This window comes from Hyla sarda, chromosome 3, assembly GCF_029499605.1.
Source record: "Hyla sarda isolate aHylSar1 chromosome 3, aHylSar1.hap1, whole genome shotgun sequence".
In the NCBI taxonomy this organism is placed as follows: domain Eukaryota; kingdom Metazoa; phylum Chordata; class Amphibia; order Anura; family Hylidae; genus Hyla; species Hyla sarda.
The window spans coordinates 136165099-136453456 of NC_079191.1; the positions used below are offsets into that span (position 1 = coordinate 136165099).

General features: G+C 40.3%; 1 protein-coding gene across 5 annotated transcripts; it reads right to left on the bottom strand.

Moving 5' to 3' along the window:
- Positions 1-5397: 5397 nt before the first annotated feature.
- SI (sucrase-isomaltase) lies at positions 5398-228489 on the bottom strand. 5 transcript variants are annotated; one of them, XM_056565086.1, is made up of 72 exons: positions 228059-228489; positions 205465-205575; positions 179229-179355; positions 178706-178794; positions 177839-177956; positions 171562-171671; positions 167253-167404; positions 165916-166087; positions 164332-164431; positions 162827-162939; positions 162316-162441; positions 160088-160219; positions 158343-158462; positions 155226-155339; positions 145957-146041; positions 142529-142646; positions 140289-140460; positions 138829-138945; positions 137958-138112; positions 133066-133150; positions 125713-125769; positions 121577-121701; positions 117200-117288; positions 114752-114801; positions 114292-114459; positions 112592-112753; positions 104939-105142; positions 104376-104533; positions 100447-100615; positions 97922-98018; positions 93665-93777; positions 91713-91838; positions 91340-91468; positions 91031-91141; positions 90605-90667; positions 85977-86093; positions 76297-76381; positions 74063-74201; positions 70818-70951; positions 68740-68774; positions 68514-68630; positions 63439-63587; positions 62438-62522; positions 59313-59369; positions 58009-58133; positions 55974-56062; positions 52754-52803; positions 50702-50872; positions 50344-50484; positions 47390-47590; positions 44138-44292; positions 43346-43514; positions 40137-40233; positions 38748-38860; positions 38536-38661; positions 36305-36433; positions 34725-34835; positions 33976-34038; positions 32086-32202; positions 31691-31775; positions 26782-26920; positions 23908-24041; positions 21777-21811; positions 21555-21671; positions 18599-18747; positions 16671-16755; positions 15238-15294; positions 10674-10798; positions 7598-7686; positions 7342-7382; positions 7078-7245; positions 5398-5609 (listed from the first exon to the last, which is right to left on the bottom strand). In XM_056565086.1, exons 3-72 carry the CDS (start codon positions 179353-179355, stop codon positions 5541-5543), a joined length of 8094 nt encoding a protein of 2697 aa, XP_056421061.1. In that variant the 5' UTR covers positions 205465-205575; positions 228059-228489; the 3' UTR covers positions 5398-5540. The 5 variants fall into 5 exon arrangements, with proteins under 5 accessions (XP_056421061.1, XP_056421060.1, XP_056421062.1 ...); XM_056565085.1 differs by having other exon boundaries at positions 205465-205611; XM_056565087.1 differs by lacking the exons at positions 205465-205575; positions 228059-228489 and adding an exon at positions 181732-181783.
- Between the last annotated feature and the right edge of the window lie 59869 nt (positions 228490-288358).

Sequence of the window (288358 nt, forward strand, 5' to 3'; positions counted from 1 at the left end):
AATTATAATGGTACCGCAAGATGAAGATCGATGAGAGTCAGGAAGTGAAGCACACTACTGTTCTATTTAACTGATTTCCTCCTACCGTAATATCCTGTCTTCTTCTGCTAAGCAACATGTATTTACTTGACACTCTTTTGGCTCTTTATTTGATGTGTAATTATTATGAATGTTATGCAAAAACTTTATTAAAAATCTAAATTTAAAAAACAAAACAAAAAACACACACACCAGTGTTACGCCGAGCGTTCCGGGTCCCTGCTCCTCCCCGGAGCGCTCGCGGCGTTCCTCTCTGTGCAACGCCCCGGTTAGACCCGCAGACTGGGAGCGCTGCACTGGTATCACCGGCGGGGATGCGATCCGTGTAGCGGGACGTGCCCGCTCGCAGGTCGCATCCCAATCTCCTCACCTGCCCCGTCCTCTTGCTGTTCTGTCCCGGCGTGCGCGGCCCCGCTCTCTAGGGCGCGCGTGCCGACTCTCTGAAATTTAAAGGGCCAGTGCACCATTAATTGGTGTCTGGCCCAATCAGTACCTACACCTGCGCTATGTGAATAAAAACCCACTTCTGCTACGTCCGACCTTGCTCTTGCCTTGTCCCAGTGTACCGCGCCTGTCTCAGCTGTCAGCTGGGGTTGAGTCGCTATCGGGTGGAATGACCTGAGGGTTACCTGCCGCTGCAAGTCCATCCCGCTTTGCGGCGGGCTCTGGTGAAAACCAGTAACCCCTTAGACTCTGTTCTCCTGGTATGGCCCACACCATCACCCCACTGACACAGAGGATCCACCACCAGTGTCCTCGCTGCATACTAGTCCGGATCCTGACAACCAGCTGTGAGTTAAAGGACATTCCGAAGATTGCAAGTGCTTAATGTACAATTCATCTTTTAAAAAAAATATGCTTAAAGCGGTAATATGATAAAGAAGGAACATGGAAACGATTTTCAGGGTCCTCAATCCCATAACTGGCCTCCTCATCACTAATATGAAATCTCATTCTTCCTGTTTAAAACATCAATATAAAAAATTAAACATAGACAACTATTGGATTCTTTCAACTTAAAGGGGTACTCCATTGAAAAACATCTTATTTCCTATTCAAAGGATAGGGGATAAGATGTCCGACTGCCAGGGTCCTGCAGCTGGGGACCGCCGCGATCTCCGGCGCGCCACCCCAGTCATCTGTGCATGGAGCAAACTCCGCTGCCTGCCGAATGACTGGCGACTACAGCTGCCGCACCCCCTCCATTCATGTCTATTGTAGGAGGTGTGACGGCTACGTATTAGCAGTCACGCCCCCTCCCATAGACATGAATGGAGGGGGAATGGCGGAACGCGGAAGCTCCAAGCTTCCCTGTTCCGGATACCGTAGCTGCCAGCCCGGATATGCTGCTGGGAATCCCTGCAATCAGACATTGTATCACCTTTCCTTTGGATAGGGGATATGATGTCTTTCAGTTTTCCATTTAAAGGGAATGCTATTTCAGAGATAGGGACAAACTGATATCTGTCTTTATCTTTACTAAAGATTATTGGTTTAATCTCAGACCTAATCTCAATCATAAATCTAGAGCTGATGTTTAAAATTTGTCACTTTTGTTCTCTATAATTAAATAGTGCAATTAGACCTTACTACTAGTGACTACATTTGGTCTGTTTCACAAACGTATAATAGTTTTCATTTGCTGGACACAAGAGTGTAGAACTATGTGCTGGCGAAGGAACCACAAAACGTGAAGTGGATGTGGTCTACAACGTCTAACTAGAAATGGTGGATTATAACATCACATATTTTACTGTAAACCTGAAAAAAGATACTGCAGCACAGTTATTAATATGGAAAGCTTTGAAGGTAATTCGAAAGCAGCTAATCTATGGGCCAATTTGCTGTACAGTTGACTTCTTCCTATACAAGCAGAAATTTACTGCAGACATAGGCTCAAATCCAGTAAAAGCACTAAGGTTCATGATTCCAAGAAGTGGCGAGCTGCAGTATGCATTGTTTGTTGTTTTTTGTTTTTTGGATGTTTGTGGAAATGTTTACTACAATATACCCATATAATGAGAGTATACTTACAATACTATACAGAATCTTGGAACAGATTGTATTTTATTCAATAAACATGGAAACTTTTATAAAATGCAAAAGCCAGGAAGGAGTCTCCAGCATCCAGAATCCAATTTCCAGTTAGAAGTTCCATCTTTATTTGAGAATCCCTTAAATCTTCATACAGGGTTTCATGCAGAGTAATAAAACGTGTTTCAAACCTACGAACGGTCCCCACTCAATTAAGGACCATGTTTGGCCAATTTCCAACATGTATATGTTTATTTTTGTTTATGACTCAAAAGTGGGGTAGCACATATATAGTCCATTTGAGTCCTGCAAAGTAGATGTATATGTACATGAAATGGCATACTCAATAGTTTAGTATGTTTAAAAAATTAAAGTGAATGGGGTCACTGCCAGTACACAAAAGAATGCTGTACACCAGTATCTTTTTTTTTTTAACTAAATGCCAACATATGCCAACAGCATATAGTGCAATTGTAATGGAAACACCCTATAGTTACTGATGTTCCCCAGTCTATTATACAAATAGACAGGGTGTGAAAAGAACCCTAAAAGAAACTGCTACCACCTCCATGTTCAATAAACTGTTTCCACAGCCGAATAGAGCATCTTACACGGAACAGACTGATACCCTACTGTTACCAATGAACCTACAGATTAAACCACACTCCCAGTGCACTTAGAGGGCTAATGAGCATATGTAATAAAATTCTAATTACAGGTCAAAGGTGGACCAGACTGGCAAAAGAAAGGTGCCCAAAAGGTGCTGTTTGGTGCCCAAAAAGCCATACAAACAGTAAATTGAACAGGGGGGAGGTTACAGTTTTATTCTAAACATATGTTTAAAGAGGTTATCCACCCCTAGACATCTTATCCCCTATCCAAAGGATAGGGGCCGGGGGGGTTGCGGGCTGTGCGGCGGGGAGTGGTATGTGCGGCCATCACAGATCCGGTGTTCACCTATACAGGGTGCCTCCAGTTGTTTCCACACTACAACTCCCAACATGCCCTGACAGCCAATAGATGTCAGGGAAAGCTGGGAGTTGCAGTGGGGACACAGCTGGAGGGACACTGAATAAGTGAACTAAGGGGGGTGGGGAGTGGGTTGAGCGGACCGGCGGGGCCGGGGGGGTTGCGGGCTGCGCAGCGGGGAGGGGGTACTCTGAATGGGTGAACTAAGGGGGGGGAGTGAGTTGAGTGGCGCGACGGGGCCGGGGGGGTTGCGGGCTGTGCGGGGGGTTTACGTGTTCACCTATACAGTATGCCTCTAGTTTCCCCACTACAACTCCCAGCATGCCCTGACAGTCAATAGATGTCAGGGCAAGCTGGGAGTTGTAGTGGGAAACAGCTGGAGGGACACTGAATAGGTGAACTAAGGGGGGTGGGGAGTGGGTTGAGCGGACCGGCGGGGCCGGGGGGGTTGCGGGCTGCGCAGCGGGGAGGGGGTACTCTGAATGGGTGAACTAAGGGGGGGGAGTGAGTTGAGTGGCGCGACGGGGCCGGGGGGGTTGCGGGCTGTGCGGCGGGGAGTGGTATGTGCGGCCATCACAGATCCGGTGTTCACCTATACAGGGTGCCTCCAGTTGTTTCCACACTACAACTCCCAACATGCCCTGACAACCAATAGATGTCAGGGAAAGCTGGGAGTTGCAGTGGGGAAACAGCTGGAGGCGCCCTGTATAGGTGAACTACGGGCGGAAGTGTCGGCCCCAGCAGGCATCAGTGACGTCGTGCCTGCTGGGGAAGTCTGCCTGGTAGTGAGCACACTACCAGGCAGACAAAAAGGCATTTTCAATATGTAAAAAAGAAAATTAAAGGCAGAGAGGGGGTTAGGGATAGATGGGTAATAGGCAGGGACATAAAAAAGAAAAAAAGTGATGGTGGGAGCTATCCTTTAATGCTAGGTATACTTGGTATTAACTGTGACTTTTTGTGCAGTAAAAAGTGGTGCTAAACCTTTAAAAATAGAGTATTAATATTGCAAAAGCAGGGCGCTAATTCGGGTGCTGAATATGAATATGTGACGCTAATAGTATGTGCCAAATGTGGCCCAGCTAAAGCAATAAAAGTGGTAACTTCTTTGAATATACCCCCCCCCACACACACACACACACACACACAGTTTTTAGTCTGAGTGTTTAGAGCCCAAGTGATCACTAGCAAAAGCGGGAAGACAAGCACAAAGCCATGGGATTCTCTCCTTGCTTTCTGTCTATATGGGAGCAAGACACTCCCATAAACTTACAATATTAGAACGTGAAACAGAGTCTGGAGAGAACATGCTAAGTGAACACTTCTTCCGGCTCATTCTACTGAGCAATGGGAGTTTTAACACTCAGACCCCAACCAATGAAAACTTTTGATGTGTCTCTATAGCATAGCAATTTTTTGTTTTAATAATAATAATAATAATAATAATAGTGTCCATTTATCTTTCAAAACTATGTAATCTTTATGATTTTTTAAAAAGTTATTCATGAAATGTATGTCTGCTTGAAAAATGAACTAAAAGGATCTTGGCAGCCCTGTCACCAGTTATTCAAATAATGGAATTAAATTGTGTCATATTTAAAGAGATTCTGTCATCTCTCTCCTCTCCCTAAACAGTATTCAGTAAATAGGTTTTAATACACTGATTCCAAGTCAAATTTGTTTTTCTTCTCACTTAAATTCCTCAGATGTACGTCCTGCATCCTGATCAGAGATTTAATCAAGAGGATTACTAAAGGTGCACATATATCTTCAAATGCTGACAGCTATCTCATCCAACTCCCCCATACACATGAACATTCAACCACTGCCAGACAGCTCTGAAATCCAACAGGTCCTTCTTTTCTCTAATACCATCTGTTGGGGGAGAATTGGAAGGCCTCTATACACATTAGGTGGTCGGCCAATTCTGTCAAAATGGCGAGTTCAGAAGATTATTTATCTTTCTATACTTGTTCAGTCTTTTTTGTACCTTTTGAATATTTTATGGTCAATAATGTTAAGTTATATATCCAAGTATCTTTATCTTTATCATTGCCATTGGATTGTGGCTGGTAGTAGGTGTAGATAACAACTTTTGGCCTTTTATACCTGTGGGTATTGGAGCTTTATTTTGCATAGTTCCGTTATTTGGATTCCTTAAATAATACGGAGCCACTGTCACAGTCCAGTCGAATGGAGGAAAATGATACAGAAACAGAGGTGCAATTTGCTGTTTGTAGATACATTTCACCACTGAGCCTATATTGTAGCAATTCTACAATTTTTTTTAATTTGCATGAATAAATACAAACTGTATAGCACATAATAAATAGAAAACACCATATAGTTTAGTCAAGTCCAAAATATTTATTTTGTTGAAGTAAAGCAACGTATATTTTGTCGAAGAAAATAGTAGATGTTATTGATGTACACAATTCTGAAAAGAGCAGAGAATCATTGTAAAATCCTCCTCCAATGAAGGTTTTCCGATCTTGTTTTTATGTATATGTGATGGTGATAGGATTGGCTAAATTGTATTGTTTGTTTACTAAATGGATTTGTAGAATCTGTAAGAAAAATAAAAAAATAAAAAATCTTAAAATTTTTATGTTAATAGATGAATATGTAAAACAGTGATACCAATGAAAAAGATGAGAATATAAGTGTATAATACCTATTAGATTTCTCAGGAAATCTTTCAGTGAATACAGTAAATGTATTCATAGATCCCAATACTGAGAGAGTACTCTGTTCAGGAATTGTACATTTCTTTGCTGTATAAAACAGTGTAGGTTGCACTATTTCATAGAGCAGAATATATCATTTTAAATGTAGTCCATATAAGACACATACTACTTAATGTAATCTGTCCTAGCTACATGTCCATGCTGTATGCCAGCAGATAACTCCAATGCATGCCTCTGATGGACACAACAAGACACAGTGTGAAAAAAGACTCAAGCTTAAAGGGAAACTGCTACCCCCTATATGACCAATAGACTGTCTCTATAGCAGAATAGAGCACTTTGCACTAAATAGCCTGATACCCTATTGTTGCTGATCCGATCCACCATTATCCTGTAACTAGCATTTTGATGAAATATGCTAATTAGCCATTCAGGAGCACTAGGGGTGTGGTTTCATTTGTAGGTGCACTGGTAATGTCATCACTCTTACATGCATAAAAATCCAGATGTCTTCTTCATGCAGGATCACAGCACATGGGTGACTCTGTGTTGGAGGGTGCACATGGCTATAATGATGGGGGGCAATGTGGGCAACACCTAGAGGACTAATTTGCATATCAAATAAAATGTTATTGTGGACTGGATCAGCAACATAAAAATGCTTGTCTGTTCGGTAAAAAGTACCCATATAAACCATATAAACAGTATAATATATAGGGGGTGGTGACAGTTTTCTTTCTAAAACAATTTTTGATGTATATGAAATATAGAAAGTGTGTTTTTATATAACTGAGCTCTGTAACTTAATCTTATTCATAATCCTAAATACTAATTCCCCTAAAAATCCATAGAACAAATTTTAGTATAACTGTTCAACCCCATAATACCTGCCAATAACATTTAACGATAAAATAGCCTGGACTGGGATCACTATAGCTAGCTATTAGTGGTGCCTGTCAGCTGTTAGATGCCTAGTATGCTCCCTTCACGCAGAAAGGACATACCAGCATGAAAGGGTTAAGGGAGCTTCAAAACCTTAATTGCTTTAGAAAAGTCTATAAGCTGCAACAACTCTCCTGACTATAAATCATATAAGCCTCCCTTATCTACTATCTCCTTTTTTCCATGTAGATTGTAAGGCCTCTCTCCTTTACTTTGTCACTTACATTTTGTCTTATATTGTGTATTATGCATATTTTGTTATATATTATGTATTAAACCCCCTTTTTCCATAGGTACTTGTGTATGACTTCATAACTTATCCATATATTTATTTTAATAGTGTAGCTGTTTTGTATACTATTAAGTAGCTATATGCATTTTTCTCTAGTTTGCATGCATTACTTACCCCATCAGCTGCACTAAAAGTTGTAATGGTCTCAGGTATACCATTATATGTAACTGAAACATTTAGGTTGGCACTTATTCCAGGACCCCAAATATACACATGTCCAAGGAGTAGACGATTTGTTGGCGATAGATAATTATTTGATTGTACTTCACATGTAATGGTTTTCTGTGGAAAAAGAGAAGACAATGGTTACAAATAAAGTAATTTCTTCCGAAAATGCTGAGAGAACACGTATGCATCTATGCAGAAGAAAGCTCTTACCTTATCAGCTGTGAACCTTCCCAGGTAGTAACTTGTCATTTCTATTAAATGTAGAAAAGAAAACTTCATCAATATCATCCAGTACAGTACTTAGCACATATTTTCCTTGTTTTACCATGCTGATATTTAGCATTTTAGTTTTACCATGAAATATTGCAATATGCTATATGTTTTGGTAAATGAATATATAAGAAAAAAATGACTTCCATTTTCTCTCTATTTACTCGATTGTTAGGTCACCGTTAGCATCTCTTACCTATACTTTCTCCATCGTCCCAGAAGAGCTTGCCTTCAGCATGTTCATTATCATCCAGGGCTACCAGAAGCCCAATAAAATTTTTACGGCTGCAATTTAAAGAAATAAACCAAGTTGAAATTGTAGAAAAAAGAATGCAGTTGCTCCACGTTATCACACAGCATCGATCCAGATGAAGCAGAAGTAGCTGACAAAACATATTCTTCCAAATAAGTCAGAATAAATCACTTGGTCAGTCACTCATGGCAAGTAATTATTGACCTTTCCCTAGACATGCATCCGCATTACTTCAAATCCTTTTGCAGCCAAGGGTTTTAGGACAATTCTCACACTTCTGACATACATAACATGATGCATCACAGTAGAACATTTTGTATAAATGCATAACAAATTATGTTTGTGGTTACAAGTCTAACTCAAGCAAAGCCTAAGGTGCACAATTCCATCAAAAAAGATCAAGTTGTGTTGAGTTCTTATTGCCTATATCACTGAATCACCAGAACAGAAGAATAAAAACAAACAAACAAAACAAAAACCTCTGACATCTAAGATGCCAGTGAACATTTGAGTCACAGACTCGGCCAGAGCCTGATGAGACAGATATGTGTGTTGACATTTGATATATTTACGCATGTTAGTAAGGCAATTATGTCAGTAGTCATCATTCCTCCAAATAAAACTACTCCAATATTAGTCAACTTTCCACAGTCCATTCTTTCCCTTACACATCCTTACATATTTTTGGGTATGTTTCTTGTTTATTAGTTTTGTATCCTTACAGCTCTAATATCCAGCCTGTCCCATATACACGTTTACTGAAGCTACAATTACAAGTGTATGACCTGACTTATAATAATAAGTGGACCAGGACTTCAGAATGGTTCAGGAACTGTTCGGCGCTGACCAGGAAAATAACAGCGGGATGCAGGATCATCCGAATGAACCCTTGAATGACCACAATGCAACGTGTTTTGCTGCGATTGTGCAGCGAAACGCGTCGCATTGTTGTCATTAAAGTATTAATTCGGATGATCCTGTGTCCCACTGTTTTTTTCCTGGTATACTCCTTGGTGTATGTTCACATCAGGAAGGCTGCAGACAGGAATGTGCTTCCAATACAAACGCTCTCCATTGTTGTGTACACGACCTGTATTGGTAAGCGGTTGCCTAACCCCTCCCCCTTCATTGGATACCAGTGATACTCCACATAGAGCGCCTCTGCTTTTCTTTTTTTTGACTCATAATAAGTAAAGGTAAAATTGTGTTATCATGTTTATTTTCCATATTTATGTCTAATTTCTTACATTCCAATATCTTCCACTGATATTTTATCTTCCATGAACATCCCTTATTGCTTTTTTATTTATTATGTTATATTTATATAATCTGTTCTTTGAACTCCTAAATGTAAGACTTGTAGGCCTGTTCTGTATATTATCATCATGTATTGTACCTTGTACATGGGACATGATTAGTATTAGATTTCTTTTTAACTTTGGTCTTTTGATTTGATATATAAACATTTAATGGGCTCATGGAATAACTCATCGTCAGTTTAAATCTTAGGCCCCTTTCACACTATAAAAATTAATCTGTAATGAATGTCCGTTATAAAAGTCTTGAAAATCGGCCGTTAAACAGCCTTTAGAAAATCCCTAACGGCCGTAAGAAAATACATTATAGTCTATGGGATTTTTCTAATAACCATTTTAACCCGTTGTCAGCTGTTATTAATAACAGACATTATTTTGAGACGGGCGATAGTATTGGGAGAAATAGTGCATGCACTATTTCTTGCATTCATTTGTCGTCACAAAAAAAAGGCCGTTATTAATAACGGGCGATAATGGGTTAAAACGGCTATTAGAAAAATTCCATAGACTATAATGGGATTTTCTAACGGCCGTTTAACGGCTGATTTCCAGGGTTTTTATAACGGGCGTTTATAACGGACATATTTTTATAGTGTGAAAGCAGCCTTACATGGATGACATGGCACACTGTGCACAGTGCAGGGAATTATATTACTTCATTCAAGTATTATCATGCAATGGGAAAAGTTGGAATATGATTGCTCACTGTTGGCAGCATTAAATAGTCTTTTTATGTGAATATGAAAAAAAAAAAGTGAACAAAAAGAGCATCACCAAACATTGTCCATCACCATATCCCATATGCATTATTTTTCCATACAGAAAGAGACCATAATTCATGGTTTGTAAGCCACATTTTACTTATGAAGCCCTGCTTTGTGGTTGTTATAATAGACAAAATAATAGACAATAACAATTGCAATGGTTCCATTCTAAAGCTGGCACTACACAAATATCTTCACTGCAGAGGAAAAAGTAAGAAGAGAAGGAGGAGACTATCTATATTGTTCTGGCATTGCAGATGCCTCCTCCTTTTTTATAATGAAATACCGACCCCGGTTTTTATCTCTACTATGGGGCATAAATGTGACCTTTCATGGGGCCAACTTGTTTGAAGGGTGCAGCATGCACTCTTATTGTTCAAAACAACATTGGTTAGGAGCCTGAAAACCCTGGGTCCCAACCTCCTGCTGTCTGATGCATAGTTGCAATGCTTGAGATACAGCCTAGAACAAGTCTCCTCCTACCCAGTCACCGTATTATTTGAGCTCCACTACAGAGAGTAAGGCTCCTCCTTCCATTGCTACCTTTATGCATCATGCTCTTGTGCAATTTATGGTGCTGTCATAGCATCTGCAGTGTTGTCTCTTTAAGCTATCTGCTGACAATATCATAGCCAATGGTAGCTAGGCAAGAAACGCCATTCTGCATGACTATTGGTGGCTACATTAGAAAGCAGACTTTAACGTTCAGCATCCATGTTATGAAAACAAAATGGTAGGCAGTGATACAATTCGGCATCCTAAGTGGCTCTAAGCAGATTGTATTTCAAGCCCTTGGTGTACTTTAAAGTGCAGGAATGAGTTAATGAATAAAATGTAATGAAATAAATAAATAATCTGTTCTGTGGTTTACTAACCAAAAGGTATTGTACTAAGGCAACGCAATGTAGATGAAGGTAAGTAACAACGTTGTCCACCTACCTGTACTCTGTGTTATTAGCAGGATCTTGCCATGGTATGATATATCCACCTCTAACATGAAGATTAATAACTTCAAGAGGAGCATCTAATTCAACAGTTGTTTTCCTTTCACTGACATTCTTACCCTATAATGGAAACAGACTTCTTTAAATTTTACTGAAATGTAACAAGTTATTTTTGTCTTTGTATTGAGATCTTTTCATGTGCACATTTTTTCCAACTGTTTAACTCCTCCATGCTGTTTCAATCTTCACTCACTGGTCCCTCCACCTATCTCAGAATTATTGTGGTCACAGACTTTTGTTGTTATAACTAAAATGAACAATTGATTTAAATGGATGCCACTTCTCACAAGGAGGACTTACTTTTCTAACATAAAGATTAAAGGGGTACTGTACCCCTTTAAGACTACACAGCACTCCAATTTACTGCTGATTAATTTATAGGGCAAAAATGCAAAACATCTACAGGGAAATCCACAAAACAAATCTTCACCAAATCATGCAGATTTCCAAACCACTGTGAATTCTCAAGCAGAATGTGAAAAGGAGGGAAATGGTTCTGGAATCTGCAGCTGCAGAATTTGCTGCAAATTCCACATTGCTTTACCCGCAATTTCCGTACTCCAGAAAGATAACCGAGGCCAGAAAGTCCCATTCTGTTGCAGATTTTACATACACTAATCTGTAGTTAAAATTAATAGCAATTCCATGCCTAGTTAATAATGATAAGCGAGCCAAGCCCAGTGACCCCTGGTCTCCCTTAGGAAGTCTTTAGGGTAATTTCTGTTTGCTGAATTTTTGAACTTTGTCAGGCTCAGTCAGGACAAGCTTGGCATCAGTGCTATTATCAGCAGAAGGGAAGAGGAACACATGGCATTTTGGCACCTAAATAAATGAAGTACTGGGAACACTAAGATGACATCAGGGTAGCTCAGCATACCTTTCAGCTAGCAGATCACATAATGCCAGGTTAATCAATCATTGCTTGCATTATGTCACATACAACTCCCAGGCCAATCAGGAGTCAGCACAGGGGTGGGTTTAAGAGACTGATAAAACTATATGCACTGCATTTTGGAAAGAAGGCTGAGAACGAGAGTTAGCAGGGCACAAAGAAACAAAGGAAATACTGATCTCAGAAAGCCTTTACAATTCTAATAGAAAGCAGGCTGAGCAAAACATTGATCAGTGGGCTGACCTCAGACAGTGACCTCCTGTAACTTCCCTGCATTACTGTGTCCAGTTGGTGCACTACAGATCTCAGCAGTATTATTGCACAACGAGCCCATAAAAGCTCTCACATTACAATACAAAGTAAGCTATGCAAAGCATTGAGCAGTGGGCTAACCTCAAACAGTGACTTCCTCTCACGTTTCTGCATTACTTTTCCAGCTGGTGCACAACAGATCCCAGTAGTTTCATAGCAGAACAAGCCCATAAAAGCTACCACATTACAATATAAAACAAGCTGAGCAAAGCAGTGGGATGACCTGTATTTCAACATGAAAATGCATAGAAATTGTTTATAGTGGACGTGGAATATGCATTTTAGGCTAAGTTGCCTGTATTATTTAGGTTTAATCAGACATACAGTGTCTCTAACTGTAATAAACAAAAATGTGCTGAGAGTAAATGCTAAGAGTAAATGGGTTTAGTGCTGAGAGTAAATGTGGAATAAGCATTTTAGACCATGTGACATGTATTTTCTTTTTTTTTTTACATATAGTATTTCTACATGGGTTTAACAGAAATATGCATGAAAAGCACTTATGGTGAACTTGGAATACACATTTTAGGCCAAATTAAGTGTATTTTCTTGGATTAATCAGAACTATAGTGTTTCTACCTTTGCTAAACATAAATACACATATAAAACTTTAGGAGTGAAAATTCTCTGCCAGCATCTCCGCCACTTGACAACTTGGTTTGTGCCATATCACCTTAAAACATAACAATAACAAACCTGAGCAAAGCAGTGGGATGACCTGTATTTCAACAGGAAAATGCATAGAAAGTGTTTATAGTGGACGTGGAATATGCATTTCAGGCCAAGTTACCTGTATTATTTGGGTTTAATCAGACATACAGTGTATCTAACTGTAATTAACAAAAATGTGCATTGAACGTGCTGAGAGTGAATGTGGAATAAGCAATTTAGACCATGTGAAATGTATTTTCTTTTTTTTTTTTTTTAACATATAGTATTTCTACATGGGTTTAACAGAAATATGCATTAAAAGCACTTATGATGAACATGGAATACACATTTTAGGCCAAATTAAGTGTATTTTCCTGGATTCATCTGAACTAAAGTGTTTCAACCTTTGTTAAACATAAATACAAATAAGAAACTTTAGGAGTGAAAGTATCTCCGCCACTTGACTACTTGGTTTGTGCAATATCACCTCAAAACATAACAATAACAAACCTTGTTTAATAAAAAAAAAAAGTCTCTTAAATGCTTCAATGGCAGAGAAATATGTTGGTGGCAGTAGCAGCACTGTGGGCACCACTCACCCAGTACAGGTAGCTGTAGCAGCCCAGAGCTATGTGGTAGTAGCTGCAGCAGTTGTTACAGTTTTCCAGAGGTTGTGTGGTTTCGGAGGATATAAAAGCCATTGCAAACTGGTTGACTCTTTCTCAATCTCAGGACGTGAAAGAGTCTAACAATATGGTGTTGAGCCAGGTGTGAATGGATACCTCATCATCTATAGTTACATGGCGCAGTGGAAATTTCAGTACTAGGTTTGTTCTATCATCTCTTTGCTTCCCTCCACTAGTGTTAAGCAGAAGGATAGAATTATCCATTAGGAGGAATTGTGTAAGGACTTCACTGGCCACTGTTTGGTGGTGTAGGCACTACTGTACCATCTTGTTGACTCCAAAGCCTTTAAAAACCTAATGGGGTGTTGCATAGCAAGTTGCCATTATTTTGCCAAAAAGCAGTCCCCACTTTTCACTTTTTCTGTGGCAAAGAGGGTGGGCCACTTACTTGGAGTAGTAGCTATGCCCAGGGCCAAAACATGTATTTATTAAGCCTGAGTGAAAAATGCCCCACAGAAGAGGACTTGTTGCACTGTCTGCAGATGCAAGTTTCACACTGGCTCTCTGGTCATAATCTAAGATTGGGAAATGTGGTCGCCAATAATGGCACAAACATCATGGCTTCTCTGTGCCTAGGTGGTTTGAAGCACTTTCTCTGTATGGCAAATGTGCTAAATCTTGTTGCCAAACTTCTCTTGAAAAATTATAGCAGTCTTTGTGATGTGCTGGCTATATGCAGGAAAATTTACGTTAAGTTTAACAATTCTTATGCTTTTCAACATGCCCTCCTTGACATACAGCCCACAAATAGTTTTCCTCAACACCTCCTCATTTGCAATGTTCCAACATGGTGGAACTTAACATGTTGGACAGCTTGTACCAGCAGCACAATGCAGTAACAGACTTCTTAATGCAGCAGGTTGCATTTTTGGAACCAGTGTGACTTTCATTTGAGGCATTGGCAGCTAATTTGAGACACTTGACGCATGTTTAGGCCTTTCGAAGAAGCCTACAAGATTTGTCAGAAAGGAAAACAGTGAAATGAGTGAAGTTATGCAGATGAGGAGTTGAATGAGGAGGATGAGTAAGTGGGACCTGAGGAGGAGGATTTGGAGATGGAATCTGATGAATGCATAGGGGATGAGGAACCTACACATGGTGACAGTGATGATGACAATGAGGACCATGATCATTAACCTTGGTAGTATGGGATGGAATTGAAACAAGCCGGGCCCTTGGAAAAGATGGCAAGGATGGTGAGCTGTAAAAAGATAAGTACTGGATAGCCACACTCTTAGGTCCTCAGTATAAAGCCAGAATGGCAGAGTTTTTTTCACCTTCTGAGAAGGATAATTTGCATTTTATAGGGAGAAGCTAGGCAGCCAGTTTGCCACAGCTTTCCAGCACAAAACACCTGCCAAACAGAGGTTCACTCTCCACTCTTTGTTGAGTCAATGCCACTGCCTCTGACAGCATTACTCCTGCAAGAGGCAGGAGCAGCCGCAGTATCTTCACGTTGGAGAACATGGTGATGTTTTTACATCCAGCATTTCACCCTGATATGAATTGTCAACAAGGGATGTACACCACCTGAACAACCAGAATGGTGCATACCTAAGGTGTGCCTTATCTGACAGACATCATAAGCTCAGACCCCATGGACTTCTGGGTCACCAGACTAGACCACTGGCTACTTTGTCATGGGTGTTCTGCCTTATGCACCCTCAAGTGTAGCATCAGAGAGAGTGTTCAGCGTGAAGGGCAGTGCCATCCCTAAGCAAACAAGATTGTCTACCAGCAATGGGGAAAAAACTCATGTTTGCTAAAATAAATCCGACATGGATCAGAGACTAATTTTAAACTCCTGTGCCAGATGCCACTTTTTCAAGAAATTGACATTTTCCTATACATGAAGTTTTCATGGTCTTGAATATGTTGGACTGAACTGACATTCACTATTCCCCTTTCTCTAAACACATCAGTCAACAAGGGCATTAGTGTAGAACCAAAATTCTTACCGTGTGATAATCATACCATCGGGCATCTGGAAAATAAGCATTTACTTTTGTTTGGCCCTAAAACAGAAACATATTGTTGTAACATACTTTAGAACCATTACAGACAGGATATTAAAACATAACCATCACTAGCACGTCTCAAAAATTTCCAAAAAGTAGTAGATAAAATTCTGCTGCATGTCACAGTTTATGGAATTTGTATTAAAATATTATGATTTTATATGCGTTGTCACATTACCTTCTATCTCTATCAAATGTGTATTTTTTATAATGTGGTCACTTTTATTCTGTTAACATTAATTATAACATTTTTTAGGAAAATGAGCATGCCTAAGAGTGTCCTCTTCTGATCACTATAACGCTTTAGTTTTTTGTATTTCCATTTTATGTGTTATGATGTGTAGCATTTATTGGTACTCTTGTTGTTTAGATGGGACTTTTGCCATTTCCACACAAGGAAATCACAAATATGTTTGTTTTCTGATTGCATTTTTTTCATTTGAAAAATTAAAAATTTAATTTGGGGAGTGGCTTCATTACATTTGTTATCTATTTTTTTAATTGTTACCATTACATGCAGTCTTTTGATTACAAATATTGTTCAAAACTATGCCATAGCATTGATCAGCGTTATTGGTGCTCTTATACAGCCTGGCTGAGGCAGCCTGTACAAGATGAGGATCACCAAGCTGCACTTGCTGTAAATTAAGGTCAGCTGCTCAGTCCCATAGTTGTGCCAAGGGCCCTGCCAATGTTTTTGACTTTTTGTCTTTTACATTTCATTTTTTGTTTTTGAACTTTCTTTTATTTATTTATTTATTTATTTTTTTTATTTTTTTTTTTTTTTGGGGGGGGGGGGGGGTTGTTCTGACACAGTGCATTTAACAGTAACACTTTTTAAACTCGTTTTATTAAGATTTTTCCCCAATATATATCACCAAATATCAGTAATTACAGTATACTGTGTGATTATTGAGCACATCGTATGGCAGCATGTAATTGGGCTACTTAATTTCCTCTAGTAGCCTATTGCATACTGCCATGCTATTTCTTTTTTTAATTCATTTCATTTTAGTTTGGTATCCAAAAAGTCATTTTTACTGAAAAGTTATAATACACCATTCATCAACACAGAATTATTAACCTATTAAAATAAAAATAAATAGATAAAATTGTTTTCAAGGGTGGACATAGAACTGTGAACAGATTTGTAATACACTTTTAATAGCTTTAAGTTTTATTTGAAATAAAAAGAAAATTGTTTTAAATTGTTTGTATATGTTGTTTTACAAGCCATTCATTACAAAAAAATGTATAAAGTGAACTTATACTTTAAATAACAAAGATGTTTTGATCATTGTTCCTTCTAGAAGCCAAATTGTGACCAATGTGTGATGAACTATGTAGTTTATTGTGGAATTATAAATGTGTACCTGTCTAAGAGCTGGGCTGATCATAAATGCTGGTCCCCACAAGAACTGCTCATAAACATCCCACGTTGCCTTGTCATTAGCAAATCTTGTAAGAAAAAAGGACACACAATATTTAATTGTAATTGTAAAGTATCAGGTCAAGCATAATAAAAACAGCACTTTGATAAAGGTGAGGTTAGACTTTGGAAATCATGAATGTGCATAAATAGTGTATAATAGAAGACCCTGCTTCAGGGTAAGCTTCTCAAAAACACAAGTAAGACTTAAAGGGGTACTCCGGCGCTAAGACATCTTATCCGCTATCCAAAGGATAGGGAATAAGATGCCTGATCGCGGGGATCCCACCGCTGGGTACCCCCGTGATCTTCCATGCCGCACCCCGTTAGAATTAGCCCCCGGAGCGTGCTCACTCCGGGTCTGATAACTAGCGATCACAGGGATGGAGTATAGTGACGTCACGGCTCCGCCCCCGTGTGACATCACGCTCCGCCCCCTCAATGCGGGACCCCCGCGAACAGGCATCTTATCCCCTATCCTTTGAATAGGGGATAAGATGCCTTAGCGCCGGAGTACCCCTTTAAGGAAGGGCCAAGCCTGAAACAATATCAAACTCTTCATGTAAAACATCATCACAGCCAAATTTATTGAACAAAGATGAATCTACACTAAAACTAGAGCAACTTTAAAGGAGAACATTTACTTCCGAACGCTGTTTTCACGCTGCGGGGGTCGGTCAACTCCCCACGTGATATCATGGCCACGCCCCCTCAATGCAAGTCTATGGGAGGGGGTGTGACTTTTTCTTTTCTGTGACCATTTGAACATGTGAGTCAGCGATCATAAGTATAAGGAAGTCCTAATTCTACAGGGCTACCATTTTTTTGCTTTGATTTTGAGCACAAAACCATGAGGGTCAGATTTTTGGTGGTGGAGATGCAGCATCTAATCCTCTAGCCAATGATCACATGGACAGAGTTTCAGCATCATATAAGCACATTGGGGGAGTTAGCAAAATCTACAATAATTTCTGTTACACCAATATTAATCACACTTTTTTTTCTTCTCACATTTTTAAAGGTCTGCTTTGAAAACATGTGAGAATTTTTTTGCGTGCCAATTTTGTTTCTTTCTTCACATAAAACATTTTTTTGCCCACCATATTGAATTTTATTTGTGCCAAAATTGCAGAGTTTGGCATCAAATTATTAATCAAGGAAAAGCCTGGGGGAAGCATCTCATGTAATATTCCATGATTACTAGTGCCCAGGCAGGCAATTTATATGAATAAAACATGTCCAGGGGTTAAATGCGAGTGCAGGTGCGGTGACTGACCATGAAAAAATAAAAAATAAATGATTTGCCAATAATAAATATTTATATTTCAATAATTGATTAAATAACACCCCCCCAAAAAAAAAATATAATAATAATAATAATAATAATTAAATAAATAAATAAAAATAAATAAAGAAAAAAACTAAACAAAATAAGCTGGAACCATTTCTTAGATTTTTACACTAGCAAAGAGCTTGGTGTGAAAATATCATGTAAAACATTGCATTTACATAATTAAGCCCACTTTTACAAAACTGGTGTGACTAGTGAAAACCTTGGATCATTCTCCTGTAAAGCACTTTGAATATTTGATGGAAATTTTTTGCACCAAAATTTTGCGCTAAAATGCTAAAAAAAATTATGGGAAGAGTTTTGAATATGACCACATTGATGTAACAGAAGGCCAATGTACCCAAACACTCTTGCCTCTAGCAGAGAAAATGGGGTAATGAGGGACATATGAAATATGAAATAATGAAGGACATATGAAACTAGTGTTACAGTTTAATGTGTTGCATCATTGTTACATTGATGCCAACAGAAGTTATGTTCATTAGAGAGTAAATGTTTGGGAAACCTATAAAGCAACTTACTCATGTAATAAGGGACGGACAACAGTAGAGCCTCCTGTATGTGCTTCATACATTAGTGTATACAGGTATGGCAGCAGTTGGTATCGGATGTTAAGAACATTTCTGGATATGTCTTGAAAGCGCTCATCAAAACTAACAGGATCTTGTCTCTGAAAGAAACAAAAGTTCCAGTAAAAACTACATCAAAACATGATTGATAAAAGAAAAAACACAGGCATATTTTTTATTTTATTTTTAAGGCTATGATCCCACATAACATATTGACAGTATTTCTGCAGAAGCACTGTACAATGTGGATTTTCATTGTTCATTTTGGTGTGAATAAGCCATTGAAAATCTGGGAGTGGATTATCCACCCAGTGTATTTATTGAAGGTGTTATCCAGGAATAGAAAAACAAAACTAATTTGTTTCAAAAACTGTTCCCCGTCTGTCTCCAAGTTGGGTGTGGTTCTGCAGCTCAGTTCCATTGAGGTGAATGGAGCCGAGTTGAAATACCACACCCAGACAGACAGGGAGCGTTTTTTGAAAAAAATTAGTTCTGTTTTTCTATTTCTTTATAACCCCATTTATTCCTAGCATTTCTACAGAAAGAATATAATTATTAGACCAAAGAAGATGATTATTAGAGTCAAAGAAACTATTGAACTCCTTCCTCTTTAATGTCTTCTGTAACTTAATGACCAGTTTAGAGAATTTACTGATAAGACAGCCAAAACTATTTATGTTATGAAAGTAAGTAAAAAGAGGGGGGAAAAAAGGGGAAAACATAAACTTGAGCTTTAGCGAACGAGTCATCAATATTTACCCACTAAAACTATTCACAGCATTTAAAAGCTGTGTAGCACAAAAATGGAGACACACCTTTTATTGTGTAATCATCGACTTTATGACTGTAAAAACTGCTTTTATCAAGAGTCATATACAGTCAGAGACCCATGGCAGGGGGTCCGCAATGCTATGCCTTTCTTGAACAACATTACAGCATCTCGGCAGTTTGAGCGATATACAGCTCGTCCGCACATGGTCTCCGACCAATAAAGGCATAGAGCTCACTCCCTGCTGAGCACCGTAATGGTAGCAGACAGCGCATGCCTGGAAGAGCTGTATATTGCTCACACGGCTGAGATGCTGTAACTTTTTCCAGAGATGTTTTCTCCTCCTCGCCTTGTAAGGCTGGGTTCACACATCTCAGGCATCCGGCATAGTTTCCTTCCAGCGTGCACCAGAGGGAAATTGATGCTAGGACTGATCCCATTCATTTGAATGGGACAGTTCACAATTAGGGATGAGTGAATCAAATCTGATTAATCTGAATTTTGATACGAATCTGAGGAAAAAATTGATTTGCAACGAATGTGAATATCGCTGCAATTCGATCGCGAGAATCACTTCATTAAACTCCATTTAGTGCGGTCCAGGCTCCAGGGCATTTAAAATGACAGATTCACATGTGATGACAAGGGTTCAAGGAATCCTGGGAAGGAAGTAAGGCGGGTAGACGGAATGACCCTGAATCACATGCAGCATGCAGCCTATCAGCAGCCAGCCACCCCTGTGATGTCACAGCCCTATATAATAGGCAGCAATCTTGCTGCCAGTCACTTCAGCCTTTTATTGCAGAGAGAGGGACAGACAGCAGTGTGTGTTGCACAGAAAAGCATTTTTACAGCAGCAATTCCCCTCCCAGTTACATAAGCATTCTATTAAAATGGAACAGAGACAGACAGAAAATACAGGCGTCTCATACAGTACGTAAGGTGAGTATTCTAGTGCAGGGACTATCAAGAGTTATTCCATAAAGGTTATGGGTAAAAGGAGCAGCTATATATACATATTAGCACAATGTCCATAATAAATACCCAAGGACTACACAAATAACTGCACATAACACAACAATAGGGGTCACAAGGATACAAGTGTGATCGTGCATAGAACATATAGTATCATACCAGACCACTAGACCCTGTAACCCTAGCACAAATTCAGGTGAGAACCCGCCAGAATATGGCACATATCACCTCACCATGCCATGGTCCAAGAATAAGGAACGGTCAAATGACACATGATGCACAAGTTAGATCCGGACACCCTTACCAGCAGAGACCACCACCCCTCTGCTGGTCTCTGCTGGTAAGGGTGTCCGGATCTAACTTGTGTCATTAAGCTACTATATGTTCTCCTCATGCTGCTGCAAACTCCAGGCTGTGTCATTAAGCCACTATATGCTGCCGCCAACTCCAGACTTTCAGCCACTATGTGGTCCCCTCATGCTGCTGCCACCTCCGTGCTGTGTCATTAGGCCACTGTATGGTCTCCTAATACTTCCGCCACCTCCACGTTGTGTCTTTCAGCCATTATATGTTCTCCTCATGCTGCTGCAAACTCCAGGCTGTGTCATTCAGACACTTTATGTTCTCCTCATGCTGTCGCCACTTGCACGCTGTGTCACTCAGCCACTATATGGTCTCCTCATACTGTTGGCACCTCCAGGCTCTGTCGTTGTGCCACTCTGCGACAGTGATTCTAATACTGATGCCTCTGATCTGCATGTCATACTGAATATCAGTATTATTTCACTAACCCAGCACACACCCTATGCGTGTTACAGCAATGCAAAGTGTTCTACGGCCCTATTGAGGCTCTCTGTAGGCCAGTAATAGCAGTTTTAATAGCAATTTGCCGCAAATAAATTCGGACCAAAACAATTTTTGGGGAAAAATTCTGCGAATCGGCCAAATCAAATTTTTCAAAAATTCTATCATTATTATTCACAGTCATCCTGCATCTCAATTTTGATGCCGGATGGTTGGAGATGCCGGACACCACCAGACAGGGGAACACAGCTTGCTGCATTTCCCTGTCCTCCATCCAGAAACAATGGACGCCGGATGCATAGGCAAATTGCACCTCTTGATTATGATATTTTGTTACCTTGTCCATTTAAATTAACTTACAATGTAACCTTTTCCATTATGGTTCCTAGCATAAGGATAGAATGCACCCAATTCCATCCATCGAGCACATAGTTCATATGTAGTGTCGCCAAAGAATCCACAAATGTCCGCACCAGTCTATTAAAATCAACAGAAAATAACATGGTTTAGTGTGTTAAACAGTGCTAGAGTATGAGATATATAAGAAGTATATAAGAAGTATAATTAAGAACATTTTCTTACGTAAGAGATTCCAAAAAGACTGAACTCCATCATGCCTAAAAAATTAGGGAAAATATTTATTAGGCTTGTTAAAGATTGTGAAACATAAAAATACATCAGGCAGCAGCTCATAGAAATACTGGAATGAAAAGACAAAAAATGCAATGATAAAATAAAAGTAGAAAGCTTAAAGGGGTATTCAAGGCCAAAACTTTTTTATGTATATCAACTGGCTCCGGAAAGTTAAACAGATTTGTAAATTACTTCTATTAAAAAATCTTTCCAATAGTTATTAGCTTCTGAAGTTGAGTTGTTGTTTTCTGTCTAACTGCTCTCTGATGACCCACGTCCCGGGAGCTGTGCAGTTCCTATGGGGATATTCTCCCATCATGCACAGCTCCCGAGACGTGACATCATTATTGAGCAGTTAGACAGAAAACTTCAGAAGCTAATAACTATTGGAAGGATTAAGATTTTTTAATAGAAGTAATTTACAAATCTGTTTAACTTTCCGGAGCCAGTTGATTATATATATATATATATATATATATATATATATATATATATATATATAAAGGTTTTGCCTAGAATGCCCCTTTAACCCCTTAAGGATGCAGGACGTAAATGTACGTCCTGGTGAGGTGGTACTTAACGCACCAGGACGTACATTTACGTCCTAAGCATAACCGCGGGCATCGGAGCGATGCCCGTGTCATGCGCGGCTGATCCCGGCTGCTAATCGCAGCCAGGGACCCGCTGGCAATGGCCGACGCCCGCGATCTCGCGGGCGTCCGCCATTAACCCCTCAGGTGCCGGGATCAATACAGATCCCGGCATCTGCGGCAGTTCGCCATTTAAATGAACGATCGGATCGCCCGCAGCGCTGCTGCGGGGATCCGATCATTCATAACGCCGCACGGAGGTCCCCTCTCCTTCCTCCGTGCGGCTCCCGGCGTCTCCTGCTCTGGTCTGTGATCGAGCAGACCAGAGCAGGAGATGACCGATAATACTGATCAGTTCTATGTCCTATACATAGAACAGATCAGTATTAGCAATCATGGTATTGCTATGAATAGTCCCCTATGGGGACTATTCAAGTGTAAAAAAAATGTAAAAAAATGTAAAAGTAAAAGTTAAAAAAAAGTGAAAAATCCCCTCCCCCAATAAAAAAGTGAAACGTCCGTTTTTTCCTATTTTACCCCCAAAAAGCGTAAATTTTTTTTTTATAGACATATTTGGTATCGCCGCGTGCGTAAGTGTCCGAACTATTAAAATAAAATGTTAATGATCCCATACGGTGAACGGCGTGAACGAAAAAAAATTAAAAAAGTTCAAAATTCCTACTTTTTTAATACATTTTATTAAAAAAAAACTATAAAAAATGTATTAAAAGTTTTTTATATGCAAATGTGGTATCAAAAAAAAGTACAGATCATGGCGCAAAAAATGAGCCCCCATACCGCCACTTATACGGAAAAATAAAAAAGTTAGAGGTCATCAAAATAAAGGGATTATAAACGTACTAATTTGGTTAAAAAGTTTGTGATTTTTTTTAAGCGCAACAATAATATAAAAGTATATATAATGGGTATCATTTTAATTGTATTGACCCTCAGAATAAAGAACACATGTCATTTTTACCATAAATTGTACGGCGTGAAAACAAAACCTTCCAAAATTAGCAAAATTGCGTTTTTCGTTTTAATTTCCCCACAAAAATAGTGTTTTTTGGTTGCGCCATACATTTTATGATATAATGAGTGATTTCATTACAAAGGACAACTGGTCGCGCAAAAAACAAGCCCTCATACTAGTCTGTGGATGAAAATATAAAAGAGTTATGATTTTTAGAAGGCGAGGAGGAAAAAATGAAAACGTAAAAATTAAATTGTCTGAGTCCTTAAGGCCAAAATGGGCTGAGTCCTTAAGGGGTTAAATAACACAAAAATAAATAAAATAATTTTTTGAAAAAGAAACAAAGTATTTGTATTGAAACATAAAATAGCAGCAGGATATAGGCTGTCATGTATGAACTTGTTATATTTATTTATTTACTTACTATTTATTTAGAATTTGGTTTTTGATTTTGTTATTTATTTGATGGGAGGCCACCAGGTTTAACATTATGTTGCATTATAGTTACTGTACTTACCAATAATAGATTTATCAATCTGATTCCAGGCTGCAGTGTTGTCTCCAAGCCAATGTCCTATCCACTGCCCAACTGTTGGATATGTAGAACGACTGACAATAATGCTTCTCTTTCCAGTTATATTCCGCACGATGCTTAATGCGTAAAAAAATAAAAAAAAATTACACAATACACTAGTATAAGAAATATCATTTATAACCTTTTTTTTTTTTTTTTGCATGGCCATAATTAATGGGAAGTTCAAAATTATTTTACACTGATGCCAGACTATCATAAAAAACAACTTGAATCACTGTTGGGGGATGAAGCTGCAGCTGCATGTACTAACGCTTCTTTGCCCACCCACCCCCCCCCCCCCCTTCTTGCTACCATCAGGCTTGACTGACACCCTAAGTGCCAGGCACTTCATGCAAGGCCTGGCTGATCGTTGGTCTATAGATTATATAGCCTAAGAATGAGTTATTAAACAATCTAAGAACCATTTATGAAACAACATGATGATTTGACAAATCTGGTGTAAACTCAGACTGTCTAGTCCTAGTTCCAATGTTATACAATTAGGTGAGGTTCCCACAGCACAAGTTATACAAACAATTTCTATTAACGTTTGCAACTGCAGCAGTAATTTTGGTTGCAATTTCTTTGCAGCTCTTTTTCTGCCGATTATGGCAAAAAATCAGCTGTGAAATGAGAGCGTAAATGAAATATGCACACATTCTATATGCTGTGTAAACCTGGCCTTAGACAGTTTTAGTAAATCTAGGCCATTGTTTCTACATTCCAAGGTGCACCGCTAACATTTAGGTTTATGTTGCCAGAAATGACTTTGTCACTATTACTAGTGTTGCTACAATGCACTAGTTTTAACATGTAATAAATCATGATAACTTCATTTTCCCTTGCAATACCTTTTAACTTAATATTCATCTATGGGTGAAATAATGAGGTTAGTTATTGCACGCTCATCATTTCTAAATCTTGGTTGCAAATGAAACATTGGTTCCCTGCCAGATATAACCTACTTTCAATCAAAAAGGGAAGTGACCTTGATATTTTCTTTCATTACAGTTATATTTAAATTAGGAAGGATTTTCAGGTCATGGATACCCATAAAAATGTTCTTTCTTCATTTTTTTCCCTTTCTTGCTCAATGGAGTGAATTAAGCATCCCTAATGTATTGTCATTAAACCTTTCATTAACTGCCAAAATACTGTTTTTAGAAAGAAAATTACACTAAAGTCAAGATTGTTTTACAATTAGGAAGTTGTATTAATCATCATAAAATCTATGCTTATTTTCCTACAGTGGATAAAGATTTATATCATGGTTTTTCCAAATGTAAATGTGTAAGTGGCTCCAATAAAAATTGGCCAATAGGCCAGTAGGTAATTCCGCTGCACTTGGTAGAATTTCTCTTATAATATAAATGTTTCTAATTACTACGCTACCTGAGGCAAAATGATTAAGAGATGGATTGTTTTGATTACTTGAAGTAATGAGACGGTAATCAAGAAGCAATTGTACCGGGAAAAAATAAGCGCTGTAAGTACACCAATATTTGGACGGAAGCGCTAGCTATAAAATATGATTGGACATGATGACCAAGTAGATTGGTTATAATATAATTGTCTCATTAAGAAAGGCTGAGGAGTGTTACTGAATGATCAAATTAGGTTTACAAGCATTAAATTCAATCAAGTGCATTTCTAGGTATTTATCTGGGATATGAATGTGCTGAATGCAAAGACACCAGTCATGAGTTTTAAAAATCACTGTATTATTCTAAATCATAAATGGACATCTGTTTTCTATATGTTTTCTAAATTTAACAGTAAATGATTTGAAGGTTTTTTCTTTCTTTTAAGACTTACAGGGGTACTCCCGTGCCCCAGCATTCTGAACATTTCGCACAGAACACTTGGAGCAGGCGGCCATGATCATGTGACATCATGGCCACACCTCTATGATGTCACACCCTCTCTATTCATCTCTATGGGAGGGGGCATGAAGAGTCACGCCCCTCCCATAGACATGAATGGAGGGGGCATGGCATATGGGAGTAGCAGTGGCAGACCCCGCGATCAGACATCTTATCCAAAGGATAGGGGATAAGATATATAGCAGTACCCCTTTAATGTTTATTTTATTGGTTAAGACTAGATTCCACGGCGAGTTTCTGTGGTTTGCACTAAAATTGTGTCATAGCTATGACTTCATACATTCTTTGTTATCCTCTCAAGAGCCATATACTTGAAGGAAATATCATAATTTAAAGGGGAACTCTGGTGGAAATTTTTTTTTTTTTCAAATCAACTGTTATCAGAAAGTTAAACAGATTTGCAAATTACTTCTCTTAAAAAAATCTTAACCCTTCCAGTACTTCCAGCTGCTGTATACTAGAGATATACTACAGAGAAATTTGTGAAGTTCTTTCCAGTCTGACCACAGTGCTCTCTGCTGACACCTCTGTTCGTGTCAGGAACTATCCAGAGCAGGATAGGTTTTTCCATGGGGATATGTTTCTAATCTGGACAGTTCCTGACACAGACAGAGGTATCAGCAGAGAGCACTGTTGTCAGACTGGAAAGAACTTCACAATTTCATCTGTAGTATACAGCATCTGATAAGTACTGGAAGGGTTAAGATTTTTAAATAGAAGTCATTTACAAATCTGTTTAACTTTCTGGCACCAGAAGGATGACTCTGTGCTAGGTGAAGCCCTAGCCTCATGTTTAAATGGTAATAAGAGATTTATATATATATATATATATATGTAGCCTGTAATAAGATTAATCCAATGTGCTGGACCTACGGTCATGCACCGAGAGGCCTTGTTTTAACCAGCAGTATAATATTAAAAAGATTTTACTTACTCAAATGTAGGCTTAGCATGTGACCATCCATACAGATTGTGAACATCATAATGTCTTACTGGGGTGCCATCTGGGAGGAATTGTTGACTGTCCATACATATAGTCTTATGCGCTAATCCTTCACTTCTTGAATTCAAGGCTAAAATAAAAAGTAATATATTGACATATTTAATATTCAATTAAAAAACTAAAAAGGAAAAGTGCAGGTTTCTGCATGAACTGTTTTAATACAAGAAAGATTTATTTAATGTTTTACTTATATAGATACATTAATCTAAGTAAAAGTTAAAACATGTATTTAATTGATATCTGTCATTGAATATTTATTTTAAGATCTTTGAAAAAAACTGTTTTTGATATTTAATCTTAAATTATTAGAGGTATGGGCCATCTCTTTTATGATGAGTCAATCTTTTCGATATTTAGATATTAAAGTGTATTGTAATTTAAATACATTTTTGACATGTCTCATGCCAAAAGTTTAGATCAGTGGGGGTCTCCATCCTGAGAGTCCCTCCGATTGTTAGATGTGTCAAGGATAAGCACACGTATGTGTGCCTCACTCCCCAGCTTACCATTCAGTACAATAGATTGCAGAAGACATTACAAAGCCAGTCTCTGGCAATTAGTCATATTAAGCTGCAAGCCGGTGAGTTAACCCCTTAATGATGCAGCAATTTTTCAATTTTTTCTCCTCGTCTTTTAAAATCTTTTAAAACTCTTTAAATGTTTCATCAATTTATCATCTATAGGGCTTATTGTTTGCAGGACTTTGTAATGGCATCGCTCATTTTACCACAAAATGTATGGTGAAGCCCAAAAATAATTATTTGTGGGGCAAAATTGTGAAAAAAAACGGGCTTCCATTTCTACGAAGTGCACTTTTCAGTAAAAATTATACATTGGCCCTGATTTACTATTGTAAACCTGACATATTTTATTGGGTTGTGCACCAGATTCTGGAGTAATGCGCAAGAAAATTCTGTCTGCTCCAGAATTTGCACCAGAATTCTGTCTGCGCCAGAAAGGAAAAACCCAACCAACTCATGTCTGTCGGAAAAAAGGGGGCATGATCACAGAAAAGGGGCATGTTCCTGACATTTTCACAAAAAAACACAATATTTACTAAGGTTTCCACAGAAAATGTGGTGGATTTGAGCTGAGGAAAACTCTATGGAAAAAATCTAGGGAAAAGAGCAAAATGTAGGGAAAGCTTAGTAAATACTGTGGAAAAAAATTGTAGGGAATTAAAACCCACAAAGAAACCTACACTCCACTCTGTTGGTCTAAATTATTCAATACCCAATTTATATAGGTTATCTTTTATTTTGCTAGTGAAAAAAAAAACTTTTTGAAAGAAAATCATGCAATTCTGGACTTTGGAATTCTAAAAAAATGTTTACATCCCCATAAGGGACTATAACATGTAATCTTTTGATTCCTAACACTGATCAATGCTGGGCTACTACACAGCATTGATCAGTGTTATCTGTGGTCTGTTGCTCTAGCCTGCCAAAGCAAGCTTGAGCCACAGATGAAGATCCAATAGCACGGATGAAGGTAGGGACCCTGTGGTTGTCAGTTAAGGTAATCGGGACCGAGTAATTGCCCCATAATGGTCCAGATCACCCATAGCAAACAGTGGACAATATTAAGGGTTAATAGCCTTGCAGCGGTGATCAGGATATTAGCTGCGTTGATTCCAGCCAGGGAGCGTGCGGTAACGTGCGGGATGACGTCACAATCCCGCTTTGTATGCATATGTCCTGGGGAGGGAAGGGGTTAAAGGGGTTATCCAGCAATAGAAAACCATAGTTAATGTCTTCCAAAAATAGCACCACACCTGTCTGAAGGTTGTTTGTGGTATTACAACATTGGTCACTTCATTTCAATGTAACTGAGTTGCAAAACCACACCCATCCTGCAGACAAATGTGAAACAGATTTTTGAAGAGTTCAGCTCAGTTTCTCCAGTGATGGATAACCCCTTTAAGCGCATAGCACATGATTATCCTGGCTATATTTCTTAAAATTAGCTGGAGTTTAACGATTATGACCACCCCACCAATCTAAACTTTTGGCATGTCTATTCGACAAGTAAAAAGTTTATTTAAATGACAGTTATATTTTAACTAGCTGAGTACCCGGCGTTGCCCGGTTTTTCCTTCCTAATCCTTTTTGGGGAGGAAAATAAACAAAGGAGGAAGCTTTTGACTTCATATGCAGTCCTCATATATTGTTGTCATATCCTGACCCCACATCCCGACCTCCTATCCCGACCTCCTATCTCGACCTCCTGTCCCGACCTCCTATACTGTCCTCCTATCCCGTCCTCCTATCCCGACCTCCTATCCCGACCTCCTATCCCGTCCTCCTATCCCGTCCTCCTATCCCGTCCTCCTATCGCGTCCTCAACCTCCTATCCCGTCCTCCTATCTCGACCTCCTATCCCGACCTCCTATCCCATCCTCCAATCTCGAGCTCCTATCCCGACCTCCTATCCTGACCTCCTATCCTGACCTCTTATCCCGACCTCCTATCCCGTCCTCATATCTCAACCTCCTATCTTGACTTCCTATTCCGTCCTCCTATCTCGACCTCCTATCCTGACCTCCTATCCAGACCTCCTATCCCGTCCTCCTATCTAGACCTTCTTTCCCGTCCTCATATCTCGACCTCCTATCTTGACCTCCTATCCCGTCCTTCTATCTCGACCTCCTATCCCAACTTCCTATCCAGACCTCCTATCCGTCCTCATATCCCGTCCTCCTATCTTGTCCTCCTATCCCGACCTCCTATCCTGACATCCTATCCCCACCTCCTATCTTGACCTCCTATTCCGTCCTCCTATCCCGACCTCCTATCCCAACCTCCTTTTCCGTCCTCATATCTTGACCTCCTATCTTGACCTCCTATCACATCCACCTATCTCGACCTCCTATCCTGACCTCCTATCCAGACCTCCTATCCTGTCCTCCAATCCCGACCTCCTTTCCCGTCCTCATATCTCAACCTCCTATCTTGACCTCCTATCCTGTCCTCCTATCTCGACCTCCTATCCCAACCTCCTATCCAGACCTCCTATCCCGTCCTCATATCCCGTCCTCCTATCTTGTCCTCCTATCCCTACCTCCTATCCCGACCTCCTACCCGACCTCCTCTCCCAACCTCATATCTCGTCCTCATATCCCATCCTCCTATCCCGACCTCCCATCCCGTCCTCATATCCTGACTCATAATATGTGTACCAGGCAATGAAATAGCACCAGCCTAAAGGAAATTCGATGGGAACATACATTTCCCATTGATTTGCATAGGACTTTTAAAAAAAAACCTGACCCTCACAAATGGGGGTAGTTAAGGGTTAAATTAACTATCCTATATTTTAAGTGGACATATAAGTAACATGTGACCAAGTATTTTCGAAATATCTCCAGTCGTTTGGAAGTTATGCAGTAACATATATTTCCCATTGACTTGCATGGGACTTTAAACATAAGCCCCACCCCAGGCAAATGGGGGTGAGTAAGGGTTAAATTACCTATCCTATGTTTGTTGTTGACATATAAGTAACATATGTGCCAAGTTTCATGTTAAAATCTTTAGCCGTTTGAAAGTTTTTGTGGAACATACATACATACATACATACATACATACGCACATACACACACACACACACACACACGTTGAGTTATATATATATATATATATATAGATAATAAAGGGGGAGAATTATAAAAACCTGTCCAGAGGAAAAGTTGCTGAGTTACCCATAGGCATCTCAAAAGCCTCACCTCTGGTCTGGTTTTGTTAAATATCCCCAATAGTCTTTGATACTAGGCAAAATAAAATCTCTCATTGCTGAAATGGTCATTCAGCATGGTGTTATACTGATCCATAATGGAGCTTTATTTTCTAACCTGATTGGCTAATTCACTGATGGATAGTCTAAAATGTTTTTTTTAGCAAGAACATGTTAAAAAATATGTTCATTCCTCTCTAACAATTATCTATTCTTATGTAGGATAAAGTCTAGTCCAGTACAATGTACGATGCACACTGCTTACCTCTGCTCTATGGATCAGTGGGTGTCTTACCAATCAAAACCACACTGATCAGCTGTGGGTAGGAGATAACATGCTGGGATTAGGAGGTGTAGGAGATAACATGCTGAGATTAGGGGGTGTAGAACATAACATGCTGAGATTAGGGGGTGTAGAAGATAACATGCTGAGATTAGGGGGTGTAGGAGATAACATGCTGAGATTAGGGGATGTAGGAGATAACATGCTGAGATTAGGGGGTGTAGGAGATAACATGCTGAGATTAGGGGGTGTAGGAGATAACATGCTGGGATTAGGGGGTGTAGAAGATAACATGCTGGGATTAGGGGGTGTAGGAGATAAAATGCTGAGATTAGGGGGTGTAGAAGATAACATGCTGAGATTAGGGGGTGTAGGAGATAACATGCTGGGATTAGGGGGTGTAGAAGATAACATGCTGGGATTAGGGGTGTAGGAGATAACATGCTGAGATTAGGGGGTGTAGGAGATAACATGCTGGGATTAGGGGGTGTAGGAGATAACATGCTGAGATTAGGGGGTGTAGGAGATAACATGCTGAGATTAGGAGGTGTAGGAGATAACATGCTGGGATTAGGGGGTGTAGAAGATAACATGCTGGGATTAGGGGTGTAGGAGATAACATGCTGAGATTAGGGGGTGTAGGAGATAACATGCTGGGATTAGGGGGTGTAGGAGATAACATGCTGAGTCTCTGAGATTAGAGGGGTTACACTTTTAGCATTAGGCCTTTATGAAAAATGTGTTCTGCTCTATGGTGCTCTGTTCAGCACCATATGTCCATATAGAAGAAGCCTAGATTATTAAATAAGACATAAAATCCAATACCTGGCATGTAGGGTGGTCTGTTCAGAATTTCATTTCTGCAACCAGTGACAGATCCATGCACAAAACTTGCAGGTTCATTCATATCCTAAAAAATATATAGACAGTATGTATGTAAAGGTTGTATGGTGTTCCCTGCACGGTCAATAGGGTGCTAAGTGTTTACTGTTTTACAATTCCGATTGATTGATAACTGTATGCAGTAAGCTCTGCCTAGCACTTTTGGCCTATATCATAAAGGCACAGCTGAAACCGCAAAAAATATACTAAGACAGCAATGATCACAGAATTTGGAACTTATTGAGATATAAAAACAAAGCAAGACACTGGACATTCACTTGGAGGTTATACAATATGAAACATTTGTACTAGAAAAACCAAGTAAAGGCCATACTTACAATCCATAAACCATCAAATTTAATATACTTTTCTCTGAACTCTTTCACTTCTTGTTTCCACCATTCTGCTGTGACGTTCTTGAAAAAGTCTGGGAACGCTGTATGAGCTCTGTACAGCTGAATACAAATATGCATACAGGTATGTCACATTAACATTTCGGTAAACGTCTTAATTACTAAGACACATATGTTCATGATTTACTTGTCTTATCTGCTTATGACACTTACAGCTTCTTTGCTTTGATAATTATCAATTGATTGCATTACAGATTATAATTGTTCGTTCATTTACATAATGTTACACATATGCACTTTATCATAACTATTAATTCATAAGGTATGTATTGAATTAAAGTGGATGTAGAGGGTAGGAAAATGGCTGCTTTCTTTTAACCCGTTAAGGACGCAGGACGTAAATGTACGTCCTGGTGCAGTGGTGCTTAACGCACCAGGACGTACATTTACGTCCTGTGCATAATCGCGGGCATCGGAGCGATGCCCGTGTCATGCGCGGCTGATCCCGGCTGCTGATCGCAGCCAGGGACCCGCTGGCAATGGCCGATGCCCGCGATCTCGCGGGCGTCCGCCATTAACCCCTCAGGTGCCGGGATCAATACAGATCCCGACATCTGCGGCAGTGCGCGATTTGAATGAATGATCGGATTGCCCGCAGCGCTGCTGCGGGGATCCGATCATTCAGAACGCCACGGAGGTCCCCTCACCTTCCGGCTCCCGGCGTCTCCTGCTCTGGTCTGAGATCGAGCAGACCAGAGCAGAAGATAGCCGATAACACTGATCTGTTCCATGTCCTATACATAGAACAGATCAGTATTAGCAATCATGGTATTGCAATGAATAGTCCCCTATGGGGACTATTCAAGTGTAAAAAAAAATGTAAAAGTAAAAAAAATGTGAAAAATCCCCTCCCCCAATAAAAAAGTCAAACGTCCGTTTTTTCCTATTTTACCCCCAAAAAGCGTAAAAAATAAATTTTATAGACATATTTGGTATCACCGCGTGCGTAAATGTCCAAACTATTAAAATAAAATGTTAATGATCCCGTACGGTGAACGACGTGAACAAAAAAAAAATCAAAAATTGCTACTTTTTTAATACATTTTATTAAAATTTTTTTATAAAAAATGTATTAAAAGTTTTTTATATGCAAATGTGGTATAAAAAAAAGTACAGATCATGGCGCAAAAAATGAGCCCCCATACCGCCGCTTATACGGAAAAATAAAAAAGTTATAGGTCATCAAAATAAAGGGATTATAAACGTACTAATTTGGTTAAAAAGTTTGTGATTTTTTTTAAGCACAACAATAATAGAAAAGTATGTAAGAATGGGTATCATTTTAATCTTATTGACCCTCATAATAAAGAACACATGTCATTTTTACCATAAATTGTATGGCGTGAAAACGAAACCTTCCAAAATTACCAAAATTGCGTTTTTCTTTTTCATTTCCCCACAAAAATAGTGTTTTTTGGTTGCGCCATGCATTTTATGATATAATGAGTTATGTCATTACAAAGGACAACTGGTCGCGCAAAAAACAAGCCCTCATACTAGTCTGTGGATGAAAATATAAAAGAGTTATGATTTTTAGAAGGCGAGGAGGAAAAAATGAAAACGTAAAAATTAAATTGTCTGAGTCCTTAAGGCCAAAATGGGCTGAGTCCTTAAGGGGTTAAAAACAGAACCTTACTTGTCCACAAGTTATATGTTGTGTTGCATTGAATGGAGCTAAGATGTGATAGCACATACAGCACATGGTGTGGTTCAGTTTTTTTATATAATAGGCGACCATACCAAACTATAGGCTAGTAAAAAGTAGTATTTAGAACTATTTCCACAGTGTGGTGCAGTTTGTAATGTAATACTTACTTGAACTTGCTCATCCCAACCAAGTGACTCATTGACCACTACACCAGGTAAATCCGGCCAGACCTGACAAAAGAAAACTCACTGTATTACCTGGTGACCATACTGCAACACTGACATGCTCTCACAAAATATTAGACTATGCCAGTAAAATAAATAAAAATTACTATAGATTTACTAAATAGGTTAAATAGGAAATAGTTAAAATACACATTTCCCGCTTCGCAGGGTAAATCAATCCATTAGGTTAGACCATTCTGCGTCCTCCTCTCCCTACACCCCCTTTTCTCCCCCCCCTTTTCTTTCCCCCCCCTTGCTTTCCTACCTGTTCTTGCTACCTGTTTTTCCTTTCCACCCTTTCTGCACATCTCGTGCCTGACACGAAATGCAATAAATAGATAACAATCTGTTCGGAATTGATGTTCTAAGTATGCTCTAGCCGCATGTGATCCTAGTCCTGAGTTTGTAGATTTTGTTTATACTTTGACAAATTCACTAAGACTGATAGTGCCAGGATATGCATTAGAAAGTGCTAGCCGATAGTATACTAAGATGTAGTCCATTTCCTGTGCACTCTTTGTTGTGAACGGACTACCTAGAATGTATGGTTGATGTTATCTGCTCCAATGATGTTATTGTTCTATGTGTATTCTTTACATGGAAAACTTTAATAAACATATACTTTGAAAAAAAAAATACACATTTCATACCAATATATACATAGGTCTTCAGTGTCAAAACAGCATACATACCTTGCCCCATACAATGTCACTTTTGTCATCCCATTTTATGAAGACATCCTGATCCCTTCCTCTTGTGAAAGCGGGGTATGGTTCAGTTTCATTTCCTGCAATAGCTGGATCCTATAGTAAGGGAAGAAATATATAACACATCCATATTCCATCTGAGGGAAGTTAAAGTTTGTATAACATAAATAAATAAATAGCTAAATAACTTCACTCAGTATACACAATATATTAATTTGCTTATTAAAGTTTATGTGCACGGATTCAGATGTTATCAGAAAATGGTAAGATTTATGTATCCATGAACGGTTGCATGTTCCAACATAACGTCAAAACGGCTGGGGATATGTCAATGAAACTTGGTATACATGTTACCTAAATGTCAAGTAAAAATATAGAAGAGTTTAAATAATCCTAACCCACCCCTATTTTTAAGAGTCATGGTTTTTGTCTCATTCCAGTCCATGGGATGTCTGATACCTTACGGGAGGAGGGGATAGGAGAACTGGATGCAAAGTCAGGATATGAGGTCAGGATATATCAATAGGATTTGAAGACAGGATATGAGTATAGGATACAAGGATGGGATATGCGAACAGGATATGAGGAGGGGCTATGTGTACGGGATATGAGGTCAGGACATGATAACAGGATATGCGATCAGGATATGAAGACAGGATATGAGGAAGAGAGCATCATTATTGCTTTTCTTCTCCCACATGGTTTGGATAGGATGATCAGAATATGTTGGGCACATCTTTAGACTATTTATTTTAAGTTAATGCTGTCTTAGTATTAAGATTAGTAAATGTGCCTCCTATCCATGAAATCCACACCTGGTAACACTCGGTAAAACTTATAGGATCTGCTAATATCTAAGTGCCTTAAGAACCTCATAGAATGTCTTCTGAATTCCATTCCTTGATGGATTAGAGATGTTCTGGCTGCACAAGTGACTATGCAAAGGCTAACTAGTGTATATTGAAAACTTGTCTTTTTTTTAATAAATACTTTTCTTTTCTTTCTGATTGTTTATATTTCATTCTATACATAATTATGGATTTAGGCATGTTGCCTAACCTGCTACTTCATGCTGTGAGCAGGCACTGGGCCATAAAACCTAATTTGCTTCTATCATGGACCTTTATGGTAGAGTGATGTTAGTATGCTCAAAGTGTGGGGAGGTGGAGAAGGGTAGATCTCCAGTGCTGTTTATTACCCATCATAACCTTTCATCACATAATTTCCAGTTTTAAAATGACAGCAGAACAGTGATCTCTACTGGGAGTGTCATCTTACTCTTACGCTCTGTGGCCAGTGGGAAAACTGACAGATTTTATTTCTACACAAATCGTGACTAGGCTAGATACAAATAGAAAACCATTTTAATTTAAACATGTTTATAACAAAAAAGTTGAATTAAACAAGAGCCTGTTTGCTTTTTTTTTCTTTTACAATACTAAGTAAGCTTAGTGCTAAGCGGGGATTCACTATGCTTCGAGGCAGATATAGTGTTTACTGCAACAAAACATAATTTGCAACTGTCACACTATGTTATAAAAAAGTTGAAACGGATTATGACATACCAGCATGATGATGACTTTCATTCCTTGTGTTCGGATTCTATCAAATATTTCAGGAAGTCTTTGAAAATCTTTGCCTAAAGTAAAGTCCATTTGTCTCTCCATGTAATCAATGTCCGCATACTGTACGTCCTATGAGGGGGAAATCAGATGCTACATGTAAGTTAGCATAGAAATAATGAAGTTTAAGATAATCACCTAAAAAAAAATACTTTATTGTACCAGTGCAAGGTAGAGACGTGTCCATTCTATATTTCACTCTAAGCTACTATCTCACATTTTGTGACAAAAAAAAAAAAAAGCAACCTCCATTTTACAAGGAAAACCCAAAAAGGGGGCATGGACACAGGAGAAAAGGGATGTGGTCCAGCCAAAAGGGACATGTCCCCGAAAGTTTTGAAAAATCCCAACATATTTACTAAGCTTTCCACAGAAAATGTGGTGGATCTGAACTGGGAAAAACCCGACAGATCAGAACAGTTGTAAAAAAAAAAAAAAAAACCTAGGGAAAAGTGCAAAATGTAGGGAAACATTAGTAAATACCTTGGGAAAATTCCTGTCTGGAATCAAAACTCACAAAGAAAACTACACTCAACTCTTAGTTAATAAACACCATTGTTTGTTGCCGTTTGGTGCATAAAACTGTGCACCTGGGATGCCTGCTTCATTTTCCAAGGAGATAGCTATGCGGAGGAAACAAGTAAAATTGGTGAGACACAGGTATTGTTATGTAAATGAAGACTTTTGAGTGCTTTGATAGCATGTTGTGTTAAAAACATTTAATGAGAAATGTGATCGCTTAACTTAAAGGGGTTATCCACCATAAGGTGATTTTAGTACGTACCTGCCAGACAGTAATGGACATGCTTAGGAAGGATCTGCGCTTGTCTTGGGACTAAATGGCTATGTTATGAGATTACCATAACACTATGGCTATCTTTTTGTGAACTGGTATTTTCTGTTTTAGTTCCCTTCTTTGCCTACAAATCCCCAAATTCCCTTTTCCTCCCTCCCACACATCAGTTACCCCACCCATTGAAACATAAAGGAGCTGCATCCATTCAAAAGACCTGTGGTTTTCAATCAGGGTGCCTACAGCTGTTGCATTAGTTGCAGATTGATCCCTCTCCCACCAAGCAATCACTCCACCCATTGAAGCAGACAGGCTCCTTGTCATCAGCTGACTAGTGAGGTCAGGTCTCGGGCCACATTGCATCCTGGGAAAAATCTGAGATAACAGCCATTTTGTATGCTGCTAATAATAAATATTGGGGTGAAAATAACATAAGAATTGTGAGAAAACCATCACACATAGGTACAGACACTATATTATGAATTACACTAACTTTACAGCCCCTGCAGCATAGTCAAATAAAAAAAAATCCTGGAATACCCCTTGAACTTAAAGGAAAGGTAAGGACAAACACAACTGCATTCAATACACATAAAATACATATGGGTACATACTAAAAAAAAATATAGGTATGTGGTATACAGTAAAGGTAAATATATTATTTTTATAATATTTTCTTCACACCATGCATGTCAGATGGATCTTCTCAAAGGGCACTTTTGGGTAGTGTACCACTTGTTGAAAGTTCATTAATTGGTAATCATGCCTCTCTGATGCCCAGTTATTAAACTTTTAGTGGTGGCACATGATTGGACTGAAAGAAGCAGGATGGTCCTTTGTCACAAACTTCCTACTATCTATGCCACTACCTAGGCCATTATGACCAAGCTGTTGGAGGCATTAGGAATATTGGATACATGAGGGCACACACATGGTAAACAGGCTCTGGGTGGCCCAGTTAGACCACCAGTAGAGAGGGTTGTATATACTGTATTTTTCAAATGTACCCTTTAAAAATGTATACTGTTAGCTTTAGCTCTTGAATTCAAACACATGGGGATTACTATGGGGATTCACATATTTACAAGTCGGGAACATTTTCTGACCAGCTATTTCTAGGGGGAAATTTTCTGTGAATTCCATAATAAATAGGTCTGGTTATGAGACCATGCCCCCTTTTTGATCCGGTCACTACCCCTTTGTGACAGACCATGCCCCCTTTCAGCTTTTTACAATGCAATGTTCGGTTAGTCAGATTTTCCTGGTGCACACTATGTACCAAAATTACATGGAAAAAAACAACAAAAACTAGTGGGTTTTAGCTTAGTAAATTAGGGCCAATATCTTTAATAGATAGTCATACAACTAAAAAGTGACTTACATAAGGAATTTGAGCTGCCACCATTTCATTATACACTTGTTCAATTTCACTGTCGTTTTTATATCCATAGCGACATAACTGGAATCCAAGAGCCCAATAAGCTGGCATAACAGGTCTTCCTATGAGCTGAAAGGATATATAGCAATATTTGTTAGAACATTGTCCCTTTAATGATTCTGACAAATATGAATGTTTTGCAATAATAAACTTACTTTAGTGTATTGTTGAACAACCATCTCTGGTGTTGGACCCAGTACAACATAAAAGTCTAAAATGCCACCAATTGTGCGATAAGTTAAAGCTGGGGTGGGTTGTACTGTTATATCTAAAATGACATTATGGTGTTCATTAACATATTATACTGCAAAAGATATTCTTATTGTGACTTTTTAACCACTTCAAACTGGTCTGATAATGCATATAGACATTCAATATATAACGTAGCTGTAATTTATGGTGGTGCCTAAAATGCTAAATTTACCAGTTGGAGAGCCTACCATTTACCTTTAAATAATAAAATAAATAAATAATAATAATAATAATAGATCAATAAATAGTTTAGGGTGCCCTGACACATTTTGTCACCAATTGTGGCTGCTGTGACTGGACATATGTGATGTCACTTTTTTTTTTTCAAGTCATGCTTTAAGTCTCTGGGTTGGTCATTGATTTATTGGGTAGTTGCCTTCAAACAGCACCAGAGCGCCTTTTTTTCCTTCCGCTAAAGCACTACCCATCCATCTGTATCTCTGGAAGTACAGTACACAGTGAATGCTTACTTTCTGAAGATTTTGAATAAGCAGAAGTATTTCTTGATAGAACAACATGTTCTTCCTTTTGTCATAAAGAAAAAAGTGAAGTCACAGTGACTAAAAACAAAGAAGAAAAAGTAAAAAGGGTACTCCGGTGGAAAACTATTTTTATCAAATCAACTTGTGCCAGAAAGTTAAACAGATTTGTAAATTACTTTTAAATTACTATTTTTAAATCTTAATGCTTCCAGTACTTATCAGCCGCTGTATACTACAGAGGAAGTTGAGTAGTTCTTTCCAGTCTGACCGCAGTTCTCTCTGCTGACACCTCTGTCCATGTCAAGAACTAAAGAGGTTTGCTATTGGGATTTGCTTCTACTCTGGACAGTTCCTGATATAGACAGAGGTGTCAGAAGAGAGCACTGTGGTCAGACTGAAAAAAACTACACAAGTTCCTGTGGAGAATACAGCAGCTAATAAGTACTGGAAAGATTAAGATTTTTTTAATAGAAGAAATTTACAAATCTGTATAACTTTCTGGAACCAGTTGATTTGAAAAAAAAAAAAAAAATAACAATAATAATGTTTTCCCTGAGTACCCCTTTAAGTCTGCATCCTTTAGGCTGCCCTCATACTCCACTCTTTTTCCATGAAAGGTGGGAATAGAATCCAAAACAAGGAAGAGGATTATCATTCTTAATTTATAGATATTTTCCTTCTTCTTTGCACTAGGATCAATTTTTTACTTTCGAGAAATAACCTTTAGGAAAGTGAATTTCATAAATACAGTGTGAAGGCAACATAACATCTGCATTACGATGTATCAAGGTTTCAAGGCATTGAACTTACCCATGGCATTGCTGTTAAGCAGGAACACTCCATGAGCATTACCATCGTTTTCCAGGCCCATATAGAATGGATGTACTCCATATGAATTGTCTTTATACTATAGAGAAAAGAAATTTATTGTGAATATCCTGTAGCATCACACAGCCCTATTAAGTTGCACGTAAACATTGTGGTATAAAGAGCAATTTTAGATTCCTGAAGTCCTTGTTAGTCCAATTATAGATGCCATTATGCTTTCGACAGTAAGGTAAAGCTCCTATGTGATTTGAAAATAAAGTATCATTTTATCCTGTCATTTCCTGTTCTGTCCATGAATCATAGGCACAAAATGATCTGAAATATTTTATAAATGTCGCATTGTAAAATATTACCCAGATTGTGGTAACAATTGCTGGGAAGTGTAATGACATTTTGTTTTAATTCCATTAGAAGCCAGATTATGATGGAAAGCAGATGCTATTAAAATGATTTGCTGTATGATATGAAAGCTTAAGCCTGGCCATGGCTATTAGCTTGCAGCCATATTGATTTGTAGATGCAAAAATAGATGTTATAGACTTATCCTGGTGTTAGCAGCTCTCCTATGACAGAATAGATTTACTTGGACACATTCATACATTATACTGTACCTTTATAGAACAAGTCAACACTGTTACAAATGTGCTGTGAATATCTCTAAATCTCATTTCTGCTGCATTAACATTGTTAACATTAACAACTGCATGGAATATCAGAAAAAGAAAACTCTTTTAATCTTCTAATCTTCTTCTAATAAGATATAATGAATAGAGATGAGCAAGCGGAGCCTGACAAAGTCATCCTCTCTAAGAACATTAAGCTAAATTCAGCTTGTACAACTTTTGAACTTTGCCAAGCTCGGCTTGTCCGAGCCTGGCATTGGTGCTATTGTTAACAGCATTTAGGTGTGTTTTGGTACTTGAATAAATTATGGAAGTACTGGGAACACTGAGATGATGTCAGGGTAGCCCAGCATGCCTTGCAGCTTGCAGCAAGACCACATGACCTCAAGTTAGCCAATCATGTTTTGCATTATGTGACATACAGCATCCAGGCCAATCTTGAGACAGCATAGGGGTGGGTTTAAGAGGCTGATAAAACCCTATGCTCTGCATTGGGGCCAACATTTTGGAGAAAAAGCTGACATAGATAAAGATGTACACAGAGGTACTAATCCCAGAAAACCTTTACAAATCTAATACAAAATCAAGCTGAGCAAAGCATTAAAGGGGTACTCGGCCCGTTGACATCTTATCCCCTATCCAAGGATAGAGGATAAGATGTCTGATCGCAGGGGTCGCGCTGCTGGTGACCACCGCGATCTCTCCTGCAGCCCCCCGAGTCATGAGCTCTCCGGAGCTAAAGTTTGTTCCATGGCTGATGACAGGGGCTGGCGGTTCGTGACATCATGGTTCCACCCCCTTATGATGTCACACCCCACCCCCTTAATGCAACTCTATGGGAGGGGGCGTGGTAACAGTTGCGCCCCCTCCCATATACTTGCATTAAGGGGGCAGGGTGTGACATTATGAGGAGGCAGAGACATGACATCACAAACCACCAATCTCTGTATCATGAGTCATCAGCCACGGAGCAAACCAAGCTTTGGAGAGCTGATGACTCGAGGGGCTGCAGGAGAGATCGCGGGGGTCACCAGCAGCGGGACCCCTGCAATCAGACATCTCATCCCCTATCCTTGGATAGGGGATAAGATGTCAACGGGCGGAGTACCCCTTTAAGCAGTGGGCAGACCCCAGACAGTAATCTTCTGACTTCGTCACCTCCTGACATTTATGTGTCCAGTTGGTACACTACAGATCACAGCAGTGTCACTACAGAACAAGCCCATAAAAGCTATCACATTACATTACAAAGCAAGCGGGGCAAAGAAGTAGGCTTACCTCTATTTTAACATTAATATGCATTAAAATCATTTATAGTGAACCTGGAATACACATTTTAGGCCAAGTTGCCTGTATTTTCGGGGTTTAACCAAATATATATTATTTCTACATGTTGACTGGCAATTTATCTGCTACTTGACTGCTTGTTGAGTGCCAAATGATGATAATGATGATGCACAGTGCCTAATATTGGCTTGTGAAGCCCTAGTGTGCTGTGTGCATAGTCCTATCAAGGTGAAAGTTGCACTATGCCAGCTATAATTCCCATGCCAGCTATAATTCAGGGTAGATTCCCATTATAATTTATGTACATTTCTTACATGAGTAGTTAACATGAGTACATGAGTAGTTAACATGTCATGCCCATTTTTGTGTAAATGGGTGCTTGTAAAAAAAAATGGTGTTTTGTATGACAGAAAACTGAAATACATGGTTCTTTGTATGTTAAACTAGACCCACTGAGCATGATAATGGAGGTTCCATCTGCTCTGGTGCTGCTCCATTCACTGTCTCTTTACTCAGGTATCTACAGAAGTTTCAGTGTAAATGGAACAGTGACTGATCATGTGTGCTGCTGCTCTTTTTTACTTAGGTACCAAAGACCCCCATGATCATAAGTAGGACTAGTGTAACAAACATTGTCAAGCACATTAGTGTACATTTATTAAACCATGTATGCTAAGTTTTCTGGTGCACAAAAGTCAATGTTTTTTCCACAAAGGACCCTAATTTTCATGACCATGGGTCACCTACAGTCAGACCTCTACCAATTAAAACCTAGTCCCTATCCACAGGATTAAAGTTATGTTTGTAATTTTGGGATAACCCTCTCAATGAAAATAGCTTTGTCAGTGGTACTCAAACCAGTTGATTTTGATACAATCTGTAAGATATACATTTGGCTGTTTTTGTCTTATGACGACCAATGGTATCTTCAAGCAGACTATAAGACCCATGATAGCCATGGTTATCTTCAATGTGTTAACTCAATGCAGAAATGTGTTGTGTTTGGATAGCCTAATGCACCAGAGATGATGATGATGATTATTATTACTATTATTGTGCCTTACATGTTTAAATTAAGTTTGTGCAATGCTTTAGGATAACTTATCATAACTTCAGGAGTGTAGTAAAATATCTTAAAAGACAAAGATCAAGATAAGTTTGGCTACATCTGTAGATGAAAAACCCAGTGGTGGGACCCAAATCCATCTGCTATTTATATTTTATGGATCTACCACAACTGTTCTGATAAGAACATCCATTTAATGTAGTTCTTTTACTTACACCAGGGGATTGGTCTTTGGCAAAATATCCCCAGGTGTGCCAGTTCAGATCCATACGGTATTGACGGTGTTCTGTTTCTCCAAATCCGTAGATATAACTTGAGGGCAGTAGGTTTGATATCTGAATGAACATGTCTGAAAAGGTGAACCCAGGAACATGAGAATTCCAACTGCAAAAAGGAAAATTTGTAATAAATATACTATTCAAGTTGTTTTATTCCAAAAATAAAAATGTGAGAACTGATCTTTGTTACTAGATTAATCTAGATACAACTACAATAAAATACCCACCATTTTGTTTAGTCATATTAAAGGGTACTCCAGTGAAAAGCAAATTTTTTTTTATCAACTGGTGCCAGAAAGTTTAACAGATTTGTAAATTACTTCTATTTAAAAATCTTAATCCTCCTAGTACTTATTAGTTGCTGTATACTACAGAGGAAGTTCTTTTCTTTTTTAATTTATTTTCTGTCTCACCACAGTGCTCTCTGCTTACACCTCTGTCCATGTCAGGAACTGTCCAGAGCAGGAGAGGTTTGCTGTGGGGATTTGCTCCTACTCTAGACAGTTCCTGACATGGACAGAGGTGTCAGCAGAGAGCACTGTAGTCAGACAGAAAATACATTAAAAAAGAAAAGAACTTTCTCTGGAGCATACAGCAGCTGATAAGTACTGTAAGGATTAAGATTTTTAAATAGAAGTCTTTTACAAATCTGTTTAAATTTCTGGCACCAGTTGATTTAAAAAAAAAAAAAATGTTTTCCACCTGAGTACCCCTTTAACCATTACTTACATTATTGTTCCAGTGCTTTTTCTTTTGATTCGAATTCCAAATGGATTATTAACAATCTCAACGTCATACAGTCTTCCTTGGTCTGTACTGGATGGTGTGCTTGGGATATTTAGTGGTACAGGAACTTCATACCGTTTTTCATTGGGATCATATATCTTTGAATACAAAATGTAAGCATTTATTATATTTGCATATAAAAATATACAGTATGTTAAAGGGGTACTCCGCTGCTCAGTGTTTGGAACTAACTGTTCTGAACGCTGGAACTGGCGCCGGGAGTTCGTGAAGTCAAACCCCTTATAATGTCACGCCCCGCCCCCTCAATGCAAGTCTTTGAGAGGGGGCGTGACAGCTATCACGCCCCCTCCCATAGACTTACATTGAGGGGGCAGGGCATGATGTCATGAGGGGGCAGGGTTATGATGTCACGAGCTCCTGGCGCCAGCTCCAGCGTTAAGATACTGAAATGTTCTGGGAGTTGGATCAAGTTGTTAGAATTAATGCACAATTAGCAAAGTAAATAGGACTTCACTATACTTTAACTAAAATTGGACACTGTTTAACCGATTAGGTGATCATCACCAATGAACCAAGTGTGTTGTGAAACCTAATAGAGCTTGCTTCATTTGCATGAGTGTATAGTTGCCAAAAGGTTTCTTTTCATTTTATGGAAGATGAGGGCCCTTTACAGCAAAATGGACAACCCATTGTCTCAGCTCATAAATTCAAAGATCTGACGAGCACAGTGGTTCCTTTATTCTAGAAACTGATGGAGGTCGTCCATTAGAGGCTCCCATTGAAGACATCTTCTAACGTCTTAATTACATGCCAGACATAATAAAAAAAAACTTTGGTTTAAAGATATACGGTAACTATTGAAATGTTTCAATTATGGCACAGTTTTACAGTAATTTCAGGAAAATATTTAGGAGCAGATATGTGCTACAACAGTTTTGGATTACAACTATTGATGGATTACCAATGATTTATTGTTCTCTGCTAACTTTTAATCTGCCATACACACTTGTTCATGCGTATTCTATTGCTAGTACTAATATTCGTTATACATTTATAAATGTGTTTTCCCTCTCTTTCATAAGCACTTTCCCTGATGATTTCTCACCAATCTATTGTAAAATGTACAGGGATGGCTAAGGCATCTAGTATATTTATTACAGAAGGACAGGTTCCAGATGGGAATGCCCTCAGGGCAGTTATTCTAAGGTTATGCATCTTGAGAAGCAATAGGGACTCTTCTGAGGGAAAATGTCCCATGGATCACTAGTATTGATAAATATCCACTTTGAAACTTTGATGGCCCGCCAATAAGGATACCTTATTATTGTCAAGATGTGGTAAGACTATTATATATATATATATATATATATATATATATATATATATATATATATATATATTGTACTGTAATACTTGCTATACAAATTTATAGGTCTTATAATACTTACATTTACTTTTACATATATTTACATATTTACACATATTTACATTTCATAAATGCCATCAATCCATTAGTTTATCTAATAATCAATGTTTAAGGTACATTTTTGGACTGTTCTTGAACCGGTGGTTTAAGGATTTGCTGTTGTGTATCATTCTAGACTCCATCATTTTAACACTGCTTTGCAGGGAGCATTTTGAAACATATGGAAAATCAGATCTAATTCTGTCAGATATTACATGAGTTATTAAAATGTAAATGCCTCTTTTATAGAACCATCTTCCAATGAAAACTGATAGTTTGCAAGCGTACTAAAGTCATGTGGCTACCTCCGTTTTTTTCTAAACTCAGAGTGAAGAAAATGTAAGGCTGGGTTAACATCACGTTTTCTCCCATACGGGAGTGCATACGGCAGGGGGGAGCTAAAACCTCGCGCTCTCGTATGTCTTTCTATGCGCTCCCATATGTAATTCATTTCAATGAGCCGGCCGGAGTGAAACGTTCGGTCCAGTCGGCTCATTTTTGCGCCGTATGCGCTTTTACAACCGGACCTAAAACCGTGGTTGACCACAGTTTTAGGTCGGGGGAAAAAAAGCATACAGCGCAAAAATTAGCCGACCGGACCGAACGTTTCACTCCGGCCAGCTCATTGAAATGAATTACATACGGGAGCGCATAGAAAGACATACGGGAGCGCAAGGTTTTAGCTCTCGTCTGACGTATGCGCTCCCGTATGGGAGAAAACATAATGTGAACCAGCCCTTACTTGGTTCAGAGATTGGATTCTAAATTGTTGGAGACTTTGGGAAATTTTGAATATTTGCAGGTGCCAATTCAATAGAGGAAGGTACATTAAATTTAGAAAGTGAAGCTTATTAAGAAAATTTGATATAAAAAAAAATGCTGCAAATGTTTTTCCAATTATTTAGGCACTGCCTGTATTTTGTTGCATAGTATTTTGCTTAAGTATTTTAAACCAAAACCAGTAGTGGAACCAACACAGAGAAAAATCATACTGCAAAATGTCCACTCCTGGTTTTGGTTAAAAATATTGAACAATTGACTGTGTGTAATCATAGCCTTCTACATGATTTATGAACTATGACAAAGTTGCAATAAAGGAGAAGTATCATCTACAGTTTAAGATTGCAGGGGGTCCGACCACTGCCCCCCCCCCCCCCTTGATCTCCCCAACATGCCTGCTCCATTTATCTCTATAGGCCAAAGATTGCCAAATGGGACTCCCGTAGAAATATATGGAGGGGGCATGAGACCTGGGGCTCCATACAGGAGAATATAGGGGGCCCCAGCGGTCGGATCCCCCAAAGTCTAAAATGTATCCCTTATTGTGCAGATAGGGGATACGTTTTTTTTGCATGACATATCTCCTTTAAGGTTAGTTTACTGTTTGCTGATCTTGGTTATCAGCACTTTACAGGGCTCAATGAATTGTGTGGCCAGGCAACATGAATTGCTAGATCATTCTTGCAGCCTATTAAATTCATCATTAAACAGGGACATGTTCGGCCAATAACTATGATTTAAATGGCCACACAAAAGATCCGATTAGCTGATAAATGAGCATTTGCTTGTTCATCGGTTGATCGCCCCCATACAGTAGCCAATTATCAAGAACAAGTGTTCCTAGGAAAGCTCATTTGCCCAATAATCGGGAAAGGGCCTTTACATCTGTCACTTATCACTAATGCAAATATATACCCTACCTGCATCATATATGCTTTCTTACATTCTTACAACATACTGTATATTAAGATAACTAATAGAAATGCTACCTTAAATTGAAGCATTTCATTTTCATGGAACGTGACTGTTAATTTAAGATCATTTATGGGAGGAGAGACATCATAACGTGAAAAAGTCTGTGCAATGTGAAGATCTGCTGTTATTCCTGTCCCAGTGGTTTGTATATTGTTGGCATTATAACCAAAAGAACTTGGATAGACACAGGATGGATGGTTTACAGTTTTTGGTTCCTGAAAATCACAGTAAAAATACAATCAATATAATCATCCAACATTTAGATTTAAATATTATTTCAACAATATTTTTATAAAGATTTGGCTCAGGAGAGAAAACTCATCTTCCCTGGACCCAATTGCTTCAGTGACAATAGCTCCATGTCCCTGTGATGTGTTGTCCCCACAGGAACTGCCTGTTCAGTCTAGAACTGACCATAGGGGTGTTGTGCCTTAGTCATTGATTGACTGGTGAGGCAGTTCCTGCAAGGACAACATGCTACAGAAAGCAGGAAGTGAAGAGAAGTAGGGGATCAGGTCAGTTGAGTATCGATGCTTTAAAATGCAAAGTACATCAAATATTTATCAGCTGTCTTATTTTTATTACTATATTTTAGTTTAACTGTATATTTTTGCACATATTATGTGAACAGATTTTTAAAGCATTACAGTCATTATAAACCACTTTTGACATGCGAGTCAGACATTTCAAAAGTTTTTGATCACATCAGATCTCACTCCTGAGATCCACAGTGATCGCGAGTTGTAACCTGGGGAAGCAGGCGAGATTGTACTTCCCTCCCTGGCCAGCCAAGAGATCCACACATTTCTCTGCATAAAAGTCTATGCAAACAAATGTATGGATCTCTTGGCCGGCCAGGGAAAGGAGCACAATGTTGCCCACTCCCCCGGGTAATAACTCACGATCGCAACAGGTCTTAGGAGTGATACTCAATGCAATCAACAACTTTTGACGTGTATGTTTGACATGTCAAATTTCTTTCTAATGACAGTAACACTTTAAATCAAAGAAGTAAAAACCATCAATAGCATTTTTTTAATTGCAATAAACAAGGCTGATGCTGATCCTAAGAAGTCATTCAGGACTCTTTGCAATTACCATAGTAATAGGGGACTCAATGTCTGCACTCAAGTACTATCTATACGGAGTAGCCAGGGACCAGGGACAAAACCAGAGACTCTTATTATTTACAAAGGTTTCTGGGAGCACAACTATAAAATGTTTAAACAAATATATGTTTAAAAATGAATATGCGCTTCACACCCAGGTGGAGGGATTCCAAAAATGCTCTATAACTGTAAGCCATATTACAAGCACACCAGAAATTGAAATTCTCTTATAAAAGACCCAATAAGGAGCTCATGTGTTTGGAAATCTAAAACCAGCTAGGGAAAGCAGGCACAAAAGTATCATAGAATACCTTCCTTAACTTTGTTATGGAAATACTAAGGTATGACATGGTACCCATTAAAATCAATGGTTTGTCCATGTGTTACAAAGATGTGCTTTGTTAGCAAGAGCAAGAGTTAATAGGAGGTGGTAGAGTACTGAAGTTATATTCTTTCTAGTAAAATAAAGGTGATAAGGGAAACTGTCAGGCCCAAGGCCTGATTATGGAAACATGCATGTGTTTTTATTGTATCTGTGTATAACCTAAGACTTGGAGGTGAGAGGTCATTCAGACTGTGGGTTTGTGTATTGCATTTTATTGGGGGTCTGGCTGTTTGTTTGTATCTCCTTTGAAGTCAGAGGCTCTTTCGAAGCAGCCGGATGTGAGGGGCACTCTGGTTCCATCATATAATCAACCAGATAAGAGGGCCAGGAACAGAGATGCCCCCCTGGTGGGATCAGAGGGGAGCGGGGAATGGAGTCTCCCTCCCAAGAAAGCAGATATGATATTTAAAACAATGCTAGACTCAAAGTTGGGTGTTCAATGCTGTGCAACAAGCTGACAAGACCAACCTAAGAGCAGCTGGAACTCACTCTCATGGACTGCTATACCATCATGCTGTAAGAACTTCATCTTTTGTTTTCAGAACTTGCCTTGCTAAACTCTTTTATACATTTTTGTAACTGTATGTCATTTGTTCCTGTATTTTTATATATTTAGCACTGTGATACCTTTTATCAGATTAAATGTTTAATTAATCAGCTCTGGTCTTTGATCTCTAAATATATGAGCTCACCTTTCTGAAGGCAGCTCTGGTAAAACACGTTTATCTAAGGGTTTATTTGGTTAGTTGCTGGGACTTGTAGTGGATACCCAGAGGTCTGGTGGCTTTAACCCTTGCACCATCACACTCTCTCTAGCATCTTAGCTGGACCGATAGGGTGTGATCGTGACAGAAACTTATACTGATGATGTACTGTTGGCATATAAACTATGACAATCTTCTGACATATTGTACATATTGGTCTTTCAACTTACAGTGGCCTCAGGTTACAATATTTTCAACATACAATGGTATTTTCTACACAATTGTAACCATACACAACATACAATGCTGCAGACAGTTCAGATCTGACCAATGAGAATAGACATTTTGCTGGTAAAACCTCTGTATTACTTAAAGGGGTTCTCCGGTGCTTACACATGTTTTCCCCTATCCAAAGGATAGGGGATAAGAAGCCTGATCGAGGGAGTCCCGCCGCTGGGGACCCCCGGGATCATGCACGCGGCACCCCGTTTGTAATCAGTCCCCGGAGCGTGTTCGCTCCAGGTCTGATTACAGGCGACCACGGGCCGGCAGCATGTGACGTCACGCCTCATGTGATGTCACGCTCCGCCCCTCAATGCAAGCCTACTGGAGATATATCCATCCACATTAGCATACAGTTGCATACACCTTACCAAATAATTAAATAGATCTTCCCACATGTAAGCACCAAATGTGATATGAGTTTAGTATGAAATTTAAAATGTGCTCCTTATTTTTCCTTTTTTATAAGGGCTTATCTAAATACATACAACATAAAGGCATCCACGTTTTTCACAATTTTCTTCAGTAACACCTCCTTCAGGATAACACTCGAACCTATACAAATCATTATTGATTTCAAGGGTATATGATTCTCCAAACACTAGATTAAGGTCAGTGATATGAGCAACCTGTGAAGAGAACATAAGTTGTATTTAGGGGTTATCTTCTGGTAAATTCAATGTGACTATGCATTTTGAAATTCAGGTATACAGGTGTAAATAACATTTCTTTGTACAGTCACGTTAACTGAGCAAAATTACATTTTAGGTGACCAAATCACCATGCTAGCAGATAAGAAACTGGATTCCATATGTTTGCATATATTGTAATAGAATTTATTATTACCTTGGTACTTGAGTTATAACTTAATTTATGTGGAGAAGATTGTGCCACACCATCTTTTAACACATCAAGCCTGAAAATGTTGTTTGGTAGTCCAAGGATTTTAATTTCATCAAATATTAGATTATTTGGGTCTGTGTAGTTACCGTGTGTGACTTTTAAGGTTATGGCTTTCTAAAATAAGAAAGTAAACAAAAATAAATGTACAGCTAAATATCAGATACAAAACAAGGCAGATTTTTGTTCTCCAGGGGAGATTTATCAAAACCTGTGTAGAGGAAGAGTAGACTAGTTACCCATATCAACCAATCAGATTGCCTCTGAGAAAAGAAAGAAGCAATCGGATTGGTTGCTATGGGCCACTGCACCACTATTCCTTTGCACAGTTTTTGATGAATCTCTCCCTATAACTTTATACATAAGGCAGAGTCATACCATGCATGGATAATTCACAATGCATGTGCTGGGAAGATGTTCAAACAGAGCCAATACAGACCTACGCTTGCACATATCTTAAAGGGGTACTCCCACCCTAGACATCTTATCCCCTATCCAAGGGATAGGAGATAGGATGTCTGATCTTGGGGGTCCCGCCGGTGGTGACCCCCGCAGTATTGCATGCGGCTCCCACCTGTTTTTTGTCCAGAAGCGCTGGAAGGTCTGAGTCGCGACTACGGGAATGGAAGTCCGTAACGTCAGGACTCCGCCCCCATGTGATGTCACGCCCGTCCCCTCAATGCAAATCTATGGGAGGGGGCATGACGACCATCACGCCCCCTCCCATAGACTTGCATTGAGGGGACGGGCGTGACGTCATACGGGGGCGGAGTCCTGACGTCACGGACTTGGGTTCCCATAGTCGCGACTCAGGCCCTCCAGCGCTTCTGGACAAAAAACAGGTGGGTGCCGCATGCAATACTGCGGGGGTCCCCAGCGGCGGGACCCCCGAGATCAGACATCTTATCCCCTATCCTTTGGATAGGGTGGGAGTACCCCTTTAAGCCTATGTTTGGTGGACCGCTCCACAGACATATTTACTGTAGTTTTCTAATAAAAGTAAGTTTCTTAAATAAACCTACATTACTCACAAAACTGAATATAAATATGCACTCTAAATTAAACACTTCCAATACATTTTCTTCTTTTGATTTTAAAAGGGTATTCCAGCACTTAGGATAGGGAATAAGTGTTTAATTGCAAGGGGGTTCAGAATAGGGCCTGGGTTTCCCTGATGCATGTAGCATGTTGTATGCATTGTCAATGGAAGCACCAGAAATATCAGAGTGCTGTACTGTGGTATCTTCAGTGCTCCCATAGACAATGCATAGAGCACATGGCAAAACACCCCTTTCATGCAGCAGAGAGAGCTAGGCCCCATTCTGGAGATCACAGTGGGTCCCAGCAGTCTGGCCCTCCTTGAAAAAAACACTTATCCTGGGAATAGTGGAGGAATTGTTTAAGTGATGATTAAAAGGGTTATTAAGGATTAAAAAAAACAGAGCTGATGTCTTCAAAAAACAGCACCACACCTGACCTCAGGTATTGCAGCTTGGAGCTCAGTTCCATTAAAGTGACTGAAGTCAAATTGTAATACCACACACAACCTGAGGACAGAAGTGGTGCTGTTGTTTGCTGTTTTTCTGTTCCTGGATAACCCCTTTAACTTACAGCAGTTTATGTCACAATTGTAAAAAACAAGATGTTAATTATCCTTCTATTTTTTATGCTTGTTTGTTGTTATAAACATTAAAATGTGTAGTCTTTGCGTATAACAAAGCACAGTAAAAAAAGGACATATTTTTTTATTGTCATGTAAATAAATGGCATGTCACTTGCATACATTTATATTATTAATTGTATTGTAGAAATGTGTTAAGATGTCTACGCACCATCATATATTTATTAATAATACCCCCATAAGTTACAATCACCGTAGATATTTGATTTAAACATGGCTGGGCCTTATGTCATGTATTTGTATATGGAGACTGTATATGATAAGCATTAAATTATTTTTTTTTAAATAAATCTTTACAAACTACTACATATACTTACAAACGTAGCATTGAATTCATACATAGTATAAACCCCATGGTCAATTGAGTCTAAAAAGAAAATACAGTACAGTCAATCCCTTATCCTGTGCAGTAGAAATTTGCCCAGTAAAGGCAGAAATACAAATGTTTATGTGCTGCCATAATTCACAGAAAGAAAATAAACCTTTAAAATTGCTATTGTCATTTTGAAACATTTTAACATATTGTCCAGGCATGTCAAAAATGTAGATCACATCAGGTCTGATTTATACTTTATAATTTATAAAAACATTTTCTTTTAGACTTTTTAAATGGTTTTCCTCCCTAAAAAACGAATTCTTTAAGTTTGCCGTAAATTTTGGTAAAATTAGAAGTTTCATTACAAAGTACAATTGGTCAAGCAGAAAACAAGCCCTTATATGGGTCTGTACATGGAAATATAAAAGAGTTTTATATGGATTTTAGAAGGTGAGGAGGAAAAAATGAAAACGCAAAAATAAAATCTACAATTATAGAAAAGCCTATAACATGGGTATCATTTTAATCGTATTGACCCACAGAATAAAGAAAACATGTCATTTTTACCAGAAAGTGTACAGCATGAAAACAAAACCTTCCAAAATTTGCCAAATTGCGGTCTTCTTTTCAATTTTCCCACATAAATAATACTTGTTTGGTTGCACCATACATTTTATGGTAAAATAAGTGATGTAATTACAAAGTACAATTGGTGACGCAAAAAACAAGCCCTCATATGGGTCTGTGGATGAAAATATAAAAGAGTTATGATTTTAGAAGGTGAGGAGGAAAAAACTAAAATTCAAAAATAAAATTGGTCTGGTCCTTAAGGCCAAAATGGGCCTGGTCCTTAAGTGGTTAAGGTCAAAATGGGCTTGGTCCTTAAGGGGTTAACAACCAGATGTATGCTTCTGTTTATTTACACTTACTGAAGGCTCTTCGTGTGCATTTTATGTCCTAGAGGGCCCTCCCCCCTAATTGTTTTATTTATAGTTTCTGTGTTTCATAGGGGTACTCCAGTGGAAAACTTTTTTTTAAATCAACTGGTGACAGAAAGTTAAACAGATTTGTAAATTACTTCTATTAAAAAATCGTAATCCTTCCAGTACTTTTTATCTGCTGAATACTACATAGGAAATTCTTCTCTTTTTGGAACACAGAGCTCTCTGCTGACATCACAAGCACAGCGCTCTCTGCTGACATCTCTGTCCATTTTAGGAACAATTCAGAGTAGCATATGTTTGCTATGGGGATTTTCTCCTACTCTGGACAGAGTAGGAAAAAATCCCCATAGAAAACATATGCTGCTCTGGACAGTTCCTAAAATGTGTTCCAAAAGTAAAATAATTTCCTCTGTAGTATTCAGCAGCTAATAAGTACTAGAAGGATTAAGATTTTTTTTTCATAGAAGTAATTTAAAAATCTGTTTAACTTTCTGGCACCAGTTGATTTATAAAAAAAAAAAATAATAATAATTAAACGTTTTCCACTGGAGTACCCCTTTAATAAATACTTACTTAAAAAAAAAATGTTATTTATATGTATTCAAATAATATACAATATACTGATTCTTCTCATGATTTCCTTAAAGGGGTATTCTGGCCTTCACGCCCCCTCCCATAGACATGAATGGAGGGGGGGGGGGTGTAGTGCGTGGCCAAACTTGGAAGCAGAGTCTAAGTGTTTCCCTGGTTTTTATTCTTTATCCCTCCAAGATGCGGAAAAGGGATTTCTGCTGCAGTGAAAACATAAGGACGATACCACAACTGTGGTCCCTGCTAAGTGTTATCTGGCCAAATGGGCCAGAATGCCCTGTACTAAGCACTGGGATACAGGCAGCTGGGGTGAGCTGACACTATAGATGGTATTAGTGCAGAAACAGAGTGATGAAGCAGAGCTGACTTGTTGTAGCTGAGTTGGAGCATTTAGAACATGAGGTTATACACAGGAGAATCAAGCAAGTATAGAGGATGAGGCAGAAGCAGGGTCAGTATATCAGGCTCAGGTCAGACACACGTATGCAAGTGAAGAACAAGGGAACAGACACCTTCACTTGTAGAAAATACACTATTACAAGATATATCTTGATACAATATAGTAAAATTGTGTTGTTGTTTTTTTTTTTTTTATTCTAAGCTAGTCATCTCATGACAAACATTTTGTGATCTGTTCAGCCATGATGTCAGAACATGTCTGTACTTTACAGTATATTTTTAGGTCATACTTGCTTTCTTTAAAAAAAAAAAAAAAAAGAGATTATTTAACGGTGTTAAAAGGAATCTGTCATTAGTGTCACCCACACTAACCTGTTGTTACAGGTGTGTAGTGTGAATAACACTGATGATAATCATACTTACCTATCCTGGATCTATGGTCCAGTTTTCCCGTTAGCATCCTTGTTTGGGCAGCAGGCCTGTTGCACAGGTGGAGCTCCAGGAGCACACTGACATTACTGCTGCTGCTTTTTCACTCAGCCCCACTGTAAGCAGGGAAGCAGCAGTGGGGACAATCGATGTGCTCCTGGATATCCGTCTGTGCATCAAGTCTGCTTTTTAAACAAGGAAGATTATGGGAAAACAGGACCACAAATTGGGATAGGTAAGTATCGTTATCATCAGTGTCATCCGCACTACCAGCCTGTACCAACAGGTTAGTATCAATGACACTGATGACAGATTTGCTTTAAAGGGGTACTACCATGGAAAACATTTTTTTTTCTTTTTTTTTAAATCAACTGGTGCCAGAAAGTTAAAAAGATTTGTAAATTACTTCTATTAAAAAATCTTAATCCTTCCAGTACTTATTAGCTGCTGAATACTACAGAGGAAATGCTTTTCATTTTGGAACACAGAGCTCTCTGCTGACATCATGACCACAGTGCTCTCTGCTGACATCTCTGTCCATTTTAGGAACTGTCCAGAGTAGCATATGTTTGCTATGGGGATTTTCTTATACTCTGGACAGTTCTTAAAATGGACAGAGATGTCAGCAGAGAGCACTGTGCTCGTGATGTCAGCAGACAGCTCTGTGTTCCAAAATTAAAACCATTTCCTTTGTAGTATTCAGCAGCTGATAAGTACTGGAAGGATTAAGATTTTTTAATAGAAGTAATTTACAAATCTGTTTAACTTTCTGGCACCAGTTGATTTAAAAAAAAAAAAAAAAAAGTTTTCTACGGGAGTACCCCTTTAATGTTAATCTTTCAAAATGTGACTACTCACCAATGCTTTTACCATCATCCCAGAAAAGATGGCCATGGGCATTTTCTTGAGCATCCAAAGCAATAAGAAGTTTTAATGTATTTTGCCGACTACAAAACAAACAGTAAAAAAAAAAAAAAAAATAGTTATAATAAAGATTTTAATACCACACCTTACGGAGGCATTAAAACAGCTTTTCACCTTGGATAGGAAGATAATCTTACAGCACAAGGAGCGCATGGTGAAGACATTTTTTTGCCAAGTTGAAACTAAACTATTCTTAACGAGTAATTACGATATCACAGAATTGGCTTCTGTCATGTGCCCCTGTCAATGCACACAGTGGTATGCGTTGGTGACACTCTCAGGCACCTTGGGAGCATTGGAGATCAGACATGAGTAGTATCCTTATTGATATCCGATTCGTCACGTCACTCCTTAAGATATGTCTTTTGTGACTTCCTGTTGGGAAACTAGGTAGTAGCGGCTTTTATGTTTGTCCTTTTGTTTGTTCTTCTGTTGTGGTGTATGTCTGTCAACTGTATGTTTTGCTGTCTTTGGTTTTGTTATTTGTCACTGGTTTTTGAGTGAGTGCATACTTTTCAGTTTACAACCGGAGCCCTAATTGGTAGGATAGTAGGGCTGCATTCTCCCAATGAGCTACCAGAGCTTTTAGCATACATACGCACATTTATACCCTGTTTCTATATATATACCTTGTTCAAGGTATATTGCTCTTTGGAGGATTCTCTTATTTCAGTGTCCCTGCAGCAATGTAAATCCGGTTTTAATCTCTGATTAATCCTCTCCAAAGCTCCTTTTATATTATTGAGGATCTTTACGTATTGGACTATGTACAACTCCTGGACATTTATATATTCCATGAAGCTCATTGGAGTTAGCCCACACCTCAGCTGATGGACTTTAGATAGGGCTACTTATTGTTATATTGTTATTCTGTCCTGATCATCATATTATGTCTTGTATTTACAGTTTATCGATAATCGACGTGTACCTTTATCTTGAAATAATAAAAATCGCTTATAAAAATTAAAAAAATTAAGATTTTAATTGTGGTGCCAATAAATCATTATTTAATATTTAGTCTTAAATGTATCTGAAACCACTCTAGCCACTTAGGCTATGTTCTAGCCACTTAGGCTATGTTCACACTGCGTAAAAAATAACTATTTTTTTATGCATGATTTTCTGGCAGTTTTTTTCTGCCTTAATTAAAAATGGTCTGCTTTTTGCTGATTACAGTGATAAATACAGTAATACAGCGATACTTTTGTGCAGTGTGAACATAGCCTAAGCCTTTTAATAAACATCCTGGTTTTTTATTACTTCCTGTTCTGTACAGGAAAGTTTTCAGCCATCTTCTCATTATTTCAAAGGCAGGAATACAATAAAAATAAAAACCTGTTTATAAATTACACTGGATCCGCCATTAGCAATAGGTGTTCATCCCAGCACACCTCCTCCCCCTCAATGTACAATGGGGCAGCAAGATGGCTCAGTGATTAGTACTGTTGCATTTTCTCCTACACTGCTCTTATAATTATGTACATAATAAAAAAAGGGAAGATGTATATAAAAGAATGTGTGTGGCAAAAAGTTATCATCATTCCAGATAATGATTAAAGGGGTATTCCAGGAAAAAAACTTTTTTTTTCAACTGGCTCCAGAAAGTTAAACAGATTTCTAAATTACTTCTATTAAAAATCTTAATCCTTTCAATAATTATCAGCTGCTGAAGTCAAGTTGTTCTTTTCTGTCTGGCAGCAGTGCTCTCTGCTGACATATCTGCTTGTCTCAGGAACTGCACAGAGTAGAAGAGACAAGTGTCATCAGAGAGCACTTAGGAAGAAAAGAACAACTCAACTTCAGCAGCTAATAAGTACTGAAAGGATTACGATTTTTTTAATAGAAATAATTTACAAATCTGTTTAACATATTGGAGCCAGTTGGTATATACTTTTTTTTTCCTGGATAACCACTTTAAAATCCAATTATGATATATTATTTGACATTACTAAATATTGTCTGTTTTTACCTTTGATGTGTATTGAAAGCAGGAGCTTGCTGTGGTAAAATGTAGCCACCTCTTACATGAAGGTTAATATGTTCTAGTGGTGCAGAAAGATTTTTACTGCTACCTGGTTGTTCTACTATGACACCCTGAGAGAAAAATAAGAACACATGGTTGATTATCAACAAATATGTTAATAATGATAATAACATAATAGAATTAAATAAGCAAACTTTAAAGCATACCTGTCAGATCCCAAACAAAAAAAAAATGATAATAATATGTTACTCACTATCTTATCCTGATCATGTTCATGAGGTGATTGATGTGTCTGCTCCTGCAGCCTTGTCCATGAGTTATCTCTTGTCCATTACTCATGGACAAGCTGATGCTGCTGCAGGACTGGTTAGTGTCCCACTAGGTATGAAGACCCCCTAATGGATTTTTCAGGAGCCGTTTTGTTTAAATATTCAAAAAAATTTCAACAACCATATTGCAAAAGGTCTTTAATTTTCATCTGTGACATCATATAAAATGTTTTTAGATCTGACAGTGCCCATTTAACTTTTTAATTTTAGTTACTATCAGATTATGATTTCATTGTCCTATCCCTAAAAGTCTACAAGATTTATGGTGTTTTGTAATCCTGGAACAAAGATAACCACATGTATGTTCAATCCAACTTATGCAATATATATATATATATATATATATATATATATATATATATATATAGATAGATAGATAGATAGATAGATAGATAGATAGATATATTTATAGTGTGGAAAAGGCATGAAAGTTTGCCTGGTATTTACTGTAATGGTGCTGAGCTGCACTATTAGACATAGCAAAGCAGTAGACAGGGAAGGGGTAAAGCGCCGGCACATAGGGAACTAGGCAGCTGAAAGTGGCGTGCGGCGACACACAGGACAGGACTCCACGTAAAGCCTACAGCGAAGGTGTGTAGCCAAGCAGATAATGGATATAGGAACAGAGAAAAGACAGAAGCCACACTCACCAGGATGGTCTTTATTGCATTCCGGTCATGCTGACGATGACAAGAGGCGGGGGAGGTGAGTGTAGGACGGGGACCCGGAGCAAGTTGTTTCGTGCGACCAAGCGCACTTCCTCTAGCCGAAATGGGAATAGTCAGCATGACCGGAATGCAATAAAGACCATCCTTCTGAGTGTGGCTTCTGTCTTTTCTCTGTTCCTGTAACCATTAGACATAGCCTTGGACAAGTTACACTGTTGCCAAAATAAATCAGTGATATTTTTGCCATGCGTCCCTGTAATAGATGTAAGTATGTAAATGGTATAGTACTTACTGTGTGATAGTCATACCAAACTGTGTTTGGAAAATAGACGTTCACGGTTGTTTCTTTCTACAATCAAATATAATATGCATTAGAGAGATTCAGAAGTAATGTGAGGTTTTCTGGGGAAAAAAACATCACAAAAAACTAATTAACAAATATATATATATATATATATATATATATATATATATATATATATATATATATGCTAATTTGTTTTTCTCATTATAAGTCATGTGATTATTTGATTACATCATTTATGGATTTAAAATGAAAAATTCCAAAGATATTTCAAGAAAGAAAAAAAAAAATAGAAAAAATGTACACACACATATGCAAATTTCTTTTTAATGCCTTTTTTTAACCAATAGAGATCTGGAGGGAAGGAGGGAAAACACTAAGTAGTTGTAAAAATAAAAAAGCTGCAGCATGCTGTGATTTGGTAACATTTACGCTGACCCAAAAAGTGGAACTTACAGGGGTACTCCCGTGGAAACCTTTTTTTTTTTTTTTTTTTAAATCAACTGGTGCCAGAAAGTTAAACAGATTTGTAAATTACTTCTATAAAAAAATCTTAATCCTTCCAGTACTTTTTATGGGCTATATACTACAGAGGAAATGCTTTATTTTTTAGATTTCTCTGATGTCATGACCACAGTGCTCTCTGCTCTTCATTTTAGTAACTGTCCAGAGCAGGTCCAGAGCAGGAGAAAATCCCCATAGCAAGCATATGCTGCTCTGGACAGTTCCTAAAATGGATAGCAGAGGACAGCAGAGAGCACTGTGGTCATGACATCAGAGACATTTAAAAAGTAAAGCATTTCCTCTCTAGTATATAGCCCTTAAAAAGTACTGGAAGGATGAAGAAGTAATTTACAAATATGTTTAACTTTCTGGCAACTTTCCACGGGAGTATCCCTTTAAGGGAGAAAAACACTGCAAAATAAGCATTGCAGGTATGGCATTTCCCCTTTGTTTACTACCAGCTAACATCTGGATGCCACATGTTTTTAGGACAAAAAAAAATACGCATGTCGCCCACAGTGTTTTACTGTTTGCTTTTTTTTGTGAAAAAAAATGCCTTAACATGTAGGTCATTAACCCCTTTAGGACCCCACGGTTTTTTCATTTTTGAACTTTTGTTTTTTCCTTCTCACCTTCTAAAAATCATAACGCTTTCAATTCCACCTACAGACCCATAGGAGGGCTTGTTTTTTGCGCAACCAATTTTACTTTGCAATGACATCAATAATTTTAGCACAAAATCTACAGCAAAACCAGAAAAAAATATTTGTGGACATAAATTGAAAAAAAAATTGTCATTTTGTAAATTTTGGGGGCTTTAATTTTGATGTAGTGCACTTTTAGGTAAAAATTACACCTTATCTTTATTCTGTAGGTACATATGATTAAACCAAACTTATATAGGTTTGATTTTGTTTTACTTCTGTTAAAAAATTATAACATTATGTAAGGAAATTTGTAGATTCTAACCCCTATAACTTTTTTTATATTTCCATATACGGGTGATATGAGGGCTCATTTTTCGTACCATGATCTGAAGTTTTGATTGGTATAATTTTTGTTTTGATTGGACTTTTTATCGGTTTTTATACATTTTTTTAAGTATAGAAAGTGACCAAAAACACGCAATTTTGGACTTTGTTATATTTTTACGTATAAGCCATTGAATGTGTGGTTTAATTATCATAATATTTTAATAGTTTGAACCTTTACGCACGTGAAGATAGCTCATATGTTTATTTTTATTATGTTTTAATATTTTTTATAGGGAATTTGGGAAAAGGGTGTTTTAATAAGGAAAGGGTTAATGTGTGTTTTTTAAACCTCTTTTAGGAGGTCCCATACAACTTCATTGATCTGTGTTCTCTGCACTCAATTGATAAAGCCTGGTTGGCAGAGGAAGAGAGTGGATGGACCTCCCCCCCCCCCACATTTGGGCTATGGGGAGGGGGCATTCCACCCCACTGGACCACCTGGGACTATTTAAAGGTCCCCTTAGATGCGACTGTCAGCTTTGACCCTTATTAAAGGGTTAATAACCGGCCGTGGCGATTGGCAAATGTTGGCTATTATCACCTGACCTGATACAAGAATCAGCTAGGGGCTGACCAATATGGTATGGGCCCGAGTCAGGAGCCCGCGCCATACACCATTAATGGCACAAGGACATGTATACACGTCCTTAGTCATTAACCAGTTAAATAATGTTCTCACTAGGCATACAGATATCTCACTGTATTCTTGAATCTATTCCATAAAGATACACATAAATGCGCAGAGGAATCTTAAAAGGGCTTGCCCAGTTTAGGAAGCCCTTATCAAAATACTCTTCAGGATTAATGGTCCTAATAAAGGAGGACCCCCTCTTTGGAACACCCTCTTTTATTTAGATTAGAAAGATTTTTCATTTGTCTCTCCAGAGGACCCACCACAAGCCTGCATTACACAGGTTACCACTGAGTTTAATGGCCGCTGTGTAATGCATTAGCTCATGCAGGGTTACCCAGCAACCTAACAGTTAGATCCCTTACGACAGTAGTCTAAAACTGTGGTCCACCAGACAGCCAACGGCTGTCCGAGTATGCTGGGAGTTGAAGTTGTACAACATCGGGAGGGCCACAGTTTGAGATCAGTGCCTTATGATATAAAAAAATAAATAAAATAAAAAAAACGGACCTGTCTCTTGAACAGAACTTGTCCAAAGTAGACAACCCTCTACAGGATGCTTTCAGATGCTTATAGTGTGTGTACATTGCCACATCGGTATAATCATATATTATGATCTTTTAACATGACATTCCATGTTATTTAAATGTAAATCAAGGTCAAACATCCATAGTTGTTGACACACAGTAATGCACTCAACAGTGCCAACATTGCGACCATAAGTAAAGAGGCTTTTAATTCTTCACATTTTTCAATCTTTTCATTTTACTATCAATGAATTCAAACATTGGCTGAAAACATGTTTTTTTGTGATGTCCAACTGAGTACTGACACACATTATGACACAGATTCTGGTGTTGTTCCTTGAATCAGTTGGAAGGTAAAATTGAAGGTAAAAGTGGAAATGTGTTTAAGTCACTATGATGAATTTAGATATTACTTACTTCTCTAACTACAGGGCTGATCATGAATGCAGCTCCCCACAGGAATTGTTCATAGACATCCCAAGTGTTCTTATCATTAATAAATCTTTAAAAAATGGAACAACAAACAGATGCAATTATTATATTATATATTATTATACTGGCAAAAAATCTGTCACATAGCTATATTTTAACTATAGATATAATTTAATGTATTGTGATTCAGTGACTATTTACTCGTGAAACGTTAGAATGGTCTTCTTCATTATACAGAATATTTTATTAGAATATCACTAAAGTTGTCCTTTTCCATCAAATTGTTAAAATCTCAACTGCAGCCAACCTGGTGGCCATTACAACCTCTACAGAAGTTATAAGTAAGCCTCTCTGAAGTCCTATTAGTCAACACATTGGCCCTGATTTACTAACGTTTTTTCCGACAGTTTTTCCTCAGGTTGTGCGCCCATATTGTTTTGCACACTGCATGTGACACCATTTGTGACAGTCTGCACCCAAATAAATCCAATGCTTCTCAAAACCCTCCAATTTTCCACAAAAAATCCAAAAAGGGGTGTGACCTCCAAGGAAAAGGGCACAGTCCTGACAAAATGGGCAAGTTCCCAACAGTTTAGAAGAAACCCAACATATTTACTAATGTTTCCACATAAAATGTGGTGAAATTGAGCTCTGGAAAACTTGACAGCCCAACGCAAATAATCTAGGTTTTACAACTACTGTAATAAGAAATGCAGTTTTATACATTTATAAAAAATAACAATAAATACAATAAAATAATAATAACTTTAAGTTAAATATGGAAACTGTGACTCATTAAACTATTTGAACCTGACAATCCTCAAGCCAGGTAAGCTGATAGCATGATAAATACAAGGTTAAATATCATACTTGCATGATGCAAGTATGAGCTCATTTTCAGTCTCAAAGAACTTAGCTTTGATCTTGGAGAATAGAATATAACATGTTAGAAAAGCTTATTAATTCCATAAAATTTATCTACTTACTCATGCAGCAGTGGTCTCACCACAGTTGAACCTGTGGTGTGAGCATCAAATAGCAAGGTGTATAAGTATGGCAGAAGTGTATATCTGATATTCAGAACATTCCGTGATAAATCTTCAAAGTTTGCATCAAAGCTCACTGGATCTTGTCTCTGGCAAAAAATAAAATAAAAATACTTGAACTAATGCAGTTCCTGCTGAGGGGTTTATATGAGGATACACGAACACCATCAATGACAACAATTTATTAGCAGAATATTATTAAAGAGGTTCTCCAGTGGAAAACTTTTTATTTTTATTTTTATTTATTTTTTTTATAAATCAACTGGTGCCAGAAAGTTAAACAGATTTGTAAATTACTTCTATTAAAAACATCTTAATCCTTCCAGTACTTATTAGGTGCTGAATACTAAAGAAGAATTATTATTTTTTTTGGAACACACAGCTCTCTGCTGACATCACGAGCACAGTGCTCTCTGCTGACATCTCTGTCCATTTTAAGAACTTTCCAGAGAAGGAGAAAATCCCAATAGCAATCATATGCTGCTCTGGACAGTTCCTAAAATGGACAGAGATGTCATCAGAGAGCTCTGTGTTCCAAAAAGAAAAGAATTTCCTCTGTAGTATTCAGCAGATAATAAGTACTGTAAGGATTAAAACAAAAATTTAATATAAGTAATTTACAAATCTATTTGTAAAAAAAAACCTGTGTATCGGCGCAAAAGTATGAGGATAGATGGAAAAATGCAGTGGTACTTACTGAGGATATTATGTTATAATCACAAGGATGGATATTGGTATATGATGGGGATTCCTGGTCAGTTGTAAGGAATAGTGGAATTATTCAGATATTGTACCTGTTACAACAATTTAGATGTATAATGTAACAGTTAGATTGATAATAGTATAATGTCAATACCATAGGAGTTAAAGATAGGAGCAGACAGGCAACTCACTAATTATAATGTTTGTCACACCTCCAGGGTCGCCAGGAGAACTCAGGGTCCAATGATGTCGCGGGTCAGTAAGAAGGAGACTACGGAAGTCCAGGTGGTAGCGGGTATATGCATTGGGAGAACTGCTACCGCGCTACTAATTGTCCAAGGGTTAACTGGAGCAGCCTACAGGTTCCAGTTAACCCTTGGATGTCACGAGCAGCCTACAGGTTCCAGTTAACCCTTGGACAATTAGTAGCGAGGTAGCACCGGTGAGACGCTACCGGCCGGAGCAGTTCTCCCGGTGCATATACCCGCTACCACCCGGACTTTCGTAGTCTCCTTCTTACTGACCCGCGACATCATTGGACCCTGAGTTCTCCTGGCGGCAAGACGCTGACATCGCTGGAAGTTCTGGGACTCAAACAGCGTTGGATGAAAGAGGTACCCAGTATATCAAGCCCTCAGTGTGGAGTATGCATTGACAAGCTGCTTGAGCAGCATGCATCTCAGCAGTGGCCCGACTATATAGAGCGGTACACAGTTCATTTGAATACCATAGAGTGCATAATAAGAAATAGACTACAAAGCACATTGCCCTGAAAGTGACAGTATTATTTATACATTGTAGCACGATCGCCAGTAAGTGGATCGCAACATAAGTATCACATTGGAACACAGTGTATCTAAAGTGAAACTAACATTGATACACAGCATCTTACCTTAGAGTGACAGATCACCGCTGCAAAGAGTACATATTGAGAAAAACAAGTGAAATACATGTACACCTGGAGGTTTGACAAACATTATAATAAGTGAGTTGCCTGTCTGCTTAATTAAATTTAACTCCTATGGTATTGACATTATACTATTATCAATCTAACTGTTATATTATACACCTAAATTGTTGTAACAGGTACAATATCTGAATAATTCCACTATTCCCCCTTGGGAGGGATCCTTACAACTGACCAGGAATTCCCATCATATACCAATATCCATCCTTGCGATTATAACATAATATCCTCAGTAAGTACCACTGCATTTTTCCATCTATCCTCATATTTGTGCACCGATACACAGGTTTTTTACAAATAGCTATATATAATATGTGAGCATTAGCCAATACTCACCTTTGTGTTTCAGGGCTGCCGTATTGAGGTGCCATTGTTTGCACCAGTATTATTTACATATATCAGATTCATTTACAAATCTGTTTAACTTTCTGGCACCAGTTGATTTAAAAAAAAAAAGAAAAAGTTTTCCACCAAATTACCGCTTTAAGATAATATACTAATATTTTATCAAATAAGTTATGAGTAAATTTTTATCCTTGAAGAGAAAATATAACTGGTGTTTGAAGACTTATATGTATGGTATATTAAATGCTCCACTAAGAAATACATCTGCAAAGTAGCTCTTCTGGTAGAGATCTTGCTTTCTTGCACCACCAATTGGAAGAAGTACCCCTGCAATTCAATGCTTGACCTCTTTTTAAGAGCCTTTAAACAAGACTGTCGATTATGGGTTAATTTGCACTTAAAGAGTTAGACCATGGACTTACAGAGACACTATCTCCAACTTAGGGTGCAAGGGAGCAAGATATGTTTCTTCTGGAGGATAGCTACTTTCTGAAGGAAACTTTAAAGTGTACCTGACAGGAGATGCTCAAAAAATGCTCCAAGCTTACTCTTTACCTGGTACAGATCCTGTCTTTTTGGTTAAATCATTGTTTTCATCCTTTTATGGATCCTAATTCCCTTGGCTTGGTTGCTCACACTGCATGCAGTACACTGAGCAGGGGGCATTCCCACATAAAATAATGCTTGCTCTCACATCTCACTCCTTAGAGCTCACACAGCAGAGGATCTGCAACATGCCCGGCTCACACAGCAGGCTGACAAGCTGGTAGCCTGCACAGAGCCCTGATTATCCTACCCCCAATTTTTGCATTTTTTTCTGGAGTAATAGCTGCAGGGACAGTCCCTAGTGGTAAGAAGTATAGAGCATTTTTTTAACCCAAAATATCCACATAATGCAGCAACTAAAACAAAGAAAAAATAGATACTCAATCTGTTTGTGGTGACCGAGAACTTCAGTCAAGGTATACTCTCCTATATACCCAAATGAAATGGCAATTAGTACGAGAAAGGAAAAAAGGTGACTGGTTCTCTAGGTCTTTAGGGATTACTATAGTGATGTTCTGGTGAGATTGGGTGGTGGAGTGTCTGTACATATGGGATGATGGTTATGGTAGAGTATTATATATTGTGAATGTGATATGTATGGTAATGAATGTACTAGAGTGTATGGCGGTGTATGAGATGCGTTGAAAATGTATGACAGTGTGTGTGAGTGTGTGTGTATGATGTGTGTATGGCTGAGGCGTGTATGTTAGTGTAGCTGTGATAGAGGTTAGGTGTGATGGGTGAATGTGAAGAGGACAAAGAGAAAGAAGGAGAGAGAAAGAAGGAAAAGTGGAATCGTTTGTACTTGGATGCTTAAACAATTTATTTGTTATAAAATGACATACAATATATGGGAAAAAGTGCTGGGCCCTAGCACTTATGTTTTCCAATACACAAAAAAATAATAATAATAATCAATAAAAAACAACAAATTAATATATATATATATATATATATATATATATATATATATATATATATATAATATATATATATATATATATATATATATATATATATATATATATATATATATATATATATATATATATAGCACTACACTGATAATACCAAGTGCTGGGCCCTAGGACAGAAGCTCTGCTTCTCAAGTAACTGATGTTGATATTCACGTATATTGTCCAGTATGTCCCACTGGACCATGTACCCAATTGGCCAATGCACAGTATCGGTGCTGCGACCGAAAAGAAGTTAGTAAGTTATCCACGGTACTGCGACCGTACTTATGCAGTGTCTCCAATGCAAAGGTGAAAGAAACAATCAATGGTAAAGTGAAACAAAGTTATGGAGATAGCGGTACTGCGACCGTGGGGACAATCTCGTCCCGTAGAAACAATGTATCCGATATAGCAATATTGCGGCTGTGATATGAGAAGGATACAAGCCTGTAGTAGTATAGCTGTTACATAGTTACATAGTTAGTATGGTTGAAAAAAGACATACGACCATCAAGTTCAACCTGTGAGCGGTGCTGCGACCGCGCTGGATACAGCAGAGCAGGAAAGCTGCAGGATGTACTGCGTCCCGTGGTGGGACAGACAGAGGAGGCTCCAGCAGTTGCAAATATAGGTAAGCAGATAAGGGGGAGAAGATGTCAGGTACTATGTACCGCTCACCCTGTGCTTCCTGTAGCTTTTGCGGTGTCCTTCCTCTCTGCAGGTGAAGAAATTTTGCTGTATCGGCCAGCGGTGACCGGAGCTGGTGGTGATGGGCGCGTGTGTGGTCCTGGGCCCGCTGGGATGATTTCCTTGGTCTGTGCTTAGCCTCAGGGTTAGATTAGTTGTTGCAGTGCTTGAGAGTAGTAGTCCTGGACTTGGTATGCTAGGACTAATTGTTGTTGTTTTTTATTGAATATTATTATTTTTTATTGTGTATTGGAAAACATAAGTGCTAGGGCCCAGCACTTTTTTCCATATATTGTATGTCATTTATTGTATGTCATTTTATAACAAATAAATTGTTTAAGCATCCAAGTACAAACCATTCCACTTTTCCTTCTTTCTCTCTCCTTTTTTCTTTTTGTCCTCTTCACATTCACCCATCCCACCTAACCTCTATCACAGCTACACTAACATACACGCCTCAGCCATACACACATCATACACACACATTCACACACTGTCATACATTTTCAACGCATCTCATACACCGCCATACACTCTAGTACATTCATTACCATACATATCACATTCACAATATATAACACTCTACCATAACCATCATCCCATATACACAGACACACTGACAACACCCTACCACTCCACCACCCAATCTCACCAGAACATCACTATAGTAATCCCCATAGACCTAGAGAACCAGTCACCTTTTTTCCTTTCTAAAACAAAGATTTATACTTACATTAACACCAAAGTAATTAATTAAACTTTATGAGGAAAACAAACAAACAAACAAAAAAAAGACATGTAAAATACTTTACCCTCCATCCAATTCCATTGTGATTTCTTGCAAATGGGTAAAATGCTCCAAGTTGCATCCACCTGGCACATAGTTCATACGTGGTATTTTCAAAAAATCCACAAATGTCTGCACCAGTCTACATAAAAACAGTAACCCAAAAAGAAATGTTGGTGAGACATAGTATTTTGTAAAAAATAAAAAAAAGGCTAAATTGTTAACATTTAATAAAACAATAAATTACTTACGTATGAAATACCAAAGAGACTAAAGTCCAGCATGCCTAAAAATAAATAAATAAGCAAGCTGCTTAGTTTCAAAAGAAAAGAAAGTCTGCAATGAAGATTGGAAATTAAAGAAATATTTATTTCTGAACTCTTTTCCTGGTCTCTGATAGAAAATGTAAATATTTCATACACTTGAGATTTCATTTCTCTGTCGCGCAGGAGGACTTTATTGCAAAACACAAATTGGAATTGGGGAGGTTTCATCCTGTCACACCTCAAAATCCTATGATAGTAAGGTCCTCAGCTTCTGAAAAATGAGGGCACATTGATCGTAGCAACAGCCCCTTCACATTTCAAGCAGTATTACCCTTCTGGTGTTACCCCACTTGTTATAAAGAATGTAGATAGGGAAAGCCCTGCACATATTTACAGCTTATTGGAGTGGGGCACAGATATACTGAAGCTAGAGCTTGGCACAATCTTCTTTTTACTCAGGGTTCCCAGAACAATGGTGGTCAAATTTACATGCTTCTTTCCCACCTTGAGTATACTGCTAATTTTCTAAATCTTTTTTTAAACGAAGGAAGGTGGCTTAGTAGCATGTAAAACCTAATATATCTGGGGGGTCTATGGTGATGAAAGGGATAGCATTTAAATTACCCATGGTCTAGGGAGGTTATAGGTTAATATCTTATATCCTTTTAGATCTAGGATAATTTTAAGTTAACACTATAATTATATAGTCTATTATAGAGTTTATGGTGGTAAGAGGATTATTGGTGAGGGTCAAGGGCAAGAAAAGTAAGTATAATTGAATCACATTTAAAGGGGTACTCCGCCCCTAGACATTGGATAGGGGATAAGGTGTCAGATCGCCGGGGTCCCGCTGCTGGGGACCCCGGGGATTGCTGCTGCAGCACCCCGCTATCATTACTGCGCAGAGCGAGATCGCTCTGCACGTAATGACGGGCAATACAGGGGCCGGAGCATCGTTATGTCACGGCTCCGCCCCTCGTGACGTCACGGTCCGTCCCTGTCAACACAAGTCTACGGGAGGGGGCGTGACGCCCCCTGCCATAGACTTGCATTAAGGGGACGGGCCGTGATGTCATATGGGGCGGAGCCATGACGTCACGCTGCTCCGGCCCCTGTATCACCCGTCATTACACACAGAGCGAACTTGCTTTGTGCAGTAATGATGGCGGGGTGCCGCAGCGGCGATCCCCGGGGTCCCCAGCAGCGGGATGCGGCGATCTAACATCTTATCCCCTATCCTTTGCCCCTTTAATTGAAGTAGGCCCACGATTCACAATGCAGTCAGAGCCTTTTTTTTTTCTACATACAGATTTCCAAAGTCTCTATTTCCTTCCATTCAAGCATGTGGTTATATGATACAATTCTGCCTGCCTGCCACTGCAACTACATTGAGCTCACGTAGAGAGTTACAGTTCTCAATGAATTCATTAATACATTGGCATTTAGTTAGCTTACTGTTGACACTGTTTTATCTACTTACCTGTATGAGATATTTATTCTCAGTGCCATTCTTTATGTCAATGTAGATCATTTTTCTTAAAAAGGTTTTATTTTTCCTACCTACTGTATAGTTGTTGAACTTGATAAACTCAAGCCAGGGAGTGAAGCTCTTAGTGATGTGCTTTATCTAGATCAGTGGGAGTCTGAACACCCACAACCCAACTGATCAAGACTTTTCACATCTGTGTGACAATTCAAAGTTTTATTTTTCAATTTTTTTTATTAAAGTGACAGTTAAGCTTTAAAATGACGTAATATATAGGTATGATGAAAGAAAACTGTGAAGGCAATGGGGACTTGCAAGTACAAATTGTCTGCAGTGATCCCAAATATTATGATTATCTCAATTTTTTTTTCCACAAACATCTATTTCTAGGGATGGAATTTGTCTCACAACAGATAGTACACAGCAATTTGCAAGGAACTGAGAAACCTAGTGGTCAAGAATTTTAAAGGGGGGATGTGTTCTGGGGAGGAGTTGTTTATGGTAAATGATTTGATAAACAGATTTACAAAGATGTGAAGGAAGGTTGTTCAAATTGGCAGTGACTTTTTAAACTTACCAATAATAGATTTATCTACTTGATTCCAAGCTGCAGTGTTATCCCCAAGCCAGTGCCCAGCCCACTTTCCAGATGATGGATATGTAGAACGGGTTATGACTATTCCACGTTCTCCTGTGATGTTGCGAAGAGCACTAAGTGAAAATAGGAAAATCTATATTTAGAGTAATATATATTTTTAGAGTATACAATGCATTGGGATATATAACAAATTTTTTCCACATTGGGTTATGGTGAGGCCTTGAGCAAAAATAAAATGCCTCATCACTCTGCATTCAATACTCTATATTGACAATATAAAAGATTTCAAATTATTTCTTTATTAAAATGAAAGAAGTTTGGAGCAACCAGTAATTTTCCTTGTGCTGGCCACTCCACCAAACTAAGTAATTGGGAAGAATTACATTGGTAAAAGTGGTGACCAAGAATCCACAAAAGATGCATGGAAAGCCCACCTGAAGTTTGTTTACAAAAGAGCACCTAATAGACTCTTGGGCTTTGAGAAAAATTCTCTGGTCTGATGTGAACAAGATTGAACTTTGTGGTTCTAATTCCAAGTGTCTTGTCTGGAGGAAACCAGGCACTGCTCATAACTAGTGTTGCTCGCGAATATTCGCAATACGAATTTTATTCATGAATATCGCATATTCGTGAATTCGCGAATATTCGCGAATATAGCACTATAAATTCGTAATTACGAATATTTGTTTGTGTGGTATAAAGAAGGCTCTAATACTACTGTGTGAGACTGGCGAGCGAATTTTCGCACACGCATATGCATATGCGAAAATTTGTATATGTAAATTTTCGCATATGCGAATTTTCGCTTATGGTAATTTTTTAGATGCTATTTTTCGCATGTGCTGATTTTCGCAAAAATAAAACGTGAATATTACGGACATGCAAATTTAGTGAATATATGACGAATATTCATCCATATATTCGCGAAATATCGCGAATTCGAATATGGCCTATGCCGCTCAACACTACTCATAACCTGCCCAATACCATCTCTACAGTAAAGCATGGTGGTGGCAGAATCATGATATAGGAGTGTTTTTCAATGGCTGGGACTAAGAGACTGGTCAGGGTTGAGGGAAGCCTGGACTGCACCAAATATGATACCCAATTGATGTCTAGGTAGCTAGGTGACCACTCTATGATTAGACTCTAACCTCATGCAATATTCGTATTGGTTGGTAGTTTCCTTATATTGTGTAATTAGGATATGGTTATCACTTTAGAGTTAACTTTCCATGCTTGATTTAGGCATATTGTGTTGCTATAACGACTCCCGGTCCTATCAGCAGGCTTGGACCTAGAGCCTATGACATCTGGTCTCAGTGTTCATGGTCTTTTTAAGTGCATATAAATACCTGGCTAGTCTAATTTGGCATTGCTTGTGTTCAGTTATATAGTACTAGCTCTTAATCTGCTACTAGCTTGTTCTATTCTGTGTATTCTGACCTCAGTTAGTTACGTGTTTATTCTGTGCTTACTGGTACCTTCGCTGCTATCTCTTGGCTCTGCCATGTTACACTCCTCTCTACTTGTTTGTTTGTTAACTCTGGTGTTATGTATCTTGTTCTGTGACTGTTAACCCTTTGTGAACTGACCTGTTTCCTTGACCTCTGTACAGTGTTGTTTATTGTTTTGACATTGTTACATCCCTGTACTTACTGGTAAAAGAGACCATCAACCAGTTGAGGAATATGTGGCTTAGGGTAGATACTCAAATAAGAAGGAAAAGTGGCTATAGTAAACTTAGGGCTGCACATATCTCTGCCCTGTGTGACATATTGCTTAGTAGTTCATTTTGCACTTTATTTCATAACAGAACTGACACAACATAGATATCAATTGCATAGATTAAAATCCCTATATACGCTATCCCTGCAAACCAACAAATGATAGTAATTCTTTAAAGTCTATTGCCTTTCACTATAGGCTGTTTTAAAATAATAGTTTCTTTTACAGATATTTCTTTAGTTTATATATGATAGATATGATGGCCTTCTGAATGTCCCTTAGGCTCCATCTGATGCCAAATGCAAACAATCAGTTATTTTATGACTAGTCTGATTAGTCTTTCATCAGGCCATGTAGACATGAGTGTTATTCTCTTTCCAGGAGGGGTTTGGGTGTTTTTTAAGGAAATGCAGTCTTTTGACTGTTTTTTGTTTCATTTTCCAAAATTAAAGTAAAGAATTATGCCTTTTATTGTGATTTGTAATCAAAAGATTTGAATGGAGTCACAATTCAACCTAGCCTAGACAAACAACACTGCATGTCGCATTAATCCAATAGAGTCAATAATCCGTCATATATATTCAGATAAACGGTGGTGCACAGAAGAAATATGATAGATATAGAACAATGATGTTAACATGAGGGCATCCTGCACTCACCGAGTTAACACAGCCTCAGTTTAAGTATATGACTAATATAAAACCACTAGGGAGGAGTCTGTGGCCTGCTAGGAGGAATCTGATGATGTCATTTTGTAGTTCACAGAAGGTCAGCTGACCCAGGACTGACCACTTCCTTTGACACAATAAAGGAGTACTCTGGAGGTAAACAAATATTTTTTAAATAAACTGGTGTCAGAAAGTTTTACAGATTTGTAAATCCCTTCTATTTAATTGTAAACTTTCCAGTACTTATCAGCTGCTGTATGCTCCAGAGGAAGTTGTTTATTCCTTTCTATTCTGACCTCAATGTTCTCTGCTATCACCTCTGTCCATATAAGGAACTTCCCAGAGCAGGAGAGGTTTTCCATGGAGATTAGCTCATGCTCTGTTTAACTTTCTGGCACCAGTTGATTTGAAATTTTTTTTCCCCTCTGGAGTACCCCCTTACGGACTTTTATAATCTGTTGGTCAGATTGATGGTCATATGACCAAGTTACAGTAATGCATTGCACAGATGCATCAAATGTGTTTGTAGGACTAGAACTGAAACAAATGCTACTGTAGGACTAGTGATGGTGAGTGTGCATAATATGGTGGGGGAAAAAAACTTTCTTAATTTGCTTTCTTACCACATAACAAAAAAAAAAAAAAACAGGCGAGGTTACATATATATATATATATATATATATATATATATATATATATAAAAAAAAAATATATATATATATATATGTAAACATATATATATATATATATATATATATATATATATATATATATATATATATGTATATTTGAATGTGAGTGTTAACATGGTTTATGATTAAGCCTTACTCATAAGTGGGTTTTGCGTGTGACCATCCATATAAATTGTGGACATCATAGTGGTTCACAGGAGTTCCATCAGGTAAGTATTGTCGGCTGTCCATGCACAAGGTCTTATGTGTCAATCCTTCACTACGGAAACTTAAAGCTATATAAAAAGAAGGAAGCACAAGATACTAAACATTATTGTCATGAATCAATTTAACAATAGTAGCATTAGAAGTAGTTTTTTTTCCTTAGTTACTTAATTATTTGTCAGTTTTACATTTTATGGTTGTGACAACATTAGAAGCAGCTTCTGTACTGTAAAACTGTATTCATGAGCTGCAGTGAAATGCTTGGGCCTGGTGTGATTTTGATTCACAGTGTGTCACATGGCCAATCAACCAATCACTGGCTAAGGTGGGAGATTGCTGCAGGCTGCAGCAATCTCCCACCTTAGCCAGTGATTGGTTGATTGGCCATGTGATTGGCTGAGTGGTAGTATGACACATTGGGCCCCGTCGTTCGAGGCCTAAACATCACACTGCAGTTGGGAAGAGGATCAGAGCAGAACAACAGAGCAGGACACTGGCAGTGCTGGAGGTGATTACAGGTTTATTATTTTATATACTGTAGCATAGGCATTTTTCTAAAAAAAAAAATGAATAAAAAAAAAAAAAAAAAATTCCCGCTAGATAATGTCTTTTAAACTGCTCTCCAATTTCAGGAGGGAAAATAGGAGTGATGTCGCATCTACTTCAAAAGCCTATACATATAGCTTCAGCAGCCATTTTAGAGATAGCAGGTATTAGGTGAAGATCTCTGCGAGGGAAACTAAGTAATAAATAATATAATCCATACAGAAGAATAAAAGAATGGAGCACTCACCAGGTCATTGTGGAACCGCAAAATTCTTTATTGTATGTAAGCTTGGCAGCGTTCCTACATGTGCGGGAGAGCGGAAAGATGGAGCTGGGTGGGGGAATGGGTTGGGCGACGGTCCGTATCGCGTAATCAGCGCTTCGTCAGGCCCCTCTGTGAGGGGCCTGACGAAGCGCTGATTACGCTCCAAGCTTACATACAATAAAGAAGTTTGTGGTTCCACAATAACCTGGTGAGTGCTCCATTCTTTTATTCTTCTGTATGGATTATGTCTTGGACTGGTTTATGTGAGCACCGGAAAGGTCGCAGCACCAGGGAAGCCTAGCGGAACATTCATTAGTGAAGCTGCAGTGCCGGGTATTACCTGTCTTGGATTGTTAAATTATAAATAACATAGATAGGAGTGTCACGATTCGGCTTCCAGGTAGTGGATCCTCTGTGTCAGCGAGGGATTGGCGTGGACCGTGCTAGTGGACCGGTTCTAAGAGGCTACTGGTTTTCACCAGAGCCCGCCGCAAAGCGGGATGGTCTTGCTGCGGCAGTAGCAACCAGGTCGTATCCACTAGCAGCGGCTCTACCTCGCTGACTGCTGAGAAGGCGTGGGACAGAAGGATTAGGCAGAGGCAAGGTCAGACGTAGCAGAAGGTCGGGGGCAGGCGGCAAGGTTCGTAGTCAGGATGGGTAGCAGAAGTTCAGGTACACAGGCTTTGGACACACTAAACGCTTTCACTGGCACAAGGCAACAAGATCCGGCAAGGGAGTGCATGGGAGGAGATCAGATATAGCCAGGGAGCAGGTGGAAGCCAATTAAGCTAATTGGGCCAGGCACCAATCATTGGTGCACTGGCCCTTTAAGTCTCAGAGAGCTGGCGCGCGCGCGCCCTAGAGAGCGGAGCCGCGCGCGCCAGCACATGACAGCAGGGGACCGGGACGGGTAAGTGACCTGGGATGCGATTCGCGAGCGGGCGCGTCCCGCTGTGCGAATCGCATCCCCAACGGCCAAGACAGTGCAGCGCTCCCGGTCAGCGGGACTGACCGGGGCGCTGCAGGGAGAAAGACGCCGTGAGCGCTCCGGGGAGGAGCGGGGACCCGGAGCGCTAGGCGTAACAAGGAGTAGGACTACACATATATAATAACTAAATAAAAAATGTTCTGCATCTGATATGTTTTAATTAGAAGTAAAGCATGTTTTTTTTTTACACTAATTGTGAAAAATGCATACATAAAGGTTTATGTGCCTTTTGTGCACTTTCTAGGATGCCCAAACTGTTGCTATTCCCCAAAATGGAAATCCTTTTTCACAGCTTGTAAAAAACCACTGCTACCTCACTTTCCTTTCCTGTTGACTCATTATCACGCATGTGTATAGATATTATTACCTGGCACATACGGGGGGTTGTTCAAGGTTTCATTTCTGCATCCATATACAGATCCGTGCACAAAGCTAGCTGGTTCGTTCATATCCTAATAGTTTAAAATGGGAAAAGTCATTTAATACTCATGACACATGTGTGTGTACAGTATAGACTTGTGTCAATAGATGCAAACAATAATACAAAAAGGATGTGAATAGTTTAGGATGTTAATTATAAAGGCATGCATCAATGGAATGTGGTAAACTTAAGGGTTGGGTCAGACTTGCCCTAATTTGATGTGTGTTTGCTGCTGTGTATTTTCCTACCTATCTAATTCAATGAGTAACAAAATTTGCTGCAGATTTAGCAAACCAATTACTTTAATGGGTAGGAAAATATGCAACAGAAAATACGCAGCAAAATAAGGCACGAGTGACCCTACCCTGAAGAAGCACTCACTGCTTTTTTTTTACTAGTTGTATAGCACCATTTTTTTTATTTCAGCAGAGCTGAATCTGCTTCCTTACCTTATCTTAGTCATGTGGTCACGAGTCTGACTCTCCAATCCCTCTTTAACCTAATAGTTTCAACAGGATGTCAGACTCTGACTTCCTGTGGACTACAAAATGCCATAATAACACTCAAATGTCCTCCTACTAGCTCCAAGAACCCTCCCCTACCAGCTCCACCTGCTAACTCTATGGAATCTGGATACTGTATATAGTGGTTATACACCTCCCCTAAGGCTGCATTCACACATTTAGTTTCATACTGCTTCTTTTATGTTTTTGCTGTGATTTTCTCTAAAACATGGCATAAAATGGATACTGTACCGGAATTGTGCAAAAACAGCTGAAAATCTGTAAAAGTGTGTTAAAGATGTAGTAAAATTCAATGTGTGAACACAGCCTAAAGACGTTTCTAAAAAATGAAAACTGCAGTGTGAACTGACACCAACCCATTATTAAAGGGGTATTCCAGGATTTTTATTTTATTTGACTATGCTACAGGGGCTGTAAAGTTAGGGTAGTTCATAATATAGTGTCTGTACCTGTGTGTGACGGTTTTCTCACCCCAATATTTATTTTTATCAGCATACAATATTACTTTTGTCTTAGATTTTTTCCCAGGTTGCAATGCGGCGGACACCTGACTCACTAGTCAACTGATGACAGGGAACCTGTCTGCTTCAATGGTTGGAGGGATCAATCCGCAACTAATGCAACAGCTGTAGGCACCCTGATTGAAAACCACAGGGCTTTGAATGAATGCAGCTCATTTATGTTTCAATGGGTGGGGTGGCTGATGTGTGGGAGGGAGGGAAATTGTGGGATTTGTAGTAAAAAAAAAGAAAAGTCAAACAGGAAATACCAGTTCACAAAAAGCTAGCCACAATGTTATGCTAATCTCATGACATAGCCTTTTAGCCCCAAGACAAGTGCAGATCCTTCCTAAGCATGTCCATTACTGTCTGCCAAGTACGCACTACAATCACCTTATGGTGGAGAACCCCTTTAATCTAGTGACTTTACCTGTGTTATCTCCAGCACTGGCAACCTGATGAGATGACCAGGTGCAATAATGAATGCTTTACACAACCTACATCATTGTGGTTCTGTAAACATAGATGGAACCTAGGGAAATGTGGACAATGCGATTGGCACTACCTCATGCAGACCTACAGTGGCATGTCAGATAATGAGGGAAAGTGTGAACAGTCTTCTAGAGTGGTTCACCGCATGCGGTGCACCAGTCACCAATCTTCGGTGCTCTAACCCCTTGCGGACAGCATAGCAAATCAACAGTGAAGAGCAATATGAACAAGAAAGTAGGAGGAGCACTCATGAAAAGCCGGTCTCAGTTGCGGTGCAAAATGATTCTGTATTCAGGTGCTGGTAAAAACAAGCTGGACACCAGGAACGCCGGTGTACAGGTAAGCTTTCACGCCGGCTTTTTGTGAGTGCTCCCCCTACTTTCTTGTTCATATTGCTCTTCACTGTTGATAGATGGAACCTATCCCATGAATTCCAAATCAGCACATCAGGTAAGCACAAGGCGTACAAAAGAAACACTACATTATTCTCTAATTAAAGCCTATGCTACACTATATAAGCAACATCAACAACAAAAAAAAAAAATCCCGGAAGGCTTCTTTAACCCCTTAAGGACGGAGCCCATTTTCACCTCTAGGACGAAGCCCTTTTTTGTAAATCTGACCACTGTCACTAACATTAATAACTCTGGGATGCTTTTAGTTATCATTCTGATTCTGAGATTGTTTTTTCGTGACATATTCTACTTTAACATAGTGGTACAATTTTATGGTAACTTGCATCCTTATGAAAAAATTTAAAATTTAGCATTTTTCTAACTTTGAAGCTCTCTGCTTGTAAGGAAAATGGATATTCCCAAAAAATTTTTTTTTGGGATTCACATATACAATATGTCTATGTTTGCATCATAAAATTGATGAGTTTTTACTTTTGGAAGACACCAGAGGGCTTCAAAGTTCAGCAGCAATTTTCCAATTTTTCACAAAATTTTCAAACTGGCAATTTTTCAGGGACCAGTTCAGGTTTGAAGTGGATTTGAAGGGTCTTCATATTAGAAATACCCCATAAATGACCCCATTATAAAAACTGCACCCCCCAAAGTATTCAAAATGACATTCAGTAAATGTTTTAACCCTTTAGGTGTTTCACAGGAAAAGCAGCAAAGTGAAGGAGAAAAATCAAAATCTTCATTTTTTACACTCGCATGTTCTTGTAGACCCAATTTTTGCATTTTTACAAGGGGTAAAAGGAGAAAATGTATACTTATATTTGTAGCCCAATTTCTCTCGAGTAAGCACACACCTCATATGTCTATGTTAAGTGTTCGGCGGGTGCAGTAGAGGGCTCAGAAGCGAAGGAGCGACAAGGGGATTTTAGAGAGTACGTTTTTCTGAAATGGTTTTTGGGGGGCATGTCGCATTTAGGAAGCCCCTATGGTGCCAGAACAGCAAAAAAAAAACACATGGCATACCATTTTGGAAACTAGACCCCTTGAGGAACATAACAAGGAATAAAGTGAGCCTTAATACCCCACAGGTGTTTCACGACTTTTGCATATGTAAAAAAAAAATATTTTTTTTCACTAAAATGTTGGTTTTCCCCCAAATTCCACATTTTTTAAAGGGTTAATAGCAGAAAAGACCCCCCAAAATTTGTAACCCCATCTCTTCTGAGTATGGATGTACCCCATAAGTGGACCTGAAGTGCACTGCGGACGAATTACAATGCTCAGAAGAGAAGGAGTCATATTTGGCTTTTTGAGAGCAAATTTTGCTCGGGGGGCATGTTGCATTTAGGAAGCCCCTATGGTGCCAGAACAGCAAAAAAAAAACACATGGCATACCATTTTGGAAACTAGACCCCTTGAGGAACGTAACAAGGGATAAAGTGATCCTAAATACCCCACAGGTGTTTCACGACTTTTGCATATGTAAAAAAAATTATTTTTTTTCACTAAAATGTTGGTTTTCCCCCAAATTCCACATTTTTTAAAGGGTTAATAGCAGAAAAGACCCCCCAAAATTTGTAACCCCATCTCTTCTGAGTATGGAGTTACCCCATAAGTGGACCTGAAGTGCACTGCGGGCGGACTACAATGCTCAGAAGAGAAGGCGTCATATTTGGCTTTTTGAGAGCAAATTTTGCTCGGGGGGCATGTCGCATTTAGGAAGCCCCTATGGTGCCAGGACAGCAAAATAACCCCCACATGGCATACCATTTTGGAAACTAGACCCCTTGAGGAACGTAACAAGGGGTACAGTGAGCATTTACCCCCCACTGGTGTCTGACAGATCTTTGGAACAGTGGGCTGTGCAAAATTTTTCATTTTCACGGACCACTGTTCCAAAGATCCGTCAGACACCTGTGGGGTGTAAATTCTCACTGCACCCCTTATTACATTCCGTGAGGGGTGTAGTTTCCAAAATGGGGTCACATGTGGGTGTGTTTTTTTTTTTGCGTTTGTCAGAACCGCTGTAACAATCAGCCACCCTTGTGCAAATCACCTCAAATGTACATGGCACACTCTCCCTTCTGGGCCTTGTTGTGCGCCCCCAGAACACTTTGCGCCCACATATGGGGTATCTCCGTACTCGGGAGAAATTGCGTTACAAATTTTGGGGGGCGTTTTTCCCTTTTACCTCTTGTGAAAATGAAAAGTATAGGGCAACACCAGCATGTTAGTGTAAAAATATTTTTTTTACACTAACATGCTGGTGTAGACCCCAACTGTTCCTTTTCATAAGGGGTAAAAGGAGAAAAAGCCCCCAAAAATTTGTTAGGCAATTTCTCCAGAGTACGGCGATACCCCATATGTGACCCTATTCTGTTGCCTTGAAGTACGACAGGGCTCCAAAGTGAGAGCGCCATTCGCATTTGAGGCCTGAATTAGGGACTTGCATAGGGGTGGACATAGGGGTATTCTATGCCAGTGATTCCCAAACAGGGTGCCTCCAGCTGTTGCTAAACTCCCAGCATGCTTGGACAGTCAATTGCTGTCCAGAAATGCTGGAAGTTTTGGTTTTGCAACAGCTGGAGGCTCCATCTTAGAAACACTGCCGTACAATACATTTTTCATTTTTATTGGGGAAGGGTGGTGGTTGGGGGGGCAGTGTACGTGTGTATATGTAGTGTTTTACTCTTTATTTTATGTTAGTGTAGTGTTTTTAGGTTACATTCACACTGGCGGCAGATTACACTGAGTCTCCCGCTAGGAGTTTGATCTGCGTTGAAAAATTTCCCGCAGCTCAAATTTGTAGCGGGGAACTCACTGTAATCTGCCGCCAGTGTGAATGTAGCCTGTACATTTACAAGGGAGGGGGGTCAAAACTACAACTCCCAGCATGCACTGACAGACCATGCATGCTGGGAGTTGTAGTTTTGCAACAGCTGGAGGCACACTGGCTGGAAAACCTTGAGTTAGGTTATATGACCTAACTCAGTATTTTCCAACCAGTGTGCCTCCAGCTGTTGCAAAACTACAACTCCCAGCATGTACTGATTGCGGAAGGGCATGCTGGGAGATGTAGTTATGCAATGGCTGGAGTCATGCAAGTACAACTCCCAGCATGCCAAGACAGCTGTTTGCTGTGTGGGCATGCTGGGACTTGTAGTTTTGCAATATTTAGAGGGGTTCAGGTTGTAGATCACTAAGTGGTTTCAAACTGTAGCCCTCCAGATGTTGCAAAACTACAACTCGCAGCATGCGCAGATAGCAAACTGCTGTCTGGGCATGCCCAGTGACCCGTATGACCCTGAATCGCGCAGATCGCAGGTCTGAATTGAACTGCGATTTGCGCGCATTGCGGTCAATGGGGGGGTCTCAGGACCCCCCTCGGCGATGTGCCGGGATGCCTGCTGTTAGATAACAGCAGTCATCCCGGCCCGATCACCGCTACCGGTGACGCGGCGCTCCCGGAACCATGCGACGAACATGTATGTTGCCGCGCGCCAAGTGACACTTCGCGGCGCGGTACATGTACGTCGCTCCTCATGAAGGGGTTAAAAGGGCTATGCAGGTTTGGAAAAAATGTAATGCTTTCCTCCATAAACAGTGCAGCTCTTATTCTCAGTTTGTTTGTGGCATTGCAGCTCAGTTCCAATGAAATGAATGGGGCTGAATTATATTACTACACAAAACCTAAGGACTGGTATTGTGCTGTTTTTTATTTATTTATAAAAAAATTTTTACAAGAAAGCAGCTATATCATTTTTAATTCTGAATAAACCCTTTTAACTGCTATGCCTTAGGCCATCATAATCTCTGTCTATTGGTAAAAGTCTAACAGAATTTTTGCAAACATCTTAGCAAAATATACATAATATGCATGTGGTGTATATATATATATATATATATATATATATATATATATATATATATATATATATATATATATATATATATAGCAAATGATTACCATTTTTGCTGTATTTTTTTTACATACAAGGTTTAGATTAATTTGCTAATATGATGGTCAGTTTATTATCTCCACAACCGTCTTTTTCAATGTTATCCTAGTTTACAGTGCTTTGCAAAAGTATTCACCCCCTTGACTTTCTTCATATTTTGGTGCCTCACAACCTGGAATTAACATGGATTGTTTGAGGATTTTGATCATTTAATTTACAGAATATACCCACAACTTTGAAGTTTTTTTTTATTTATTTTTTATGTGAAGCAAACAACAAATAACAGAAAGTAGCTATTCACCCCCCTAAAGTCAATACTTTTTAGAGCCACCTTTTGCAGCAATCACAGCTCCAAGTAACTTTGGATAAGTTTCTATGAGCTTGCCACATCTTACCACTGGAATTTTTGCCCATTCCTCCTTGCAAAACTGCTCCTTGAAGTTAGATGAACTACGCTTGTGAACAGCAATCTTTAAAACATGTTTTTTTAACTTAACTTTTGCCAGAAAGTTAAACAGATTTGTAAATTACTTCGATTTAAAAAAATCCTTACCCTTCCAGTACTTTTTAGCAGCTGTATGCTACAGAGAAAATTATTTTTTTTTTGTCTTTTCCACAGTGCTCTCTGCAGACACCTGATGCCCATATCAGGAACTGTCCTGAGCAGGAGAAAATCCCCATAGCAAACCTTTGCTGCTCTGGACAGTTCCTGATACGGGCATCAGGTGTCAGTAGAGAGCACTGTGGACAAGACAAAAAAGAAATTAAAAAAGAAAAGAATTTCCTCTGTAGTATACATCTGCTTAAAAGTACTGGAAGGTTAAAGATTTTTTAATAGAAGTAATTTACAAATCTGTTTAACTTTCTGGCACCAGTTGATTTAAAAAAAATAAATAAAATGTTTTCCACCGGAGTATCCCTTTAAGTCTGACCACAGATTTTCGATTGGATTTGAATAGGTTAGATTTTCGATTGGATTTGAATAGGTTATTCCAACACATTTACATATTTCCCCTTAAACCACTCAAGTGATGCTTTAGCAGTGTGTTTGGGGTCATTGTCCTGCTGGACGGTGAACCTCCATCCTAGCCTCAAATCATTCATCTTCCCCTCAACTCTAACCAGTTTCCCAGTCCCGGCTGCTGAAAAACATCCTCACAGCATGATGCTTCCACCACCATGTTTTACTGTGGGGATGGTGTTCTTTGGGTGATGTGATGTGTTGGGTTTGCACCAGACAGCATTTTCTTTGATGGCTGAAAAGTTCAATTTTAGTCTCATCAGACCAGAGCACCTTCCTCCATACATTTTGGGAGTCTCCCACATGTATTTTTGCAAATTCAAAATGTGCCTTTTTGTTTTTGGGTGAAAGTAATGGCTTTCTTCTGGCCACTCTGCCATAAAGCCCAACTCTCTGAAGCTTACGGCTCATTGTCGTCCTATTTACAGTTACTCTAGTCTCTGCTGTGATCTCTGCAGCTCCTCCAGGGTTACCTTAGGTCTCTGTATTGCCTCTCTGATTAATGCCCTCCTTGCCCGGTCCGTGAGTTTTGGTGGGCGGCCATCTCTTGGCAGGTTTGCTTTTGTGCCATGTTCTTTCCATTTGGTTATGATAGATTTGATTGTGCTCCTGGGGATCATCAAAGATTTGGATATTTTTTTTAAACCTAACCCTGACTTGTACTTCTCAACTAGTGTTGCTCGCGAATATTCGCAATTCGAATATTATTCGCGAATATCGCATATTCGCGAATTCGCGAATTTCGCGAATATAGCGCTATATATTCGTAATTACGAATATTTATTTTATTTTTTTTTTTTTTTATTTTTTTCTTCACAGTACACATCACAGTGATCATCCCTCTCTGCTTCCAGCTTGTGTGGTGTAAAGAAGACTGTAATACTACTATGTGAGACTGGCGTGCGAAAATTCGCATATGCGAAAATTAGCATATCTAATTTTCGCATATGCGAATTTTCGCACGTGTTAATTTTGCATATGCCAATATTCACTTATGTTAATTTTCGCATCCGCGAATTTTCGTATACACGAATATTCGCATATGCGAAAATAAAACTAGGACATAACGAATATGCGAATATTCGCGAATATATGACGAATATTCGTCCATATATTCGCGAATATTCGCGAATTCGAATATGGCCTATGCCGCTCAACACTATTCTCAACAACATTGTCCCTTATTTGTTTGGAGAGTTCCTTGGTCTTCATGGCAGTGTTTGGTTACTGATGCCTCTTGCTTAGGTGTTGCAGCCTCTGGGGCCTTTCAAAAAAGGTGTGTATATGTAATTACAGATCATGTGACACTTAGATTGCACACAGGTGGACATCATTTCACTAATTATGTGACTTCTGAAGGTAATTGGTTGCACCAGAGCTTTTTATGGGCTTCCTAACAAAGGGGGTGAATACATACGCACATGCTAATTTTCTGTTTTCTATTACTAAACAATAGTTTTATTTATACATTTTTCTCATTTCACTTCACCAACTTAGACTTTTGTGTTCTGATCCATCACATAAAATTCAGATTAACAAAACATTAAACTGTAATGTACCAAAATACGAAATAAGTCAAAGGGTGAACACTTTTGCAAGGCACTGTACATGTTCTTAAGTAATATGCTCATGAGAGTAAGGCTAGTTTTTCACACAGTTTTTTTTTTTTTCTGGCGTTTTTTGTAAAACTGCCACTACAGTTTTTGAGCCAAAGCCAGGAGTGTATTCAAATGGAATAGGAAATATAAAGATAGGACTTATACTTCTGCTTCCTACTGGATCCACTTCTGACTTTGTCTCAAAAACTGCAGTGGCAGATTTCCAAAAAATGCCAGAAAAAAACCTGTGTGGAAACCTAGTCTAAAAACACCAGATTAATTATAATAAATTTTCCAATTTTTAGATTTATGACATGAAATTCTCACTGTGGTGACTACTTTATCACGGGGACTCAAAAATACACAAATCTTTGTGATACAATTTCAATTATAAGAACTTAGGGGAAGTTTTCAAAATCTGTGTAGCAGAAAAATTGCCCAGAGCAACCAATCATATTGTACCTTAAAGGGGTACTCCACCCTCTAGACATCTTATCCCCTATTCCCTATAAGGTGTCTGATCGCAGGTGTCCCGCTGCTGGGGACCCCCAGGATCTTGGCTGCAGCTCCCCGCTGTAATTAATTACTGCACAGAGCAGACTCGCTCTGTGCTTAATGACGGGCAATACAGGGGCCGGAGTATCGTGATGTCACGGCCTCGCCCCTTGTGACATCACAGCCCTCCCCCTTAATACAAGTCTATGGGAGGGGACGTGGTGGTTGCCACACCCCCTCCCATAGACTTGCATTCAGGGGGCAGGCTGTGACGTCACCAGGGGCGGAGCCGTGTCGTCACAATGCTCCGGCCCCTGTATAACCCGTTGTTACACACAGAGCGAGATTGCTCTGTGCAGAAATGAAAGCATGGTGCTGCACCCGAGATCCCGGGGGTCCACAGCAGTGGGACCCCTGGATAGGGGATAAGATTGCTAGGATCAGAGTACCCCTTTAAATCTAATTGGTTGCTATTGGCAATTGCTCCACTTTTCCTCTACACAGGTTTTGATACATCTCCATCTGAGCGTCTATATAAGCAGAACAGCTAATGTCTTGCAAACGCATGTATGGTCATGCATTATTTACAGTATTGCTGATATTTCTAGTTAAAAAAGAAAATGCACTTACTATCCAGAGTCCATCAAACCTAATGTAATCTCTTCGATATTCTTCAATTTCTCTGTGCCACCACTTTGCTGTTCTCTCAAGGAAAAAGTCTGGGAATGCAGCATGGGCTCTGAATAACTTTAAAAATTAATGATATTATTTATTATTTGATGACATTTTTTTTAAATTACTTTTTATTTCTTTTTTAATGCCTAATTCTAACATATATTTTTTCCTTTATTTTCTTGTCCTAGCTGCCAGAGGGGGCGATTTCCCATTAATTAAATTAGCAATTAATACTGCAGTTAAAACATTCTACAGGGTGGGCCATTTATATAGATACACCTTAAAAAAACGGGTGATATTAACTTCCTGTTTGTGGCACATTAATATATGTGAGGGGGGAAACTTTTCAAGATGGGTGTTGATCATGGCGGCCATTTTAAAGTTGGCCATTTTGAATCCAACTTTTGTTTTTTCAATAGGAAGAGAGTCATGTGACACATCAAACTTATTGGGCATTTCACAAGAAAAACAATGATGTGCTTGGTTATAACGTAACTTTATTCTTTCATGAGTTATTTACAAGTTTCTGACCACTTATAAAATGTGTTCAATGTGCTGCCCATTGTGTTGGATTGTCAATGCAACCCTTTTCTCCCACTCTTCACACACTGATAGCAACACCGCAGGAGAAATGCTAGCACAGGCTTCCAGTATCCATAGTTTCAGGTGCTGCACATCTCGTATCTTCACAGCATAGACAATTGCCTTGAAATGACCCCAAAGATAAAAGTCTAAGGGGGTCAGATCAGGAGACCCTGGGGGCCATTCAACTGGCCCACAACGGCCAATCCACTTTCCAGGAAACTGTTCATCTAGGAATGCTCGGACCTGACACCCATAATGTGGTGGTGCACCATCTTGCTGGAAAAACTCAGGGAACGTGCCAGCTTCAGTGCATGAAGAGGGAAACACATCATCATGTAGCAATTTTGCATATCCAGTGGCCTTGAGGTTTCCATTGATGAAGAATGGCCCCACTATCTTTGTACCCCATATACCACACCATACCATAAATTTTTGTGTTCCAACAGTCTTGGAGGGATCTGTCCAATGTGGGCTAGTGTCAGACCAATAGCGGTGGTTTTGTTTGTTAACTTCCCCATTCACATAAAAGTTTGCCTCATCACTGAATAAAATCTTCTGCGTAAACTGAGGGTCCTGTTCCAATTTTTGTTTTGCCCATTCTGCAGCACCTGAAACTACGGATACTGGAAGCCTGGGCTAGCATTTCTCCTGCAGTGTTGCTATCAGTGTATGAAGAGTGGGAGAAGAGGGTTGCATTGACAATCCAACACAATGGGCAGCACATTGAACACATTTTATAAGTGGTCAGAAACTTGTAAATAACTCATGAAAGAATAAAGTTACGTTAAAACGAAGCATATCATTGTTTTTCTTGGGAAATTCCCAATAAGTGTCACATGACCCTCTTTCTAATGAAAAAACTAAAGTTGGATTCAAAATGGCTGACTTTAAAATGGCCGCCATGGTCACCACCCATCTTTTAAAAGTTTCCCGACTCACATATACTAATGTGCCACAAACAGGACGTTAATATAACCAACCATTCCCATTTTATTAAGGTGTGTCCATATAAATGGCCCACCCTGTATGTATATATATATATATATATATATATATATATATATATATATATATATATATAATTTCTTTTTTGGCTTATTCATAAAACATTGCATTTTACTGTATATATTTTCACCTCACAAAAAAAAAAAACTGTTTAAAATGCATAACGTATAACTAAATTCACAGATACCAAGTTATACGCAAACCATAATTACAGACTTTTCTCTTGCCTTCCTTGTCTAATGGAACTTCTCGCCTCAATCTATCCAACAACCTTAGGCTATGTTCACACTAGGGAATGTCTGCAAAGAAAATCTCTATTCAGACATTCCCTTAAATTTAGAGTGGCGGCGTAACATGCCGGCGCTAGGACCGCTCGGGATTGTGCCCTCTTATAGACTGCAGTGCATTACATTCAGAGTCCGCAGAAAGAATAGATGTCTATTCTTGTCTATTTTATGTCTATTCTTTCTGCGGACACCGGAATTTCATAAGCAAGCACAATGTGAAGTGATGGATGGAGTGGTGTGAAGTGCCACCACTGGACTCAGAGCAGTGGAAACATATTGGGGGAGATTTACCAAAACTTGTGCAGAGGAAAAGTTGTCCAGTTGCCCATAGCAACCAATCAGATTGCTTGTTTCATTTTTCACAGGCCTTCCTAAAAATGAAAGAAGCAATCTGATTGGTTGCTATGGGCAACTGGGCAAGTTTTCCTCTGCACAGGTTTTGATAAATCTCCCCCATTCTGTGGAGTGACAAAACATGCTATGTTATGGTATGTTCTGCTATGCTATATAACATTTTATGGAGTACGAGACATTGGAGTTGTTTCTCGGGTATTGGCATCGGCCCCTCAGTTCTTAATGCCTCAACATTCCAAGACATTTTGGACAATTGCAGTTTGTGGTAACAATTTGGGTTGGCCTTCTTCTGTTCCACCATGACTGTGCATAAAGCAAAAATCAATGTCCATAAAGGAATGGTTGTATGAGGTTGGTCCAAGGAATGAGAAGTAGAAATCGCACTCACCCAGGTAGATCTTCATGTAGCTACTTTATTCAGCATAGTGGCTTGTACATGAAAGACCCAATATGAACAGTGGCATCCCCAAAGTGCAACATGCAGAGCAGCAAACAGCACAGACATCTCACCTTGACAAGACACTATGCACTCTACTTCTCATTCCTTGGATTGTTTTCTGATGGACTGTATAATCTGAGCTGCAACACCAGAATCCTTCCATTCCCCACACCATAGTGTACATTGTAGCCTTTCTCTCAGGTGTCAGTCATTTTCTACTAGCGCGGTGCCGAGTGCAGGACTCTGTTTTGTAAGGACTGTATGAGGTTGGTGTCGAAGACCTTGACTGGCCCAAATAGATCTTAGACCTCAACCTCATTAAACACTTTTAGGATAAACTAAAATAAAGAATGCGGGGAAGACCCTCTAGTCCAACATCAGTGTGACCTCACATATATACTACTAAATGACACATTATAACTAGAAATAAGCGAACTTTTGAAAAATTTGATTCGGCTGATTAGCTGAATTTTTCAGAAAAAATTTGGTTTGATACAAATTTATTTGCGACAAATCTATATTAACCCCTTATGGACCAAGCCCATTATCACCTTAAGGACCACGACAATTTAAATTTTTGCATATTAATTTTTTCCTCCTCGCCTTCTAATATCCATAACTCTTTTATATTTCCATCTACAGACCCATATAAGGGCTTGTTTTTTGTGTGACCAATTGTACTTTGTAATGAAACCTCTCATTTTACCAAAAAATGTACGACAACCCCCCAAAAGAATTTTTAGGGAGGGAATTTAAATGAAAATCACAAGTTTGCACATTTTGGAGGGTTTTGTTTTCACGCTGTACACTTTATGGTAAAAATGACATGTGTTCTTTAATGTGTGGGTCAATACAATTAAAATGATACCCATGGCTAGATACTTTAATATTTTTGTACAGCTTAATTATTTTTTTTTACTTTTTGAACAAAATCAGTAATCTAAAATTACCCTATTTTGACCACCTATAACTTTTTCATTTTTCCGTATATAGGGCGGCATGAGGGCTCATTTTTTGCGCCATCATCTGTACTTTTTATTGATACCATATTTGCATATATAAAACTTTTAGATCATTTTTTATAATTTTTTTTTAATAATACATTTACGCCATTCACCATACGGGATCATTAACATTACATTTTGATAGTTCGGACATTTACTCACGTTGCAAAATGTTTATGCTTTTTGGGGGTAAAATGGGAAAAACTGACAGTTTGAATTTGTATTGGGGGAGGGAATTTCTCACTTTTTTTCCTTTTAATTTTACATTTTTAAACTTTTTTGTACACATTTTATGTCCCCATAGGGGACTATCCATAGCAATCATTTGATTGCTAATACTGTTCAGTGCTATGCATAGGACATAGCACCGATCAGTATTATCGGTGATCTTCTGCTCTGGTCTGCTCGATCTCAGATCAGAGCAGAAGACCCCGGGAGACGGCCGGAACAAGGTGAGGGGGAGGGGGGGTGTCATCCCGCCTACTTCCCTTCACGCCTTGCCTTCCTAGCGTTCCTTGCCCCATGTAGTGACATGTGGATCCGCCATTTGAGATGCCCTGGAGCCTGGAACGCAGTAAAGGGAGTTTAATAAAGCAAATTGCACAATAGAATATTTCCTGAAATTCGTAACAAATTCGGGTTCATCAGCTTCGATTCGCTCATCTCTATTTATAACATCTTGTAGACAGTCTTCCCAGAAATGCAATGGGGAAACAATTCCATATTAATGCCCATGAATTTAGAATCAAATATCCTAAAAGCCCCTATAGGTGTAATGTGAAGGTATTCCAATACTTTTGCCTACATAGTGTATCTTGTTTGTAATTGTTAAGACCACAGCAACGTTTTTCTATGTAATAAATTATGAAAGCTGATATGGTGCTACATAAACAATAATTTAAGTATTACCTTAACTTGTGTATCCCAGTCCAGAGAATTATCCACCTCAACATCGGGCAGGTCTGGCCAGACCTAATAGGAAAATAATAAATTATATACCATAAGATATATATTAATAAATGTTAGATTGTAGGAGGCTCCAAAACTGGAACACCCAACACCTAGTGACAGCGAGTATGCACAGCCATTGCTTAAAAGACTCTGGGAATAAAATAAAAAAATATGCAAGGGTCTGAACCTAAATATTGTTGCAAAAAAAACAGGAGCTAAGCAATTATATGTGTGTGAATATCTTTAGCTGAAGATAGGTTTCATACCAACCTAATAGTAAACTAAAGAAGTGATGCCAAAGCAGAAACCCACTTTCGGAGAGCTGAGCTTCATACATATATGGTGGTTTCCTAACTAGGTAGACCTAAATTTAGTCACACTTACCTTTCCCCAAACAATATCATTCGAATCTGGAAATTTGATAAACACATCATCTTGCACACCTCTGGTGAAAGCTGGATAAGGCTTGGTTTCATTACCAGCAATGGCAGGATCCTAAGCAAAAGAAACGGTCTAGCTCAGTCCAAGCAAAGAAGTTAGTGAATTGCATTACAATAGTAAATATTCTTTATGGAATTCACAACTTATTTGTTTTTGTTTATTTATATTTTATGTTTTGTTTTTTCATTTCTTATAAATAAACATTACATGGATTACAATGTGCTTTTTTTTTCATAAATAACTGGCACTCACCAAGAGTATAATGAATTTCATCCCTTCCCCTCTTATTCTGTCAACCAGACTTGGAAGTCCCTGAAAGCTTTGGCCCAGTGTAAAGTCCATCTGTCTTTCCATGTAGTCAATGTCAGCATATTGTACATCCTGTAAGATTGATTAAAAAATGAATCCACTCATTTATATCAAATGCACTTAATGTTATGCAATATTGATAAATATTCTAATACTTAATGGTGCTTGTGCATTACTGATATCTCTGGAAATGTTTTATTTTTATCAATAATTTTACATGCAGGTTATGTATTCAGAATAAATAAGATTGAATATCTGAACTACTTCCAAGTCAGTTTTTAAATAGTATTTATTTCCATATAATTATAGAACTTACATAGGGAATCTGAGCACGTTTCATACTATCATACAGGTCAGAGATTTCCGAATCATTTTTGTATCCATAGCGACATAATTGGAATCCAAGTGACCAGTAGGCTGGCATAACAGGGCGTCCAATAAGCTGAAAAAAAATATAATAAGTAATAAGGAAAAATGTACATCTGTCTGAAGGAAAGAAGGAAAATAAGGGACATGATTAAAACTTTTAAATATGTTTAAGGGGTTAAATAAGGTTCAGAATGGAGAAAAGTGTTTTTAACTAAGAATCTAAACACAAGAAGAAAGAAGCCCTACCTGAGGTTACTTGAGTTGGAGATCAGAAGGAAAGTTAGTCAAATTTCTAGCAGGGGTGGTTGGAAAACTAAAAGCTAATTTAAACACGCCTGGGATAAACATATGGCATTAAATAAGGGAAAATTAGGTTTACCAGGTGCTCTTTTCCCCAACAGTCTTCTGTGGTACTCCAGTGGAAAACACTATTTTTTAAATCAATTGGTGCCAGAAAGTTTAACAGATTTGTAAATTACTTCTATTTAAAAATGTTAATCCTTCCAGTACTGATCAGCTGCTATATACTACAGAAGTTATTTTGTTTTGAATTCCTTTTCTGTCTGATCACAGTGCTCTCTGCTAACACCTACGTTTATGTCAGGAACTGTCCAGAGTAGGAGAGGTTTGCTATGGGGATTTGCCCCTGCCCTGGACAGTGGTGTCAGCAGAGAGCACTGTGGTTACACTTCCTGTGAACAGAGAAGTATGAAAGACAAAAAGGGACAATGCGCCTATCTATGTGCCGTTATCCTTATTACAAGTGACAGGTGAAGAAGCGTAAGGAATGCTCTCACCTGGTGGTGTTATGCTGAGAGCATAACACCTGTTGCAGCTTGAAGGGGCCCAACTGGTGTGGGTAAGTGGAAATCCACGGTGTGCTGCCCGGATCCACCCGTCCGGCCGGCCGGTCTGAGAGTATGAGTGGTAGCGGGGAAAAAGGAATCCGATCCTGGCGCTCACCTGTGCGGCAGCTGAGGAAATGATGTCAGGAGCCGTGGTGAGGTAAAAGATGCACTTTATTTTGATAAAGCAGGGACTACGCGTTGCGAGGGGAGAGGCTCCCCTCTTTCTCAAGTCCAAATCCTGAGGAAGAGGGGATCCTGTCCCCTCGCAACGCGTAGTCCCTGCTTTATCCAAAATAAAGTGCATCTTTACCTCATCACGGCTCCTGACATAATTTCCTCAGCTGCCGCACGGGTGAGCGCCAGGATCGGATTCCTTTTTCCCCGCTACCACTCATACACTTCCTGTGAAGCATACAGCAGCTGATAAGTACTGGAAGGATTAAACTTTTTAATTAGAAGTAATTTACAAATCTGTTTAACTATCTAGCACCAGTGGATTATAAAAATAATTGTTTTTCACCGGAGTACCCTTTAATAAGACTTGCATGTCAGAAAATTGGTGTACAAACCTTATAGTGTGCAAAAGTTTTCAACTTTTGATCATTCAGTTCCACCTTTGCAGACACTTTTCAAAAAAGTGGGTGGGGCTCGAGGGTCAAGTCCGAGGAAAAAAAGTGTGAGAATTCCCCTAAGACTTCCACTCAAGGACTGGTCCTGCTAAAGGGAACAATGTTCCTGTGGTGGAAAAAGTGCAGGAACTCAGTTCCCACACCTACCTGGTGGGGCATATTAGGGTTAAATGGCATCCAGCAACCAGTATATTTACTATAATTCACAGCAGAAATTTATGGGTAACATCTATACCAGTTAATGGTTGGTGGAGATTTGAGTGCAAAGGTATACATATAACAAAAAGATGTGTCTAATGAATTAACAGGAGTGTGCACATCTTGCCACAGCATGAACGGTGTGCAAAATGCCAGTCTTACAACATTTCTCTCTATGTTTCTATATTATGCTTCTATAGAAGTCACAGCAGACTGTATCTTACATCTGTATATTGCTTCACCACCGTCTCTGGCTCAGGACCCATGACCACATAAAAGTCCAGAATTCCTCCTAGAGTTCGGAATGTTATTGCTGGGGTTTCTTGCAGAGCCACCTCTGAAAACACAGGATTACAGATCTTGAAAAAGTGTGAACTGAAGCTATTAAAAATATAGTCCAACAATATAGTCCATTCTGGAGAAGATTAAAGGGAATCTACCACCATATTAGTGAAATTGAACCACTGATATTCCTGAATAGAGAACGTTGTTTTGTAAGGAACCTTTAGTATATTGATGTGCTGCGTTATTGTCGGGAATGTATTATAAAAAATGTATATGCAAATGAGCTCAATGGTGCACTGGGGGCGTGACTGCTTCTCTGGGAACACATCTATGTCTAGACCCCTCCCATCTCCTCCTATGGCAATGCCTGTCTAAAAATGTGCATATAAATAATAATTTGCATATAAAAAGAAAAACAAAAGGTTTATTACACAATAATATCCTCTATTTAACAATACCAGCAATTTAACTTAACCAAAAGTATTGTTTACATATCACCTAAGGCTGGGTTTATACACAGTATTTTGGTCAGTATTTCAGTCAACATTTTAAGCTTAAACCGATAGTGAAATTGACACAGGAATAAAACTTTTATTTTCCATTGAAAAAGCAGCATATGGATTTGTTTTTCTGTAAAACTGTTTTGGAGTATAGAAATTACCGATTAAAGGGGTACTCCGGTGTAAAAAAAAAAAAATGTTCCAAATCAACCGGTGAACTAGAGAGTTAAACAGATTTGTAAATTACTTCTATTTAAAAATTTTAATCCGTCCAGTACTTATCAGCTGCTTACACTACAGAGGAAGTTGTATTTCTTTCTGGAGATCTTTTCAGTCTGACCACATTGCTCTCTGCTGACACCTCTGTCCATGTCATGAACTGTCCAGAGTGCAAGCAAATCCCCATAGCATAACTGCTTTGGACAGTTCTTGATGCGGACAGAGGTGTCAGCAGAGAGCACTGTGATCAGACTGAAAAGAATTCCAGAAAGAAATAAAACTTCCTCTGCAGTACACGGCATCTGATAAGTACTGGAAGGATTAAGATTTTTAAATAAAAGTAATTTATAAATCTGTTTAATTTTCTAGCAAAAGATGATTTGAAAAAAAAATTAAATAAAAAAAATAATTTCCACCGGAGTACCCCTTTAACTTCTTAATTTGTGGGGGAATTAAAAAAGCAATTCTGTGATAGTTTTTTGTATTTTTTCTATATAATTCAACTTCAATTTTGTCTGAATAACATGCTAGCTTTATAAAATAGGCTATATTAAATTTTTATAAATTCCATATGTGTGTATTTTTAACACTTTGCAAAATGAAAGCATTATTTATGGGAAAAAAATACCTACTGTATATAAAAAAAAACTATTGTATATATTAAGCTGTGCCTTTGTTAGGCAACAAAATGCAATGACAATCTTTCTTCATTGCAGAGGCCTATGATATCAAAGAGGAAGAACCCTATCATAATCAACGCATTTGAAAAATAGTAAAGGCATGTATGATGCCTAGAGTGCAATATCATTGCCACAAGGGTTAAATGTATCCAGCCTTGAGAGATAGAGTATTAGGCAAAAAAAAGGATGATATTAGATGTCGATGAAATAATTACTGTCGGTCACAGTCAGATGGTCATGATCAACCGACAATAGTCATATTGTGATGTGTGTATATACATGTATTTTTTTTGTTTTTTGTTAATGGCAGCCAGTTTTTTCTAACTCACAGTTGATGGCGCCGGTCACAGCGTGCACCCGTTACAGTCATCAGACTGCTGCTTCCCACTATCAGATATCTACTGGGCACATCAGCCTGATTATTAACCCCTTAACGACCACGGACGTAAATGTACGCCCTGGTTTGGCAGGACTTCCCGCACCAGGACGTACATTTACGTCCTGTGTATGACCGCGAGCATCGGAAGGGTGCTCGCGTCATACACGGCAGGTTCTGGCTGCTAGCAGCAGCCAGGGACCCGCCCGTAATGGCCGACATCTGCAATCGCGCGGATGGCCGACATTAACCCCTCCGATGCCGTGATCAATACAGATCACGGCATCTGCGGCATTGCGGCACTTTGATTGGATGATCGGATCGCCCGCAGCGCTGCCGCGGGGATCGGATCCTCCAGCATGACAGCCGGAGGTCCCCTTACCTAGCTCCGGCCATCTCCCGAGGTCTTCTGCTATGGTCTGTGATCGAGCAGACCAGAGCAGAAGATCACCGATAATACTAAGCAGTGCTGTGTGCTATGCATAGCACTGCACAGTATTAGCAATCAAACGATTGCTATAGATAGTCCCCTATGGGGACATAAAAAGTGTAAAAAAAATTAAAAATGTAAAAATAAAAAGTACAAAAAAGTGAAAAATCCCCTCCCCAATAAAAATGAAAATTGTCTGTTTTTCCCATTTTACCCCCAAAAAGTGTAAACATTTTTTTTTTATAAACATATTTGGTATCGCCGCGTATGTAAATGTCCGAAATATCAAAATATAATGTTAATGATCCCGTAAGGTGAATGGAGTAAACGTAAAAAATTCAAAAAATACACAATGCTGCTTTTTTGTCACATTTTATTACAATTTTTTTTTATAAAAAATGATCTAAAAGTTTTATATATGCAAATGTGGTATCTAAAAAAAGTAAAGATGACTGCGCAAAAAATGAGCCCTCATACCGCCCTATATACGGAAAAATGAAAAAGTTATAGGTGGTCAAAATAGGGCGATTTTAGATTACTGATTTTGTACAAAAAGTTTTAGATTTTTTTTAAGCGGTACAAAAATATAAAAGTATCTAGCCATGGGTATCATTTTTATTGTATTGACCCACAGAATAAAGAACACATGTCATTTTTACCATGAAGTGTACAGTGTGAAAACGAAACCTTCCAAAATGTGCAAAATTTTGGTTTTCATTTAAATTTCCTCCCTCAAAAATTTTTTTTTTGGGTTCGCCGTACATTTTATGGTTAAATGAGAGGTTTCATTACAAATTACAATTGGTCATGCAAAAGACAAGCCCTTATATGTGTCTGTATATGGAAATATAAAGGAGTTATGGATTTTAGAAGGCGAGGAGGAAAAAACGAAAGCGCAAAAATTAAAATTGGCCTGGTCCTTGAGGTGAAAATGGGCTTGGTCATTGAGGGGTTAAGGGGACTTTGAAGCATATTTTCGGGATTCATCTTGTGAACACCTAAACCTGTCACACAGTTATCCATCTTTTGGGATTACCATCCTATTACTGGCTCCAGTTTGTTCATCAGTTCTATAATAGCTGGACAATTAAGGTACAGGATTTATCCTGTGAACACATAAGTTTGACATCTATTTTGGTGTATTATTTCACCCCTGTCTCCAGTTAAATCATCAGCCCTATGGTACCCAGGAAAGAAGGATACCACCATTGATGCATAACCCCTACGGCATCCATCCACAGACATCTCTATTCAATGAATAGACTACCATTAACTGTTAAATATAACGTATTGCATGGTTTGGTTCTTGTATTTGCTATATATCAACTGTGAGATAGAAAAAAACTGTCATTAACAAAAAAAATATTTCTATACACACATCACAATATGACTATTGATAACTGATCATGATCATCTGAGTGTGACCGACAGTAATTATCTCATCAATATCTAACATCAACCTTTTTTCCCCTCTAGCATATCCTAATGTTTCATGTATACTCTATAATATGTTCAAAATTTGTCCTTCAACCATGATGAACCCATCTGAAAAATATGGGAGAAACACGTAGGAATATGAAGCATGAGAAATTTGTACATGCAAATACCACTTGATGTTGATCTGAGAGTGGCTACTACATACCCCTTCTCCATCCACACTTACAGTAGTTAGGGCAAGAGTATACATTCAATGTATAGGGTACTCACCTGTATCCACATTCCCTCCCCATAGTCAGCCAGTTAGCTGCTATAAATTGCCACCGTATAAGCGATTATCTACTTCTGCAGAATTGCTGAGGTTTATACACTTGTGTATATTGTCTAATAAATTGTTATTTGTATAATTCACTTTCTTGGTCATTAATTTTATAAGCATCTAGTAAAAGTTATATTTTATGCTATCTACACCTCATTGGTTAAAACAGTACCACTTATAGACAACATAATAATTATAACATAATACATTGAAAGCTGTGAAAAAAACAGTTTACCCATAGCATTGCTGTTAAGCAATAGAACTCCGTGAGCATTGCCATCATTATCCAGGCTCATGTAAAATGGTTGAACTCCATATGCATTAACATGGTACTGAAAGATTAAAACAAATATTGTAAAATTAAAATGTTATTGCAGATGGAAATAAAATAGATGACATCATCTAAACATTGGTGACCCATTCGAGTGGAAAATGTAGCACTGAACCATTGGTTTAAATCCAAGCTCAATGTCATTTGAATCATGTTTTATGTACAGTACGTCTTGTTCATTCATACATCAAAACCATTTTGACTCCTCCATGATTGTGTAAGGAATTATCCCAAGCATGTGCTAGTGACTTAGACATTTTAAAGTAAACTCTGGCTAAAGCAATTAAAGAAATTGAGTCATGTAAAGTAATGCAACTTGCTTATAATACATTTAGGGTAGGGTCACATGAAAGGGATCCGCAACGTATTTTACACTGCAGATCCGCCGATGACTGACCCTAGAGTGAGCCCCCTTCCTGTGCCTGTGTGTCCACTCGTAGCAGCAATTCGCTGCTACGAGCACACACACAAGGATCTGCATAACTATAGTAAGCTGTGCGCACATGCGCAGTTTACTCACGGACACCACGGCCGATCCTCTGCTCCCTGAGCTAGGCAAAGAGCCGACACAATGTCTGAGAGTAAACTGTGCTTGTTGTTTACTACAAAAATGTTTTTCATTTATTATTGACATTATGCAGTGCATATCTAAACAAAGGCAGTAGAATTATGGAGTTCAAATTATGTTTTCAGAAGCGGCATGCCCTTTATTTCTATGGTAGTTTCTGGGTTTTGTATTATCAGCAATGTTATGCATTCTTATGGAAGCAGTATCCATAACCAAACAAAATCTGATTTTGTGTGATAAATATGGTTTATGTTTAATTCTAGATCTTCGTGGTCTTTGTTGACCATTATGTTGCCCATTATCTCCAGAGATCCCCCATGTTGAATATTAAGAGGCAACATTGTGAGATCTTTCAGGAACCACAGAGGTATGAGCTACCGGGGCAGTCCATACATGAAATTTTTTTTTTGAAAATCATCACTGCCAGCTACAGGGTCATACTTATAGTCAGTAGCAGTTTACATTTCACTTTAGTCCACTAGATTCCGGTGCTGCTTTTACAGTAAGTGGTAAATATTAGGCAGGAAAAGCATAGTCCAAAACCTTTAAAAAAAAAAAAAAAAACAGCAACAGCTGTTTTGCACGGAAGTGTGTCCACAAGAAGCTTTTTAATCAGTTTGGTGAGTGCCACAGAGCTTTGTCTTTGTTATAAAATTTATTTGTGAAGGGCATTTATGATATAGAAACTAAATAGTTGATAGTAACTGGATGTTTTTCCTACCAGTAACAGAAGAATTCTATGAGCAAGGCCATGAGATATGGTTGTATGAGGGGTAGACCAACCTTGAGAGAAGGAACAATTAATCTCTTCTAAATTTGGGAGTGCCGCCAATAATTATTAGGGCTGGGGGTTGTTTTCTTTTAATTGTATGGGAAAATGCTGTGTATGTATCCAAAACAATTTCACAATCTATGACATATATCTAGTGTATAGAAGGTGGGTAGCCATTTTAATAAACAGGTCAGCACATTATTGACTTCAAACCAGCTTGTCTGTGTATTCATTAATGTAGCTTTTCTCATTTGGCCAAATTATAACTCTTTTCCTTATTTGGACCCACACAGGTTAGCTGAAAGTGGATGTTCATCCAGATCACTATCTTCAGTCTATGCCATTCTCACTGTGTGAAGAATAGGAAGCTTACAAGCAATATTACTGATTTTAAATATCAACCAAGGTTCCCTGGTATTCAGATATTAACCTATGACATTTTGACTTACCAGTATTTTTTCTCCATCTCAGCATATTATCGTCTACTTGTATACCATGTTGTGTATTCTACACCTTGCACTCTTTTGTCTGCTGTCTTAGAAGACTCAGCTGTATATTTTTGGGCATATTCCCCATATGTGTCATTTAAAGGGGTTCTCCGGTGCTTGCATATCTTTTCCCCTATCCAAAGGATGGGGAATAAGATGCCTGATTGCGGGAGTCCCGCCGCTGGGGACCCCCGGGATCATGCACGTGCCACCGGGCCGGCGGCGTGTGACATCACGCCTCCGCCCCCCCTGTGACGTCACGCTCCACCCCTCAATGCAAGCCAATGGGAGGGGGCGTGACAGCTATCATGCCCCCTCCCGTAGGCTTGCATTGACGGGCGGAGTGTGACGTCACACGGGGGGGCGGAGGTGTGATGTCACACGATCCGGGGACTAATTGCAAACGGGGTGCCGCATGCAAGATCCCGGGGGTCCCCTGCGATCAGGTATCTTATCCCCTATCCTTTGGATAGAGGAAAAGTTGTGTAAGCTCCAGAGAACCACTTTAAAACAAAAGTATTATTGTTCATATGTGCACCTAATAAAAAAGAATTATGTAACAGTACTTAACATATAAATGTTCTTAAAAACAGCTACTTACTCCAGGAGGTTGGTCTTTAGCAAATAGACCTATAGTTTTTCTATTCATTTCATGACGGTAGTAGTTATGTTCGGTTTCTCCTAATCCAAAAACATAACTAGTTGGAAGTCTGGTGGAAATCTGAATAAACATGTCTTCAAATGTCATTCCAGGAAGTTTAGAATCCCAACTGGAAAATGCAAATATTGTGAAAATAATACATGTAAGTTAATAACAAAAGTTTAATGCTCAACCAACTTAAACTTTTTTTTATTTTTATTACGGTACATTGGCATGAAAAAAGTTTTCAAATTTAAGTAAATATTTCATTGGTAGTTGATGGCAACATCCAATACAGCATAATGCATTAGAACAATTTTAGAACACATTTTAGTCAAATGAGCCAAAGTGAAAAAAAAAAAAAAAAAGATAGTTTCCTTTGGAGACCTAATAGCATAACAGTGACAAACTGTATGAGATGTAAAATACATATACACTATACATAAGACTATTCAAATGTTGGTATCCATATTTTAGAAGAAAAAAATTATAATTTCTTACTACAATTATTTTATACATCAAGTGTAATTGTTGTTATTAAAATATGTATGATTCCGCTGTTTAGATTCTGCTAAAAGGACTATTTCTTAAAGTATATCAGCCATACACATTACCATCAACATTTCTAATCTGAGTGTCTTAAACATTTTGAGACTCAAAGGACAGATGATACAAGCGATAATCCCCCTGGACGGAAGTCTAATTTCTTTTTGTTCTGGATTTGATTAGAGGAGAGCGTCTGACATTTTACAGAGGAATCAATTGCTTTCAAAGCACAAATGAGTTTCTGGGGAAGTGCTTGAAGATATTCCCTCTGGCTACAAATGGGCCCCTAAAATAACAGACCTCTCCAAAAAGTAGTAGCTTAATTAATTTACTTAACAAACCACTCATATCGCAGGAAGACTGTATGTACTTATAACCTCCAAAATACATAACAAATATATATTTAAAAAATGAATACTCACATGCATACGCACAGTCTAAATTGGATAATTGTTTTTATTTCAACAGTAAATTTTAATTGGCAACAAATTTTAGGGATACTCAGCAGCCAAAATCTGCAGCAAAGTATGGGTAAATCTACATTAAGGGCTGGTTCACACGAGCAGATTTTATTGAGAGATTGCATGTTTTCCACTGCGAGACTGAATAGGAATTTCTGCTGCAGGAAATCCGCCGCACGCCCCCATTGACTTCAATTTATTGCAGTGGAAATTCCATTGTCAAAAATCTGCCACAGAGAGCCTGCCCCCATTCAAACTTGCAGTAGGAAACACACCCTTGTAAATGAGACCTAAGGGTCTGTTCATGTAGGCGACTTTTTATTTTTTGCTGCTTATTTTATTGATGTGTTACCATCAGAAAATAAGCAGAAAAATGCATGCAGTAGAAAATAGGTATCTAAAAATATGCAGCAAAATATGCTCATGTTATCTGACCCTAAGAGCTTGTTCACATGGGCTTGTTTGTTGTAACTACAGAGCACCTCTTTCTTACAACGAATGCCCATTTCCTTTTACTCAAATTGGCCTTCGCCGGATGAATCCTTCCTGTACTTATCAGCTGCTGTATGCTCCAGAGGAAGTTATTTTCTTTTTATATTTCCTTTCTGTCTGACCACAGTGCTCTCTGCAGACACCTCTGTCCATTTTAGGAACTATCCAGAGCAGGAGCACATCCCCATAGAAAACCTATTCCGCTTTGGACAGTTCCTGACATGGACAGAGGTGTCTGCAGAGAGCACTGTGGTCAGACTGAAAGAAATTCAAAAACAAAACAACTTCCTCTGGAGCATACAGCAGCTGCTAAGTACTGGAAGGATTAAGATTTTTAAATAGAAGTAATTTACAAATCTGTTGAACTTTCTGGCACCAGTTGATTTAAAGGAGTATTCAGGCCCTAAGACATCTTATCTTCTATCCTAAGGATAGGGGATAAGATGTCTCATCACGGGGGGTCCCTTCTCTGGGACCCCCAAAATTTAGCATGCAGCACCCACCTGTGAGCAATGCAGGAAGTGCTGGAGGCTCCAAGTCTTATGCCTCCAGACCACAGGGACGGAGTATTGTAACGTCACGACTCCCGTCCATCACGCCCCCTCCCAGAGACTTGCATTGAGGGGGTGGGGGGGGGGGGCATGATGTTACATGGGGGCTGAGTCGTGACGTCACCATACTCCATCCCCGTGGTTGGGAGGCATAAGGCTTGGAGCCTCCTGCACATCCCGCAGTGCTCACAGGTGGGTGCTGCATGCTAGATCCTTTGGATAGGGAAAAAGATGTCTCAGGGTCGGAGTACCCCTTTAAAGAAAAATGTTTTTCAGCGGAGTAACCCTTTAAATAAAATTAATTATTCATCGACTGAGTGCCAAGTCTACTTTCATATTGTTACAAGGATTTGCATCCTCCTTGAGCACTACAAAACTAATGGAGTGCCAAATTTTATGTCTACAAGTTTAAAACCATCAGGTCGGGCTGACCTGTGCTAACTGCATTGCAGTCCTGTATGTAGAAAAAATAGTAGTAATAATTTTCAGGGAGGTAAAAGGAGTGGGAGATGACATGTCAAGGAGTGAAGCCATGCAATGTGTAGGTAGGGAGTACACCACATATACTGAGAGCCATAACGCTGTACTCTTTCAGACTAGGCCCAGCGTGCTGCAATTTATATACTAAGTATATACCTACATACTTGGTAATGTCATGTGTCTTGTACTACCCCCTAAAGCCACAGTGTATCTATATTATTTCGGGTGTTCATTTAATGCTGAGCTTGTGTTTGCTTTCAGAACAGTAAGCCTCGGTTCACATATATCAGGATTCTGGCATAGTTTCCCTCCGGCGTGCACCAGAGGGAAACTGATGCTAGAACTGATCCCATTCATTTCAATGGGACAGTTCACAATCATCCAGTGTCTCAATTTTGATGTTGGATGGTTGGACATGACGTAGGGCACTGTACAGGGGATTGCAGATTGCTCCGTTCCCCTGTCTGCCGTCCAGAAACACTGGTCGCCGGATGCCATACAACTGACATCAGTTGCTTTGAGATCTAGGCTGAGTACACCTATGCCGGATGTCGGACATATGTGAGCCCAGGCTAACATAAATTCTGTTTTCTTTATTATTATCGGAACTGAGACATGTTTCTCCAATTTTGCATTTTTCCAATAAGCAGAATTACAAATAAATTATTAATTTTATAAATGGTTTTAAGCTTTGGAAGTGTTTAAAAAAAAAAAAATTATAAAAAAAAAATGTGCTTCTTTTTATCTATTTATTTTGCGAATAGTTTTTTATTTCAGTAATGTCAACCATTAGAGACCTTGTCAGTTTTGATTAAAGCAGTGACAGGGAGCTGGAATCATGTTGACATCTCCATTCTCTGCCACTATTCAGCTAAATATGAAGCACTAGTAATAATAATAATAGGACCCTACAAGTGATTTTTCCGATAATGATGGGCTTTTCTAGCTATTCAGGGTTGTGGGTGGAAGTAAAAATTTAGGCACACTTTTGTATTACGGATTTATATTGATCCCTTGATTTAAAAATTTTGTCAATACATGTTTATGGTTTTATTTACATTTTTCTTTTCATACACTCCTGTTATGTATATTTTTTGGTATGCCAAATTTTCTATTTTTTAGCCCATAAATATCAATATCAATATAAATTTAAAAACATATGATTCTTGTTTGCATTCTTTTCCTGTGCGTATTTGTTCTTCATCTTAATATCATATTAGATTAACCCTTTAATGTGGTGGCAATATATGGTAATTTAGATTTTCTCCCTGCTGTTATTGATATCCTGAGAGTCCCTTTTATGGAGCAAATTAGGCATTCCCTTTAATAGATATCTAGGTAGATAGGATTCTTAACTTACACAACAGCACCGTTGCTTTTCCGGATGACTTGAATTCCAAATGGTCTGGTCCGAGGAACAACAACTTCATAGAGATGCTCACTTTTGGTGCTACTTGGATGGCTTGGCTTATTTAGCGGAACTGGGACTTCATATCTTTTGTTGTTGGGATCAAAGATCTATTAAGAGCAAACATTGTAAAGAAAAATTCAGTTGCCCTCCCCCCCTTCCTCTGCTGATGCTACCTTTTTACAGCCATAATATTTGTGTTTGTTTTTTTGTTGACTTGGCCATTTAAAGGGCTTAATATTTGTGGAATTTTTGTAGTACAGGTAACTTAATTTTATAACTCTTTTCTTTTGTGTGGCATGAAACCAAATATTTGTTCTAGAATTGTTTTTCCATTATTAAATGGCAATCACTATGCAATATAAATAATGCTTTAGTTTTCTATTACTACCCATTATTGTTTTTATTAACACAAACTGCAATGTCTGCCTTGAATGTTGTTAACCTACCCAGCAGAAGAGTGCAGAACAAATCATCAATTTCCAGATTTTGGCAAGAATACACAGATTTATTACCTTAAACTGAAGCAGGTGATTGTTATGAAATGTAACTTCAACTGAAAGCTTTGTGATTGCTTTGGATTTGGTGTAACGTTGCGGTGTTCCGGCAGGCCAGGAAATATTTACATTGAAGCCGTTGTTTGTTTCCAGCACATCATCAACATTATAGCCATAATCAGATGGATAATAGCAATATGGAATGCCATCTAGAGTGGATTCCTGGAATAGAAATAGTTAATGTTAAAGAGACCCTTCAACTAAAAAAAACAAAAAAAACTTTTTAAAAGCAAAATATTTTACAAAGCATTTACAGGGCACGTTTACTGTTGCATACATGAGCATATTGTATAAGCACATTTTTGTTGTAACCAGGAAAAAAAATGTAGATGTAACTTCCTGTTGTTGTCTATTGGCGTCTGTATACTCAGTATACATATTGTTTGATATATTTAGAATGATTTATTAATGAATCTTTTTCCTGCTCCTTTTGCAGTATGCGGCTGGGAGGATATGCTCAACTCACCGGACTATTTCAAGAATTGAAGAATATTTTTTTCTTTTTTTCTGTATTTAATAAATTGTTTAATCTAATCATGTTATGGAGTAATTTGTGATCGCAATATAAGCATGGGCAGCAATTTACGTGTTGGACAGTGTGATTTGGGAGAGCCTAAAGTATTGCTTTACTTTTTACCTTATCTAAATATTTCCTTTTTTATTTTTATCCTAATTAATTTCTTTCACTTTTTTATTTTTTATTTTATTGTTTATCAATATTGTTTTGTTTTTTATTTTTCTATCTTTTATTTTGTGTTTTTTATTTTATTTTTTATTTATTTTTTATATATATTTTTTTATATATTTAAAAAAAAAAATTTTATTAAGTGCTGGGTGCTACTAGTCCGTAGAAGGGTTAATCTGATTTTGGTCCATTGCTATAGGGCCTTGAGTGTGTGGGTACCTGGGCATAATGTGACTGGAGGGTCCACTGGGAGGTATAGAGGTGATGTGTCCTTATCATCAACCAAGTAATTGGGTGAGATGGGACATGAACCCAATGGTGTATGCCATTCGTCACAACAGTGCTGTTTGACGTGGGCCAATATCGAACCCGGATTTTGCCAGGCTGTGGTATCACCACTCTTAATGAATTTATGATACCCTCGGACTATTGAATGCTATTTATCATTTTTTATTTTTTTATTTTTTACTGGTTTAGTTTTATACACTATTTCTTTTTCACTTTTTTCTTTTTTCTATTTCAGTTATTTTCTCTTTTGTGTTGTTTTCTGTGATGGATTCTGTTATTCTATTGAGGCTATTAATTTCCCATATCTGTTCATACGTGTGGTATACTGGACCTTCTGCGCCTGCGCGGTGGATGCCTTCTGTCGGGACTTAGTCTCGGGGGTTGGTGTCCGTTGCGCATGTGCTGAGGACTAGTGACGCGTTGCCATGCTAACGAACGCGCTCTGATTACGCCCATGTAAGCGGAAGCTTTAAATACTTATCAGCTACTGTATTCTCCAAAGCAAGTTGTATAGTTCTTTACTGTCTGACCACAGTGCTCTCTGCTGACACCTCTGTCCATGTCAGGAACTATCCAGAGCAGGAGTGGTTTGCTATGGAAATCTAAAGGGGTATTCCATGATTTTTTTTTATTTGACTATGCTACAGGGTCTGTGAAGTTAGTGTAGTTTATAATATACTATCTGTTCCTGTGTGTGAAGGTGGTGTCACAATTATTCTGTAATTATTGCCCCAATATTTATTTTTAACAGCATACAAAATTACTCATGTCTCAGGATTTCCCAGGTTGCTGTGTGTCAACAGCTGACATCACTAGTCAGACGATCAGAGGGAGCCTGTCCTACTTATATTTTTCAACAGCTGTATTCCCCTTGAGTAGAAAACAATGTGTTTCAATGGGTGTGGTGGCTGATGTGTGGGAGGAAGGAAAGTGATCAAACTTTCAAGCATGGAACTGTGGGGATGTGTAGTTCAGAGGGCAAAATCAAATGGGAAATACCCAGTTCTGGCAGGTTAGTACTAAAATCACTTTATGGTGGATAACCCCTTTAATTCTACCCTGGACAGTTCCTGACATGGACAGAGGTGTCAGCAGAGAGCACTGTGGTCAGACAGAAAACAACTATAAAACTTCCTCTGTATTATACAGCAGCTGATAAGTATTGGAATGTAGAAGTAATAGAAGTAATTTACAAATCTGTTTAACTTTTTGCACCAGTTGATTTTAAAATAAATCACAGGAGCACCCCTTTAAGTAACTAATTTTCAGTCCTCCCTCATTTATACAGTGGTTCAATCAGTTTGTTTGCCCATCAGAGATTCTCTCCCCTGATCTGTATGGGTACCTGCAATGTTAGAAATTTGAATATTGATTGTAAAAATATAAAAAAAAAAAAAAAAAAAAAAAAAATATATATATATATATATATATATATATATATATATATGTCTTTAAAACAAATTAGCCCTTCCCCCCAAAAAAAATTTAAAATACCCCCTTTTCCCATATATAAAATAATAAAAACAAAAACATATTTGGTACTGCCACATGTGGAAATGTCCAAAAACATAATATTTATGATTCCGTACGAGGAATGGCATACACGTAAAAAACAAACAAAAAAACAACAACATTCTAGTCACATCACATTCCAACAAAAAAGAAAAAAGGAGTGATCAAAAAGTCATATATGTACAAGATACAAACTACATATCATGGTGTCATGGTGCAGAAAATGACCCCTCAAACAGCCCAATATACAGAAAAATAAAAAAAGTTTGAGAATACCACCATTTTGGAATACATATATATATATATATATATATATATATATATATATATATATATATATATATATATATATATATATATAGACATATGGCATGTAACAAAATATTCATTTTGGCATTGTTTTAACTTTTTTTTTTAATGACGATCACTGTGACAGATAAATAATGCTTTAGTTTTATACTACCGTACTACCCATTACTGCCTTTATCAACACAAACTGCAATGTTGCAATGTCAGCAGTTTTTATACACATCGTTTATTATTTTCATTGTTGCTGATTTTACTTGATATAAAACACGTAAACACTACAAAGCTTTCCACATTTAATTAATATAAAGCAACTGCAGGAGACAGTTAAATGGAAATGTAAAGCATGGCATTGTCCTTGGAGAAATGTGTGAAAAAAGTAAATGATTGCTTGTGCAGTATTTGGGGCTTCATGCCCTGAGCATAAACATTTCAGGCACCAATGGACATGCTAGACACTTTTCACTGTGTGATTTTCCTTGCACAACTGTTTATGTGATACTACTGTTATTTGCAGTTCTGTGTTTATTTATAGTATGTGATGTGTTAGTGCTAATGTGTTTTCATGCAGTTGATTTTAAACAGAAGTGACAATGTTTCCAGGGTCTAAAATGCACTGTAAGTAATATTAGGGGTGACATGTTTCCCCTGGAGCTTCTTCTGCGCCTTAAACGACGTCCTGGATGCATTTACAAATCTGTGTTTGTTTAAATACATCATATTTATGTTTGTAAACGTTATATACTATGTTATTTGCATGTCAGGATAACTAAGGGCATGTTCCCATCAATGGCCAGGATATAGTTAACCAGTGATTACATGCAGGCCACTTCCAGTACATATAGGTTTAGCATATAGAGTCCTGCTAAACCATTGCATATATGCTGGCTCAGGTGCCGTGTGGCGTGTCCAACAATCCAGCATCAAAATGAAGATGCTGGATGATTGTGAACTGTCCCATTCAAATAAATGGAATACGTTCTAGCATCAGGAGGGAAACTATGCTGGATGCCAGACGCCAGAAGATTAATTACCGTATTTATCGGGGTATACCACGCATTGGCCTATAACACGCACCCTCATTTTACCAAGGATATTTGGGTAAAAAAAGTTTTTTACCCAAATATCCATGTTAAAATGAGGGTGCGTGTGTGCGCATGTATACCCCGATATATCCCCAGAAAAGGCAGGGGGAGAGAGGCCGTCGCTGCCCGCTTCTCTCCCCCTGCCTTTCCTGTGGTCTAGAGCCCTGCTGCCGGCCCTTCTCTCCCCCTGGCTATCGGCGCCGCTGCCCCGTTCTGTCCCCCTGACCATCGGTGCCGGCGCCGACAGCCAGGGGGAGAGAAGGGGCAGCGGCACCCATTGCCGGCGCCGCTGCCCCGTTGCCTCCCCCCATCCCCGGTGGCATAATTACCTGGGTCGGGTCCACGCTGCTGCAGGCCTCCGGCGTGCGTCCCCTGTGTCGTTGCTATGCACTGCACGGCGCGGCGCATGACGTCAGTGCGCCGTGCCGTGCATAGCAACGACGCAGGGGATGCATGCCGGAGGCCTGCAGCAGCGCGGACCCGACCCAGGTAATTATGCCACCGGGGATGGGGGGAGGCAACGGGGCAGCGGCGCCGGCAATGGGTGCCGCTGCCCCTTCTCTCCCCCTGGCTGTCGCCACCGATAGTCAGGGGGACAGAACGGGCAGCGGCGTCGATAGCTAGGGGGAGAGAAGGGCCGGCAGCAGGGCTCTAGACCCCAGGAAAGGCAGGGGAAGAGAAGCGGGCAGCGACGGCCTCTCTCCCCCTGTCTTTCCTGGGGGTGTATCGGCGTATAACACGCACATAGACTTTAGGCAAAAAAATTTGGCCTAAAAAGTGCGTGTTATACGCCGATAAATACGGTATAGTCTGCTAGATGCTGAAGGTGAACTCCTGAGACTCATAGGTGGGTTGGTGTCAGTTCACAATATAACCATACAGGACATACACATGAAAATAAATTAGCGGAACCCTCACTGTATAGATGTTAGGCAGGTCAACCGGACGTGTACAACCACAGACTCCGATCAATCCTAGCAGGGAGGCGGCAGATGGATACGGGGGGGGGAGTTTCAGATGTTGGACCACAGACCGTTAAATGCCCCTAGGCGCTTCGTCAGAGTACCCCTATAAGTCTATGGAAAAGTGGACACACTGGCCCACATTTATAATTGTCTTTAGACTGTTTTTTGTGACTAAAAGGGGGTAAAAAAAAGGGAGCAAGCAGGGTTTTTTGGGCCTTTTTTTGCGCCTTTTTGTTTACACATTTCTGCTGATTTTGAGTTGCAATCCACTGATCTTGGCAATAGACATGATATGGATGGGTTTTATCAACTGCGCCTTTTTGTGAAAAGGAGCAAAAAAGGTGCAAATCCACTGAAAATTCTCTAAAACTACACCAGCCCAGACATGGTGTAGCTTTTTGGTGTATGTGAAGACAGAAATTTCAGAAAATGTGACCTGCACAAAATGTATCAAATGCTCTTTGACCATTTAATAAATTTGGTGCTCCTACACCTTATCAGCACACAAAAAAGGTGTAAAAAATGCTTTACTTACACCTACAATGATAAATGTGGGCCACAGTTTAAAAAAAAGTCAGTAATTCCAACATTTGAATCAAGGCAATTTTTTAAACAGTGGATGCCACTTCTCTATATTTAGTCTTTATATATGCAAATATTTGATTAAAAATATGGGCACATCTCATTCCTATTTTAACCCCTTAAGGACTGAGCGTTTTTCCATTTTTGCACTTTCGTTTTTTTTGCTCCTTACCTTTTAAAAATCATAACTCTTTAAATGTTGCACCTAAAAATTCATATGATGGCTTATTTTTTGCACCACCAATTCTACTTTGTAATAACATCAGTCATTTTACCCAAAAATCTACAGTGAAACAGAAAAAAAAATAATTGTGCGACAAAATTGAAGATAAAACATTTTGTAACTTTTGGGGGCTTCCGTTTTACGCAGTACATTTTTGGGTAACAATGACCCCTTATGTTTATTCTGTAGGTCCATATGATTAAAATGATGCCCTACTCATTTAGGTTTGATTTTGTCGTACTTCTGAAAAAAATCATAACTACATGCAGGAAAATGTATACGTTTAAAATTGTCATTTTCTGACCCCTATAACTTTTTTATTTTTCCGCCTATGGGGCGGTATGAGGGCTAATTTTTTGTGCCGTGGTCTAAAGTTTTTAGCGGTATCATTTTTGTATTGATCAGACTTTTTGATCTCTTTTTATTAATTTTTTCATGATATAAAAAGTGATCAAAATATACTATTTTGGACTTTTTAATTTTTTGCGCATACGCCATTGATCATGCGGTTTAATTAACTATTTATTTTTATAATTCGGATATTTCCACATGCGGCGATACCACATATGTTTATTTTTATTTACAGTTTTTTTTAAATGGAAAAAGGGAAGGGGATCTTTATTCACTTTTTTTTGCAGTATTATAGCTCGCTTAGGGGGCCGCACACACTGATCTTTCACATTGATCATGGGTTTCTCATAGGGAACCATTGATCAATGATTCTGCCACTTGACTGCTCATGTCAGGCGTTGTAGAATGGGAGTGGACTCAGGGCGTACAGGTACGCCCTAAGTCCCTAAGGAGTTAAGAACCTACTTTGCTATTTATTTTACATTTTTTGAACCCTAGAAAGGCTTTCCAGATTATTATTTTTTTTTTTTACAGGGGCTGCAAAGTTAGTGTAGTTCACAATATAATGTCTGTACATGTGTTTGATGGCTGGCTTTGCAATTCTAACATGATCTTTGCCCCAATGTTCATGTTTAGCAGTATACAAAATGAGTGTTATCAAAGGCCTTTCCCAGTTTGCAGTGCGACCCAAGAAATTACATCACTAGGCTGGTGTTGAAAGGGCATCTGTCTGTGCTTCAATGGGTGGAGCGACCGCTGGGTGGGAGGAAGATCATTCTCCACAAAACTGAAGGAAATTGTAGTTTTAAGCATAGTATACATGGAAGGGAGCTCAGCTGTGCTGCAATCGGTGGGGTGGTTGATGTGTGGGAGGGAGATAAGTCACCTCCATACTAGAAACAAGGGATCCAGGGGATTGTAGTTGGACGTAGGACATAAAAACAGGAAATAGTCAAGCACAGATCCTTGGTAAGTATGTCAATTACTGTCAGGCAGGTAAGTATTATTGTCACCTTATTATAGATAACTTCTTTAAGGTGTGTTATGGATATTTTAAGTTTTCAGAGGAAAAGTCTAACTGCAGTAATCAGTGTGTAGACCCAACTTCTACAGTATATATCATGATCCCATAGAAATATCAGCAGCCTACAGATAGAGCTAAAAAGGGAAGGGTCTAAAATCTGCCATCAGTGATCTGAAGGGGAATGATGTCATCCTATAGTTGGAAGAAATGAAGGAAGTCAGCTGAGCCAAGGCAAATAACTTCGTAAGTCACATAAACCGAAGTATTTTCTGGGGGTCTGATTCATTGTAACTTTGACCCAGCTAGGGTAATGAAACATATGTATGCAACTGAGATAAAATGAAACAGGTGGCACTATAGAAATAGTGAAGGTGAGTGTCAATTATATGGAAGAAAAAAAAATGTAAGTGCTTTTTTAACATAATTTCCTCTGAAATATGGTTAAGCTAGTGAACATTTGTTGCTATGGGTTAACTTACTTTCCCTCATGGTGCCTTATTATTGTTCTTCTTGTTTTTCTATTCTCTGTGATATATCAATTCACTTTTATTTAACATTTCATTCTCATTTGTATATAACATTTCACCTACCTCCCAGATGCATCCAAGGTTATGGCATTTTGTTTCATCAGCATTAGATTCAGGGTGGCAGTCAAACTTTTCGGCATCAGGAATCTCATCAGAACCCATCTGATCCCATGTCACAGTGAAATTCTGTCCAAGTCTTAGCTGTAGTCCAGTTATATGTAGGACCTAATATAAAGCACACAATTTCATTGAAATAGTTGTCAGTTGTTGAGGTGGATTGTAGCCTTCTAAATGCCCTTCAGTTGTAGGTTGTAGGTGGCCATAAATTGCCAGCCTACATAGATTTGATTTCCTGCATGTTTATCATTAGTTTGGACACACAAAATGTCCATAAAAGTATTCAAACTCTTTTTTTTTTATGTTGTTAAGACTTATTTTATGTTTTTAATTTTTTGTTCATAACATTAATCAACAGAATGGGGAATTTACTAAAACTGTCTTACTTACTAAAATTGTTTTGCTTTGCATTAGCTTAGCTTTAAAAAGATTGTCTAAGTTTGTGCTTAGATCTACATTTCTATTACATGTTAATTTTCAAATTTTGTTCATTGTACACATGCGCCAGTTTTTAGTGCATTTTACATATGCACCAAAATTTTTTGCCTCATGTACCTCATGTGCCAAGAAGTGGGCAAAAATGTCCTAAAGTCTATGAGGGACATTTATCAATGTTTGCTTATGTATTCTTTTTTTTAGTAATTTTTTCCTTACTTTTTTTTTGTGTGACTTATTTATCAACTGGTTTCAGCCTGTTGATAATTTTCTTTCACATAAGCAATTTTTCCTTTTTTACTTTGGTAGTAGCTTTTTCTGCTCCATGTTTGAGCTGGAGTAAATTTAGTAAATTTTTACCGCTGCTGCGACTTTTTTTTGCGCAGTTGCGACTGTCGCAGTTAATAAATACCTGACTACCGGTAGTCCATTTTAAAATTATTACTACATAGTAAATTTTAGGAAAACTTGCTTTTCTCGCTTTCCAGTCAAAATGTTGCACGAAAAATTGTGTAGTCGCAGTTGCGACAATTTTGCGACGATTATAGTAAAGAAAACCTGACTAAACCCGTTGATAAATGTCCATATATATGCTAATTCTATCTTGGCTTATAATGCTCTACTTTTAGGCACCAAAAAAAAAAATGTCTAAAACATTCTTATTTTTTCCACAGTGCAAACTAAGATGAACAGTTCAAATGTGCCAGTTTTATCAAAGTGTCTCAGGCTAATTGCTAAATCTGTGAACTGTCTGGTTTAATTTTACTCCAAATTTTAGTTGGCGTACTTAAAATCAGAATCATGCACCGAAATGTTGGTGCATTTTTGCTGCTTTTAGGTCATGTCCCCTTATGCAGAGACAAAGCGTCCTTTATTGGAACAGGGGGAAAACAGTCAAAAGGGTATATAAAGCTTGTGGTGCATAGCCATGATGAGTGGCAGTTTTTGGTGCAAATTGTGCCAATATTCTGGTGCATTTGCAATAGTAAAAACAAGACTCTTTAATAACAAAAAACATGTATTGATACCTACAATGTATTATTTGTAATAGACATATTGTATTTGTATATATTTTATAAATAATAATAATAATAATTATTATTATTAGTATTAATATTATTATCATATTTTTACTAATCATTATTCATTTATATTCTAATTATAAGTACATAAATTAGAAAAGAAAATGCAGCATGATAATATTAACCTACCTTGTTGTTATCAAATCTAAATGAAAGAGCAGGCTGGATAGTCTGACCATTCATTGTTACTATAACACTTGTCGTTCCCCTGGTAAGTCCATAGACTTTAATTTCGTCAAACACTAGGTTATTGGGGTCAGTATAATCTGATCTTGCTGCTTGCATGATAAGTCTGTTCTGTAATATAACCAAAACACATCATATTAATATAAACATATAGATACATTTATTTAGAAGGTCTATGTAAACAGTATGTAGCCCTATCATTGGGGATTTTACTAATTTGTTAGGTATATTTAATAGCTTACACTGATTTGAGTCTTTTAAGCATATTAATATATTATGTCAGACTATACATTTTGACTACATATTGATTAATTAAAAAAAAATTGACATTTCTTTGCCACTACATGTGGACATATGAATCTGCACGCTATGATTTATTCATTATGAAATACAAAATACTTACATTGGAAACAGAGAAATGATATAAAATATATTTGCCCGATTCTATGGTATCTAAAAGAATAATGATAAATAAGCATTACACTTCAGTTATCACCAGGAATAACATTTAACAAAACTGTATAGTAAATATTTTCCTAAAAGCTGACTTGTCAGGTCTCCCATTCTTCTTCCTTTTGTTGGAGAATTACAGGACAGATGGGGAAGTTCAAAAAGTAGAGTTACATGATTTATTTGAGTATTTTTATGTACAAAGCTGTATAAATGCTGACAGGACTCACAGAGAAATCCTGCCTTTCTCCACCCACATATGATGATTGACATATACTCATTACATAACCATACCAAACACCATATAAAACTACACAGCATCCCATATTCTAGTATACACAGTCCACTCCTAGGATAGCTTAGTAATCCTGATAGATTCACTTTAAAAGGAATGTATCACCTAGATTTGTGTTTCTGATTTTAGGTAGATACTGAAACATATTCTTTTTTATAATCTGTTTCTTTTTTCTGATTGTAACATGTGTATTACATTTCTTTGCATATTATTATGAGGGCAGCCACCTTGCCTGAGCTGTTTTAACAGCATTTAGAAATATGCTTTACAGCAGGACCCACGGACCATGAACAACAATAGACATGACCTGTCCCTTTTAGATGAATTAAGAAAAATTAGGTCATTGGAGGTCATTCTACAGGGAAAGTGGGGTTATTATGCTGTGAATGGTGGTGGACCCAGTGTTATCTCCTTACTGGTGTCACCTTTCACTATACTCCTTGTTTGTGCTTAGAAGACAGGCATTACTGGTAAATGATCTGTACAGAACAGGATATCTCAGCTTAGGTTTAGGCCTAGTGGCCCGGATGGAAAGTGCACGTTTCAGGATTGTTAAAAATATGCATAATAAAATGGAAAATTAAAATATATACATATTTCAGCCTTATATCTGGACAAATTAATATGCTAGGAAAATATGTTTCTATGCACAGCTGATTTCCAACACAGAAACCTAAGTGACAGACTTCCCATTCAGACCAATGTCCTTAAAGGGGTACTCTGGTTGCTTCAGCGTTCTGAACATTTTGTTCAGACAGCTCTGAGACAGAGGCTGTGATCCTGACATCACAGTCAAACCCCCTTATGATGTCATGCCACGCCCCCTCCATGCATGTCTATGGGAGGGGGCGTGTCTGCTGACACGCCCCCTCCCATAGACATGAATGGAAAGGGTGTGGCATGACAAAGGGGCGTGGTCATGATGTCATGGCCACTGCTGCAGAAACAGGCGTATGTTTAGGCCGCCGGGTGCTGTGGGAAATCCCGGGGTGCCCCAGCAGCAGCACCCCGTGATCAGACATCTTATCCTTTGGATAGGAGATAAGATGTCTAGCAGAGGAGTACCCCTTTAAATGGCTAATAGTCTTAACTCAGCCTCATAACTCACCATTCAATTTTATTGGGTTGACCTTTTGACAGCTATAAATATCATATGGTTTGTTAATGTTCAAGTTTAGTTGCTTAGCTGAATGTTAATAAGAATGTAGTGAGCTTCCTTCCTCTGAACGCGCCACCACCAAGCAATGCAGGTTATCATTTAAGAAAATCCATTTAATTATTCTGCTCTGCAGTGTGAAAAGAGCAATGCTGCCTACATGCATAAATAGGATTGTACACACCGAGTCGCAGAAGTTAAGGCGACTCCAAATAATAGACATATGTTTGATTTATTGTAGAAAAATTAGCAGTTTGAACAGTTTGAATATGGATGTCATTCATACCTACCCTGTTTAATAGCAATAACAGAAAACATCACAGAGATGTGCTTTATAGAAGCGATCTATACTTATGCCTCTCCAATGGTTGTGAAAGTCATGCCATACTAGGACTGTGCTGTAGACCACTACTAAACATACTCAGACATACCCAACAAGATTAATATATCCAAAGGATAGGGGATAAGATGTCAGATCGTGGAGGTCCTGCCACTGGGGACCCCAGGGATCTCTGCTGCAGCACCCCGCTATCATTACTGCACAGAGCAAACTTGCTCTGTGTGTAATGACAGGAAATACAGGGGCCGGAGCATTGTGATGTCACGGCTCTACCCCCTCGTGATGTTATGGCCTGCCCCCTCAATACAAGTCTATGGGAGGGGGCGTGGTGGCCATAATGCCCCCTCCCATAGACTTGCATTAAGGGGGCGGGCCGTGAAGTCACGAGGGGGCGGAGCCGTGACATCACAATGCTCCGGCCTCTGTATCGCCGGTCAATTACGCACAGAGAGAGTTTGCTCTGTGCAGTAATGATAGCAGGGTGCTGCAGCGGAGATCCAGGGGTCCCTAGTTGTGGGACCCCCGTAATCTGACATCTTATCCCCTATCCTTTGGCTAGGGGATAATATGCAAGGGGCGGAGTACCCCTTTAAACAGTATTTGTATCTACCTCTGGATTCAAGATCATCCCAGAAGAATTCTCCATGGGCCGCTTCATTATCATCCAATGTGACTATTAGGCCAAGTGGTTTTTTGCGACTGAAACAAATTGACAATAATAAGAGTTATTTACATACAATTGCACTTTAGACATAAAATATTAAACAAAATAATATTGACAATAACTTTGTTTTCCTTTTGGTGGCAGGCCTTACAAGTCAAAGGACGTACTGTCTGGCTAACAGTTTATTAGTGTTACAAAAAGGCTCATATACATAAAGCAACTATATTGTAGATCTGTGCTATATAATTCTGTCTAGAAATCTATGGGTCCATATTATAACTTAGAATGTTATTGATTTTTAAAGAGGTATGCAAAGAATTTCTTCCATACAGGAGCATTGCTTCTAAAAGAGAACACGGTGTTGTAATGACCAGGGGTCTGATCCTGAATGACAACCTCTGACTAAAAATAAGCATCCGACACCCCACACACTGAGATGGAGCAATGATGCTGGTCAGTAGGCCACTAGCTGTCAAAGGGGTCCCAGGTGGGGAAAATATGGTTGATCAGCCGGGTCAGTACCAAGGGGGCCCATAGGGACAAGGCTGACAGCAGGAGGGTAAACAGCAAACAGTCCAGGGACAAATAGACCGGATGTCATGTGTATGCAGAATCAGCAGGCAGGGAGTTAAGAAGGAATAGTTGAATAGTTAAGCAAGAAGGTCATGTGTAGACAAAATCAGCAGACCAGAAGGGTTTACCAGGTACACAGTCCACACAGGTCAGAAGATCCAATATGACAGAATGACGCAGAGCATAAAACCACATGGTATAGGGTTCACAGGCACATGCCAAAGGCAGGAGCCTGTGTAAATAGTCGGCTTCCTACCACTATTGGACACCAAGACCACACCTTGATAAACTTGGCATTCAGCAGCACCGATTGGCCAACCAGCTCTCCTCTCAGTGTTGGTGGCTGTGAAGACAGGTGGATGCAGCCCTCAACATCACAGCGGCAGGCAGGAGAGGTGACAGCCCAGGGAAGTAAATATTTTATGGGTGTCACCCAGGGGCACCATACAATTGCATATAGAATAGTAGAACCTGTCATACAGAACCATAGGCTCTCCTCGTGCACTGTACATGCTCTGCACACACAAGAAGGCTTTCAATTTGGATTTAACAAGAAAATATAAAAATAAAAGAAGCAACATCAACAAAATCCAACACAATCATGGACAGAAGCAAATTCCTAAATTGCCCCAGATCTTCCTATTACTAAAGCAATGTATTGCAGAGTTATACTTAAAGGGGCACTACCGTGGAAAACGTTTTTTTTTATTTTTTTTTTTTTTTTTATCAACTGGTGCCAGAAAGTTAAACAGATTTGTAAATCTCTTCTATTAAGAAATCTTAATCCTTCCAGTACTTTTTAGGGGCTGTATACTAAAGAGAAATCCAAAAAGAAATGCCTTTCCTGTAATGTCCTGACCACAGTGCTCTCTGCTGACCTCTGCTGTCCATTTTAGGAACTGTCCAGAGAAGCATATGTTTGCTATGGGGATTTTCTCCAGTTCCTAAAATGGACAGCAGAGGTCAGAAGAGAGCACTGTGGTCAAGACATCACATGAAATGCATTTCTTTTTTGGATTTCTCTTTAGTATACAGCCCCTAAAAAGTACTAGAAGCATTAAGATTTTTTAATAGAAGTGATTTACAAATCTGTTTAACTTTCTGGCACCAGTTGATTTGAAAAAAAAAAAAAAGTTTTCCACTGTAGTACCCCTTTAATTCTTATGTTTTCATGAACTGTAGATGACTTTTCCACTAGCTCTATGACGGGATAATAACACTTTGTTCACCTTTCTTATAGTCATTTAACTCCAACCAAATGTAAGGCTTGTAGAATAACCTCATCTTTATTGGCATTGTGTTTTGGGATTGGATATGGGGGGGGGGGGGGTCAAGTTCAGTTGCACAAGCAACAACGGTATTGAGATTATATGCTTTTATCTCAGCACAGCTTTTTTTCCATTTAGTAGTGCTTCATATTTACAGATGCCTAACAGACCTCTGGGGATGAATAATGTCTGCTTACTCAAAAATCTGCTTTTGCATGGAAGGCAGTGTGTAATGGTGAGATGTTGACATAATGCATAATGTTATGTCCATTTGAATGCTTAAAGCAATATTTTATACAACTGTAAGGGAATTATCCTCTTACCATAATTACTGTTAAGATGCAATTATCATTCTGCTAACTATCAAGGAGTGAACTTAGAAGAAGCCGGAATCATCCTTTGTTTAAGTCCTTTATCAAGCAATCACTTGGGTCTTTTATGAACAATTACGGCAACTCTAAAGAGAAATATCTAGTAACTCCATTATTCTCATGTTAATGTGTTAATAGCACAGGCTATCTTATTAGCCTCTCCATAATGTATTACACTACTGCACTGCCGGTCTTGAGGCTCGATGGAGGCATTGTAACAATAATTGACCAGAGTATGAGCACAAAGCAATGTTATATAATGAACTTCTTGTTACCACTCATTAAATTGTTTCCTATTCCTATATTGTAAAGAATAAATGCTATACTTCTGACTTCTCCTATTAAAGGGGAACTCTGGTGGAAAGAAAATGTTTTCAAATCAACTGGTGCCAGAAAGTTAAACAGATTTGTAAATTACTTCTATTTAAAAATCTTAATCCTTCCAGTACTTAACAGCCGCTGTATACTACAGAGAAAGTTGTGTAGTTCTGTCCAGTCTGACCACATTGCTCTTTGCTACCACCTCTGTCCGTGTCAGGGACTGTCCAGAGTAGAAGAAAAACCCCATAGCAAACCTCTCCTGCTCTGGACAGAGGTGTCAGCAGAGAGCACTGCGGTCAGACAGAAAATAACTATACAACTTTCTCTGTAGTATACAGCAGCTGATAAGTACTGGGAGGATTACGATTTTTAAATAGAAGTAATTTACAAATCCGTTTAACTTTCTGGCACCAGTTGATTTGAAAACATTTGTTTTCCACCGGAGTACCCCTTTAAAGTACTTTGCCTCTATGAGCAAGTCTGGGTTTCAAGATACCAACCTATGTATTAAAATTGTACTGATGGAAATGTCCATTATATGTCATGCTTTAGAAATTTCCCTCTAGTGTTTGGGCAAAAAAAAAAAAAAACGTTTTTCTGAAGAATGTTATTTGTAAAATCCCTCTAAAAAATAAACTATCGTATTTTTCGCCGTATAAGACGCACTTTTTCTTCCCCAAAACTGGGGGGGAAAAGTTGGTGCGTCTTATATGGCGAATACATACCTATCGGGTCGGTCCCTGTGGCCATCAACGGCCGGAAACCGCGGCTAATACAGGACATCAACGATCACAGTGATGCCCTGTATTAACCCTTCATACGCGGCGATCAAAGCTGACCGCCGCGTCTGAAGCAAAAGTGACACTAACCCGGCTACTCAGTCGGGCTGTTCGGGACCGCTGCGGTGAAATCGCGGCGTCCCGAACAGCTTACAGAACACCGGGAGGGACCTTACCTGCCTCCTCGGTGTCTGCTCCTGCACCTGCATGGCGGCGCTCCCCTTCAACGTCATCACGTTGTTGCGCACGCCGTCCCGTCATCCAATAGGAGCGGCGTGCGTAGCGACGTAATGACGGCGATGGAGAGCGTGGATCCCGGGGAAGAAGACGTCAAGAGCGTCGGGGACACCCCGGGGGACACGGCGACAGCGATGGAGCGACATCCAGGGCAGGGGTGACGGGTCCGGAGCGGCGGGGACACGTGAGTATTACCTTCTATCCAGTGGTCTTCAACCTGCGGACCTCCAGATGTTGCAAAACTACAACTCCCAGCATGCCCGGACAGCCAACGGCTGTCCGGGCATGCTGGGAGTTGTAGTTTTGCAACATCTGGAGGTCCGCAGGTTGAAGATCACTGTTGGGTTCACAATCTTTTTTTTTCTAGATTTTGCACCTTTAAAATGGGGTGCGTCTTATATGCCGGTGCGTCCTATAGGGCGAAAAATACGGTATACAGTATATAAAATTAACCTGTAGAGTGCTTAAAGCAGAACTTGAAGTTTGCTAAATGAACAAATTAGAATATAAGCTGCATAATATAATGTCCTTTTTCTGTATTAAATGAATGAATGCGGCATTCCAACAATGGTCTGTGATTATAATGTCAGAACGGTCCAGAGACAAGTTACATGAGGATACACAACAGAAAGTCTGGCATCTGCAGGTGCTAAATAACAACAAATGATGATTACATAGTATGGCCACCAGAATAGGTAATAGGACTGTTGTTGTTACCATGTGCTGCCAAAATATGTCCACGTTCTAAAGGACAATCAAGCTTGTTATTCATACCTGGCTTCAGTAGTGACATCTGGTTGCTGAGTGGGAAATATATAACCTCCCCTGAGATGAAGGCCAAGTTTGTCTACGGGGAGAGGCATCTGCACCCTCTGTTTTCTGTACGCATACTTTGAACCCTACAATGAAGACAAATAAAGGGAGCCATTAGTTTATTGTCTTGTTATTTAAAGGTACGTAAAGGTAGGAGGTTCAAAGAAATTTCTAATTTGCATTGAACTGTATTTGATGCTGATAATGATTTATTTTCAGGGCTGGCCTATCCATCTGATACTGCTGGTGTCCACTATGGGCCACTTTTCTCCTCATTCCACCAGTGAAACCTAGAATGTATTTGAATTTTACCATAATATGTATGTATAAATATATCAGTACAGAGATCTCTCCCATGACCCATTTATACCCAGAACTATATCTATTACAAGGGGCATTCTCCACATTTAGAGAATAGAAGGTTTCTACAGCAGCACAGGCGAGGGTTCTTTACTGTAAGAGCAGTGAGACTGTGGAATTCTCTTCCGGAGGAAGTGGTCTAGAGGAACTCTGTAAGAGAGTTTAGAAGACGCCTGGATGCATTTCTGGAGAGTAATAACATTACAGGTTATGGATAATAGATTTATAGGGACAGAACGTTGATCCAGGGATTTATTCTGACTGCCATATTTGGAGTCGGGAAGTGATTTTTACCTTTTAGTATGAGGTTATTTTTGCCTTCCTCTGGATCAACTCAGCAGGGAGTCAATAGGGATAAAGGTTGAACTTGATGTACTCTGGTCTTTTTTCAACCTTATAAACTATGATATGCATAAAATTGCTGTGTTTTTTCCAAAATGTTATGCAAATCATAGCAAAAACTACACAGAGCCTAGACGCGCAGGGACCTGTGATGATGTCAAGAGTTTGGCTCAAACATTTGACTTAAAAACTGCAGTGATAGTTTCCCAAATAACTGCTGTGTGCAACACCAGCCTTGGGGCTTCACAAAGATTAAACAAGGTCTAAAGTGAGAAATAACAAACACAATCACAATTGTCACAATTGACTGGCAGACCCCCTACTGCTCAAGAACCTCCATCCAATGGCTCTGTTGCTATTTTTCTACTTTACTTTATTTCTCCATTGGGGGGATTTTATATGGGCTGATGATGTTAATGGGGTTGGGGCAGCAGGACTGTGAGCCTGCTGCCCCAATGTTCACGATATGCCGGGTTGTTTGTTGGATGTACCTTGTTTACCATTACTTAATCCCTGTTAAATTGGATAATCTGAAGTATGCACTCTGTATGGATATTAGAATTTCTATTTTACTTACCGTATTATTGGTTTTCTATTATTGTGTTTTTTTTCTTTAGGACACAAGCTGTTTTGTTGACATGTGACGGTTTATGATTTATGGGACACTTTTGCTGTATATTTTTCCATTAACTAATGTTGGTGGGATCATGTCATAAAGTTATCCATTTATATATTTGTTGCTTAATGTAGAACCCTATCAGTGCATATTTAGACCATTGTGCAAAAGCCCCTCATATCCTCACCTCAAATAGGAGGCTAAACTAGAGCATATAGCAATTGTAATTTTGATATAGGCAATAGTCCATTACTCTCCTTCTCCTATCCCTGTTTAGTTAGACAGTAGTGTTGCTTGCAAATTCGCGAATATTGCGAATATAGCACTATATATTCGCAATTACAAATATTCGCTTTTTTTTTGCGCATATGCGAAAATGTGTGTACATATGCAAAAATGTATGCGCATATGCGCATATTCGCGAATATTAAGCCCTCCCTTCATTAATGGTATAGGGAACTACGACTAGTGCATTAACTCTGTGATTTTTTTCCCGTTGAAACCAATAGGCCCATCGTGGTCTAAAGGGATCTAACAGCATGTAAAACAGTAAGCTAAGCAGGACTGTCTTGGCAGAACAGAGGAATGGGAGACTAACACTGGTTCCAGTCCTGGGGTGTTACAGTGTTGGGGTTAAACTTTACTTTCCTGGAAAAGCTGCTGAGTTGCCCATAGCAACCAATCAAATAGCTTCTTTCATTTTTGAAAAAGCCTCTGAAAAATGAAAGAAGCGATCTGATTGGTTGCTATGGGCAACTCAGAAACTTTTCCTCTGGACAGGTTTTGATAAATCTCCCTCTATGGGGAAATTCACCAAAACCAGTGTAGAGGAAGAGTTGTGCAGTTGCCCATAGTAACCAACCAGATTGCTTCTTTCATTTTTCACAAGGCCTCTGCAAAATGAAAGAAGCAAACTGATTGGTTGCTATGGGCAACTCAGCAAATTTTCCTGGAAAAGTTTCTGAGTTGCCCATGGCAACCAATCAGATTGCTTCCTTCATTTTTCAGAGGCCTTTTCAAAAATGAAATAAGCAATCTGATTGGTTGCTATCGGCAACTCCACAACTATTCCTCTACACTGGTTTTGATGAATCTCCCCCATAGAGGGAGATTGGGCACAATGGGCCTATTGGTTTCAAAGGGCAAAAAATCCCAGAGTTAATGCACTAGTCATAGTTCCCTATACTATTAAAGAAGGGAGGGCTCAATATTCAGGAATATGCGCATATACGCATAAACATTCGCGAATATGCGCATATGCGCATAAATTTCCGCATATTCGCAAACAAAAAAGCAAATATAACGAATATGCAAATTTCGCAAATATATGAGGAATGTTCGTCCATATATTCGCAAAATATCGCAAATTCGAATATTAGACATCACTATTAGACACTGTCTCTAGTGTAGGGTTATTGATAGGAGTAGTAGGGGTGGGTTCCAGAGAGGGGCCATCCCTTTCAGGACATCATACTCCGCCTAGGACTAGGGGTAGGATAGGGCAATTCATTATCAGGGGTTGTTAGGTAAGGGCCGTCTCAAGAAGGCCCTTCATTCCCCTAGGCCCTCCCTTCTCTTCATCCTTAACCTTTTTCCCCTACCTTCCCTTTAATTATTGGCACATTTGGACCTGTTGGACGCATTGGATAAGTTTCTGGGTTGCTGGAGCACAATTTTATAAATATTGGTACTGTTTTTGTCTTGACATCTCACCAGATTAACAGTAATTGATTCACATTATATGTTGGTTGGTATGAGGTCCTTATTTTGATGGCCTTAATTTCTGATTATTGTTTTGGTCATTTTAGTGATTTAAATAAAGGTTATGTTTAGTATTTAGTCTATGAATTGCTTTTTAGTCCCACTCTAGCTGTGTTCCATGTCAATTTTAAATACATTTCACATTACTGTGCTGTGTGAAATATGGGCCAGAACTATACATTATCTCATTAACCTTCTAAAATACTCTATTCCTTTCTCATTTTATGACACTCTCTCTTTAAAAAATATAAAAAATAAATAAATAAAAAAAAAACTGGGTTTGTAAGATGCAGTTTTTATTTGCATTTTGAATGTCAAGGGAAAAAAATTTGAAAAACCACATGGGATTTTACAGCACATTGCAACATTATTGTGGTAGCTGAAAGCACGGCTTTAACACATGGATGGTTTCTTAAATGCTCCACCTTTGTAGTTTCCCTATCCTTCAAAATGCTATAAAAACACAAAAAACTAAACTGTAATGGAGCATTTCTCAAGACTGGAATGTCCCCAACCATTCTAAATGAATGCCTGCCAGTGGCCAGAATTGACAGAGATTTGAAGCACAGTTTATGATAGTCGCACCCCTTTCACAGGAAGCCACACGTTTCCTTGGGCAAAAATTATGCAACTTTTTGACATTTGTCCCCACTGATAAATGTCCCCCCCCCCCCTCCCCCAGAATACTTCTGGCATTGGGCTCAAACAAGTCAGAAAAAGGATGTTGGAAAACTAGATAGATAGATATACTGCATAATGGATGGATAGATAGATAGATAGATAGATAGATAGATAGACTGTAGAATGAATAAATAGATAGATAGATAGATATACTGTATAATGGATAGATAGATAGATACAGTAGATAGATACAGTAGATAGATAGATAGATAGATAGATAGATAGATAGATAGAATAGATAGACAGATAGATAGATGAAAATATGTAACTAGTCATATGAAAATGGTTGTAACATTGAATTTTTTTAGAATGTTTTCACAGATATTCATTGACTTACAGTTTCATAATCATACCAGACGGCATCAGGAATGTAGGCATCAACAGATAAAGCATACTAAAAGAACAAATGAAAATATAACAGGCATTTAAATATTGGTTTATTTATATTTCATAATGGTTGTAGAAATAAAATGATCACAGATTACATATAGACACTTTTGATTACTCTTGCCTTTGCACACTTATTCTGGCTGGTGAAGCCAGGAGATGAAGTTACTGCAAAGCTGTCCTTGATAAGGACAGGGCATTGTGGGAGGCAAATTTGATCAGCTCTGTGTCTAAAAAATGTGATGGAGCACAATGTTATGGGGCACTATGGCTAGCAACAGATGAAGTATTCAAGCATTTCTTTGTTGTAGAAAATAAATTTGCCCCATAAGAAAGATTTAGGAAAAATAATTCCTCCCTACTTTACATTTTTAAGTATTGAAGCATTGTTTAGTCTGGTGGGTCCTATAAGATGAAAACTATAAAACATTGGGGGGCATTTATCATTGTAGGTGTATGTGAAGTATTTTTCTATACTTTTTTTATTTTGTGTGCTGGTAATGTGTAGGAGCACCAAATTTATTAAATGGTCACCGAGCATTTGATAAATTTTGTGCAGGTCACATTTTCTGAAATTTCACTCTTCACATACACCAAAAGCTATATTAACCCCTTCCCGCAGAATGGCATATATAAACGCCGGGTTGTGCAGTGCGTTCGCGCATCCCGGCGTTTATATATGCCATTCAGTTAACCCGGCGAGCGCGCAGCATCGCACGGGTTAACTGGCAGAAGTCCCGCTGTTTCCAGTAGGGGACAACTTCTGCTTCACCCCCAGGACCATCCATTGATGGTCCTGGTCAGCGATCACTGTGATTGGTCCCTGTGGACCAATCACAGTGATCTGGGGTGAAAGTTCAGATCCCCCGCACTGCCCGCCCCTGGAAGTCGGGCAGAACGGGGGACGATGGCTGCGGGGGCTTGCGGGGACCTGCGGCATAGGAGGGGAACATCAGGGGACCGGCGGACTTACCTGGCGGGACCGAGGAGCAGCGCGGGACCGGCCACGTGGAGGAGCAGCGACGGGACCGGCAGGTAAGTACATGGTCCTCAGAAGCAGCAGTGAAAATCTTCACTGCTGCTTCTAGGAGTCTGAAAACTACAACTCCCAGCATGCCTAGACAGCCTTTGGCTGTCTGGGCATGCTGGGAGTTGTAGTTTTGCAACATCTGGAGGGCCCCAGTTTGGAGACCATTGTATAATGGTCTCCAATCTGTGCTCTTCCAGCTGTTGCAAAACTACAACTCCCAGCATGCACTGACTGTCCAGGCATGCTGGGAGTTTTAGTTCAGCAACATCTGGCCCTTCAGATGTTGCCAAACTACAACTCCCAGCATGCCCTACAGCTGTCTGGGCATGCTGGGAGTTGTAGTTTTGCAACAACTGGAGACACACTGGTTGGGAAACATTGTTTCTAACTCAGTGTTTCCTAACCTGTGTGCCTCCAGCTGTTGCAAAACTATAATTCCCAGCATGCACTAACAGACCATGCAAGCTGGGAGTTGTGGTTTTGCAACAGCTGGTGCACCCCCCCCCCCCCCCTGTGAATGTACCGGGTACATTCACATGGGCAAGGCTTTTACAGTGGGTTTCTCGCATCTTGAGATGCAGCAAATTTTGCGCTGGGAAACTCGCTGTAATCCCCCGCCCATGTGACTGTACCCTAAAAACACTACACTACACTAACACAAAATAAAATAAAAAGTTAAAAACACTACATATACACATACCCCTACACAGCCCCCCTCCCCCAATAAGAACGTCCGGTACGCCACTGTTTCCAAAGCAGAGCCTCCAGCTGTTGAAAAACAACAACTCCTAGTATTGCCGGACAGCCGTTGACTGTCCACGCATGCTGGGAGTTTTGCAACAGCTGGAGGCACCCTGTTTGGGAATCACTGGCGTAGAATACCCCTATGTCCACCCCTATGCAAATCCCTAATTTAGGCCTCAAATGCACATGGCGCTCTCACTTTGGAGCCCTGTCGTATTTCAAGGCAACGGTTTAGGGCGACATATGGGGTATCGCCGTACTCGGGAGAAATTACGTTATAAGGTTTGGGGGGCTTTTTCTTCTTTAACCCTTCATGAAAAGGAAATGTTGGGGTCTACACCAGAATGTTAGTGTAAAAAAATTAAATTTTTTACACTAACATGCTGATGTTGCCCTATACTTTACATTTTCACAAGAGGTAAAAGGGAAAAAAGCCCCCCAAAATTTGTAACGCAATTTCTCCCGACTACAGAGATACCCCATATGTGAGCGCAAAGTGCTCTGGGGGCGCACAACAAGGCCCAGAAGGGAGAGCGCACCATGTACATTTGAGGTGATTTGCACAGGGGTGGCTGATTGTTACAGCGGTTTTGACAAACGCAAAAAAAACAAAACCCCACATGTGACCCCATTTCGGAAACTACACGCCTCACGGAATGTAATGAGGGGTGCAGTGAGAATTTACCCCCGACAGGTGTCTGACGGATCTTTGGAACAGTGGTCCGTGAAAATGAAAACTTGTACAGCCCACTGTTCCAAAGATCTATCAGACACCAGTGGGGGGCAAATGCTCACTGTACCCCTTGTTACGTTCCTCAAGGGGTCTCGTTTCCAAAATGGTATGCCATGTGTTTTTTTTTGCTGTTCTGGCACCAGAGGGGCTTCCTAAATGCGATATGCCCCCCGAGCAAAAAGCCAAATATGACTCCTTCTCTTCTGAGCATTGTAGTTCGCCCATAGGGCACTTCAGGTCAACTTATGGGGTACCTCCATACTCAGAAGAGAAGGGGTTACAAATATTGGGGGGTATTTCCTGCTATTAACCCTTGCAAAAATGTGAAATTTGGGGGGAAACACACATTTTAGTGGACATTTTTTTTTTTTTACATATGCAAAAGTCGTGAAACACCTGTGGGGTAATAAGGCTCACTTTATTCCTTATTACATTCCTCAAGGGGTCTAGTTTCCAAAACGGTATGCCATGTGGTTATTTTTGCTGTTCTGGCACCATAGGGGCTTCCTAAATGAGACATGCCCCCCGAGCAAAATTTGCTCTCAAAAAGCCGAATATGACTCCTTCTCTTCTGAGCATTGTAGTTCGCCCATAGTGCACTTCAGGTTAACTTATGGGGTACCTCCATACTCAGAAGAGAAGGGGTTACAAATATTGGGGGGTATTTCCTGCTATTAACCCTTAGAAAAATGTGAAATTTGGGGGGAAACACACATTTTAGTGAAAAAATATATATTTTTTTTTACATATGCAAAAGTCGTGAAACACCTGTGGGGTATTAAGGCTCACTTTATTCCTTGTTATGTTCCTCAAGGGGTCTAGTTTCCAAAATGGTATGCCATGTGAGGGTTTTTTGCTGTTCTGGCACCATAGGGGCTTCCTAAATGCAACATGCCCCCCAAAAACCATTTCAGAAAAATTTACTCTCCAAAATCCCCTTGTCGCTCTTTCCCTTCTGAGCCCTCTACTGCGCCCGCCGAACACTTTACATAGACATATGAGGTATGTGCTTACTCGAGAGAAATTGGGCTACAAATATAAGTATACATTTTCTCCTTTTACCCCTTGTAAAAATTCAAAAATTGGGTCTACAAGAACATGCGAGTGTAAAAAATGAAGATTGTGAATTTTCTCCTTCACTTTGCTTCTATTCCTGTGAAACACCTAAAGGGTTAAAATGATGACTAAATGTCATTTTGAATACTTTGGGGGGTGCAGTTTTCATAATGGGGTCTTTTGTGCGGTATTTCTAATATGAAGACCCTTCAAATCCACTTCAAACCTGAACTGGTCCCTGAAAAATAGTGAGTTTGAAAATTTTGTGAAAAATTGGAAAATTGCTGCTGAACTTTGAAGCCCTCTGGTGTCTTCCAAAAGTAAAAACTCGTCACTTTTATGATGCAGACATAAAGTAGACATATTTTATATGTGAATAAAAATTTTATTTATTTGTAATATACATTTTCCTTACAAGCAGAGAGCTTCAAAGTTAGAAAAATTCAAAATTTTCAAATTTTTCATCAAATTTTAGGATTTTTCACAAGGAAAGGATGCAAGTTACCATAAAATTTTACCACTAAGTTAAAGTAGAATATGTCACGAAAAAACAATCTCGGAATCAGAATGATAACTAAAAGCATTCCAGAGTTATTAATGTTTAAAGTGACAGTGGTCAGATGTGCAAAAAACGCTCTGGTCCTTAAGGCCAAAATGGGTTTGGTCCTGAAGGGGTTAAGTCTGGGCCGGTGTTCTTAGAGACTTTTTGGAGGTTTTGTGCCTTTTTTGTGCCCTTTCACAAAAAGGCGAAGTTTATTGCCAAAATCTGTGGATTACAACTCAAATTCAGCAGAAATGTGTAAACCAAAAGGCGCACAAAAAAGTCACAATAAAAGACACTTGATAGCGTGTAATAGCGCCAAATATAGACAGATAAAAAAGGGTAAACACAATGATAAATGCCAGCCATTAAGCTTAAAACACAGTCACTGAGAACTTTCAAAGTATGCCTGCTTTAACTTTATAGGGGGAGAGTTATCAAAACCTGCCCAGAAGAAAAGTTGTCCAGTTGCCCAAAGCAACCAATCAGATCACTTCTTTCATTTTCAACAAGGCCTCTGCAAAATGATTGGTTACTATGGGCAACTGGGCAACTTTTCCTGTACACAGGTTTTTATAAATTTCTCCCATAGTGACTATACTATGTTAATTTATTGGCTGTAGAGCTGTCCCTTGCGTCTGCAGCCAGTTAAATAACACAATTAGATTTGACAGTTCTGTGCTCTTTCATGCAGAGATGTTAGTAGGATCTGACTGTCACAGTCCGATCCTGTACAGTAATAAGGGACTAAAAAAGAAAATCAGTTCCTTGTCACTGAAAGTGCAAGAGAACAGCACTTTCTTATATGGAGAACTATGCTCCCCAATGCTTCTGGTGTTTTTTGGAGAACTGCCACGGCAGTTTTTCAGCCAAAGTCAGAAATGGATTCAGTTGGAAGGAGAAGTATAAGTCCTTCCTCTTTATTCCCAATTCCTTTTGAATACACTGGCTTTTGGTCAAAAATTGCAGTGACAGTTTAAAAAAAAAAAAAAACATGCAATAAAAAAACCTGTGTGGAAACCTATCCTTAGAAAGCTGCTTTCCAAATGGTGACATTTTGCTCTGGTCACAAAGGCCAAAAACACTCTGCTCATGGAGAGGTTAAAGTGTACCTTTCCTTTCAGGTGACTTTTCTGGTCATTATATATATATATATATATATATATATATATATATATATATGATATTTTTATCAGATTTCTGTTCTGCAGGCTTACAGAAAAGCATGTTTGGGAAGTTTGGAATAAATGTTGGCACCCCTGAAATTTTTCAAGAAAAGGAAGTATTTCTTACAGAAAAGGATTGCAGTAACACATGTTTAGCTATACACATGTTTATTCCCTTTGTGTGTATTGGAACTAAACCAAAAAAGTGAGGGAAAAAAGAAAATTGGACATAATGTCACACCAAGCTCCAAAAATGGGCTGGACAAAATTATTGGCACCCTTAACTTAATATTTGGTGGCACATCGTTTGGAAAAAATAACTGAAATCAGTTGCTTCCTATAATCATCAATAAGCTTCTTACACCTCTCAGCCGGAGTGTTGTACCCCTTTTTCTTTGCCAACTGCTCCAGGTCTCTCTTATTGGATGGGCGCCTTTTCCCAACAGCAATTTTAAGATCTCTCCATAGGTGTTCAATGGGATTTAGATATGGACACTTTGCTGGCCACTTCAGAACTCTCCAGCGCTTTGTTGCCAACCATTTCTGGGTGCTTTTTGAGGTATGTTGGGGTCATTGTCCTTCTGGAAGACCCAAGCTTTCTGACACTGGGCTGTACAGTGCAACCCAAATTTCATTGGTAATCCTCAGATTTCATGATGCCTTGCACACACTCAAGGCACCCTGTGCCAGAGGCATCAAAACAACCCCAAAACATCACTGAACCTCGTCCATATTTCACAGTAGGTACTGTGTTCTTTTCTTTATAGGCTTCATTCTGTTTTCAGTAAACAGTAAAATGATATGCTTTACCAAAAAGCTCTATCTTGGTCTCATCTGTCCACAAGACGTTTTCCCAGAAGGATTTTGGCTTACTCAAGTTCATATTGGCAAAATGCAGTCTTGCTTTTTATGTCTCTGTGTCAGCAGTGGGGTCCTCCTGGGTCTCCTGCCATAGTGTTTAATTTCATTTAAATGTTGACGATAGTTCGCGCTGACACTGATGCTCCCTGAGCCTGCAGGACAGCTTGAATATCTTTGGAACTTGTTTGTGGCTTCTTATCCATTGATACCTTTCATAAATTTTTCTCTTCTGTCCACGTCCGGGGAGATTAGATACAGTGCCATGGGTTGCAAACTTCTTGATAATGTTGCGCACTGTGGACAAAGGCAAATCTGGATCTCTGGAGATGGATTGTAACCTTGAGATTGTTGATGTTTTTCCACAATTTTGGTTCTCAAGTCCTCAAACAGTTCTCTTCTCTTTCTGTTGTCATTGCTTAGTTTGGCACACACAGACACACAATGCAAAGACTAAGTAAACTTCTCTCCTTTTTATCTGCTTTCAGGGTGTGTTCATACGCTAGTAACTAGCGAGTTACGTTACCATTCATTTGAATGGGTCGTGGACAGTCCGCAAATCTGACACTATTGCGTACTGTCTGTGGACCCATTTAAATCAATGGTTGCGTAACTCGCAGCAGGATTCCCACAGTGGGAAACCCCTGTTAGTCATAGTATACGAACGCACCCTTAGGTGTGATTTTTATATTGCCCACACCTGTTACTTACCCCAGGTGAGTTTAAAGGAGCAACACGTGCTTGAAACAATCTTATTTTTCCGAAATTTGGAAAGCGTGCCAATAATTTTGTCCAGCCCATTTTTGGAGTTTGGTGTGACATTATGTCCAATTTTCTTCCCCCCCCCCCTTTTTTGTTTAGTTCCAATATACACAAAGGGAATAGCACATTTTAAACATGTGTTACTGCAATCCTCTTCTGTGGGAAATACATTCATTTTTGAATTATTAAGTACTAATGAAGATGAAAATATAGTTTATCAGTCTAGTTTATTTCTTACAATAAAGGTACATTAACAGGCAACAGATTTGTTGCAAACATTTCTGTAAATATATATTTTTTCTATTTATCCATCACAGTTACATGCAATTCTAAAACAGAATTCTGCCATGTGTAAATATGTTGTACTAAATCAAATAAACAATGACAGAAGCATAATGAAGAAAAGATCTCACCTCATCAAGAACAGGTGTTATAAGAAGGCCTGGTCCCCATAAAAATTGTCTGTCTATTGCCCATGTATTTGGATCGGAATAGAACCTATAAATAGAAGATTTGAAAGATTTATTCAATCAGACAATGTACAGCAACTTGACCTGCATGTATCATCTACTAAAACATCTTTGTAGTGGAAAGCCGCCCTAGCACTCTTTTTTGACAATCAAAAAAGTTACCGCCTGTGCTCTAAATAAAAAATAAAAAAAATTATGTATTGTTAGTACCCATGGCCTCCATAGAGCTGCAAATACAAACAGTACAGTTTCCAAAACACTCGCAAGCATGTGTTGATGTGTCATATATACTGCTAGAAGCTAGTATAGCCACAATCATATGACAATTATATAACCTCCAGGCCAACTGTTTTTTTTTTTTTGTAGCCAGAAACAGTTAAACAACATGTGGCCTGGGGTGGGTGAAACAGAACAAACAGGTACAGTTACCTGGCCTATTCCGTGTCGCTATCAGTTTCCCGATTGCCCTGTTTTTGCGGTGGTCCTCTTCATTACTGCTGTGGCATGTAATGAGGAAATGTCCATTTCACATAGAGAATAGCCACTGAGGGGGCATTTTCTGTCCTCAATGCATGTCAGCAGAAGTAATGAAGAAAAGACTGTGTTGAAGACAAGGAGATTGGGAAACTGGCAACTATGGAGCTAGCAGCAAGTAAAGTATGCTTGTTTGGATATGTTCCCTCCAGCCTGGGCCACAAAACTGCTGGACAACCCCTATAAGTTAGTTTTTTTTGTTACCTAGGGCCCACCACTGCCTATCTGCAACAACTGAAAGAATGAGACATGAAGGAATATGAAAAAAATATATATAATAATAATAATAATAATAATAATAAAAAATAAAATTACACCAAGATAAAATGATTCAGATATTAACTGATTAAATATAATAATTATTTTTTAAATATTAAATTGAATACAATTAACAAATTAACAAAACTTTTAGATCCTATTCTTCACTTATGTTAAAGCAGAAAGGAAAAAATAAAACATTGTGAGAAAGTTAAAAAGAGACTATCTGTAACTTTAGTTGGTGAGAAAGGAAAATATTTCTATATTTCTTGAACATTCATTCTTTTAATTCTGTTTCTTTATTAAACCAAAGAACATAAACAATTACTAAGAAACCTCTAAAATGTTTATATTGTTCTTGCAAAAGAAAGATTTGAAAAATAAAAATGTTTTACGACAATGGCCAGTGTCAGGGAAAACAAATCTGCTGCTGCAGAGTTGCTAAAGAAAAACCCAGATCAGAATTGTGTCATAACCTGGCAATGTTTCAATCACAGATTAGAACTGACAGCTTGTGACACTATTGCTGAAATGAATGCAATAACCCGTTTTTAGGCTTTAAAGGAAAGAATACATTGCCTACAGTCAGTCTGCGAAACACATAAATGATTTAAAACAATTGAGACTTTTTGAGTGTTCACTTAAAGTGTACCTGTCATTAGCAAAAAAACAGTTTATATAATGTAGAAAATAACATTATGGCCCATATTTATCAATCCCCAATTGTCTGGTTTTTTTCCCAACACAACCAATTACAGCTCAGTTTGAATATCTTAACAAGCTTAAAGTAAAACTTGAGCTGTGATTGGATGCTATGGGAAAAGCCAATTAGGGTTTCAGGCTGATTTATAAATATGAACCTATATGTATATTTGTAATATACATTAGTTAAGTGTGGGTGGAAAAGCAGGGCTCTGTGCACTGGGGACAAGCAGGGCTCTGTACACTGAGGACAAGCAGGGCTCTGTACACTGAGGGCAAAGCAGGGGTCTGTGTACTGAGGACAAGCAGGGCTCTGTACATAGAGGACAAGCAGGGCTCTGTACACTGAGGACAAAGCAGGGGTCTGAGTACTGAGGACAAGCAGGGCTCTGTATACTGAGGACAAGCAGGGCTCTGTACCCTGAGGACAAGCAGGGCTCTGTGCAATAAGGACAAGCAGGGTTCTGTATACTGAGGGCAAGCAGGGCTCTGTACACTGAGGACAAGCAGGTTTCTGTGCAATAAGGACAAGCAGGGCTCTTTGCACCGAGGACAAGCAGGGATCTGTGCACTAAGGTCAAGCAGGGCCCTGTACACTGAGGACAAGCAAGGCTCTGTACACTGAGGACAAGCAGTGCATTGAGGACAAGCAGGGCATTGAGGCTCTGTGACAGGCTCCCGGCTCACACATCAGGATGATTGACAATCCAGGAGTCTGTACAGAACCCTACTTGTCCCACCCACACTTCCTGTATTTGGCCTCCTCACAGAGACACACAGGCAATAGCTGCAGGGACAGCATTTTTTTCACCCAAAAATATACACATTTTTAACCAATGTATATTACAAATATACATATAATGGCATTATCTACATCATATAAAAAGTTTTTTGCTAACAACAGGTACACTTCAACAAAGGCTTGTCCTATTTTGGAGACTTATTGGCCCTGATTTACTAAGAGTTTTGGGTTATTTTCAGAGTGATTTTATTTTTCCCTGAATTTAATAGAGATAGCAGGGACAATGCGCTCGCAGCCAACATGCGTGGCCAGAGCACAGGCTGTAACAGATGTAATAAAGTGTGTGCGTGTTTTTAACTTTTTATACTTTTTTTTCTTAATTTAAAAAAAAAAATGTGGTAGTACTACTACTCCCAGCACTGAACAGACTGTTCCATGATGGGAGTAGTAGTACCTGCGCTAATAGACAGATCGCCCCGGGGTCTGACACCCACTGCGATCTTCCTGTATAATTTGTAGATGCGGGACACGGACGCTCTTCTCTGGTCTCCTGCACTGCCATATATATTCATATTTCCCACAGAGAGTTGTGATTGTCTGGAACCATTTGGCCAATCACAGCTCTCTCCGGGAAATATGAATCTGTGATGTGAAGAACTTTACATCGCAGAACATAGTGCACGATCGCCCAGAAGAGTGGATTGCAAGGGATGTCAGACCCCGGGGCGATCTGTCTATTAGTACAGGTTATACTTCTCCCATCATGGAACAGTCTGTTCCATGCTGGTAGTAGTAGTACTAACTAAAAAATGTAAAAAAAAAAAAAGGAAAAAAAAAAGTGAAAAAAGTTAAAACCCACACACACACTTTATTAAACACATTATTAAAATACATTAATAAAATGTATTTTTAAAATGTAAACATTTTAATGGCCCCTTTCTACATTTTTATTATTGTTGGACACATTTTTAGGTCCCTGCTGCCCACAGAAATCGGTCCCCGTTTAAAAATTAATAAAAATTTTGTTATAGAAAATAAAAGTTTTGTTTTATTTTTTTACTGCAAAAACTCAGTGGAATCTTTAGAGTAATAACAAAATGGAGTGAATGAAGAAATCCGTTATTTGAAATCGAGTGGAAATTCGGTATTGTTCAAAATCTAATTTTTCATGAGATTCGATTAGCTCATCTCTTTTATTTACCAATGTTTTGCACATGTTGGGAAAATTCTGTCGCATGATATTAAATTCTGTCGCACAGGGAAAAAAAAGTGTTGCACAGGAAAAATAAAGCGTAAAGCAAATAAATAAAGAAAAGTAACTCTGCGCCAGGATGTAACTTTATATTCATGGTCGTTAATAGGTTATCAAACAAAAAGTTAAAAAAATAAAAATAAAAAAAAGGAATTGAAAGCAAAGATAAAAAAAAAGAGAGAAATTAAAAAAATTAAAAAAAAATTAAAAACATTAAAAAAATAAAAAGCTACTAAGGGGACAAAGTAACAGGATTTAAAAAAAAAAAACATACACACTTTTTAACAGATTCACCAATCCTCAAGGCAATCGGGTTTTCAAGTTCCGAAATTCACTATTTTTCTGGTGGGTTTTTAAATACAACTGTCGGGTTTTCAGAAAAATGTAGGGAACAAGCACCTAATTATTCAAACAACGCCCTTTTAGTCGAGTAAAAAAAAATACTCTGAGTAATTGGAAAACTGTCAGGTTTTTAACAGTAAAATGTGTAGCACAAAGTGTCGCGACACAAATTGTGTTGCATAACCCGATAAAAATAGTTGGGATTATGTTAGTAAATCAGAGCCATTGGGTACCCAGTGAGACAGTGACATGAATTATTGTTGGATATTCCTATATTTTCCCAAGGTAGCTATCAAATGTGGATACCAGGTTTCATGAAGCACAAATATTATCTAGGGAAAGCTGAGTGAAATATAAAAAAATCTAGAAAATAGTTAAGATCCCAGATCTGCACAGGTGCTGAGAAAAGCAAGTCAATGTTTTTTCAAACTAGTTCAGAGTCAGTCTGAAAGTGAGGCTGTGAGGATTCTTTCCCACTGATAAAAACAAGAGGTTTGCAGACTCAAAAAAGGGAGAGTTTGCAACTTGCGTTGGGTGGCTGGTAGTAGGCCACTTGTATAGACAGCTGAGAGATCTGCTGGATTACTTCAAAATAAAAGCAGAAGGCACAATCTATATATATATGAATATATATATATATATATATATATATATATATATATATATATATATGGAAAAATTTCTAACATCCCAGGGCTGATTGTACAGATATTTCCCAGTCTCTTTGTAAATCACCATGAAACCCAGAGACTGATCTCAGGGAAGAAACCATCATCTGAGATCCTGCCAGTTATGGCTGTCAATAGACAACCACACAATCACTGTAGGTCAGTGCGGGACCCGTGTAAAGAACTTATTTTACAGCCATTTAGAAAAAGAAAAAAAAAGCATATTGGTGATATTAAGAGTTAAAGTATGAATCTACACTGGAGAATCCCCTTTTTTTTTTTTTTTTTTTTTTACCAAAATAAGTGAAAGAGAAGGTTTTGAAATTCCAGTACTTACTCATGAAGTAAAGGCCTGACCACTGTCTCTCCTTTAGTGTGTGCTCTGTAGAAAAGAGTGTAAAGGTATGGAAGCAAGGTGTACCGGATGTTCAGGTAATGCTTTGATGTTTTTACAACAGTAGAATCTGCTCCAAATGAAGCAGGGTCTTGTGCCTGAAATTGAAGAAATAAATAACACAGCATTGTTTTAATTTCTAAAATTAACAATATAAACACGTGTAAATACAATTTTAGGCCATGTTCACAATATATATATATACATATATATATATATATATATATGTGTATATATATATATATATATATATATATATATATATATATATATATGTATATATATATATATATATATATATATATATATATATATATATATATATATTTTTTTTTTTTTATAATATCTTATTCCGCAACAGAGATAATGGGTCAGGAAACCAGGTCATGGATTCGCTATATTCATTTGGGCTAATCCACATTCAAACTCGTGGCAACATCTGTAGCAATAGAGAATGGAGAAGTGGAAGAAATCTCAGGGTATGATGTGGATTTTTGCTGTTTACCAATGGAAAGACACCCATTGGGAACCTACTATCGCAGTTAATATGGTTTCCACTTAAGTCCTGTTTTTATCTTTGATTTTTTTTTTTTTGCATTCATCTGACGTTAAAACCAAATCTTTTAGATTTTTATAAGAGATCTTATAATACAAACACACCAGTTAGACCACCACCTATGAAATATACCTTATAAACAGACTCTAACTACAACTATTACATCTGTTATTCAAATAATGTTGTATGTGTTTTTATTATAGGAATTCTTTTAGTATAACTGTCTTGACACTAGTTTTTTAGTGAAGAATAGGTTACCTTGTAATTCTCGGCATTGTGATTTCTAGCAAATGGATAAAATGCCCCAACTTGCATCCATCGTGTACATAACTCTTCAGTACAGTCATCAAAGAAACCACATATGTCTGCACCAATCTAAAGAAATAAATGTTGGAAAATGTATTACACCAAACCAATGAACATGTTAGATAGATAGATAGATAGATTCACTCATTCTCTTTGAGGAGATACAATGAGTTGAGTGTTATTAGAAAAATGCACTCTGGGAAAAAAAATTAAATAGCTCACCTCCAGAAGGAAAAAACACAGTCTATCTAGTGTCAGCTATAGGCAGTGATGCACCAGCTCTTGTACTACCTACCTTACAATGTATGTTCTAACTCTTAAGGGGTACTCCACCCCTAGACATCTTATCCCCTATCCAAAGGAGGATGATCATGATGTCACAGCCCCACCCACTCAGGATGTCGCCCACTCAATGCAAGTCTATGGGAGGGGGCATGACGACCATCACGCCCCCTCCCATAGACTTGCATTGATGGGGCAGGGCATGATATCACAAGGGGATGGGGCCTTGACATCACGATCAGCTTGTTCCGTGCACCAGATCACAGGTGGGTGCTGCAGGAGAGATTGCGGGGATCCCCAACAGCGGGACCCCCATGATCAGACATCTTAGATGTATAGGAGTGGAATAACATTTTAGAGACTATATATGATTAAGTTGCTAGTTCATCAGTCACAGAGCACCCCAAGGCATAATAAAACACCTACATCATATATATATATATATATATATATATATATATATATATATATATATATATGACTCTCCTATACCAGGCACCCCTTAGTGTGTAGTGCTGGACTCCGCTTCTCACTGGTGGGGACATGGTTGCCTGTAAATCCATTTACAGAATATTCCATGCTTGAATTCTGTCAATGGAACAGCATATACTGGTGGACATAAAACAGGTATGAAAAGGATGAAGAAGAGAGAAATTACTTCTCCAATTATCTTAATGATCCTACTGCAATGTCTCCAAACATACAATACATTTTATGCAGAGAAAGTTTCAAGATATAATTTTTTTTTTTAAATAATAATAATAGTAAGTATTAGTATATGCTTTTATACTTTTTTTTGTGAAAGTGTTCTACACATTGTTGGTAAGCACTTTTAAGTGTGCAATCATCTTTATTTAACTGTGTATAAATATAATATAATGTGTTAATATAATGTTTTAGACTATATTTCCGAAGCAGAACGATTATCTCTGCTTACAAAGCATTGATGCCACTGTCATTTTGAGCTGTAAATGTTGCCTATTTTTCTGCATTTCTCAGTTTTGACTGTCACTAAAACATCCAATTGGCAATAAAATGGATCATGATGTTCTACACAAATAAACACAATTTAGTGCTAATTCCCATAGATGACCATTTGTTTTGCAGGCTTATTTATTTAATGTGCTTACATAAGGTATTCCAAAAAGACTGAACTCAAGCATTCCTGGTATAGCCCATTTAATATCATTCCAGTTGGCAGCATTATCTCCAAGCCAATGTCCTGAGTATTTGCCTGATCCAGCAAAAGTAGATCGTGAAAAAATGATGCTTCTTTTTCCAGGGAAAACAGCTTTGATGGCTCTGAAAATGAAAAGCCATTATAAATGTAGCCTTCTGCAACTGCTGTCCTGATCACATTTATGCTGTAACGGTTTCTTGCTTTCTAAAAAATGCTCCAAATATGGTGTGACATTTCAAATCATTCACTGTATATCTATGCAAAATATAATAGCAAGTTGTGCATGCTATACAGAATAAGAAAGGTAGAAATGCGGTAATTATTTTCATTTTTCATGTGCCCTAAAAATAGTCAATCAGTTCTTTAAAGGGGTTATTTCAAGTTATTTAAGGGTTCTTTGTCCCAAAAGTAAATGGTGCAGCAGCATGCATTCTCATACATCACTCTAGTAACTCTATTTGGACTTCCAAACATAGCCGAGTTTAGTGCTTAGCTATATTCAAAGTCCCATAGAGATTGAATGGAGTGGTGGCTGAGCATGCATGCTAATGTATTATTTACTCGGAGGACAAAGGACCTCCATTTTGATGATTGGTGGGGTCTCATAAACAGCTATGATCCCCCTATCCCAAGGATAGCTTTTTATCATCAATCCACCTATCTTGGGTTAATTCAGTTAAGACATAAATTACTGCTTTTCAGGTGAAGGGGATACTCTAGACAAATGTAAAGTTTATCATTGTAAAACAAGTACTTTAGACCTTAGGTAAGTAATAGCATCTTTATTTTACATAGTGTAAACTAGGAGAGGAAAAAGGGAAAAGCAGGCTCAAGACTTTAAAGGGGAACTCCACCCCTAGACATCTTATCCCCTATTCCATCACCCCCCACCCCACCCCACGATCTTCATGCAGCACCCAGCATTCCAAGCAGTATATTTAGAATGCTGGGTTCCCGCGGCGGGGGTCGTAATGTCATGCCACGCCCTCTTGTGATGTTACACCATCCCCTCCTACATTCTTGTCTATGGGAGGGGGTGAGGCTACCATAGACATTAATAGACAAGGCGTGGTGTGACATCACAACCGCCGCAGCGGGAACCCAGCATTCTAAACATACTAAACAGAACTCTGGTTACTGCATGACAATCGTGGAGGAGGGGGTCCCAGCTACTGGACCCCCGCAATCAGACATCTTATCTCCTATCCTTTGAATAGGGGGATAAGATGTCTAGGGGCGGAGTACCCCTTTAATCATTGGTGTTATTAATTTTTTTTTTACATTTTGCTCAGATATGTCAAAAGATATTGATTGCACCAGGTCTCACTTCTTAGACCCACAGTGTTGCTCAGCACTCCATGGACGGCTGGAAGATTCAACCCTTTTTTCTTTTTTTTTTTGCTTAAAATATAAATTATTTTCCATTGACTAAAAGTATTGCCATAATAGGCACTGCCATTTGAATAAAAAAAAAAAAAAAAAATTTTTTTGACATCTCCTAGAGATATGTCAAATGTTTTCATCGGGGTCTTAGTGCTAAGTGGTGGTAATGTGCATGTGCATTTTAATTCCCGACTTTCAGTGATCTTTGTCTCGCTGCTCCATTATAATTCTATTGGGCAGAGAGACAAAGATTGCTCAGAGGCAAGGAGCTAGGGAGCTTAACCCCACGCATTCTCCTAATGGTGATGTTCTCAGCATTGAAAGCTCTACTGACTAAAACATGTGACATGTCTCTAGGACATTTTAAAAGTATTTTTTTTTTTTTTTAAGTGACAGGGATATCTTAAAGGAATTGTCTGAGATAAAAAAAATTGTTATATTCCATGTACAGCACTGCACCTGTCCAAAACTTATTGGTGGTATTGCCACTTAGCCCAATTTATAATTTGAATGAGCAGTAATACCAGGCACAACCATTGAAAGGAATGTTACTATTTTGATAGAAAGCAACAACGTTATTCTAATCCTGGACCAACCCCTTTATAATTATTTTAAATTAAAAGATTAGGTAGAATTTAACACAATCATATAATTGCCATAATGATTTATAAACATGAAAATGTTCACTATAACATGCAGATATTTAATTGTTTAATAACTTTCCATCATAATAATAATAATAATAATAATAATAATGATAATAAATAAATAAATAAATAAATAAATAAATAAATAACTGAAACTTACTCTTCTGTAGAAAGACACATGGCATGTCCATACAAACTATGTACATCATAATGGTTTCCCCAAGTTTGTACTGCATCCATACAGAGGGTCTTCGAAAACATTACGCGATCCATAATTGCTTAACAAAAAAGACACATACATTTTCTTATGTAGAAACCTTTAGCCAGATTTTGTTCCTCTAATACCCACAAAGATCCTTTTCTTGGAAGAGTGAATTATAGATGTGCTAGTTCCTTGATACATGGCCATGCAGCTTGTACTAAAGCTGTTTAATGAACATCATAGTTCAAAGTGATCAATAAGTCAAGCTTCAGACAAACTCTGCCATTAACCTTTACAACCACTATTAAAATATTTTGGAAGCACTTTTGAGGTGACACAGTAATTAGTGTCTAGCCTATAGTTTGTTTATTAGGCTTAAAAATAAATATCAAGTAGAAATGTGGTTTAAAGATCAGTTTAGGCAGCTTGCCTTTATCTTCTTTTTAGTTTTATATAAAAAAGAGGCTTAGATTTGTGTGTACAGAATTATTATACTGTTTAACAATCAATCCCATCAATAGCTTGCCTTGCTAGGCTAGGTGTTCACTATTTTAGGGTATTGCATTTGTTTGGACTGAGGGAAAATATATTGAAGATACAGTACTGTGAAAAGTGTTTGCCCCTTTCCTGATTCATCTATTTATTTATTTTTTGCATATGTGTCACATATTTGTTGACCATCAAACTAATTTTAATATTACAACAAGATAACCCTAGTAAACACAAAATGCAGTTTTCAATGAATCATTTTATTTTTGTTGGGTAAAAGCTTCATGTGAAAATGAAATTTCCCCTAAACCTAATAACTTGTGCCACCCTCAGCAGAACCAGCTGCGTTTGAGATAACTGGCAAGGAGTTTTTCTCATCACTTTGGAGGACTTTTAGGCAACTCTTCTTTGCAAAATTGTTTTCATTTAGCCACATTGGAGGGTTTTAAACTAAACCACTCGAAAACTTTAATTATTTTTTTATTTAAGCCATTCAGAGATGGACTTGCTGGTGTGTTTTAGATCATTGTCCTGCTGCAGAATACAAGGGCACTTCAGCTTGAGACCATGAACTGATGGCCGGACATTTTCCTTCAGGATGTTTTAGTAGAGAGCAGAATTTACAGTTCCATCAATCACAACAAATTATCCAGGCACTGAAGCAGCAAAGTAGCCCCAGACCATCATACTGAAACCACCAAATTTGGCTGCAGGTGTGATGTTTTTTTTTTTTTTTTATATTGGGGTTTATTTACTAAGAGTGGAGGTTTCTTTGTGGGTTTTGATTTCCGACTGTTATTTTCCCAAGGTATTTACTAAGGTTTCCCTACATTTTGCACTTTTCCCACGTTTTGCTTTTTTTACAACTGTTCTGATCTATCAGGTTTTCCTCAGCTCAAATCCACCACATTTTCTGTGGAAACCTTAGCAAATATGTTGGGATTTTCAAAACTGTCGGGACCAGGCCCACTTTATCCCCGTGGTCACGCACCCTTTTTGGGTTTTTCACGTAAAATGGAGGGTTTTGTTTTTATGGGTCGCAAATTGTGTCCCATGCAACACAATTTGGGCGCAAAACCCAACAAAAAAGTCAGGATCACATTAGTAAATAAATCCCATTGTGTTACTTTGGCCGCAGATATAACATGACGTACACCTTCCAAAATGTTCTATTTTTCTAGACGATCCACAGAATATTTTCAAAACGTTTTTATGTTCTTTTTGGTCAGCAGTGGTTTCCATTTTGAAACTCTGCCATGGATGCCATTTTGCCCATATAATTTCTTATGGTTTAGTTATAAATATTGACCTTAACTGGGGGAAGTGAGGCTGTAATGGATGTTTTAATGTGTGAGTGTGTATATATATATATAAATATATATATATATATATATATATATATATATATATATATATTATACAAAAAAAGAGGATTGCAGCAGCACACATTGGTCAAAAAATTTAGGCTCTTAGTGCACTTTTTGAGCAAAACGTGTCCCCCCATCCACCACGGGGAGGTGGCCTCATTTAGGATGGGTCCCTAACACAAATTTTGAGCCTAACACTCATAACACTCACCTCTTGCTAGGCATATAGCCTCTGACTGGGTGACATGTTGGATCCATTAACAATTTTAAAACGCCACCTGTGAAAAAGGGGGAAGGGTGCACAGCAAATTCTGAGTGTTAGGCTCAGAATTTGTGTTAGGGTCCCATCCTAAATGAGTCCACCTCCCCGTGGTGGATGGGGGACACGTTTTGCTCAAAAAGTGAACCTCAATTTTGTTTATGTTTATATACTGTATACGTAAAATGCTCATTTGGACATAGCAACCCTTGCCCCTCATGATATTCTGCTCCTTCCTGTTTGGCCCCCACCATCGAATAAAGGAAATTGCTGGCTAGCACGCAAGAGGACTTGAAGCCCTTGAAGTTTAACAAAGGACTATACCTTATCTGGTATGCATATGGTATGTTAAGCCTAAGAACATCCCCCTAGTGAGGGTGGAAACTAATGCTAAGTGCAGAGGTTATATAACCAAGTGAACAGGCTAGTAAAGAGGCAGAAGTATTTGAAACTTACATGGCTCCATTTGATTTACTTTGGTGTACACATTCTGATTTTGCCCGGAGTAAGATAGTTACAAGGTAACTGATAAAATCTATATCAAGGCTTGCAGTTATTTAGACATTGTTGTAGGTTCTTTGGTTTGTTCTAGGTTGTTGGAGGTGATTTCTTTTCCACATTGGGCCATTAAGGTTCATTATTTCCAATACAAAATGAAGTGATCCCCTGAAAACTACACTTTGAGTTTACTTTTTCTCATGAGATATGTTTCTCTATTGATCTAATCATAACCTATTAGCAAATATCATAGTCAGAAACATTTTACAATGTTATCATATTTTTGTAACTTTAATTCAACCAGAAACTTGAACCAAGTTTGTAAATTATTTCAAAAACATTTATTCCTTCTATGTATAATTTCAGCTTGAACAGTTGCTTCCCCTATACATACCTGACACTAAATGAATGTTACCCAATGCAGTTCATATTCCATTAAAGGGGTATCTCGGGCAAAAACATTTTATCCCCTATCCAAAGGATAGGGAATAAGATGTCTGATCGCGGGGGGCCTGCCACTGGAGTTGAAGTGTGAGCCATTGGCTTCGAGTGAATGCACCTTCAAGAGTGGGAGACATGGGGTTGTGGGAAATTAGGGAAACTATCAACTTTATTTCCAGGCAGAAATCCCCGCTCCCTCCCATTATACATGCTTGTTTATGATATTCCTTTCACATACTTTAGACACATAACCTTACAAGTAAATGAAACCTAGATCCATAACGGAAAGCTATATTGCCTTTACCATGTGTTCTTACTTTACAATGTCTTACCAGGTGTGTATGGAGGATAGTTTAACTTATTAACATTACATCCTTTGCTTGATCCTTTCACAAAGTTAGAGACCTCATTCATATCCTGTTGACAGAAAGTCAAAATGACACTCAAATATACAAAGGTTCATTAAGTCAATAGTAGTGCAAACATATAGCAGTTTATAGTTGCAATTGTGAAAAATATAATAATAAAATAATACAGTTTTTTCTTTCTGTTACATAAGTATTCCAGCCAGCAAAATTTTATATTAAAAAAGAATTTTCACCTGGCATGATCAGCTCTGTCCTCACTGCTCACAGCTACTGCACAGCTTATCACCTGAGTGGCATTGTTCAGGGAATGCCCACTCAAGTGAGTACTGGTTGGGATGGGTCACTGCCATGGTATGCTTTCTTTTGTATCTTAGGCACTGATAACAGACATTTGCACGAGTACATGTACATGTGCTAATGTCCCTGGTACCCATTCCAATACCTGCAAATCATGCAGACATCATGTGATCAGTGGACAGAGAGATGTAGTTTTATCAATAGGTCTCCTCCAAAAATAATAAAAATTCCTCTCCTCGTTTGCTCCCTTATCCAAAGTGGTGGAAGACATGACATAATTTCATTGCACAGCTTGTAGGAGAAGGCTCTGCACCATTTACAAAGCGGACCATCCAGAACCAAGATTGTAGGAAAGATGAGTGGGATTTTCATTATTTTCTTTTGGAGGGGACACTGTTACGCCGAGCGCTCCGGGTCCCCGCTCCTCCCCGGAGCGCTCGCTTCACTCCCTCCGCTGCAGCGCTCCGGTCACGTCCTCTGACCCGGGGCGCTGCGATCCTGCTGCCAGCCGGGATGCGATTCGCGATGCGGGTAGCGCCCGCTCGCGATGCGCACCCCGGCTCCCCTACCTGACTCGCTCCCCGTCTGTTCTGTCCCGGCGCGCGCGGCCCCGCTCCCTAGGGCGCGCGCGCGCCGGGTCTCTGCGATTTAAAGGGCCACTGCGCCGCTGATTGGCGCAGTGGTTCCAATTAGGGTTTTCACCTGTGCACTTCCCTATATTACCTCACTTCCCTTGCACTCCCTTGCCGGATCTTGTTGCCTTAGTGCCAGTGAAAGCGTTCCTTGTGTGTTCCTTGCCTGTGTTTCCAGACCTTCTGCCGTTGCCCCTGACTACGATCCTTGCTGCCTGCCCCGACCTTCTGCTACGTCCGACCTTGCTTCTGCCTACTCCCTTGTACCGCGCCTATCTTCAGCAGCCAGAGAGGTGAGCCGTTGCTAGTGGATACGACCTGGTCACTACCGCCGCAGCAAGACCATCCCGCTTTGCGGCGGGCTCTGGTGAAAACCAGTAGTGGCTTAGAACCGGTCCACTAGCACGGTCCACGCCAATCCCTCTCTGGCACAGAGGGTCCACTACCTGCCAGCCGGCATCGTGACAGTAGATCCGGCCATGGATCCCGCTGAAGTTCCTCTGCCAGTTGTCGCTGACCTCACCACGGTGGTCGCCCAGCAGTCACAACAGATAGCGCAACAAGGCCAACAGCTGTCTCAACTGACCGTTATGCTACAACAGTTGCTACCACAGCTTCAGCAGTCATCTCCTCCGCCAGCCCCTGCACCTCCTCCGCAGCGAGTGGCCGCTCCTGGGATACGCTTATCCTTGCCGGATAAATTTGATGGGGACTCTAAGTTTTGCCGTGGCTTTCTTTCCCAATGTTCCCTGCATCTGGAGATGATGTCGGACCTGTTTCCCACTGAAAGGTCTAAGGTGGCTTTCGTAGTCAGTCTTCTGTCCGGAAAAGCCCTGTCATGGGCCACACCGCTCTGGGACCGCAATGACCCCGTCACTGCCTCTGTACACTCCTTCTTCTCGGAAATCCGAAGTGTCTTTGAGGAACCTGCCCGAGCCTCTTCTGCTGAGACTGCCCTGTTGAACCTGGTCCAGGGTAATTCTTCCGTTGGCGAGTATGCCGTACAATTCCGTACACTTGCTTCAGAATTGTCCTGGAATAATGAGGCCCTCTGCGCGACCTTCAAAAAAGGCCTATCCAGCAACATTAAAGATGTTCTGGCCGCACGAGAAATTCCTGCTAATCTACATGAACTTATTCACCTAGCCACTCGCATTGACATGCGTTTTTCTGAAAGGCGTCAGGAACTCCGCCAAGATATGGACTCTGTTCGCACGAGGCGTTTCGTCTCCTCGGCTCCTCTCTCCTCTGGTCCCCTGCAATCTGTTCCTGTGCCTCCCGCCGTGGAGGCTATGCAGGTCGACCGGTCTCGCCTGACACCTCAAGAGAGGACACGACGCCGTATGGAGAACCTCTGCCTGTACTGTGCTAGTACCGAACACTTCCTGAGGGATTGTCCTATCCGTCCTCCCCGCCTGGAAAGACGTACGCTGACTCCGCACAAGGGTGAGACAGTCCTTGATGTCTACTCTGCTTCTCCACGTCTTACTGTGCCTGTGCGGATGTCTGCCTCTGCCTTCTCCTTCTCTACAGTGGCCTTCTTGGACTCTGGATCTGCAGGAAATTTTATTTTGGCCTCTCTCGTCAACAGGTTCAACATCCCAGTGACCAGTCTCGCCAGACCCCTCTACATCAATTGTGTAAATAATGAAAGATTGGACTGTACCATACGTTTCCGCACGGAGCCCCTTCTTATGAGCATCGGATCTCATCATGAGAGGATTGAACTTTTGGTCCTCCCCAATTGCACCTCGGAGATTCTCCTTGGACTTCCCTGGCTTCAACTTCATTCCCCAACCCTGGATTGGTCCACTGGGGAGATCAAGAGTTGGGGGTCCTCTTGTTCCAAGAACTGTCTAAAACCGGTTCCCAGTAACCCTTGCCGTAACTCTGTGGTTCCTCCAGTAACCGGTCTCCCTAAGGCCTATATGGACTTCACGGATGTTTTCTGCAAAAAACAAGCTGAGACTCTACCTCCTCACAGGCCTTATGATTGCCCTATCGACCTCCTCCCGGGTACTACTCCACCCCGGGGCAGAATTTATCCTCTCTCTGCCCCAGAGACTCTTGCCATGTCCGAATACGTCCAGGAGAATCTAAAAAAGGGCTTTATCCGTAAATCCTCCTCTCCTGCCGGAGCCGGATTTTTCTTTGTGTCCAAAAAAGATGGCTCCCTACGTCCTTGCATTGACTACCGCGGTCTTAATAAAATCACGGTTAAGAACCGCTACCCCTTACCCCTCATCTCTGAACTCTTTGATCGCCTCCAAGGTGCCCACATCTTCACTAAATTGGACTTAAGAGGCGCCTATAACCTCATCCGCATCAGAGAGGGGGACGAGTGGAAAACGGCATTTAACACCAGAGATGGACACTTTGAGTATCTGGTCATGCCCTTTGGACTGTGCAATGCCCCTGCCGTCTTCCAAGACTTTGTCAATGAAATTTTTCGTGATCTGTTATACTCCTGTGTTGTGGTATATCTGGACGATATCCTAATTTTTTCTGCCAATCTAGAAGAACACCGCCAGCATGTCCGTATGGTTCTTCAGAGACTTCGTGACAACCAACTCTATGCCAAAATTGAGAAATGTCTGTTTGAATGCCAATCTCTTCCTTTTCTAGGATATTTGGTCTCTGGCCAGGGACTACAGATGGATCCAGACAAACTCTCTGCCGTCTTAAAGTGGCCACGCCCCTCCGGACTCCGTGCTATCCAACGCTTTTTGGGGTTCGCCAATTATTACAGGCAATTTATTCCACATTTTTCTACCATTGTGGCTCCTATCGTGGCTTTAACCAAGAAAAATGCTGATCCCAAGTCCTGGCCTCCTCAAGCAGAAGACTCCTTTAAACGACTCAAGTCTGCCTTTTCTTCGGCTCCCGTGCTCTCCAGACCTGACCCTTCCAAACCCTTCCTATTGGAGGTTGATGCCTCCTCAGTAGGAGCTGGAGCTGTTCTTCTACAAAAAAATCCTTCCGGGCATGCTGTCACTTGTGGTTTTTTCTCTAGGACCTTCTCTCCAGCGGAGAGGAACTACTCCATCGGGGATCGAGAGCTTCTAGCCATTAAATTAGCACTTGAGGAATGGAGGCATCTGCTGGAGGGATCAAGATTTCCTGTTATTATCTACACCGACCACAAGAACCTCTCCTACCTCCAGTCGGCCCAACGGCTGAATCCTCGCCAGGCCCGGTGGTCTCTGTTCTTTGCCCGATTTAATTTTGAGATTCACTTTCGTCCTGCCGATAAGAACATTAGGGCCGATGCTCTCTCTCGTTCCTCGGATGCCTCAGAAGTTGATCTCCCTCCGCAACACATCATTCCACCTGACTGCCTGATCTCCACTTCTCCTGCCTCCATCAGGCAGACTCCTCCTGGAAAGACCTTTGTTTCTCCACGCCAACGCCTCGGAATCCTCAAATGGGGTCACTCCTCCCATCTCGCAGGTCATGCGGGCATCAAGAAATCTGTGCAACTCATCTCCCGCTTCTATTGGTGGCCGACTCTGGAGACGGATGTTGGGGACTTTGTGCGAGCCTGCACTATCTGTGCCCGGGATAAGACTCCTCGCCAGAAGCCCGCTGGTTTTCTTCATCCTCTGCCTGTCCCCGAACAGCCTTGGTCTCTGATTGGTATGGATTTTATTACTGATTTACCCCCTTCCCGTGGCAACACCGTTATTTGGGTGGTCGTTGATCGATTCTCCAAAATGGCACATTTCATCCCTCTTCCTGGTCTTCCTTCTGCGCCTCAGTTGGCTAAACAATTTTTTGTACACATTTTTCGTCTTCACGGGTTGCCTACGCAGATTGTCTCGGATAGAGGGGTCCAATTCGTGTCTAAATTCTGGAGGGCTCTCTGTAAACAACTCAAGATTAAATTAAATTTTTCCTCTGCATATCATCCCCAGTCCAATGGACAAGTAGAAAGAGTTAACCAGATCCTGGGTGATTATTTGCGACATTTTGTTTCCTCCCGCCAGGATGACTGGGCAGATCTCCTTCCATGGGCCGAATTTTCGTATAACTTCAGGGTCTCTGAATCTTCCTCCAAATCCCCATTTTTCGTGGTGTACGGCCGTCACCCTCTTCCTCCCCTCCCTACCCCCTTGCCCTCTGGTCTGCCCGCTGTGGATGAAATTTCTCGTGACCTTTCCATTATATGGAGAGAGACCCAAAATTCTCTCTTACAGGCTTCTTCACGCATGAAGAGGTTCGCGGATAAGAAAAGAAGAGCTCCCCCCGTTTTTTCCCCTGGAGACAAGGTATGGCTCTCCGCTAAATATGTCCGCTTCCGTGTCCCTAGCTACAAGTTGGGACCACGCTATCTTGGTCCTTTCAAAATTTTGTGTCAAATTAATCCTGTCTCTTATAAACTTCTTCTTCCTCCTTCTCTTCGTATCCCTAATGCCTTTCACGTCTCTCTTCTCAAACCACTCATCCTCAACCGTTTTTCTCCCAAATCTGTTCCTCCCACTCCTGTTTCCGGCTCCTCGGACGTCTTCTCGGTCAAGGAAATTTTGGCTGCCAAAAAGGTCAGAGGGAAAAATTTTTTTTTAGTAGACTGGGAGGGTTGTGGTCCTGAAGAGAGATCCTGGGAACCTGAGGACAACATCCTTGACAAAAGTCTGCTCCTCAGGTTCTCAGGCTCCAAGAAGAGGGGGAGACCCAAGGGGGGGGGTACTGTTACGCCGAGCGCTCCGGGTCCCCGCTCCTCCCCGGAGCGCTCGCTTCACTCCCTCCGCTGCAGCGCTCCGGTCACGTCCTCTGACCCGGGGCGCTGCGATCCTGCTGCCAGCCGGGATGCGATTCGCGATGCGGGTAGCGCCCGCTCGCGATGCGCACCCCGGCTCCCCTACCTGACTCGCTCCCCGTCTGTTCTGTCCCGGCGCGCGCGGCCCCGCTCCCTAGGGCGCGCGCGCGCCGGGTCTCTGCGATTTAAAGGGCCACTGCGCCGCTGATTGGCGCAGTGGTTCCAATTAGGGTTTTCACCTGTGCACTTCCCTATATTACCTCACTTCCCTTGCACTCCCTTGCCGGATCTTGTTGCCTTAGTGCCAGTGAAAGCGTTCCTTGTGTGTTCCTTGCCTGTGTTTCCAGACCTTCTGCCGTTGCCCCTGACTACGATCCTTGCTGCCTGCCCCGACCTTCTGCTACGTCCGACCTTGCTTCTGCCTACTCCCTTGTACCGCGCCTATCTTCAGCAGCCAGAGAGGTGAGCCGTTGCTAGTGGATACGACCTGGTCACTACCGCCGCAGCAAGACCATCCCGCTTTGCGGCGGGCTCTGGTGAAAACCAGTAGTGGCTTAGAACCGGTCCACTAGCACGGTCCACGCCAATCCCTCTCTGGCACAGAGGGTCCACTACCTGCCAGCCGGCATCGTGACAGACACATTGGGGGAAACCACTTCATTGGGCACCTACCAAATAAGAAGGTTCCCTACCTATGTGAATACCTAACTATTGGTGGCTTCTGACTAAAAGGGAGGGTTCCCTGCCTACCATCTACCTAACAGGGAGATTTCCTGCCAAACTACTGTGGCATTCCTTAATTTTGAGCATCAGTGATGACTTCTTGTTTATTATCGCCTAAGGCTTTACAAAGTCTAGATCCACCTCTGCTGTCACATGACATTAAAAGTATTGGTAACTGGTATTGGTGAATACTTGAAAAGAAAATACTCTGTCTTGGTATCCGAACATCCCTACTTTTCTCATGTCTGTGTCATAAACATACATGCTTGGATAAGCCAATCATCTTTAATTTAATAAGCCACTAAGCATGTCAACTGGTCAACTTTCCTCTCCACAGGTTTTGATAAATCTACCCAATAATTTTGTATAGATGAAAAGTCCAAAATTTTATCATATTAAAAGGAACAGTGAATTGATAAGCTAACACATTTCACACTGGTGACAGCTCTTAATCATGACATTATCATATGCACTGTACTGTGTACATATGTACTTTGCAAATCATCCCAGCACAATGCAGCTTTTTCAATGCACTTTTAGGTGGACAATGTCATGGCATGGCAAGAGGAGTATGGGCAGTGTTGTGTGTACCTAGACAAGTAAGGGGAAGGAAGTAACTGGGTGCATACTACTGGCCAACAAACCAGCACTAGTCCTGCACACCAAAATGGAGGGAGTGAGAACAAGTACAAGTACTCTTTAAAAAGACATTTTCATAATAAAAAAAAAGATTATATGTCATAGGAACATATTAAAGGCTTTGATCATTCAGGGTCTAAATGTGTTAAGATCCTGACTAGTAGCAGTAGGATAAGCTGGGAGAGGTGCTTACTTAGTATGCTCTCTCCTAGCATTGTGTCATGTAACCGAGCCTTACAATGTAAGCCTAAGAGAGCATCTCGCTCACAGATACAGAGTGGGGAGAGAAGCGCATAGTCACATACTTCTCTTCCCACTTATTCTAGGAATTGGTAAGGGTCTAAACCAGTGATTCCCAACCGGGGTTCCACGGAACCTTAGGGTTATGTCGAGAACTGCGGGGGGGGGGGGGGGGGGGTCTGCGGGCTCCAGCAGGGAACCTTTTTATAAATCTCTAGCCCTGGCCTATGTGCCTGTGAATCACGGCAGCGCAGGGGGGAAGAGAAGCCTGCATGCGCATTGCGTGTACATGTGCACTGCTCACATAGTGTCCCCCTATGGTGCCATGAGTCACAGGTGTGCAGGCCGGGAAATGGATGAATGCAATGGGTGTTGTGCGCGGATTGTTCCCGGCCCCCAGGAGGACTGTTCTCGGCCCTCCGGTTTCTACCCGGCCGGCCTGATTCTACCCAGCCCACCGATTCTTCCCGGCCCTTCAGAAGGATGGCTCAGCTCCGCTTAATTAAGACAGTGCACCCTCTCCCCACTGTCACCCTGTCCACCACCCTTTGTCACCCCTCTGTTACCCCCTTTCACCCTTTCCACTTTCCTGTCATCCATGTCCACCTCGTCCGCCCCTGTCACCCATGTTCACACCCCTCTGACCACACCCCATCTATCCCCATCACCAATGTCCAACCCCTACTATTCACCCCTCTGTCCCTTTGTCACTCCTGTATACCCCTCTGTTACCACCTTGTCATTCATGTCCACTCCTCCTTCACCCCCTATGCCCCACTGTCACCCATGTACATTCCTCTACACCCCTCTCTCACCCATGAACACTCATCTACACCCCTCTGTCACCCATGTACACTCCTCTACACCCTTCTGTCACCCATGTCCACTCCCTTACACCCCTCTGTCACCCATGCACACTCCTCTACACCCATCTGTCACCCATGCACACTCCTCTACACCCCTCTGTCACCCATGTACACTTCTCTACACCCCTCTGTAACCCATGTACACTCCTCTACATCCCTCTGTCACCCATGTACACTCCTCTACACCCATCTGTCACCCATGTACACTCCTTTACACACCTGTCACCCATTAACACTCCTCTACACCCTTCTGTCACCCAAGTACACTCCTCTACACACCTGTCACCCATGTACACCTTTCTGCACCCCTTTGTTACGCCTTTACACCTATACGCCCCTTTTAAAAAGGGAATCTGGAGGCTGATGCTGGAAAAGTGCAGAGCCTAATAGGTTTGCTTTTCAGGTTTAATGTGGAAGAATTGTGGGTGGATGAAATTGTCATGAAGTCGTGGACCAGATGGAGAAGAGAAGGGAACGACACTGGTTTTAGAGGACGTCAAATGTAAGTTGCTGTATAAAGCAGCACTGTGATCTACACTACATACCTACCACAGATAAATTGATATTGTGCATTGTGACTGTCTCTTTTTTTTGTTTTGTTTTTCTTTTGCTTCTCAACTTTGGTAGGGGTTCCCCGCAAAAAAAATAAAACAATTTTTTTATAGGGTTCCCCGAGCTGAAAAAGTTTGGGAAACACTGGTCTAAACACCCAGATCAACAAAAACTCAGATCAACAAAAACTTTTATCTCTAGGATATGTCAAAAGTTTTTTTTCTTTTTTTTTTTACTTTTTTAAATAATGACAAGTTTACTTTATTTTAAACATGCCTTTTTTTCCCCTTGATATTTGCAATTAGGGAAAAACACACACATTAGATCATTTATTGGAAATAGCAAAATCGGTAGATTCAGCCTAAATTAGTTTAAGCTGCTGATTTGTGCCTGATGGATCATGGAACATACAATAAAAGACAACAGTAGGTTTTCAGTGTGAATGCAAATACTTCTATATATTTTATACAATTATGGAATTGATATTATGTATTTATGTCATTTTTAATACAAAAATATTTTACTTACAATCCATATTCCATCATATTTGACCTTCTTATAAAATTCCAGGCATTCATTCACCCACCACTTTGTACATTCAGGATTAGTATAATCAGGGAATACAGTAACTCCAGGCCAGACCTAAAAGGCAACAAACAAATACATGTTTCATGCTCTGGAAATGAAAATTAGGCCACATTTATATCATGTTTTTAGGTAGGCTCTGTGGTTGGTTTACATCAGAATACTTTCCCTAGTAGACAAGGTTTAGTCTATTAAAATATGTGGGTATGCTGCAGTTTATGTCAGAATGTGTAGTTAATGACTTGCTAAAATAATTGCTAAATTACTTTCAACTCCCAATCTCACTTACAGCTACATTTATTTGTAGAGCACCTTTCCTTCATACTTTAAAAGAGTAGTCTATAGGACCCCATCTCTCTCTGTGCATGGAGTGGCATGTCAGCACTTGGTCTATGCATTCTCTATGGGAGCTCCAGAGACAAGTGCTATATTTTTAGAACTCCTAGAGAGAGCATGGAGTGTGTACTGAAATGCTACTGCATGCACACGGAGAGACAGGGTCCAATTCTGAAGATTATGGGTGGTCACAGTGGCTGTATTCCCTATGATCAGATGTATACCCCCTATCATGTGGATAGGGTTAAGTTTTCAATTACTGGAGCACCCCTGTAAGGTACCCTTTCAAGTGATACATGCTTCCTGAACCACAGGCAGCATGGAATAAGGAGCCTGTTTCCACATTACAACCAGATATGATTTATCATAGTTTAAAATGATCCTTGCTGGACTCATCTGACAGATCTCCCTGTAAAAAATAGGCTATTTCACAGCTGGTTGTAATAAGAAAGCCTGCAGCATGAAGCACCTGACAGATTCCCTTTAAAAGGGTACTCCGCTGAAAAAAATCCAAAGGATAGGGAATAACATGTCTGATCACGGAGGTCCCGCTGCTGGGGACCCCCGCGATCTCCGAGCTGTCACGTGACATCACGCCACACCCCCTCCATTCATGTCTATGGGAGGGGGTGTGACGACTAGTAGGTAGCTGTCACGCCTCCTCCCATAGACATGATTGCAAGGGGCATGGCAGCTGTAGTCGCCAGTATCCGGCCTGGAGCAGAGTTCGCTCCAAGCACCAGATGAATGGGGTGTCGCAGTGGGGATCGCGGGGGATCCCCATCGGTGGGAACCCCGTGATCAGAGATCTTATTCCCTATCCTTTGGATAGGGGATAAAATGTTTTACGGCGGAATACCCCTTTAAGGAATTTCCCATTGTCCTTCGTACAGTTTTTGGAAAAAATACACCTTCCAGATCTTTGTATTGTCCAGAAATATACTAATATATTTTAATAAAATCACTTTTAAAGAAGTCATCCCAAGATTAAAGGTTATCACCTATTCAAAGGAAAGGTGCTAAGTGTCCTAGAGGTGGGGGAATTTTGCAAAAATTCTATTCGGCTGATTCGTAAAATTTTCCGAAAAAATTTGGTTCAATTCCAATATATTCACAGCGAATCTCTATTAAAAACAGCTGGGCTACAGAGAGTCTCAATAGGGGTGTAGAACACTTTGCCTTGCCATAACACGTATAGGGAGCATGCTTGGGTAGTGAAATAATACTGTTATTCAGTATGACATGCAGATTACAGGCATTGCAATTAGAATCACAGCTGCAGAGTGGCACAATGACAGAGTCTGGATATGGCAGCAGGGTCGGGAAACAATATGGAGTCACAATGGGGAGTGCTTCCTGTGATGATCTCAATTGGAAGACTATGAAATGACTTCTAAACACTCCCTGCCTGCCTGCCTGCCTGCAGTGATGCAGGTTTGAGGTCAATGGATTTCCCCTGTGTTGATCTGAATTGTCAGTAACGCTGATTAGTGACCACACAGTGTCTGCGCTCTCTCTAGCCGGGTCTGAGGTGAATGAATTCTCCACTGTAAAGATCTGTATTGTCAGTAACGGTGATTACTGCATACACACAGTCTCTGATCTCTCAGGAAATGCCCGTCTTCAGCAATGGCTGCCAAATATATAGGGCTGTGACATCACTGGGCTGGTTGGCTGCTGATAGGCTGCATGCCGTCACATAATTCAGGGGTTTCCCACCTACCCGATTTCCCAGACTTCCTTGCTCCATGTCCTCACATGTGTAGCAGCCATTTTAGCCCCCTGGCCCGCACAAAATGGTGAATGAAGCAATTTGCTACCACAAAGCGCAAGGAAATTCGGATTCGTTCAGAATTACATTTTTCATGAAATGCAGAACAAATTTGACTTTGTCACAACTCCATTCTTTCACTTAAATTTCATAGCCAAGAATGGATAGGGGATAAGGTTTAAGCTAGGGATACCCACTTAAGGTGTCTTTTTTTTCAAGATGAACAACTATTTCAGATTTTGAAGAATTCAATATAATTTGGTGTGTTTGGATTATAATTTTTTTTTTCTACCATAAGGACCAAAGGGAATATTTTGGAATTTACCAGAACATAAAATTCTGATATGAGAAAACTCCTGCACTACCAATACTAACGTTAAGGTAATGTCAGTTGTAATTGGCTCCAAAAGTGGAATAAGGCTGAGAGATAGCCAGTATAGACAATGTGAGGAAACAAGAAAATGAGACTTTACCTATATAGAATATTGAAAAGGTGGTACAGGTGGAATCTAATCTGGATTGTTGACAAAAATACACCATAGAAACATCGAGACAAAAGATCAGGTAAAAACATGCAACAATTTGCAGAGCCATAAGGTGCTCAGATATATTCTAGACCACATTGGATGTAGAATGTGATGTGTTGTAAAGACAGTAAGAAGTGAATAGATGGTTTGTGAAGTAGAAAAGGTATGTGGTACTTGATACTACTGTGCTTCTGGATGATGGATTGTGATAGTTCACCTCTTTCTTTATTGCAAAGCCACAAGGGTTAGATACTTTTGCTTGGCTAATCTTGCAAGGGGGGGGACATTTGATCTGAAACTGGGGTCCCATGTCTTTGATCTGGCTGCAGCGTAGCTTATATATTCAACAGAAACTTGGTGTTTGTAATCATAGCATCTTTAGTGGCATTAATAATGTGAAGATTAAAATGAATGAATGAACCATACCTCTCCAATTAGGGGGGTTCGGCCATCAGACTCATTTACCCACACACCAAGAGCTTGTCCTCTCTGATATGCTTCATACGGATCACCATTTGCTAGGTTTTGATTGGCGATGGCAGGATCCTGTTACAAACAAAATATTTTAATTCAACTAGTGTACCAAAGCCGGTACAAAGGTTCAACCCCCTCATCTCAAAGTAAAAAAAAATAAATAAATTGACATGTCAGGGACTGAGTGTTCTGACCCCACTCCACCCAATCTCTAAAATGAGATGGGAAAGAACACAGTTCACACCCCTGCTCACTGCAATTTCCATCTCACTGTATGAAACAACCTCTATTATAAGTCTATGGAGCTTGTCTTCTGCAATGAGACAGAAAAGGTAGTGAGCTGGAGAGTGAAGCACATAGTAAGCATTTCCCCCGGCTTATTTTTGAGATCATAAGGATCTGAACACTCAGACCCAACCAACCAAATAAAACTTTTAACAATTGATATGTTAAAAGTTTATTTTTTTAAATAACACTAATAGTTTAACCTTCATTTTAAATAACAGTGTTTTACTAATACATTTTAATAACCTGAATAACTACCTTTAATAATACTATATGACATGTCACAAGAATACATGATCCATTTACCTGTATGTCACTGTTCATTCTATATGAGGATATGAGGAAGGGATATAAGGTTGACATATGAGGTAGGGATATGAGGACGGTATATGAGGATGAGTGTCATTGTTGTTTTTAGTTTACTACAAAGTTTAGGTAGAAAGACTGGGCAATTCAAAGTACTCAGTTTAAAGGGGTACTCCGGTGCTTAAACATCTTATCCCCTATCCAAAGGATAGGGGATAAGATGCCTGATCGCGGGAGTCCCGCAGCTGGGGACGCCCGTGATCATGCACATGGGGGCGGAGGCGTGAAGTCACACGCCGCCGGCCATGCGGTCGACCGTAATCAGACCCGGAGCGAACACGCTCCGGGGACTGATTACAAACGGGGTGCCACGTGCATGATCACGGGGGTTGCCAGCTGCTCAGATAAATATAATCAATAAACAGCTAAAGAGTAAAGACCTGATATTTGATATTGGCTCCCACTTCTGGCTATAAAGGCTAGAGAGGGGACCCCCTTTTGTCCTGAAAGGTAATAGGGAAAAGCAATGTCCTTATGGGACAAACTGGAAAATGGGGCATGCATTCAAATAACTGCAATTACTCTTATATTATGGTTTAGCTAATCTTTTAAAATGGGACATTTCTTATAGTGTACGTAGGAATACAGTTTGAATAATTTGAAACCTTGTTACCTATCATCGGTTAGGCTGCATTCACACCTCGTTTTCACTGTACGGGTGCCGGATCCGGCTGGGGAGGAGAAAACCGGGCGCTCCGGTACCACAGCCGGACCAGCGCTAAAATCCATTTACTTTAATGAGCCGACTGGAGTCGAACAGTGACCCGTATCCGGTTTCCTGACCGGACCTAAAACCGTAGTATACTATGGTTTTAGGTCCGGCACCCGTACAGTGAAAACAAGGTGTGAATGAAGCCTTAGTAACATTAATGATACAGAAATAGTTTTGCTTAGAATTTTATTGCATAAGCTACATACCTAAATGTACATGTCCAAAGGGAAACAAAAGTATACATGACATGGTTTGAAAAGCTTGAAAGTCCTGTCTTGAAGAGACTCTTATCTTTTTTCTAATACATCCAAGTATGCTTTCCCTTTAAACTTACCAATATAATGATATATTTTTGACCATTGGCATGAAGATTGTCAGCAAAGCTTGGTAGCTCTCTAAAATTGGTTTGGTCTATGGTGAAATCTTTTCTATTTTCCATGTAGTCAATGTCAGTAAATTGAACATCCTTAAATGAGTGAAATACATCATAAAATGCAATGCAAAGTTTATCCATTAATGCATAAATACACCAAACTTCTAAAAATTTCATAATCTGCATGATACAATTATTGCAATTCATGGCATGCTAATAACATTCTATATTGTGAAATATTCTACTTATTATGAAAAACTTACTAAGACTGGCGTTTAGTTTGGCAGATTTATTAAGAGGTATTTAAAGGTGTACACTTCTTAAAAGGGTACTCAAGCCCTTAGATATCTTATCCCCTATCTAAAGGATAGGAGATAAGATGTCTTATCATGGGGGGGGGGGGGGTCCAGCCACTGGGGACCCCCGCAATCTCTCATGCAGAACTCACCTGTCTCAGCTGCACGAAGCGATGATGGCTCTGTGTCTGAAGCCTCAAGACCACAGGGCCGGAGTATCGTGACGTCACAACTCTGCCCCCTTGTGATGTCATGCCCCGCCACCCATGATCAGACATCTTATCCCCATACCTTGGATCAGACATCTTATCCCCATACATTGTCTTAGAGGCGGAGTACCCCTTTAATAAATTAAGCTCTACAGTGTCTGCCCATGTTGCTGGCGTAAATTTTAACTGCAACTTATGTCTGTTCTCTGACAAGTACCAGTAAATCTGGTAAATTGTAATTAATCTAGTAGGTGGTTATACATGCCCCTTTTGTGATAAGCCCCACCAACTTCTTTTAAAACTGACATGGCTGGCATAAAAGCACAAAAAGTCACACATTTTTGTGCAAACCTGATTGGTTGCTAAGGGCAACTGGTCAACTTTCCCCCTTTACAGGTTTTAATAAATCTCCTCTATTGTGTCTATTGTAAATAATGTGCTATGGAGCAACTCAACCACATTGGTGATAAATTGGTTAGACAATTCTGTTTATTCTATGCTACCTTGCTTAACTAGTACCTTAGTCTGCATCCCTTCTTTTAGTGGATTGCATTCATGATATAAGGCTTTACATATGAATAGAAGCAAGGAAAAATCCAGCGCAGCGAGAGCTCGAATGCAGAAATATTTATTCCGATACAGCATAGGAACAGGAATAGGAGCAGCAGTGACGCGTTTCAATCGTCTAAGCGATCTTAGTCATATAGGGTGCTCAAAATCACAGGTGCAAAATAATCACACCCGATGAAGAGTTATATCTGGGTTATATCAGGGTTATATCAGGATATATAAGGGTTATATAAGGGTTATATCTTTGAACTGTTCTAAGGCTTTACACATGGTATACGTGAGTTAATATTCTACATATTTTGGACTGCATCTCTGTATTTTAGCTGTTCTTTAATAGAGACATTACCCCATAGAGAGACTCTGAATAGGTCTAGGTTACCTAGGCTGATATCTAAGAATTGTTTAGGCCCCCCTTATCCCATCCCCCCAGTTATTTCTTCCTTTGTCCCACTCTGAGTAACGTGGAATAGGGTCAGAGTAATTTTTAGTCTGATACTTATTAAGTTTACACTTATTATTTCACATATCATACTGGCAATTATTGGACAATTATTGTTTTTGCCCTTTTTAAACGAGCTATGGTATGTTTGTGTATTTTTCTTTACTAGGATTTTAGAAGGTATAGAATAAATGCTAGGTTTACAATTCTGTGAAAAGTATTTTGGTTGGTGGACTTTGTGACATGTTTTCCTGTGATGGAGCTAAACCTAGCCCTTTCTTTCCTTTCCCCTTGACTTTGAACCTGCACGGCTAACTAGTAAATAGAAGATCAAGATGGTCTAACTAACATTTCTTATACAATGGATTGGAAAAGTGTTGGTGATCACAAATACCTGTTGTTCTGTTTTAGGATGGTAGACTCTAGTGTTGTCAACCATTACGGTTAGCCCATTTTTTTTTAACTTTGAGGCCTCTTTTTTCCCCACAGTATTATCAGTATTTATACATACAATATCTTGTTACAAAACATAACATTCAGGTATCTGTTCTCCTGGAGTAGCATAGCAGGTCTCCACTTTAAATAACAAACTTTAGAAATAGTTTACAAACTTCATTGCAGCAAACACTGCGTAATCTGCCACAACCTGTCTTTATTTGCCCATTTTCTACTTACATATGGAATATTAATGGCTCTGTTTTTCTCAACCACCTCCTGTACTTCAGCAAGTGATTTGTAGCCCCATCGGCTGATATGGAACCCAAGAGTCCAATAAGCTGGCATATATGGTCTTCCAACAAGCTAAAAAAAAATTACAGAGGACTTACAGAGGAATTTACACTTATCATACAGTTACTATTATACCTATCAGATTCTTCTCCATTCTTGTGTCTGGATGTTGCATTATAACAAAGAAATTTAAAAACTAGCCCATGATAGATGAGTTTACAGCTACATAAAAATGAAAGAAGAATGCAACATTTATTTCTGTTTTATTTTATTTATTTATTTATTTATTTTTTTTTGGGGGGGAGGGGGGTCTGAGAAGATAATCATCTTCAATGATACAAGAGGAAGCTTTGCATATCCTATATATTCTTATCTGTTATATGCAGCTTTAATATATGCTGTATTATGTGATCACTCATAAAAACTCTTTAACATTAAAGTATAAAGCAATGTGTACCTCTAGATACTCCATAACAACTTCTTCAGGATTGTTGCCAAGGATTACATAAAAATCTAAGATTCCTCCAATTGTTCTGTAGGTTACTGCTGGTGCTGGCTGCATTATCACTTCTGTAAAATGAATATTAATAATAATAATAATAATAATAATTTTAGCTATACAATTGGACTAGACAATCTCTGTACATATTGATTTCCTTATAAAGAGGGTCAGAGATCTGAAATAGCTGTTCCTGCTCCGGTGGATCTGGGGCGTTCATGTATTACATGAAGATTACAATTGATTCAATGACTCATGTAATACTAATGTCACTGCAGGTGAAACATATAGCTGGATTTAACTTCCTCTGTAATATAAAAGATTTCAAAAGCCAAGCTAGCTTTATTTTAGAAGGGATTTGTTGTCCATTTTATTTTTTTATTTCTGGTACAATACAAAAGGAAATTAACTTATTTGCCAATAACTATAAATGCAAAGACTATTTCTATCAATGAACTTACCGTATTTATCTGCGTATAACACACACTTTTAAAACTTAAAATCAAGGCAAAAAGTCTGCGTGTTATACGCCGATAAATCTTTTTGTCACTGATTTAAAGTGGCCGCAGCAGCGGCTGCTTGTTAAGGATTAGCAGCCTGGCCGCGGCTACTTTAAATCAGTGACCAGCGCGCGGCTCCCGCTTTGTTTATTTTTTTTATTTTGCTTTTTATTGTATTTTTTTTATTTATCTTCCTTACCTAGCCGTGCTCGGCAGGCCAGGTCCGGTGTCGGGTCTTGCGGGCTGCTGTCAGTGAAGCAGGATGAGTGAGGTCCTCTGCTAGCTCCGCTGCACAGAATCAGGGACGTCACTCATTCAATGCTGCTGCTGTGACTATTCTAAGGTGGCTGCGGTTGGGCTGCAGAAATTAAACAAGCAGTCGGCGCTGCGGCCACACTGACCAACGGCGGCTGCAGCGAATGATGAGTGACATCCCTGATGCTGTGCAGCCGGCAGAGGACGTCACTCATCATGCTTCACTGACCAAAGCCCGCAAGACCGGGCACCGAACCTGGCCTGCTTAGCGCGGCTAGTTAAGGAAGATGGGGAAAATATATATATACCAAAAACAGGGGGGAAAGGGCATGATGAGCAGGGGGGAATGGTAAGACAGTGGGGGAATGATGAGACAGTGGGGGAATGATGAGAGGGTAAGGGGGGGGGGGGGTGGGTGTAAATGTGGCACAGGGGCTGATAAAAGGGGAGGAATGATGTGGCACTGGAAGGGGGAACCAAACTGAAGTTCAGGCAAAATCAAAGTTAGAGGGATGATATGGCATTTAGTCTGTCATTTATCTTATATGTATTTTTTTTTTTACTTAAATTTCCCTATTAAAATGGGTGCGTGTTATACGCCAGTGCGTGTTATACACCGATAAATACGGTATATCAATAAACAGCAGCATATGTTATGTTGTAGAGAATGATATCATAACTATAGAGTAAACAAAACAAAATACTTGCCCATTGCATTGCTGTTCATGAAAAAGACACCAAATGATGCTCCTGTTTCATCCTCCAAACACAGGAAAAATGTCTGTGCACCATATAGGTTATTTCCATCCTACAGAATAAACAGCACAATACAGAATGTTACTTCATACAGGAAATACAATTCTTTATTTACAAACAAAGGTTATCTGGCAGAATATCTTGCAGAATATGTTACATAAATACATAAACATGTTCTCACCTCTAGTGTTCCTCCTGCGGTGACTCCAGTGTCTAGTTCTGGTTCCACAATGTGAACCTCCTGAGCTGCATGGTGACGCCTGGGCCCAAGAAGCACCTGGGTCCAATGTGTTATACTGCCACTCAGCGATGGCTGGAGCAATGTCCTGCCTCAGTTAGTGATTTGCTAAGCTGCAGTATGACACATTGGGCCCTGGTGCTTCCTAGGCCCTTGCGTTACTCTGCAGCTCAGGAGGATCACACCGGGGGACCGAAGCAAGACACTAGAGGTACCGCAGTGGGAATGTGGGAGGTGAGTAGAGGTTTATTTATATCACTTGATGGGCATAGTTCTAAAAACAACCCTCCCACCGAAAAGCTCCTTCAACAATGCAAATGTCATGGTTACGCAGAGGTTTTTAGAAGAGCTTAATGATATAAAAGTTTATATTTATAGTACCTAATGTCTTGTTTGGTTAAAAGGGTTGTCATTGTTTCTCTGTAAAAAAGCGTTAGGATGGGGTAAGTAAAAAAACAAAACACTGCCTTATCTTCCTTGCTCCAGTACCATCCCTGGTATAATAGAGATCAGCTCCCCACTGCCTGAAGTTTTCGAGTTTGGCAACAAAACGTCACACACATACACACCCAATCAGCAACCGCAGTGATATCCCAATTCAGCCACTGATTGGCTGAGTGGGCATGTGACAGCTTGTCCCTGAATCCACATGCACAACACAACAAGAACCAGAGCACTATTATATGGCAGTGGCAGTGTTGTAATGTTTACATTACCCTCATCGCTTACCATATTTTACAGAGATGCTTATGGCCAGACAACCCTTTAACAACACAAATTTCTCATGAAACAATTTCACCACAATATCACAACATGCTATCAAAACAGTCATAGAGGTAATTTACACAACAATTTACTATATATTTCATTTATTTCATTGTTTGTTAAACTTTTAAAATGATACCAGAAAAGCAAAACCATAAACAGTTGATAAAATGTGCAGAAAAAGAAATAATAGTAATCTTTCTATTAAAAAAAAAAATAAAAATGGATGCAGTTACTTTAATTACTCTTCCAGAATTATTTCTCCAGACTTAAGTATTCATTTCAATTTTCAATATTTTAAGATATATAATTTCTCCTATAATGGGTTTACAAGCTTTAATATACATTAAGCCTTTCTTAGACTTTTATTTATAATTACTTATTGAAAGCTGCACATTTGCAGAGTTGCTCAGGTACGTTGCTTGGCTTATAATTAGTAAATGCTAGTTTACATGTAAAACCAAGATACTGTAAATATGAGGTGTAATGAGCTTGTAATCACTAAACAAGGGATTATAATAATAAGCACTTACTCCGTTGGGAAACCAGTCTCTGGTAAAAATAGGCCACCTTCTCCAGTTCATGTCATGCTTAAATTGCCGGTGAACATGTTCTCCTAAGCCATAAACATTGCTGCTAGGCAGTTTAATGGACAACTGTAAGAACTGGTCAGCATAAATGAGCGGTCCTATAGTTGTATCAAATCTTTGAAACAAAAAATAAAAAATAGGTTATACTATGTGCATAAAAAATATGGGATAGTATTATAAGAACTACACAAACACTGTACACATTATACTACATGAATTTATATGATCAGCCCTTAAATAAGAGAACTGTCCCCGAGGACACAAGCTACTGCAGTGGTAATGGTTCTGTTTCATGGAAACCACTCAAACCATTTATTTCAAGGCACTATACTTATTGTAGGGAGTTAAAACTTATCCAAACAGAAGAAAAAGTGTTCCAGCACCCCTAAAAAAATAACTTCCAATCTATTTGTTAAAATACATGTGCACAAAACAACCCTACTAAAAGCTAAATGAAACTCTGACGCGTTTCAGTTTATAGCAAAACCTTATTCATTGCCATGAATAAGGTTTTGCTACAAATCGAAAGGCGTCAGTGTTTCACTTAGGGTTATTTTGTTCACATGTATTTTAACAAATAGATTAAAAGTTATTTTTAGGGGAGCTGGAACACTTTTTCTTCTGTTTGTATATTCCACCTCGAGAATTGGCTCGACTGCACTGCTCCGTGCTTCCCTGCACAGGTTCCCTTTTTGTCTACATTGAATCATACAAGTGGTGAGCTGATTCTACGTATATACACTTCATGGGTGGTGTGCAGAAAACCTATCTCATGGTGTTTAAGCAGATAAGCAATTAGGCATAGAATTGCTACTTATCTCCACTGGACATACAGTACACAGTGGTGCATAGCTCACCCCAATGTACTGTATTAAAGCCCAGAGTCAATCTGAGCTGGGACCATGATTTTACAGCCACGGGCACAGCTTGCCAAGCAGGGATGGATTTAGGTAGCATCAGCATTGTTTTCAACTTTTTCCGGGGCTAGAGGTGAGCAGAGGTGAGGGGTGATGCTATGCATCACTACTTACCTCTTTACACTCAGCTCTGAACCTGACTCCTGAGCCAAACATCAACATAATGTCATACATTACAATTGGCTGAAATTTAGGTATACTGCTGTGCATAAATTCTAGCCAGTTGCTAAGTAAGCACAAATTGTGTGGCATGTTGTGTCAAATTTCTGCAGATGGTATATGATCCCCTTTATTTACATACACCATGGTACATATATCAAGGTATCAATGTGTATACATGTAAGTACACATTTTGTTGCTTACAAGACTTTGCCTGTTGATTTTCTTGAAACTTTGATTCCAAGGGGCTGGTGCACTAATTCAACATTGTAATTAGGATTTTCTGCAGCAGTTCCAGTAAAATCTTTCACATGTTCATGGGGGACTTCAAATCTTTGTTTTTTAGCATCTGTTATCTATAGGAGAAAGAAAATGTATACAAAATCACAACCTTATCACAACCAAGATCACAAACTAGCTACATGGTCCATCACAGCCACCTAATGGCCACCATACATACACATGTAGGATATACATCCAGGGCCACCATCAGGGGGGTACAACCCATACACCTGTATGGGGCCCAGAGCTTCAGGGGGCCCAGACGTCCCTGGACCTTTTTTTTTTTTTTTTTTTTTTTTACTGGCTTGTCACTTGTACCCCCCCTGATGGCGGCCCTGTTTGTCAGTGAGTTACTGCGACTGTCACTCACTGACCACTACTGGGTGCCCGCAAGGACTATGACTGGGCCTCATAGTCCAGGGGGCCCACACATTTCTATTAAATTACCTATTTCTAGGGCACGGGCCCCTTAAGAATTATGGCAGGGCCAGACAGGCCAAGAGCTGATTGGAGTAGAGACGTCACGTATGGGGGTGATAACAGGTGCAGGGGATTACGGAGGTGATGAGAGGTGCAGGTTTTTTTTGGAGGTGATGAGAGGTGCAGGGGGCTGATGGGGGTGATAAGAGGAGCAAGGGGGGTGATGAGAGGTGAAGGGGGTTATGAGGGTGATAAGAGGTGCGGGAGGGTTAGGGGGTTGATAAGAGGTGCATGTGGGGTGATGAGAGGTGCAGGGGGGTGATGGGGTCGAGAAGAGGTGCATGGGGTGATGAGAGGTGCAGGGGGGTTATGGGGGTGATAAGAGGTGCAAGGGGGTGATGAGACGTGCAGGGGGGTTATGGGGGTGATGAGAGGTGCAGGGGGTGATGGGGGTGATAAGAGGATCAAGGGGGGTGATGAGAGGTGCAGGGGGTTATGGGGTGATAAGAGGTGCAGGGGGTTATGGAGGTGATGAGAGGTGCAGGGGGGTTATGGGGGTGATGAGAGGCACAGAGGGGGTTATGGGGGTGATGAGAGGTGATGGGGGTGATAAGAGGAGCATGGGGGGTGATGGGAGGTGCAGGGGGTGTTATGGGGGTGATAAAAGGTGCAGGTGGGGTGATGAGAGGTGCAGGGGGGGTTATGGGGTTGATGAGAGGTGCAGGCGGTGTGATGAGAGGTGCAGGGGGGGTTATGGAGGTGATGAGAGGTGCAGGGGGTTATGGAGGTGATTAGAGGTGCAGGCGGGGTGATGAGAGGTGCAGGGGGGTTATGGGGGTGATGAGAGGTGCAGGGGGGGTGATAAGAGGTGCAGGGGGTTATGAGAGGTGCAGGGGGGTTATAAGAGGTGGTGGGGAGGTTATGAGAGGCGGTGGGGGGTTATGGAGGTGATGAGTGGTGCAGGGGGGTTATGAGAGGTGGTGGGGGTCATGGAGGTGATGAGTGGTGCAGGGGGGTGATGAGAGGTGCAGGGGGGTTATGGGAATGATAAGAGGTGCGGGGGGTTATGGGGTTTATAAGAGGTGCATGTGGGGTGATGAGAGGTGCAGGGGGGTTATGGAGGTGATGAGAGGTACAGGGGGTGATGAGAAGTGCAGGGGGGGGTTGGGAGTGATAAGAGGTGCAGGGGATTATGGAGGTGATAAGAGGTGCAAGGGGGTTATGGGGGTGATGAGAGGTGCAAGGGGTTATGGGGTGATGAGAGGTGCATGGGGGGTTATGGGGGTGAAAAGAGGTGCAGGGGGGTTATGGAGGTGATAAGAGGTGGAGGGGGGTTATGGGGTGATAAGAGGTGCAGGGGGGTTATGGGGTGATAAGAGGTGCAGAGGGGTTAGGGAGGTGATGAGAGGTGCAGGGGGGTTATGGGGGTGATGAGGAGAGGTTTGTCGGGGGGTTATGGGGGTTATGAGGAGTGATGAGGACACAGAGGATAAGAGAGGGTGTATATGTATATATGATGTGTATGCATGTATGGCAGTATTATATTCAGGGGCACAGTGTGGGGCAGTATTAAATTCAGGGTACAATGTGCGGCAGTATTATATTCAGGGTACAGTGTGTGGCAGTATTATTTTAAGTAGATACAGTGTGGGGCAGCATTATATTCAGGGTACAGTGTGGGGAAGCATTATATTCAGGTTACAGTGTGTGGCAGGATTATATTTAGTGGGTACAGTGTAAAGCATTATTATATTCAGGGTACAGTGTGTGGCAGTATTATATTCAGTGGATGCAGTGTGTGGCAGTTTTATATTCAGGATACAGTGTATGGCAGTATTATATATAGGGTACAGTGTGTGGCAGGATTATATTTAGTGGGTACAGTGTATAGCAGTATTATATTCAGGGTACAGTGTGTGGCAGGATTATATTTAGTGGGTACAGTGTATAGCAGTATTATATTAAGGGTACATTGCGGGGCAGTATTTTATTTAGGGTACACTTTCTGGCAAGGTTACGATGATTACTGTCTTCATGCAGAGGATGAGGATCTGCTGACAAAGTGGGGAGCCAATGATGTCTGGATGTCAGATGGAGCTGGAGGAAGACCTGGTCTCTGGACCAGATGAAGAAGAAAAGATAACAGAGAAGATATCACTCAAGTCAGAAGACGTCACCCAGGTCACTGATATCATTGTGTGTTCTCCTGACTGTCCCATCAGAGCTGTAGTCACTTGTAAGTTCTGCAGTGATGATGGCTAAAACTATGTTCAATCTGTGTCTCTCCAGCTGTTACAAAACTACAACTCCCATTGCCAGAGGCTCTGCAGACATGATGGGAGTTTTAGCTTTCACACAGCTGGAGAACCACTTCAACCGAGGTGATCCGTGCGGGTCTCAGCAGTCAGACCCCCACCCAAAAAATGGACTGCTTATTATAAAATGCCTGGGCCCTGGGGGGGGGGGCATCAGGGGGAGTGGTAGGGAGCCCCAAGGTAATTTTTTGCATGGGGGCCCTGTGGTTTCTAGCTACACCCCTGCGCACGGCCCTTCTTTGCTAATAGTTCTCCCCCCCCATATAGTTGTAGGCCTCTCTGAGAGGGGCCCAGGCCTACCACAACTATGGGGGCAGCTATTTACAGAGGGGCCTACCACAACTATGGGGCAACTATTAACAGAGGGGCCTACACAAACTATATGGAGCCCCCTTTATAGTTTGGGTAGGCCCCTCTGTTAATAGTGGCTTCCATATAGTTTGGGTATGCCCCTCTTTAAAAGGAGTAGTCTGGTGAAAAATAACCTATCCCCTATCCAAGGCCTTGAGCTGTGTGAGGGGCCCTGAAATTTCTGATGGCAGCCCTGTATATATCTATATGTATTTTTTTAAGCTAGTTGTCTTGTGGGATACATGTTAGGGTATATAAGAAAGGGAAGAAAGGACAGACCTTGAGTTTAAAACAGATGACACTCCAAAGGAGGTGTAAAGTCAGGGGTGCAGGTTAGGATTCAACGGGTTAACAGACAGAGAATTAGAAGCAAATCAAAGGAAATAGACAAACAGACAGATAAAGAAATGTCAGAAAGGCTAGTAGAAATCTAGATAGCAGAGTAGTAGCAAATTGGAAAGCAGAGTAAAGTCATGTAACAAGCCATGGTCACAATACACAGGAAAAATATAGCAAAGAACAATACAGGAGTTTTTGCAGATAACAAGCTCTTACACAGGCGATGAGTAAAAGCAGACTGAAGCCCTATAAAGATCAGCTCAGGAAGGTGTGATTGCTAAGGCTAGAGCCAATTGGCCCAGCACTTGCAGCTCCTGAGTGACAGCATGTAATCTCTGGCAGGATTATACAGTTATTGGGTCTAAATGTTTTACACTAAACTGTGTGTTTACCTTATACACACCTCGTGACCGTATAATTCTGCTTGTTCTGCATGTTACCTGATATTCACTCCTATTATTAAAATTAAGTTATCGCTCATCTGACCGATTCCTTGAATTGTCAGACAAAGCATAAACCCTATTATCTCAGGAACAGAAGGCCATATCATGAAACTGTTAAAAGGTGTTTGATCAGGGCATCTTAAGCTATTTAATGATAATACAATATAATTGTTTGGGGGTAGCCACAGGTTCTCACACATATAGGTACTCACACATACAGTACCCTGCAGATTTGGAGCTGTGTTCAATCATTTAGTTTACATTGAAATCTGCAGCATTAAATATGCATATGAAACTATGAATGTAAATAGACCCTAATTATGTTTTTGGATCATTTTCTTTTAGTTTTTAACAGCAACAAACCTTGAACCGAAATCGATTTTGAGATTGCATTTCAGCATTCAGCTCTAAATCTTCTATGTCATCCCCGAACCATGTAGGAAAATTTTCTCTTTTTAGATCAGCTTTGAATCCTGCAGACAAATCAAGTATAATTGTGCTTTAGACTTTCCAGGTTGAAATAGAACATAATGGCCCTTATTTACTAAGAGTGGAGTGTAGTTTTCTTTGTGGTTTTTAATTCCTACGAGTATTTTTCCACAGTGTTTACTAAGGTTTCCCTACATTTAGCTTTTGTTACAACTGCTCTGAGCTGATGAGTTTCCCAAACACCAAATTTTCTGTGGAAACCTTAGTAAATATGTTGGGATTAAAAAAAAAACTGTCTGGGACACGCCTCCTTTTCTGGCAGTCATGCCCCCTTTTTCAGCGGTCATGTCCCTTTTCAGGTTTTCTGAGTAAAAGGGAGAGTTGGTCGGGCTTTTACATTTTTTGGCACAAATTCTGGAGCAGACGCAATTTGTGGCACAATGCGCCAAATTCTGCCGCACAACCCAACAAAACAGGTCGGGTTTATAATAGTAAATCAGGGCCAATATATGTGACATACAGTAGCTTGTGTTACAGTTGTAAATGATAATATGTTTACTAGAGCTTGCATGTTGAGGTCTGCATGTCACCCAACACCATCATTCTATTATTCTAAATGTATGCAATTTCTGTTCTCTCCCAGTTATCTATATCTAATCACATCTTTACTGTTAATATAATGTTTAAATGATTTCTAAATAATAAAATGCATAACACATTTCATATGACTGTGTGGCTTACAGAAAAAGAAGGCATGATAACCTTTAAAATTGAGGATGGTGTCTGACTAAAACAGTCAAACTGCAGAAAAATGACCACAATATACAGAAAAAGTCTAAATCATAACAGTCAGGTGGAGTTTTTTAAAGTGGTGTTTCTAATGGAGATCTTCTTTAAAATAAGCTTAACTCCTTAAGGACCAAGCGTTTTTCTGTTTTTGCCCTTTCGTTTTTTCCTCCTTACCTTTTAAAAATCATAACCCTTTCAATTTTGCAATACATATAATGGCTTATTTTTTGCACCACCAATTCTACTTTGCAATGACATCAGTCATTTTATCCAAAAATCTACAGTGAAACAAGGAAAATTCATTGTGCGACAAAATTGAAGAAAAAAAGCCATTTTGTAACTTTTGGGGCTTCCGTTTCTATGCATTAGCTTTTTTGGTAAAAATGACACTTTATCTTTATTCTTTAGGTCCATACGACTAAAATGATACCCTACTTATATAGGTCATACTTTTTGAAAAAATCATAACTACATGCACGGAAATTAATACAATTAAAATTGTCCTTTTCTGACCCCTATAACTTTTTTATTTTTCTGCATACGGGGCTATATGAGAGCTCATATTTTGCGCTGTGATCTGAAGTAGTAAGTGATACCATTTTTGTTTTCATAGCACTTTTTGATCTCTTTTTATAAAAAAAAAAATTATGGTATAAAAAGTGACCAAAAATACGCTATTTTGGACTTTGGAAGTTTTTTTTACGCGTATGCTATTGACCGTGTGGTTTAATTAATGATATATTTTTATAGTTTGGACATTTATGCTCGTGGTGATACCACAGATGTTTATTTTTTATGTTTATATATTTTTTTATATGGAATTTAGGAAAATGTGGGTGATTTTAACTTTTAATAAGGAAGGGGTTAATGTGTGTTTTTAAACTTTTTAAAACTTTTTTTAGTCCACTTAGGGGACTTTTAGGAGGAATCATTTCATTCCTCATACAGATCAATAAGGTTCCATAAAACCCCATTGATCTGTGTGCTCTGCGCTCAATTGATATAGCCTGGTCCTGCCAGGCGTTATCATTGTCAGAGCTGCAGCAGCAGCAGGATAAGAGGTAAGCCTTCCAGCTACCTTAGCAGTGCATCACCCCCCACGATCGTGCTGAGGGGGGGGCGATCCACCCCGCTGGACCACCAGGGATGGGATAAAGGCACCTTAAGAGCCTGCCACGGTGATCGCCGCATGTAAGCTATTAACACTGGCCCCCAGCTACAGGAATCAGCTGGGCACTGGCCGGTATGACGCAGGCTTGAGTCGGGAGCCCGCGCCATACCCCGTTAAAGGCACATGGACGAGTATACATGACCATGGTCTTTGAGGGGCTAAAGCATTGATATTTGGTCTGTAGGTACCTGCTGATACCTCAAAGGGGAGCTGGAGAACAAAATGCTCTTGTGAGGACCATGGACATCATTGATGTTGCATATATGACATATATTACAATTTGCAACTTTTGTAGTACTGGTATATTACTATAAATCAAGACCTCATGTATGAATTAATTCATGTTATTGTTTAGTTTGTAAATTTTCTCTCACATTCTTAAAACTTACCTGTCAGATCCCACACAAAAAAAAAAAAAAAAAAAAAAAATATCAATGTTATGTTACTCATTACCTGATCCTTATCTTGTATATATAATTTGTATGTCTCTAACACCAATATTTCATTAAAAAAAATTGCTCACTGTCTCTTCAATCTCTCAGAGGGAGGGGGTGTGCCCCTTTCTTGCCTGTGCTGTGCATGACTCATCTTTACCCCTCACTCTTCCGACTCACTGGTCTCAGGAGTGAGCCTGGCAGTCAGCCAATCACTGCACTCTGCTCTGTAACCCTTTACTCTCTGGTTTCATGCTATACATGTTACACAGAGATGAGGAAGGATTATTGCAGATTGCCTTTACTCTACCATCAAAGACAATGGCCAATATTTATCAATCAGCCTTAAACCCTAATTGCCTGTTTTTCCCATAACAATCAATCACAACTCAACTTTCACTTTAGAAAAGCTTGTTAAGATATCAAATTTGAGCCGTGATTGGTTGTTATGGGAAAACCAGACAATTATAGTTTCAGGCAGATTGATAAATCTCCCCCAATATAGGGATTGTGTAACTTAGATCTTCCTAAATTAGTGCAAAGGTTTAGTGCTAAAAGTACACTTGTTTTTTATGCATACATTTTCTATCTGTTCTATATGTTACTATGTCATTCATGTGTGTCATCCTTAGGTAGTCCTATAATGCTGGAACTTCTAGTTTTGGAATAGTTTGCGGTACAGTGTTTGGATAACTTTTTTTTTACAGCAGGGTTGCCTTCAGCTGAGTGACTATATCTTTTGCAAAACTACAACTCCCAGCATGCTCAGACATCCTTTGGCTGTCCAGGCATGCTTGGATTTGTAGTTTTGTAATAGCTGGAGGCACATGATTGGTAAAACTCTGTGTTACAGCAGTGTTGCTCCAGGCTGTATTCCTCCTGCAGCCTTGTCCATCAGCCATCTTGTGCCCATGACCCTTGGACAAGCTGATGCTGCTGTGGGACTTGTCTCAGGAGGTATGGGGACCCCTAGTGGTGGGATTTTTAAAGGCAGTTTTCTTTAATAAAATGTGAAAAATGTTTAAAGAAAGTATATTAGAAAAACTATTGTTTTGCAAAGATGTACAACATATAAAAAGTTTTTGTACCCAACAATGCCCATTTAAACCTCAGTCAAGTTTTTTAATGGATTCAATATTTTGTTATAAGAACACAAAGAAAGAAGTCTTTATTTTTGTAAGTAAAAAAGATGTGAACATTACCATCATTTAGAAAAACCTTACACCCAAGAGTTCTTAGAGAGGTAAGTTCAGTAATATCTGTACCCTTGTTCATGATATTTAGAGATTCTCTGGTATCTGGTATTGTGCCAAGGGACTGGCGCAAGGCTAATGTGGTACCAATCTTCAAGAAGGGCTCTAGGTCTTCGCCAGGCAATTATAAACCGGTAAGTCTAACGTGCATTGTGGGTAAATTGTTTGAAGGACTTATAAGGGATTACATACAGGAATACATAGGGGATAATTGTATTATAAGTGATAGCCAGCATGGGTTTACTAAGGATAGAAGTTGTCAAACCAATCTAATTTGCTTTTATGAAGAGGTGAGTAGAAGCCTTGACAGAGGAATGGCTGTGGATGTAGTGTTTCTGGATTTTGCCAAAGCGTTTGATACTGTCCCTCACAGACCTCTGACAGGTAAGTTAAGGTCCTTGGGCCTGGAAACTTTAGTTTGTAACTGGATTGAACACTGGCTCATGGATCGTACCCAGAGAGTGGTGGTCAATGATTCGTACTCTGATTGGTCCCCGGTTATTAGTGGTGTACCCCAAGGTTCAGTACTGGGCCCGCTGCTGTTTAATTTATGTATCAATGATATAGAGGATGGTATTAACAGCTCTGTTTCTATCTTTGCAGATGACACCAAGCTTTGTAGCACGGTACAGTCTATAGAGGATATGCATAAGTTACAAGATGACTTGGATAGACTAAGTGTCTGGGCATCCACTTGGCAAATGAGGTTCAATGTGGATAAATGTAAAGTTATGCATCTGGGTACTAATAACCTGCATGCGTCGTATGTCTTAGGGGGGATTAAACTGGCAGAGTCACTGGTAGAGAAGGATCTGGGTGTACTTGTAGATCACAGACTACAGAATAGCATGCAATGTCAGGCTGCTGCTTCCAAAGCCGGCAGGATATTGTCATGTATCAAAAGAGGCATGGACTCAAGGGACAGGGACATAATACTCCCCCTTTATAAAGCATTGGTACGGCCTCACCTGGAATATGCTGTTCAGTTTTGGTCGCCTGTTCATAAAAGGGACACTGCGGAGTTGGAAAGGGTGCAGAGACGCGCGACTAAACTAATATGGGGCATGGAACATCTTAGCTATGAGGAGCGATTAAAGGAGTTACAATTGTTTAGTCTTGAGAAGAGACGTTTAAGGGGGGATATGATAAATGTATATAAGTATATAAATGGCCCATACAAAAAATATGGAGAAAAACTGTTCCAGGTTAAACCCCCCCCCAAAGGACGAGGGGGCACTCCCTCCGTCTGGAGAAGAAAAGGTTTAGTCTAAAGGGGAGACACGCCTTCTTTACCGTGAGGACTGTGAATTTATGGAACGGTCTACCTGAGGAACTGGTCATAGCAGGAACAATTAACAGCTTTAAAACAGGGTTAGATACATTCCTGGAACAAAATAACATTAATGCTTATGCAGAATTATAAAACTATATCCCTTTCCCTTATCCCCTTACACCCTTCCCTTCAATTCCCTGGTTGGACTTGATGGACATATGTCTTTTTTCAACCATACTAACTATGTAACTATGTTATGCAGGCATGTCAAAAGTTTTGATCAGTCGGGGTCTTAGTGCTAAGATGCCCATCAATCTCTAGACATATCCAGATTAAGTGCGTATCCTACCTTAACTCGGCTCTCATTGTATGATAAAGTCTCCTAAAAATACATATTTTAAAGGAAGCCTATCTCTTTTTCTAAACAGCCATCCTTTTACCCTCACACCAATAAGACTCATTCCATAGATGCACAAATATTGGCTGGATGACATGCTTATCCACCTTTATTTTTACTGCTCAATTTAAAAAAAAAAAAATGGTGGACCTTTAACAAATCAAGTTCTTTTTATCTTTTGTGTCATCTGTTTCCTCACAGATAGCAAGCTCGAGAGCCTCCTGAAGTGTACATCACACATAGTTAAATACAGTGTCAACCAACGCTTCCGCAGGATAGGGGGTTCGAGCGCTGGGACCCTGTGATCTCCCTACAGGAACACGACATTGTAGCGGCTCATGCTCGTGTCGTCAACCTCATTAAGAGGTTGACAGACACTCCCCCTCCATTCAGCTGTATGGAAGAGGCTGGGATACATGAATGATGCATCTCCGCCTCTCCCATAGAGATACATGGCGGGGGCATGACGGCACCGTATGGGGAGAATTGTGGCAGAGCCAGGGCCCCGTACAGAAGATCACAGAGGGTCCCAGCGGTCAGACCCCCTGCGATCAGACACTTATCCCCCTATCGGATAGGGGATAAGTGTTCTATAGCTGCAGTACTCCTTTAGGGTCTATTCACACGTATAGTATTCTGCGCAGATTTAACACACAGATTTGATGTGCAGTATTTGAAGCTGTGCTCAGTCATTCTGTTTACATGGAAATCTGCAGCAGAAAATGCTGTGCATCAAATCTGCGCAGAATACTGTACATGTGAATAGACCATAAATATATGGTCACATCTGTAGATGTACAATACCCTCTGTATTGCAAAATATTGATGAATATGTTGGTGCTATATAAATAAAGAATGATAACCTTATAATAATTTCAAATTGCTATATTTTACCTTTTGGAGTAATAGTTTGGGAAAGAACATTATAACCATAATTTTGTGAAAAGTAACACCATGGAGCATTGGTTTCATTAAATGGGTTCCAGCAACAGCCTCGTTGCTTGCATGTAATCTACGATGGTAAAAAAAAAAAAGAAAGGAGAAAAATAGGAATAGTTAAACCAAAGACAAGCATAGGTGTTTACATGTGCTATCTGTCCTGAAAATCAGTAACAGACTTTTTCAATGACCTTATAGGGTAGAGTCAGAAAGTTTATAAAAACAACCTTGAATAGTCTCCAACATGTAAAATTGGCATTTTGTTTACAGAAGTTTACCATTGATTTATTTTAATTTTTTTGAAACTTGACAAGACCTTTGATTTTAAACAATGTTTCACAAATTAATAATGCAAGGGTAGATAAGAAGTTTCCCTAATCTTACAACCTCTATAACTGTTGATCACTCAGAATTCACTGAAAAAAAGAGGAGTGATATCTTCTGTCTTACTGAAAGATCAGGTTACAGCTGTCCACAGTAGTCAATGTGGGATTGAGAGAAGTAGGATGATAGAGCTGCTATAAAGCTGGTATTAAGAGAGACACCCTGAGAGTCTACTGGCTCTAGTAAGTGTTTTACATTTTTTCCCCAATGCTGGATTCACAGTGCTGCTGCTTCTGTGTGTGTCTATTCTTATTTGTATGTAAAGAAGACATCATAGCAGCTGGTCCCCTACTTTCTCCTCCCCATAAAATGGACAGCTGTATCTTATTCTCTTACTAAAGCTTTAAAGGGGTACTCCTCTGAAAACATCTTATCCCCATTTTTTGCACATTATAGGTTTGTATGAGTAGTTTTTAAGTAACTTTGGTGCATGCTCACCTCAGAAGCTACTTGATCTGGAAGACAATCTATCCTGTGCTCATAAGATGTATCTTTACATACAGCTTCAAATTTGGGGATTTCTTCTTCTTCAAAAAAAAAAAAAAAAAAAGAACGAAAGATAAACTATGAGTTAACATTGTATTTAGATTAAGAATTTTTTCTGAGGCTTTTTAAGATTTCTTTAAAGAAGGTTGCAGTTACAAAGCAAAGTGTATCAGCAGATAAAGGTTCTATTCACTAAGCTACTTATTAATTAACTTAACTACATAAAAAAAAACAACAGGGAGAGATTCACTGCCTTATTTCAACCACAATTATAGCTCGGGGGGCAGAGAAAGTTATACAGTATATTATCATGTAAATCTACATCTGGGAAAAATGATTGACCAAACAAGTCAAAGTCATAGGTTAAGATAAATATATTCAATAAATGAACTTGTTTTGTCAAGGATGATAGACACTTATGCTTTATAATTATCATACGATGTTGAGGATTCACAATTATTATAATTTTTTTTACCATTTGGCTTGCGTCCTGGCTCTCCTGTTGCAAAAAGTACCACAAAAACAATTGATATGATTGTCATCATAATAAACAGCGCAATAAGAATCATCTCCAATGAGCTAAATTTCCGTTTCTTCCCCATCTGCAAAGAAAGAAGAGAAACAGATTATTCCAAACTTCCATCATAACTGTAAAGTTAAGATTACATTAAACAAGTAAATAAATATCCTGTGTAGATTGGTATAAATGTACAGTGCATTCAGAAAGTCTTCAGACCCTTTTGTTAAAGATGTGCGGTGTACAGGCATGCTCCCAGTCTATGAAGCACGCTCAGGAGCTGAGTAACAGTCATTGCAGGATGGTACCAGCTGGGTGTCAGGAATTAACTCTTTAGACACAGAGATCAAAGTTGATTGCGGCATCTAAAATGCAAAATATCAAATCTGGCAGCTCGGTGAAGCTGATCAGAACACCCATGGTAAAATCTTGGGGGCCAGTTCAGCTTTACTTGCCTCAGTCCTGTCCGATCAGAGCTCCAGTCCTGCAGATAGCTTCACTGTGCCCTCACCATCGATGGCTATGCAGTGCTCGCAGAATTCCGCACAAAGAATGAACATGTTCATTCTCTGTGCGGAAAAATTTCAGCGGTGGAATTTTCCACTGCTGAAATTGCTCAATGTGGACTGGTCTAGCGGAAACCCATTCACACTGATGTAAAAGTTCACTGAGCGTAGTTCCGCTAGCGTAAATTTGCCTGTGGAATTCTGCGGGAATTGCGTAGTGTGAACGCACCCTTACTATGTTTAAATGCTGATGATCCCTTTCCCTTCATGTCATTGACCATCAATTAATATTAGAGACAGATCCAGGCTTTTGTAGTCAATTTGGCAACAGAGACCAAAGAGTGCTCATTTCCTATCTTATACACATGGGGTGATTTACATGTAGTAAAATCACTATGGATACTCTATGAGGATTTGCACACGGGTAATCTAGAGTGGATTACAAACCATTACATTTGAAGGATATTTTATCAAATCTCATGGATAAATTTCAGCCATGACTTTTGGCTGCAAAAAAAAAGGAAGGAATTTTCTTAGTAATTTCAATGATGAAGCCAAGATTTGCTACAAAATGTAGAAGTGTCTATAAATGACCAATTTATATGGGCCAGTTAATGGATGAGCGTTTGTAGGAATGAGAAATGATAACCAAGAATATGCTTGTTCATCACATCTTTTCCGTTGCTATTGGCCGTATATCACAGGTGACGCGGATATGACAATGATGAATTTAAAGGGCAGCCCGAATGATCCAACCATATAAAGGCTTAGTAAGTGAATGTTTGTTATCGGGGGCCACCTGTCTCAAAGGGCCTTAAAGGAGTACTCCACCCCTAGACATCTTATAGGGGATAAGATGTCTGATCTTGGGGGTCCCACCACTGGGGACCCCCGCAATCTCTCATGCAGCGGAAGTCTGCTCCGTGCCTGATGACTCACGATACAGGGGCCGGCGGGTTCGTGATGTCACAGCCCTGCCCCCTCGTGATGTCACGCCTCGCCCCCTTAATGCAAGTCTACGGGAAGGGGCGTGGCAGGGGGTAAGATGTCTAGGTGTGGAGTACCCCTTTAGGTTGGAAAAAAAACTTTAACAATTTACCTGTACTTCTGTGGCAACATTTTCCTAGCCCCCCACCAGTCTTTGTCTGTTGACTTCCAACAATGATGTGTTGTGTTAACATGTAACCACTGTAGCCAATCACACACTAATGTTGACACGTTATTGCTGAAGCCAGAAGAACAGAGTATGTGGGGGGCAAAGGAAACATTGACATGAGCATGCTATTGTGTTGGTAAGTTTATATATTTATTTATTTTTTAAATTAACATGATCAGCTGTTCTTAAATCTTTAACTCTACTGTACTATGTACTGTAGTGCATTGGCTATCAGTTGGCTATTGCTCAAGAGGTGTCAGCAATAAGCTACATTCCCTTATCTCATATTATCAGTTAATACAGTTTTGTGCTGCGATAAAGTGAACTTAATGCTTTTAACCTGCCTACTATTATAGATTTTGCAATATCATGGTACACTTTAGCTTTTGACTCTTTGCCTTTGTCCATTTTATGGACTTATTTTGCTGTTGTAGACATTTATTTAACACTCAAAGAAAGGAAAAGTAAACAGAGCTTTAAAACCTCATAATCTTAAGAAGGCCATATCAGGCCAAAGTCAGATGGATGTGCCAATGTGGGGATAGGATGTAAGGGGAAATGGAATGAAGAGTGGGGCATGTTGGATTTGTACATGCCCAATTATTTGTTTCTGCAGGAGCTTATTCCTTTCTCCTTATTTTGATACTTGAGAAAGATGGATATCCAGCTGACTTCATGGATACGATCTGTTGAGCATATAGTAGCATTTCTCCCGTTACTACCTTGACATTCAAAAGAAGTAAAAAGATTAAATCCAGCTCTAAAAGCATAGTAGTAGTACCAACTGGACAAACTCAACTCAAAATAGTGATATTAGCTGTTTTATTTAAGAATCTGGCTTTCCTAGTCATTATCAGCCGATATCACTGGAAGTAGCTGCTGGTTGCTTATTCCTGATTTCTCCTACATGGTGTTCATGAGTTGTCCACTCGAGTTGTTCAATTTTTTTTATAAGCTCTATGACTCCCATTTAACCTCCTAAAGTGAAAAGAAGGGGATTGCCCAAATGTATTATATAGGACAAAACAGGGGAACCTTCTGAGGCGTAATGAAGATATAACTGTCATATATTTGGCAACTATCACTATGTTAAAAGTGTAGTAAACACTAAGTTAAACCTGGCCAAAATATATCACATTTAAAGTTAGGCTTTGGAACACAATATGTTGGAAACACAGTATGTTTCACACATTGCTTTTACTGTTGCTGTCACTAGATGGTCCCATGCTAACAATTTGTGTTGCTTGGCACCAAACAAAACTTTATTGTTTGCGTTGCCAAGAAGATTGGCAGCCATCTGCTATTGGCAGTTATGTCAGGTCTTTACCAGGCTGCCACATTTAATAATTAAAAGTACAATTGAAATGAATTCTAACATTGGGTTTATATAAAATTTTAGATTAGATCAGTATAGCTGTTATATAACCAGAACAATCCTCTACTGAAAACGACTTTAGTTTAGCTAGATCAGGTTATAGGTGAGATTTTACAGTCAGGAGGTGTGAATGCTTTACAAAGAGTGGCATGTCTGCCTCATACACACTTCTTGACTGTATAATCCCCCCATTACCTGATATTCGCTCCCATTATTAAAATAAGCTCACGCCCATCACATGATTTCCTTACATGTCAGGAAAAACTTTAAACTCTCATATCTCAGGAACGAAAGGGTGTATCCAGAAACTGTAAGAAGGTGTAAGACCTTTAAGGAAACAAAAAAACACCCAAAAGAGGGTAAGGGGTCATCAATAACAATAACACCAACTCCTGTTCCGAACCCCGGAGAACTAACACCCCTAAATAGTGCACCCCCTATATAAAATATAACTTTTATTCGTTCAGATAAAACTCTAATAGCAGTGAGTTAAAATAATCTGTGATAGCACTGTAGTGATAGTATAGTATTTGTATTGGGATATACCCTTGGCTGCCAGTCCCATGCCGCACCTGTATTTATATCCATTGATGATGACCTCATCCAAACTCGCGCAGTATGTATCCACCAATGGTAGTCATTTTTACATTGCAATAAGCAGTCAGCCAATCCTATCATTCAGCCTCTGATACTCTCAGGTGGTTCAATTATTACTCACCTATCCGAGTCTTCTTTCCTCAGTTTGTTATTGTCTACTCCCAATCCCCATCTGGCTCCTATCATCACATTGCTATTCAATTATCACGCACGGATTTCCTTCCCTAGTACGCATGTGTCAAAATGTTCATAGCGGCGCATGCGGTAAAACGTAGACCGACTGATTTGTATCTCCCTACTAGTGCGCATGTCAGCACGGGTACCGGTCGTTCTCGCGCATGACATGGGACTTAGCCTCTCATTCAATAGTAGGTTATTCTACTGCACATGTTATTATACTTAGCCTGATGGAGATAAAGGATGTACAAATGAACATGTTTCAGGACTTAGATCATGACTGTTTCAGATCTTTGTATTTAATGTATAAGATTTTGTGAATGGGCTAAAAGAATTATTTTCATGGAGGGGTTCAATTTGGCTTAATGACTAGGAATATTTATTAATAGTATGTAAGGTGTAAGATCAGGGCATCCTAAACTATTGATAGTCAATGATAGTAAAAGAAGATAGAATCAAAAATTTGTGGGTTGACTACAGGTACTCTTTAAAGAACAATTCCTATGTTATAAGTATGGAATTCTGTTACAACTGTAAAAGTTATATTGTGTACATTACCCTACCTTTGTTGATACTGTGGAAGATATACACTACTTTATCAGTAGCAGTACATTGACATTTTGTGAGTAAATCACACTTTCCACACCTGTCTCTCCATTATAGGTCATAATGGAGAGATGTTACTAAACCAAATAGAAGAATTTCACGCATAATTACTCCTTAAAGGGGTAATGAATACTACAGAGGAAATTCTTTTCTTTTTGGAACACAGTGCTCTCTGCTGATATCACGAGCACAATGCTCTCTGCTGACATCTCTATCCATTTTAGGAACTGTCCAGAGCAGCATATGTTTGCTATGGGGATTTTCTCCTACTCCGGACAGTTCTTAAAATGGACATAGATGTCAGCAGAGAGCACTGTGCTTATGATGTCAGCAGAGAGCTCTGTGTTCCAAAAAAAAAAAAAATTCCCTCTGTATTATTCAGCAGCTAATAAGTACTGGAAGGATTGAGATTATTTAATAGAAGTAATTTATAAATCAGTTTAACTTTCTGGCACCAGTTGATTTAAAAAAAAAAAAAAAAGTTCATTTAACTTTAGTTAGTACCCCTTTAACTTTGCACAATCCACATCACGAGTTGATGCAGTATCTAAATGACTTATCCTAAAATAGATACTGTGTATACTCGAGTATAAGCCGACCCATATATAAGCTGAGGCCCCTAATTTCACCCCAAAAACCCAGGAAAAGTTATTGACTCAATTAAAAGCCTAGGTTGGGAAATACATCATCCCCCATGTCATCATCCCCCCCATCATCCAGACCCCCGTCATTAACACCCCCGTCATCATTACCCTGTCATTATGACCCCCGTCATCATCACCCTGTCATTTTCACCCCTGTCATCACCCCATCATCATCACCCTGTCATCATCCCCCCCTTCATCATCACCGCCTGTCAATCCCTTCATTCCTGCCATCGGCTGTCCGGGCATGCTGGGAGTTGTAGTTTTGCAACATCTGGATGTCCGCAGGTTGAAGACCACTACGGCCTTCGTCATCATCCAGACCCCCCTTTAGATTTCTACTCACCTCCCCTCGGTGGGAAGGAAGGATGAGCTGGTCCGGGCCTTCTATGCTGCAGAGACCGTCCGGAGAGGAGGGTTAGTCATTCCGGGCTGTCCATCTTCACCGTAAGGCCCTCTTCTCTGCTCCGGGCTGGCCCTGAACTAGTGACGTTGCCTTGGCGATGACGCACAGGGATGTTCATCCGCCGGGACGTCTGCTGCTCACGGACGTCCCTGTGTGTCGTAACCAAGGCAACGTCACTAGTCCGGGGCCGGCCCTCCCGGGGAGGCCCTCCTGGCGAAAATGGACAGCCCAGAACGACTAACCCACCCCACCGGACGGTCCCTGCAGCATAGATGGCTGGTACCAGCTCAGTCTTCCTTTCCACCGAAGGGAGGTGAGTAGAAAACTAAAGGGGGGTGTTATGATTTGGCTAGCTGGATGTGGATCCACTGTGTCAGCGAGGGATTGGCGTGGACCGTGTCGGTGGACCGGTTCTAGGGATGCTACTGGTTTTCACCAGAGCCCGCCGCAAAGCCAGGTTGTATCCACTGGCAACGGCTCAACCTCGCTGACTGCTGAGAAGACGTGGGACATAAGGACTAGACAGAGGCAAGGTCAGACGTAGCAGAAGGTCGGGGCAGGCGGCAAGGTTCGTAGTCAAAGAGGATAGCAGGAGATCTGGAACACAGGCTTTGGACAACACAAAATGCTTTCACTGGCACAAGGCAACAAGATCCGGCAAGGAAGTGCAGGGGAAGTGAGGTAATATGGACAGGGAGCAGGTGGAAGCTAATTAGACTGATTGGGCCAGGCACCAATCACTGGTGCACTGGCCCTTTAAATCTTAGAGAGCTGGCGCGCGCGCGCCCTAGAGAGTGGAGCCGCACGCGCCAGAACATGACAGCCGGGGACCGGGACGGGTAAATGACTTGGGATGCGATTCGCGAGCGGGCGCATCCCGCTATGTGAATCGCATCCCCGCCGGCAATGTCAGTGCAGCGCTCCCGGTCAGCGGGTCTGACCGGGGCGCTGCAGAGAGAGAGACGGCGCGAGCGCTCCGGGGAGGAGCAGGGACCCGGAGCGCTCGGCGTAACAGGGGGTCTTGATGATGACGAAGGCCACAATGGTCTTCAACCTGCGGACCACCAGATGTTTCAAAACTACAACTCCCAGCATGCCTGGACAGCCGATGGCTGAGAAGGGATTGACAGACGGAGAGTTCACTCGAGTATAAGCCGAGGGGGGCGTTTTCAGCACGAAGAATCTAAAGGGGTACTCCGGTGCTCCAGTGTTCTGAACATTTTGTTCTGAACTCTCGGAGCCGGAGGCTGTGATTGTGACATCACAGCCACGCCCCCTTTTGCCATCATGCCACGCCCCCTCCATTCATGTCTATGTGAGGGGCGTGTCTGTCGACACACCCCCTACCATAGACATGAATTGAGGGGCGTGTCATAAAGTCACGAGGAGGCATGGCCATGATGTCACAACCACTGCTGCAGGAACCCAGCATTTGTTTAAAACGTGGGGAAATTGTGGGGAGCCCAGCAGAAGGACCCCCCACGATCAGACATCACATCATATCCCCTATCATTTGGATTGGAGATACAATGTCTACCAGCGGAGTATCCTTTTAAGTTTTGTTTTTCCTCCAATCTTTCTTATGCTATATTTTTACTTACCTATTAAGTTGCTAGCAAAACTCCTTGGAGTAGTGGAGTTTAGCTCATTTCACAGTCATGCAAAGCTGTCAAGTTAAGCTACAGTATTGGAATGAATAATAGCTATTGGTTATTTTCAGCTACATTTCTTGACATTGCAAGTTCCAGCTCTTAATTTGACATTTGACTCTCAACGTCCCATCAACTTTGATAAATGTTTATTTTTAGCATCTGTATTAATGTTCTAGCATGTAAATCTGATCTTTTTAGCATGTGATTTACAAGGATAAGCACACCAGCTGTTCATCTCTAGCTTAATCCTCGGAGACACAGGATGCTTACTAAACTTAGGAAACATGCCATGGCTGACAAACAGTGCAAGGCCTTGCATAGCCAACTGCTCAATCTTGTGTAAAGTACAACATGGCACCATTACTGTCTAACTGTACACCAGCAACAAAATTCATTAAAACTAATCTCCGCTTTCCAGATCAATACCTTAGTGCAGTAATTGCATTTTACATTGGTTTTAGAGCATCCTAGATGGCAAAATAGAAGTACTCGCAGAAAAATAAACCTAATTCGCTGTCTAAGCCGAAATCAACTACAAGGTCATTTCCGTAATCTAATTGGTTCATTAATATACATTACATTTTATGGCTTTTACTTTTAAATACTGAGAGAAAAATCAAAACACCTTTGTTTACCCTATGCAGAACTAATAAATCTAGCATGGTTATTTACGGTGTGAGAAACTACAAAATGTACATTCTGTATGCAATAATAAAACATGTAAATATATTACAAAATAGCAATACACACGTTGTCTGGCTCAAGGTCATAGGAGTATAAAACATTTTAGTAAATTTATTATTCTCATTACATAACTTCTTATTGGGTATGCGGCTCTCTTATATTTTACCCTATTGATCTCTTGTGTTTGACCTTATGTTATGTATAATGTCAAAATGAGGAACATGACAAAATGGACATTACTAGTGTCAACTGAAAATAAGTTCTTTGTGTGACCACTAGAGATGAGTGAACTTTTGAAAAATTTGACGCGGCCGATTTGGTTCAATCCAAATTTATTTGTTGCAAATCTATAGTAAAAGCGGCTATTTCTGTACTACAGAGAGCATCAATAGGGGTGTAGAACACTTTGCTGTGTTCTAAAATGCATATGGAGTGTGCTGGGGTAGTGAAAAAATATTGTTATTCAGTATGACATGCAGATTACAGGCATCACTTTTAGATTCACTGCCGCAGAGCGGCACAATGACAGAGCCTAGAGGTGGCATCAGTATGACGAGACAATATAATGGCCGAATGACAAAGCGTGGAGGTGGTGGCAGCATGAGGAGACCATATAGTGGCTGAATGACACAGCATGGAGGTGTTGGCAGCATGAGGATACCATATATTGGATGAATGACACAGCCTGGAGTTGGCTGAAGCATGATGAAACCGAATAGTGGCTGAATGACACAGAGTGGAGATGTTGGCGGCATGAGAAGACCATATAGTGGCTGAATGACACAGCGTGGAGGTGTTGGCAACATGAAGAGACCATATAGTGGCTGAATGACACAGCTTGGTTGTGGCCGAAGCATGAGGAGACAATCTAGTGGCTGAATGACACAGCCTGGAGTTGGCAGAAGGAGGAGACAATAGAGTCTCATAATCCCTAAGATTAAAAGATTAATTTTGAAATTTAAATTGAAGATGTATGGTAGCTAGTGCTACCATAAACCTTTTAAAGGGGTACTCCGGTGGAAAACTTTTTTTTATTTTTAAATCAACTGGTGCCAGAAAGTTAAACAGATTTGTAAATTACTTCTATTAAAAAATCGTAATCCTTCCATGATTTATTAGCTGCTGAGTGCTACAGAAGAAATTATTTTCTTTTTGGAACACAGATCTCTCTGCTGATATCATGAGCACAGTGCTCTCTGCTGACATATTTGTCCATTTTAGGAACTGTCCAGAGCAGCATATGTTTGCTATGGGGATTTTCTCCTACTCTGGACAGTTCTTAAAATGGACAGAGATGTCAGCAGAGAGCACTGTGCTTGTGATTCAGCAGAGAGCTCTGTGTTCCAAAAAGAAAATAATTTCTTCTGTAGTATTCAGCAGCTAATAAATCCTGGAAGGATTAAGATTTTTTTTATAAAAGTAATATGCAAATCTGTTTAACTTTCTGGCACCAGTTGATTTAAAAAAAACAAAAAAGTTTTCCACCGGAGTACACCTTTAAGGTAATGTTCCAGGCTCAGCAGCATCTTTAAATTAAAGATTTATAGTAACTAGTGCTACCATAACAAATTTTAGGCCCAGCAGCATCAATAAACCATATATTGGCTGAATGACACAGCCTGGAGGTGGCTGAATCATGAGGAGACCCTATAGTGGCTGAATGGCACAGCCTGGAGGTGGCTGAAGCATGAGGAGAGACCATATAGTGGCTGAATGGCACAGCATGGAGGTGTTGGCAGCATGAGGAGACCATAATCTGGCAGAATGACAGCTTGGAATTGAAATTTAACCTCTTAAGGACGCAGGGCATATACAAACGCCTCCGTTTCTGAGTCCTTAAGGACTCAGGGCGTATGGGTACGCCCTGCGTTCTTCCGGCCCTTGCCGCTAGCCGGGCAGGGACCGGACCAGGATGCCTGCTGATATCGTTCAGCAGGCATCCCAGCATATTGCCCAGGGGGGTCCTGAGGTCCCCCCATATCGGCGATCGCCGCAAATTGCGCGTCAATTCAGACGTGCGATTTGCAGTTATTCCGGGTCAATCGGGTTTCTGGTGACCCGGAAAAAAGGGTGAATATGGCTGTCCGAGACAGCCCCATTCACCCTTACTCAACAGGAGTGAGGTGGCATGGGTGCCGCCTCACGATCACATGATTGACCAGTCAGAACGACCGATCAATCACAATCCTGCTGGGGACGGCGATCGGAGCAGAGATTGGCGCAAGCGGGGGTCTCACCTGTGCCTGATCCAGCGGGGGTCCCCTCAGGATCGGTGGAGGCGACAGGAGCAGCAGGATCGGCTGCAGCAGCGGCGGCGGTCCCGGGGCAGGATACAGCAGTAGGTAAGGCCTGTTCACTTCCTGCAGTTGCTTAGCAACAACTCTCCACATGCAAAGCCAAAGGGCATGCTGGGAGTTGTAGTTTTGCAACAGCTGGAGTTCCAACTACAGCTCCCAGCATGCCCTTTGCTAGTCTGTGCGTGCTGGGGGTTGTAGTTATGCAACAGCTGGAGGCTCATTTTTTTCTATGAAAAAGTGCATCCAGCTGTTGCATAACTACAACTCCCAGCATGCACAGACTACGAAAGGGTATGCTGGGAGTTGTAGCAGTGTGCCTCCAGCTGTTGCAAAACTACAACTCCCAGCATGCCCTTCGGCTGTCAATGCATGCTGATTGTTGCAGTTTTGTGAAAGAGAGTTTGTTACCTAACTCAGTGTTTTGCAACCACTGCACCTCCAGCTGCTGCAAAAATACAACTCCCAGCATACACTGAGAGACTGTACATGCTGGGAGTTATAGTTTTGCAACAGCTGGAGGCACACTGGTTGTGAAACACTGAGTTAAGTAACAAAATCTCAGTGTTTTGCAACCAATGTGCCTCCAGCTGTTGACTAACTACAACTCCCAGCATGTAGGGTCTGTCAGTGCATGCTTCGAGTTGTAGATTTGCAACAGCTGGAGGTTTGCCCCCCCCCCCCATGTGAATGTACAGGGTAAGTTTGCAAGTTTGAGATGCGGCAAATTTTCCGCCGCAGCTCAAACTACCAGCGAGAAACTCAATGTTAACCTCCGTCCGTATGAATTTACCCTAAAAACACTACACTGCACAAAATAAAAAGTAAAGCACTACATACCCCTACACAGTCCCCTCCCCCAATAAAAAAAATATTGTACGGCCCTGTTTACTAAACGGAGCCTCCAGCTGTTGCAAAACAACAACTCACAGTATTGCCGGACAGCCACTGACTGTCAAGGCATGCTGGGAGTTTTGCAACAGCTGGAGACACCCTGTTTGGGAAACACTGCCGTAGGGTATTTTTGTGGCAGATTCAAATCCCCAATTTAGGCCTCAAATGTGCTTGGTGCTCTCTCGCTTCGGATCCCTGTCGTATTTCAAGGAAACAATTTAGGGCCACATATGGGGTATCTCTGTACTCGGGAGAAATTGTGTTACAAATTTTGGGGGGCTTTTTCTCCCTTTACCCCTTATGAAAAGGTAACATGCTGGTGCTGCCCCATACTTTTAATTTTAACAAGCGGTAAAAGGAAAAAAAAGACCCCCAAAATTTGTAACGCAATTTCTCCTGAGAACGGAAACACCCCATATGTGCATATGTGCTCTGTGGGCGCACAACAAGGCTCAGAAGTTAAAGCACACTATGTACATTTGAGGTCTAAATTGGTTATTTGCACAGGGGTTGCTGATTTTACAGCGATTCTGACATAAACGCAAAACAATAAATGCCCACATGTGGCCCCATTTTGGAAACTACCCCCCAAATTTGTAACCCCATTGTAAGAACATACCCCATATGTGGATGTAAAGTACTATGCGGGTGCACTACAATGCTCAGAAGAGAAGGAGCACCATTGGGATTTTGGCAAGAGAAGGTGTCTGAAATTGAAGTCCATGTGTGTTAACAAAGCCCCCATAGTGCTAGAACCCCCCCCCCCCCCCAGTGGACCCCCCCACATGTGACCCCATTTTGGAAACTACACCCCTCACGTACTGTAATGAGGGGTGCAGTGAGCATTTACACCCCACAGGTGTCTGACAGATTTTTGGAACAGTGGTCCGTGAAAATGAAATAATTGAATTTTTCATTTGCAGAGCCCACTGTTCCAAAGATCTGTCAAATGCCAGTGGCGTGTAAATGTTCACTGCACCCCTTATAAAATTCTGTGAGGGGTGTAGTTTCCAAAATAGGGTCACTTGTGGGGGGGGGGGAGTTCCACTGTTCTGGCACCACGGCCGCTTTGTAAACACACATGGCCTCCCACTTCTATTCCAATCAAATTCTCTCACCAAATGCTCAATGGCGCTCCTCCTCTTCTGAGCATTGTAGTTCGCCCGCAGAGCACTTTACATCCACACATGGGGTATTTCCATACTCTGAAGAAATGGGGTTACAAAGTTTGGGAGGCTTTTTCTCCAATTACCCCTTGAGGAAATGAAAATTTTGGGGTAACACCAGCATTTTTGTGAAAAAAATCTAATTTTTCATTTTCACGTCCAAATTTAGCAGAAATTTGTCAAGCACCTGTAGGGTGTTAAGGCTCACTGTATGCCTTTTTATGTTCCTTGAGGGGTGCAGTTTCCAAAATAGTAATGCCATGTGTTTTTTTTTTTTGCTGTTCTGGCACCATAGGGGCTTCCTAAATGTGACGTGCCCCCCAAAAACTATTTCAGCAAAATGTGCTTTCCAAAAGCCAAATGTGACTTCTTCTCTTCTGAGCATTGTAGTGCGCCAACAGAGCACTTGACTTCCACACATGGAGTATTTCCATACTCAGAAGAGATGGCGTTACAAGTTTTGGGGGGCATTTTCTCCTATAATAAAAAAAATTAATTCATTTACACATCCGACTTTAACGAAAAGTTGTCAAACACCTGTGGGGTGTTAAGGCTCAGAGGACCCCTTGTTACATTCCTTGGGGGGTGTAGTTTCCAAAATAGTATGCCATGTGGTTTTTTTCTGCTGTTCTGGCACCATAGGGGCTTCCTAAATGTGACATACCCCTCAAAAACCCTTTCAGAAAAACTCACTCTTCAAAATCCCATTGTCACTCATTCCCTTCTGAGCCTTGTAGTGCACCCACAGAGCACTTGACATCCACATATGAGGTATTTGCTTACTCGAGAGAAATTGGGTTACACATTTTGGGGGGCTTTTTCTCCTTTTACCCCTTGTAAAATTTCAAAAACTGGGTCTACAAGAACATGCGAGTGTAAAAAATGAAAATTTTGAATTTTCTCCTTTACCTTGCTGCTATTCCTGGGAAATGCCTAAAGGGTTAACACACTTTCTGAATGTCATTTTGAATACTTTTGGCGATGCAGTTTTTATAATGGGGTCATTTATGGGGTATATCTAATAAGAAGACCCCTCAAATCCACTTCAAAACTGAACTGGTCCCTGAAAAATTCAGATTTTGAAAATGTTGTGGAAAATTGGAAAATTGCTGCTGAACTTTGAAACCCTCTGATGTCTTCTAAAAGTAAAAACATGTCAACTTCATGATACAGATATAAAGTAGACATATTGTATATGTGAATCAATATATCATTTATTTGCAATATCCATTTTCCTTACAAGCAGAGAGTTTCAAAGTTAGAAAAATGCTAAATTTTCTAATTTTTCATGAAATTTGGGGATTTTTCATCAAGAAAGGATGCAAGTAACAACGAAAATTTACCACTATCATAAAGTAGAATATGTTACGAAAAAACATTATCAGAATAATTGGTAAAAGCATCCAAGAGTTATTAATGCATAAAATGACAGTGGTCAGAATTGCAAAAAAGGGCTGAGTCCTTAAGGTGAAAAAGGGCTCAGTCCTTAACGAGTTAAGGTAATGTCCCAGGCCCAGCAGCATCAGTAAACCATATAGTGGCTGAATGGCACAGCCTAGAATTGGTGGCAGATGAGGAGACAATAGGGCCTCTAATATCTAAGAATAAAAGATGCATTTTGAAATTTCTATTGAAGATGTATGGTTCCTAGCGCTACCATAAACATATATAGGTAATGTCAAGGATACAAAAAATATGGAAAACGCTAACCTCCTTCGTGCTCGTGCAATCAGTCCTCCTTCACTGCCTCCAGAATAGAAAAAATCCAAGTGTAGTCCCAGCACCAGTAAAATATCCATTTATTAGAAATCCATTAAAAATTGTGGAGATACAAAAAGGTGCAACCAGCATGCTGGAGGTCGAAACCTCCCCCTCTGACGCGTTTCCGCCCTACCGGGCCTTATTCATAGATCTATGATTAAGGCCCGGCAGGGCGGAAACGCGTCAGAGGGGGAGGTTTCGACCTCCAGCATGCATGTTGCACCTTTTTGTATCTCCACAATTTTTTATGGATTTCTAATAAATGGATATTTTACTGGTGCTGGGACTACACTTGGATTTTTTCTATATATAGGTAATGTCCTAGGCCCAGTGGCATCACTAAAGCATGTAGTTGCTGAATGACACCAAGTAGAGCTGACAGCAGCATGAGTACACAAAAGATTTCCTCAGTAGAACATAGAAAACACTCGGCACTGCTGCCTATATGATAGCGCCAGTATGTCAGTACCTTTGTTATCTGATTTGCGCCAGGTGGTGCCAGGTGTCTGACAATTAGTCCCATGTGCAACTTTCAACAGAGTAGAAAATAAACAGGGCAACTCACCAACTGCGTCTTCTTCAAACTTCTTTATTCAAGAACCATAACAATTACAAACAGTGCAGGACAAGGGTGGACGGTAGAATTGTGGGGATGTAATTCGGGGCTACGGTGCTATTGTTCTTGAATAAAGAAGTTTGAAGAAGACGCAGTTGGTGAGTTGCCCTGTTTATTTTCTACTCTGTCGAAAGTACACATGAGGGCTTCACAACCCCTAAGATTAATTGATGAATTTTGAAATTTCCATTGAAGATGTATGGTACCCAGTGCTACCATAAACATATATAGGTAATGCTCTAGGCCCAGCGACATCACTAAAGCATTTAGTTGCTGAATAACACAGACTAGAGCTGGCAGCAGCACAAAAGGGCTTCATTACACCTATAATTAAGTGATGAGTCTTGAAATTTCCATTGAAGATGTATGGTACCTAGTGCTACCATAAACATATATAGGTAATGTCCTAGGCCCAGCAGCATCACTAAACCATTTAGTTGCTTGATATCAGAGACCGGAGCTGGCTGAAGCATCAGTAAACCATATATTGGATGAATGGCACAGCCTGGCGGTGGCTGAAGCATCAGTAAAACATATATTGGATAAATGGCAGAGACCGTAGAGCAATACAATTAGAGAGGCTGGAGGTGGCAGCATCAATATGAAGAGACCATATGGCGGCACAATGACAGAGCCTGGAGGTGGTAGCATTATCATGAGGAGACCATTGAGCAGCACAATAACAGAGCATTGAGGTGGCAGCAGCAGCATGAGGGTGATGCCAACTTAGGGTTGAGTCTGAGGAACCCACCGACTGTTGACTGGGATTGTTGGATGTTGGGTTGCTGGTCGAGACACGACTGCTAGCTTACACCGGGAGCTCAGACCTCTTGCTGTGACTCTGTGACGGCTGCCACATGCCCTTACTCTGCTGTGACCTCTGCCTGCGCCTGATGACTTTAGGCCTCTGCCATTCTACTGTGCATGTCCTGGCACTACTCTGCCTGACATACTTATTACGTATATAAGGGGAGTACAATACGCTTCACTACACTTAAAACAGTATTTGTCTAGAACAGCAGCAGGTGTGTAATATTAGCTGTCCTTTCACAGTATATAGGCCCTTGACACATTAACAGGTACAAAATAGTACACTACTTAGATGTACGTATGTGGTATGCAGTTATGAGGGCAGAAAAATGTGCTACAGTACACATAAAAAAGAATCTGAGTACACCAGCCGTTGAGTATTTTTGCCTGGACTTTCACAGTATGTAGGCCCACGACAGATTGAAAGGTACAAAATAGTACACTACTTAGATGTACGTATGTGGTATGCACTTATAAGGGCAGAAAAATGCGCTACAGAACATTTAACAAAATAATCTGAGTGCAACACTAGCCGGTGAGTACTTTTGCCTGGACTTTCACAGTATCTAGGCCCTTGACAGATTGACAGGTACAAAATAGTACACTACTTAGATGTATGTATGTGGTATGCAGTTATGCACTTTTGAGGGCAGAAAAATGCGCTACAGTATGCTTAACAAACACATTGGAGTAAAACACCAGCCGGTGATTACTTTTGGCTGTCCTTTCATGGTATGTAGACCCTTGATAGATTAACAGGTACAAAATAGTACACTACTTAGATGTAGGTATGTGGTATCAGGTATGCATTTATGAGGGCAGAAAAATGCAGTACAGTACGCTTAAAAAACATATTTTAGTAAAACACCAGCCAGTGATTACTTTTGCCTGGACTTTCACAGTATATAGGCCCTTGACAGATCAGCAGGTTTAAAAAAGTACACTACTTAGATGAAGGTATGTGGTATGCACTTATGAGGGCAGAAAAATGCACTACAGAACGCTTAATAAATGTGTTGGAGTAAAATACCAGCTGTTGATTACTTTTGGCTGTCCTTTCACAGTATGTAGGCCCTTGACAGATTAACAGGTTCAAAATAGTACACTACTTAGGCCCCTTTCACACTACAAAATTACTCAGTTTTAAAGATCCGTTCGAAGTTCTGTCTGAAAATCGGCTGTAAAACGGCAGTTACAAAATCCTATATCCTAATCCTATATATTATAGTCTATGGGATTTTTACAATATCCTTTGTAACCCGTTATAGCCCGTTATGAATAGCGGCCATTATTTTGTGACGGAAGATAGTAACAGGAGAAATAGTGCATGCACTTCTTGCTGTGTTGGGTCTCTCCAATCACTACAGTCTACTAAGACAAGACTGTGCACAAAGTGTTAGTCCCGCCCTAACTGGACTTTGTCTCAGCCTGTACTTCAGCTTGGACAAAAATTATGCTGCAGCCAGACAAGATTATGTTCTGGATGGTATGTGTACCCCTAGTGTTTAAATTTTTTTATTTTTTTTGATAGGCCATGATCTCTATAAAAAGGAAATAATTTTATTTGAACTAATAGGAGAGTGCCTAATGCGTATGGACCTGTATGGGGGCTTAGAGCATAATAGGAAAAACACTTAGGTCATAAAAATTATACTTTATTGGTATACATTAAAATAGAAACAATTGCACAAATAAATGCAAGGTATATTGATATCACACAATTGTTAATAAACTCAGCTGATCCTTGATGATGGACCAGTTACCAATGGCCCCTATACACTGGCCCTGCTGGACCATGTGGAGCTCCTACCTGTTAATGCAGAGAGGAATTCCTAGAGAGTGCCAACCCGCATCTGGAACCTCCTATCTCTCCCTAGTAATGGAGGGAATGGGAAGGTGCCAGGTGCAGTAAAAATGTAGGAGAACGTTAGTGGTCTAATAGCTGGTTGACATAGACCTCCACATATCACATTTGGTTAGTTTAGAAATTGTAATCACTTATATACACTTTGTACAGTGATTACATAACAATGCTAGTCACAATCAAACAACATCCAACGCGTTTCATTGTGTCACATAGCCAAGCGGCACAACTCATCAGGGACTAGTGCAGAGTGAGCAGGAGTGGAACCAATACTATAAACTCCTGTCACTCATCTCACTCAACAATAATTGTCACAATATGAAACAAGGAGGTACTGATAAATATCTGGTACACTCTGATGAGGAGACCCAAGGTGAGCTCAGGTTCAGCTGACAAGTATGTGGGTAGGTAGCATCTATTGCTGAAAAGGTGAGCATTCACAGGCCTCTAATTAAGGGTGATATTGTTAAGATAGGGTCCTATCAGTAGTCTCAATATAGAGTGAATACCTAAATACTGTCCAGTTGAAGATATTAAAGCCATAGGATATAAAAGCCGGGGTGAACACAATTTATGGATAATAACCCGGAATCGGCGGTTCACGTCTGGCACAGCTCTATTTTAATGTATACCAATAAAGAATTATTTTTATGACCTAAGTGTTTTTCCTACTAAGAAGTATATGAGAAAAGTTAAAAGGGTTATCCAGGAAAAAACTTTTTTTTTTTTTTTTAATGTATATCTACTGGCTCCAGAAAGTTAAACAGATTTGTAAATTACTTCTATTAAAAAATCTTAATCCTTTTAGTACTTCTGAAGTTGAGTTGTTCTTGTCTGTCTAAGCGCTCTCTGATGACACCTGTCTCGGGAACTGTCCAGAGTAGAAGCAAATCCCCATAGCAAACCTATTCTGCTCTGTGCAGCTCCAGAGAGCATAAGAGATGTCAGCCAGAAAGGAAAGAACAACTCAACTTCAGCAGCTGATGATTATTGGAAAGATTAAGATTTTTTAATTACAGTACTTTACAAATCTGTTTAACTTTCTGGAGCCAGATGATATATATATATATATATATATATATATATATATATATATATATATATATATATATACATATATATATATATATATATATATATATATATATATATATATACATTTTTTCCTGGAATACCCCTTTAATGTTTTGCCTAGATGTACCACATAAAACAGTTATTACAGTGCCCATTTAAACTTTAGGTTTTACGTATAATACATGACTAGGCCATGTGTGTAGAGCCTGTATGGTGGTATGCAGAGTCCCTACTGTTTCATTTAACAGATCCATAGGCACCTTGTTTCTATCTACTGTACAGTGCTCCTGTTACACTGATCACCACTGCATTGTAAATGATAACCAAGACAGAATTGAAACTAAACATTTCTCCTCCTTGTGTCATCCAGTGACTTGATTTCAGATGCTTCTAATTGTGTCATTTATCAATTGTCACATCTTCTATATTAACCCCTTAAGGACCAAGCGTTTTTCCGTATTTGCACTTTAGTTTTTTCCTCCTCAGTTTTTTAAAAATCATAACCCTTTCAATTTTGCACCTAAAAATCCATATAATGGCTTATTTTTTGCACCACCAATTATACTTTGTAATGACATGAGTCATTTTACCCAAAAATCTACAGGAAACAGAAAAACTAAAATCATTGTGCTACAAAATAGAAGAAAAAACACAATTTTGTAACTTTTTGGGGCTTCCGTTTCTACACAGTAAATTTTTCAGTAAAAAATTACACCTTATCTTTATTCTGTAGGTCCATACGATTAAAATGATACCCTACTTATATTGATTTTGTCTTACTTCAGGAATAACTTATAAATACATGGATGAAAATTAATACATTTAAAACTATCATCTTCTGACCCCTATAACTTTTTTATTTTTCTGGATACGGGGCGGTGTGAGGGCTCATTTTTTGCACCGTGATCTGAATCATCGGTATCATTTTTGTTTTGATCAGACTTTTTGATTGCTTTTTATTCATTTTTATATGGTATAAAAAGTGACCAAAAATATGCTATTTTGGACTTTTGAATTTTTTTGTGTGCGCACCATTGACCGTACGGTTTAATTAATTATATATTTTGATAGTTTGGACATTTACGCACGCAGCAACACCACATGTGTTTATTTTTATTTATTTTTTAAGGGAAAAGGGGGTGATTCAGATTTTTATTAGGGAAGGGGTTAAAACCATCTTTATTAACTTTTTTTCATAGGGAACTATAACATGCAGTACATTGATTCAATACACTGATCAATGTCATTGCATTGATCAATGTTATTGGCCGTCGATTGCTCAAGCCTGGATTTCAAGCTTGGAGCAATCAATCGCTGATTGGACATTCAGGAGGCAGGTATGGCAACCTCCTGATGCGTCCTAGCTGATCAGGATATTGGGTTTTCACCACAATGGTCCCGATCAGCCCGACTGAGCTGCTGGGAAGCTTTCACTTTCACTTTAGACACTGTGATCAACTTTGATCGCTGCGTCTAAAGAGTTAATGCCGGACATCTGCATGAACGGTGATGTCCGGCGTTAGCAACGGGTCCTGGCTGCTGATAGCAGCCAAGACCGTGCAGGTATGATGCGAGCTCAGCTCCTGAGCTCGCTTCATAACCCTCCCATGCCACAGCTCCATTTATAAACGGCGTTTTGCGGCAAAGGGCTTAAAAAAGCACATTCACCCTTTAGTAACATTTCAGTAATTCATACCTACTAAGGAACATTAGACAAAGTAAATACATAAGTATTGTGTTTTTTTAGGGTAAACACAGATATTTTTTTGTATCTTTAGGGAACTATAAATGTGGACTGGTAAAATATCAGCCACTGGCACTGATATCAACATTTATACAAACAAACTGTTATTAAAAACAAGTAGATAATGGAGCATTGACTGGCTTAACACGTTCAAAGTTGTTTTTCTAAAGCAACTAACCCTTGAAACTAGCATGCAATTACTACCAATATTACAGATAACAGTCCTATTAGCTTCTCAAACACAAAGGTCTTGTTGGGTCAGTATCTTTACAAATATCCAAGTGTAACTAGGCTATACTCAACAAGCAGCTTATGGCCCTGGTGTCCATGGAAAGCTAATGACCAGTGTATGACTACAACAGCATTAATATAACCAGGAACTACAGACAGTCGTAAGAGTCTGAACTATGAGACATGTCTACAGAATCACTATAGATTTTATGGCTCTTTATCTAATAACTGCTCTCCATTAAAGTTCAATCTATGTGCTGGTGAGATAACATTGTGTAAGTTGGCATTGCTTTATCTACTGCTAAAAACATCATATTGAAGCATGCTGGACTACAATGAATTTCATATTCTGTTCTGTTGTAACTTACTATAAATTGTAACATTTTTAAAGTGTACCTTCCACTTCCTAAAACTTTTTACATCCAATACAGATGTGACAAGAGTTTTGATTAGTGAAGGTCTGGGTGTTTAGACTCCCACAATAGTTAGAATGAGGGGGAAAAGCATGAGGCAAAGCACTGTGGCTGCTTCGGCCGCCATTTGCAGCGCGGGACGTGCCTGCATGCGAATGCAGGGCTCTCCTCTCCACATCTGTTCCCTCCACTGTTCACTGCTGAAGTAGCGTGCACCCTCGCCTCCTAGGGTGCGAGCATGCCGACTTCCTCATATTTAAAGGGCCAGCACACCATTGATTGGTGCTTGTTTTGTCCTGTGTCTATTTAACCCCACACTTTCTTCCTGTCCATGCCAGATCTTTGTGCTCACTAGCCCTAGAGAAAGCGTTGCAGTTGTGTGTTGTCTAACAGTGTTCCTTACCTCTTGCTCTGTGAGCTGACCTTGCTCCTGTGCCGCCTGCCCTCTGACCTCCTAGCTTCGTTCCTGACCACGCTCCTGTGCCGCCTGCCCTTACCTCTTCCCTGTCCAGACTGCAAGTTTGCCTCATTTTATCTGCGCCACGTAACACCTCAGCAGTCTGTGTGGACGAGTCATATCAGGGGTAGCGACCTGGGTGCCGCCCTCCACAGCAAGTCCATCCCGCTTTGCGGTGGGCTCTGGTGAAAACCAGCAGCATCTTAGACTCTGCTCCCTGGTACGGCCCACACCATCATCCACACTCTTAGTAATTGAGGGTCTGTGTCTTGTAATTTTATGAACCAAAACACTGTACAAACTCTAGTGGATCTGTCCTTAGAAATAAAAAATGCACAGTATGTCACCCGTGTAAAAAGTCTTATAGTTTTGCAAAAAAGGCATTGGAAAATGAGTAAACATTTCTTATGCCCTACACACTACACTTAATTTAATCCGATCTGTTATGCTTGAGGCAACTAACTGTATTATACGTTACTATATCGGGGAAGCTCAGGTCCTCTATCACAGTAGATTTGGATTGCACTTTGTCACCTTTCTGTGTCATTTTTTCATGTGACTGTTACATTAAATGCACCATAAAGGGTTATTATATAGTAATACAAAGCCTCATAAGTGTAATGATACATGTAGTTTTAGTCTGTATTACCTGGCTGTAAGAGCAGTCAATAGTAACATAAACCCTGATATTCCTGCTGACACTCATTAACACCAGAGCATGGCTTTTTTTGTAGACTGTTAATTATTCACATACAAAGATTCATCAGGGTAAATGTGCAAACAACTTGACTTATATGTGCATATCAACTGATATAAAGATACAGCAGAGTCAAGTTTGTAAGATCTTGGTATTGGGCAAAGCTTGGTATTGGGCAAAACTTACTATACATTGCATGTACTAGGACTTCCAGTACTTATCAGCTGCTGTATGCTCCAGAGGAAGTTGCATAGTTATTTTCTGTCTGACCAGAGTGCTCTCTGCTGACACTTCTGTTGGTGTCAGGAACTGTCCAGAGCAGGAGCTCTCCTGGTGTTAGCAGAGAGCACTGTGGTCAGGCAGAAAATAACTATACAACTTCCTCTAAACCATACAGCAGCTGATAAGTACTGGAAAAGATTTTTAAATAGATATTTAAGATTTTTAAATATCAGCTGCTGTATACTCTAGAGAAAATTGTATAGTTCTTTTCTGCATGACCACAGTGCTTTCTGTTTACACCAGGAGAGCTCCTGCACTGGACAGTTCCTGACACTGACAGAGGTGTCATCATAAAGCACTGTGGTCAGACAGAAAAGAATTATACAACTTTCTGTGTAATATACAGCAGCTGATAAATACTGGAAGGAAACAAAAAAAAAATTATTTAAGATCATGAATCTCAACTTGTGAAATTTTGTACAGTAAATGCATGTGCTTATTTAACCCCATACCAACATCTGCTTTACATGTTCATATGTATTGGGCTGTCATGGCTACCAGGGACACTGTGAAGAGCTCCAGGCCGGCTATGATAGTGCTCTTACTACATTATGCCAGAGCCTTTTTTACTGCAATACTATTACAGGGGCTAAACATACAACTTTAAAACAAAAAAAAAAGTTTACAAAAAAATAATAATAATTACAATTAAGAACACCCCCTTTTTTATGTATCATTTAAAATGTAAGCTATTAAACATTTTTTTTTTTTTTTTTAAATGATGGTATCCTTAAATGGTTAACAAAAAAAAGATCAGGTATTTGTACACTGGTCCCATAACTTTCAATGGACTCAAAATCCAATATTTTCAGCATACAATGGTCTTTTCTGGATCTTTCTCACTTGAAACCAGACTCAACATACAATGTTACTGTTCAGATCTGCAAAATGTGCCAATGCCTGGAAGTCAGGAACTGACTGGTGTCTAGTAGCGCCTCCCTACAGTAAAAGGAGGTACTATATGTTCTGTACTACTCTACCTGTGCCAGGGTTAGCTGCTCCTTTGTACACCAGGTGATGGCGGCTCCATTTTACATTTTTTGGGACACTGTGTGAACTGTACAGGACCCTGAAGAAGCTCCTGTCCTCTACATAGACAGTGATTTACAGCTCCCAGCAGCTCTTTCTTAGGGTATGTTCACACTGAGGAATTGGGGCGGAAATCAAGCAGAAATTTTCTGCCTCAAAATATTGTTATTTTTCCACAAGAAATCACAGAGATTTTGCGCTGAATTTTAAGCGGAATTGGTGCGGAAATCGTGCGGAATTCGCGCGGAATTCTGCGTGGAAATGCAGGTATCATGCGGAGGAGGAGTATCAAGTATTTCTATTCATAAAATTTTTATTTATTTTTTCATGCGGAAATTGCGAGCGAATTCAGTGCAAATTGCGCGCCAATTCCGTGCCAATTCCGCGTGGAAATGCTTCTGACTCAAAAAATATATATAACATTGATCTCTATGGGAGAGCGACGCTGATTCCGCCTGAATGAAAGAACATGTTCTTTCTTCAAGCGGAACAGACTTCATCGTCAGAATTCTGCTTGAGGAAATTCCTCAGTGTGAACTGAGGGGCAGAAATTCTGCACAGCTCTATGGGGATTTTCACTGCCGAATGAATTGGAGAGGAAAAAGCGAGCAGAATTACCCGTGTGAACATACCCTTACTTTTATATGTAAGGACTTGTTGTATCTGTATTAGTTATCAACTCATTTTTCATTAATCCTCACTTTTTCCTATTTCTGAATGACATTTTGGGACTTCAAAGCCGATTACCAGGTTTTAATAGAGTTCTGGTCTCAACATGCAATGGTTTCAACATACAATGGTCGTCCTAGAACCAATTAATGTTGTACATAGAATGCACTGAATCACTTAGAGAAACACTGAGGATGCAGCATAAAAGGACCATTTTCCTTGACATCTAACTCTCATTGCTGGATCACAAAAGTATTATGGCCAGTAGCACTTGCACTTGCTAGTCACAAAATTGCGAGTATAAAAGGTACTTGATAGTCACCACATTATGTAAAGGAAAATGTAACTCTCCAAGAACATGATGGTTTCATGAGTGTTCCAGTTAATAAGTAACTATTATGTCCCTATATGGTGTACTATAAAGACAAGTTATAGTTACTGGATTACTGGAAATGTATTGTTGATCAGGGATTTATTCTCCTTGGCACATTTAGAATTAAAGGGGTACTCCTTTCCTAGACATCTTATCCCCATCCAAAAATTAGGGGATACGATGTCTGATTATGGGGGTTCCACCACTGGGGACCCCAGCGATCTCCCTGCAGCACCCAGCGTCAGGTGCAGCGCCAGGTGCAGCGCCGGAGGCTCATGACGTAACGGTCATGCCTGCTCGTGATGTCACGGCCACGCCCCCTAAATGCAGGTCTAAGCCCCTAAATGCAAGTCTAGTCCTCCCGTAGACTTGCATGGAGGGGGCTTGGTCATGACGTAACGGGCGGGGCGTGGCCATTACATCACGAGCCTCCCCTTGCATCGACCATCATCCGGCATGGAGCAAAGTTCATTTTGTGGACTGGATGTCTGGGGTGCCACAGCTGAGATCAGATATCTTATCACCTATCCTTTGGATAGGGTATAAGATGTGTGGGAGTGAAGTACCCCTTTAAGAAAAAAAAAAAAAACTCACACGAGAAAAAATGTCTTCTGCCTTCTGGAAACTGGATAATTTTACATCTTTTTTAACCATGCAAACTATGACACTGATACAGTTGCCGACATTTATCATTGTCTTTAGAGTGTATTTTGTGTCTATGAAAGGCACAAAAAAGGCGTAAGCAAGGTGTATTTTCATCTTTTTTGTGCCTTTTGGTTTACACATTTCTCTGATTATGAGTTGAAATCCACTGATTTTGGCAATACACATGATATGGAAGGGTTTTATGAACTGCATATTTTTGTAAAAAGGCACAAAAATCCATTGAAAAATCTCTATAACTACACCAGCCCAGACTCAGCTTAGCTTTTTGGTGTATGTGAAGAGAGAAATTTCAGAAAATGTGACCTGCACAACATTTATCAAATGCTCCCATTTAATGCGGCCATTTAATAAATTTGGTGCTCCTACACATAACCAGCACACAAAAAAAAGGTGTTGAAAAATGCTTCACTTACACCTACAATAATAAATGCCGGCCAGTATGTCTAATGACACTGCATGTGTTCTAAAGGTTGGAGAACATTTTACCATACATAATAAGAGAGACAGAAAGGCAAAAGCTATTTTTAATGTACAGATGTGGAAGCCGACAACATTGCCGGTAGAGATGAGCGAACTTACATACATACTTACAGGGAAACTGATGACTGAAGTCATCCCATTTATTTGAATGAGACTGTTTAGATTCATGCGATGCCTCAATTGGGATGCTGGTTTGTAGGACACACTGGGTGGGGGAGGGGGGATCTGTTGATTTCACATCTTAAATATAAGCAGCAGGGGCCATATTCGAATTCGCAATATTTTGCAAATATATTGACGATTATTCGTCCTATGTTCGCAAAATTCACATTCACTATGTTCATTCAAATTTTTTTTTTTATGCTAAAATTTGCATGGGAAATTTGCATACAAATTTGCATGTGAAAAAAAAAAGCAAAAAAAAATAAATGCCCACGTGATTGATCCACATGATAGACCCCTATTCGCATGGGAAATTCGCTTAAAAATGTGCATAACAATTTGTCATTACGAATATATAGCACTATATTCTAAATATTGCAACGTGATGTGAACCCAGCCTTACCTAAGCCATTTTCAGTCAGACCTGGCCTACAAAACTGCCATTGGAGAGCACTTTTAAAAAGTCACACAAAAGGTGCAACTTTTTGTGTGTAGAAAAGTCACAGAGGAGAGGAGGAAACATACAAAATAGTGTTCTGAAGTGATTTTTTTTTTCATTATGTGCGCCAAATTTATCCACCCCCTGTGATATAATGTATCACACATAAGCAAAACCAAAGCACAAAAATGACTTAAAAACTAATGACAATAATGATAAATGATAAATCTCCCGCTATTTGTGTATCTTTAAACTGAACACAATCCTTACTTTTTCAGGCTGCCTTTTCTCTTCCTCTTCTGTTGTTTTCAGATGAAGAGAACTTTAAACTTGGGGAGATGAGCTTTTATACTCCCGCAGCTATTTGCTGATTCTTTATAGCTGAATGTGCAACACAATCAGTTAGTGATAGTATATCTGTAAAATGAATGTGAAAAATGATTAACATGGAGAATAATTGTCATAGATAAAGCCTCTTAGTTAATAATTTAAGAAACAAAACTACACAAGTGACCTAAACAGAATTTTATAGGAAGCCATAGAGAAAGCATATTATTTGATGTATGTAATAGTATGTTGTTGTTTTTTTTTCTTTTATGCAAATAAAAATTTTGTCTCCAGAAATTCCAATTTAGATTTCATAACATAATTTAAAAAGAATAAATCTCTAAATCTGCATGAGGTCATGTTTCCAAATTTTGGCCTAGATTTTTTAAACTGCATAAGTCAAAATTTGTCTGATTTGCCCATAATAACCAATCACAGCTCGGCTTTCATATCTTAACAGACTCTAGTAAAATGAAAGCTAAACTGTAATACCACCATGCCCCAATGATCTGTGCCACATGCCCCTAATAAACTGTGCCACTATGTCCTAAAGGTTTGTTCCACTATCTTCGAATGATCACTTGTAGTGTCTGTTCTTATCAGATTCAAGTTTGGGTGCTGCATCCCGAACAGGTGTTCCGGGGCGCTTCGGGTCTGGTTCTTAGGAATCAGCTCAATGGCTGCCCCGATGTGACCTGTTTCCTCCGGGTCTCACCTTGAGGCTGAGAGGGTCTAGAGCTGAGGTACTTTAGTGCCATGGGGAGTGGTGACCCCGAGGTGCCGAAACTCACTGGGAGTACTGGCTCACTGAGTGGAAGCACGGGCACCATAAGCTCTTCACCTTTTGGCACTCACCTCTTGATTCTCTGCCTTCTGGCAAGGATCAGAGTCATATTTTATAGATCCGGACGGATGTCTGCACACATTCACTTATTTATTTCTTTTTTTGTCACTTTGTCACTTTTTGTGTGTTGTGTGTCTACAGGATTGTTAGGATGCTGTAGCCCTTCTGGGTGTCCCTCCTAGTGGTCTAGGGGAGGTGTGTGTGGCCATCAGGTTCCTCACCTCCCTGCAAAAACCCTGGTACTTCTGCATGGGCAGGGTACCAACTGTTTACAGCTCTGCAGGCAGATACCTTGGCTAACCTTGGTCAAGGGGGATGTCAGGAGCATTTGTGGCCCCTTAGTAGCTTCGGCAAAAAGGGACATTGAACCTCGAACCTTGCAGGTACCTTTTGATCTGGAGGCGAAGGGTAAGGTTTGTTGGGGGGCCTCTCTCCTATCGGAAAAGGGCTTGTGATAGACCGGATCCTTTGTGCACGTTTTTTTAGTGTAACACGTTTGCACTTTTTCTTGCACTTTGGGTGATTCGAGAGCACGTTCCTCAGCTCTTTCTTCGAATAATCAGTGCTACAATTCCCCAATAAATTGTGAAACCATGCCCCTAATGATCTGTGATATCATGCCCTAATTAACAGTACCACCATGCCCCAAATAATCAGTGCCACAATGCCCCATTAATCTGATTAATCTGTACCACTTTCCTATATCTGGACCCCTTTGCCCTAATGATCTGTTCCACCATGCCCCTCATGATATGCATCATCAGGCCCCTTATAATCTGTACCACCATGCATTGTCTCACTATGCCACAATAATCTGTGCCACCATGCCCCAATGAACTGTGCCACCATGTACTTATGATCTGCTCCATTAGGCTTTTATTTATCTATACCACTCCCCTGTAATGATCTGTTCCACCATGCTCCTAATAATCTGTTTCACTGTGCCCCTAATGATCTGTACCGCTATGCCCCAATCATTTGTGCCTCCATTTCACTTTTCACTAATGATCTGTACCACCATGCCCCTAATGATCAGTATCACTATACCTCCATAATCAGTGCCACAATGCCCAATAAACTGTGCCATCAGTAGGACATGATGGAAGTTGTAGTTTTGCACCATCTAGAAAGCCACAGATTTGCTGAAACTTGGAGAGATTGATCAAAACCTGTGCAGAGGAAAAATTGACCAGTTGCCTATCGCCCTTCTTTCATTATTCTGCTATTATTGCTATGGGCAACTGGTCAACCTTTCCTCTGCACAGGTTTTAATAAATCTCCCCAACTGACCCTAAATGAACCATGACCATAATGTCTTGAGTGCTGCAAACCATTTAATGAAAGCTCATATCTCCTCATAACTCCAGATCAATTTCTTAGAACCCTTTGCCAGTGAAAGTCAGTGAGCTTCTTAGAGAAGGTAATAGTACTAAACTATTACTTGAAGCTTTCTGGATAATTCACTTAAACACAAGGTTCTCTAATGGCTTATATTATAGAATGGACTGTGTATTACTATTAGCATTTTCTGTGCTATTTTGTAAACTAAAAGTGAGTTGTATCATCCTGATGACCATATGATCTTAGTCTATTTTGGTGTTATCACACTTATCAGTAGCAGGTTGTAACACTATCTTTGATCTACCTGCACTTTTAATAATTATAAAATACTTAGGATTAGTTGGATATTTATGTTGTTGCTTATGTTTTGCTAAGCTTCTTGAAAGCTTGAAAGGCATTGGGGGAATTTATGATTATTGGTAAGGGCAGTTTTCTTGTCTATTTTAGGTTCAAATATTCTATACAATGGCATAATTGCGCAACATTTTTGTGTGTTTTCACATGGTGCAATTGAAAGTGCTTTTTAAAGTGTTGTAGTAGAACAAATTTCCAATTGTAATTTGAAGTGGTAACATTTAAGAAAATGCCTTTTTATGGTTTAGTTGTTAACATAATATAAATTAATGATCCATAAAGAGAGAAATCATAATGGCACTCACCATCCTTCAAATACTTCAATTCAGGACTTCTTTATTCATGGAAAAAGGCAAAACACGGATGTACAGACAAACACAAGCTGGGTAATATCCTTAAGGCTAAAGGATATTCTCCCTCTAGTGTTTGTCTGTCCATCCATTTTTTCATCATATATGCCTTTTTCCATGAATAAAGAAGTCCTGAATTTAAATATTTGAAGGATGGTGAATTGATGGACTGTGATTTAATATAAGTGACCACCACTCTATGGTACTTGGAAAAGACCTGTTAAAGGGTAGCGGCTAAGTGTAGGCTGAAGCTTGCATATGTACAGCTTTGCTGAGGTTCCTACATTTGATACTATAATATAAATTAATATTCTCCCTATATTGCTTTTTTATTTTTTATTTAAACATCCCAATTATCATCTTATCCACCTTTTAACAAATGTTATTCTGATGCAGAGGCCAGTTCATGAGGTTAAGTAGATGTACACATCTCAGGAGCGATACCCTGATCAGACCTAAAAGTGGTAGAGTACTTTATTGTACTACCATCATTTTTTTTCAAAGCTCACACCAATGAATTTGAGATCAGAATTGCACAAACCAACTGCCTCAAAGCCTTCACAGACCTTTTCTGGGCTCGAAACACCTCTAGTCTTTCTCTATATCTGATGTCATTCAGCATATATAATATGATGATCCTTGCTTTGAAATATACAAGCCAAAAATGTTCCCTTGTAAATTTCTATCAGTTACAAAAAACTATGCTTTCCCTTTAGGCTACTTTCACACTACCGTTTTCGTCCGGTAGGTGACATCCGGTAGGAAGATAGCGGGAGAAAAATTTGTGCATGGCACGTCTGCTGGAAAACATTTTTTTTTTTAAATCAACTGGTGCCAGAAAGTTAAACAGATTTGTAAATTACATATATTAAAAAAATCTTAACTCTACCAGTACTTATCAGCTGCTGTTATAATCCACAGGAAGTTCTTTTCTTTTTGAATTTCTTTTCTGTCTGACCACAGTGCTCTCTGCTGACACATCTGTCCATTTTAGGAACTGTTCAGAGCAGGATAGGTTTTATATGGGGATTTGCTCCTACTCTGGACAGTTCCTAAAATGGACAGAGGTGTCAGCAGAGAGCACTGTGGTCAGGCAGAAAGGACATTCAAAAAGAAAAGAACTTCCTGTGGATCATACAGCAGCTGATGAATACTGGAAGGATTACAATTTTTTTTTTTATAGAAGTAATTTCCAAATCTGTTTAACTTTCTGGCACCAGTTGATTTAAAAAAATAAAATGTTTTCCAGTGGAGTACCCCTTTAATGGCAGCCAAAGTTGAAAAAAAAGGGCCATAAACATCCATTTGTAACAGAGCAACTTTACTAGTGTGAAAGAATCTTTAGTCTTAGGCTCACAAGGAGCTCAGAAATGCTTATGACTTTATAAAGGGAGGAATCCCGAAAGCTTGTCTCTACATAATCTTGTTAGTCCAATAAAAAAGGTATTACAAGATACTGCAACTACCGATGATTTTGCTTTATATATATATATATATATATATATATATATATATATATATATATATATATACATATATATATATATATATATATATATATATATATATATATTCTAAACATAGAAAATACATCAGTTATTAATTATGGAGAAATTTCATTTAGAAAAGATGAGAAACCATGGTTTAAAACCTTTTTGAAAGATATCTATATTCTAGTTAGATTTACTGCTCTGCAAAACATTGGACTCCCATAGCATCAGCTCATTTGGATTTTTTTTCTTTTCTTATGTGAACAATCATGAATCATGAACTGAATGTATTTTGCTTTTCTGACTATGTATTCAAATCTATCTGTTGATTAGTAGTACATTTGGTTCTGTGATGACTCAAACAGACAATCCAAGCATATAAACAGACAACACAAGAAATAGTGGTGAAAAGTCCCCTGTGCTTTAGAATTTTAAAAGCTTAGTTACCATTTTTTTTTACTCCCTGTCAGAAGGTCAGCCAAGGCTGTGTTCCTAATAAACTACTGAATGTTCCAGACTGGAATGGAAGCCACAGAAAATAAAATTACCTAATAAGAGCCTAACATTGACAGTTCCTTTACCTACCCGAAAACCGCATTGCTGGCAAAAGAAAAATGTAATACGCAATTCTAAATGCAACTTTCTAAAAGTTTTCAAAGAAGTACGAAAAAGTATAAACATAAATGTAATTTAGAATAAGGTGGATGATCTGACGGCATGACGTAGGCTGTCGGCTCCACACTCCGAAGCTCCATGGAACTATTCCCCTCCTGACCAAGATTTCTGTCCCAGAAAGAAAAGGGAAGGTACGGTTTGAATGGAAAGATTGCCTGGCAGGTCCCCCTCCCCCTTTTCTCCTCTTATACCTTTGATGGACATGTTTGGTGAGTAGCAGAGTTTGCACTGTCTGGTCCAGGGTTCCTCCTTTTCCGTGATGGGGAACCACCTGTCTGCCTGGAGTGACGTCTTTGCTGTGCCCCCTGCTGCTGCTGCGGCCTGGGGGGGGGGGGATGGGAGGAGGGGCTCCGGTCACCTGTGGATCACTCAGCTCTGACAACGGCCTTGTTCTTGTGGGACTTCGGCCAGGAGGCGCGCATTGGAGGAGGGGAAAAGGCCGTGAGCAGTGCAGTGCAGCCTCTGCCCAGAGGAGAGCGGGGACCCTGCCGGCTTCGGCTTGGAGGAGGACGAGGACAGCGCTAGAAGGTCCTTGAAAGGAGCAACAATAACTACTCCAGACCATGAGTAAGGAACATTGTAATAGCTTGAAGAAGTATGATGGGCTGATTTGTGAAGCTGTTTGTGTGCTGTTCAGAGGGAATGAACTTAAACGAGAGCCCCTTATTGGAGCTAGTAGGCCTCTTGGAGTTTGCCTCTTCTTAATTGGAAGGGGAGAATGGGGGGGGGGGGGACCGTATCTGAGGCTTATTCATATTGTCCCCACTCTTATCTGAGGAAAAGTTTGTCACTTCTGGTAGGAGACTTCAGGGTGCAGAAGATCGGCAGACAATACGTAGCGGGCTCTCCGAAAGAGCACAGCCTGAGAGAGACTTTAGACTCCCTAAAGAAAGATAAAGCCTGGACCGGGTTGCTATGTCTTTGTAGAAAAGGAAGTTCCTGAGTACCTGCATCAATCAGGTCTGAGTTTTCTTTCTTTCCCTGTTTTCCTCAATGCAACTTTTCATCATTGTGTTTTTAGGACTTACTGATTGGCAAGATATAAAACGGGCGATATGGCCCCAAAACTGCAACCTTCAAGGAAATCAGGCGGGGGTGGAGATACAAGCACTTCTAAAATGGATAAATTCTTTAAATCCCCGAAGGACACAGTTAAAACACAAAGACAGGGAGCTGAAGAATTTTGGTTCTATAGGAACAGGAGGTTAATGAAGGGGTAGATGAGGAGAACCCCTCTAACACCGGTAATATGAAGGTGCTAAATGTTATTTTTGAAGGAGTACAGTACTGCAAAAAACATTAGAGGACTTGACACAGAAAGTTGAAAACTTAGATACAGATAATGTTAATCTGGAAAGACACCAATAATATTAGTAGCAATTTTCCAAAGAGTAGAGAAATTTCTTCCCACAATTATCTGTCTGATCGAAACACACCTCACAACTGACACACTTCCCTTAGTGAAGAGAAGGTGGGTGGGACAGGCGTTCCACTCTTCCCACTCAGAATACTCCGCAGGGGTATCAGTACTTATCCACAACCAATTTGACATTTATGTGCATAAAGCAGCTATGGATGCAAGGGGAAGATATGTCTTTTTGTATGTAAGTTGGGAAGGAGTAGACACAATATTGGCTTTTCTGTGTATTCCTCCTCCCTTCTCAGCAGAAGTTCTTAGAAGGTTGGTGAAATTTGTAGAAGGTAAAAAGTATGAGGATTTTGTTGTGTCAGGGGATTTTAATTTAGTCACGGATAGGGAGAAGGATTGGAGAGGAAGATCCCGGGGGACAGGACCTACATATTTAGGGAAATGGTGTCAGGATACTGGTTGGAGGGATGTGTGGCGATGCTTATACCCCAGTAAAGAGATTTTTTCTTGTTTCAATAAAACACACAAAACGGTCTAAAGAATAGATATTGTCCGGAAAATAAGGAACCCTTGGGGAAAGTCAGGAAAATGGGATATGAACCAGGGAATATGTCAGATCACTCTTTGATGATATGCTATATCCAGAAGGGTGGAGCCAAAAATATTAGTCATAGTATGAAGATAAACCCGCACTGGTTAAAAGTTGGGGAAGTCACACAGGGGGTTGTAGAGGAGATTAAGTCATTTGATGAGGTTAATAAGGGATCCGCCCCCTCGTGACGTCTCGCCCGCCCCCTCAACGAAAGCCTGCCCATAGACTTTGATAGAGGGGGCGGGCGTGACATCACGAGGGGGCGGGCGAGATGTCACGAAGGGGCCGGGCGTGACGTCACGCCCGGCAGCTGCGAACACGGAAGCCCGCACACAGTGTTCGGAGTAATGAACTTCCGGACGCTGTGAGCGGAGCTCCGAATTGCAGGGCAGCGCACAACCCCTTTAAGGACCAAGCTATTTAAGCCTGTACGCCCCTCAAAGACCGGGCCTGTTTTTTCAAATCTGGGGTGTATGACTTTGTATGACTTTATTTGAGAATAACTCTGGTAATGTTTTGCCAATGAAAACAATTCTGACATAGTTTTTTTTTTGTCACAAGTTGTACTACATGAAAATAGTAAAAGTTAATCGATATCATTTGTATTTTTTTATTTACAATGCAAGAAACCGTGAAATTTTTTAAAAAAAGACGATTTTTTTGTTAATAGGTTGCATATATTTATGCATAATGTTTATTTTTTTTTATCAAAAATTATAATTTCATATGTCTACTTTATTTTCTCAATTCACATTTTAGATGTATAGAGGCCTAACAAATGTACTTGACATTTTGAAAATTTGAAAAGTACATCTTGTTTTTATGTGCTAAGCAAGGATTGCAGCAACTGAGAAGTAGTAGAACATGGGACCACCCCCCCCCCCAATGACACCATTTTAAAAACTAGACCCCTCAAGGTATTCGCTAGGGGGTACATTGAGTATTTTAATACCATAGTTTTTTGGCAGGAATTATTACAAAGTCAGTGTTAAAAAATGAAAACTAGCTTTTTTTCCACAAATGCATCATTTGTGGGACATATTTTTTGTACATCACTTCTGATATTGAAAAAAATGCACCCTATATTTTATTTAGCTGCTTGTCCCATGTTCGGAAATACCCCCGCTTAGGTCATATATGGTTCCTTGGCCGCGTGGTAGGACTCAGAAGGAGAGGAGCGCCATTTGGCTTTCAGGGCAGAACAGTACCCCCACCCCCACAAGTGACCCCATTTATATACCGCACCCCTACAAGTTATTGGCTGGACCTCTCTGATTGGTCCTTGGCCGGCTAGCAGAAAAACGCGTCTGTCTGTGACAGTTAAGGCTCCTGATGGATATATCTGCCATGTTGTGGGAATAAGCACCCGCTCATGGTGAATATATCCATCACTGCTGTGGCTGGGTAGCTCAGCTATGAGTGGACACACAAAGCTACCCAGCCGCAGCAGGGAGCTCATTACCGTGACTGCTGCATAATGTGTAGGATCCCATAGTGGACATCCGCAGCATATTACATGCTGCGGATGTCCGCCAATGCAATCCTACACATTATGAATTTTTTAAATTAGATTCATTTAATAAATGTATTTTTATAATTTTATTTTGTTGACACTTTTTTTGACACTTTTATTACATTTTTATTTATTTTTGCACTTTTATTTTATTTATTTATTTATTTTTACACTTTTTAATGCTTTGGAATACTTAGTATTCCAAAGCATTGCAGTTATATGCTGCCTGCCAGTTTTCACTAGCAGGCAGCATATCAGGATGTGCCTCTGACGGGCAATACCCAGGGCAGACCTGGAGGTCTTTGTAGGACCCCCGGCTGCCCAGGTATGCAGCAGCACCCCGCGATGCTGCGGGGTGCTGCAGGAGAGACAGAACTCCTTACAGCGCGCAGTCACTTCTGACCGCGGCTGTAAAGGTTAAACTGTTGGGAGTGAAGTGAACTTCACTCCCGGCAGTGCGGCAGGCCTCGGCCAGCCGCATATTACACACAGCACCCCGCGATCGCGATGCGGGGTGCTGCAGAGGAGACAGAGGGAGCCCCCTCCCTCTGTCATAACACTTACAGCCTGCGGTCACTTCCGACCACCGCTGTAAGGGTTAAAACTGCCGGGACTGAAGTTTACTTCGGTCCTGGCAGTGCAGCAGGGTCCCGGCTGTGTGATACAGCTGAGTCCCTGCTGCAATCTCGTGGGTGCACTGGGCAGCACCCACGAGAATAATGGACGAGTATAGACGTCCAGGTGCCGGGACGGCCGCCAAACTGGACGTCTATACTCGTCCATGGTCGTTATCGGGTTAAAGGGGTACTCCGGTGAAAGCCTTTTTTTCTTTTAAATCAACTGGTGGCAGAAAGTTAAACATATTTGTAAATTACTTCTATTAAAAAACCTTAATCCTTCCTGTACTTATTAACGGCTGAATACTACAGAGGAAATTCTTTTATTTTTGAAATGCTCTCTGATGACATCACGAGCACAGTTCTCTCTGCTGACGTTATTATGATAATAATAAGACTTTATTTATTGTTGTCCTTAGTGGGATTTGAACCCAAGTCCCCAGCACTGCAAGGTAGCAGTGCTAACCACTGAGCCACCATGATGCCCTTAGCATACATCTGCTATGCATGGTTGCTAAAATGGACAGAGATGTCAGCAGAGAGCACTGTGCTCGTGATGTCCTCAGTGCTCCAAAAAGAAAGGAATTTCCTCTGTAGCATTCAGCAGCTAATAAGTACTGTAAGGATTAAGATTTTTTAATAGAAGTAATATACAAATATGTTTAACTTTCTGCCACCAGTTGATTTTAAAGAAAAAAAGTTTTCACCGGAGTACCCCTTTCAGTTATTACATCAAAAAAGAGTTGTTGTCTTTTATTGATAAACTAGCTGAGTACCCGGCGCTGCCCGGTTTTTCCTTCCTAATCCTTGTTGGGGAGGATAATCAACAAAGGAGGAAGCTTTTGACTTCCTATCCCATCCTCATATATTGTTGTCATATCCCATCCTCATATTTCAACCTCATATCCCATCCTCATGTCCTGTCCTCATATCCCGTCCTCATATCCCATCATCATATCTCAACCTTATATCCTGACCTCCTATCCCGCCCTCATATCTCAACCTCATATCCCGTCCTCATATCCCGACCTCATATAAAAATTAGCATATGCGGAAATTTGCGTATGATAATTTTTGCATATGCGAAAATTCGCACACCAGTCTCACACAGTAATATTAGAGCCTTCTTTCCACCACACAAGCTGGAAGCAGAGAGGAATGATCACTGTGATGTGTACTGTAAAAAAAAAAAAAAAAAAAAAAAAAAATCCGCATTGCGAATATTTGCGAGCAACACTAATCCTCATATCTCGACCTCATATCTTGACCTCCTATCCTGACCTTCTATCTCGACCTTATATCCTGTCCTCATATCTAGTCCTCCTATCCGGACCTTCCATCCCGTCCTCATATATCGACCTCATATCCCATCCTCATATCCTGTCCTCATTTCCAGACCTCCTATCTTGACCTCATATACCGTCCTCATATCCCGACCTCCTATCCTGTTCTCCTATCTCAACCTCATATCGGACCTCATATCCCAACCTCATATCCCGACCTCCTATCCTGACCTCCTATCCCATCCTCATATGCCGACCTCATATCCCGACCTCATATACCGTCCTCATATACCGACCTCCTATCCTGTTCTCCTATCTCAACCTCATATCGGACCTCATATCCCAACCTCATATCCCGACCTCCTATCCTGACCTCCTATCCCATCCTCATATGCCGACCTCATATCCCGACCTCATATCCCGACCTCATAGCCCGACCCCATATCCTGTCTTTGTGAGATGCGGTGTGACTTGCAAGCCGGACCAACACATTCACCAGGAGATGCAGAGCGGAGCTTGTGGAGTAAGGTAATGGAAGCGCATATACCCATCTTTTATCTAAGGGTATAGGTAAGGGTTAATTTAACTATTATATATTTTTCTTTGACATATAAGTAATATGTGTACCAGGTATTATTGAAATATCTTCAGCCGTACGGAATTTTTGTGGGAACATACATTTCCCATTGATTTGCATAGGACATTAAACAAAAACCCTGACGTCACAAATGGGGTTAGTTATAGGTTAAATTAACTATCCTATATTTATTGTGGACATATAAGTAACATGTGACCAAGCATTATCGAACTATCTCTAGCTGTTTGGAAGTTATGCAGTAACAAATATTTCCCATAGACTTGTATGGGACTTTAAACAAAAACCCCGACCCTGGCAAATGGGGGGTGAGTAAGGGTTAAATTACCTATCCTATGTTTGTTGTTGACATATAAGTAACATGTGTGCCAAGTTTCATGTTAATATCTTTAGCTGTTTGGACGAGATGCTTGAACATACACACATACATACATACATACATACACACACATACATACTGTACACACACACATTGGCCTAGATTTATCAAACTGTGCGAGAGAAAAAGTGGAGGGATTTTCCCACAACAAACAATCACAGCTCAGCTTTCACTTTACAACAGCTCATTAGCTGAGCTGTGATTGGTTGTTGTAGAAAATCACTCGACTTTTTCTCTCACACAATTTGATAAATCTGGGCTATTGAGTTTAATATATACTGTATAGATGAACCAGGTTTTCATATTGTATTATGATAAACTGCTTTGTCAACTGGCTCTCTATATTACACTGATGTATTATTTAGCTACAACATGAATAAAAGAATGATCTACAGCACAGAGTTAAAGGGATCCTATCGAGGTACCTTTTCTGATTGCAAAGTCCTCATAACAGCCACGTGGGTTCACACTATGGCAATGATTAACTCTGACAATTCAGATTTTTTTTAAAGCGATTATCGAGGCTTGCTTGAAGTCTGACCCCCTCCATTTTAATATACCCAGTACATTCTTAGCATAGGACATCAATTTTAAACAGCCCAAAAAAACTTTAAAAAAAAACTTCCAAATCAACATTTTCTACTTTCTATATTTATATGTGTGTATATGTTCCAGAACCACTTTCAAATGGCTGGAGATATTTTGATGAAACTTGGTACACATGTTACTTATATGTCAACTATAAGTTGACAAAAGGAATGTACCTTAGGATCTTAGGCGCTGTGAACTCTTAATGTGGAGTGAGATTGTAGTGTTCTTCTAACCCCTGAACGACGAGCGCCCTAAATGTGTGGCGCTGCTTAGTGTCACTTCGCGCACCACGCCGTACGCCGTACTCCAGACGCGGTGATCAGAACGGGATGACTGATATCTATCAGCAGCCATCCCGGCATTTCGCCCAGTGGGGTCCTGAGACCCCATGTTGTCGCCTATCGCCGTGATTCACCAGTCAATTCTGACCAGCGAATCACGGCTTTTCCGGGCTGATCGGGTCTCTGGTGACCTGATAGCCCGGAAAATAGGGATGATCGGAGCTATCAGAGACAGCCCCAATCATCCTAAAGGATAGGAACAAGGTGGCAGGGGTGCCACCTCCTCCTATCCCCTGTGATTGGCCGATCAGACTGATTGTCGAATCGCAGGGCAGGGGCAAGGGTCAAAGTTGAAATCCCAGCTCTGCCCACTCTAGAAGTCCGGGCAGAGCGGGGAAAAGATGGCGGCGGTGGTTACCGGCGGCAGACAGCGGGGGATCGGCGTCAGGGAGGACCGGCGGCAGCAGAAGGCAGCAGTAAAAATCTGGTAAGTGATCTTCACTGCTGCATTGTAGTTTCACAACTACAACTCCCAGCATGCCCAGATAGCAAAGGCTGTCTGGGCATGCTGGGGTTGTAGTTTTGCAACATTTGGAGGGCTACAATTTGGGGACCACTGTATAGTGATCTCCAAACTGTGCACTTCAAGATGTTGCAAAACTACAACCCCCAGCATGCCAAGACTGTCCAGGCATGCTGAGTGTTGTAGTTCAGCAACATCTTAAGGGCCAGATGTTGCAAAACTACAACTCCCAGCATGCCCTTCGGCTCTCTGGGCATGCTGGGAGTTGTAGTTTTACAACAACAGGAGGCGCACTGGTTGGGAAACACTGTCTGTTTCCTAACTCAGTGTTTCCCAACATGCATGCCTCCAGCTGTTGCAAAACTACAAATCCCAGCATGCACTGACAGATCATGCATGCTGGGATTTTTAGTTTTGCAACAGCTGGAGGTACACTGGTGCGGAAACACTGCGGTAGTCTGTTACCTAATGTAGTGTTTCCCAACCTGTGTGCCTCCAGCTGTTGCATAACTACAACTCCCAGCATGCACGGTCTGTCAGTGCATGCTGGAGGTTTGCCCCCCCATGTAAATGTACAGGGTGCATTCACATGGGCGGGTTTACAGCGAGTTTCCTGCTTTAACCCCTTAAGGACGCAGGGTTTTTCAGTTTTTGCATTTTCGTTTTTTCCTCCTTACCTTTTAAAAATCACAACCCTTTCAATTTTCCACCTAAAAATCCATATTATGGTTTATTTTTTGCGTCACCAATTCTACTTTGCAGTGGCATTAGTCATTTTACCCAAAAATCCACGGCAAAACGTGAAAAAAAATAATTGTGCGACAAAATAGAGGAAAAACGCCATTTTGTAAATTTTGGGGGCTTCCGTTTCTACGCAGTGCATATTTTGGAAAAAATACACCTTATCATTATTCTGTAGGTCCTTACTGTTAAAATGGTACCCTACTTATATAGATTAAAAATTTTTGTACTTCTGGAAAAAATCATAACTACATGCAGGAAAATTTATACGTTTAAAAATGCCCTCTTCTGACCCCTATAACTTTTTTTTTTTTCCACGTAAAGGGCGGCATGAGGGCTCATTTTTTGCGATTTCACCGCGGCGGTCCCGAACAGCCTGACTGAGCAGCCGGGATAGTTTTACTTTCGCTTCAGACGCGGCGGTCAGCTTTGATCGCCGTGTCTGAAGGGTTAATACAGGGCATCACCACGATCGGTGATGTCCTGTATTAGCCGCAAGTCCCGGCCATTGATGGCCGCCGTGACCGACCCGATATGACGCGGGGTCACCGCATGACCCTGCAGCATATCGCTGGAGCTGGCGCAGGACGTAAATATACGTCCTTCGTCGTTAAGGAGTTAAGTTTGAGCTACAGCAAATTTTCCGCCGCAGCTCAAACTCCCAGCGGGAAACTCACTGTGAACCCCCGCCCGTGTGAATGTACCCTAAAAACACTACACCAACACAAACTAAAGGGTAAAAAAACAACATATACACCCCCCTACACTGCCCCCCCCCCCCAATAAGAAACGTCTGATACGGCAATGTTTCCGAAACGGAGCCTCCAGCTGTTGCAAAATAACTCCCAGAATTGCAGGACAGCCATTGACTGTTTGGCCCTGCTGGGAGTTTTGGAACAGCTGGATGCACCCTGTTTGGGGAACACTGCCGTGTCCATCCCTATGCAAATCCCTAATTTAGACCTCAAATGCACATGGTGCTCTCTCACTTCGGAGCCCTGTCGTATATCAAGACAACAGTTTAGGGCAACATATGGGGTATTTCCGCACTCAGGAGAAATTGCTTAACAAATTTTTTGGGGCTTTTTCTCCTTTTACCCCGTATGAAAAGGTAAAGTTGGGGTCTACACCAGTATGTTAGTGTAAAAAAAAAAATATATAAATTACACTGACATGCTGGTGTTCATTTTTATAAGAGGTAAAAGGAAAAAGAGACCCCCAAAATGTGTAATGTAATTGTACTGTACATTTGAGATCTTAATTGGTGATTTGCACAGGGGTGGCTGATAGTTACAGTGGTTCTGACATAAACACAAAAAAAAAATCACCCACATAACACCCCATTTTGAAAACTTCACCCCTCACAAAACGTAATAAAGGATATAGTGAGACTTAGCACCCACAGGTGTTTGACACATTTTCGTTAAAATTGGACATGAAAATGAAAAATCAGATTTTTTCACTAAAATGCTGGTGTTACCCCAAAGTTTTTATTTTCGCAAGGGATAATAGGAGAAAATGCCCCCCAAAATTTGTAACACCATTTTTTCTGAGTATGGAAATACCCCATATATGGATGTAAAGTGCTCTGCGGGCGCACTACAGGGCTCAAAAGAGAAGGAGCACCATTAGGCTTTTTGAGAGAGAATTTGGCTGGAATTGTATGCCATGTGTGTTTATAAAGCCCCCTTGGTGCCAGAACAGCGGAACCCCCCCACATGCGACCCCATTTTAGAAACTGCACCCCTCACGGAATGTAACAAGGGGTACATTGAGCTTTTACACCCCACAGATGTCTGACAGATTTTGGAACAATGGTTCGTGAAAATGAAAAATGTAATTTTTCATTTGCACAGGTCACTGTTCAAAAAATCTGCCAAATGCCAGTGGGGTGTAAATGCTAATTGCACAACTTATTACATTTTGTGAGGGGTGTAGTTTCCAAAATGGGGTCCACTGTTCTGGTAGCACGGGGGCTTTGTAAACATACAAATGCCCCCGACTTCTATTCCAACCAAATTCTCTTTCCAAAAGCCCAATGGCGCTCCTTCTCTTCTGAGCATTGTAGTTCGCCCGCAGAGCACTTTACGTCCAAATTTAGCGAAAATTCGTCAATCACCTGTGGGGTGTTAAGGCTCACTATACCCCTTGTTACGTTCCTTTAGGTGTGTAGTTTTCAAAATAGTGTGCCATGTGTTTTTTTTTTTTGCTGACATGCCCCCAACAGCCATTTCAGCAAAATTCTCTCTCCAAAATCCCATTGTTGCTCCTTCCCTTCTGAGCCCTCTAGTGCACCCACAGAGCACTTTACATCCACATATGAGGTATTTCCTTACTCGAGAGAAATGGGGTTACACATTTTGGGCGACATTTTTACTTATTAGCCCTTGTGAAAATAAAAAATTTGGGCTTGCGCCAGGATTTTAGTGAAAAAAATTACATTTTTCATTTTCATGTCCAACTTTAGCGAAAATTTGTCAATCACCTGTGGGGTGTTAAGGCTCACTATACCACTTTTTACATTCCTTGAGGGGTGTAGTTTCCCAAGTAGTGTGCCATGTGTTTGTTTTGTTTTTTTGTTTTCTTTTTTGCTGTTCTGGCACCATGGGAGCTTCCTAAATGAAATATTCCCCCCAAAAACCATTTCAGCTAAATTTGTTCTCCAAAATCCCATTGTCGCTCCTTCCCTTCTGAGCCCCCTACTGCGCCCTCAGAACACTTTACATCCACATATGTAGGTATTTCCTTACTTGAGAGAGACAGGGTTACAAATTTTGGGGGACATTTTTACCTATTACCCCTTGTAAAATGAAAAAAAATCGGTTTACAAGAACATGTTAGTGTAAATAATAAACATTTTGAATTCTTCTCCTCCACTTTGCTTCTATTCCTGTGAAACACCTACCTAAAAGGTTAACAAACTTTCTGAATATCATTTTGAATACTTTAAGGGGCACAGTTTTCATAATGGGGTCCATTATAGGGTATTTCTAACCTAAAGAGCCTCAAATTCACTGTGAAACTGAACTGGTCCCTGAAAAATTCCGATTTTGAAATTTCATGAAAAATTTGAAAATTACTGCTAAACTAAAAAGCCCTATAATGTCTTCAAAAAGTAAAAACATGTCAACTTTATGATGCAAACACAAACTAGACATATTGTATATGGGAATCAACATATCATTTATTTGGAATGTCCACTTTCCATAGAAGCAGAGAGCTTCAAAGTTTGAAAAATTGAAAATTTTCTAAGTTTTCATTAAGTTTCGTATTTTTTAAATATTTTTTTTTTAATTCATAAGTTAAAGCATCCCAGAGTTATTAATGCTTAAAGTGACAGTTTTCAGATTTTCAAAAAACGGCTGCATCCTTAAGGTTGAAATGGGCTGCGTCCTCAACCCCTTAATGACAATGGACGTAAATGTGATGCGCACCATGACGTACATTTACACGCTGACATGATCGCGAGCACCGGAGTCATGATATCAGCAGCCAGGGACCCGCCGGTAATGGCGGACATCCGTGATTGCGCGGATGTCCGCCATTAACCCCTCCGATGCCGTGATCAATACAGATCACGGCATCTGCGGCATTGCGGTAGTTTGAATGGATGATCGGATCACCCGCAGCGCTGCCGCGGCGATCCGATCATCCAGCATGGCAGCCGGGGTCCCCACACCTTGCTCTGTCCGTCTCCCAGGGTCTTCTGCTCTGGTCTGAGATCGAGCAGACCAGAGCAGAAGATCACCGATAATATTGAGCAGTGCTGTGTCCTATACATAGCACTGCACAGTATTAGCAATCAACTGATTGCAATGAATACAAAGTGTAAAAAAAAATGTAAGATAAAAAAGTAAAAAAATGTGAAAAATCCCCTCCCCCAATAAAAAGTAAAACGTCCGTTTTTCCCCATTTTACCCCCAAAAAAGCGTTAAAAAATTATTAATACACATATTTGGTATCGCCGCGTATGTAAAAGTATGAACTATTAAAATATATTGTTAATTATCCCATACGGTGGACAGCACAAACATAAAAAAAATTATTAAAAAGTCCAAAATTGTTGCTTTTTTGTCACATTTTATTCAAAAAAAGATTAATAAAAAATGAATAAAAAGTAAAACCTAAGCAAAAGTGGTACTGATAAAAACTACAGATCATGGCTCAAAAAATAAGCCCTCATTTCGCCCCATTTACGGAAAAATTAGAAAGTTTTAGATGGTCAAAATAGGGCAATTTCAAACATACTAATTTTGTTAAAATGTTTTGAGATTTTTATTAAGCGGTACAATTATAGAAAAGCATATAATCATGGGTATCATTTTAATCGTTTTGACCCACAGAATAAAGAAAACATGTCATTTTTACTGGAAAGTGTACAGAGTGAAAACAAAGCCTTCCACAATTTGCTAAATTGCGGTTTTCTTTTCAATTTTCCCACATAAATAATATGTGTTTGGTTGCGCCATACATTTTATGGTAAAATAAGGGAAGTCATTACAAAGTACAATTGGTGACGCAAAAAACAAGCCCTCATATGTGTCTGTGGATGGAAATATAAGAGAGTTATGATTTTTAGAAGGTGAGGAGGAAAAAACGAAAATGCTAAAATAAAATTGGTCTGGTCCTTAAGGCCAAAATGGGCTTGGTCCTTAAGGGGTTAAATCATTGAAGGCTGCCGGGAGGTGGTGCACTCAGACACATCATTGATGTGTTTGCAAAAGCCCGGACAGAAGGAGCAGAGATGCATGGCCGGCCAGGTAATTATACTTGCACAGCACGCAGCCTTCAATGCTCTGCCCACTGCTCCCTTGGTTCAGTTGTTTCCGAAGGGGTTAAAAGTCCATAGCAGGACCGCATTTTTTTTAGCAAAAGCTAATAAAAAAAATAATAGATTACGTGTTTTGGGGGAAAATTCCCTCTTCTTCAGATCAGTAATTGATGTTGTGATACAATGACAGGATATGAGGTCAGATTATTAGGCTAAGATATGAGGTTGGGATATGAGGTCAGGACAAGTATTTACTAACACTGCAGGATCAGATATGACTGCAGGATCAGATTTTATAGGGTTTGTTTATAGTCTGTTACCATAGAGATGCATAGGCTTAAAGAAAAACTGCAAAAACAAAACACTAGGAATATTTTAGAAGCATTGGGACAATAAAAATATTGGTGGCAAATTTTTTTGGCAACGGTAGCAAATAGCTTTTACTATTGCAGAACATTGTTTTGTTTTGTGTATTAATTGTAAATGTGATTGACTCTTTGCCCATTTAAAATGTTGTCCTAAAATGTAGTGGTGCCATAAATGGCTTGAAAATCGTGTTATACGTAAAGCAGCATATCACTGCACCCTTGTGCAATCTACAAAAATCCACTTCTTAAACTAATGTCTTCTCCCCAGGTGCTCCTCCAGGCTCACATTTAAAAAATGTTACCATAAGTGGTGTCTCCCTGGATTTCACCTACCATCTTGTAAAGCAGGTGGCTCTTATAATTGCTGTGTGTTTTAGCATCTTATCACTAATGTGTAGGTAATTGAAGTTTTGGTTTCCCAAATATATTTCCCCAGTGCTACTTGATGTTATTAGTTAAGTGCACCATAACAAGAACAACAATTTAACTATGAATTTTTTCTCCAGGTTGATTGCGCTTTTTCTTTCATAGTAAAATATAAGATGTGAATAGCTTGTTGCTATTATCAAACAATATATGTTATATTTTAAGAATTATATCCTAGAATAGGACAATAAACTGGGTGTGGGCTTAGCTTTATGCATGCTTTAGATTCTTTCCATGCCTCACGTGATGCTACTGTTGAACACCACAGATAATGTTTTTTGCTGAGTTGTACAGAGTTTAGTTACAATATTTTCAACAGTTTCTGCTCTTGAAGCCCCATGGCAAAGAGATGTGCTGATATGGTCTCCATACACAGGCATACAGCCTTATTCTGGTATGCAAAAATGCAAAGAAAGCAACTTTTAACTCCAATAGATAATTTTCCAATTTTTATAGCTTTCTCATTAAAAAGCCATGATGATAAACAGAGCTGATTTGTTTTTGACCTATAGTCCTTAACCCCTTAAGGACTCAGGGTTTTTCCGTTTTTGCACTTTCGTTTTTTCCTCCTTACCTTTTAAAAATCATAACCCTTTCAATTTTCCACCTAAAAATCCATATTATGGCTTATTTTTTGCATCGCCAATTCTACTTTGCAGTGACATTAGTCATTTTACCCAAAAATGCACGGCGAAACGGAAAAAAAAAATTATTGTGCGACAAAATCGAAAAAAAAACGCCATTTTGTAACTTTTGGGGGCTTCCGTTTCTACGCAGTGCATATTTCAGTAAAAATTACACCTTATCATTATTCGGTAGGTCTATACGGTTAAAATGATACCCTACTTATATAGGTTTGATTTTGTCGGACTTCTGGAAAAAATCATAACTACATGCAGGAAAATTTATACGTTTAAAAATGTCATCTTCTGACCCCTATAACTTTTTTATTTTTCCCCGCGATCCCGCTTCATATTGCGGGAGCCGGTGCAGGACGTAAATATACGCCCTGCGTCGTTAAGGGGTTAAAGCGGTTATCCATCTTAAAGCGGTAATCCAAGTGATTTTAGTACTTACATGCCAGACAGTAATAAACATGCTTAGGAAAGATCAGTGCTTGCCTTGAAGCTAAACGGCTATAATACTGTGACTATCTTTTTGTGAAATGACTATTTCCTGTTGGATTTCCATGCCTCCACCTACAAGTCCCATGGTTTCTTGTTTGTAAGTGTGAGGGACATTTCTCCCTTCCACACATCTACTAGCTTACCCATTGAAACACACCTGTGCTCCCTAGACACTATCTTCCCACATGTGGTTAGGAAAAACTAATCACATGTCGGTGGACATTGCTCCCTGCATTTAGGCAGTTAAATCCCATTCCCTATTTTTTTTAAAGGGGTATTCTGGTGGAAAAAAATTTTTCAAATCAACTGGTGCCATAAAGTTAAACAGATTTGTAAATTACTTCTATTTAAAAATCTTAACCCTTCCAGTACTTATTAGCTACTGTTTATTACAGAGGAAGTTGTATAGTTCTTTGCAGTTTTATCACAGTGCTCTCTGCTGACACCTTTGTCTGTGTCAGGAACTGTCCAGAGCAGGAGACATTTGCTATGGGGATTTGCTTGTACTCTGGCAGGTCCTGAAATGGACAGAGGTGTCAGCAGTGGCCAGACTGAGAAGAACTATACAGCTTCCTCTGGAGCATACAGCAGCTGATAAGTACTGGAAGGATTAAGATTTGTAAATAGAAAGTTGGCATATTCAATATCAGAGATTTGTCAATTCCTTTATCCTTACTATAATAGTATTACTAAGTTGTAAGTATTCATACGCTACTATGTCTGATAAACAGAATTCTATTTTCAATGTTTGTCAATCCTTAGGTTTTTCATTCACAAATACTTCTTTCATACTTACCCCTCCATTATACATTTTCTTCAAATACTTTAATTTGTATATTTCTTTTAATTTTGGGTTATACAAGATTGGCGAAAAGTCATATATCACACCATTTAATAATTTATGTAATCATTTAGATCATATAATATTTGAACATCTGGTTATGCCTCTTTTTAGATTCCTAATTCAAAACATTGATGTCTGTTGTACATTTTTGAAGAAACTATCTCACTTCAGTCTATATCGCAAAATAAGTCTAAGGGGGAAATTCATCATGACCTGTGTTGAGGAAAAGTTGACCAGTTGCCCATAGCAACCAATCAGTTTGCTTCTTTCATATTTTAAAAAGGCCTCCGAAAGATGAAAGCTGATTGGTTGCTATGGGCAACTGGTCAATTTGTCATCTGCACAGGTATTGATAAATCTCCTAAATCCTTAATCCACTTAAAGCAGTTAAATTTAGTTACTGGCCCAAACATCGGTCCTTTTTTCAAGACTGATAATTCTCCTCTGCATAGCGGTCGATGTGAATACAGTAAAGGATGAATTGTTTGAATTTTAATGGTAGATTTATTTGAACAGTGAGAGATAGAGTAACAAAGAAATACAGAAAAAAACACATTTCTAATAATTTATTAACTGATTTGCATCTTACTTAGAGAAATAAATATTTGACTCTACCAAATAAAACTACCATTAAAATTATAGACTGACTGACTGTTTTTTTGTTTTGCTTTTTTTTTTGTCAGTAGACAAACAAAACGTCTATTCCTTTTACTTGAGATAGGAGATGATTTTGTATCTTCTAACCCTGCAGTGTGCACTTAAGTATCCCTATGTATATTCTTCCCGTACTCATTAAGCCATTTAGCTGATATGATTTATGATATTTTTGCATGCACTTCTGAGAGCTGGTTGCTGTCTATGTGATGTAGGTGTAAGTGATATCTAATATACTGTATTAATTACTGAAAATGTGTTAAATGATTGAGAATAGTACAGGTGCAATAATATTCTGTGTATTATTTATTTTCTGTCAGTTCACTAGTCAGTCTGCACTAGCACTTTGGTAAACACCTATATTGACTGTTCTGTCTATACAGGCTCTGATAGGTATGGCTAAAACTGTGTCATATTTAAAAAGTATCTGGCACATAAAATAGGATTGTGTAGCTGCACACACAGTGTAGTAGGGCTTCACAAGCTTACTCCAGCAACATTCTTGATGATCATTTGTGGCGACATATATTAAGAATAAACACCTTAGTAAACCCTCCTAAAATTGTCCATTATGCTACAGGCCGTAACCCCTCTCTTTGACTCTGTTATGCCCCACCTTATGGAACTACACCTGGGAATACCAAAAACAAATGGAGATGGACAGGACTCACCCTGCAAAAAAGTAGTGGGAAAAATGTGCGGACAGACACACAATTCGAATCCACAAGGACAATGCGGAAGAGGCAGACCAAAAGGCTCTTGTGTTAGAGCCTACACTAAGAAATCAGTGCAGTTGACATGAACCTTACCTGGCTCTAAGTAAAGGTGAAAGCCAGAAAATAGCACCAGTGGAAATCTTTTGAGTTGGCCTTATGTCTTCATATGGAAGGGCAGGATTGAGTCCTGCAGGAATGCTGTTCCCAACAGTAGGTGTCCTGCAGGTAAGGATGCCACTTTGCGACACATATACGTGTATAACTAGGAGAGAGACGGTGTAGTTTGCAGTAGGAGTGGGAGAAGGGAATTTAATGGCTGGTCTGAGGCCCGCAATGTCAGGGGAGCTCAGCCACCTGAAGAGAGGACAAGCAGTATTATACTGTGGGAAGCACATCTTTGATTCCTCATTCCAAATGATTGCTCATTTGTGGGGAGCCTATTTCTGTAAAAATGTGTCGATGTCTGTGTACATGTGGATACAAAGGGGGAGAGTTATCAAAACCTGTGCAAAGGAAAGGTTGCTGAGTTGCCCATAGCAACCAATGAAATAATTTCTTTCTTTTTTCAGAGGCCTTTTCAAAAATGAAAGAAGCAATCTGATTGGTTGCTATGGGCAACTCAGCAACTTTTCCTTTGGACAGCTTTTAATAAATCTCAGTGTATGTATGTGTACCTGTTTATAGCTGGTTCACACCGACATATTGTGGATGTATCTTTGCATCTGTATTGTAAACACAAGCCTTATTACGGGTCTAATGAGTCAGTTGTGTCTATAATATGGACAGAAAAATGTGTAAATGTGTAATGTGCTCATGTGAAACTGACCTCTGTCTATGTATGTTACTGTAACTGTATTAAGTAGGAAAATGGGTAGTAAAATTGGGTCACATGTGTTCTATTGGTCATTAACAGTATGATGGTAATATGTATAATGATAATATTCCTCCTCATATACTAATATTATTAGTAATATTGGTCTCAGTATACAGGATTTGGTCAGTAACTGTCTGATTGTAATATGTATAATCTAATATTATTAGTAACATTGCATGCTGCTAAAACCAATTTTGGGAGGTCTTGTTTCCAGCAATAGGTTTGAACTTTATGAATTAAGGAAATAACCTGCTGTGCTGAAAGCTTTTTTTCCCCTGTCAAATGGACTATGTGTTTGACTAGTTAAACCATGTAGGAGCATGCTATGTAATTTGGTCAAAGTTCTGTGTATTCTTATATGGCAATAAACTTTATGTTATTGCGGCACTTTTATTACTCTCCCAAGGTAATATTTGATGTGTACTTTTAATCACTAATTGACATGTGAAATGACTTATTAAATATTCTCATTGTTGCGACACTGTATAATTATGTGTCATATCTGTCTTGATATAGTCAGTCTCATTTGCTTTTATGTACAAAATGACTGTTAATTTAAAATTAGGAATAAAATACTATGGGGAAAATGAGACATCTAATAATCTAGCACTTTATAATGTGTTATGGAAGCTTTCTCTGATATTTTTATTACATAATTAAAGCTAACATTATTTTTTATATAATTAAAAGGGTTACCCAGATTATAAAATGATGACCAAAAATGACATAAAGCAAAAATAAAAAGAGACTGACTTTATTAATTCTGTCCTATTCCCATGTAAATCCTACCTGCTAATTCTCTGTCCTTACAATTTACAGAATAATTTATATTGATTTTTTAGTCAGATGGAGATGAGCAAACTTTTTCAAAGTTCAGTTCTGTTGACCTGGCAAAAAGTTCTGGTTCTGACCTACTGGTTCTTTCCAAACTTATATGTCAACAACAATAGTCCAAAAACATCTGCATGAGGCTGGGTTCACATCATGTTTTCTCCCATACGGGAGTGCATACGGAAGGGGGAGCTGTAACCTCGCGTTCCCGTATGCCTTTCCATTCGCTCCCGTATGTAATTCATTTCAATAAGCCGGCCGGAGTGAAACGTTCGGTCCAGCCGGCTCATTTTTGCACTGTATGTGCTTTTTCCCCGGACCTAAAACTGTGGTCAACCACGGTTTTAGGTCCGGTTGTAAAAGCGCATGCGGCCCAAAAATGAGCCGATCTAAACCCAGCCTAACACTGTCTGAGAGCTCTGAAGTCCTTATATAGCACCTTCAGGTTGTCTAGTAGTGTATTTATGGACTTCTGAGTTGGTTTTAGGGCAAAGTTAATTTTAAAGTTATGGTAACAGGTATGACTATGGGTAAAAGGTTGGTAACCCAGTGATAAAACTATCCATTTTTGGAGGAAGATGCTTGTCGGGGTTTATATGCACATAGAGGTATTAAAAGAAGCAATGGTTTCTTCCAAGTGGTCCAAAAATTATATAACTTTTTTGGGGAGTAGCAACAGGTTTTGTGCAAAAAATATTCCTATTTTGGGGTGTAGCAACATTTTTTTTTTCACAATAAGGGAAAAGTAATATGGATTATACACCACCCCTGAAAGCTGAGCTTACATCTGAGCAGAGTAAAAGCTCCAGCAGAAAGGTCAGCATCAGTGGCATAGCTATAGAGGTCGCCAGGGTCACACCTGTAGGGCCCCCTGCCACTTCACTATACTATGCTATGCTGCAGCCAGGGCCGGACTGGATATCGGGCACGCCGGACTGTCCAGGGGGCTGTCTGCCTCAATGGAATGTTTAAAAACTTTTTTTTCTTTAAGTTTGTGGCCGCTCTTACCCCTCCTCCTGCCGCAGCGGATTGGCTGCTGAAGGCAAACGTGCACCGCGCAGGCACGAAGTCTTCTTGCTCCTGGCGCCTAGGAAGAAGTGGAGGCTGGCAAGTAGATGGGAGCCGGTGCCTCTGAGCCAGTGCCTCTGAGCCCAACATCCACGGCAACATGTTCCTGGTGGCCTTCCGTCTATGTAGGGGCCCCCAGCAGTGCCCCCCTGGGCCGCGCTGTAGCATGGGACTCTGCTTTGGCCTACCCAGGGCACTAAAGCTTCCGTGCGGCCTGCTGCCTCCGACGCTGGATTCCTGGGACCGGATCACCCTGAACTCATGGCGTATGCAGGTGAGGAGGCCGAGGACCAAGGGGGCTGTCATGTGTATGTATGATGTTTGCATGTATGTGTTATGCGATGTATATATGCATGGGGGGTTTGGTGTCTGGAGGCAGCGTGTGTATGAATGATGTGTGTGTATGTACTCTTATGTATGATGTATGAATATAGATGTTGTGTAAGCAAGATGAATGTATGATGTGTGTAAGCTAGAAGGATATATGTATGATGTGTGGACATGTATTATGTTGGGGGATCTGGAGGCGGCAGGTGTATGTATGATATGTGTTTATGTATGATGTATGTATGATGTGTAAGTATTGTGCATGTGTGGGGTGCCCAGATGCGGCGTGTGTATGAATGATGTGTGTGTATGTACTGTATGTATGATATATGAATGAAGTGTGTAAGCAAGATGTATATGTATGATGTGTGGAGATGTGTGTAAGCTATAAGGATGTATATATGATGTGTGGAGATGAATTATGCAGAGGGATCTGGAGGCAGCGGATGTATGTATGTGTGTGTATGATGTGTGTGTATGTATGTATAATGCATGTGTTTGGGAGGTCCGGAGGTGGTGTGTGTATGAATGATGTGTGTGTATGTATGATGACAATGAAGAAAATCAGGTGGCACTCACGGTATTGTGAACAGTATCTTCTTTATTCGGTGAGGTGCATAAACAGACAGGACACCTGAAGAAGCGCCGGGAGCGGCGTGAAATAGCTGTCGTCCGTTACACTGCTGATCCAAGCGCCCCGCTGTCTGTTTATGCACCGCACCGAATAAAGAAGATACTGTTCACAATACCGTGAGTGCCACCTGATTTTCTTCATTGTCTTTATGTGAATGCAATTCCTGCACTCTGAAGGTTGAGCACCACGGAACATACAGTTTTAGGATCTGTGCTTCCACAAGCACTAACATGGACTCTGCAGGTGTGCAGTATTAGCAGAGGTCAATCAGTGCTGACTCTCTGTTTCTCTAAGTCACTGTATGTATGATATATGCATGAATAATGTGTGTGTATGAATGATAGATGTGTGTAAGCAAGATGAATTTATGTATGATGTGTGGGAGGGTACAGCATATAGCATGGTTATTTTGAGGGGTTATATTCAGGGGCACAGTGTGTGGCAGTATTATATTTAAGAAGTAAGTATTATATTCAGGGTGAACAGTAGGTGGCAGTATTATATTCAGGGGGTACAGTGGGTGACAGTATTATATGCAGGAGGTACAGTGAATGGTAGTTATATATTCAGGGGGTACAGTAGGTGGCAATATTATATTCAGGGGGTACAGTAGGTGGCAGTATTATATTCAGCGGGTACAGTGGGTGGCAGTATTATATGCAGGAGGTACAGTGGATGGTAGTTATATATAGTCAGGGGGTACAGTAGGTGGCAGTATTATATTCAGGGGGTACAGTAGGTGGCAGTATTATATTCAAGGGGTACAGTGGATGGTAGTTTTATATTCAGGGGGTGCAGTGGGTGGCAGTATTATATTCAGGGGGTGCAGTGGGTGGCAGTATTATATGCAGAAGGTACAGTGTATGGTAGTTATATATTCAGGGGGGGCAGTGGGTGGCAGTATTATATTCAAGGGGTACAGTGGATGGTAGTTTTATATTCAGAGGGTACAGTAGGTGGGAGTATTATATTCAAGGAGTACAGTGGATGGTAGTTTTATATTCAGGGCGTACAGTAGGCGGCAGTATTATATTCAAGGAGTACAGTGGATGGTAATTTTATATTCAAGGGGTACAGTAGGTGGCAGTATTATATTCAAGGAGTACAGTGGATGGTAGTTTTATATTCAGGGGGTACAGTAGGTGGCAGTATTATATTCAGGGAGTACATATGCAGAAGATACAGTGGATGGTAGTTTTATATTCAGGGGGTGCAGTGTGTGGCAGTATTATATTCAGGGGGTACAGTATTTAGCAATAATAATGATTATTGTCTTCATACAGAGGATGAGGATCTACTGACAAAGTGAGAACCTATGGTGTCCGGGCGTTAGACTCTGCAGAGAAGATGGAGCTGTAAGAAGTCCTGACATCTGGACCAGATGAAGAGGAAAAGTAAAGACAACAGAGAAGACGTCACTCAGGTCACTGATATCATTGTGTTTTCTCCTGACTGTCCCATCAGAGCTGGAGTCACTTGTAAGTTCCGCAGTGATGATGGGTGATGTTGTACCCTAATCTGTGGCTCTCCAGCTGTTGAAAAACTACAACTCCTATAATGCCTGAGGCTCTCCAGACATGATGGGAGTTATAGCTTTATAACAGCTGATTGTTGATTGGTAGGGGTCCCAGCAGTTGGACCCCCTCCAGAAAAATGGGCTGCTTATTCCTAAATGCCTGTTTTGTCTGTCTGGCCCTGCCTGTTAGTCACTTATATTGTTGTGCATTCCCCTGACTGTAGTCACTGATATCTTTGTGCAGCCGAGTAAGGGGTGGTCCGGGATTGGGGAAGAGGGTCATTAGGTGATAGGAGGCCCAGGGCAATTTTTCGCACCCGGGCCCCATGATTTCTAGCTACGCCCCTGGTCAGCATAATGTGAAGGAGACCAGGGGCTGATAGTTATCTTGCTGGTAAAATGATGCTGGAGTCCTGGGATCAAATCCCATAAAGGACAACATCTGCCTGTGTTTGTGTGGGCTTTATTCCACACTCCGAATTAGGAGCCTCATTGGGCACAGGGACTAATATGAGTGATGACAATCTTTGTACAGCACTTTGTAATAAAGTGGAGCTATATAAATAAAGGAATTTTTTTATATTTTGGCAAAGGTTTGTAATGCTTGCTATGAGGCTGTACTGTGGCCTCAGCCTTGTGTGCCAGAATTACAGGTTCAATGTCATATATAATGTGTATGTTTTTCAGGAACACATCTCCTAGCATGCACTTGGTGGGGGTTGTAGTACAGGTAAAATAGTGTATTTGTTAATGTAAGTTATCGACAGATACTGCAGTGATGTGTATATATATATATATATATATATATATATATATATATATATATATCCAACTATCTATCTATCTATTTATCTATCTATCTATCTATCTATCTATCTGTCTATCTACTGTAATTATCTATCTATCTATCTATCTATCTAAATCCAAAGAAGCAGCAGCACACAAGGTATACGGTGCAAAAAAAGTTTTTGGTTTTATTGCATCAGTGCATACAGAGCAACGTTTCTGCGACCTCCTCGTCGCCTTTCTCAAGCTCAACTAAGTGACCCCTCAGTGCAGTTTAAATACATTCAGTAATTACAACAATTGTTGACATAAGTGTGAGTATAGGGCATGACATAGTATACAACAGTGCGTCATACATTAGTGATCCAGTGATGGTGACGATAAATCCTCATTAGTGATTCCTCCCAGTGCAGGTGGATGTGGGCGGATACTTGAGATCTACATTATTTAAATATATACAGTGCTTGTCCATGACCACTATAGATCCGCCTTTATCAGCCGGTTTTATGACTAGGCGGTGGTCATGGACAAGCTCCCTCACAGCATCAAGTTCTTTCTGTCTCATATTTGGATGTCTAAGACGCTTATTCTGGGTACTCAATTTTTTAAGATCACGTTTAACACATTCTTCATATGTACTGATGGCATGAGACTCTAAAGGGGGTTGAAATTCACTGGGAACCCGTAAATTAAAGGCCTTCAGTGACATCATGGAGGAATCACCAATGTTGTCCTCCCCCATGCGGGGAATCACCAATGTTGTCCTCACTCATGCCATCAGTACATATGAAGAATGTGTTAAACGTGATCTTAAAAAATTGAGTACCCAGAATAAGCGTCTTAGACATCCAAATATGAGACAGGAAGAACTTGATGCTGTGAGGGAGCTTGTCCATGACCACCGCCTAGTCATAAAACCGGCTGATAAAGGCAGATCTATAGTGGTCATGGACAAGCTCCAGTATATACAAGAAGCTGAAAGACAGCTTAATGATGTGAATGTATACCAGTCACTTTCTAAAGACCCCAAGAAAGAAATTATTACTTGTATTACCCAGTTGGTGGAGTGTGGCTTTGAGGATGGTCTGATCGATGACAGTCTACGCAAATACTTAATAGTTGATTACCCGGTTACACCAATGTTATATTTATTACCAAAAATACACAAAAATCGTGAAAGACCTCCAGGCAGGCCCATTGTGTCAGGCCGAGAATCAGTGACATCACATATTTCTATCTTTTTAGATAGATTACTACGTACTTATGCCACTAATGCCCAATCATACATTAGGGATACCTCAGATTTTTTAAATAAAATTAGAGATGTGACTGTCGACCACCGGACCATCCTTGCCACCTTAGATGTTACAAGTTTGTACACCTCCATCAGTCATGATGGAGTTGTTCATGCAGTGGAAAACGCACTTATTTTGTCAGATTGTCCGCCACACAAAATTGACTTCATTGTTTCATTACTGAAGGTAGTACTTGAATGTTATTACTTCATATTTAATGACACTTATTACATGCAAAAGAGGGGGACAGCAATGGGCAGCAACGTGGCGCCCACATATGCGAACATCTATGTGGCCCACCTTGAAGAGGATTACATCTATGTATCGCCCCACTTCAGCCAAGTGCTGAAGTGGTGGCGCTACATAGATGATATATTTTTACTTTGGACCGGTACTGCAGAGGATTTGTTGACATTTTATAACTTTCTCAATAATATACATGTTGACATTAAATTTACCTTGACCCATTCAATGACCTCTGTAAATTTTCTGGACGTGACAGTTAGCAAGAATGGTGACAAACTGACGACAGACATGTATTATAAACCCACGGACAGTAACATATTACTGAGGTTTGATAGCAGGCATCCAAGAGCCATGATAAGGTCCCTTCCTTTCAGCCAGATGCTCCGGGCTGAGAGAATTACGGACGATGACTTGAAGCTAGAGAAAGCACTATCTAAGATGACTAATGATTTTCTAGAAAGACGGTATCCTAAAAAACTGATTCAGGAACAGCGTACTCGCATTATTAACTTAAGACAACAAAAACGAAATGGACAAATTGATAGTACAATTTCAAGAAGTGTGGACAGTAGAATTCCATTTATTTCCACATACAGTGATTGCTCATATCAAATTTCATCAATTGTACGCAAATATTGGTATCTGGTTAGGGAGGGACACTCCCAGGTGGAAGAGTTTCAAGAACCCCCCTTGATGTCCTTCCGCAGGGCTCCCAACTTAAAGGATAAAATTGTCAGGACAGACATATCTGAAAAACCAAAGACACAACAAAAATACCTGACTGTTAGTAACAAAGGATGCTTTCCATGTCGCAGCTGCGTTAATTGCAGCTACATGCAGAAAGGCACTAAATTTGTGCACCCACAGATGAAACAAGAACACGTAATTAAATTTTATCTGACGTGCAATTCTGACTTTGTCATCTACCTATTGTGGTGCCCTTGTCAGAAACTCTATGTTGGTGAGACGAGTCTGGATCTTTGGACTCGTCTCAACCAACATCGCTATACTATAAGAAAAAAACGACTTGACTTGCCAGTCTCTAAACATTTTGCTGAAGCTAACCACCAGGAACGGGAATTAAAATTTATGGTCATTGACCATATTCCACCCCCGAAACGGGGTGGGGACCGTATAACTATGTTAAAAAAATGTGAACTTCGATGGATATTCAGGTTGAATACGATGAGACCGCATGGTCTTAATGCAGAATTTAAAACCACCTCTAAAATGAGTCAAAGATAGCCCTCCATTGTAGCCCTTGAAGTTTTGTGTATATTACTCTCTGTGTATTGTATGTGAACAGACCCTTCTAATAATTTTTTTTTTTCTCTTTCTGTTTAATTTTCAGATGTATGGAAGCACAATATGTACAGCCACCAACAGAGCATTGTCTTTTTGGATTTTGAAAACATGTTGTTCTTTTTAAGACTTTCCGTTTTTTCTAAAAATATGTTTATTACACTAAAAAAATGTTTATTATGTTAAAGCATCCACACATCCAGCTCTGCAGGACATTTTATCTGCAATACTGAAAACAAATACTATATAGAGGTATCCACATTGTTCTGGGGGTTGCAGGATACTATGTCACGGCCGGGAATATCGGGTAGCGTCAGGTGCAGCATCAGTGGTTGTCCAGCCGGTGTTAGTCTGCTCCCTATCGCATACTTGCATGACATATGTGTAAACATGTGTCAATTTGCATGTATATACCCGTAACCCCATATATGGCCGGAGGGTATGAGCCATGCCAGCTCTACCTGCTTTATGACCCATGCAAACAGAACACGGGAATGCCCATTAGTGTTTGCTAAAATGCAGCAATTGTCCCTCATACACTGCTGGATTAATGACTTTGGAATATTGATAATAGCGATATACTGACATAGCACTGCGCATGCGCGAGATACTATGGTCAGTATGTGATACTTTTTCCCTTTAGCAAGATGGCGCACATAACTTCTTTTTACGAGTACGCATGTCAGCATTGTATAGAATGCGATTGGGTGCACGCGATCAGCGCAGTCTGCCTCTGATTGGCAGTTCTGCTCTGACCTGCGCAGTCACTTTTTTGCCCCGCTCATTCAACGTGTTACAGTCCGCGATATGCTCTGTTGGGTAAGTGCTTATGATAACTTTGTACATTGTGTATATATTTAAATAATGTAGATCTCAAGTATCCGCCCACATCCACCTGCACTGGGAGGAATCACTAATGAGGATTTATCGTCACCATCACTGGATCACTAATGTATGACGCACTGTTGTATACTATGTCATGCCCTATACTCACACTTATGTCAACAATTGTTGTAATTACTGAATGTATTTAAACTGCACTGAGGGGTCACTTAGTTGAGCTTGAGAAAGGCGACGAGGAGGTCGCAGAAACGTTGCTCTGTATGCACTGATGCAATAAAACCAAAAACTTTTTTTGCACCGTATACCTTGTGTGCTGCTGCTTCTTTGAATTTATCTATTGGGATCCCGAACCAAGGCTCCTACACAGCGTGCACCAGTTACCTAAAGTACTATTTGGTTGTGCTGCTCTCCTGGGATATTTTTATCTATCTATCTATCTATCTATCTATCTATCTATCATCTATCCTCTGTCTACGTAAGAGCAAGGGAGGAAATCCAATGATGGTGTCATTCCAATATGAAAAAGAGCATATACAGTATATATATCATTATTATAATTTTTTTTTTTTAACACTGATGCTGTAAGGCTGGGTTCACACCCGGTTTGTAACTACGGTTCCCGTATACGGCTGGGACTTAATCGCGGTGCCCGCACTCAGCCGTATTGGGGAACCGTAGTTAATGTATGTCTATGAGCCGACCGGAGTGAACCGCTGCCTCCGGTCGGCTGCGTTTTCGGCCGTATGCGGTTTCCCGACCGCAGGCAAAAACGTGGTCGACCAATTTTTATACCACTTTGTGGTATTATAGACCAGTCTATTATGTCAGAAGAATTGAGTGCACCATTACTACATTTGGTGCATTTTCTGACTGGGAAATATTTTTCTTTAAATCAACTGGTGCTAGAAAGTTGAACAGATTAGTAAATTACTTCTATTTCAAAAGCTCAATCCTTCCAGTACTTATTAGTTGCTGTATGCCACAGAGGAAGTTCTTTTTTTCTTGAATTTCCTTTCTTTCTGACCACAGTGCTTTCTGCTGACACCTCTGTCCATGTCAGAAATTGTTCAGAGCATGTTACGTTTGCTATGGGGATTAGCTCCTAATCTGGACAGTTCCTAAAATGGACAGAGGTATCAGCAGAGAGCAGTGTCATCAGACAGAAAGGAAATAAATAAAATAAAAAGAACTTCCTGTGGTGCATACAGCAGCTGAAAAATACTGGAAGGAATAAGATTTTTAAAGATAAGTAATTTACAAATCTGTTTAACTTTCTGGCACCAGTTGATTTAGTATCTGCCCCATAATTGCTTTGAGTAGCAGTTGTTATATAAACCTGCATGCAGATACTAGCAGTAATATCGGCGAGCTTCAAAGTAATTTCAGAGGCAATTAAATCAGTAACCTTTGTATGACACTTGTCATATACATTCAATTGTCCTTGCCTCAGGACAGAGTATGCATGTAATCTTATTATGACTAATATGATGCATGGTATACTGGATACTTATTTACTCCAGTTCTTCAAAGATGAGCTTGTGTAATTACATGTTTCTATATAAGTAGTGCAGATTGCAAAGGATCAACATCTGAAAATTGCAATTCATGCTGATATTACTGTACACCAAAGATTATTTGAAATAACAACCTGTTATCTGAATATATAAGTTGCATTGTTATTAGAATATGTTTAAAAAATATGTGGGATATCACATTTATAATTATATTATATAAAATAAAAAAAAGTTAAAAAAAAAGAACACAATATTAGGGCAAAAATCTGTAGGAACCAGTCTCTCAACATAGTGCTTGGGGCTGCAGACAATTTCAATCCCTACAAAGATCAGTGAAACACCTCTGTTCATAGGCTCTGCTCTACATTTCCATGTAGACACTTTCCAGACAGCAGAGTGCCGGCACTAGGACCATTTGGAAATGCGCCATTTCATAGACAGGAATGCATTTACGTGCGGACTCCACAGAAAGACTTGTCTGTTCTTTCTGCGGACTCCTGAATATAGATTTACTTATTATTACTTATGTCCACTAAAAACATAGGATAGTTCATTTAACCCTAACCTACCCTCATTTGCGAGGGTCAGGGTTTTTGTTTTAAGTCAAATGCAAATCTATGGGAATGTATGTTCCAGCATAACTTCCATGTGGCTGGAGATATTTCACTAATACTCAGTCACATGTAACTTATATGTCAAATAAAAATATATAATAGTTAAATTAACCCCTAACCTACCCCTATATGTGAAGGATGTGTTTTTAGTTTCAAGACCCCTGCAAGTAAATAGGACTTCTGGTCCCATACTTCACAAGTTCCGCTCTGCATCTCCTGGTGAATGTGTCTGTTACTGGAAAGCCACACCCTCCGCGCATGCCATACCCCCATCTAGCAAAGACATGCTCACCCTTTAAGCCACATCCCTTTTAATTTCAGCTTACAATATCTTTACCACAACTCAGCTCCACCTAAGAACGAGATATGAGAATTAGATATGAGGACAGGATATGAGGAAGGGATATGAGGTCAGGATATGAGGACGGGATATGGGGATGGGATATTAGGACAAGATATGGGGACGGGATATATGGTTGAGATATGAGGATGGGATATAAGGACAGGATATGAGGTCAGGATATGAAATCGGGATATGAGGATGGGCTATGAGGATTAGATATGGAGACAGGATATGAGGACAAGATATGAGGACGGGATATGTGGATGGGATAGGGGTGGGATATAGGGATGGGATATGGGGACGGGACATGGGGACAGAATATGAGGCCGGGATATAAGGTCGGAATATGAGGACGGGATATGAGTTTGAGATATGAGGACGGGATATGAGGATGGGATATGGAGATGGGGTATGGGGGTGCGATATAGGGACGGGATATGGGGACGGAATATGAGGCCAGGATATGGGGTCAGGATTTAAGAACAGGATATGAGGACAAAAGCTTCCTCCTTTGTTGCTTTTCCTCCCCCACAAGGATAAGGTAGGAAAAACCGGGCATCAGTATATTAGGAATCGACCGATATTGATTTTTTAGAGCCGATACCGATAACCTGTGAACTTTCAGGCTGGTAGCCGATAACTTATACCGATATTCCGTGCATTTTAATTCCCCCCCAATATCCTTGGTAAAATGAGGGTGCGTGTGCGGGTATACCCTGATAAACTGTTTCTGGCCCCGAAAAAGCCACTGCAGATCAATGATTTAAAGTGGGTGTTTTAAATCAATGAACTGCAGCAGCTTTTGCAGGGCCAGAGACCGCCACCGCCACCCGCTTCTCTCCCCTGTCCTGGAGTCCAACCACCGCTGCTGCCCGATTGCCTCCCCCGGCCTATCCTCTGGCCAGAGACAACTGTATTTCCTCCTACATCCCAGGTTGTATAATTACCTGTTCCCATGGTCCATGCTACTTCTGGCTCCGGCGGCGTCCTGAGCTGTCACTGTGCGCCGGGCCACTGACGGTGACGTCGCATTGAGGATGTCACTTGTCATTGCGCAGTGCACAGCAACAGCGCAGGACGCCGCAGGAGCCAGAAGAAGTGCGGACCCCGGGAACAGGTCATTATAAAACTGGGGAACTTACAGTAAATTTGTTTCGTCACGAACTTCTCGGCTCGGCAGTTATAGTTAGTATGGTTGAAAAAAGACATACGTCCATCAAGTCCAACCAGGGAATTGAAGTGAAAGGTGTAAGGGGATAAGGGGAAGGGATGTAGTTTTATAATTCTGCATAAGCATTAATGTTATTTTGTTCCAGGAATGTATCTAACCCTGTTTTAAAGCTGTTAATTGTTCCTGCTGTGACCAGTTCCTGAGGTAGACCGTTCCATAAATTCACAGTTCTCACGGTAAAGAAGGCGTGTCGCCCCTTTAGACTAAACCTTTTCTTCTCCAGACGGAGGGAGTGCCCTATCGTCCTTTGGGGGGGTTTAACCTGGAACAGTATTTCTCCATATTTTTTGTATGGGCCATTTATATACTTATATACGTTTATCATATCCCCCCTTAAACGTCTCTTCTCAAGACTAAACAATTGTAACTCCTTTAATCGCTCCTCATAGCTAAGATGTTCCATGCCCCATATTAGTTTAGTCGCGCGTCTCTGCACCCTTTCCAACTCTGCAGTGTCCCTTTTATGAACAGGCGACCAAAACTGAACAGCATATTCCAGGTGAGGCCGTACCAATGCTTTATAAAGGGGGAGTATTATGTCCCTGTCCCTCGAGTCCATGCCTCTTTTTATACATGACAATATCCTGCCGGCTTTGGAAGCAGCAGCCTGACATTGCATGCTATTCTGTAGTCTGTGATCTACAGGTACACCCAGATCCTTCTCTACCAGTGACTCTGACAGTTTAATCCCCCCTAAGACATACGATGCATGCATGTTCTTAGTACCCAGATGCATAACTTTACATTTATCCACATTGAACGTCATTTGCCAAGTGGTTGCCCAGACACTTAGTCTATCCAAGTCATCTTGTAACCTATACACATCCTCTATATACTGTACTGTGCTACAAAGCTTGGTGTCATCTGCAAAGATAGAAACAGAGCTGTTAATACCATCCTCTATATCATTGATAAACTTATAAGTTGATGACTTATCCTGCGTAAATTAGTTCAGCCTTCAGGTGCTCCGGTGGGCTGGAAAAGATGTATACATTTCTAGGAAAGAGTCTCCTAGGACTGTATCCACCTTTTCCAGCCCACCGGAGCACCTAAAAGCTGAACTAATTTATGCAGGAAAAGTCATCAACTGCCGAGCCGAGAAGTTCGTGACGAATCGCATTTACTGTAAGTCATCTCTACTCAGGACCCCAGGACAGGCAGGGGGAGAGAAGCAGGTGGCGGCAGTCTCTGGCCCCACAAAATCCGCTGCAGTTCATTGATTTAAAGCCCCCGCATTATCGGCAAGGTAATTGCCGATACTGATAACTTAGAAAATCGTGAATATCGGCCGATAATATCGGCCAAACCGATAATCGGTGGATCCCTAATATATATATATAACCTGATGCCTTCTTAAACAGTGATATTTTTTATGCTACTTCTAAGTCAATATTTACCAGGGACTCTTGTCACTTATGCAACCTAGCTTTACTCCAGAACAAATAAAACTACTTGCTTCATGCCACTTATAGTAAGCTATCCGGTAATTTAATGTATAACCCATTAAAGAGCCCTGAAACATGACTAGCTATATCAACCAAAACAGTAAAAAAAAAAAAAAAAAAAACATCTGTAGACACTATTAGCAGAAAGTCAAGCTCATCTACAGAGGTTACCAGGATTCACACATAGTGGACTTTAAACATTAACCCTGGTAAGTGTCAGGAATAGAATGCAGTAAGTCAAGTGTCTAGTTTAACTCAAACTTTATTAGATTCCTCTAAAGACTATGCATAAAAACAGAAAATGTAGCAGCATATATGTTTCAGGCATCAGTTGAGTACTTAGTCATACGAACAGTTATCTAGATGCTGTTTTAGAGTTCTTGCTCCTCAACAGTACTACGCAGGGTACTGGTTGGCTGGGTGAGATGAATTTCATGAGGCTCTCAGGGAGTATTCATTTTTTAACTGGTGTTGGGAGTCTAGACAATTCCCTGACAAATAGTGTGCATGTTAGCAAGGATGCAAGATTACAATTTTCTCTTCTGTGCCACGTATAGCCTCTAGGTTGTTTAATATCCTTAGTCATGTTTGAAGAATTTTTTAAAAGTTCTTCATTGGTCATGGTGAAACTGCTACCTCAAGATAGATAGCAGCCACCATTTTGTATATGAAACACAAAATTCAATGTTGAAAGTGGCACTGAAAAGCAGAACTAGAATGCCCATTTAGAGAATAGGAAGTCAATTAAATTATACTTCATTTTAAGATTGGCCAGCTTAGAGGGATCATCGAGTCTGCCCATATTTATTGAAATGTGTGCTTTTGCCCAAAGTGTCATTACTGCATGGATAATATTTAATGACTTCATTCCTAAAATGATTAAATGCATTATCAAACAACATATTAATAGCTTGTTCAAAGTCCCAGGATTGAGGAAAGAGTATAATCCATTTTATATTAATATTTAAACAGGTTTATTAGATTTCCAGTGACACCAAAGGCCACCTACTTATTGTGGCTAGAAATATGAAACAATACTTCTTATTCGTCCTTGTGTCTTCGTGCCTCTGGAAACATTGGAAAAGATTTATAAATGCAGTTTTGTGAGGTAATTGCAGTTAAAGAAATAGTGCTCAGCGTGATTGCCAGATTTATTATGTCCCTCGGTCCTATTAACAGATCCAATTTTTGTTTGTGTCTGTAAAAATGGTTATGGTCTGTTTTGTAAGAAGGACTGATAAAAAAATGTAGAAGTCAAGATTTGGTCATAACGGGGATAACCCTCCCGCTGTTGGATTCCAGTCATGGTGTGCTGCCTGCATATATATATATATATATATATATATATATATACATAGATGTAGTCAGCGTCATCTTGATCCCTGATGTATTAAGATATTTTACTGCTGAAGTTGAAATACAGTTATCCCAACATGTTGCACAAACCTAATTTAAAGGGGTACTCTGGCGAAAAATATCAGATCCCCTATCCAAAGGAGGGAGCTCGGAGCTTCCGTGTTTGTGACATCATGCACCCTCAATTCATGTCTTTGGGAGGGTGCCTGACAGCTACTACGTAGCTGTCTCGCCTCCTCCCATAGACATGAATGGAGGGGGAGTGGCGGCTGTAGTCACCAGTCATCTGGCACGGAGCGGAGTTTGGTCTGTGCATGAATGACCGGGGTGCCTACCTTCAGGAAGGGGACAGGATGTTTTTTGTCAGAGTACTCCTTTAAAGAGAATCTGACAGCTGTTCACCCACACTAAACCCAGTATACTGGATTATAGTGCAGGTGAAGAGCTTTAAAATGAAGGTAAAATTACATTTTAATGTTAGGTGTTTCCGAAGTTCTGCCATTGCACTCTAGCTCGCAATGGAGGCTTGGAGCCGGATTAACCCCTTAACGACACAGGACGTAAATGTACGTCCTGGTGATGTGGTACTTAACGCACCAGGACGTACATTTACGTCCTGAGCATAACCACGGGCATCGGAGCGATGTCGGCATCATGCGTGGCAGGTCCCGGCTGTGGATCGCAGCCAGGGACCCGCCGGTAGTGGCGGACACCCGCGATCCCACGGATGTCCGCCATTAACCCCTCAGATGCCGTGATCAATACAGAACATGGCATCTGCTGCATCGCGGTCACTTAACAGGATGATCGGATCGCCCGCAGCGCTGCCGCGGCGACCTGATCATCCTGCACGGCAGACAGAGGTCCCCTCACCTGGCTCCGCTTCCTTCCGGGAGTCTTCTGCTCTGATCTACCTTCCCGCCGACCAGAGCAGAAGATGACTGATAATCCTGATCAGTGCTATGTCCTATACATAGCACTGAACAGCATTAGCACTCGAATGGTTGCTATAAATAGTCCCCTATGGGGACTATAAGAGTGTAAAAATAAAAGTAAAAAAATAAAGTAAAAAAATGTGAAAAACACCCTCCCCCAATAAAAACGTAAATTGTCCCATTTTCCCTATTTTACCCCCAAAAAGTGTAAAAAAATTATTTTATATACATATTTGGTATCGCACGTGCGTAACTATCCGAACTATTAAAATAAAATGTAAATGATCCCGTACGGTGAACGGCGGGAACGTAAAAAAAAAAAAGCCCAAAATAGCTGCTTTTTTAAAACATTTTATTCCCCCCAAAAAATTATAAAAAATTTAATTAAAGTTTTGTATAAGAAAATATGGTATTAATAAAAAATAAAGATCACGGCACAAAAAATGAGCCCTCATACCACCGCTTATATGGAAAAATGAAAAAATAATAGGTCTTCAAAATAGGGGGATTTTACACGTACTAATTTGGTTATAAATTTTGCGATTTTTTTTTTAAGCGCAACAGTAATAGAAAAGTGTATAATCATGGGTATCATTTTAATCGTATTGACCCAGAGAATAAAAAAACACGTCATTTTTACCATAAATTGTACAGCGTGAAAATAAAATCTTCCAAAATTTGCTAAATGTTATATATATATATATATATATATATATATATATATATATATATATCACAGAAGGGGGCATGCCAGAGGCCGAAATGAATATTAATATTAATGGAGTGCAGTGCCCTAGTAACTGGCAGAACAATAAAAAACACCTAACTTAAAAATATAAGTTACCCACCAAGTATACTAGGTTTAGTGCGGGTGAACATCTGTCAGATTCTCTTTAAATATTACATCTCAACTGCTGGAATCAAGGGTGATGTAACAATAAATTTTAAATATATATATATTTTTAATAAAAGAAAAATAATTTCTGGTGAAATATCCCTTATTGTGCTGGGTTAACCCATTCAACATAAACATGGCTACATCTGTAGTGTTGCTACTAGTAATAAAGAGCACCACCCTTTAAAATTATAAATCACTTATTTGTATGGTATAATGAAGTGTAATATATTATTTAGTCATCACATATACAGTACACGCTTTCCCAGCATGTTATATGGGTGCAACTGTAAGGCCTTAGTCTATGTTCGTTCACTCAAACCAGTACTTACTTTCCAATTAGGTTGAGCTAACACACCCTAACACAGTTCACACACCCGACACATAGCTCACTGCCACCGCCTGATGTGCTTTGTGCCAATATGTACTAAACATTCCTTGCTGCTTCCAAGCAGTCAAAGAGTTAACACAGCACTCTCACAGACCAGGCTTAGTAGTGGAGCACTAAGAACTATGGTTCATAACTACAATAAAAGCAGCTTCTATTGTCTTGACATTGTAGACAAATTCCTGCAATTCTTGTGATTAATGACAATTCAAGGTATTCATCACATACTATCCTCTATGTGTCAGTTCTATTGTTGGTTTTAGCTAACAATACTGACCAAAATGAAAATAAATGAAAAAAAAAACAAGGCACTGAACCAAAGCAGAAACGGCAGGCAATAAAGGAATGTCCATAGCAGGAATTGTGAAAATAACTGGAACTTTTACTTGGAATTCTTATTAAACAGTTTCTCTAGAGGCAACCGGGATGCAGGATACCTTACAGGCTTGCTGGAACTTGTAGTATTGAGAATATCTATGCAGGCCACTGTGCTCCTAATATTATTCTTGAGTTGAGTAGTAGTCACTAGAATTGTAGATAGACCTTGATAGCTCACGTTTTGAAGTGGCTGCAGGTTCTTTAGGCTTTGGCCTAGCAGAGATGAATTTAGATAGTAAAGGTATTGTGCTTGTCTGAAATCCAGGAGATAAGAGAGAAAGTTTAGAGACTACAGCCCCTTATATACTAGGGGGGCTGGACTAAAGCCCATTGGTTGTAAGCCTGTGGTTCCTGTACCCATGGCACTCTGGGTAGTGTCACATGACAGTGGTTCACATGACTAACCTCTATACATTTGTACAACTTTATGTATAATGAACAATATGTGCACAACACATTTACAATGCATTAACAGAAGGTGAGCAAGGGGTGAGCCCTGCAGGAGAGCCCTATGGACTGCAGGGACTCTTCCGAAGGGGACCTAGAGATGGTAAAGGACCATGTCCTGTACCGGGACACCTCACACCATATGGGATCATTAACATTATAGTTTGGACACTTGCGCATGCGGCCATCTCAAATATGTCTATTACATTTTCTTTTTTAAGCTTTTTGGGGGTAAAATGGGAAAAAGGGACAATTTACATTTTTTTTTTTACATTTTTTTACTTTTTTTTTTCACTCTCTTTATGTCCCGATAGGGGAATAACTATGCAATCATTTGATTGCTAATACTCCGGCCGCCATTCTAGATTATTGGATCCCTGCGGCAGCGCCGCGAGCGATCCGATCATCCATTGAAACATGCAAATCTGTATTGATCACAGCATCTAAGGGGTTAATGGCAGACATCAACAGGATTGCTGATGTCCGCCTTTATCGGTGGGTCCCTGGTTGCTGATAGCAGCCGGGACCTGCAGTGCATGACGCGGTCATGTACAGGACGTAAATGTACATCCGTGGTTGTTAAGGGGTTAAACATTAAACACATGATATTTTGGCTCTTTCATCAGGCATTTTTATTATTAATATTTAGTAGAATATTTAATTCACATTCTGTATACATTTTGCACAAAAGAACATTTTGTATTGCAAAGCATAAATACACACAATGACCAATAGCTGCTGGAAGTTGCCGTTGTTGCAGTGACATTGTGCAGCTATAAGATATTGCATGCAGGTAATATCTCACCCGAATGTGATGTTTGTGTCTAGTGCCTGCTCCCTTTCATCACAAAGAGTATACTTCCAAGGCAGGCAGGGGGGCAAAAGTAAGCACCAGGGAGCCTAATAGGTAGGATCTTTAATAAGCAGAATTTAACAGCTATGTCTCAATAAGAAAGATCCATCTGCAAATAAATTTTAGTGTAAATAAACATTGACACTTAGCACTTTTATGGATGACATCCAAGGTGGAGAAAATACACCACACCCTGTAACCGATCGCCTGTTTTTTTTTTTTTTTTTTTTTGCTCAGCAAAGACACAAATATAATTATGAAGCAGTCAGTTAACATATGCAAGCCTATTTTAATGTAATAGTTTCACAAACTGTAAGTCTAGTGATTTCAGGACATAATAACCCATTAATAGGTTATACCTCCATGACATCCTCCCTTTCTTCCCCCCTCCCTTTCTCGATGTACATCAGTTGTACAGACTTAAAGAGTAGCTCCCACCATCACTTTTTTTTTTCTGTCCCTGCCTATTACCCATCTATCCCTAACCCCCTCCCTGCCTTTCATTTTTTTTTACATATTAGCTCACTACCAGGCAGACTTCCCCAGCAGGCACCACGTCACTGATGCCTGCTGGGGCCGGCACTTTTGCCCGTAGTTCACCTATACAGGGTGCCTCCAGCTGTTTCCCCACTGCAACTCCCAGCTTGCCCTGACATCTATTGGCTGTCAGGGCATGCTGGGAGTTGTAGTGGGGAAACAACTGGAGGCACCCTGTATAGGTGAACACCGGAGCACATACCGCTTCCCGCCGCGCAGCCCGCAACCCCCCCCCCCCCGCCCCGTCGCTCCGCTCAACCCACTCCCCCTCAGTTCACCTATTCAGTGTCCCTCCAGGCTTCCCCACTACAACTCCCAGGGTATGCTGGGAGTTGTAGTGGGGAAACTGGAGGCATACTGTATAGGTGAACAGTATACATAATACTTGAACATATACATTATACATAATACAGTGAACATAATAATTTACCTTGTCCCCGAGCCTGCGCGCATCCTCTTCCTTCAAAGCGCTCGCTCCCGCCTGTCTGATTGTAGTTTTGCAACATCTGGAGGTCCGCAAGTTGGAGCCTAGTGATGAGCGGCATATGCCATATTCGAATTTGCGATATTTCGCGAATATGAGGACGAATATTCGTCCCATATTCGTGAAATTCGAATATTTGTTATATTCGTGACGCTAAATTTCGCTCGTCTGCGCATGCGCGCTATAACATCATGCGAGGGACGTTGCTAGGGACGTTGCTAAGCTCTGACAACTGTGCTTGCAGAACTCTCATTGGCTCACAGGCATAAGTAGGGTGGAATTTCCACGAATATGGTCTTTAATGATACAAGCATTGCATTTATCAGTCGAAGGAGATCCCTACAATGTGCTCAGTTTGAAAAAAAGACAAATATTCGTAATAGCGAATTTTAATCGGGAAATTCGTAATATTCGCGAATTCGCAAATATGTGATATTCGCGATGAATATTCGAATTGCGAATATTCCTGAGCAACACTATTGGAGACCACTGCACTAAGGGAACCTCATGTCAATGAGCAATAGCAGCTCTACATAACATGGGAAATTCTGGTTCATTAAAATATATATGTATCAAAATGAGGAATATTTGTTATTAAAGCATTCTGTCATCTCTATAGCTAAGGAGCATTTTCTTTTCGAGTTATTTTCCCATAAAAACTCCACTGATAATAAATTATGAAATGGGAGAGGAGATTAATCTGCCAGGCAGAAAAGTTACTCAGATGTAAAACCGGTATTTCTACAATTATTGTGCCAAAAAAAAAAAAAAAAATGAATGCACTAAGGAAAGTAAATATAAAATCTCAATGTCAATGCAAACAGAAGAGATTACTTTAAAGTCGTCTTTTAGTGCTAATGTGCTAAATTAACATGGAAGGTGTCACAACAGTAATAAAATACAGTCCCTATAAAACAAATGAAAGCAAGTAAAACACATTATTGCAAATAAAAAGAACTTGTCTTTTTTAATATAATTTTTCCATCAATTACATGACATAATATCCTATTTTTATACTTTAAAGGTGTTGTTTTATCACAGACAATCTTTTTAATGTTACAGCTTAACCTTTCCTCGTGTGGTGACTAGGAGAAATATTTATGCAACAAGGTTGGCCAGTGCAAGTCTTTGCTTTGTAGATAGGGGTCTCAAGCTGTAATTTTACATTACAAGGCTGGCTTTGCCTATAGGCAAAGTAGGCATCCGCCTAGAGCGCCCTCTTGAGGTGGGTGCCGCTCTGCTAGTTTTTCAACCACCCAGCGCAGCCCTAATAGCACCCCACACCCCATCTTGGAGGAGCGAGGCATTGCTCCACTGACAACACATATGCCCTCCCCAGGCCTCATCATGCTGGAGAAGCACTGGAAGCAAAAAGTCACAATTGTCTGTTACAGCACCGCCATCCCTGTCCCTCATGATGCTGGAGGAGCGCTGTGAGATTACACTGTACACCCCCCTCCTGCTCCTCATCATGCTTGAGGAGCGCTGCGAGATCTACCATATACCATACCACTCACTTCAAAACCCTCTCCCCCCCCAAACCACAATGCCGCTGCTTTTCTGCTTACTTCATCCTAATGAGGAGCGCTGCTCCCTCCCCCGAGGTTTCCCTGCCTCAGCTACTGCGCTACACGTGTATTCAGTGAAACCAGGGTAAAAAGTTCAAGTCACAACTATGGGACATTCCTGTCCTCAGGGCCCAGGAGAGAGGGAAGAGACACTGACCTGGTGAGACTCCTGTCATGTGATCTGTATGCTGAGCTGTGTATCTAATCCCCCATTGTGTCATACTGTTTGCCCCTGTATCCAATCCCCCCATGTGTGATCTATCTACTGAACTGTGTATCTAATTTCCTCATGTGTGATACTTTTTGCTGAGCCCTTGTATCTAATGATCTCTCTTCTGAGCTTTATATCTAATCCCCCCCTGTGTTATACTGTTTGTGGAGTCCCTGTATCTAATCTCATGTGTGATCTGTCTGCTGAGCTGTGTATCTAATCCCTACATCTGATACTGTTTGTTGAGCCCCTGTATCTAATCCTATAATGTGGGATACTGTCTGCTAAACTAGTGTTTGATACAGTGTGTCACCTCAGTAATAAGGAAATTATGTGAGGAGGAGGTTTGTAACAGTGTGTCACCCCAGTAGTAAGGAGATTACATGAGGAGGAAGTTTGTTACAGTGTGTCACCCCAGTAGTATGGAGATTACATGAGCAGGAGGTTTGTTACAGTGTGTCACCCCAGTAGTAAGGAGATTATGTGAGGAGGAGGTTTGTTACAGTTTGTCACCCAAGTAGTAAGGTGATTACATGATGAGGAGGTTTGTTACAATGTGTCACTCCAGTAGTAAGGAGATTACATGAGGAGGAGGTTTGTTACAGTGTGTCACCCCAGTAGTAAGGAGGTTACATGAGGAGGAGGTTTGTTACAGCGTGTCACCCAAGTAGTAAGGTGATTACATGAGGAGGAAGTTTGTTACAGTGTGTCTCCCCAGTACCAAGGAGATTACATGAGGAGGAGGTTTGTCACAATGTGTCACCCCAGTAGTAATTCGAGGTATATGAAAAACAAAAACAGACAAAAGCTCAACTATGTGCCGTCACTCTGATGGAACAGAGGTAACCGCCTTTTTGTGTTATGCTAAGAGCACAACACCTATAGTAGCTTTTATTACCCAATGTTCGGGTGAGGAATCGGAGAGCAGCCTGGATCGTTCCCGTCGCTGAGGTAATTCAGGGCGGTCGAGGAATGCACACATAGAAAGCTGCAGATTGCAACTTGGAAAGTCGATCCTCCTGGCGCTCAACCTAAGATAGAAATAAATCTGATAATCCAAAAGGATAAAGTAAATTATTTTATTCTAGCGCTGTGGACTACGCGTTTCAAGGGGTGGGACCCCCTCTTCGTCAGGTCCTCTGGTCCTCACCCCAGTAGTAAGGAGATTACATGAGGAGGAGGTTTGTTACAATGTGTCACCCCAGTAGTAAGGAGATTACATGAAGAGGAGGTTTGTTACAGTGTGTCACCCCAGTAGTAAGGAGATTACACGAGGAGGAGGTTTGTTACAGTGTTTCACCCCAGTTTTAAGGTGGGGTGCATCAAAGGCTGGAGCCAGTGGGCGGGGTCAAGGGGGTGGCAAAATTAACTTTCACCTAGGGTGGCAAAAATCCTTGCACCAGCCCTGTTACCATTCCAAGGAGTATTCCCATTCCAAGAAGTAACCTCCTATTCACAGAATAGGGGATAAAAAGCTTATCAATTAGAATTTAGACATGTGCAATTCGTTTCGGAACGAATACTAAACTTAACGAATTTTCCCGTTTTCGGGTGTTTGTTACAATCCGAATGCACGGAAAAAAAATCTAATATTTCCTAAAAAGAATATGAATACGAATATACAGTTAACAAATGCATTCGTTAAATAACGTATAACGAATAATGCATGTTAACGAATAACGAATGCATTTGTTATCAGTAAACCGAATGTAAGGAATTAATTAGATTTTTTTCATAGGGTTTACCTGAGGAAAACTTGCCTTCCTACACAGAGAAAACTGCAAAAAAAGGTGAAAACAACAAGAATCCTAAGGTAACACCTGCTATTTATTACAAAGGAGGATCAGCAAGTGAAACTCATGTGCATTTCGTTTAGTAACGAATGCTAAATTTAACGAATTTTACAGATATAACGAAAGATCTGAATTAACGAATGCATTCGATGTTATCAACGAATGCATCCGAAAATGAAAAATCTTTTTTAGCCTATGCATCCAAAAACCGAATATAACGAATTAACAGCAATCCGAATATTCAAAGAACCGAATTTTTTTGAAAACGAACGAAACGAAAATAATTTTTGGTTCTGCACATGTCTATTAGAATTGGGCCCCTACCGATTGCGAGAACAAAAGTGAAATATGCCCTGGAAAAAATAGAGTGCACTATACAGGGTTGCACTTGGCAATGCTCACAATCCTCATTTCTCTATTCTCTGGAACAATGGGTGTCCCAGCAGTCAGATCACCCACTAATCAGCTTGTTATCCTGTAGATGGGGGAAAATGTGTTGAAGTGGGAATACCCCTCTAATTCTTGTCTGGATTGTCCTGTTGTCCTGCCCTAACAGTGGCCTTGCACTCATAGCTGATAAATAAAGAAAAATAATTCAAGATATTGTAGGTTAAAGGGGTACTCCGGTGGGAAAAAAATTTAAATCAACTGGTGCCAGAAAGTTAAACATCTTCTATTTGTAAATAACTTCTATTTAAAAATCTTAATCCTTCCAGCACTTATGAGCTGCTGAATACTACAGAGAAAGTTGAATAGTTATTTTCTGTCTGACCACAGTGCTTTCTGCTGACACCTCTGTCCATGTCAGGAACTGTCCAGAGCAGGAGAGGTTTGCTATGGGGATTTGCTCCTACTCTGGACAGTTCCTGACATGGACCGAGGTGTCAGTAGAGAGCACTGTGGTCAGACAGAAAATAACCGTACAACTTCCTCTGGAGCATACAGCAGCTGATAAGTACTGGGAGAATTATTAAATAGAAGTACAAATTTACAAATCTGCTTAACATTTTGGCACTAGTTGATTTAAAGAAAAATGTGTTTTCCACCGGAGTACCCCTTTAAATTTTATTTGAAGATTTGACTTTACTTAGGGGAAAAGGCTTATGGTTTAGGAGACCAACTGAGCTTATAAATACTTTTTAAATTTACAAAATTAATCAATTTAATTAATAATTAATAAGTTAAAGAGGTTTTACCACTAAGATAAATTGGTCTAAACCAGTATTTCTGAAGTGTAATCCTCAAGGTCATGTTTATGGATTTCCTTAAAGGGGTACTCCGTTGGAAAACGTTTTTCTTTTTAAATGAACTGGTGCCTGAAAGTTACACAGATTTGTAAATTACTTCTATTAAAAAATCTTAATCCTTCCAGTACTTATTAGCTACAGAGAAAATTATTTTCTTTTTGGAACACAGAGCTCTCTGCTGACATCGTGAGCACAGTGCTCTCTGCTGACATCTCTGTCCATTTTAGGAACTGTCCAGAGCAGCACATGTTTGCTATGGGGATTTTCTCCTACTCTGGACAGTTCTTAAAATTGATAGAGATGTCAGCAGAGAGCACTGTGGTCATGATGTCTGCAGAGAGCTCTGTGTTCCAAAAAGAAAATAATTTCCTCTGTAGTATTCAGCAGCTAATAAGTAATGGATTTTTTAATAGAAGTATTTTACAAATCTGTTTAACTTTCTGGCAAAAAAACAAGTTTTCCACCGGAGTACCCCTTTAATAATTCACAGGTGATATAATTCTGGTCAGTGCATCAGGCATCAGCACAGTTATATCACCTGTGAAAGACTAAGGAAATGCTGAAAACATGACCTGTTGGGGGGTCTTGAGGACCGCACTTGAGAAACTCTGTGCTAGCCCTAATGGGGTTTCATGGGATGATTTATGTAACCTTGAGTGCTATATGCCATTTCTTATTTACTCTGGCACATCAATGAACATTTAGCAATGGCTTAGACTGATACAGCAGTTTACAGTATAGCAGTTCATTCTAGTGAAAGAGAATGCATTGTAAATGCAGTACCTTTAACCCCTTAAGGACCCAGCCCATTTTGGCCTTAAATGGGTACTCCGCTGCTCAGTTCTGAACGCTGGAGCCAGCGCCGGGAGCTCGTGAAGTCATAGCCCTGCCCATCCTGATGTCACGTAACGCCCCCTCAATGCAAATCTATGGGAGGGGGCGTGTAGTTTTAGAAACTTTTCATTGGCTTTGCGCCTTTTTTATGCATTTTCACAAAAAGGTGCAGTTCATAAAACCATTCCATATCACGTGTATTGCCAAAATCAGTGGATGGCAACTCAAAATCAGCAGAAAAGTGTAAACCAATAGGCGCAAAAAAGGCGCAAATAAACCCTGTTTATGCCTTTTTTTGCGCCTTTTGCAGATACAAAAAAGTCTTAAGACAATGATAAATGTCAGCAAACATCTCTAGAAGGATATAGATACTTTGGAGAGAGTTCAGAGAAGAGCTACTAAACTAGTAGATGGATTGCAGGATAAAACTTACCAGGAAAGGTAAAAAGACCTTAACCCCTTAACCTGTTGGGGACGAAGGGCGTATGCATACACCCTTGCGTCCTGGTACTGAAGGACGAAGGGCGTATGCATACGCCCATGGGAATTTTGGTCCCCGTCATCAGAACCCCCCCCCCCCCATGTTGGCGATTGGCGCAAATCGCAAGTGAATTCACACTTGCGATTTGCGGCTATTCCGGGTCATACGGGTCTATGGTGACCCGGAAAATAGGGGGGATCGCAGTTGTCCAAGACACCGACGATCCCCCTGAAGGGATAGGAGTGAGGTGGCAGGGGTGCCACCGCTCCTATCCCTGCTATTGGGCGTTTAGAAGCGACGTCCAATAGCAGATTGGGGGCGAGGGGATTAACTTTTGTTTTCCCCGTTCTGCTCACCCACAATGGGCGGGGCAGAATGGGGAAACTGAATGCACTTACCCTGCGGGCGAGGCTGCGGGCGACGATCGGTGTCGGAGATTGACGGGCGGCATGTCGTGCGGCTAGCTCCCCGGATCCCACGGAAGCCGATAAGTTGCCTAGCAACATCTAGAGGGCTACAGTTTGAGACCACAATACAGTGGTCTCTACACTGTTGCCCTCCAGATGTTGCAAAACTACAACTCCCAGCATGCCCAGACAAGCTATCATGCTGGGATTTGTAGTTTTGCAACAGCTGGAGGGCTACAGTTGGATATCACTGTGCAGTGAACTGTGGCCCTCTAGATCTTGCAAAACTACAACTCCCAGCATGCCCACATAGCAGTTTGCTGTCTGGGCATGCTGGGATTTGTAGTTTTGCAACATCTGGAGGTGCACAGTTTGGAGATCACTGTGCAGTGGTCTCTAAACTGTAGCACTCCAGATGTTGCAAAACTGCAAATCCCAGCATGCCCAAACAGGAAACAGCTGTCTCGGCATGCTGGGAGTTGTAGTTGCGTACCTCCAGCTGTAGCATAACTAAATCTTCCAGCATGCACTTTGGCGATCAGTACATGCTGGGAGTTGTAGTTTTGCAATAGCTGGAGGGACACTGGTTGAAAAATACTGAGTTAGGTAACAGAACCTAACTGAAGGTTTTCCAACCAGTGTGCCTCCAGCTGTTGCAAAAGTACAACTCCCAGCATGCATGGTCTGTCACTGCATGCCTGGGATTTGTAGTTTTGAAACAGCTGGAAGTTTGCCCCCCATGTGAATATACAGGGTACATTTACACGGGCAGGTTTATAGTTAGTTACCTGCTTCAAGTATGAGCTGCGGAAATTTTTTCGCCGCAACGCAAACTCGTAGCGGTAAGCTCACTGTAAACCTCCGCAAGCGCGAATGTACCCTAACAACACTACACTAACACATAATAAAGGGTAAAACACTACACTACACTAACACATAATAAAGGGTAAAAACAACATATACACCCTCTTACACTGCCCCCCCCCCCCAAAAAAAAAATAGAAAAACGTATTGTACAGCAGTGTTTCCAAAACAGGGCCTCCAACTGTTGCAAAACAACAACTCCCAGCATTTCCGGACAGCCACTGACTGTCCAGGCATGCTGGGAGTTTAGCAACAGCTGGAGGCACCCTATTTGGGAATCACTGGCGTAGAATACTCCTATGTCCACCCCTATGCAATCCCTAATTTAGTCCTCAAATGCGCATGGCGCTCTCTCACTTCGGAGCCCTTTCGTATTTCAAGGAAACAGTTTAGTGCCACATATGGGGTATTTCCGTACTCGGGAGAAATTGCACTACAAATTTTCTAGGGCTGTTTCTCCTTTTAGCCCTTATGAAAAGGAAAAGTTGGGGTCTACACCAGCCTATTAGTGTAAAAAAAAGAATTTTTGCTCTTTACTTTTTCTTTTCACAGGATGTAAAAGGAAAAAAAGACCTCCAAAATTTTTAAAGCAATTTCTCCTGAGTACGGAAATACCCCATATGTGGGTGTAAAATGCTCTGCGGGCGCATAACAAGGCTCAGGAGTGAGAGCGCACTATGTACATTTGAGGCCTAAATTGGTGATTTGCACTGGGGTGGCTGATTTTACAGCGGTTCTGACATAAACACATAAATACCCACATGTGACCCCATTTTGGAAACTATAGCCCTCACGGAATGTAACAAGGGGTATAGTAAACTTTAACACCCCACAGGTGTTTGACAAATTTTCATTAAAGTTGAATGGGAAAAAAAATCACTACCGTGGTGCTACCCTAAATTTTTCATTTTCACAATGGAAAATAGGAAAAAAGCCCCCCAAAATTTGTAACTCCATTTCTTCTGAGTATATAAATACTCCATATGTGGATGTAAAGTGCTCTACGGGCGAACTACAATGCTCAGAAGAGAAGGAGCGCCATTGGGCTTTTGGAGACAAAATTTTTCCGGAATTGAAGGCCACGTGTGTTTACAAAGCCCCATAGTGCCAGAACAAGGAACCTCCCCCACATGTGACCCTATTTTAGAAACTACACCCCACGGAATATCAAAAGGGGTAAAGTGAGCATTTATGCCCCACAGGTGTCTCACGGATTTTTGGAACAGTGGTCCGTGAAAATGAAAAATGTCATTTTTCGTTTGCACAGCCCACTGTTCCAAAGATCTGTCAAACACCAGTGGGGTGTAAATGCTCACTGTACCCCTTATTACATTCCGTGAGGTGTGTAGTTTCCAAAATGGGGTCACATGTGGGGGTTCCACTGTTCTGGCACCACGGGGGGCCTTGTAAATGCAAACAAATTCTCTCTCTAAAAGTTCAATGGCGCTCCTTCTCTTCTGAGCATTGTAGTGCGCTCGCAGTGCACTTGACATCCACACATGGGGTATTTCCATACTCAGAAGAAATGGGGTTAAACATTTTGGGGAGCATTTTCTCCTATTACCCCTTGTAAAAAAGTAAAATTTGGGGGAAAACCAGCATTTTAGTGAAAACATTTATTTTTTTCATTTACACATCCAAATTTAACAAAAAGTTGTCAAACACCTGTGGGGTGTTAATGCTCACTGTACCCCTTGTTATGTTCCTTGAGGGGTGTAGTTTCCATAATAGTGTGCCGTGTGTATTTTTATAGGGGCTTCCTAAATGTGACATGCCCCCCAAAAACTATTTCAGAAAAACTCACTCTCCAAAATCCCATTGTCGCTCTTTCCTTTCCGAGCCCTCTACTGCGCCCGCCGAACACTTGACATACACATATGAGGTATTTTCTTATTCGAAATAAATTGGGTTACAAATTTTGAGAGGATTTTTCTCCTTTTACCCCTTGTAAAAATTCAAAAACTTATATTGCTGTGAAACACCTAAAGGGTTAACACACTTACTGAATGTCATTTTGAATACTTTGAGGGGTGCAGTTTTTATAATGGGGTCATTTGTGGGGTATTTCTAATATGAAGTCCCTTCAAATCCACTTCAAACCTGAACTGGTCTCTGAAAAATACCGATTTTGAAAATTTTGGGAAAAATGTAAAAATTGCTGCTGAACTTTGAAGCCCTCTGAGGTCTTCCAAAAGTAAAAACATGTTAACTTTATGATGCAAATATAAAGTAGACATATTGTATATGTGAATTAATATATAATTTATTTGAAATGTCTATTTTCTTTACAAGCAGAGAGCTTTAAAGTTAGAAAAATGAAAAATGTACACATTTTTTATCAAATTTTTCAATTTTTCACCAAGAAATGATGCAAGTATCGACGAAAATTTACCACTACCATAAAGTAGAATATGTCACAGAAAAATAATCTCGGAATCAGATTAATAAGTAAAAGCATCCCAGAGTTATTAATGCTTAAAGTGACAGTGGTCAGATTTGCAAAAAAATTCTACCGTCCTTAGGGTCATAATGGGCTCCATCCCCAAGGTGTTAAGGACCCAGCCAGTTTTCAGTGTAGGATCCGGCCATTTTTTGCAATTCTGACCACTGTCACTTTAAGCATTAGTAACTCTGGGATGCTTTTACCTTTAATTCCGATTCCGAGACATATCCGTGACATATTCTACTTCATGTTAATGGTAAATTTCCGTTGATACTTGCATCATTTAGCATTTTTATTTTTTTTTACTTTGAAGCTCTCTGCTTGTAAAGAAAATAGACATACCAAATAAATGTTATATTGATTCACATACACAGTGGGGGACATGTATCAAAGATTTTACCCCTGTTTTGTGTGTATTTTTTTGCGCCAAATTTTGCGCAAGCCCTTTTTTTTGCACATTTTTTTGCGCACGTTTTGGTAGAGCATGTCCTCCAGATGTGGCTGAATCAGGGTACCTTGGAGTGACATCTATAGTACACATGGATTTATTACCTGCGTACTTTTCCTTTGCACCAAAAATTTTGACGCACGTGCGTCTTTTTCCCAGCAAATATAAGCCAACTTTAACTGCACGTAGCAATCCTTTCTATTTCTGAAGGAACGTTCTACTAAGGAACCACCAGAATGTTTTTACTTTCCTATCTCAATTCCTCATTTGGTTTGCTTTATATTGCTTTTTACTCCTTGGTTATTCCAAAGCACTTATAAAATAATTTGCATATAGAATATTTGTTTACAGTTCAGTTATTCATTAGATCACTTGTATATTGTTATTGTTATTTTATGATCCAACAATTTAATACATTTACATAGGAAATGTTTGATATCTTACTTATCATTGAACAAGATCCGTCACATTAAAATAGCTTTGTAATCCACTTAACACTGTAGATCATTCTCCTTTTATTTTTACAATTTACTGCTTTCCGTTATACTTTTCCCCAGCGCCCGGTAAGATGGTGGCTATCACTGATAGCCAGCCATCTTACCATGTGACCACGGGGGGTTTCATCCCCCCCCCCCAGCGATCTCTGCTATCAGCTAGTCAAATCTGACTAGCTGATAGCAGCGTTTCGCTATGAGAATACTTAGCAGCGCGGTGTGTGAGTCCGGATCACGGGGATCGGGACATACACCGCTCTGCTAAGTGTCCCTTACCCGTCCCCCGGCGTCACTTACCCGGCCATGTGGTGTCCCGAGCGGTCCCGGTGCGAGCTGCGTCCTCACGCGGTCCTGGAGGTGGTGCGTCCCCGGTGGTGAGTTTGCAGCAGCAGGGCGGCATTTTCATTGGCAGCAGTGAGATCGCTGTAAAGCGATCTCACCGCTGCCACTGGGAGTTTCAAAACTGCAACTCCCAGCATGCCCAGACAGCCTTTGGGTCTCTGGGCATGCTGGGAGTTGTAGTTTTGCAACATCTGGAGGGCCATAGTTTGGAGACCACTGTATAATGGTCTCCAATCTGTGCTCTTCCAGATGTTCCAAAATTACAAATCTCAGCATGCCCACTCTGTCGAGGCATGCTGGGAGTTGTAGTTCTGTAACATCTGGAAGACCACAGATTGGAGACCATTATACAGTGGTCTACAAACTGTGGACCTCCAGCTGTTGCAAAACTACAACTCCCAGCATGCCCAGACTGCCCAAGCATGCTGGGAGTTGTAGTTCGTCAACATCTGACCCTTCAGATATTGCCGAAATACAACTTCCAGCATGTCTGGCCATGCTGGGAATTATAGTTTTGCAACAGCTGGAGGCACACTAGTTGGGAAACATTGTTAGTTTCCTAACTCTTTTTCCCAACCCGTGTGCCTCCAGCTGTGCCTCCAAACTATAACGCCCAGCATGCACTGACAGACCATGCATGCTGGGAATTGAAGTTGTGCAACAGCTGGAGGCACACTGGTTTGGAAACACTGTTAAGTAAAAAACTTTCAAGTGTTTTGCAACCAGTGTGCCTTCAGCTGTTGCATTACTACAACCCTCAGCATGCACGGACTGCCAAAGGGCATGCTGGGAGTTGTAGCAGTATGCCTCCAGCTGTTGCATAACTACAAGTTCCAGCATGTCCTTCTGCTGTCACTGCATGCTGAGATTTGAAGTTTTTGCAACAGCTGAAGGCACACTGGTTGCGAAACACTGAGTCTGTTTCCGTGTTTCGCAACCAGTGTGCCTCCAGCTGTTGCAAAACTACAACTCCCAGCATGCACGGACAGCCAAAGGACATGCTCGGAGTTGTAGTTTTGCAACAGCTGGATGTTTACCCCCCCCCTCCCCCCATTGTGAATGGACAGGGTACACTCACATGGGCAGATGTTTACAGGGAGTGCTGCAAGATTGAGATGCAGCAAACTCGCTGTCAACCCCCGCCCGTGTGACTGTACCCTAAAAACACTACACTACACTACACTTAAATAAAATAAGTAAAAAACACTATATATACACATACCGCTACACAGCCCCCCTCCCCTCCCCAATAAATATGAACAACGTCTGGTACAGCACTGTTTCCAAAATGGAGCCTCCAGCTGTTGCAAAACAACTACTCCCAGTATTGCCAGACAGCCATTGACTGTCCAGGCATGTTGGGAGTTTTGCAACAGCTGGAGGCACCCTGTTTGGGAAACACTGGCATAGAATACCCCTATGTCCACCCCTATGCAAAACCCTAATTTAGGCCTCAAATGCGCATGGCGGTCTCTCACTTTGGAGCCCTGTCGTATTTCAAGGCAACATTTTAGGGTCACATATGGGGTATCGCCGTACTCGGGAGAAATTGCCTTACAGATTTTGGGGGGCTTTTTCTCCTTTTACCCATTATGAAAAGGAACAGTTGTAGTCTACACCAGTATGTTAGTGTATAAAAATTTAATTATTTACACTGACATGCAGGTGTTGCCGCATACTTTACATTTTCACAAGAGGTAAATGGGAAAAAAAGATCCCCATTTTTTGGGACACAATTTAGCCAGAGTACAGAGATACCACATATGTGGGCGCAAAGTGCTCTGCAGGCGCACAACAAGGCCCATAAGGTAGAGTGCACCATGTACATTTGAGGTGATTTGCACAGGGGTGTCACAGATGTTAAATGAAGAATAAGGACATTGATATAATTGATGTGTTATAATTGGTGCAAAAAGTGGTATTATTGTGAGATTAAAACTCTACATAATGAAGAAAAAAAATTCTAAAACTAATAACGAGGACACAATTACTGTTTAGGTGCAGATACGCTGCAGACAAAGCACCTACTAAATAGAGCTGCGGTGTAAATTTATGCTCTGAAGAGAATTCTACATTTAACCTGTTGGGGACGAAGGGCGTATGCATACGCCCTTGCGTCCTGGTACTTAAGGACGAAGGGCGTATCCATACGCCCGTGGGAATTTCGGCCCCCGCCGCGCGCCGGGCGGGGACCGGGCCGGGGTGACTGCTGATATCTATCAGCAGGCACCCCGTGCAAATGCCCAGGGGGGTCATTAGACCCCCCCCATGTCGGCGATCGGCGCAAATCGCAAGTGAATTCACACTTGCGATTTGCGCCGATTCCGGGTCATTACGGGTCTATGGTGACCCGGTGACCCGGAATAGAAGGGGGATCGCGGGTGTCTAAGACACCCACGATCCCCCTAAAGCGATAGGAGTGAGGTGGCATGGGTGCCACCCCTCCTATCTCTGCTATTGGTGGTCTAGACGCGACCACCAATAGCAGATCTGGGGCGGAGGGGTTTACTTTCGTTTTCCCCCGTCCTGCCCTCCCACAATAGGCGGGGCAGAACGGGGAAAACGAAGAGGAGCGGCGCCGGAGTCCACTTACCCCTCCGGAGGCAGCGGAGCGACGGGGATCGGCGGCGGCGACGGAGATCTGCGGCGGCGTGCGGCAGAAGAGGACGGCTCCCAGATGCGACGGAAGCCGGTGAGTAGTTGCATAGCAACATCTAGAGGGCTACAGTCTGAGACCACTATAGTGGTCTCTAGACTGTAGCCCTCCAGATGTTGCAAAACTACAACTCCCAGCATGCCCAGACAGCTGTTTGCTGTGTGGGCATGCTGGAATTTGTAGTTTTGCAACAGCTGAAGGTCTGCAGTTTAGAGACCACTGCACAGTGATCTCTATACTGCCCTCTAGATCTTGCAAAACTACAACTCCCAGCATGCCCACATAGCTGTTTGCTGTCTGGGCATGCTGGGAGTTGTAGTTTTGCAACATCTGGAGGTCCACAGTTTGGAGATCACTGTTCAGTGGTGTCTAAATTGTAGCACTCCAGATGTTGCAAAACTACAAATTCCAGCATGCCCACACAGCAAACAGCTGTCTCGGCATGCTGGGAGTTGTAGTTGCGTACCTCCAGCTGTTGCATAACTACATCTCCCAGCATGCCCTTCTGTGATCAGACATGCTGGGAATTGTAGTTTTGCAACAGCTGGAGGCACACTGGTTGGAAAATACTGAGTTGGGTTCTGTTACCTAACTCAGTATTTTCCAACCAGTGTGCCTCCAGCTGTTTCAAAACTACAACTCCCAGCATGTACTGACAGACCGTGCATGCTGGGAGTTGTAGTTTTGCAACAGCTGGAGGCTCGCTGGTTGGAAAATACTGAGTTAGGTAACAGAACCTAACTGAAGGTTTTCCAACCAGTGTGCCTCCAGCTGTTTCAAAACTACAACTCCCAGCATGTACTGACAGACCGTGCATGCTGGGAGTTGTAGTTTTGAAACAGCTGGAGGTTTGCCCCCCCCCCCCCCCATGTGAACGTACAGGGTACATTCACACGGGCGGGTTTACAGCAAGTTTCCTGCTTCACTGTATGAGCTGCGGCAAATTTTTCGCCGCAGCGCAAATTCCTAGCGGGAAACTCACCGTAACCAGCCAATGTGAATGTACCCTAAAAACACTACACTACACTACCACCTAATAAAGAGTAAAACACTACATATACACCCCCTTACACTGTCCCCCCCCCCAATAAAAATAAAAAACGTATTGTACAGCAGTGTTTCCAAAACGGAGCCTCCAGCTGTTGCAAAACAACAACTCCCAGTATTTCCGGACAGCCACTGATTGTCCAGGCATGCTGGGAGTTTAGCAACAGCTGGAGGCACCCTGTTTGGGAATCACTGGCGTAGAATACCCCTATGTCCACCCCTGTGCAATCCCTAATTTAGTCCTCAAATGCGCATGTGCTCTCTCACTTTGGAGCCCTGTCGTATTTCAAGGAAACAGTTTAGGGCCACATATGGGGTATTTCCGTACTCGGGAGAAATTGCACTACAAATTTGGGGGGGCTTTTTCTCCTTTTACCCCTTATTAAAAGGAAAAGTTGGGGTCTACACCAGCCTGTTAGTGTAAAAAAAAAAAATTTTACACTAACATGCTGGTGTTGCCCTTTACTTTTTATTTTCACAAGAGGTAAAAGGAAAAAAAGACCCCCAAAATTTGTAACGCAATTTCTGCTGAGTACGGAAATACCCCATATGTGGGCGTAAAATGCTCTGCGGGCACACAAGGCTCAGGAGTGAGAGCGCACCATGTACATTTGAGTCCGAAATTGGTGATTTGCACAGGGGTGGCTGATTTTACAGCGGTTCTGACATAAATGCAAAATAATAAATACCCACATGTGACCCCATTTTGGAAACTACACCCCTCATGTAATGTAATAAGGGGTACAGTGAGCATTTACGCCCCACAGGGGTCTGACAGATTTTTGGAACAGTGGTACGTGAAAATGAAAAATTTAATTTTTTTGTTTGCACAGCCCACTGTTCCAAAGATCTGTCAAACGCCAGTGGGGTGTAAATACTCACTGCACCCCTTATTACATTCCGTGAGGGGTGTAGTTTCCAAAATGGGGTCACATGTGGGGGGGTCCACTGTTCTGGCATCACGGGGGGCTTTGTAAATGCACATGGCCCCCGACTTCCATTCCAAACAAATTATCTCTCTAAAAGCTCAATGGTGCTCCTTCTCTTCTGAGCATTGTAGTTCGCTCGCAGTGCACTTGACGTCCACATATGGGGTATTTCCATACTCAGAAGAAATGGGGTTACAAATTTTGGGGGGCATTTTCTCCTATTACCCTTTGTAAAAAAAGTAAAATTTGGGGAAAAACCAGCATTTTAGTGGAAAAATATTTTTTTTTTCATTTACACATCCGACTTTAACAAAAAAATGTCAAACACCTGTGGGGTGTTAAGGCTCATCGTACCCCTTGTTACGTTCCTTGAGGGGCGTCGTTTCCATAATAGTGTGCGATGTGTTTTTTTTTTTGCTGTCCTGGCACCATAGGGGCTTCCTAAATGGGACATGCCCCCCAAAAACCATTTCAGAAAAACTCACTCTCCTAAATCCCATTGTTGCTCCTTCGCTTCTGAGCCCTCTAGTGCACCCGCCGAACACTTGACATACACATATGAGGTATTTTCTTACTCGAGAGAAATTGGGTTACAAATTTTGAGAGGATTTTTTTCCTTTTACCCCTTGTAAAAATTCAAAAACTGGGTCTACAAGAACATGCCAGTGTAAAAAATGAAGATTTTGAATTTTCTCCTTCACTTTGCTGCTATTCCTGTGAAACACCTAAAGGGTTAACACACTTACTGATTGTCATTTTGAATACTTTGAGGGGTGCAGTTTTTATAATGGGGTCATTTATCGGGTATTTCTAACCAGAAGACCCTTCAAATCCACTTCAAACCTGAACTGGTCCCTGAAAAATTCCGATTTTGAAAATTTTGCCAAAAATTGGAAAATTGCTGCTGAACTTTGAAGCCCTCTGGTGTCTTCCAAAAGTAAAAACTCGTCAATTTTATGATGCAAACATAAAGTAGATATATTGTATATGTGAATCGATACATAATTTATTTGGAATATCCATATTCCTTATAAGTAGAGAGCTTCAAAGTTAGAAAAATGCAAAATTTTCTAATTTTTCATGAAATTTTTGCATTTTTCACCTAGAAAGGATGCAAGTATCGCCGAAAATTTACCACTAACATAAAGTAGAATATGTCGCGAAAAAACAATCTCGGAATCAAATTTATAAGTAAAAGCATTCCAGAGTTATTAATGCTTAAAGTGACAGTGGTCAGATTTGCAAAAAATGCTCCCGTCCTTAGGGTCATAATGGGCTCCGTCCCCAAGGGGTTAAACGCAATTCAAGAAAGTAGCTGCACAAGAATGATAAATTTAACGCAGCTGCGCCAAATTTAGACAACAGGCAGAGGGGGTAATCATACACTGGAAATGATACATGTCCCCCAGTATGTCTTCTTTATGCTGGCTTCATAAAGTTGACATATTTTTACTTTTGGAAGACATCAGAGGGCTTCAAAGTTCAGCAGCAATTTTCCAATTTTTCACAAAACTTTCTGAATCAGAATTTTTCAGGGACCAGTTCAGTTTTGAAGTGGATTTGAAGGGCCTTCATACTAGAAATACCCCATAAATTACCCCATTATAAAAACTGCACCCTCCAAAGTATTCAAAATGACATTCAGTAAGTGTGGTAACCCTTTAGGTGTTTCACAGGAATAGCAGCAAAGTGAAAGTGAAAGAGAAAATTCAAAATCTTCATTTTTTACACTCACGTGTTCTTGTAGACCCAGTTTTTGAATTTTTGCAAAGGGTAATAGGAGAAAAAGTCCCCCAAAATTTGTAACCCAATTTCTCTTAAGTAAGGAAATACCTCATTTGTGTATGTCAAGTGTTCGGCGGGCGCAGTAGAGGGCTCAGAAGGGAAGGAGCAACAATGGATTCTTGAGAGTGAATCTTGATGAAATGGTTTTTGGGGGGCTTGTCACATTTAGGAAGCCCCTATGGTGCCAAAACAGCAGAAAACCCCCCACATGGCATACCATTTTGGAAACTACATCCCTCAAGGCATGTAACAAGGGGTCCAGTGAGCCTTAACACCCCACAGGTGTTTTACGACTTTTTGTTAAAGTTTGATGTGTAAATGAAAAAAAAAAAATCACTAAAATGCTGGTTTTTCCCCAAATTTTACATATTTAAAAGGGGCAATAGGAGAAAATGACCCCCAAAATCTGTAACCTCATTTCTTCTGAGTGTGAAAATACCCCATATGTGGACGTCAAGTGCTTTGCTGGCGAACTACAATGCGAACTGGTGAACTTCTCAGAAGAGAAGGAGCGCCATTGAGCTTTTGGAGAGTGAATTTGTTTGGAATGGAAGACAGGGGCCATGTGCCTTTACAAAGCCCCCCGTGGTGCCAGAACAGTGGACCCCCCCCCACATGTGACCCCATTTTGGAAACTACACCCCTCACAGAATTTAATAAGGGGTGGAGTGAGCATTTACACCCCACTAGCGTTTGACAGATCTTTGGGACAGTGGGCTGTGCAAATGAATTATTACAATTTTCATTTTCACGGACCAATGTTCCAAAAAATTTGTCAGACACCTGTGGGGCGTAAATGCTCACTGTACCCCTTATTACATTACATGAGGGGTGTAGTTTCCAAAATGGTGTCACATGTGGTGGGGGGGTCCATTTTTCTGGCACTATGGGGGCTTTGTAAACACACGTGGCCTTCAATTCCTGACAGTATCAGTAAGCATCAGATCAGATTCTATACGACCAATAGCAGGGATAGGAGGGGTGGCACCCCTGCCACCTCACTCCTATCCCTTCAGGGGGATCGTGGGTGTCTTGGATAACCCTAATCCCCCTTATTTTCCCTGTCACCGCGTCATCCTTGAACCGTATGAACCGGAATTGCGCAAATCGCCGGTGTGAATCAATCATGTGATCGCCGACATGGGGGGGTCTGATTACCCCCCTGGGCATTTGTGTCTGGTGCCTGCTGATCGATATTAGCAGTCACCACGGTCCGGTCCCCGCCCGGCGGGTACCGGAATTCCCACGGACGTACGCGTACGTCATGGGTCCTTAACTACTAGGGTCCCATGACGAAGCGGTACATCAAGGGTCCTTAACCCCTTAAGGACCAGGCCATTTTATACCTTAAGGACCGAAGCGTTTTTTGCAATTCTGACCACTGTCACTTTAAACATTAATAACTCTGGAATGCTTTTAGTTATCATTCTGATTCCGAGATTATTTTTTCGTGACATATTCTACTTTAATTTAGTGGTAAATTTTTATGGTAACTTGCATCCTTTCTTGGTGAAAAATCCCAAAATTTGATGAAAAAAATGAAAATTTTGCATTTTTCTAACTTTGAAGCTCTCTGCTTGTAAGGAAAATGGATATTCAAAATATATTTTTTTTGGGTTCACATATACAATATGTCTACTTTATGTTTGCATCATAAAATTTATGAGTTTTTACTTTTGGAAGACACCAGAGGGCTTCAAAGTTCAGCAGCAATTTTGAAATTTTTCACAAAATTTTCAAACTCACTATTTTTCAGGGACCAGTTCAGTTTTGAAGTGGATTTGAAGGGTCTTCATATTAGAAATACCCCATAAAAGACCCCATTATAAAAACTACACACCCCCCAAAGTATTCAAAATGACATTCAGTAAGTGTATTAACCCTTTAGGTGTTTCACAGGAATAGCAGCAAAGTGAAGGAGAAAATTCAAAATCTTCATTTTTTACACTCGCATGTTCTTGTAGACCCATTTTTTTATTTTTGCAAGGGGTAAAAAGGAGAAAATTTTTACTTGTATTTGAAACCCAATTTCTCTCGAGTAAGCACATACCTCATATGTCTATGTTAATTGTTCGGCGGGCGCAGTAGAGGGCTCAGAAGGGAAGGAGCGACAAATGGTTTTTGGGGGGCATGCCGCATTTAGGAAGCCCCTATGGTGCCAGGACAGCAAAAACAAACACATGGCATACCATTTTGGAAACTAGACCCCTCAGGGAACGTAACAAGGGGTAAAGTGAACCTTAATACCCCACAAGTGATTCACGACTTTTGCATATGTAAAAAAAATATATATTTTTTTTACCTAAAATGCTTGGTTTCCCAAAAATTTTACATTTTTTAAAAGGGTAATAGCAGAAAATACCCCACAAAATTTGAAGCCCAATTTCTCCCGATTCAGAAAACACCCCATGTGGGGGTGAAAAGTGCTCTGCTGGCGCACTACAGGTCTCAGAAGAGAAGGAGTAACATTTGGCTTTTTGAAAGCAAATTTTGCTCTGGGGGCATGCCGCATTTAGGAAGCCCCTATGGTGCCAGAACAGCAAAAAAAAAACACATGGCATACCATTTTGGAAACTAGACCCCTCGGGGAATGTAACAAGGGGTAATGTGAACCTTAATACCCTACAGGTGTTTCACGACTTTTGCATATGTAAAAAAATATATATTTTTTTTACCTAAAATGCTTGGTTTCCCAAACTTTTTACAATTTTAAAAAGGGTAATAGCAGAAAATACCCCCCAAAATTTGAAGCCCAATTTCTCCCGATTCAGAAAACACCCCATATGGGGGTGAAAAGTGCTCTGCTGGCGCACTACAGGTCTCAGAAGAGAAGGAGTCACATTTGGCTTTTTGAAAGCGAATTTTGCTCTGGGGGCATGCTGCATTTAGGAAGCCCCTATGGTGCCAGGACAGCAAAAAAAAACACATGGCATACCATTTTGGAAACTAGACCCCTCGGGGAACGTAACAAGGGGTAATGTGAACCTTAATACCCTACAGGTGTTTCACGACTTTTGCATATGTAAAAAAATATATATTTTTTTTTACCTAAAATGCTTGGTTTCCCAAAATTTTTACAATTTTAAAAAGGGTAATAGCAGAAAATACCCCCCAAAATTTGAAGCCCAATTTCTCCCGATTCAGAAAACACCCCATATGGGGGTGAAAAGTGCTCTGCTGGCGCACTACAGGTCTCAGAAGAGAAGGAGTCACATTTGGCTTTTTGAAAGCGAATTTTGCTCTGGGGGCATGCTGCATTTAGGAAGCCCCTATGGTGCCAGGACAGCAAAAAAAAAACACATGGCATACCATTTTGGAAACTAGACCCCTCGGGGAACGTAACAAGGGGTAATTTGAACCTTAATACCCTACAGGTGTTTCACGACTTTTGCATATGTAAAAAAATATATATTTTTTTTACCTAAAATGCTTGTTTTCCCCCAAATTTTACATTTTTTAAAAGGGTAATAGCAGAAAATACAAACCAAAATTTGTTAGGCAAGTTCTCCCGAGTACGGCGATACCCCATATGTGGCCCTAAACTGTTGCCTTGAAATACGACAGGGCTCCAAAGTGAGAGTGCCATGCGCATTTGAGTCCTAAATTAGGGACTTGCATAGGGGTGGACATAGGGGTATTCTACGCCAGTGCTTCCCAAACAGGGTGCCTCCAGCTGTTGTAAAACTCCCAGCATGCCTAGACAGTCAACGGCTATCTGGCAATACTGGGATTAGTTGTTTTGCAACAGCTGGAGGCTTCGTTTTGGAAACAGTGGCGTACCAGACGTTTTTCATTTTTATTGGGGAGGGGGGTTGTATAGGGGTATGTGTATATGTAGTGTTTTTTACTTTTTATTTTATTTTGTGTTAGTGTAGTGTAGTGTTTTTAGGGTACAGTCACACAGGCGGGGGTTCACAGTAGTTTCTCGCTGGCAATTTGAGCTGCGGCAGAAAATTTGACGCAGCTCAAACTTGCAGCCGAATACTTACTGTAATCCTCTGCCCATGTGAGTGTACCCTGTACGTTCACATTGGGGGGGGGGACATCCAGCTGTTGCAAAACTACAACTCCCAGCATGTACGGTCTATCAGTGCATGCTGGGAGTTGTAGTTTTGCAACCGCTGGAGGCTCCGTTTTGGAAACAGTGGCGTACCAGATGTTTTTCATTTTTATTGGGGAGGGGGGCTGTGTAGGGGTATGTGTATACGTAGTGTTTTTTACTTTTTATTTTATTGTGTGTTAGTGTAGTGTAGTGTTTTTAGGGTACAGTCACACGGGCGGGGGTTCACAGTAGTTTCTCGCTGGCAGTTTGAGCTGTGGCAGAAATTTTGCCGCACCTCAAACTTGCAGCCGGATACTTACTGTAATCCTCCGCCCATGTGAGTGTACCCTGTACATTCACATTGGGGGGAGGGAACATCCAGCTGTTGCAAAACTACAACTCCCAGCATGTACGGTCTATCAGTGCATGCTGGGAGTTGTAGTTTTGCAACAGCTTGAGGCACACTGGTTGTGAAACACCGAGTTTGGTAACAAACTCAGTGTTTTGCAACCAGTGTGCCTTCAGCTGTTGCAAAAGCTACAACCCCCAGCATGTACGGACAGCGGAAGGGCATCCTGGGTGTTGTAGTTATGCAACAGAGGGAGGCATACTACTTTGGCTGGGGATGCTGGGGATTGTAGTTATGCAACAGCTGGAGACACACTGGTTTGCTACTTAACTCAGTGTGCCTTCAGCTGTTGCAAAACTACAACTCTCAGCAGTCACCGACAGCCAACAGGCATGCTGGGAGTTGTAGTTATGCAACCACCAGATGCACCACTACAACTCCCAGCATGCACTTTAGCTGATTGTGCAAGCTGGGAGTTGTAGTTATACAACAGCTGAAGGTACACTTTTCCATAGAAAGAATGTGCCTCCAGCTGTTGCAAAACTACAAGTCCCAGCATGCCCATAAGGGAATTCTGGGAGTTGTGGTAGTCTGCCTCCTGCTGTTGCATAACTACAGCTCCCAGCATGCCCTTTTTGCATGCTGGGAGCTGTTGCTAAGCAACAGCAGGAGGCTGTCACTCACCTCCAACGATCCTCGCCGCACAGGTCAGTCCCTCGTCGTCGCCGCCGCTGCTCCTGGGGCCCAGATCCCAACATTAACGCCGGGGATCGGGGTCCCCAGCACCCGGGGTGCACGTCCCGCACCCGCTCACGTCCTCCGGAAGAGGGGTGGAGCGGGTTGCGGGAGTGACACCCGCAGCAGGCGCCCTGATTGGTCGGCCGGTAATCCGGCCGACCAATCAGGGCGATCGTGAGGTGGCACCAGTGCCACCTCACCCCTGCTGGCTCTGGCTGTTCGGGGCCGTCTCTGACGGCCCCGATCAGCCAATAATTCCGGGTCACCAGGTCACTGGAGACCCGATTGACCCGGAATCCGCTGCAGATCGCTGGACTGAATTGTCCAGCGATCTGCGGCCATCGCCGACATGGGGGGTCATAATGCCCCCCTGGGCGATATGCCCCGATGCCTGCTGAACGATTTCAGCAGGCATCGGGCACCGGCTCCGCTCCAGATGGTTGCGGGGGGCCGGTAAAACACATGACGTTCTCATACGTCATGTGTCCTTAAGGACTCGGAAATGGACACGTATGAGAACGTCATGTGTCCTTAAGGGGTTAAAGGGGAACTCTGGTGGAAAGCTTTTTTTTTTTTTTTCATGTCAACTGCCTCCAGAAAGTTAGACAGATTTGTAAATGACTTCTATTAAAAAATCTTAATCCTTCCAGGACCACAGTGCTCTCTGCTGACACCTCTGTCTGTGTCAGGAACTGTCCAGAGTAGGAGCAAATCCCCATAGCAAACCTATCCTGCTCTGGACTTTTCCTGACACTGACAGAGGTGTCAGCAGAGAGCACTGTGGTCAGACTAAAATTAACTACTCAACTTCCTCTGGAGCATACAGCAGCTGATATGTACTGGAAGGATTAAGATTTTTTAATAATAGTAATTTACAAATCTGTTTAACTTTCTGCCACCAGTTTGAAGAAAAAATAAAATAAAATGTTTTCCATCGCAGTACCCCTTTAACATGCATAGCTTGGAAGAAAGACGAGACAGCGGGGATATAATAGAAACTTTTATATACATAAAGGAAAGCAACACGCTAAAGGAGGAGAGCATATTTAATAGAAGAAAAACTACCACAAACGGACAAGTTGCCCAGTTGCCCATAGCAACCAATCAGATCGCTTCTTTCTGCAAAATGAAAGAAGCGATCTGATTGGTTGCTATGGGCAACTGGGGGCGACTTTTCCTTTGCACAGGTTTTGATAAATCTCCCCCATAGTTTTTAATTAGAGGGGAAAAGGTTTAAAAGTAATATCAGGAAGTATTGCTTTACTGAGAGAGTAGTGGATGCATGGAATTGCCTTCCTTCAGAGATGGTAGCTGTGAATACAGTGAAGGAGTTTAAACATGCATGGAATAGGCATACGGCTATCCTCCATATAAGATAGGGCCAGGGACCATCGATAGTATTCAGAAAATTTGGCAGACTAGATGGGCCAAATGGTTCTTATCTGCCGACACTGGGGGAGATTTATCAAGACCTGTGTAGAGGATAAGTTGCCCAGTTGCTCATAGCAACCAATCAGATGGCGTCTTTCATTTTTTAAAAAGGCCTCTGCAAAATGAAAGAAGCCATCTGATTGGTTGCTATGGGCAACTGGACAATTTTTTGATAAATCTCCCCCACTGCTTCTATGTTTCGAGTCCTTCCAAAGCAGTTAACTGACAAGGGTGCAGGGAGACAGACCCTGCCAATCGAATATCCTAAAAATAGGCCAATCAACTAAAACACAGAATAACCCCTACTAATTCTCTTTAAACTTTGTGTGGTAATTGTTAGACAGGATACAGGATATGGAAATGCAGACTGACTTTTGTACAAAAACCGAGATGTTAGATGCCATAAAATGTTACTCTAGTCCAGTGGTCTCCAACCTGCGGACCTCCAGATGTTGCAAAACTACAACTCCCAGCATGCCCGGACAGCCAAAGGCTGTTGTAGTTTTGCAACATCTGGAGGTCCACAGGTTGGAGACCACTGCTCTAGTCAGTCACTTTAACGATTTCTAAAGTCATAATTAGAGCAGCATAACAATTATTGGTGACAGCAATAAAACCTCCATCAATTAGGTTAATTTTTAGAACTGTGTGAGACTGTATTCTGTGCCAATATTGGTAGCAGGGGAAAACTACTAAACTAAACTAAGTTTCCCCCTTCATATCTCTGTAGTAAGATTCGGTAGATTAGTCCACTGAATTGGTGACCTGCTCCATTACATTATTTTACTTTCCTCCATCATATTGATGTATGCAGTCAACAGAATTGTCTTATTTCTATGAAACAAGCTGTCTTCAAATTGCTCAACTTGCATCAAGCAAAACACATAGGGGGAGATTTATCAAGCTGTTACTGTAATTTTTTTTGGCTGTAGAAAGGCGCAATTTGCGCAAATGTTGTGATCTTGCACAATGTTTTGAAAAAACTGGTTGTGGGTTGCAGGGCTGTGCAGTTGCCCATTCAGTGGACAGTATTTATTAACTGTGCCTTTGTTAAAAACACCGCAAATGTAGACCATGACCAACTTGGCTTAAGAAAATGTCGGACCCCAGTCAAATTACTTTCAAGCATGGGGACCTGTTATTTAGTAAGGAGTCATCTGTTCTAATAGAGTAAGCAAAATAAAAAAAAAGCTAAATTTGGGAGGGATTTATTTAACTCCTTCAGGACGAAGGGCGTACCTATACGCCCCTCGCCGGTCCCGGTGTTTAAAACGGGGTCACACCAGGTCGATCTTGGCTGCTAACGATAGCCGCGACCCTGGGCTAATAGTGTGCAGCACCAATCGTTGTGCCGTGCGCTATTAACCCTTTAGACGCGGCGATCAAAGTTGATCACCACATCTAAAAATGAAAGTAAACGCTTCCCAGCAGCTCAGTCGGGCTGATCGGGACTATCGCGATAAAATCGCGATGTCTCGATCAGCTAGGACGCGAGCGGAGACCCCCTTACCTTGCTCCGTCGCGTCCGATCGGCGTTTGATTGCTCCAAGCCTGAGCTACAGGCTTGAGTAATCGAGCCCCTATCTCGCTGATCCTTGCAATGCTATGGCTTTGCAGGGATCAGGGTAAGAGATCAGTGTGTGCAGTGCTATAGGTCCCTATAGGAGCTATAAAACTGCAAAAAAAAGTGAAAAAAAAGGTAATAAAGGTCGTCTAACCCCTTCCCTAATAAAAGTTTGAATCACCCCCATTTTCCCATAAGAAAACTGTGTAAATAAAAATAAACATATGTGGTATCGCCGCATGTGGAAATGTCAGAACTATAAAAATATATAGTTAATTAAACCGCACGGTAATGGCGTACGTGCAAAAAAAATCAAAAGTCCAAAATAGCGTATTTTTGGTCACTTTTTATATAATGAAAAAATTAATACAAAGGGATCAAAAAGTCCGATCAATACACAAATGGTACCGATAAAAACTTCAGAACACGGCTCAAAAAATTAGCCCTCATACCGCCCCACAGAAAAAAAAAAAAGTTATAGGGGACCTACAGAATAAAGATAAGGTGTAATTTTTACCGAAAAATGCAATGCGTAGAAATGGAAGCCCCCAAAAGTTACAAAATGAAAGTTTTTCTTACATTTTGTCGCACAATGAATTTTTTTTCTGTTTCATCGTGGATATTTTGGTAAAATGACTAGAGTCACTGCAAAGTAGAATTAGTGGCACAAAAAATAAGCCATCATATGGAATTTTATGTGCAAAATTTAAAGCGTTATGATTTTTAGAAGGTGATGAGGAAGAAATGAAAATGGAAAAACCCTGCGTCCATTTTTTTTAACCTGTCCAGAGGTAAAGTTGCTGAGTTGCCCATAGCAACCAATCAGGTTGTTTCTTTTATTTTTGACATGGCCTCTGAAAAATAAAAGAAGCACTAAGCAGGGTTGTGTGACCTAATCTGATCATCTAATATGTCAATACATTATTCTTAACACAGATCAATATATTAATAGAGATTATTACATTCCATTAGGACATACCAGACAAGCTAGTATTATCATGTTGGATTTTATTTGACATTTGACAACAGCTGGAGACACCACTGCTGTCCTTGTATTTTCTAACAACCAGCAGGAGAGAGTATTCATGTATTTGGGTTGCTCTGTGAGCCAAATTGCCTAAATTGTTGCTCACCTAAAAAACTGGAGAGGGCAAAGTAAGAGCCCCAAGTTTTGAGACTAGAGAGCGGTGACAATCCTAGCCACAATGGCCAAGGCCAGTGTTTCCCAACCAGTGTGCCTCCAGCTGTTGCAAAACTGCAACCTTCAGCATGCTTTGTCTGTCCGGGCATGCTGGGAGTTTAGTTTTGCAACAGCTGGAGGCACACTGGTTGGAAAAACTGGCCTAGGTGTTGAAAATGCTGCGGGGTAGACAGCTCGGTAACAGGTAAGCTGCATTTGCTCTGAAGGTTGGTCCATGTGTCTTAACAGACAGACGCCACAGCTCTCTATTATTCCAACTTGGGGAACGTCAGGTTATGTTATTGAACAACTGGCGATTAAGCAGGCCAACTGTGTCTGAGGGTAAATAGGCAGAAATAGGCAACATACAAAAAGTAAAAAAATAAGACAGGCAGAAACAGTTTTTAACAGTAGGGCAGCCTGCTATGACATTACCTTCTGTCCAGAGCACACAAAGACTTTGCACAGACAAACAATTATACATCTCTCCCCTATGCTGGAGATTCATCATTGTTTTACTGTGCAAAGTCCTTTTTTGTGTGGATTTATTTTGCACAGTTTTTTGCTGTTGTGCGCCGAATGTATCAAAAAGGTGCAATAAACATGGCGCAAATTTTATTTCACCTCACAAACGGCTGTGAGCTGCCAAATTGGAAGTTTACTTTGGTTTTCCCTGTGCTCTGGAGACCTGCGTCCTCCGTACAGAAGGTGCTGCCATAGCAGACTGTCTTACTTGTAAGTGTTTAACGTTCAAAAGTGTTTCTGCCTGTCTTATTTTTATCTTTTTGTATGTTGCAGGTCATTTTCTGCCTATTTACCCTCAGACACAGTTGGCCCTGCTTAATCGTCAGTTGTTCAGTAACATAACATAACCTGGCGTTCCCCAAGTTGGAATAATAGAGAGCTTTGGCATCTGCCTGTTAAGACATATGCACCAACCTTCAGAGTAAACGCAGCTCACCTGTTACCAAGCTGTCTACCCTGCAGCATTTTCAACACCTAGGCCAGTGTTTTTCAACAAGTGTTCCTCCAGCTGTTGCAAAACTACAACTGTCAGCATGCCTGGACAGCCAAAGCATGCTGGAGGTTGCAGTTTTGAAACAGCTGGAGGGACACTGGTTTGGGAATAGTATTAATACCGCTCCCTGGTCTAAAAACTTGGGGCTCTCACTTTGCGCTCTCCAGTTTTTTAGGTGAGCGACAATTTAAGGCGATTTGGCTCACAGAGCAACCCAAATACATGAATACTCTCTCCTGCTGCTTGTTAGAAAATACAAGGACAGCAGCAGTGTCTCCAGCTGTTGCCAAATGTGAAATAAAATCCAACATGATAATACTAGCTTGTCTGGCATGTCTTAATGGTATGTATTAATCTCTATAAATATATAGATCTTTGTTAAGAATAATGTATTGACATATTAGATGATCAGATTAGGTCACACAACCCTGCTTGGTGCTTAAGGGGAAATTTAGGCTAGGTTTCCACTTGTTTTTTTTTTTTTTTGCCCAAAACAAACCACCAAAACGGCCCCATGGCGTTTTTTCATTGAAAAAATGCTGCGGACGGATGTTAGCTAAAAATAAATGAAAAAACACTAAATTCTTTTCCACTTTTTATTGATTTTTTTTATCCTTTTGGCTTTTTTTTTCATTCTATTTTGGCGTTTTTTTTTATAGCTCCTTGGCGGTTTTGCAAAGTCATAGCATGTTGAGCCTATGGCGTTTTTCTCCCATAGAGGTCTATGGGAGTGAAAAAAAAAAAATTCCAAAAAAAACGCCATGTTGGTTTTAACTTTGGTGTTTTTGCAGGTGTTTTTTATTCTTTTTTGGACTTTAGCGATCCAAAAAAGTAATGGAGATACATTTTTTAATTAAATTTCGTAGGGTACAATTAAAAATAAATATAAAAAAGATACAGTAGTGATGGAAAAAATTGTATTTAACGAAATGTTTCTTTTTTATAACGAAATTTTGATTAATTTTAAAACAGGGATCAATTTATGTGGGCGGGCAGGCACTAAAAATGTAGCCCACAATAATAAAAAATGTAGTGTGCATGTGTTTTTCACAGTTTTTTCTTTATTTTTACATTTTTTAGGTAGTACTACTACTCCCAGCATGGAACACACTTTTCCATGATGAGAGTAGTAGTACCTGTACTTAATGACAGATTGCCCTGAGTCCGTAGCCATCCTTCTGTATAATTTGTAGATGCGGCCAGCTGGTCTGCTATGGTCCCCTGGACTGCCGTATATATACACCTATTCATATTTTGGATAGATGGTTCCAGCCAATCACAGCTCTCTATGGGAAATATGAATAGGTGTATATATACATCAGTGCAGGGGATCATAGAATAGCGGCCGGCCGCATCTATACATTATACAAGAGGATAACAGTGGGTGTCAGAAGGGACATCCGCTGTGATCTTTACTTATCTGCAGGTACTACTGCTCCCAACATGAAGCACACTCTGCTCCATACTGGGAGCTGTAGTACCTGCATTAATAGACAGATCACAGCAGGTGTCAGAAGTTACATTTGCTGCAATCTGTCTATTAATGCAGGTACTACAGCTTCCAGTATGGAGCAGAGTATGCTCCATGTTGGGAGCAGTAGTACCTGCAGTTAAGGAAAGATCACAGCGGATGTCACTCCTGATACCCGATGAAAACGTCCAATCTACTGCAGAGATGCGGAGCAGCTCTCTACAGCACTCATCTCTGCCTTATAACCTGGCCAGTGATATGAATAGAACATCACTCATTCATATTTCCCTCTGAGAGTGGGGATTGGCTGCGACCATCCGGCCAATCTCCACTCTGGGCGGAAAATATGAATGAGTGATGTGAATTTCTATTTACATCACTGGCCGGCCGGAGTACAGAGCAGAGATGCGAGCAATGTATAGAGCCACTCCACATCTCTGCAATAGATAGGACGAACGCATTGGGTGTCAGGAGTGACACCCAGGGCGATATGTCTATTGGCACAGGTACAAATACTCCCATCATGGAACAGTCTGTTCCATGCTGAGAGTAGTAGCACTACCTAAAAAAATAAAAAAATAGAGAAAAAAAGGGAAACACACACACTTTATTAAAAATGTATTAAAATTTAGTTATAAAAATTATGTTTAATACATTTTTCCCATCCCTACTGCATCCTTTTTATTTTTTATTTTTTGTACCCAGCAAATTTAAAAAAAAATGTCAAAGGGGCAAAAATGCAATTTCCACTCAAATGCAAAAATGGCAGAAAAAACTTCAGAAAAAAAGGCAGACGCAGGAAATTGCACTGGCGTTTTTTCTGGTGTTTTTCCACACAAAATAACTTAGCATTAGTAAAACTTGTCCAGAGCTGAGTTACCCATAGCAACAAATCAGATTGCTTCTTTCATTTTTTACCATGAATCTGAAAAATAAAAGAAGGGATCTGATTGGTTGCTATGGGCAACTCAGCAACATTTCCCCTCAACAGGTTTAAATAAATCTCTCCCAAATTTAGTTCTTCTTTGATTTTACTTACTCTAATAGAACAGATGACTCCTTACTTAATAACTAGTCCCCCATGCTTGAAAGTAATTTTACTGGGGTCTGACATTTTCTTAAGCCAAGTTGGTCATGGTCTACATTTGCACTGTTTTTAACACTGTTGCGCAAAATATTTGTGCCTTTTTTACAAAGACGCAGTTAATAAATACTGTGCACTGCATGGACAACTGCACGGCCCTGCAACCCACAGCCAGTTTTTCCAAAAAAAAACTTCTATTTCAAAAAGGTGCAAACAAATTACGCAAGATCACACAAATTGCACCTTTTTACAGCCCCAAAAAAATTTCACAAATTATGGGAACAGCTTTATAAATCTCCCCCATCCTGCAAGTGACCATGTGTAAAACAACCATGTTAAGACATGGCAGCTTTTGAAATCTACCTACTAAGGAATGCACTTATTGCAATCCACCAAAGAAACTAGAGGCGTTACTTATAGCTCCAGGTCCCCAATGCAAAATATATAATAAAATATATGATATATAAAATATATAACTGCACCCCATATAATATTGGTGCTTTCTTATGGGGGAGTGGTGCCATTGGGTCTATTAAGGATAAGAGATCCAGTGCAAGTATAGTATAGTTACGCTATAATAATAATTCCCTCTCTTCAAATAAAAAAAAAATTGTAACAAAAACTAATTTAGAATAAGCACATTTATAAAGAATATTAATAGGAAAAACTAATTAAAGTATTAAACTCATTTCTCTACAATGTACTTACTGATCCTTCCTAGATAGAGGATTAATGAGGCTACAATAAAAGTTTCACTTTACAAACTTATTTTTAATAGATGCTGTTGGGTAGTACCTACAGATGCCACAAATGCTATAAAAGACTTAACTATAGCTAGATTATGCATAGTAAAGAGGAATACTATAAAAGACTTAACTATAGCCAGGCAGGTTAAGCTGATACAGAGATTCTCGAACAGATACTCACTGTTTTGTTACAGCAAGACGTTCAGTGTCTAGTTCACAGTCAGCGTGCTAGAGCTATTATTGTACGAGGCAGTGAATCACGCCAGCTTAAATTAAAGGAAGTGATGTAACCAGCAAAACATACACACAAGACATACAGCAATCACACAGTAATCACATGCATTATGATTAAGAAATTCTGCCTCCTGGTAAAACCCTATAACCTAAGCAAAGTCGTGTTGAGACATTGCAAGAAATTAACCCAAAATTAATTAAATTTTTCATTGGTTATAAAGATTTCTGTCTATTCAAAAAGTCACGTGCAAAATAACATCATACAATCCTGTGCTTGGTTTTATGCATACACGTTTCCAATGGTCAGGAAGCAGCAACAGATGTTGTCTCTCAAATGTTCCCTTACAATGATCTTTTATGGCATGCACAGCTGGTTTCCCTGCAAAAAATCAGGGACAACATTACGACTTTATAGCCGCCTTTATCACTCGGGGACAATACACTTAACTACAAAGATCTGTCACTGACATACTGATTTTAATGCTACCTCGTTTCTATTTCATCTAACAAGGGCTCGGCCATGTGTAAGGTATTACCAACAGACTATAATTTATTAGTCTTACATGGGCTACGCTAGTCTTGACCTGTGATTGTAATGCTAAAAGAATCTGAGGCTTTCTATATTATAGTTATGGGTGGCTTACAAGCTTCATAATTAGTTTTTTACCTGTACCATTTAATTGCACTTTTTATACTGCTAGTCATGCTAAAAATATCTGTACAGCAAAGATGGTTGACGACTAAGACTTAGGCTTTGTTCACACATATACTGTACTGAACTATAGCATTAGTTGCACAGTCGACAACTTGAAACCAAAACGCTGTGTTTTAAAACTACTTTTTGCTCTTATTGTGACTTTGTGTAAGTTGTTAAACTATTTTTGGACATGGAACATACATACCAAAGAGGCAGACCATATGGCTGCTTAAAGGGGTACTCTGGCCCTAAGACATGTGGGAGTCCCACCGCTAGGGACCCCCGCAATCTTGCATTCGGCACCCACCTCTTTGAGCTGCACGCCGCGCTGCCAGCTCACAAACTGCCGGGTGCCGACAACGGGGTTGGAGTATAGTGACATCACAACTCCGCCCCCATGTGTCACCACGCCCCGCCCACGCTATGCAAGTCTATGGGAGGGGATTATCTACCTTAATCCTGAAACTAGAAAGGGAGCCAAAATTCTGTAAGGTCTCAAAAACAGCCTGCAGCTACCCTGCTAGCCTGCAGTTCCCATACTTGACCTCAGTTTTGCCAATCTTTATGTCTTTGTATCGTGTCTCTGGATTTGGAGGTACAGTATAATTTAGCATGAGGTTACATGGATGGGTTGAAAAGGAGAGGGGAGAAAGGATATCTCAGTCTTGTCCGTTTACACTCATGTGTAATATAGATAGAGAAAAAGACTGGTTTGAGGAACTTATTACCAGTAAATGCAACCTATAACCCTACTGTGTTTATTTAGTGTAAGTGTAAGTAAGTGTAAGTTTACTTAATGAGTCCCATAGTCTCACTTCTCTTACAGTAAAGACTCTCTGTCAGTGATAATGGTGAAACCTTTTGTCCTCAAGATGTAGATCAGAGGTTCTCAACCAGGGGTACGTGTACCCTTAGGGGTACGCCAAGGGTTATGCGGGGGTACGGCAATTCGCATTGGCCAGTATTTGTCAGCACAGAGCAGGGAATGGCAGCTCTTTGTAAAGTACCGTGGCCAGAGACTTTACGGGAGCAGTGTGGATGCCAGGCAGACGTATGACGTCCCCTGACGTTGCGAGTAGGTGCCGCACAGTGCAGGAGAATGTCACCCATCAGTGTGGCCCTGCCGAACGGGACTCCGGGAACGGGACGCGCTGTATACCCGAACAGGCCAGGTAATGTAAAAAAAAAGATTAAACTAAGTGTATTGGAAGGAGGGATGTTATTGTATGTATATATTAGCCGAGGGTGATCGGAGGGGGGGATGGGGGGTGGAGAGAAATGATGGCACAAGGGCATTAAGATGGAGGGGGGGGGGATAATGGCAAAAGGGGATCAGAGGGAGGGGGGTAATGAATATCCCCCCTCCATCTTTATGCCCTTGTGCCATTATTCCCCCTCCCTCTGATCCCATAGCAGAATGGGATCAGAGGGAGGGGGGGATAATGGCACAAGGGCATTAAAATGGAGGGGGGGGGTGATGGTTAACACCTCCCCCCCCTGTTATCTTAATCCCCTTGTGCCATTATTCCCCTCTCCCTCTGATCCCCTTTTGCCATATTGGATAATGATGGCACAAGGGGATTAAGATGGAGGGGGGGTGATTATTTTACCCCTCCATCTTAATCCCCTTGTGCCATTATTCCCCCCTCCCTCTGATCTCCTTGTATCATTATTCCCCCTCCCTCTGATTCCCTTTTGCCATATCGGAAAATAATGGCACATAGGGAATTAAGGTGGAGTGGGGAATAATGGCAAAAGGGGAACAGAGGGAGGGGGAAATAGTGGCACAAGGGGATTAAGTATTGCATTAGTATAAAGGTAAGCACACGTCTTAATGAAAATAAGCAATTTTAGGACTTATTTTGTCCGCAGGTACCCCTTGTGCATAAGTTACGTGTGGTACCCGCTGACAAATCTTCACCCTTTGGGGGTACAGTCACGAAAAATGTTTAGAGCCCCTGATGTAGAGGATGCCCCCTTTTCATGGTTATTATCCTAGGTATAAAAAGATTGCTGGAAAGATCTTTGTACTGTTAATTCATACATTCGCACATTTTGAAAACCTCCCCCAAGATGTCCTTTTTCCAAGCTAAATAACTGAAAGCCTTGGTCACCCTTCTCTGCACCAGCTCCAATCTGCCATGTTCTTCTTGCGCTGTATAGATTTAAAGATACCTGATTCATTTCACTAGCTAGATTTCTCACTCTGTCATGCAAAGACTCTCCCCTCACTGGAGAAATAGGCACTTATGCCACATTCTCCAAGTATCAATGTTGTGTACCTCTTTCCTATGCTACCCAACTTTTATTGCTTAGTAAATTTTTTGATAAAATCTTTTTACTTAGTTGTACGAGTTCTTTATTCTGTTGTTGTTTTTTTTCCTCTTTTTGCGATAAGTTGTTGCTGTTCATATTACACCATGCTCTCCTTCACCTTTGCCTAGTCCCCCAGTCATCCACCCCCCTCCCCCCCTCCCCTGGTCAAGACCTCCTGACATATTCATCTGTTTATCTAACCAATTTTGAACATATGAGTGCTCTGTATGTAATTTGCATATATTATCTTTGAACCTTGCCTTTTCCTTGAGTTGCACGCCAGCTCAAGAAGTGGATGGCTCCTTCAGGCTGAAGAAAGAGAGGAGTGCATGCAAAAAGTTAGTTTGTAATGGAGTATCACATAGGCTAGACATGTACAAGTATATAGAGAGAAAATAGGGTTTACACAGCAAACTTCCTAGGCTGTAGAAGCAAAACTAAGCCCATTTTTGTTGTAAAGACCTATAGAGAAAAAATATTTCGCCATAACAATAAGTACAAAGCAAAAATAAAAATAAAACTTCTTTTTAAAGTGTCCATTACCTTAACCCCTTAAGGACCAGGCCATTTTGCACCTTAGGACCAGAGCGTTTTATGAACATCTGACCACTGTCACTTTAAGCATTAATAACTCTAAGACGCTTTTACCTATCATTCTGATTCCAAGATTGTTTTTTCGTGACATATTCTAATTTATGTTATTGGTAAAATTTTGTCGATACTTGCATCGTTTCTTAGTGAAAAATTTCAAAATTTGATGAAAAAATTAAAAATTTTGCATTTTTCTAACTTTGAAGCTCTCTGCTTGTAAGGAAAATGGATATTCCAAATAATTTTTTTTAATTCACATATACAATATGTCCACTTTATGTTTGCATCATAAAATTTACGATTTTTTACTTTTGGAAGACACCAGAGGGCTTCAAAGTTCAGCAATTTTCCAATTTTTCACAAAATTTCCAAAATCACAATTTTTCTGGGACCAGTTCAGGTTTGAAGTGGATTTGAAGGGTCTTCATATTAGAAATACCCCATAAATGACCCCATTATAAAAACTGCACCCCCCAAAGTATTCAAAATGACATTCAGTCAGCGTTTTAACCCTTTAGGTGTTTCACAGGAATAGCAGCAAAGTGAAGGAGAAAATTCACAATCTTCATTTTTTACACTTGCATGTTCTTGTAGACCCAATTTTTGAATTTTTACAAGGGGTAAAAGGAGAAAATGTATACGAATATTTGTAGCCCAATTTCTCTCGAGTAAGCACATACCTCATATGTCTATGTAAAGTGTTCGGCGGGCGCAGTAGAGGACTCAGAAGCGAAGGAGCGACGAGGGGATTTTGGAGAGTACGTTTTTCTGAAATGGTTTTTGGGGGGCATGTTGCATTTAGGAAGCCCCTATGGTGCCAGAACAGGAAAAAATACCCACATGGCATACCATTTTGGAAACTAGACCCCTTGAGGAACGTAACAAGGAATAAAGTGAGCCTTAATACCCCACAGGTGTTTCACGACATTTGCTATGTAAAAAAAATGTTTAAAAAATGTCACTAAAATGTGTGTTTCCACCCAAATTTCACATGTATGCAAGGGTTAATAGCAGAAAATACCCCCCAAAATTTGTAACCCCATCTCTTCTGAGTATGGAGGTACCCCATAAGTTGACCTGAAGTGTACTATGGGCGAACTACAATGCTCAGAAGAGAAGGAGTCATATTTGGCTTTTTGAGAGCAAATTTTGCTCGGGGACATGTCGCATTTAGGAAGCCCCTATGGTGCCAGGACAGCAAAAAATACCCACATGGAATACCATTTTGGAAACTAGACCCCTTGAGGAATGTAACAAGGGGTACAGTGAGCATTTACCCCCCACTGGTGTCTGTCAGATCTTTGGAACAGTGGGCTGTACAAAATTTTTAATTTGCGCAACCCACTGTTCCAAAGATCTGTCAGACACCAGTGGGGGGTAAATTCTCACTGCACCCCTCATTACATTCCGTGAGGGGTGTAGTTTCCGAAATGGGGTCACATGTGAGGTTTTGTTTTTTTGCGTTTGTCAAAACCGCTGTAACAATCAGCCACCCCTGTGCAAATCACCTCAAATGTACATGGCGCACTCTCCCTTCTGGGCCTTGTTGTGCGCCCCCAGAGCACTTTACGCCCACATATGGAGTATCTCCGTAGTCGGGAGAAATTGCATTACAAATTTTGGGGGGCATTTTTCCCTTTTACCTCTTGTCAAAATGAAAAGTATGGGGCAACACCAGCATGTTAGTGTAAAAAAAATTATTTTTTACACTAACATGCTGGTGTAGACCCCCAACTTCACCTTTTCATGAGGGGTGAAAGGAGAAAACCCCCCCCAAAATTTGTTAAGAAATTTCTCCCGAGTACGGCGATACCCCATATGTGGCCCTAAACTGTTGCCTTGAAATACGACAGGGCTCCGAAGTGAGAGCGCCATGCGCATTTGAGGCCTAAATTAGGGACTTGCATAGGGGTGGACATAGGGGTATTCTACGCCAGTGATTCCCAAACAGGGTGCCTCCAGCTGTTGCAAAACTCCCAGCATGCCTGGACAGTCAACGGCTGTCCGGCAATACTGGGAGTTGTTGTTTTGCAACAGCTGGAGGCTCCATTTTGAAAACAGTGGCGTACCAGACGTTTTTCATTTTTATTGGGGAGGGGAGGGGGGCTGTGTAGGGGTATGTGTATATGTAATGTTTTTTACTTTTTATTTTATTTTGTGTTAGTGTAGTGTAGTGTTTTTAGGGTACAGTCACACGGGCGGGGGATTACAGCGAGTTTGAGCTGCCGCGCAAAATTTGCTGCATCGCAAACTTGCAGCCTGATACTCACTGTAAGCCCCTGCCCATGTGAATGTATCCTGTACATTCACAGTGGGGGGGGGGGGACCTCCAGCTGTTGCAAAACTACAACTCCCAGCATGCACAGTCCATCAGTGCATGCTGGTAGTTATAGTTTTGCAACAGCTGGAGGCACACGGGTTGGGAAACACTGAGTTAGGAAACAGACAATGTTTCCCAACCAGTGTGCCTCCTGTTGTTGCAAAACCACAACTCCCAGCATTCTCAGGCATGCTGGGAGTAGTAGTTCGGCAACATATTTAGAGCCAGATGTTGCCGAACTACAACTCCCAGCATGCTTGGAGTTGTAGTTTTGCAACATCTGGAGGACTAGTTTGCAGACCACTAATACAGTGGTTCCCAATCTGTGCCCTTCCAGATGTTGCAAAACTACAACTCCCAGTATGCCAAAACTGTCCAGGCATGCTGGGAGTTGTAGTTCTGCAACATCTGAAGGGCCAGATGTTACAGAACTACAACTCCCAGCATGCCTGGACAGTAAGGGCATGCTGAGGATGTGTAGTTTTGCAACATCTGGAAGGGCACAGTGGTCTCCAAACTGTGGACCTCCAGATGTTGCAAAACTGCAACTCCCAGCATGCCCAGATGCCAAGGGCTGTCTGGGCATGCTGGGAGTTGTAGTTTACAGGGTCCCATTACAGCAATGCATGTCGCTTTACGGCGACGTGCATTGCTGTAAAGGGCCCGACCGCGGCTGAAGATCTACTCACCTGTCGCCGCCGCCATCTTCCTCGCCGGGATCCGGGTCTTCAGGGACGAGGTAAGTACCGGGGCCGGTCCCCAGCACTCCCCCGGCCCCCGCCGCGTCCTCCGGTCTTCCTCCCGTCCTCTCCGGACTTCAAGGGGCCGGGCAGGACGGGAGGAAGTAACCGCCCCCCCCATGCGATTGGTGGGTTAGTTAACCGACGGATCGCAGGGGATCGGAGGAGGTGGCCGGTTTGCCACCTCGCTCCTATACTTCAGCATGGTCCTGGCTGTCTGTGACAGCCGGGATCATTCAAAATTACCGGACGGTCGGGTCCCAGAGACCCGATCAGCCCGGTATCGCCGCAGATCGCAAGGGCGATTTCCCTTGCGATTTGCGGCGATCGCCGACATGGGGGGCCTACATGGCCCCCCTCGGCGTTTGCCCTGGATGCCTGCTGAAGGATTTCAGCAGGCATCCAGTTCCGATCTCTGCCCGGCGAGCAGCAGAGACCGGAAAATGCCATGATGTTGTGGAACGTCATTGGTCCTTAAAGCCCAGGGTGCCATGACGTTCCACAACGTCATTGGTCCTTAAGAGGTTAAAGTAATTCCACCAAGAAGCCAGAGCCTTAGTTAGTAAACAGAGTTGTGAGTGAATGATTGGCTTTAAAGAACAATGTCATAGTTGTTTGGTTATTGACCTAGCTGCAGCATTGTGAACTAACTGATATTGGTGTATACGGCTATGGTCATTGTATCATCCAGTTTAAACCAATCCATTCATCTGCATCCTAAAAAACAAATGACAAACTGACGCCAATGGAACACTTCCGTTTGTGTGTGTTACCATAAACGTCAATGTAAAAATTTGAACAGAATTTTAATCTTTGTAATTTTTTTTATTTTAAATGGAAAAAAAAATACAGTCAATGGATGAAATGGACACAAACTGATCTAAAACTATCCCACTGAAATCAACGGGATCAGTCTATGCCCGGATGGATCAGATAAATGAAAAGCAGACAGAGAAGACAAATGGACACTTATGTGTCTGTAAGGCTTCAAAAAGTCAATTTATGTCTTGTTTTATAATTTTTTAACAGAAAGATAATGTGAGTTTCAACCAGGACTGTACTAGAACTGGTAATATTCCCCAGCACCGTACATTCTAACACTTTTTCCAGTAGTTTTGGCACAATAACAACAAAATTGCTAAATAAATATGTACAGTGGTCCCTCAACATACAATGGTAAT

Excerpts from the sequence above, each read along its gene's own strand:
- SI (XM_056565086.1), bottom strand. The coding sequence starts at position 179,355 with ATGGGGAAGAAACGGAAATTTAGCTCATTGGAGATGATTCTTATTGCG. Across the intron at positions 146,042-155,225 it reads AATATGATGGAATATGGATT|GATATGAATGAGGTCTCTAA; the intron begins GTAAGTAAAATA and ends TTCTGTCAACAG. Across the intron at positions 21,672-21,776 it reads GTCTTTTTGGAATCTCTTAC|ACTGGTGCGGACATTTGTGG; the intron begins GTAAGAAAATGT and ends TGATTTTAATAG.